Here is a 288,358-nt window from a genome sequence, read left to right on the forward strand (position 1 = left end):
AACACGCGCGTGAGTAATTACGTGTACACATACAGATAAGAAACTTTTCGTGTAGTTTATGAGCACTTGGGCCACACAGTATAAGCAGCTAAAAGGATGTAAAGGATATAGTGCTATAAATATGATGCCAGGTTCGATTTATGCTCAGAAATGGCATTCACATAAAATTTCTTCCGCTAAAAGCATTCATGCGAGAATGTTTGGGTGAAATCTGATGCTGGATACATGAGCGATGTCGGCCAACCAGTGGCAACAACACTTACGAAAGAAAAGTACATTGATTTTGGCTCATGGAATCAATGGTCTGTGTTGTAAAGTTTCAACATTTTGATAGCGTTGAACAACTGGTCAACGAAGTCACCATCTGATGTGAGTCAGTCAATCTTTTCAAGGCAACCTTTGTGGGCCTAAAAGTGAATGTGCTAGTGATAAATGTTAGTCATTGTCATAGCAGAAACTAACAAGAGAATGCAAGCTATTCAGTCGGCGATATTCGCGCCCCGAATCGTACATGCGGCATTAGCACTACACGATACATGCACTATATTTTTTGTGCTAATACACCAATCCATGTAGTGGCTTTCTGCAGCTTATGCGACAAACATTCAAGCGCCTGATGGTTTGTTGCATTACAATTGTATCTTCTGTTTGGGAAAAAAGCACATGAACAAAACTACACAGAAGCGCGCACCCGTGATGTTCCGGGAAAAAAAAACATGTACAGTGCCGTCCACTCTTGGTACGAACACGGCGCCGCGTGGCTGCGCTCCGCGGGGCGCCAGCGCTAGCGGTGCGGCCGCGCATCGAAGCTGATTGGCACAGGCGCACAAGAGCTTGGAGGCGGGGCTTCGTTTCGATTGAAAAGCGCGCGAGTGCGCCGTGCGTGTTTTGGCGTGAAGCAAGCTTAAAGCGCCTGAGAAACTACGAAGCGTAGCAGGAAAGCGCGCTTCGCTCAGCGCAACGTGTTGTGTAGTTACGGTATTTGAGAACTGAGCGGTACCTCTTTTATTGCGATAGCAATTATATAGACATTCTCGGCTGGATTTTGCCGCCGCCGTCATGTACCATATATATATATATATATATATATATATATATATATATATATATATATATATATATATATATATATATAAGCCCCAACGAAAAATAATTCAGAAAAATGCTTCCGAAGCGTGGAATCGAACCAGGGACCTAGCAAGTGGCGGTATCCACTACGCCACGAAACGCAGATCCTCCACGTAGCAAACGGCGAGCGTTATATACACACCCTTCACCGCTGGACGGACTCAGAGACGGCCGGCGATAATAAGCGTTTCTTCATTACCAGCGAGATGGCGCTAGGAGCGTGACGGGCGCATTTAAAAGTCGTCGGCGAGCTCGCTCACTTCGTATATTCGCGCAGGGAGAATCTTGCCCTTCCGTTGTCTGCTCGCGCGGTTTTCTCGTGGTGAGGGGAAGAGGAATATTTCACGCTTTCACCGTGATGTCCGCGCTCATGTTACGGAGCGTACGAAAGTCACTCGAGCTCAAGGGACGCCGCTAAACGAACAAACAGAAGATAAACGCGAGCTATCAAGTGTCACAGCTCGACACTTGAAGCATGCTAGTTTCCTTCGCTGCTTCGGCCGCTTTTGCAACAGAAGCGCTGTTCAAACTGAGTGTCCACGGGCAAGCCTGACTTCGTATAGAATTAATTTCTTGCAATCGTATTCATTGCTTCGCCCTTGTGGCGAAACTGTGACTTTTTTCACTACCATAATACCATTTTAATGTATACATCGACGCACGGACGGACAGATGCATGGATGGACGCACGGACGAACAGATGCGCGGACGGGCAGATAGACAGATCATATGCGCGCTGTGATCGCTCTATGTATGGTATATGTAACACCCAGTCCCGTAGGCAGCAATATTTTTCGGGGGGGGGGGGGTGGGGGCACTTGCTGAAAACGTTAAGTATTTGAGAAAAACGGATATTCTCATTATTTATTTATAGTAAAACACCTACTTCACCAAAATTTCGGTGGGGGGGCTACCCCCCCCCCCTGGCTACAGGCCTGGTAATACCTGTGTTTTGGTCCGACGGGGACCTACGCCGACGACGGCGACAACGGACGTCGTGAGAGCCCAAGGAGCTTCGCTCCTAAAAAGAGGGACCGCTCAGTTCTCAAATACCGTAACTACACAACACGTTGCGCTGAGCGAATCGCGTTTTCCTGCAACGATTTGTTGTTTCTCAGGTGCTGTCAGTTTGGTTCACGGCAAGACACGCACGGCGCGCTCCCACGCTTTTCAATCGAAACGAAGTCCCGCCTCCAAGCTCTTGTGCGCCTGTGCCAATCAGCTTTGATGCGCGGCCGCACCGTTAGCGCTGGCGCCCCGCGGAGCACAGCCACGCGGCGCCGCTTTCGTACCAAGAGTGAACGGCACTGTACGTAGCACACCCGACTTTTGATTGATATATAAAATAAATTAATGTAATGTCGGTAATGCTTATCTCGATCGGATCTTAATTATCAGGTCGAGCAAAAACGGCCGGCAAAGATGAACGGCTCAGCGAACGTCGCTGAATAACGGCGGCAGGGGTCCGATATTAGCCGGTGAAAGCCAATGGCTCAGCCAACATAGGCTGAAGAAAGGCAAAATTGGCGCTATATTCGCCGATGAAAGCCATTGGTTCAGCGATATCGGCGGGACGGCAGCAAACCAGGCCAAATATTGCCGGTGAAAGCCCAATATTCGGTGACGGGCGGCAAAACCGGCCTAGCATTGCCGGCCAAATTAAACGGCTCAGCCAATAATGGCTCACTGCGGGCAACATAGGGCCGAGACTGGGCCTCGCATAGCCGTCGCAAAAAAAATATCGGCTCTACGTTGTGTGCTGCCTGGGAATATACTAAAGAATACACTGCTGTGACGCCTTTCCTCTCCACCTCCCACCTAAATAGAATTCATTACAGAAAATGGCACCTAAGTGAAATTCCTAGCGCATAATTTTTCACTATGGTAATATACGTATGTCATGTGTAGGAGCCGCCTTGTAGAAATCTATCGGATATTTTTCTCGACAGGCAGTGTCAGGATTTCAACCCAAATCTGTTCGTTCTCATGAGGCGAGGAAGCATTATTTAAATTTGGCTCTCGTGGCTCGAAGAAAAATGACCCTATGGCGTTGGCCAAGAAATGCAATACACCAATAGAAGTTGTTGAAAATGGAAGACGATGACGGTCGCGCACCGCGCGTCGCAGTTATCATTAGGATTAGTGTGGCATTAAAAGAAGAAGAAGAAGGCAGCCATGCCGTCGGTCTCTGTTTTTTATATTTGGTGCCGAAACCCGGGAATACTAAACCCGTGAATACGGCCCCTTACGATGACTTCGGCTCTGGTCTGCCCTTGCCCTTCAAGACGACGGCCCGATGTTCCCAATGCTAGGATGTCCGTGAAGAAAGGAGAGCCACATCCTGTCAGCCCAGCCCTCAGAGCAGTTAACAGTATGTCTGCCCATCTACTAGATTTTCGCTTCGGCAAAAACTACATGGCTCGCGAGGCCAGGACGATGAACTTTCGCTGCGATGACACACGTCCTGCAGGCCTAGCCCTCGAAGCTATCAACTGTTCACTAGTCGACCCACTGTGCATGCGTGATGATAGTCAATTCAAGGGTCCCGAAGTCGGAATGCTGAAGCCTTTTATTGAGAGTAATCGTGAAGGCCCTGCCCTTGAATCAGATAGCGCGAAGCCAACATCGTTGATGTTAACGCGTAATAACTGTGGACTGGGGAGCGCGGAGGAGAGAGAAAGAGTAGAAGACCAGAACCTGAAGCAGCTCCAATTTATGCGGGGATCATTGCGAGCAGACATTGAAGAGGTCATGAAAGGAAGTGACATAGTACTTTCGTCTAGATCACCCAAGATTACAAGCTCAAGGATTTACGCTTAAACTTCGAATTGATGAGACACGACTTGAAGAAAGTAGACCGCCAGATTTATGACACTATACGTGTTGAGGAACTAGAAAATGACGTCGAAAGCTGCGAAAACTTTGACTGTGACATCCTAAATATGATATCACACCTTCAACTTCGATTAGAGGAATTAGAAAAAAGACCGTTGTACGCAGTCGCACAACTAACAGCAAATTATGCGGCGGTTACTAAAGATAGTTCAATTTGTTCGCATGGCGAGAGAATGGCAGTCAATGGCAATGGAGACAAGACTGTCATTGTAAGGAATTCTATTGCCAATTCGCAACATGGCTTAACCAATGTAGCTCTCAAAATAAGTGGTGGCGAAGATGAAGAATGGACACAAGCTACGGTTGAGCACAAGTCGTCTGAAGCTTGTTCCTACATTTGTGCCAAAAGTACCGTCTTAGAACTTGATGCTCTGTCATCTGTCACTTGTGGGAGCCTTGAACACATTTTCATAAATGCTTTAAGTGGAGCTCATGACAGATCTGACACGACTGCGATAAAAGCGGGAAACTTGTGTCACGAAGAGCGAAGGACCAAGCCAAATATAAATGGAAGTTCGCAAGAGAACAAGCATGCAAATACTGTTGGACATGACACGTGTAGGTCACCAGCGGCCGCACTAACCACGATCTCGGCCATCGGAACGGCAGGCCTAAAGGAGAGCATGCGACTGAAGAGACGTTGCCATCATGCTCAAGGCGTGCAGGAAAAAGGAACCAAGTAAAAGCACCTGCCAGCTTGGAAAGGCACTATGATGACACTTGAAGGAAAGGAGTTCAAGAAAAGAAAAAAAGAGACGGTCTTCACACGTGAGCGCCAAAGAATGCCTGAAACCAACAAGAGTAAGAGCAGGCAAAGGCTTCCAGAAACGCCACTTCATACCAAGAACGTGCGACGCACCGACTGACCCAACCACATACAAGCAGCGACATCAAGCAGGAAGAGCGACTGTAATTCGGAATCGCTCCAAATGCTTCAAACATCGATGGAAAAGAAAGGGTCTCGTTAACATCCAGGCAGCTCCGACTTGACTGCGCGACCACGGACTGGGTCACGACGATTGCAAACAGCGTTTGATTGACTACACCGAACTATAGGATCGTGAAAGTGCGTGCGGGACTAAACTGCGAACGTTAAGTGGCAGTGCGTGCCGGACGTTGAGGGCGTCGCGCATCGACCTATCTGCAGCTAGCGAACGAAAAGATGGCGCTACATGTTACAAGTGACGTGAACTACCGTCCAGCCAGTGCGGTGGCTCGGCAGTGTTTCGGTGTATTGTGCCGTCATTTTCTTTTCGCTTGTGCGCCATCCTTTCTTTTTCACTTCTTTGTCGCGGGCGGGAAGATGTTGAAAATGGTAGACGATGACGGTCGCGCACCGCGTGCTCGCATTCATCATTAGGATTAGTGTGACATTAATGGGGGAATAAGAAGGCAGCCATACCGTCGGTCTCAGTTGTTTATATAAGTTATCGTATCCATAGGCAGCAGGAATGGTGCCATTCCTTTGTCTCGATATGATCTAGATTTCTCACCCTTTTGATCTTTGCAGCCGTGTGGTATTCAAATTTTGTGCAAGCTATATATTGACTTGGTGTTCACACTTGATGCGAAAGCACTATAAATATCTCTGGGTAGTAGTACTACCATGTCAGTATTAATTTTTAGGGATCATATGCTCTCAAGCCCTCTACTTTTGATTAATTTTTGGTCATCCAGCAGTATAAAAGTAGTCATTGATGCAATGCTGAAAACGCGAAGACAGACCGGGACGTTCCGTAGTTTCATGTCTCCATGTCGCTCACATTTTGAGTTCAGTCGGAAAGTTTAAATTCGACGCACGAGGCATACATTGATGCATCACCCAATATTTTGAACACGTTGTTCTCAAATATCATTGCTTCAAGAAGTTGAACTTCGAGGTTCAGTAGCATTTAAGGCGGCAAAAGGCAGCTGTTAAAAATTTCTTAAGCGCCCCGCAAAAGTTAGGTGCCATGCGTCAGGGTAAGAAGTCAAACGGATGACATTTCAAGAGCTTGGGGACGCAGCGAAGTGGTTATTTCTGTGTGTATGAACGCTTGTTTACGGGAGTATAAAGGGCTCCACATTTCTGGTTATTGTTTCGGAAAGATGCGTTAATTTCCTTTCAAAGACTCCCACAAGTAAAAGTTATTTTGAAAATGCTGGTATAAAGAACCTACGTGCCTATGGTAGAAGCCATGCAGAAGAAAATGCGGGAACTTTGCAGAATGTCGCGCAAAGCGTGGCACAGCGAAGCACGGGCCCGTCGCTCCTCGTAGTCTCCGTCGACCGACACGTCTAGCTTCCAGATGCGCGGCTTCGTCCTCGGGAGTACGCACTATCTTAGGAATGTGTCGGCACAATTGAGCGCAGCCAGGCTATGCACATCAGAGCGGACGTTGCGTGCAATGTCTCCATCGGTGGACGTGGCTTGGCTACTGCGCATACGCGGCTTGGCCAGGTGGTGCGGTATCTGGACGCTAGACGACGCAATGCTTGCATCCCCTTTCGTTCTATGTTTCTTTAGAGCGCAGCTCTTAGGTGCCCATTCCTCCGTTGAGCGGCGTCGCCATTGGCGTTGGCGTAACCGGCAGAGCGAACGAGTACAAAGAGAGCGAACGCGAAGTCTGTCAATATCACGAGCCGCTGGCCTATAGCCCTGTTTTCTTCCTTCAGGACGCGCGCTGGACTCTCGGTCGGAGATCGTGCGCATGCAATGCTGGCACGTGTACTGCAGCTGGCTTCGCCTGTCGTAAAGAGGCTATCAGCAGTTCGCTTGGTTCGCGACGCCTGCAATGCACAGCGTGGTGTGCGGAGCACTCGAGCGCTGTTGGCGTTTTGCTTGATACGCGGCGTCTGTAATGCACTTACTAGAGTGCGTAGCGCTGCAGCGATGTCGGCGTTTCGCTTGGTTGCAACGCCTGCAGTGCATAGAGTGATGGGGATTGCTACAACTTTGGATAGCCAAAAGTTCAGAGTTGGCGTTGCCCCAACACGAAGCTGCGCTCACAATTAGCATTAAGGAGTATCGCAATCACCGGTGAACTTTTTTTCTGTCGATTTCTTGCTGATCTCCTCTCTTTCATTCTCTTTGTGCGTTTCATTACATCTAACTCTCTTTTTCTCATTGTTTTTGAGCTAATATTTACCCTCTCTCCTCCTCTTTTCTCTCCTCCTCACTAGCAGATCTCTCCTCCTTAGGCTCACTTCCTTTTCTCACCACCATGCTACACTATACTATACAAGGCTGTGCTATGCCCGGTTATCGTGCCTGGATAGCCGAGTGGTTAGGACGCTCGCCTCCGGATCGATGGTACGCGGGTTTGAATCCCCGCCTCGTGAAGAATGTTTCTTTCCGGCAACCATATCTCTTTCCCTTTCTTTATATGTCTTTCATTGCGTCTCTCTGTCTCTTTCTCTTTTTCTTTCTTTCTCTCTCTCTCTCTCTCTCTATGCACTCGTTCTCACAGCCATCAGGGTTAATAAAGGCCACGCCTGAGGAGTGAGCAGTGGAATTTGCCCAAATTGTGTCGCACATATCTGTTCATGACGATGATAGTTTTCGGTCAGGACAGGCATTTTACGCCGAGATAGAACAGCTTCGCTTTTAAAATTAGCTATGGACATGTTCACCGCTATCGTCGAACTGTTACCAACTTCTATCGCAAGTTGCCTGTGCAACTGTTTCAACAGCCTGTTGCACAGTTGACTGTGCAACTGCTGCAACAGTTGCCAGGCAACTGTCCACAGTTGCCTGTGGCAACTGTGGAAACAGTTGCGAACTGTTGCCAACTGTAGCGGACCAACTTGTATCGCAAAAAAGAAACATGTAATGCAAAATATTGCCTGCAAACCCTGAATTCTAGGTATCTAACACTTATAGAAGTAGACTATTTCTTGGGAATATATGCCGGTTTTACAAATTTTAAAGGTCTGAAAACTAGCAGGCTGCAGTTTCTTATCAGTTATACTTGACTGTATCTTTTCCAGAACACTACTATAAATATCTTGCTCACCTGAGCGAATCTGTTTCTTTATTGTCTTTTCATTGATGTCACGATTACTTGACGGCACAATAAGTTAGCAACAAGAATGTTATACAAGCTGTTGCAGCAGACAGTTGTCCTGTGCGTAGAAGTTTACAAAAAAGTCATATATATATATATATATATATATATATATATATATATATATATATATATATATATATATATTATTATTATTATTATTATTATTACAAAACTTTCATACCTAACTATATGAGCACACGAACTGCCAACACCGAATTCAAAAAATTGTCGACAATAGCTTAGTCTTGGTGAAACAATAAGTATAGTTGTAACAACCTCAATAAGTTTCCAGAAAATTTATTTTGACCGGTCAATAGGCTTTAATATCTCCAAAAACAGCAGCTGAAATATTCTTCTTATTCTCTATTTTTAAGGCACTGCGTCGGTCCAAAGGAAATACCGTTTTCGACTGTCCATTGTTGATTAATTATACACGAGTCGTCAATCTACATCATTGCTTCAAACGCTCACTCACGTCGGACCCCTTCAGTTTCGAGGATATTACGGCGAAGCTTTACGTCGTCTAGTTTTAAGAAGAAATTTTTTCGATGAGTGCCTAATACTTTGATTTCTATCTCGCACAAGAATATACACGCTCATTCCGAGTTGTGTTTTTCATAACATACAAAGCGTTAGTGCTGCTGAGCTTTGTCTGACATATCGCGTCCGCAAATGCCTCGTAGGTCATATCAGATGGGCGTGAGTCCTCGAGTGTTGCGCTCTACACTTTCCAGTTAGTACTAAGCTAGCAGCACCAAGTATCTCCAGAGGCCTAGAGATAGCAAAACGGCTGACATTGAGCACGAGACTTCGAGCAATACGCCGCAAATCTGAGATGCGTGCCGATACGTAGAACATCATTTGCAGACGCCATTCGCGAAGCATAGCCAATCCACAGTTGCATTCAACGCCGTCCAGACGAGCTGGTCAGGCGACAGTGTTGCACTTTCTCCTCCAAGCTTGATGCGAGAAAGCCTACAGGGTGTTTCAGATAAAACGCACCAAGTATTTAAAAGCTAAGCATTGGTGCTACGCCCCTACAATTAGTGCACTATTTTTCTGAGCCATATAGATCACGTCAGAATATTTTTTGTCCAATCCGCAAAGCCCGGCAATTAACAAAGACGGCTTCATGAACTTTTTAAATAGTAACTCTAGAGAAAAATCTTCAATGCAAAAGTTGTGGCGCTTGTTTAGAAACATGAAAATTTTCAATCAATTGTAAGATAACTCCCATGCTTAGAGTTTTCTGGCCTTTATTAAAGCACGCGAATTTAAAAAAAATGCCACGTGACTGCCGCCTAATGCGAGGCGCTTTTAGCGCCCTCAAATGTAAGTTGAACGAATTATCGAAGACTGCTTCGCGCACGGACATCGACTGAACCGGCTATCGGTTTCTGCGATGGACGTTAAACGACAAAAGGAGCATACCGTTTCAGCAACAAAATAAATCCTTCAATGAAAAAGCGGCAGACACCAAGCAAATGCCACATGAGACCGTAGGCAGCATTTCGTGCAGCGCAGCATTTTTTCTTTGCTTTTCGCACCACCGAAGAACACATTGGCAGGTGCGAGGGTGACAGCGTGATGAAGGACCGAGACAAAAAAGATTCACTCACACGTGGTGGCCCCTGTTTCGCAGATTTTTTTTCAGACGGTATGCCTCTAACATCATTCAGCGTCCATCGCAGTCATTGATAACCTGCTCAAAATCGACCTTCGTGCGCTGAGCAGCATTTGGTAACTCGTTCAACTCACATTTGAGGGCACTAAAAGCGCCGCGCGTGAGGCGGCAGTCACGTGGTATTTTATTGAGTTCGCGCACTTTAAAGAAAGGGCGGGAAGAAATTTAGCAGGGGAGTTATCATACCGTAGATTGAAAAATTCGATGTTTCTGAACAAGCGCTACAACTTTTGAATTGAACATTCTTCTCTAGATTTACTATTCACAAAGTTCATTAGGCAATCGTTGTTAATTGCCGAGCTTTACAGATTGGAAAAAATATTCTGACGTGCTCTATATGGCTCAATACAATAGTGCGCTAATTGGAGAAGCATAGCGCCTATGCTTAACTTTTTAATACTTGGTGCTTCTTATCTGAAACACCCTGTATACCTAGAATATGGAAAATAGTGTGAAGCCTCAGGATCCCGCCGACTTCTATGCGTCCTTTCCGTTGTGTTGCGCTGTCTCCACAACGTTAACGAGTTGGACATAGCGGAAGCTTTCCGCTTCAAGATAACTGCACTAAACCGCGCCGGCAATCATACCGGGACTAGCACCGAATAGTATTGCTACTGCGACAGTAGACATTGTCGCAGTGATCTGGCTTCGGTAGACACAGCATCATCTGCTGGACCTCCCTCCACCACCAATGCCGAGCTGTTGCATCTGGGTGACAATGCGAAGGTACACCTTTTGTCATTTGCAATGCCAGCTGGAAGAGGGGCCGCCTCGAGCCTAGTTCGAAACGGGCTCTAATCGCCCCTGCCCTCAAACCTGGCTAGTCCCCGAGAGATATAAACGCTTATCGCTCGATAGCTCTTTACAGCTGTGTGGGAAATATTGTGGAAAAGGTGGTGCTGATGTGTCTGGACTGGGTTCTCCTGGGCGCTAACGCCTATCCCCCACAGCGTCAGACTTTAAGAACTTGCACATGACATTACTGGTTTGTTCCTCGTCATCAATGGTGCATTTGATAGCGTGGTGCATGAGCAGGTTTCACAGACTCTGGTGTCTGAAGAAGTGAGAAGTTGTCTGTAAAGCTGAATGTCGGCCTCTGTAACTGAGCGTTCGGTGTGCACGTCTACAAAAGATGTGGACAACAGTTTTCATACAGTGCCCAGAGGGGCACCTGAGGGTTTTATTGAGCCCGACTTTATTTTATATCTGGCCCATGGGCCTGAAAAAGTGTCCCCGCGTCGGTTCAGGTGTCCTTATATGCAGATGACATCTGCACATGATGCAGTGGTTGCAGCCATCGTGTACTACACGCAAGGTTGCAGACGCCCATTAACTATATTGGTGCTTTTTTGCTGATGCGTGGACTATTCATAAACACATCGACAGTAGGGACCTGGACAGAAAGCAGGCGTCTTTCGCCTGCTCTGCTAAGGAAGCAAGAATTTCTAATTTTCAATCCCTTGCATGAGTTCTCAGATTAAGTTAGAGTCCCTGTCACTCAACAGTGTCATTAACGTACAGAACAGAATTTGTGGAGGACAGACAGTGAGGTGGATCTTAGTATTGATAAAAAATAGGAGTGATCCCAAAATAGATTCTTGAGGGACACCAATGTTAGTAGTTTGTTCTCTAGAATAGACATTAGGAACAGACACAACTTGAACTCGGTTATATAAGTAGCTTTTCAGTAGCGATCGTGTAGGGCAACATAGACCGATCGCCTCAAGCTTATTAAAGAGAACACTACGGTTTACACACTTGAGTGCTTTTGTTCATTTTTAGTTGATCGGTTAGATGAATGAGTGCCCGATCAGTACAAAAAAAGAGAGAAAAAAACTTTCATTTATGCAGGCCTAAAGAATCGTCCTCGTTGGGTGGAGCCCTTAGTTCAGGGCCCCATTGGCTCACGTCACACCACGTGCCCGCTGGATCAGCCGAAACTGCTCCTGGGGCTCTGAGATGGTCAGCGCACTCTCCCAGGAGGTTTGTGAGGGTGAAGGAATAGGGCGGTAGCCCAGTGGTTGTGGACATTCCTAGGGGCAGTGAGAAACCATAGCGAAAACCAAACTGACAAGGAGAGAGAACATAAATGTAGTAAGGTATTTTTATACGCGTACTCTAAATAACTTCTCTAGAACTTCACAAAAAAATGCAAAATGCAAATGGGTCCGCAGTTATGTACACTCTAAGCCGCAAAGGTGCGAAATGGGAGTAAGTGCTGCATTTCGTCCCCGCAACAGGTAGTTAGTCCCAGGAAAGATTAACTGCAAGACGAGGGTGCATGTGCAAAGTCAGGGAGGAACTGCTAGACCACAGGGAGCAACGTTTACTCCCATGGAACTTTCCGGCGCAGTGGCGGCCTCGAACGAATGGTCAAGATGCGCGCATTGAAAGAGTCCGCTAAAGAAATCAACTGTTAACAGTTTATTTAAGTGTAAACGGTCTTGTCAACTACGGCAACTGCGGCAGTAGTAAAGTAATATCTTTTATATGGCATAATAATAAACAAATGTGAAAAAGCTCCCACAAAACGAATGTGCTCGCGCCCAAGCTGTATGAATGCGCGACGTGGTGTTCTCGTCGTATGCGCGGCAAGCTAGAACTCGGTGGTTTTGCGGTTGGTTGTGGATGGGTTCTCGTTTCGTGGTTGCGATTGCTGTCACTTGCGGTGCACTGAATCATCTTCGCGCTGTGGTAAACGTGATCCGCTACTGGAATGAAGTGCTACGCTATCGAAATGCTACGTGCCGACTGGGGCATCACCTGAGAGGTGAGTGTAAACAAGGCTGCCATCACTCCGCGTGATATTACCTGTGTGCAGATGATATGTAACGGTCACCGCTTGTTTAAGATTCACAACAAAACACGCATGATTGATGAGCTCGCGCTATACAGCGTCGCGAGTGCTGCCCCGCCTTCTATAGAATTACAAGCATGATGGTTCGGCCATCGAAACATGGTAACCTCGGTGAAGGCTCAAAATTGGCTGTAGCAAGCACAGCTGTTCAAAAATAGTTTTCTTTTCTGTGTTGCCCAAACAAACGTTGTTTATCAGAAATTTTCGCGTCTCTTTAAAAGAAAATTCACGTAAACTCCGCACATTACCTTCTATTGCAAGGTAAGCAAGTCATTTGGGAAGATTGGCTGTTAAAATAGTATGTCTAGCTAAAGGCTTAGCACCGCTAACAGAGGCAGTCGGCGACGGCATCGGCAATTTCACTTGTTTGTAGCCATGCTAGGAATCGTAAAGTTTTCTCTATCTCAAATGAAGAGCAAGCTTTATTGATAAATAGGTGGGCCAACTAGCGTGTCGCTGTGAAAGCGTGAAACGTTAAACTCGACGGGTTTTTAGGGGCGAAGCTCCTTTGGGTGTGGGTCTGTCCCTCCTCTGTAGTATGTAGTAGTAGCAAGTAGCCACCTTTAGTTCTCGAATGTTCACTAGATGGCGCTGTCGTAGCCACATCTAGTTCTCAGAAAGCTCCCTATATGGCGCGGAGGCACCCGCTGCTTTGCAGATTCGTGCTCTAATCCCCCCTCCCACTCTCGCCTCGCGACCCCGACGCTCCGCGTTCGCTGCGTCGCAGATGCGTGCTCTAGTCCCCCCCCCTCCTCTCCGCCTCGCGAGGCCGACGCAGTCAGCGTCTGCTAGCGAGTTGCTTGATTGAAAAAAAAACCGACTGCCCGCGCTGCACAGCCATTCACTGACCACCCATTACATATAGGCACTGTATTTTGACCTCCAAGGTAGTGCCTGTGTGAGATTTCTCCTGTGCGTGATTAAGCAATAAAAATTCGTTCACGTAAATTCAAAGTGAGCTGCAAGTCGCCAGGACTCTCATCAACCCTTTAGTATAAAAGTGTCCGATCTCACGTCGTTGATGATGTACTGGGCAGAATTCACGGAAGATCCACATATGGCGCGTGCCATTGGTGGAAGGCAATCGTTCGATTTAATGCACCGACGTACGCTAGGGGGACCGTTGTAATAAAATACGCTCGCTGTTGGCGCGCTTTCACTTTCGCTAGGATTATTCACGGTTTACCGATGATTCCCTCCGGAGCTTCGCCCCACTTATCATCATTCAGCCCGTGGATATGCTGTCGATTTTTGAACTTCATAACACATTCTGAACTGTTCCATTTCACTATGACAGGTTCTGTGAAAGAGCAGTTTTCGTCAAATTTTTACACATCCAGCATTTCTAACAACGCCTTGTGACGTAATTGCAAGTGCACGAAGAGTTCTGCCGGAAATAATGAATGCTTCTGGAATTACTTCTTCAAGAAATCGATGAATGAGAGCGCTGCGCTTCCTGAGAAACGTCTTCAACATCTTGCAGCTACGAACACGCTCTCAGCAGCTGTCGATGGTGCTGGTGCACTTCCTGACATCGGGTGGACAGCATCCATTCGGATAAAAAAACATTGCACTTTTCATTGTCTCTTTATAATGCAAGGAAGCCATCCTATCTTCCGTGTTCAACAAAGCTGTTCAATTTATGTGTACGCACGATGCTGCAGAATTGACACGAGTCGTTGAATAAACATGGTTGTTTCTTTAGACGTTTTCGTTTTTATGTCAATAAACATATCTTTTCGCTGAACGATATAACCAACCGTGTTCTGTGCAGTGAGAAGCGAGTAAGCTTGGCACAGCGACGGGAGCATCTCTGAGAACGTTCATATATACATACATTCATCAAGCGCCCAAATTCGCTCGAAACACGCGCGCAGAAAAACCAATCCAAGGCATTTTACATTTGCATGAACGTCATCACCGAATGGTTGCTTGCGAAACACTGAAGGCTGAAGCCTAATATAAGGAATCTTGCTACTTTGACTAACATGGCAGAAGCTTCCAGACGGTGGCTATACATATTGTTACGGAGCTGAAGTGAAGGAAGACGAAGTGCTGGACAGCCCGACTAACGCGCGAGTGTACTGGTCAGCCAGCTTGACTCGTCTACCAATTCTTCTTTGTAAATATACATTGTATATACCAAAACAACCCCGTATCATATTGGTGGACGTGCGGGGTACTGCAGCAGGCAACGGAGCTCCGCAGCGGACGTCGCATCGCCCTCCCAACCATGGCTAACGCTGAGGCTTCCGCATCAACGTCGCTGTCTCCATCAACGTCGCCGTCCCCACCACTTGTTTTCGTACCACCTAAGGATCCCGGTACGTTCTGTGGGACCGATGGCGTCGACGTTGAAGACTGGTTGGCCATGTTTGAACGCGTGAGTGTACCGAACAGATGGGAACCCACACTTCAGCTGGCCAATGTGTTGTTTTACTTGAGGGGCACCGCAAAGGTGTCCTTCGAAAACAACGAAGAAGAACTTACTAGCTGGGACCGATGCAAAGAAAAGTTGCGAGAGGTCTTTGGTAAACCCGCCGGCCGTAAGATCGCCGCCAAAAAGGAATTGGCCTGCCGTGCACAATCTTCCACGGAATCATACCTCTCCTATATTCAGGACGTGCTGGCTCTCTGCCGAAAGGCCGACAATGACATGACGGAAGGTGAGAAGGTCGGGCATGTGCTGAAGGGGATCGCCGACGACGCATTCAAGCTCCTTATGTGCAAGGGCTGCTCTACCGTGGATTCGATCATCAAGGAGTGTCGTCAGTTCGAACAAGCAAAAAGCCGCCGCATTCTCCAACCGTTCGCCACACTTCCAAACACCGCTGCCACGTCGACGTGTGAAGACCAGTCGACACCGCAACATTCTTCGCCGCCGGAAGACCTTACACGAATTGTTCGTCGTGAACTGGAAGCGATGGCGCCCTCCGCATTCTATTCACGCAGCACCGATGCCCCTGTTACCGTTCCTCTCGTTCAAGCCATCGTTCGTCAGGAGCTGGAAAATATCGGAGTGCATTCCGTGTGTTCTGTTGCCACGCCCAGAGTCAGCGAACGTCCTTCTGCTATGTCCTTCTCAAACCGACGATTCTCTGCACGTTCTCGCAACCCGGCTGAGTGGCGAACTGCAGATGACCGCCCAATATGTTTCACCTGCCACCGCGTTGGACATATTGCTCGTTACTGCCGCAACACATGGTCCTCGGTACCTCGTGCAACGACCAATATGACCCGTTTTGACGGTAATGCTCACCATTTTTCTCCCGCTCCCGAGACCAACGCCGCTGACAACGCCGCTAGGAACACTTGGTACAGCCGCTCGCCTTCGCCACGTGGACACCAATCTCGTTCGCCGCATACACGTCGCCCATCGTCCCGTTCGCCACAGCCACGACGTCTATCGTCCCCCGTGGCTTTCGGCCGCACCATGTCGGAAAACTAAGAAGTGCAGCCCCCGGAGGTGGTGCTGCATCGACGACTACGGCAGCAAATCCTCTCTCTGTACCCACTAGACGAAGTGTCATTGACGTTAAAGTAGACGGCGTACCTGTCCAAGCACTTGTCGACACTGGAGCGAACATATCGGTAATGAGTTCAAGCCTACGCAAACGTTTAAAGAAAGTACTCACACCAGCAGCTACGCAGGTGCTCCGTGTGGCCGATGGCGGCACGCCGTTGGTTCTTGGTCTGTGCACTGCCCGCTTAAGTATAGTCGACCAACCTACTTCATTCATCTTCGCCGTGATTGACCGCTGCCCTTATGACGTTATCCTTGGACTGGACTTTTTATCGGATCATTCTGCTCTCATCGATTGCGCTACCGGCGTCCTTCAGCTAGAACTGCCTCAGATAGTCGCTGCTCCTAACACTGCACCACCGCGACTGTGCTCTCTTCAAGATGTGCGTCTATCACCTCAGGCAGTCACCTACGTCGTTTTGACCGCAGAGCCGCAGGTTCCCGACGGTGAATACGTCCTCTATCCCCTCGTTGACGTTCTTTTGAGCCGGAACGTCGCCATTCCACATACACTCGTGACTGTCACCGCCAACCGTACTTCGCTACCACTTCTAAACTTCAGCTTGTGCCCTCAAGTACTTCCCCGTGGCATGTTCTTGGCCAACATTTCTGATGCTGACGAATTTGAAATTGCAACTCTCAGCACAGAGACTGATTTACTTACGCCTACTGCGACTAACAGCTCATCTTCCTTCCCGGATGATTTCTCGAAGATGATTGCACCAGACCTCAACCCTGCACAGGCCAATGACATCCGTCGCCATCTCGCGTCGTACAGTGACATTTTTGATCTTGACGACAGACCTCTAGGCCAAACATCCGTCGTTCAGCACCGTATAAACACCGGTGATGCGAGTCCTATTCGTCGGCGCCCCTATCGTGTCTCCCACACTGAGCGCAGAGTGATCCAAACGGAAGTCGAAAAAATGCTCAGCAAAGGTGTCATCGAACCTTCCGACAGTCCTTGGGCCTCCCCTGTCGTCCTTGTAAAGAAAAAAGATGGTAGCTGGCGCTTCTGCGTTGACTATCGCCACTTGAACAAGATCACACGAAAAGACGTATACCCGCTACCACGCATCGATGACGCGTTGGACTGTCTGCACGGAGCTACATACTTCTCGTCTATTGATCTTCGGTCCGGCTACTGGCAGATTTCTGTCGATGCAATGGACCGCGAGAAGACTGCCTTCATAACACCTGATGGCCTATACCAGTTTAAGGTCATGCCCTTTGGCCTATGCAATGCCCCTGCGACATTCGAACGGATGATGGACTCTCTACTGCGCGGTTACAAGTGGTCTACTTGTCTTTGTTACCTTGACGATGTGATTGTCTTTTCTTCCACCTTCGACAGCCACCTCACGCGTCTCGCCGCAATTCTCGCAGTATTCAGAACGGCCGGGCTTCAACTGAATTCCAAGAAATGCCAGTTTGGCCGCCGTCAGATTACCGTACTAGGCCATCTTGTGAACGCTGACGGCGTGCAACCAGATCCTGAAAAGATTCGCGCCGTTCGCAGCTTTCCTGTGCCTCGCTCTACTTCTGACGTGCGGAGCTTCATCGGCCTCTGCTCTTACTTTCGCCGTTTCGTGAACAACTTCGCCGATGTTGCTAGGCCACTAACAGATCTGCTGAAGAAGGATACCACATTCTCATGGGGCCCTGAGCAGGCTCAAGCGTTCACCGCTCTCATCGGCTTCTTGACTACTCCTCCCATACTTGCCCACTTTGATCCATCTGCTCCAACAGAAGTCCGAACCGACGCAAGCGGGCACGGTATCGGCGCAGTTCTCGCTCAACGGCAGCACGGTAGACAGTGCGTGATAGCGTACGCCAGTCGCCTGCTCTCTGCTCCCGAGAGAAATTATTCCATCACCGAAAGAGAGTGCTTGGCTTCAGTCTGGGCTGTCGCCAAGTTCCGCCCATACTTATTCGGCCGCATGTTTACCGTCGTTACGGACCACCACGCTCTCTGCTGGCTCACTTCTCTGAAGGACTCGACCGGACGTCTTGGTCGCTGGGCTTTGCGGCTCCAGGAATTTTCGTTTACAGTCACGTACAAGTCTGGACGTTTGCACAAGGATGCAGACTGTCTTTCACGTCATCCGGTGGATCCTCCTGACCCCGCTGCACATGATCCGGACAGCTGCGTAATGGCTTTTGCTGACGTGAGCGATATGCGCACCGAACAACGTCGGGATGAGTCATTGCGCGCTATCATCGACGCCGTCCAGTCTGGCAGCACCAACGCCACATTCCGTATGTTCGTGCTGTATGACGGCATCCTCTACCGCCGCAACGTCAGCATTGAAGGCCCTGAGCTCCTGCTTGTCGTTCCTCGCCATCTACGGCCTGTCATCCTTGAACAACTTCACGACGCACCGACGGCGGGACATCTCGGAGTTACGCGCACATACGACCGCGTGCGACGTCGGTTCTTCTGGCCTGGACTATACCGCTCTGTGGGTCGTTATGTTGCTACTTGCGACCTATGCCAACGCCGGAAAAGGCCTCCTCTGCCGCCTGCTGGATTTCTCCAACCAATTGAAGTTCCCTCTGAACCATTCTATCGCGTCGGCCTTGACCTGCTTGGCCCTTTTCCGACGACGACTCTGGGAAATAAGTGGATCGCCGTCGCTACAGATTATGCGACACGTTACGCCATCACGAAGGCCATGCCAACTAGTTGCGCCACTGACGTCGCGGATTTTCTTCTTCACGACGTCATCCTCCTCCATGGTGCACCCCGCCAGCTCCTGACGGACCGCGGCCGCTCTTTCTTGTCCAGAGTTGTCGACGACCTCCTTCGATCTTGCGCCACAGAGCACAAGCTGTCTACTGCCTACCACCCGCAAACTAATGGTCTTACTGAACGTCTTAACCGCACACTCACGGAGATGCTTTCGATGTACGTCTCTCAAGATCATCGCGACTGGGACGCCACGTTGGCTTATGTGACTTTTGCGTATAATTCCTCTCGACATGACACCACGGGATTTTCCCCTTTTTATCTTTTGTATGGTCGCCACCCCGTATTGCCGTTTGACACCGTCTTGCCTTCCGCGCCATGTACTACAATGTACGCTCACGACGCCATTGACCGGGCTCACATGGCTCGTCAAGTCGCCCGATCTCGTCTCACCACGTCGCAGGATATTCAAAAAGCCCGCTATGACCAACGTCATCGTCATATGAAGTTTGCCCAAGGTGATTGGGTGCTCCTTTGGTCACCATGTCGCCGTGTAGGGCTCTCCGAGAAACTACTGTCCCGCTACTCAGGACCTTACCAAGTTCTGCGTCAAGTTAGCGACGTGAATTACGAGCTTGCGCCGTTGCACTTCAATTCGTCAAGTCCGCCACCTGTTGACATTGTGCATGTTTCGCGGATGAAGCCCTACTTCTCTCGCACTTCATCGCCGGACTTGCGACGAGACGGCGCTACAACGCCCGGGGGTCCTGTTACGGAGATGAAGTGAAGGAAGACGAAGTGCTGGACAGCCCGACTGGCGCGCGAGTGTGCTGGTCAGCCAGCTTGACTCGTCTACCAATTTTTCTTTGTAAATATACATTGTATATACCAAAACAACCCCGTATCAATATATAGCCCCGGCAATATTCACTCTGCTCCGTACTGGCGTGTGGTATAGTGGTTACCGTACGCGACTGCTGATTCAACGGACACGAGTTCGAATCCTGTGTGTTTGTTGTGAATTTTCTGTAGTTTACTTTTAAATTTATTTCTCTGCATTAATTGTGTATGTCGTCTAATGCGTGTATCAACCTCGAAATTCTCGGTAATTCAACAAACACTTTAATAAATTGATTTTTTTAACGAGATGGAGCAACTGTTAGTCCCATCATGGGTAACAGTTCGTCCCTACGCAGCTGCCATGCAAAAATAGGAATAAATCAGCTGCTCCCTAAAAGGGCTAACTTTTACACCCTGACATTTCGTCCCTCAAAACAACTGAGGACTAACAGTTCGTCCCCTGACTAACAGTTCGTCCCCTGTTTTGTCGACTGTGCAGCACATAGAAGGTAATTTGAGAAGCATATCAGATAGAGTGTGATTACTCGAAGGTAATACCGGTTCCCCTGCATTGGAGCTCAAGTCGGATAGTGTGGTACTCGATACAGTGCGTCGAATTGAAGCTGCTCAAACTTCTTTACTTGAGGAGGTCACGGGATTAAAGAAGACAATATAAACACAAACGCTGAGGTAAAGCTTCTTTCAGAGAAGGTGACGAAGCTGGAGGGATACTCCTCATGTACCACAGATGCCACTTCGAGTTCCGTTATGCCCTCCATATCTAGGAAACTCGTTGAAATCACGTCCAGATGTGATGACACGGAGAACAGACTCAGGCGCTGTAAGTTGCTATTTTTGGGAATAGAAGATGATGAAAACGAGGCCTAGAATGGATCTGAGCAGAAGGTGATTAAATTTTGTTCGGACAAACTACAGTAGAATACAAGTGCCGCGCAATTTGAACGAGTTCACAGGCTTCGTCGCTTTGCTGCTGGCAAACACTGGTATAATAGCAAAATTTGTTTTTTTAAAGATAAGCAGAGCGTTCTAGCTTCAGATTTTGAACTAAAGGAGTCCAGATTTTCCGTACGTGAAGATTTCTCTTTACCTACGCTACAAGCCAGAAGAAACCTAATTGAATTTGTCAAAAATGAAAACAAGCCCTACAAGCTAGTCATTGATCGTCTGCGCATGAGCGATAAAACGTACATCTATGATAGTGCTACTAACACATTCAAGCTGTCTGCTAGGTAGCAGAGGCATAAGTGTGCGCATGCCTCTAAAGAAATTCGAAGTAAATCTGCACTGGCTGTATGTGTTTGCTTTACTAACATTCGAAGTTTACTGCGCGAGCGTGATATCATTTGTTTGTTCTTCGAAGACCAGCCTCATTGATGTCCTTCTGCTCCCTGAAACATGACTTGTTGAGGATGTTGATGAGAATGAAATTCTTCACGGGAATACCAATTATAATGTCTTGCGGCGCGATCGTCAAAGTAAACGTGGAGGAGGTGTCCTTATTGCTATAAAAATTCATACCTACGTTCTACATCGATACAAACTGAAGCAAATTGTCTGCGTGTCGTGCACGAATTCTGCTACTAAAATACTAATAGGCATATGTTACCGTCCTCCCGATTCTGAACAGTCATTTGTAGATCCCCTTGCAGCAGCACCGTATTAGCTACTGGGAAATACCGCACTAATAATCTCTATTTCGTGATTTCAATTTACCACAAATTGACTGGGCCAATTGTTTAACCATCTCACATATGTCCCTTGACTTTGTTTATTTTGTCCACATGTGTGTGTATTACTTCGCTGAAGTAATAAACCAGCCAACATGGGGCAATATTATATCGGATTTATTACTTACCACAGATCCCGATAACGTAGGTGGAATCTCTTACCTTGAAGGGTTTTGTGACCATAAGCTTGTTCAATTATCAATAAACGATCCTCTCAAAGTCACAGGTAAAACTAAAGAAGTGATTAGAGACTACAGTAAGGCCAATTATTGTTGTATGAATTCTGACTTGGACGAATTCTATAACAACACATTCTTGTCCTCATTGTCAAGTCGTACCTTCGATGAAAATTGGTCGTTGTTTAGAGATAAGATTACTTCATTAATCGACAACTACGTCCCTGAAATTTCCATATCTAACGATAAGAGAAACCGATGGTTTAACAAACATTGCGAACTTTGAGGAATCGAAAAAAAAAAAACGGCTGTATAGGACCATGGTGCACGCTTCTAGTGCCTCTGCTTGGCATGTATATAAGGAAAGTCCTAAAAGTTATACTTCTATGTTATTCACAGCTAAAGACAAGTATTTTAACATGACCTACCTTCATTAATAAAATGCAATCCGAGAAAACTTTGGCATCAATTATCAACAGCTTCTGCTGTTACAGATATTACTTTGAAGGGCAAAAATGAATTACCTTTCCCAAGGGACCAGTGTGCAGGTGCATTTAAGACGTTTTTTCTCTATTCACAAGGGAAGGTCATTCTAGTATTCCTGACTTTCCCGAACTTGATTACGCCTTCATGGCACCCGTAGATATTAACACTGAGGGCATCACTAAACTAATCAACAACCTCAAAGTTTCTACTTGTAGTGGTCTAGATATTATCAATTCAAATATACTAAAAAATACAATATCCACGTCCTCTCGAATAATATTTCACATTTTCAGACAGTCTTTGGCTACCGGTCAGCTTCCTAGGGACTGGAAAATCGCAAAAGTTATTCCTGTATTTAAAGCAGGATGTAAAGACCAGGTTGAAAATTATCGCCCCATCTCGTTAACCTCTATCAGCTGTAAATTACTTGAACTATCATTGCTTCTCACATTTACAATCATCTTGAATGAATCAATTTTTTTAGTTCCACACAACATGGCTTTAGGAAGGGTTACTCTTGCGATACACAACTACTGGGATTCACGACAGACCTACAGACTAACATGAATATGAACACACAGGCGGATTGCACTTTCCTAGATTTTTCGAAGGCCTTTGACTGTCTGATTTCCAAACTGCCTTCCCTTAAATTGGACTCCTCAACGCTATCATGGCTCCGAAGTTTTGTTTCATTTTGCGAACAGCTGACATTTGCAAATGATTCTCAGTCAGATATCGCAGAAGTCTCTTCAGGAGTGCCCCAGGGTAGCGTCACTGGCCCTCTACTCTTCCTAGTTTTCATCAACAATCTGCCGACTAACATTTCATCCCACATACGCCTTTTCACAGATGACTGTGTCATTTATCGAACCATAGCATCTTCCTTTGATCATGAGGCCCTTCAAAGTGACCTAGACCTCGTTTGAAGTTGGTGTACCAAGTGGCTAACGAGCTTGAACACTTGAAAATGTAAAATAATGTCGGTTTCCCGAAAATACTCGGTTTCCACTTGTTCCATATAAAATTAACAATAGCGAAGTATCTTAAACGACCTCATACAAATATCTAGGGGTTATTATTGACTCTAAACTTTCATGGTCTTTCCACATAATTTCTATTTGCTCCAAGGCATCCAAAACACAAGGTTATTTGCGTCGAAATCTACATTACTGCACACTGAGCGTGCGCAAAATAGGCTATTTAACATTCGCACGTCCACAGTTAGAATATGCCTCACCAGTTTGGTCGCCTTATCAACTCTATTTAATACAGATGATCGAAGCCATTAAGAACATAGCAGCCCGCTTCAGTAGTGTATCACAAAAGAACGCGAGATCGGTTTACAGCCATTGGATATCTGCCGCAAGATAGCCCTCCTTGTGTTGTTTCACAAGTACATTTACAGCAGAAATCCATCCCCTTTCCCTCTACACATACCGGATCGCATGTCTGCACGCATGCGAGATCAGTGCAGCTTTAGGCGTATTTTTGGCAGAACACGCGCATTTAACCTAGCTGCTTTGCCACAGGCAATCTCACTGTAGAATGATCTTCCCGACGTGATAGTTTCAATCACTAACAACAACGCGTTCCACGAGAAACTACTCTCTCACTACACCTAGCATCCTTTCAAAGACATTTGTATAGATGCGCATTTATTTGGTTACTGTATTTTCTTTGTAATCAATGTTTTATTATTGCTATTAGTGTCGCTGTTATGTTGCATTCAATTTGTATAGTTCAACTGTATACGTTCTCATTTTTCTTTCTTTTCTATGTATGCCCCCCTTACCCTATGATCTAACGAGAGCCTGTAAAGTCGGTTAAATAATAATAATAATAATAATAATAATAATAATAATAATAACAATAATAATAATAATAATAATAATAATAATAATACCATACAATTTATGAAGGTAAGCAGGCAGGGATCCGCCTGGCGTTTCTTCAGTATCGCTATTTTGCCCGTGTCATTGGTTGGCCTTGCCACTAGGGGTACAATAACATACGACGTGCTGCTGCCTGGCGGTTCTCACTATAATGCCAGCATCACCACTTTCTGAACAAGGGTCAACAGGGGAACTGGCGCTCTACCACTGACGTCATGCGTGACGTTTCCGCTTAGGTCGCGTGATACCAAGCTATTGAGATGCAAATAGATTCTCCCAATGGCAAATAGTAGGCATCACTACGCAACGGTATAGCAGGAAGTGATACAGTTATGTCCACTGGATACGAGGAAGTCCGGCACATATCATGCAGCAGCCGTGCAGTCAGCCAGCTTAAGCCATTTCAAGGAGAATTTACATTGCCTGTAACGCTTCTTCTATGGGTAGGTGAAAGCATGCAGTAGTTAAAAATAAGGTAACGTAAAAGCACAGGCTTTTAAATATCAAGTGAACAGTATTTCCGTACCGCGTTTAAGTTGAACCATACGACACAAAAATATAAATACCAAAGTATTCCCCACTGCTACAACGTGCCCTGTCGTCAGTCAAGATGTTTTGACCAGCTGCGAAAACTAATGTACGTATAAATATCTCAGCAAAATCTCTTGTTCGACGGCTCTTGAGAGAGGGACAGCAGAGAGGTTCACAGAACAGTGCATAGCTTATTCTGTATGAAAACTGCGGCCATGAAAATAATAGTTAGGCTACTTGTCATTATTATGCTTTTCTTGTCAATAGCCGCCAACCACAGTACGTATCATTTTTTTGGAACCTTTACACTATAATTACTTTCTATATATCGTATTGTAATTTAAACATAATTATTATAATTCATGTCGCTTTACGTCTTAAAACCACAACATGTTTTTGATACATCTAGTAGGGAGAGGGGGGGACTCCGCATTATTTCGACAATCTAGGGTCCATTGTCGTCAGCCTAAATGTGAGTACACGTTTGTTCTTGCTTTCCTTCCCAATCGAAGTGCGCCCATGCGTAGCGTAGACCATAGCTGCGCAATGTTTCACCTGCTGAGCTACCACAGCTACATATTCTGGGTTATCGCTCTATATACTTTCCATCAAAAGGTTTATATACTCTCATGTGCCGCTTGTGTAGAGGACATGCTCATTCCCTCAGCAACATCGTTCTCGTAGTCGGCCTGAACCCTTATAGTTGCTTCCTGTGTACAGTGAGCATTCTCACTAGTCTTTTCTCGAATGCACCGATTCAGTGCTTTCCACGCCTGAGAGTAACATCACGTGCTGCCATCTTGGTTGTTGTGACGCCGATCACTCTGCTCGCGTAAATGTTGTAAATAGACCTTTCTGTTTTTTTTCTCTCCCCGTAACATTATTACATATTTGTGTAGGTTTGTAAAGATTCATATCTCAAACTAGTGATTCACAAAGAAAGAATAGGGGCTTTACAATACACCACGCAGTTCCTAACAAACACGCTAGTTTGCTTCTTGACGTAGCTGCGATGAAAAAGAATATATTCTGTTACGTGACCTCGCAGTATAATTGTTGCCCCTATGAAACACTGTAAAGATATTTTTGTTTAATTTTATACGATCTAACGAGACTTTCGCCCACAAATAATGCGCAGGATACTCCTTAACTCTCCAAGGAATCAAGCATGCAACACAGTAACTGCAACGTTCTTCAGAAACATCAGATCGTGAAAAATTCCGGGCACATATAAAACCCAAATAGCGACATGATGCTGCAGAGGAACGCCTCTGAAATATAAAATAACCATGTCACCTAATTATAGCGGCTCTAGTCAGCGCGCGGCGCAAACATCGTGTAGATACTATTTATGAAAATTCTTTACAATGGGCCGTTCGGGAAAAGGAGCAAACATCTCCAGAAGGAAATTGCTACTTGCGGCAGATATGAAGAAGTGTCCAGAACGTGCAACTTAGTTTTGCTTGTTGAATATAATTGACAATTTAACCTGATATGATGTCCGGAAGCAATTCTTAAAGGCTGCTGTATGGCCACGGAGAAGACGATGTCTTATTACTTTTGAGAAGCAAGGCAAATCGCTGTCTAGAGCCCAGCCGCGCAAGAAAACCTGTTGTTTTTGCACGAAAACGACAGTCAGGCCATGAGGAGTTCCGCAAATTTTGGCCAAATACACCATTCATTGGTGACGTGTTGCAATGACTGCTGCAGCCAATTCGAAATGTGCGAGCGTTTGTCCCTACATAGGGGGTCTCAACGCTCCTCATTGTCTGCACTCAGCGTTATCTTTTGCCTTTCCCGGAACGTAAGAATGAAGCTACTGCCAGCGGTTGTAGCTTTTGAGCGAGCTTGACATAATTACACGATAATTTTTACAAAGCAAACGCATTCATTACAACTCGTCAGAAGTGGATGTTGCGTTTCCTGAGGTCTTCCGGCGTTCCTCGTGTGCTGCATTACGGTATCATGCGGGAAAAACAAAAAAAAAACACCAGAAACTCGCTGGATGGAAGACTTTATCGATCTTTTTTTTGTTTCCTTTAAAATTTAATATGGCATGAACCAACCTTGGAGATGCCTGTGTCAACATACCACATTATCAGCGGTTCAACAGCGGGATCTGAAAAAAACCTCACCATACCCCCAATCGTTGCCTTACCCATCGCTACATATCCGGCAAACGTGGCTAATTGAAGACGTAATTAAGTATCGAATTTATAAGTCTCCCATTCTTACTGATGTCTTACACCCACAGCTTCATCCTCAAAAAATATTTTTGGGAACACACACACACACACACGCACACACACACACACACACACACACACACACATATATATATATATATATATATAGGTAAAAAGTGAACATGAAAAGAATTAGGTGCCGTTTATCTGGTATTTTGTTCAATATGCTTTCGGTATGTGTTCGTAAATACCACGATACGCCAAAAATATTCGCGTTCAGACAGTCGCTTTCAGGGCCTACTGGCGCCTTACAATTTCAACCCGTTTTCAGGAATGCGATCTTGCGACGCCAACTGAACGCTTTCGAAACCACTTCAGCGTCTAACCATTGGTAGCTCACCCACGGCCGAGTGTAACACCTTTGCCGGAAGAGCATCTTTTATGTAGTTTCATCCGAAAAGTGCCACACGCAAGCATCTGTTAAACATTTTATAGGACACAGGGGTGGATACAGTATTTTTTTGAAGGGGAATCAGCTTCAGGGAGAGCCTGATATATGCTTGTTTTGGGATGTAAATTAAACAAAAATATCAGGGGTAGGAGGGGGTGGTCAGGCCATCCGGGCCACCCCTCGGAATTTGGCAGTGATAGCACATGAATTGCTTGAAAAATACGCACAGTGAAGCAATACACGCGCAAAGCATCCCACCGAACTCTACCTTAGTTGTTAAACACCACAATCGAAAACAAACTACAAAAATACGCTCCAGTAAAATCGGTCAATCCGCTGAGAATCGATGACGCGTTCGAGCTACCTGTCTAACATGTAATTGTTATCGCAATGTAATAAACAAAGTAATGGTGTCAACAGCAGCACTAGCATGCGCCAGTAGTGGCGATGCAGCTTTGAAACTCGTACACGAAGCCGATTTGTCTGCGCCTGCAAGCACACGGTGCGAAAACTGCCTGGTTCCGGTATGACACGACATAGTGTTCTCTGATGATTGGTGATACTGTCACAACCGCATCTGTTAAGAACGGTGAATGTAAGGACGGCGTTTGTCGTAAGCAGTAGCTGGAGCAACGGAACGATCTGCCGCTTGCCGTCAGCCGCGAGGAAATTTAATAATATGGAAGTTAGCTTCCTGTAAATCTTTTTTGAGCACCACAATTTCCTGAATGTCAGCAACACGGCCCAAGAAATTATGTCGGCATTGCCGTTCCTATTAGGCGCCACACTCCGATACGTGCGCTTCGTGTGCACATACGGCGTCCGCTTAGCCTTCAACATGTCGGAAATGCACGCGGCGGCCGCTAGATGGCAGCACATTTTGCATAAGGTCTATTACCATTCATGGGATGCTTTTTAAAATGGATGCCTAACGATTCGAAAACTATTCGAATACTATTCGATTCGTATTCGCACTCAATTCGTATTCCATTTCGTTCTAAGTTTCACTATTCTCACGTTACTAGTTTTTCAGCAGTGGAAGGTCATGTGGCACGCCTATGATAGCGTTACTGTGCCTTCGGGATACACTCTAAAAATGGGGCTGCCACAACCATTAATCCCTTTAAAGACTAACGGCACCGGGTCTAACAGTTAGTACCCATGCATCTATCTGTTAGTCCCCACACATCCTTTCAATCCATAAACATTTAGTCCTCACATTTACAGCTTGCCGGGCAACTGTTAGTTCCCATAAATCTCCTCGATGGACTAACATTTACACCTTACCGGGCAACCGTTAGTGCCCACAGTTGCACCTCGCCGGATGAATGGTCGGTCCACTCAAATACTCCATTCGGATGAATCCCCAGTTCAAATGATCCGTTAATCCCTAGGGGATATTTCCTGCAGTTACTATGCGCAAGGCTCAATAATTTGCGTGTTTTTTTGCGGTGTGCAACAAATGGTGCCAAAACAACAAACAAATATTTAGTCATGTCTGCACCACTGCTTTCGCAGTCAATTGCACAACGAAACAGAAAAGTAAGGCAATGAAATTTTTTACATTTCTCTATACATATGAAATTTCTGCTTTCCTTCATTTAACTGAAGTTGCACCAAAAGCATTTGGTGACCCCTGTAGTGTTTGCATCGTGCCGGATGGCGTGGATTATGATGGAGACAAACATGATGAGGCATGTTTACTTAAACGCCATGTTTATTGAACTCCCATAGTTGCCTACCGAATGAGCGGGCTTGGCTATATCCGGATACTACATTATCCCCCTTGATGAAGAGTGTTCATGAGGGGCAAACAGAAAAATAATAAAATGGATACAATAGCGAACACAACTGAGTTTCACTTGCTGCTTCCTCAGCACAAGGTTTACACGTAAGAACACTTGACAATTTCACACGCACACACAATGCATGCCTGCCGGTCTCACACATAGTCGTCAAAGTGGCCAGGACGCTTCCTGTCCCGGGTGGGGTAGCGACGATAGGGATGCTTGTGTGGTTGGTGGAGGGGTTCTGGTGCCTGAGCTTCTGTGTCCGGCAAAGGTGCCAGGTCATCGCACTCTGGCTCTGCACTGCGTGGCGATGCTGAGACGATGCCTGAAGCATCGTTGAAGAAACTGGCATTTCGGACTACAACTCGGCCTCCTCGTGATGCCACAATTTGTGACCCTGAGACCTTAGTGATCACATATGGCAGGGGGTCATAATATGGTGTGAATTTGTTTTTTTGTGGCTGTTTACAAAAAATTTGTTGACCCACAAAGAATCGATGTGGCCTGGCGTGCCTTCCAGTGTCAGCGTACTGTTTGTTATACACCTTCCGGCGTAGTTCTGTTGACCTTGTACCATTCTTTTTAGATGCTTTCGGGGGTGGAATGTATTGAGGAAGGAGATTCCGCATTGACCTTCCAAACAATAATTCATACGGGGTCCGCTGAGTGGTGCCTTGTGGTGTCGACCTGTATGACATCAAAAATGTGTCTAACTCTGACTTCCAGTCACTGTTCTCAAGTTGGCTGGTGTGGACTTGTTTCTTTAGTGCCCGCATGAATCTTTCAACCTCGCCATTCGCTTGAGGCCATAGAGGTGTGACTCTGATGCCGAAAACCGAGTTCTTCAGCGAAGTTTGCAACTTCTGTGCCTTGGAATGGAGGTCCCTTATCCGTCCGTACTTGTTCGGGGATTCCAAATTGAGCAAAAACTTCTCGGAGAAGTGGTAGCACTCCACGAGCATCTGTAGAGCTTATGATGTGCACAACTGGGTAACGTGAAAAGTCATCAATTATTACCATGGCATACTTTCCGTCGGGAAATGGGCCACAGAAGTCGACTGATACAGCTTCCCACGGGCTGTTTGGTGGCTCTGTGAGAGCAAGTGGTTCACAACTTGACTGGGGTACTGCTGCTTGGCATGGGAGGCAACCCTTGATGAGTGCGTGTACTAACTTGTCCATGCCTGGGAACCATACTTTCTCTCGAAGGAGTTGTTTTGTTTTTAAAATGCCTTGATGGCCACGGTGTGCAAGTTGTACCGCACGTTCCTGAAGATTCATGGGGAGGACCAAGCGTGTCCCCCTGAGGATGAGGCCATCAGGTGTGGTTGTCAACTCCGTTCTTATTGCAGCAAATGGTTTCAATTCTGCTCTTTGCCATTTGTCCTGCAAGTTATGTATGGCTTCTTTGACCAGCTTCAGTTGTGGGTCCATTTTCGTTTGTTCAGCCACTTCTTCGACTGAGAAGGCTTTTGGAATGCAATGGCGCTGGACGAAATGAACATAGTCATCTGGAACTTTGTCAATTTGACAACCTGGCTTCTCAAAGGGCACTGGGTGTCTTGAGAGGTAGTCCGATGGATTGCTGCTACCAGTAGTGTGCTGCACATCATATGCATATTGCTGTATACGGAGGGCAAGGCGTTGTATGCGGGCAGAGGGCACTGATTTGGGGTTTCCAAGGATGCTGACTAGCGGTTTATGATCTGTTAGAAGGAGGAACTTCGTACCGCACAAGTAGAGCCGGAAGTGTTCCATGCCCCAGACAGCTGCTAACAGCTCTCGCTCGATTTGAGAGTAGCGGCTTCAACCGGCGTCAGTGCTCTGCTTGCATATGCTATCAAAAGGTTCTTGTGTTCTCGCTTTGGATCAGGATTGCACCAAGGCCATGAGGGCTTGCATCAACCACAAGTTCTGTGGGCCTTGATGGGTCGAAGTAGGCCAGTGTAGAAACATCAGACATGGCCTGTTTCAAACTGTCAAGGCCTTCTGGTGGCGGGCAGTCCACTCCCAAGTCGCATTCTTCAGTGTGAGTTCACGTAGAGGCTGTGTGAGGTCGGCAAGATTTCTCAGAAATCTGCCTGAATAGTTGATCATTCCTAGCAGGCTCTTCACTTCTTGTGGTGACTCTGGTGTTTTGATTTGTAGGAAGGCTGCTATTTTCTTGGGATCAGGGCGAACTCCATCAGCTGAAAAGATAAGTCTAAAGAAGGTGAGTTCACGTTGATGAAAGTGACACTTCTTTTCATTAAGTGTCAATCCGGCTTCTTGGAGTCCATCCATCCATCCATCCATCCATCCATCGCTGCAGAACGGCTTCCAGGGAGGTGTCGTGCTCCTGTTTTGTTTGGCCAAAGACAAGAATGTCATCACTGACATTGAGAACGTTGGGGATGCCATTGAGAACTTGCCGAATGGTGTTTTGAAAAATTTCAGCTGCACTGCTGATGCCAAAGTTTAGGCGTTTGTATCGAAACAAGCCAACATGTGTTGAAAACGTCGTGAGCTGCCTTGAGGTTGCATCGAGTTCTAGCTGATCATATCCATTTTTCAAGTCAAGATTTGAGAATACTGTTGCTCCATTTAAGGCAACAATGATGTCATCCACTGTCGGGCACAAATGTCGTTCACGTTGGATAGCAGTGTTGCCAACACGCATGTGAATACAGATTCGGATTTCATCAGGTTGATGCGGCTTAGGTACAATTACCACAGGGGATACCCATGGTGTAGGTCCGATTGCTGGCTCAATGATGTCTTCTGACAGGAGGCGTTCGAGTTCCTTTTCTGTGGCAACACGTAAGGCAAATGGAATACGCCTGTGTGGTTGAGCAACAGGTGGGACCGTTTCGTCCACAGAAAAGTGATTGTGCTGGTTCTTTAGCTTTCCAACTCCGTTGAACAATTTGGGAAATGCTTCCACGATTGACTTGTTATTTAGTTGGTCATGAACTTGGTATGTGATCTGGACAAGTCCCAAGTTGGATGCTGCTGTGAAGCTCAAGAGTGGAGCACAGTTCCCGGGAATGACGAAGATGTCTTCTTCAATGCACTTGTTTTTGTATCTCATCGTGACAGCAACTTTGCCTAAAAGTTCTAGCGGAGATGTTGCTTTGTACGGAAATACTCTGATGGACGTTGCCTGGAGATTCACATTTAAGCGGTAGCTCTTAAAGTCGTTTTCACCAAAAATGGATACCGTAGCACCTGTGTCGATTATAAAGGTAACAGGCACATTGTTCACAGTAACAACGGCTTTTGGAGATGAGCCTGCTTGAGGGGAAGTCATGGCAACAAAGGCATATTCGTCGCTGCTTGAACCTGACTCAAAGGAGGCAGCGTGTTCTTTAGAGCTTGAACACCTCTTACTGCAGGCTGCCTGCGAGTTCCTGTTTGGACCACTGTCACAGTGTACTGCTTGCACCATTTTCTTAGTTGAGCGACAAAATCGTGCGAAGTGACCAACCTTGTTACATGCATTGCATGTCTTGCCCCACGCAGGGCAACCTGATCGCCCACCTTGATGAGGCCACTTGCCGCCGCAGTTGTGACAGTTGTTGGCGTGTCGCGTTTGCCTGTGTCACATGATTGTCGAAAAGGTGGCTTCAGGTTTCGACGACCCTTGTAGCTGTGGTGGTTCTCCGTGTTTTCCAGACGGTTTTTCGCGCCTTGTTGCAGCGAAAATGCCGACCGAGTGCTGTCGACGCTTCTCTCTATCTCAGAGACGTCACGTTCAACATCTTCGAACAGCCGTCCTTGCTTGAGAATTTCGGGCAGCTCTATGGCGTGCAGCATGGCATATTTCCGCAGACGGGTCGACGTTGTAGCGAGGATGATCTGGCTCTTGATTTCAAGATCGGCGTCCGCGAAGCCGCAGTGTCGGGCGAGCTGTCGGAGTCGGGCGTAAAACGCGTCCAAACTTTCACCCACGTTCTGTTTTGTTTGTCTGAAACGATACACAGCAAAGGTTGGGTTGATTCGTGGTGCGAAGTGAGCGTCGAGTTTTGCTTTTGCCGCTTCGTACTCGGACGTGCTTTCTAACGTGCTGGCTGGCAGAGATTGGAATAGGTCGTAGACCTCTTCACCGACGTAGTGAAGCAAAAGAGCTTTCTTGCGAGTGTCCGACGTAATGTTGCACGCAACGAGGAAGTTTTGGAATCGTTCTACCCACTTTGTCCATTCAAGTCCGATGTTGTTGGTGTCGGTGACTCGAAGGTCAAAACTCGGGAACGGCGGGAGTGCATTGGCCATGTTGCGCTTGCCTGAGAGTTTTCGGCTGCGTTGACGATGTAAATTCCTCGGGATTGTTGTCTTCAAGCTTCTGGGTGGTACGTTTCACACTTCTGACACCAATGTAGTGTTTGCATCGTGCCGGATGGCGTGGGTTATGATGGAGACAAACATAATGAGGCGTGTTTACTTAAACGCCATGTTTATTGAACTCCCATAGTTGCCTACCGAATGAGCGGGCTTGGCTATATCCGGATACTACAACCCCTTCCCAACGCCCGAGTTGCACCAAAAGGATTTGGTGCATGTCAGGTGTTGGGAAGGGGTCATGACCAGATACGACGTGAGATCTGTGAGACCATGTATAAAACAGGGAGGCAGATAGGTGTGTAAGTGTGCCCTCAATTTCCCTAACGAAAAAGGAGATTGGCTTCTTCGAAGGGCGCATGCGCGACGCGTAGCCTGGCACGTGCAGCTTGATGTGAAGGCAGAATGGTGACGTTTCCATCAGTTTGGATGTTTTTTACACTTTATATGTCACGTGTCCAGAGTAAAATTTTCAGTTGAAGTCTACCGGTCGTCCTGTGTGCTTCTTTGTCTGTCCTTGTTTTGTTCCGCTATATTATGTATTTAAGTGATGGACTCCGTTACCCCTCTTACGGGCAATTTCGCCTTAGTGTGTAGTTGCTAAGCTAAGTTCATAATAAACAAAGTTAATAGCAATTTATACGAATCGGAATAAGTTCCGCACTCAGCCGCCACGGTCGTCTTGTGGTTATGGTGCTCGACTGCTGACCCGCAGGTCTCGGGATCTATTCCCGGCCGCAGGGCCGCATTTTCGATGGAGGCGAAAATGCTCGAGGCCTGTGTGTCAACGATTGACGAAAGACAAACTCAAATTTGGTTAGAAATGAAAAAAAAAAACTTATATTGTCAAAGATAAAACAAAGAAACAGTAGGAAATGTCGAGTCTGTACACACGTCCGCCCTCTACAAGGTATTGTGAGCGTCTCTTCTTCAACACGCAGGCACGCAGTCCGTCCCCTCTTTTCGACGCAACCGTACACCAACCTTAGAAGCACAACACACGCGGATCGACGCACTGCTCTTCTTCCGTGAACACCATAGTCAAAGGTTGCTCCGCCGAGGCAATGTTGGCGTAGGTGGGGCGCGGTCTCACGGTTTCAGACACTCCATGCCGGCAGACGAGGAGTTGCGGTGCTTTCCTGGAAAAGCGTCTGGACTGCGCACGTGACCTTCAACAATTACAAATGGAAACAAAAATAGGTGCCGCCTGAAAAATGAGCAAGCTCATTTTTTTAGGTGCTGAGTTCTACTGGGTACAACAGTTTCATAGGTCGGCAAATATGTCTACCCTCTGGCAGACGCCCAGTTCAAGTTCACACTTGTCTGTCCCGTCTGGGGAGCACCTCGTGAATAGCGGCTTTTTTTCCAAAGAAGCCGAGGAAGCTTCTCGTCATGAATCAAGACCAGATATCCTTTATTGAGTATGTTGGTTTGTTTGCCTGCGGAATGATGCGCCGAGCTCAGTTGAACTTGAAAAATCACGCCATACCGATAAAGTGAATGATGATTGAGGAGCTGGCTCGGAGATAATCGGGTAAACCTTGAATGCTCCGTAGAATTCATCTACTGTGGTATAAAGACGTGACATGTTGTTATTCGCAATGCCCACGAACTATAGGTGGCGCGCCGTGCTTTTCAAGATGGCGCCAGGAGGAGGGTCAACCCGTTTGTTAGCATAGGAACAGATAGGACGTGCGGCCGTACAGACCATGCCACTTTCACCAGATGAAGTCATGAGCTGCGCTGAAATAGATATGAGACTAAAATACTTTCCCAAACCATGGAAAGTGCTAAGTACTCGCCACCTAATTATTTGCTGCGAAGTGAAAGGTTATATTTCAGCTCCGTTACCGTGCATAACGTGCACGGTAACGGAGCTTACCGTGCACGTTACCGTGCGAAATCCTGTGCGTGCTACATAAACCTGTATGAACTAGAATTTAATAATAATAATAATAATAATAATAATAATAATAATAATATCTGGGGTTTAACGTCCCAAAACCACGATATGATTATGAGAGGCGCCGTAGTGGAGGGCTCCGGAAATTTCGGCCACCTGGGTTTCTTTAACGTGCACATAAATCTAAGTACACGGCACTCAAACATTTTCGCCTCCATCGAAAATGCAGCCGCCGCGGCAGGGATTCGATCCCGCGACCTGCGGGTCAGCAGTCGAGCGCCATAACCACTAGACCACCGTGGCGGGTGGTCTAGTGGTTATTGACGTATGAATTGACGTATGAGCTGAACGGCACTCCGAGGTAGTACGTACCGAGCCTGCCTGACGGATTTGCCGCAGTAGTAGGCCGCCAGCGAGTAGCGCCATCGCTGCTGCGCGTGATGATGGCTTGCAAACATAAAAGTGTTCTGTGATAACACCCCTTCGTCATTACTTGCGCCGCCGGAAACGCGGAGTTACGTCTTCAACGGAACACAAGCATTTAACATGCCATTCAGTAGCGCTTGTGTTGCTTGTGTCACAGCCAAGCTGAGAATCTAGCCGTGTGAGTTCACTCGCATGTTGCAGGTTCGATCAGCACGATCGAAACATGAATATCGAAAAGAATGCACACGTATGCTTTTCGCGACGTCGAAGAAGTGCGCCGAGAGGCGTGGATTGTGGCCGTGATTGCACGTTCAATCGCTCTAACCATTTCGCTTCGCTGGTCGAGCTCGAGCGTGTTGGCGGCATGCGGCGCTCCATATAATATCCACAATAATTGTGATACATGCAATGCACAAGAGGAACTATGCTTTTATTTTGATCTCGCTCAAGGATAATATACAATCAAAGTGACTTACGAGTTACGAGCGTGAAAGATAATATACAATCAAAGTGACTTACGAGTTACGAGCGTGAAAGAACATTAACGCACGAGGGCTAGTGAAGTGAAACTCGCTTTTCGTGAGTTAGCAGCTGGTGGTTCATCGTCGCTATCACTCTCGGTGCTTTCACAGTCTTCTACGCCCAGTGCAAAATCCTCGTTGTCAAGATTTCTTTCAACATCACTGCTGAAAGCAATCTGAAGAATTTCCTCCGCCGAACGACTTCGACCACTCCGCGTCACCGCGTTTACAAATTAGAGAGACGTCTGGGCGCGGAGAACGTTTTGCTCTCAGACCGGTCAACAAGCAAATCACTTGCAGTGTGCTGCCACCTATCAACAAACGTACAAAAACAAGCGGCGCAGCGGTGGCTATGAAACCCAACACACTGGCGAAGGAAGGCGTGGATGGAAAGCGTTCGCTCCACGAAAGGCGTCGAGCAGACGCGTCCTCGAATAACTGAAACGTCGCTCGCGCGATTCGTAACAGCCCTTTGCTGACAAAGGATAGAGGCCCTATTTTAACGTATCGCCACCTTGAGATCGCTCAGTTATACATGAGCACATCGCGAGCCCGCGCGTCCTACCTCCCGCGTACATGGTTATGGGACTCATGCGCTACAAGAAACACTGTCCAATTATATATGCAAGTAAAACAGGGTGAGCTTCAACTCAATATGTCAGACGATAACATTTAACGAACCTACGTGGCTACAGAAAGCCTCGCGAAGCTGATAGTATGTGTACACTGTGGGCTAGCATTGAAAGCGCGAGTTGCCACGTATTTTCACGAAAACTTCGCGTCTCGCAAGAACGAATCAGATTTCTCGTGTCACGGAGGGCCCGGTTTGTTCACTGATGCAGGGAACATGCAAAGTCGTAGTGTTCCTTTCTTGCCAACGCGTTAACACAGAGGCTAGCACAGCCGAACAAGGGAGAGACTGCATAGTGCCGCCATTTTGTCGTCTACTAACCCTCCTCGAGAGGACGCTCCTGAATTCCGCTCGGTGGCGCGATAGTCTATGGACATTGCGAATAGCAACGATTGTAGTCAGGTTGTTATCGAACCAAAAGCGGGTGCAGACCTTGCAGCTGTGGCCGAACGTGTGGTCGAGAAAATCGTGCTTGAAGCGTTCGTCGGCGCCACCAACTTCTGGTAGTGACCACTTTCGGCGTTTGGCCGCTGCATCCTGTGCCCTTACCTCTTCGAGGTTCACTTGCCGCCGCTTCCGCTCTGCTTCGGCTTCGCGGGCTTGCATCTCGGGGTCCGCACGACGCTGACGTCTCTCCGCGGACTCGCGAGCTCTCACCGCAGGGCCTTGGTGGCGAGCCCGCGCGCTGTTGCCTTACGAGCCCTCCGCTCCGCCGCCTTGTCTTCATCGTTCATGTTATTTAGTATCGAAGCGTACTGACAGACGACTGTCGAAAAAGAGAGGAAGCGCACCGTTGTGGCCCTCTAGCAGTCTCCTGTCAAATTAGAGCAGGCGCCGCCGTAGAGCGAGCGCCGCATGCTACAGTTGGCTATGCTATATGTGATTTTGCCTGCGCTATTATCATCATCAAGGCGCTCGAAGAACAAGAGGGAGAAGACTTCTCTTTCGCGCGAGGTGCGCCTGTAGCGGTCGCATCTAGAATTAAAGGGGCCCTGCAACACCTTTCTTAGTTATATTGGAATAGTCTCATTATTGACGTATGACTCTTCACGAGTCATATGCCGCAAAAATTTTTCGAATCCGTCAAGTCTAAGTGGTGTTACCAAATTATAGAGATCACGTTCCGCAGGTTTCTCCCTCGACTCAACGCCGCGAACGCGCGGAGAGCTAGGCAGCGACTCGATGGAGGGAGCGCAGACGAGCGAGGCTCCGCCCAAGAGCGCCGGCGGAATTTTTTTCTTCATTTTTTTCTCTCTGACGTCTGGGCGCAACCACGTGGTCTGTGCCGCCACTTCCGGTCGGCTTGCGTCGTTCTCGTCGAGCGGAGCCGATGTGTATCGCGCGTGCTTGAAAACTGCGCGTCGGTTTGGTAATGTTGGGTGTGCACCTCGAATGCCGTAGTGTTTTCATCGCTCTGCCAACCATGGAAGCAAACCTGCGCGCTCGTTTGGAGCGAATGACAGCTGAGATCGGTTTCGGCCCCTACTCCGATACACCGCCTCGTGAGGCGGCACTGGCAGACGACCCCGAAGCGCCACCATTACCGGACGCCAGCATTGTTATCGGAGACATGCTGCACGGCTGCCTCGGTTGGTCGTGAGAACGTGCCGACGATGCAGTTCCCAGCTGACGAGGCAACACTCGAACGGCTGCCACTCTCAACGGCAACCGGCGATGGTCAAAAGCACAGAAATATTCACGTTTTCGGCACTGCGCATGGCGAAGAAAACGGAACCACGCAACTACGAGCAGACGAGCTATCAGTGAGACCGGAAGTGCTAATATTAATGTTTCTCCGGTGTTTTTAACGCGATAACAGAATATAAACATACATATTATCTACCTATTGAACTCAAAATTAGCAACGAAAGTAATAATGAGGGTGTTATCGTGATTATAACGTCAGCCAATGGTGGAACTGCCGACAATCGCGTCATATTTTGCGGACTAATACATCATTTGTCGAGAGAAGAGGGAGCGATTTTCAGCTGACTTTGAGAATTTATTGTAAATTCCAGGCCGTGCGCATCGCTGTAATATTTGGCTCGCGTGTTCTCGGGAGCCTCGACTACCGATCGGCAGCGCTTTTTGAGCATGCTCGAAAAGTGTTGCAGGGCCCCTTTAAGGTAACGCGTATGGCGCGGAACATCGCCCCAGCTTAAGAACCTGGCGAGCCAGGTCCTAATATTCGTTCCTCCATCGACGCCAGAAATGGTCAATTGTTATTTAGAAATAGTTCCGACTTCTTATCATTTCCTTTGCTGAAGTAGTGGATGGAGCACTCGGTTGACTATGAGGAAGCGCGAGCAATCTTTTGCCAGCGAGAAAGTGCGGCGGTGTCAAAGGTGTGCCTTTGTCTGGCGATACGTGCAAGAATGTCAGGGGGCTTGAATCAATGAGAGCTTGAACTTCTTGAGCAGGGTCATAAACTCTTCAAAGCTCATGTGTGCCTTTCCGAATACCCGCCGAAGATATACTTTCACGCTCCTAATTAAATGCTCCCAAAAGCCCCCCCCCCCCCCCACAAAGCTGCTCGCTCAACCTTGTACTTCCATTGTTCCTGGTGATCTGCACAGTAGCAGTGAAGCCTCCTTTCTTTAGTGAATTGAATAAGTAAAAAAAGGTCTTTCGGTGGCTTCTCAAATGTTAGGGTGCTATCCGTGTAGATGGCCGACGGCAAATCACGACGCGAAGTAAAACGTCCAAAGACCAGCAGGAATTTTTCTGCGGAGAGATCCGATAGAAGCTCCAAATGAATAGCACGAGTAACCGCGCAGTTGAACAACGCTATGTATGCCTTTTCTTGATTGCGTTTCGCCTTTGTGAATAGAGGGCCGGCTGAATCAATGCTAGCATCCTAAAAACTGCCTGGCGAGGTTCTGTGTGCAGGAAGCGGTGCAGTTCGTGCTTTAGCTCCTCGCAATCTCTCCTTTATGCAGCCATTGCAAGTTCGAATGACTTGTTTTACAAGATGATCTGATCGCGGAATCCAGAAACTCTCTCGAATCTGTGTCATAGTGTCCTGATCGCCACCATGCATCTCGTTCAGGTGGAATTCTCTCACGAGTTTAGTGAACTTGTGTGCAGGAGGCAGTAAAATAGGATGCCCGACAGTTTCTCCCTCTTTAGAATGCTTTAATCGTCCACCAACACGGAGAAGTCCGGTGTTATGCAAGAAGGTACTCAAAATGAATATATGCGACTGTTTTTCAGTAGGCTTTCTTTTTCTGTGCCGTAAGTTTCGTCTTGGGCAGTATTAATCCAGTAAGTCCTTGCTTGGTCCGGTTCTTCGGCCGCGTGATCATCATTAAGAGTTTCTTCTCTCGTCTTTCTAAGGAGTCGGAAGGCCCAAGCAGTGACACGGAGAAACTTCTTCAACCGGCTATACTTCCTTAGGTCTATGATTGGTTCTCTCTTAGTATCCGAAGACAACCGCAGCACCGTTTTATCATTCCTCTTTTCTTCTACTTCAGTCTCTTGCGCAACCTTCTTTTTTTGTTGCACAGGGCCAGCTATCGCAATCTTCGAGAAGCCAAGGTGGGCCATGCCACCAAAGTGTGGGTTATTATAGTGCCTGGGCTGACATGCCTCGTGTGGCGCAATTTGCAGGACTTGTGCTCCCAGGGCAGTCTCTCCAATGCTGAGGGGCACTCACACTCTGAATTTTGGATACAGAATTTTGCGCAAACGTTTTCCACTTCGTAGCGTGACTCTGAATCCAGGGAAGTTCAATTGTAGAATCCGTCTAAAAATGAACTGTCATGCTCAAGGGTATTTGCTGGCAAACGTAGCTTGCGTGCCGAGCTCCTACGATGGCTGCTATCAGCTCTAGTCTAGGCAACGAAAGGTGCTTTAAGGGTGCTACCCTTCATTTAGCACTAATTAGCTCAATGCTAAATCGGTCATCGTGCCCTTCGCTCGCAGATACGCGCAAGCTCCATATGCTTCCGGACTCGCGTTGCAGAAAACGTGCTGCTTAAATCTAGCAATCTCGCTATGCTCCACGATGCACCTTTTAAAGGTAAGCGGCTGAACGTCAAGCATTTCATCACACCACCTCTTTCATTCTTTCTCTAAGTCATCTGGAAGTGCGGAATCCCACTCTAGCGCTCTTTCATGCAAACGCTAAAACAGCATTTTTGCTTTGACGCCGGACGGGCTGACAAGTCCAAGGGGATCAAAAACCTTGGCAGCCGCTTGGAGTACTGCTCTCTTATTGCTCGGACTAAGTCTGACGGCTCTCGGGAGAATTTCTGCAGGAATAGACACAAGATCATTTTTGGGTTTACAGCCCAAACCGAGAACGATATGAATCACGTGAGGATCGTCCACAATGTCATCTCTATTGAACGAGTCTTGTAGTTCTACAGAATTTATTGCCAATTTCTGTAACTTCATACCTGCATCTGCCATGATTGCCTTTGCAGCTCTGTACATTTTTACAGCTTGACACACACTGAATGAGCTTCATTTATGAAATCTTCAACGTAGAAAGACTTCTTGAGGACCCTGGAAATGTGCTTACGTTCATGTTTTTCTTTCTCGAGGTGATGAAGTATCGTCGCATTGAGTAGGTAAGGGCTTGTAGACGTTCCCAAGGGCACTCTTGTCATTCGCCAGTCTTCAACCTAGGGAAGTGAGTGAGGGTCATTCGGAGCTTCTTTGTACGAGATTTACCTGAGCGCGTTCCTGTCTCTCGGCTGCACAAGAATTTGCAAAAATGCCTTCTCCATGTCAGCGGTTAGTGTCACAACATGAGGACGAAAGCAAAGCAAAATTTCGCGCCGAATCCGCAATAAGTTGAGAAACACTTCTCTAGCTGGTCGCTGAGCGAAACTGTTTTGGCGAATGCGATGAGTAGTCAAAAACAACTCATAGTTTCGTGCTAATGAATTCCTTGCGTATTACAGGTTGATGGAGCATGTAGTAAACATGTCGATGATTCTCTGACGGGAGAGGTTGCACGCGCTCGGCATCACCTTCTCTCAGGTACTCTCGCGTAACGGAGTCGTATTTCTTTGGCAGTTTTCAGTCGCGTCTGAGCCGTGTGGTCTAGCTCTGAAATCGCTTCTTAGCTACATCTATATTACAGTGAGCGCCACCTGCATATTCTTTCTACGGCAGGGCTACCTGATAGCCGCCGTCAGGCAATGCAGTTACATTCTGAGATTGGTCTTGCACAGCTTGGTCATGCAGACTCGAGTTGCGCTCCTCTATTATGCCTTAAGGGTCAAGTTCCCAGAAGTTTTTCAGGAGAGAGTCTAAGTGGTCAGGTATGCTTGTCTCTGTCCTTAAGACGCATGTGTTCACTCCAACAAATAATGAACTGGTTGGGCTTACCGGGCCTTGTAAGGTCTACCCAAATGCAGTGTTGATTGCCACTAGACCTGTAGAATCTTTGCAGTGCGCAACCTCATTCTTCATAAATTTCCACATGTGGCCTGATCAATGAGTAGGCTTACCGCTGGGAAGCCTACTCATTGCCAGGAAGAAGTAGCTTGTCAGCGATGGGTGCTCATTCTGCCTCTATTTCTTCCATGAAATGGCGCTGTGTTGGTGTATGCAGAATATCTTTGCAGATGAAAGTAACCTCGACAACTTGGATGATGAATTCTTGTCCACTGTACTGCGCTTTCAATCGAACTTGTACAGCGCGACATCTTTGTTTCGGTGCTCTGCTGCTCACCGAATGTTGGGATATTTAGAGTGGTGAATACCGACTAACGGAGCTGGAGCGTTTTGGAGGCATCCTCTCTGATGAAAGTTCCCTGGCTGCCTCCGTCTGTCACTACTCTTATATAACCGCCTTTGTGTCCGCCAATGGCCCATGCTCAAAACGTCTGCAAGAGCACCTCAGAATCTTTGGAATCTGTGGCAGAGGCGTAAACGTTGGTCCTAGCGAAAGATGAAGGTTGTTGTTTCGGAGCTCCTGCCGATCTGGCGTTCCACATGGAAAACTCATGTCGCCCTCCGCAGATGGGGCAGCATCTCTTTTTCGACAGTCTTGAACGCAATGACCTCGTACAGTGCAGCGGAATATCTCATGTCAGCCATCACTCTGATTCTTTTTTTCTTATTTAGCAAGAGGATCAGGACAGAGCTCCGTGCTGTGCTCTGACGAGCCACAGAAACAACACTGGGTCGTCACCTTTGCTGCAGCATTAGTGTGGAGAAGCGCAGCCGCCGGGCTCCTCGGACTTCTTGTTTTTTTGCACTGGCAATGCTCTTTTCGGCGAATGGTCCGCATTTACACTCTTCTTCCTGCTCTCTACCTCGGTTAGGAGGAACTCAAGTACATTTCTGCGCTGGTCACCAGCCCTTGTGCTGTCTGCCCGCGTCATCATTTCAACTTCGCCGTCTACATCATTGCTGGCTCGCTGTGAAGGTCCTTTAGAACGGCTAAGTTCTATGTTGTAGTCGACAACAATATCGTGCGGCAGCGATCCTAATATGATGTCGCTCATCATAGTTGAGTCTGCAGCCGTATTCACTTCCAGACTGCGAAGTCCGCGTATATGCCCCTGAACGTGGTCGTATAGCTTCCGAAGTCCACACAGGAGGTCACTTGATCATGAAACGGCGAGTAAGGCTCGAAGCTTAGCGAGATGATCTTGTTCAGTTTGCCTTCTATCGCCTAATTGTCGTTGTAATATTTCAAGGGCGTCTTCGTAGCCAGGTTCTGTGGCGTTAAGGCCCTTTATCGCCACTAAGGCTGAGCCATGCAACAACGACGGAAGGTATTGCAATTTCTCAGTAGTTGAGAGGCCCCGGCTATTATGAAAGGTTTGCTGAAACTGTTTACAAAAGGCCATCCAGTTGAGCAACCCACCGTCGAAAGAATCTAAGCGTAGCTTTGCTAACTTCACTCCGTCTACTCGGAGAACAGCTGCCGTTAATCATGACTTGATGGTGGTGCAGCGTCGGCTGCTCCGTTGTTGGTATTCAAGGCACTGAGCCTTGCTTGAAGACGACCGATCATGGCAGTAGCTGCGTCGTCGCAACTCACAGCCTCGTTGTGCTCCTCCTCGAACTCTTCCTCGGTGATCGGCGGCTCAGCTTGTCGTTGATCTTGCGCAGCTCCTCTTTGCTGGTTTCCAGACGTAGTATCAATGTGGACACCTGGCTAGATGTCCATCACAGCGACGTACTTTATAACCATATTGCCGCGAAGCATTAGTTTTGTGCATGCCGATAACCGCCTACACAAACCTTATCATCTCGAATCACGACCTGAGACACGTCGCGATTATGTGGGATGATCGTAGCCTCGCACGTTGGCGACGAGATAGGCCCAGACTGCTGGGGAAGGTATCAGCTGCTTTTGGGGCACATCCCGAATATTCGATGCAGCCCCAAAATTGAACCCGGGTGATAAGAGCGGGTATCTCTGCCCTCCGACGGTTGCCGAGCACGTTGTTCGCCGCCGCCGAAGCCGTGGTGTGCAGTTTCTCGTATGGGGCGCAAGTCCGCCTAATGAATGTATTCTCTTCTACTTCACGAGCCTGCCAGTCTCCTGTCTTCAGACTGTCTTCACGGCTAGTGACATCTGGTGGAGGGGTTGGGTATGCACAAGACCCATCCTGCAACAGCCACCACAGAGAACAAGGACACTGAAGAGACGGATAGTCGAAGCAGCCGCCGTCTCCAAAACTTGTCGCCTGAGCTGGGTCTGCTACCGGACCGCACGCGACCACGAAAAAAAGCTTCCACATCCACCATGAGTAACCCGACGACATCCAGCGTTGTCATTATGCCACAGCCCCGTGTGCTTCCTACCTTCCATAGTTACCCTGCTGAAGACCCGGAAGAATGGCTCGACCAATACGAGCGGCTGGCCGCCATCAACATGTTGGATGAAGAAATGAAGTTGCGGTATGTTTTCTTTTCCCTGGACGGCCCCGCTAAAACGTGGTATGAAAACCACGAGACCACAATAACCACTTGGCAATTATTAAAGAATGAGGTGCTGAGGATGCTCACTAGGATTATGCGAAAAGAAAGGACCCAGCTGAGGCTAGAATCAAAGACCCAACAACCTAATGAGACTCTGAATATGTACGTCGATGAAATGAAACGCCTTTTTCGGCGAGCCGACCTAAACATGATAGAAGACAAAATGGCCGGTTACCTAATGCGAGGAGTGAAAGAGTCGCTGTTTGCCGGCCTCATAAGAAATCCCCCCAAAACAGTCGCCGAATTCGCTCAAGGAGCGTGCACCATTGAAAGGACTTCGGACACTCGAACTCGGCAATACAGCAGTCCGCTTCAGCTCAATGCTCTTTACTCGGAACCGATGGCCACCACTAACGACTTGCGCGAAGTTATTCGTGAAGCGGTTCGAGAGGAACTACGTAGACTGCTGCCGTCTCGCTCACAGCCCACCCAACCAGCATCTTTCTTGGACTTCGTGCGTTAACATGTCCAGCAAGCACTTGGCTCTGCGTCAGCAATGACTGGAACAGAGGCCGAAGGCGTAACATACGGCGCTGCAGTGCACAGTGGCCCGCTTCGGCGAGACTCGCCCAGCCCCCCTCGACGAGAACCAGCAGTCCCAAAGCGCTATTTTGCAGTTCTCGCCCGCCCAACATACGAGCGATACCCGAGCCCAAGAAAATGCTACGCCTGGAGAACTCCCGACGACAGTCCGCTGTGCATCCACTGCGGTGAGGCCGGCCACATCCTTCGACAATTCCCCTACAGAAGAATGGGACTGCATGGTTTCTCCTCTGGGGCACCGCGACCACGCCCTGCGCAGTGACCTCCGGCAGTCGAAGATTACTTGCGCCATACCGAGTACTTGTCCATCCGTTCATCATCACCGTCATCCCCACGCTTTACGTCTCCTGGCCTCAGCCACACCACGGACACGCGAGGAAGATCCCCAAGCCCCCGTAAGAGAAAATGAAACCAACACCCTTTGGAGGCGAGGTTGCTTAAGGACGAAAAGGCAAAGACCCTCCACCGACGACCATGCACGACAACACCGCCTCATGCATGACGATGACAACGATGGCGCGACAACGCCGGGACATAAGTGCCTCTCCAATTAAAACGACAGTGGAGAGGCACAACAATAGTCATAGTATCCTACGACGCCGTCACCCGAACCCAAAACCAACGCGCTATTCAAACACACGTGGCACCGACCTTGAAGTATCTATCGACGGCCACACTGTAACCGTCCTAATAGGCACAGGCGCCGACTACTCAGTTATCCGTGGGTATTGGCAGGACAATTGAGGAAGGTAAAGATGACTTGGGACGGCCCACAGATCCGCACAGCGGGAGGCCACATCCTCACCCCATCAGGACGATGTACTCCAAGAGTGAAATTTGACGGACACACATACGTTGAGACTTTCTTGGTGCTGCCACAGTTCTCCCGTGACGTGATTCCCGGCATGGACTTCTTAACTCAACATCGAGCGGTTATCGATCTGGGGTCTAGGTCCGTCACACTTTTCTCGGATGAGGCTATAAATTCGTCCTCGCCGCTGCACCATCGTGCAGCCCTCCGTGTGCTCGAAGATGACATGAGCATACCACCCCAATCAGCTGCTCTAGTCACCGTAACCGTTGCGACTGCCCAAAACGTCCATGGCATCGTGGAACGCAACATACAGCTTTTGCTGGACCGAGATGTCGCAATCTCAAGAGGCATTGCGGAATTCCTTAGTGGACAGAGCTCAGTGCTGCTAACAAATTTCAGCCAAGAGCACCGTCGCCTAGCCAAAGGCACGACCATTGTCTTCCGCGAAGAAATTGTCGAAGTAAGCGACACCCTCGCCCTCTCAGACCCGGCACCCACGACCCCGCAAACTCAAAACTCGCAGCCGACATTCGACATAAACCCTTCCCTGCCCCAGCGCAAGCAGCAACTGCTCCAGAACCTTCTGTGAAGTTACAACGACTGTTTCGCTAGCTCTTCACGGGTACGACGAACTTGTCTTGCAAAGCATCGAATTATAACCCAAGAAGACACCCGCCCTCTCCACCAAAGTACTTGTGGTGTGTCGGCACGTGAACGCCAAGCCATCCGAGAGCAAGTTGGGGAAATGTTACACGACGATGTAAGTCATCCACCTAAAAGCCCATGGGCAGCACCGATCGTTCTCGTCAACAAGAAAGACGGAAGCGTTCGGTTTTGCGTCGATTACCGACAGTTGAACAGCGTCACAAAGGAGGACGTCTACCCCTTACCCCGGATCGACGATACCTTAAACCGTCTGAGCAATGCAAAGTACTTCTCGTCCATGGATCTGAAGACAGGGTATTGGCAAATCGAAGTTGATGAAAGAGATCGAGAGAAGACCGCCTTCATCACGCCGGATGGGCTGTATGAGTTCAAAGTGATGCCATTTGGACTTTTTTTCGCTCCAGCAACCTTCCAGCGCCTAATAGATGCAGTACTGGCAGGCCTCAAGTGGCAATTATGTCTGGTATCAATGGATGATGTTGTCGTCTTCGCCACGAACTTCAGCGCACCTGAAAATGATCCGGACTGTATCGGACGCAATCAAGTCATCAGGGCTAGGGCTGAGGCCAGAAAAATGCCATTTCGCCTACAAAGAGCTTTGGCCACATTATAGGCAAAAATGGTGTTCGACCAGATCCGCAAAAAACAACCGCTATGACACAGTTTCCTCAGCCGGAAGACAAGAGAGCAGCGCGCAGATTCTTAGGGCTGGGCGCGTTTTACCGGCAGTTCATTAAGGGCTTCTCGCACATTGCCGAACCTTTCACACAGCTGGCGAAGTCAGACGTGCCTTTCAAATGGGAAGCTGCGCAACGTGAGGTGTTCAAAGAACTTCAACAGCGTTTGCAGTCACCGTCGGTGCTGGGTCATTTGATGAAAATGCCGAACCTGAGATACATACGGACGCCCGCAGCGTTGGCTTTGGCGTCATTCTCGTCCAGTAGCACGAAGGCTGCGAGCGAGTCATAGCGTATACGAGCCGGTACTTGTCGTAGTCGGAAACGACTATTCCAAGTCTGAGAAGGCGTGCCTTGCAATAGTATGGGCTGCGTCATAATTGCCCCCATACTTGTATGGAAGACCTTTCAGGGTTGTAACTGATCATCACGCGTTGTGCTGATTAGCCAATCTGAAATACCCTCCCTGCCGCCCCGCTCGATGGAGCTACGGCTTCAGCAATTTCACGTCAAAATGGTCTACACGTCTGGCCTTAAGCACACCGACACAGACTGCCTGTCAAGAGTCCCCGTCGGCGCGCCCCCAAACGACGAAGATGACGATGCCGCTCTCGGGCACATCAGCAGTTTGCACAACAGCAGCGCTCAGATCCGACCCTACAGCGCCTGACCAACTACATCGAAGGCAAGGCGCCCATGCCCCCTGCACCGTTCAAGCGTGGGTTATCTTCCTTCTGTATGCAAAACAGGATCGCCGTCAAAAAAAAGCCCCCACCTCCCCGAAGGGAATCGTGAGGAAATGCGAATGCATTTCTTGCGCCGAGAGTGCATGGCGTAGTAATTTTAATGGCATAAAGCTTGACACATTGACGCGCTCAAGTGTCTCCCTTTTGGGCGCCTCTTTCAACGAACGCTTCCTACGTGCGCTCGTAATCACCTCAGGGATGTTGCCACCGCCTTCAATGCAGCACAAACGCGTTTAGAACCCGCTGTTTTCAGGCTGTGCCAAGGCAGCACAAACGCTACAAGCGCATTTTAAACGCACTGCATTGAGGAGGTGGCGCAGGGAGGAGAGAAGGCGAACGGCGACAGAAGGATCGGCGAAGCACTGCACCTGACCTCTCCTACACTCTCTCCACACACGCGGGAGCTCCGTCGAGCTCCCGCGATGCGAGCGCCCTCACACGCCAGGGCGCGCTCCTCCTCTCCACTCACTCTCCGCTACTCCGCCCTCAGCACCTGCTCCGGTTGCTAGGGGCGAGGATACGCGCGCGCACCCGTAGCTGTTGCTATGGTAGAGGGAGTGAGAGCGGAGAGGAGCGCGGACAACGCCGGACGCCTGACATAGCCAGACTAAGAAATACATTCGCATTTAAAAGAATTTTGCATCGAATAAGGCAGCTTACCTTCTTGTCGTCCCAAGCAGCCTCCGAGAAGAAATTTTGTAAGCGTTATGAACCCACTGCTGGCTACCTCGGTTTTACACGTACACTCCGCAGAATCCAGTACAGGTATTACTGGTCCCGTCTCACCACAGATGTTGCGCGATACGTCAAGAGTTGCCGAGAATGTCAGGGCCGGATAAGACCTCCAACAAGACCAGCTGAATTTCTACTGTCAATTCAACTGCCATCGAGACCATTCCAGCAGATTGAGATGGACCTGCTTGGACCCTTCCCCACGTCATAGCCGGTAACAAGTGGATTAGAGTGGCTACCGATTACCTGACCCGATACGCCGAAGCAAAGGTCCTACCGTACGGCGCAGCTGTAGAAGTCGCCAAATTCTTCGTCGAATTCATTCTCCTCCGGCACGGCGCACTTGAGGTATTAATAACAGAGGAACGGCGTTTACAGCGAATCTTACGCAGGCCATCCTACATTACAGCCATACAGATAATCGAAAGACTACGGCGTACCATCCGCAGATAAAAGGCCCTTCAGAACACCTGAACAAGACCATTGCCGACATGCTCGCCATATACGTGGACTCAGAGCAGAAGGCCTGCGACTTAATACTACCGTACGTGGTCTTCGCCTGCAACAACGCGGTGCAGGAGACCACCAAAATGACTCCCTTTAAGCTCGTCCACGGGAGGGACGCCACTACTACTCTGGACGCCATGCTGCCGAATGTGACCGATGAAAACAACCTAGACGTAGCCGCCTACATTCCGCGCGCAGAAGAAACCCGGCGGCTTGCGCGGTTACGCATAAAAGATCAGCAGCGCACCAACGCCCGCCGCTACAACCTACGAAGACGCGAAGTAAAATACAAGCCAGGTGACAGAGCCTGGGTTTGGACTCCCATTCGACGCCGCGGGTTAAGTGAAAAACTCCTGCGCCGTTATTTAGGCCCGTACAAGGTCATCCGTCAACTTCACGAACTCGTCTACGCGGTAGTCCCTGATGGGGCCAGCGCATCCCAGCGACGCCGCGCCCGACCAGAAGTGGTGCATGTCGCCCACCTAAAGCCTCACCATGCGCGCTAAAGGACGCTCTCTGTTTTCATTTCTAGTTTCATTGTTCTATCTATGATATGTGCTTATTTGCCTATTTGGCTTTGTAACTCCTGTTTTTTAAGCATCGGGTCGGTTGAAGGGGGAGTAATGCCGCTAAGCATTAGTTTTACGCATGCGGATAACCACCTGCACGCGGCCATATGATCTCGGATCACGATCCGAGACGTGTGGCGATTATCTGGGATGATCGTGGCCTCGCACGTTGGCAACGAGATAGACCCAGACTGCTGGGTGAAGGTACTAGCTGCTTTTGGAGCGCATTCCGCATGTTCGATGCAGCCCTAGAATTGAACACGGGTGATTACAGCGGGTATATGTGTCCTCCGACGGTTGCCGAGCACGTTGTTCGCCACCACCGAAGCCGAGGTGTACAGTTTCTCTTATGGGGCGCAAGTCCGCCTAATACGCGGATTCTCTTCTATTTCACGAGCCTCTCAGTCTCCTGTTCGGACTGCCGTCACGGCTACGTGACAATATCGTGATTTTGGGACGTGAAGCCCCAACCAAAATTATCATTAAATGCGAAGCATTTCTAAACGAACCCAAGGTACATTGGGCATTTCTATATACCCATCTATGTATCCACCTAGCTGCCTACCTCTGGGCGCTCTTTTGACCGCCTCCTTGCTTGGTGTAGGCCAAAATTGGTTTGGGAGGGTAAGAGGATTTGACGAAAACGGCTGTCTGGCCATGACATAAATACCATGAAAATTCTGTCGCGTACGTCGTCAAACCCTCTCCTTCATACACGTTCGACACATACCGCATACCATGGGTCAAGACATGCGCGTATACGCTACGGGTGATTGACAGTTTATATCTACTCAGGAACGGCGAGAGCCGACATTGATAATTTTATTAAATGCGAAGCATTTCTTAGCAAACCTCAGGCACTTTGGCCGTTTCTATCTACGTATCAGTATATCTATCTATCTATCTAGCCGCCTACATCTGGGCGCTCTCCAGGTCGTCTCCATAACTTGTATTATACCAAAATTGGCTTAGCAGGGGATCAGTGTATGGTGAACACGATTTGCAGGTCATGAAATGAATAACGCAAAATACCTGTCGCGTACGTCATGAAACCCTTTCTCTCAGTCACGTGTGGCACACACCCGCATACCGGAGTTCATGTTTTACGGGTATGTGCCACAGATGATAGTCTCAACCAACAAAGTAACCGCCAGCACACTGACACTCAAGTAAAGTGATATTAATTATAATTGTTGGGGATTTATGTCCCAAAACAACGATATGATTATGAGAGACGCTGTAACAAAGGGCTCCGGAAATTTTGACCATCTGGTATTCTTTAACGGGCACCGAGATCACACAGTGCACAGGCATATAACATTTTGCCTCCGTCGAAATTCAACTGCTGCGGCCAGGATCGAACCCGCGACCTTCGGGTCAGCAGCCGAGCACCGTAACCGCTACGCCACCGCGACTGACGCAAGGAAAGTGAGGAAGCAGAAGATAGAACAGCCCTGGAAGACGCTCAACTACCATCCACTCGTCCATGTGGTCCGAAACGTGGATTACTCAAAAACCGGGATCAATGCTTCCTAAAATAAATCTGTCGAGAGAACCAGGCCTCTCATCATTACTGGTGACTTCAACATTGATTTATCAAGACCTAACAACGCCTGGTCCTTATACTGCGCGTGAAAGACGGCTTAGATGTGGACAGGGCATCAAAAGACCTCACTGCCGCGTCCAGGACAGGAGGCATCATAGATCATTTCATCGTAAGACGCACACAGGAGTTCCACCAGCTGTACTATACCTCGCACTTCACTACACTTAGACCCCTCGTAACGGCGATCACGAACGGATCCGATTAACAAGTCCGATGCAGCTGCTAGTGCTCACTGACCACGGTGACGATGGCCTTGTTCAAGAACTGTCAAAGACCACCTGGTCGTCTCCATAGGTTGTAATATACCAAAATTGGCAGAGCAGAGGATCAATGTATGAACAGCACGATTCAATGGTCATGACATGAATAACGCAATGCGCCTGTCGCGTACGTCATGACACCCTTTCTCTCCGTCACGTGTGGCCCACGTTCATTTTATGCGGGTATGTGCCACAGGTGATACAGATTCTCAACACAGTAACCGCGAACATACACATCGACACGCGAAGAAAGTGATAACTAAATATAACCAGTGTGTAAGTTAACCAGCGTTCTTTAATGTGCACTGACATCGCACAGTGCACGGGCCTTTATCATTTTGCTTGCATTGATATGCAACCGCTGTGGCCAGGATCGAACCCGCGACCTTCGGCTCATCAACCGAGCACTGTAACCGCTACGCTACCACGGCGGACGCAATGAAATTGACGGAACTGAGGACAAAACAGCCCTGTAAGACGTCCGACTACCATCCACTCGTTCACGTGCTCCGCAACGTGGACTCCGTAGACTGCGCAAAAACCTGGGTCAGTGCTTCCTACAATAACTCTGCCGAGGGAACCATGGTCCTCATCATTGGCGGTGACTTGAACATTGATTTATCAAAACCCAACAACGCCTGCTTCTTACCCTGTATGAAAGACGGCTTGGATGTGAACAGGACATCACAACACCTCGTTGCCAGGTCCAGGACAGGGGGCATCGTAGATCATTTCTTCGTAAGAGGCATCCACGATTTCCACCAGCTGTACTATACCTTGCACTTCACTACACTTAGACACCTCGTAGCCGCGATCATGAACGCATTCGATAACAAGTCCTGTCCAGATGCTGGTGCTCACTGTTCACGGTGATGGCCTTGTTCAAGAACTGTCAAAGACCCCTTCCACACATGCACACGAGTTTGTGAAACGTGCCTGCGTTGCCCGTCATAAGAGACAAGTATAACCATAACTGAAACGCAACTATGACAACTGTAACTGTGAGGGTAACCTACGTGCAGGGCACCTGCGCGTGCCACTCGGCTGTGTATATGTCTAAAGAAATTTTTCTGAAAAAAGCTTAGCTGCGCGTAGCGCCTGTCCTCCTGTGCATCTGTGTTCCTTCTTTGGCCCATTCGAATCCGTGCCATTCAATATTGAACAATATAAACACTACATATCAGCTTTCCGTGTCTGGTGTTGGTAACACTGATGTTGGCATCGTTGTGTAACTGTGAACAACTGGCTATATAATACATCTGCGACTCTTCAACATATATATGTGTGTATATATACCATTTGCACATTCCTCTAGCTTCATTCAGGCACTTTTTTCTGAATGTGAGAAATTACGCCACAGTAACTTTCCCGCGCATGCTTCGCATAAGATCGATTCCCTCGGTAAGTGTGATCTGCCCAATGTTCTTATTTATTTAGGAATACTGCAGGCCTTAAAAGGCGCAGGCAGGAGGGGAAAAGTACAAACAAAAGTACAAAGTGTTGTACTTTTGTTTGCAAGTATCAAGAATGATATACAAGGAAGATCTACACATAGCAAAAACAAATGAATGTACCAAGAAGTAAACGAGCACTAAAAGAAATGTGATACAAAGAAAAATAATATACACTATGAGAAGATAAACAATACAGAACTATCTAATCAATGTACAAAGGAGTTAGCAAAAAAAAGGAGAAAAAGAAATACTGGAGCACTGTATTGACATCCAAATGCAAGAGCGTTAATAAAAACCGACATCAGCAGCGCTGCGCTGACGAATGCAGAGAATGAAAGTCAGGATCCCAGCAGGAATCGAACCACGAATTCTACATGGCTGACAGGCATTCTACCACATAGGCGCTCCAAGTCTTGAAACTGGTCTGGAAAAATGGCATATGCAGTCGTAATGTCGGTGCAACGTCAGTTGTGGCTACATTGCTGACTACCTAATTTTATAACCAAGCAATAAACATCACATACGTACTTTAATGATACATGCGTCATGTCAGGTTAACGACAATTCCAGTGTTCGTGCCGCTTCTACAGCAGTGTAACAAACACTGTATTTGCATTTCGATGATTCAGCAAGCTGGTTCCTTGTTGGATCCCCGCATCGTTGAAGCGGTGTCTGAGTCCGGAGGAATGCGCTAACAAAAGTTGCTTATGATATTCACATCATCGCGCCGTAAAGTGCACTTGGTTGCGATAATACGGGTTCGCTCTAACGTGAGTGCTGACGTAACCTCAGTCTATAGGGTACGTTTTAAACGGCAGTGTAGTCGACGTTCCTGGCAAGCCCATGTTCGACACACAACTAGTACACTTACGAAAAAAACGTCGATCCACCTCGTAACGCTTAGCTCAAAGCCAAAATATGCAGCCTAGACACTTTCCCGCCGACTGCTTCGCATGAAACCGATTCCCACAAGGCGTGGGATCTGCCAAATTTTTCATTTAACCCTCTGTCCCAAGTAAAAAAAAAATATGCTTAACGTCATCGAGAGTGTATTGGCTAACATTAGGCCCTTTAGGGCACCTCTAGCGAAAAAGTGCGCTCACAGGACCCTTGACATGCGGGGTCGAGGTACTGTATCCGTTTCCTAAGCAGCGACCTGGCCGAGTGTTTCGCGCTCTGTGGTGATCGCAGGAACTTGATGTACTTGGGCGCCTAGTATTACTGGGTATCACTATTTTTATTGGGTGTTCTTTTATCAGCAGGCCCTCAATGAAATTATTGCGTATTATTGTGTAATACATTTCTCAAGCATTTCCTTGTGGTATAAATCGTAAACAAACACTCAGTTACAGAGCTTAATCCTCTTTTCAATTTTTGAGGTTCCCTTAAATGGCGTAATTACTAAAGAGATTAACTCTATTAATTTTAGTGGCATTCCGAATGTATTATGAAGGCAAAAAGCTGCATTAAAACCTTGGAGGACGCTTTAGCTTCCCCTTCAAGAGTACAATGCGAAAGCGTAATCGGGCCCCATGCACATCGCATTCTCAACTGCTAGCCCGCCTTCAGTTATCGGTGCATGCCTCAACCGTGCCGTAAGGAAACGAACGTCTGTGCGCGTAGCATTGGCTCTTTCAAACTATCCTAGAATGGCTACAGCATGTAGAGCTGCGCAGTACCCACTTTGACATCATTCTTTTTTTTCCTAGTCAGCGAAGGGCCCACTACGCGTCAGTAAACAACACGCAAACCTACACAGCTGCTCACTTTGTGGATTTTTTTTTCTGATGATGATGAATAAATATCTCTGAGCGCTTTGTAACGCGTGGGTCTCTAAAGCATCCACTCGTTGAGCAATTCATATGGTTTGACACTTGGCGCAGTTTTACGCTTCTGACACACAATGTTACATGCGTTAAGGAGACTCCTCCCACTATAGTACATTCACATAATGTTTTTAAGAGGTTTCAAACACTCGCGTGGATATGTGGCAGAACACCTCCACGCAGAAGTCCAAGGTTTGATTCTCACTTGAACCAAACATTTTTATTTGTGTTATTTGTATATTTCTGAATGTTTCGGTCGCGGACAACCCTGAATTTTCGCTGATAACCAACGACGCTCACACAAATGGCGACGCTGACACCGCGATTTCTCTGAAACGAGTTCTTTACATGCAGTAGCCATTATTTTCGTCATACCAGTTGTTAAATTCGAAGCATTTATTAGCCTACCTCAGGCATTTTGAGCGTTTCGATCTATCTATCTATCTATCTATCTATCTATCTATCTATCTATCTATCTATCTATCTATCTATCTATCTATCTATCTATCTATCTATCTATCTATCTATCTATCTATCTATCTATCTATCTATCTATCTATCTATCTATCTATCTATCTATCTATCTATCTATCTATCTATCTATCTATCTATCTATCTATCTATCTATCCAGCCGCCTACGTATGGGTGCTCTCGTGATCGCCTCCTTAACTTGGTGTAGACTAAAATTCCTACAAAAGGCTAGGAGAGTTCAATGAATATGACTACCTAGTCATGACATGAATAGCGTGAAAATCCCGTCGCGTACGTAGTCAAACCCATACCTCCAGATACGTGTGGAACTTACCTGTATACCACGGGCCTCGGTAATCGGGTATGAGGCACAGGTGATTTATAATTTATATCTACCCAGCAACGGCTAGAACAGACACTGGTACTTTACGTGCGACTGCGTTAAGAAAAAAATTACACCATTTCTCGCTAAAGGGGACCATGAAGCGATGCGAAGCCGGAGCACTTGCACGATCGCGTTCCGTTGGCGTTCGTTGGGCATGCTACAGACCTCGCGTCGTGGAACGCGAAGAGGAACGCTACGCGCGTTGTGCTTTCCTTTTAGCCTGGCCATTAATTCTCACAGGGCGAGCGGGTAACGCGGTCGACAGGCGCGCGAGAGGGGCCAGCGCGAGAGGGTCCAAATACTGAACAATTTTTCTGTGCGCGGTAAATAATAAGCGTACATTATCAAACCTCTTGGTGTAAAGCATGCTCAGGGCGGTTTATTGTACTAAGCATAATATTGTTACGGAGATGAAGTGAAGGAAGACGAAGGGCTGAACAGCCTGACTGGCACACGAGTGTGCTGGTCAGCCAGCTTGACTCGTCTACCAATTCTTCTTTGTAAATATACATTGTATATACCAAAACAACACCGTATCATATTGGTGGAAGTGCGGGGTACTGCAGCAGGCAATGGAGCTCCGCAGCGGACGTCGCATCGCCCTCCCAACCATGGCTAACGCTGAGGCTTCCGCATCAACGTCGCTGTCTCCATCAACGTCGCCGTCCCCTCCACTTGTTTTCGTACCATCTAAGGATCCCGGTACGTTCTGTGGGACCGATGGCGTCGACGTTGAAGATTGGTTGGCCACGTTTGAACGCGTGAGTGTACCGAACAGATAGGACCCCACACTTCAGCTGGCCAATGTGTTATTTTACTTGAGGGACACCGCAAAGGTGTGGTTCGAAAACAAGGAAGAAGAACTTACTAGCTGGGACCGATGCAAAGAAAAGTTGCGAGAGGTCTTTGGCAAACCCGCCGGCCGTAAGATCGCCGCCAAAATGGAATTGGCCTGCCGTGCCCAATCTTCCACGGAATCGTACCTCTCCTATATTCAGGACGTGCTGGCTGTCTGCCGAAAGGCCGACAATGACATGACGGAAGGTGAGAAGGTCGGACATGTGCTGAAGAGGACCGCCGACGACGCATTCAACCTCCTGATGTGCAAGGGCTGTTCTACCGTGGATTCGACCATCAAGGAGTGTCGTCAGTTCGAACAAGCAAAACGTCGCCGCATTCTCCAACCGTTCGCCAGACTTCCAAACACCGCTGCCACGTCGCAGGATATTCAAAAAGCCCGCTATGACCAACTTCATCGTCATATGAAGTTTGCCCCAGGTGAGTGGGTGCTCCTTTGGTCGCCGTGGAGGGCTCTCCGAGAAACTCCTGTCCCGCTACTCAGGACCTTACCAAGTTCTGCGTCAAGTTAGCGACGTGAATTACGAACTTGCGCCGTTGCACTGGAGATGAAGTGAAGGAAGACGGAGGGCAGGACAGCCTGACTGGCGCACGAGTGTGCTGGTCAGCCAGCTTGACTCGTCTACCAATTCTTCTTTGTAAATATACATTGTATATACCAAAACAACCCCGTATCAATATTGACTGCTAGCGATGATTACTTTTGTTCATTTGATTTGTCGCTTTTTGATATGTTCATATGCGTGTCATTGGTTGCGGCTGCGCTCAATGCTCTAGAAATTAAATAAGCCATGGTTTCCGTTCATTTTCTGCGAAAAAGAACGCTTGTTATAGCACTACGTTATCTGTAGCTTGCGTCCCTCAGCATAGCCTGCTCTGATGTGCTTAAAAGTCGGAAATGAAAAATTTGGCATGTTCTTTTTTTGTGGGGGAACCTGCTGAGAGGATGACAATTCAACCCTACAGGAAAATTAGCAGTATGGTTCACCTAGGCCAGCGGTCTCGAACTCACCTTTGTAGCAGGCCGCAGTCAGGAGTTCAACAAAATGTCAACTAATGCTTGGAAGAAAGCCTTGCCCGTACATCGTGTAGGTCCATTTCTCAAGGGGATTTTCGTGAGGACACTAGAAGCATATTGACACATGGCGTTCTCCTCTTACCGCCGCCTTCTTACGAAGCGGGAGGGAGGGGGAAATCCGGTGTTTCAGAGGAGGAGTTACTTTTCAAGAAAATTTGAAAAAAAATATGGGACGAAGACAGTAATGTGCGGGCCGGGCGACCAGCAATAGTACCGTGTGTCTGAGACCCACGACATAGGAAATGCTGCAATTTCATAAGACAATAGCAGCTGCTCTGATGTGGGAAATGTTATTTCCGGATCATTTACACATAGTAATTCATGAATATCTTTTGTATTCAGGAAGACGGAAAACGTACAAGTGTAATGTACAAACAGCCCTCCGTGGTTCCTGTCCGCTAAGAAAAAAACTAGACAGATGGTCATACAACAAGACCTCGAGGTGTTGCGTGAAATTCACATTCTCCGGATGCAACGGCAATCAAAACAACTTTCCTACATGCGAGGCATGTGTAAACAATTGCATGAGTAAGTATATTTGACATTTGTGCAGTAACAAGTCGCGCGATATGTATTATTGCGACAACGATTATATGGCCACTCTGGGTGGGTTTTTGCCGTCGGTCATGTCCGTATATATATATTGTCACGTGGTCGTGACGTCGACGAAGAAAGCAGCCGGCGTTTGCAGAATGAAACTGTTTATTTGGCCGAACTTGTGGCCGGGAAAATGAGAACTAGAGCTACAGCAATACACGCTGTACAATGATAGCGGCGAACAGGGCGTCGTCCGTCGATCAACTGACAAGCGGTCAATCGCGTCGGCTTTTATACAGGCAGTATCGAACTTTCCAGCAATATCGCTGGTGGCGGCGTTATCTCTAGACAAAGCTGGAACATTCGCGTGCGGGGCGCAATCTTAACAGAACGATCTACTATAGACGTGAAGCTTCTCGAGCAATGCTTCGCGGACAGCGTCGAGCGTTGATAACCGTCCCTGCCGGTCAAACCCGAATACATCAAAACAAGACAAGAAGTGGGCGTGGCATTGCCCCCCTCTGAAAAAGCATCGTCCCGATGCTTGTGAAAGAACATAGAAGAGAGAAAAAAAAAACAAGTGCATACAAAAATAAATTACAATAACAAAGGAAGAAAAATTGAGTCCCCAGGTTCTCTAACGCGCAAAAAACGGCTTAAGGCGCACGACATGGACGACTTCAGGTCGTGCGCGGCGTCGCTGGGAGTTCGTAATGCCGTCCGGGATCACCTCGTAGTCAAGAGCGCCGAGGCGTCGAAGAACCTTGTATGGCCCGAAGTATCGCCGAAGGAGTTTTTCGCTAAGCCCACGTCGGCGTATCGGCGTCCAGACCCAAACACGGTCGCCGGGCTGGTATTCCGCGAAGCGTCGTCGAAGATTGTAGCGACGGCTGTCGGTGTGCTGCTGGGTCTTGATGCGCAGGCGGGCGAGCTGTCGAGCTTCTTCGGCACGTTGTAAGTAAGCAGCGGCATCGAGGTTTTCTTCGTCGGTGACGTTGGGTAGCATGGCGTCGAGCGTCGTCGCCGGGCTCCTTCCGTAGACCAACTTGTACGGCGTCATCTGCGTCGTTTCTTGGACGGCCGTGTTGTATGCGAATGTCACATACGGAAGGATGGCATCCCACGTCTTGTGTTCGACGTCGACATACATGGCCAACATGTCGGCGATGGTCTTGTTTAGCCGCTCGGTCAGGCCATTTGTCTGTGGGTGGTACGCTGTGGTCCGGCGGTGGCTTGTTTGGCTGTATCTCAGTATTGCCTGAGTTAGGTCAGCAGTAAACGCCGTACCTCTGTCGGTGATGAGAACTTCTGGGGCGCCATGACGCAGGACGATGTTCTCAACGAAGAACTTCGCTACCTCGGCGGCACTGCCTCTAGGCAGGGCCCTCGTCTCGGCGTAGCGTGTGAGGTAGTCTGTAGCTACGACGATCCATTTGTTTCCGGTATTGGACGTCGGGAACGGCCCCAGTAAGTCCATCCCGATTTGCTGGAACGGCCGTCGAGGTGGCTCGATAGGCTGCAGAAGTCCGGCTGGCCTAGTGGGCGGTGTCTTGCGTCGCTGACAGTCCCGGCAGGTCTTCACGTAACGAGTGACGTCGGCGGAAAGGCGCGGCCAGTAGTACTTCTCCTGTATTCTTGCTAGCGTGCGAGAAACACCCAGGTGTCCAGCCGTCGGGTCGTCGTGCAGAGCCTGGAGGACCTCTGGCCGCAATGTCGAGGGTACCACGAGAAGGCAATCGGCTCGAAGCGGTGAGAAGTTCTTCTTTAGGAGAACACCGTTGCGCAAGAGAAATGACGCCAGTCCCCGCGTGAATACCTTCGGAACAACGGTGGTCCTGCCCTCGAGGTATTCCACAAGGCCCCTGAGTTCTGGATCCATTCGCTGTCGTTCGGCGAAGTCGTCGGCACTTATGATTCCCAAGAAGGAGTCGTCCTCCTTGTCGTCCTGCGGCGGTGGGTCGACGGGGGCGCGAGACAGGCAGTCAGCGTCGGAGTGTTTCCTTCCGGACTTGTAAACGACGGTAATGTCGAATTCTTGAAGTCGTAGGCTCCACCGTGCGAGGCGACCTGAAGGGTCCTTCAAGTTAGCTAGCCAACACAATGCGTGGTGGTCGCTCACAACTTTGAAGGGCCTGCCGTAGAGGTAGGGGCGAAACTTGGATGCAGCCCAGATGATCGCTAGGCACTCCTTTTCTGTTGTGGAATAGTTCGTTTCTGCCTTTGATAGCGACCGGCTAGCATAACTGATGACCCTTTCCTGCCCGTCAGTCTTCTGCACAAGGACGGCGCCGAGTCCTACGCTGCTTGCATCGGTGTGGATTTCCGTATCGGCGTATTCGTCGAAATGTGCTAGTATGGGAGGCATCTGAAGGCGTCGTTTCAGTTCTTCAAATGCTTCGATTTGCGCCGTTTCCCACTTGAATGGCACGTCGGTCTTCGTGAGGTGAGTTAGCGGTTCGGCGATTCGTGAAAATTCCTTGACAAAGCGCCTGTAGTAGGCGCACAAGCCGAGAAAACGGCGCACGGCTTTCGTGTCGGTGGGGGGCGGGAAGGCAGCGATGGCAGCTGTTTTCCGCGGGTCTGGGCGAACACCACCCTTGCTGATCACGTGACCCAAAAACAGCAGCTCCTCGTATGCAAAGCGGCACTTTTCAGGCTTCAAGGTGAGGCCAGAAGTCTTGATTGCTTGTAGTACAGTGTCAAGGCGCCGGAGGTGTTCGTCGAAGCTTGAGGCAAACACAATGACGTCGTCCAAGTACACAAGGCAAGTCTGCCACTTCAGTCCAGCCAGCACGGTGTCCATAACGCGCTGGAACGTCGCAGGTGCCGAGCAAAGACCAAAGGGCATAACCTTGAACTCGAAGAGGCCGTCTGGTGTTATAAAGGCAGTCTTCTCTCGGTCTCTCTCGTCGACTTCGATTTGCCAATAGCCGGTCTTGAGGTCCATCGACGAAAAGTACCTCGCGTTGTAGAGTCGATCCAGGGTGTCGTCTATCCGTGGGAGAGGGTAGACGTCCTTCTTCGTGATTTTGTTCAGGCGGCGATAATCGACGCAGAAGCGTAGGGTTCCGTCTTTCTTCTTCACTAGCACCACGGGTGACGCCCATGGACTCTTCGACGGCTGGATGATGTCGTCGCGTAGCATTTCGTCGACTTGTTTCTTTATGGATTCGCGTTCTCGCGTTGAAACTCTGTACGGGCTCTGCCGGAGTGGCCTGGCATTTTCCTCTGTTATGATGCGATGTTTTGCGACTGGGGTCTGGCGGATTCTTGACGATGACGAAAAGCAGTCCCTGTATTTCAAGAGCAGGGTTTTGAGCTGTTCTTGTTTATGCTTCGGAAGGCTAGGATTAACGTCGAAAACTGGTTGAGAAGCTTGGTTCGTCGGTGTTGGCTCGGAAGAATCGGCGATGGCGAAAGCCATCGACGTAGCCGTGATTTCTTCGATGTAGGCGACTGTCGTGCCTTTGTTTACGTGCTTATACTCGTTGCTAAAGTTTGTGAGCATCACTGTTGCTTTGCCTCCCCGCAACTCTGCTATTCCTCTTGCGACGCAAATCTCGCGGTTAATCAACTGGTGCTGGTCGCCTTCAATGACGCCTTCCAGGTCTGCTACTTTCTGAGAGCCGACGGAAATGATGACGCTGGAGCGAGGGGGAATGGTGACTTGGTCTTCCAGCACATTCAAGGCATGCTTCCCTGGCGGCGTGTACCGCGGTAATGCTTTTTCTGTAGATAGTGTTATCGACTTCGATCTGAGGTCGATGACTGCACCATGAAGGCCTAAGAAGTCCATACCAAGGATGACATCTCGGGAGCAATGCTGAAGGACTACGAAGCTTGCGGGATAAATCCGGTTGTTGATGGAGACCCTCGCTGTGCAGATTCCTGCCGGCGTTACTAGGTGACCTCCCGCTGTGCGGATTTCGGGGCCTTCCCAGGCGGTCTTGACTTTCTTCAGCTTCGTCGCGAATGGTCCACTGATGACGGAATAGTCGGCTCCAGTATCGACGAGAGCGGTGACGTTGTGGCCGTCGATGAGAACGTCGAGGTCACTCGTTCGTCGCCTACCGTTTCGATTTGGTCGCGGCGTCGGATCACGGCTACGTCGGTTTGTCCCGCTGCTTCGTCGTGGTGTCGTCAGGTCTTCTTCGGGCCGTGAAGTTTCGACGTCAGGGCTTCGTTCGGCTTGCGGCGTGTTCTTTAGATGTCGTTGCAGCGTTGTCGTCGGCGGCGGAGGATCTTCGGTATTTCGTCGTACAGCAACCGCACCTCCATCGGTTGCTGCCCTTAGTTTTCCGGATACGGGCTGGGTGACCGGCCTCGCGTTGGGCCAGTGTATGGTCGGCGTTGGGGGGAGACGTAGCGGCCTGGCGACGGCGAACGGGAAGGTTGTCGGGGCGTCCATTGCGTTCCCGCGAGGTAGTCGGCGATGTCATGTGGTCTTTCCCCTCGCTGTGGACGCGGCGCGTCGATGGCGAACCCACGCAGTCCCATCTGTCGGTACTGGCAGCGGCGGTAAGTGTGGCCAGCTTCCCCGCAATGGTAGCAGAGTGGGCGGTGGTCGGGGGTGCGCCAAACGTCGGTCTTTCGGGGGGCGCAGCGTTGTCCTGTCGGCGGGCGGTATGGCGTCGGTGGTGGTGGCGGCGGTGCCTGGCGGCGGAACTGCTGCGGCGACGCGGCGTCTTGACGTGGGCGAGGGGGTGGGGCGTTGCGTCGGGCTGCAGCAGCATAGCTCATTGCTTCCGGCTGAGCCTGCGGTGCTTCGGGAATTCCAAGCGATTGCCGGACTTCCTCGCGGACAACGTCGGCGATTGAATGCACTTGATGCTGCGGCGAAGGTAACAGTTTGCGCAGCTCTTCCCGCACAATCGCTCTGATGGTGTCACGCAGGTCATCAGACTGCAGCGCCTGAACCTCCCCGTAGGTCGTCGTAGGAATGCGGCGGTTGTACTGCCTAGTGCGGATTTCTAGTGCCTTTTCGATTGTGGTGGCCTCTGAAAGGAATTCCGAGACCGTCTTCGGCGGGTTGCGCACAAGTCCGGCGAAGAGTTCTTCCTTCATTCCCCGCATCAGGAAGCGAACTTTCTTTTCTTCGGACATGGCTGGATCGGCATGGCGGAATAGTCGAGTCATTTCTTCGGTGTACAGTCCGACGTTTTCATTGGGGAGCTGTACACGGGTCTCGAGAAGGGTTTCAGCCCTTTCTTTCCGGATGACGCTCGTGAAGGTGTTGAGAAATCCGGTGCGGAAGAGGTCCCATGATGTTAGCGTGGACTCTCGATTCTCGAACCAGGTCCTTGCGCCATCTTGAAGGGCGAAGTAGACATGGCGTAGCTTCTCGTCGCAGTCCCAGTTGTTGAACGTGGAGACTCGGTCGTATGCCTCCAGCCAGCTTTCTGGATCCTCGCATGGTGATCCGCGGAATGTCGGCGGCTCCCTCGGTTGATGCATGACGACCGTTGTAGGCGCCACAGCGGTTGTCATTGTGGCTGTTGTCTTCTTCGTTGTGATCCTGGTCTTGTCCGGTAGGGGTCCGTATTGTGGGGGTAGTCCTTCCAGTCTGCGGCTGGCTCGACTGCCGCTGATGGTGTCGGTGTCTTCTTCGCGACGTGGGCTGGGTTCAAGGCTTGTCGGGGGCGTCCGGAACATGAACGAGCAGCACCTCCACCAGATGTCACGTGGTCGTGACGTCGACGAAGAAAGCAGCCGGCGTTTGCAGAATGAAACTGTTTATTTGGCCGAACTTGTGGCCGGGAAAATGAGAACTAGAGCTACAGCAATACACGCTGTACAATGATAGCGGCGAACAGGGCGTCCCGAATACATCAAAACAAGACAAGAAGTGGGCGTGGCAATATATATATATGCACAGATGAGAAAGAAGCACATAACTAGTGCCCACAATATATATATATATATATATATATATATGTTCTGTAGGCCCGATCCACATATAATCGAAGAAATGAAAGAGCACACTTAAGAAAATTGCATATTTTTACTCATTAACGTTTCGCCCGTGGCACGGCTTTCGTCAGAATAAACTGAAGTACAAGCGTACAGCCGCTTTTATGGGCATCAACACGTGGATGCAGTTAATGTACAAAATTTACAAAACCATGATAATACAGATATAGTACATCAGACTGCATCAAGGGCATGAACAAGCGCTTATAACGATGAGCCATCGACCGCACCAGTCTCGATGGCTGCACGTGAAGAGACAAGGCGATAGTGGTTGTTCAATAATCAAGCTTGTTTGCAGATGAGTTAGGCACGTTTCATTGATGATATGACAAAAAATTCGATCATCAAGACATCACAGCAAGACACGATACTTCTTCGGCGCTCTCGTATTAACCTGACGATACAGTGTTAAATTTATGGATTAGAAAGGATTCTCGAACTTCGCGATCATGGTGCGATTTGAAGCCTGATTGTCATAGCGTCACCATGATTTTGTCAAATGAATCACCTGGCTGCCGAACATGTTTAGACAATGGAAAATGTGGCAAACTGATAGCATGTGCTCTGTGATTGTTGAAACGGATACGAAATGATATTTCGGTCTGACCGATGTATTGCATGTGACACACTGAGCATTAGAGTAAGTAGATCACGTTAGTGCTGTCGCAGCTGAAGTCTCCGCTAATCTTAACTGAAAAATTAGATACTGTGTTTTTAGCAGTCTTTGCAGTGGTCATATGCGCACAAACTTTACACCCTGGTTTGTTACAGGGACGACAACCAACAGGAGCTATGGCTTTAGTCTTGGATTAAATTACGATATCGCGTAGGTTCCTTGATCGGCGATAAACCACTCTTGGTGATTCCGTGAAAATGATCTTAAGCCGATCGCTCTGTGGCAATAGGTTTTAGTGCTTACTGAGAATGTGCGACACGTTAGGAACCGATGCAGAATGCGCTAGGATGAGGTTAGTTGGTGAGGTCGGCGCTAGTCGCTTGTCAGTGCTGATGAGATCTTTACGGTCTAGAGAATCAGCCCGCTTGAGAGCGTCGTTAATTATACGTGAAGGATAGTGCTGCTCTGTTAGTGCTTTACGAAGCTGGTCACAGTTACGAGTGCATTCACTGTCGTCCGAACAAATTCTTTTGAAACGGATAGCTTGGCTATAACGGATACTCGTTTTGCAATGTTTGACATGACTGCTTTTAAAATGGAGATATCGCTGTTGGTCGATGGGCTTTCTGTAAAGGTTGGTAGTTAGTTCACCATTGCACAAAGATACATTGACGTGAAGGAAGTTTATGCTGAGTGGTGAATAAGAATGAGAAAAGGAAATTTATGGTTCTGCGTTATTGAAGTCAGTAATGAAAGACAGTAAGGCAGCTTCACCGTAGTGCCAAATTAAGAAAATATCGTCGATGAAGCGTCTCTAAAAGCGGTTTAAGATCACGAGTGGCGAGGAAATCGTTTTCCAGCATGCCCATTAAAATGGTCGCATAATTTGAACCTATTTTTGTCCATCGAGGTGCTGCTGGTTTCAACGTAATGTTCGCCGCCTAATTCAAAGTTGTTAAGCTCGAGGATTAGTGCTAAAATAATGCCTAGTGTGGTACCGTCGATGGTTTTCTCATCTATGGAGTCGTTATAGGCATGGAGTAGAGACTGAATCCCATCTGCATGGGGAATGTTCGTGTACAGTGGCGCCACGTCCAGTGTGGCCAGAAGAGCATCATCTGGAACATACAAATCAGCTATGTCGGACAGAAAGTGATTAGTATGCTTGATATAAGAACAAATCTTAGGAGGAATGAAACTGATTATACTATATACGGGTAGCGGGACAGGTTTTTTGTGATGGTTCCTGTTCCTTATTCTTTTGGTCGGCCTGGATTATTTGTTTTATCAATTTTAGGGAGCAGATAAAATCTGCCAGCTACCGGGTTCAAGGGGATTAGGGATTTTAGTGCAGATGCCAGAATTTTATTGTCTTTTACCATGTCTTCTAAAGTTTCTTTTAGCTTGGTCTTGAACTCTTCGGTCGGGTCGTAGCTCAAACGTCTGTAAAATGCATGGTCATTCAGTTGTCTACAGGCCTCACGAAGGTGATAAGTTTTATCCGTTACGATTGCACCACCCTCATCAGCCGGCCTAATGATGATGTTGTTACGGCTAGCTAACATTTCTATATATATATATATATATATATATATATATATATATATATATATATATATATATATATATATATATATACTACAAATAAAAATAATTCAAAAGAAAAATGTTCTGAGGCGCGCGACCCTGCGAACCCGCGCTCCCAGCGCGCTGAGTTCGACAACTGAGCCACGCAGTATACATACTCCAATATACTAACGGCGCGGTATTCATACACACCATTTACCGCTGGCCGCCCGCAGATCGCGGAGATACTTCAGCGGCGTGTTCTTCCTCAGCCGCGAGATGGCGCGAAGGGTGCCCTTTAAAGGCCGTCGCCCCGCTAGTAGCTGCGTTGCGTAGGCTGTTGTGTTCGGAAGAGCACCACCATTTGAGAGTTGGAGCAAACGCAGGCGGCGTTGGGTAAAACACACGGGATGACACACGTGGCGTAAACAAAATTATGCGAGATGCGGGCCAAGCTGCGTCGTTGACCGCACTGCATTTGCGTCGTCTCGATGGTGACCCACGCTAGTTATCAGTTTCTGGCTCTTGGAACGACGCGAGCGCAAGAGCCCAGGAGTGCATTGGGTTCTGCGCATGCGCCATGGCAGCTCGAAAATTTCTTCAGTGCCCAATTATAATAACTCGGCAGATCCCACGCATTCTGGGAATCGGTGTCATGCAAGCAGTCAGCGAATAGTTCTATGCTGGAGTTTTTGGCTGTGAACCGAGGGTTACGAGGTGGATCGACGTGTTCTTGTAGCTGTAGTAGTTGTATGCGCATTGTCGGCTTATCAGGCACGTCGATAACACTGGCGTTTAAATGGTAACTAATATCTGAGGTAACCTCAGCACTCACGTTTGAGCACATACATCAGTATAATCAATCAATCAATCACTCAATCAATCAATCAATTGATTGATTGATAATACTGATGTATGTGCTCAAACGTGAGTGCTGAGGTTACCTCAGATATTAGTCCCTAAAATTGATAAAACAAATAATCCAGGCCGACCAAAAGAATAAGGAACAGGAACCATCACAAAGAACCTGTCCCGCTACCCGTATATAGTATAATCAGTTTCATCGAAACGAAGCGCGCTTCAAGGTGCGATGATGTGAATATCGTGCGTAAGTTTCGTTAGCATATTCCTCCACCGGGTCGAGCAACGCTTGAATATAGCTTGCTGAATCATCGGAATACAAATGCGATGTTTATCACGCTGCTATAAAAGCGGAGCCAACACTAGAATCACAGGCGTTAACCTGACAAGACGCCTGTATCGCAGGAGTACATAAGTAGTGTTTATTGCTTTGTTAGAAAATTACATAGACAGCAACCTAGCCACAAGTGACGTTGTACCGACATAAGCGTGCATAGGGTCACTTTCTAAAGCAGTTTCTAGACCTGTCTTGGCTCTGTGGTAGAATTCCTGACTATCACGCAGAATGCTTGGATTCGATTCCTGCTGGGATACTAATTTTTATTCTTCCCATACATCGGGCCAACGCTGCCGATGTCGGTTTTTCTTCACGCTCTCGCATTTAAATTACCAATGTTAATTCTCGCCGTTCTTATGTAGATATAAACTGTCAGTCACCTATGTGCCACACATGTCTGGAGCAAAGAGAAAGGGTTCCACGACGTACGCGACAGGATCTTTATTTTATTCATGTTATGACAAGATGGTCATATTCGTCAAATCCTCTTACCCTCCCATGCCGATTTTGGTCTTCACCAAATTTAAGGAGGCGATGACGAGAGCACCCAGACGTAATTGGCTAGATAGATAGATAGATAGATAGATAGATAGATAGATAGATAGATAGATAGATAGATAGATAGATAGATAGATAGATAGATAGATAGATAGATAGATAGATAGATAGATAGATAGATAGATAGATAGATAGATAAATAGATAGATAGATAGATAGATATAAACGCTCAATGTACCTTGGTGTGGTGTTTAGGTTCGTCACGTCGCAAGGCGTGTGACGCGAGGAAGATGGAGACAGTGCGTGACAGTAAAGACAGTTATATTGAGCGACAAACACAGAGGACAACAAGAACAACAATACGGGCCCGTGTACGCGGTTCCAAACAAAGAAACAAATATTCAGTCTCACAGTCGTCTCCGAAGACGTCCAGTGCCTTGTGAAGCGAGGCTCGATGCGTCCCTGCGTTGCGACTGTCGCTGGTGTGCGGTGGCCAACGTCCCGGCGCAGAAAGAAGCAGCAGGCTCAGGCGAAGCCGCAACCTCGACGGCTCGAACTCAGGAGTGCGGCCTTCGGAACCTCGCGCGTAGTTGCGGGTCCGCAGTAGGCTCTTTCACCTCGTCTTGCCGGCGTTCCAGCCACCGATCGTCTGCGCGAGCCCTTCCTTTTTTCGCATTCGCTGCGCGATCTTGCTTGCTTGCTTGCTTGTGCCCGTTTGTTGGCTCTTACCCACTACGGGGGATCGGCCATGAAACCGGCGGTTAATTTAATAATATTTTTTAAAGAATGAGGAATAAATCAATTGCCACAGGAATAAACGAAATTTTAAGAATGACTAGTCGATATGGAATAAGGAGGAGAATAATACCACAATATGAGAAACAATTACCGAAAAATGAAAGGAATTCTGGAGTATCAAATTTTGTTAAGGAATAAGTTAACAGGGAATCCTTCGTGTCTCACCGAGAAATTCGCATAGGGCTGAGCAGACGTTCCCGTTGCTGAAGCCAAGAGAAGACGCCCCAAGGGAAAGAATATTTTGAGAATTCAGATTAATTCTTAAGTTTCTGAATAAAATTTCGAAATGCTTTTTTCTATGCCTAATGAATCGACGGCAGGTAAGCAAGAAATGATCAATGTTTTCAGATTCCTGACAAAAATAGCACATAGGAGATGGCACCAGACCAGACCTGTATAAATAAAAATTAAGTGGGGGTATTCGGCATCGCAATTTTGTAATAGCCACTTCCAGTCTTCGAGTGGGACACCATTTATTATTCCAGCCGAATGAAAGATGACCATATTCGGGAACTGGTAATTTCATACTTTTGGCATCTTGAGTTAGAGAATACTTCCGAAATCTCGAATCAGTAATAAAAGCTGTATCAGGTACAATGGACAAAATAGGACCACCCAGAGACCACCGCGCGAGAGTGTCTGCCATCTCGTTTATTAGCATGCCACAATGACCTGGGACCCATACCAATCGCACGGTACTCAAATTTTTTGGGATTAAGGAAGTGAATGCATTTAGAACGGGAGACTCAGAAGCAGTAGAAGATAAAGATGTACATACTGTCAGCGAATCAGTAACTATAACAACTGATGACTCATTTACTGGTAGTTTTCGAAGGGCTAATATAATTGCGAGGAGCTCAGCTTCGAATATGGGAGTATAATCTGGGAGGCGCAAGGAGTGCGACCATGATAAAGCCTCTGAAAATATGCCCACTCCCGCTTTCTCTTCGCACATGGATGCATCAGTGGCAATTATGTTATTTATGCCCAATCGAAGTAAATGATCCTCTAACAATCCTATTAAATATCTAGAAGGTAAAAGTTTGGCATTAGATGGGAAGATATCATCAAATTCAATTTTTGCTATGGCCGATGATTTATCGTTTGCTACGATGTCGCGTATGTTAACATTTAATGATTCTAGTTGGTCCTGTACGAACAAAACTTGTGGTTTATATATGCGAGACCAAGGCTCATTAAAAAACGTTGACGATTCAGCTACGAATATAAACTGTACTCGACTTTGTGAGGACGCAAAAATTTTTAAATATGTTTTGACGGTGAGAATGCGGAATCTGCAAACTAGAGTGGGGATTCGGGCTTCTAGGTATAGAATACTGTTTGCTGTAAATTTTGGTACCCCTAGACAACTTCGAAGGGCCTCTCGCTCTATGAGAACCAGGGGATGAAACTTGTATGCAGGCCCCCCTGAGTATAGTATGCAACCAAACTCTAAAATTGGTCGAACATACATCCGATAAATCATAAGTAGCTTGTCTCTGCGTAGCCCAGAAGGGTGGTGACCAAGCTTACGTAACATCCCAACAGCGCGTGTTGCCTTACATTTGACGTGCTCAATGTGTTTGCGCCAGCTGAGTTTTTCATCATAAAAAACTCCTAAATATTTGACACAGTCATTTTGGGGAATTACTTCTTGGCGATACTGAAGGGAAATTCTAACTGGAGCATTCAATGGAAAAAAAATCAAGGAACTTTTGCTAACGTTTAGAGTCATTCGAATTTGTTCAAACCAGAATTCTAAACTTCCCAAGTATGATTGTAATACTGCATACAGTGAATGAATATCACCTGCCGAAGCAAAGAATGCAATGTCGTCTGCATATACATAAACTGTAACGTTATTGTTCAAAGGAATTGAGCTTAATAGAATATTGAATAAAACAGGGGAAAGACCTGAACCTTGAGGGACCCCTCTAGATTGATCATATTTTGAGGATGATAAGCCACGTTGGGAACAATAAAATTTCCTACCGTTTAGGAACTCATACAACCAATTGATAATATATCCCGGAAAATTCAAGTTTTTTAAGGCATTGAGCAAGATGACATGTTCGACACTGTCGTACGCCTTAGCCAAATCTAGAGTGACTAATGCTGCCAATTGCCGCTTGTGGCGAGCAAGCTTAATACGTCCCTCTAATTCTACATGTGCATGCCATATGGAGTATCCAGGTCTAAATCCTATCTGACATGGGCTCAATAACGAGTTATCTGCAATAAATTTAATGATTCTAATGTATAGTACTCTTTCAATTAATTTAATGACATGCGAAGTTAATGCTATAGGTCTTATATTATCAATATGCATACCTGCTCCTTGTTTCTTAAGCAAGGGAATTATTTTTGCAAGTCTCCAGTCTGGAGGGATCCAACCATTTCTAAGTGAGTGATTTACAAGATTAAGAAGGTTCTGAGGAGACACATCAAATAATATTTTTAACATGCCTGACGTAATACCGTCAGGACCGGGGGTTGAACTCGGGAGTAACTGAACAGCATGCGCCAGTTCTTCTATGGTTACGTCAATGAAATCATTCACATATAAAGGTTTTTGGAATTTTGTTTGTAATTGAGAGGCAAATCGCTGTTTTAGTCCCAATGCAATATCATCTAATAAATCAGCCAATTCTTTTGGGGTTGGAACAACTGATTCTACGTTAATAGGAGAAGGAATAGCCTTACGAGATCTAAGAAATCTAAAAAGAGCTTGTTTATTCTTGCTTTTAGATAGAAAAGTATAACGATTTTCGTCATGTTTAGCTTTAGCTTCGGAAACAATTCTCTTAAATTTAGCTTTGGCATATTTATAATTACTCCAATTAGTAGGATTCTGGTTAATTAAAAGTTTTTTCCATGCAGCCTTTCTGCGCCTGTACTCTCGATCACAATCAGAATTCCACCATGCACTTACAGACTTTCCATTTGTGGAAGGTTTCGTAAACTGTGATTTTTTTCATAGTGCTTTTTAAAACAGAACACAAACTCATGTATGTAATTTCATTTTCAGTGTTAGTCAGAGAGGATAGCGTTGACTGTAAGCTTTTTTTAAATTGTGAGTAATTTACAAAAGTGTGCGATTGACATTCCGTTGGGACCAAGGGGATATTAATGTCAATAACTACGGGACGGTGATCGCTGTTTGTTGCAGCATCAACCACAGCCCAAGAAGAGATAAAAAGGCTTGAGCTGGCGAATGATAAGTCTAAAACAGATCTCGTATTACATCGAATAAATGTAGCTACTTTAGAATTTAAACAAGTATAATTGTTTTTACTTATCCAGTTCCACAATAATTTACCGGGAGAGTCTGTGCGGTAACCCCAAGAGACGTGATGCGAGTTAGTCTCCTGCAAAAAATGTGTTTGGTCTACAAAAGCTCTGAGTGATGTCAAGAATACCTTCATCTTGTACGCCAATCGGAAAGTAGCTGTTAACAATAGAAAGTGGAGCACAGCCTGGTATAGCTAATTCCAATACCAAAACTTCGTGTTCGCCCGATATTGACTGATAAGCAACTTTCGCTTTATGACAAAATTTTGCCGATATAAAACACGCTAATCCTCCACCTCTAGAGTTCCTGTCCAAACGAAAACATTTATAATTCTGTAAATGAAAATTATGATCCGATGACAGCCAAGTTTCTTGTAACAAAATTACGTGAGGGGACTGTTGGGAAATAAGGTATAGTAAATCTGTGGTAGCAGACAGTATAGACCGGCAGTTCCACTGAAGAACCTTAAGAAGACCTATTTTGATGATAGGCAAGCAGCCGCAACTGCTTGATCCAAAATACTATCTTTTAAAAAATCATTCTTGTTCAAGGGTTCCTTCACACACTTTTTTTATTTAGAATTAGAAATCTGATTCTTGTTTGAGGGTGACCTATTGCGTTTAGGAAGTCTAGCATCCATATCCATATCCTGAATCTCTTGTGAGCTAGACTCAGACAGACATTCTTGGTCAGTGCTTTGGGTATTAGAAGGTCGTTTATCCTTATGTCTGGCAGCATCTGATTGAAACGCAGAGGAAGAATGAATTACACTGAAAGGATTCTGCATACGTTTGGCTAACTGTTCCGAAAACCCATTCAACTGCATGGTTTCGTTTTCTTCCTCTTCTTGAGGGACGCTCTGCTGTCGTCTGCTTCACTCGGGCTTTTTGGAGGTGCTTCTTCACATCACCCCCCACTTAAGAAAGTTCTCTCGTTAGAAGAACTTGAGGGCACAGGGAGCACGCCGGTTTACTGAAGGAAACACGCGCAATAGCGCCATTGCACATCACAGCAGTTCCGAGCACCGCACACTCGACACATATGTGAACACTCATACCAGTTCCGAGCACCGCATTTGGTAGCACAATAGTACACACAATGAAAAAGTAGAAACAATGCACAGAACTACTAAAGTGTCATGATCCCTGCGTAGTGTCCTATGACACAGCAACAAAGAGCGAAAGAAAGAACTTAACTTCTTTTTTTTTGCTCTTGTTGCCACACGCTGTGTCTTCGTAGACACATCGCTCATGGGTACGGCAACCAGCTCTTATAGCCTACCCCTACAATTTCACACCCTACAACATACACAGTCTAGAAAGCGTATTGCATCAGTCTTCGAAGCGATCGCGCTTCCTTTCTCGACTGTAGAAGTTACGTGGCCCATATACAGTCGCATGTTTCCATCTGCCGTAGGCGGACTCTGTTGGTTCTTCTCGACGACCTTTGACTTGCAGGCGTCGGTCAGGAGTGAGAGAATCCAACCTGCTCACATCGCCAGTTGATTCCTTTTGTTGAAACGGAACGAATGATCGCTTAATTGGATTCTGTGACATCCGAGATAGTGGTCCTAGATTATCGTTGGCGACTCTCTTAAATGTTGTATATTCTAGTGGTACCCGACCAAGGAGATCCTTGGGAACTGTTCCCTGACACGTGTGGCACGATTTAACAAATCGTGTAATGTCCGACTGGACACCGGGCCAGTAGAATTCTTCCAGCACACGCTGTTTGGTTATCTTAAGCCCTTGATGGCCCGAAAGAATCCCTTCGTGGGCCATTTGCATCACAAAACGTCGGAGGCTCCTTGGTACCACAAGCTGCTCCACTTGTCTCTTCGAACGAAGCGTGAACTTGCGGTAAAGAATTCCCTCCTTCATAAAGAACAGGATGTCGGCGAACCTGGTCTTCAACTCTTGGTGAACTGATTCGAAGCATTTCCGCAGGCTGCTGTCATCTGTCTGCCTGTCCCCGAGGTCTTGTGGGCTAATTTCCAAGTACTTGATATCTGGTACGGGTAGCATATTCGGCTCTCGTGTTGCCTGTTGGTTTTCTGCTGCGCCTTTTCTATTGACAACTGCTCCACAGGCAGCTGATGTTGAGGTCTCTGCGGAGAATAATCTATTGGTAGCACTGCTGTAATGTTCCGCGCTGGATGACTCATAGAAGGCACGAGTATCTCTCTTCCAGTCACTGTCAGGAGCGGATACATCGCGACCGCCTTGCACATTGCCTAGGACAACATCATACAAGGGATTGTCCATGCAGATAGCTCGAGTCTTTCCTGTGAAAAACGGTGAGATTATCTCCACATCTGCTTCAGGCAGCTTGAGCAATGTTCTGTCCAGTAGACAGACTGATGAGGTGTTTCCTGTCAGTTTCCTGTCTTATACGAGGGACCTCTTCACAATAGTGGCATCGCACCCCGTATCACGTAGTACTGTAGCAGGATGTCCTTCATGTAGACCCTCAGCTGTTGGCATACATTTTTTGTATAGTCTGGGCGTTTGCGTTCGTCCGCGTTCCAAGCTTCCGGAAACGCAGCGCAAAGCCCCTGACTCTGGTTTAACGGCTTGCGTGAGATCTACGTGCTGTAACGAGCACGAGGCCTGCTCGATAGTGCTGGCCTTTTTGGGGCAGTCACCTGTCTGATGCCCACTGCAGTGACACTTTGCACAGAACGGTGGCTTTGTGCTTGGACTCTTTGTGTTGGTCCAGCAATCGGCAGCTTTATGACCTCGTTTACCACAAAGAAAGCAATGTGGTCTTTCCTTTTCATCTCGTCGCTCAGACGTTTGAGTTTGACCTGGCGGCTTGTTCGGGTCGTTGTCTTTTCCTTTACCAAGGTTTACTAACCCTTGCGGCTCCAGGTAATGGTCCGTAGCTTCTGCTAGTTGGTCAAGTCCTTGGCAATTTCTTTCTTTAAGAAAGACTGCCAGTTTCTCATGACATTCTACAAGAAACTGTTCTGAGACGATCTTGTCTCGCAGAGCATCGTACGTCCGGTCCGTCTTGGCCATTTCTTGCCAATGGTCAAAATAACCCAATAGACGTCCGGCGAACTGTCTGCCAGTTTCCGCATTATCAGGTTTCGCTGATCGAAACTTAGTTCGATAACCTTCCTCTGTGAACCTGAAGCGTTGTAGTAGGGTTTTCTTCAACGTTATGTAGTCCATGGCATGCTCAGGTACCATCCTACCTACAACACTTAAGGCCTCTCCGGTCAAGCAAAGGCTTAGTGATAGGGCCCATTTCTCTTGTGGCCAGTCTTGGCTCGTAGCGACGCGCTCAAATCGCTGTATAAACGCGTCCAGCTCATCGCGTCCTTCGTTAAATGCTGGGATGAGTTTATGCGGACTTTGGTAGCTCTGCGTGGTGCCTACGGGCACACCCTCGGTAAGCTGCCCAGTAGTTGTGCTACCTGCTGTCGCACCTAGCTCATGCAACTTTAACTTCAGCTCTAGAACGTCCTTCTCTGCCTTTAATCTAGCGACTGCCTCCGCCTCGGCTTCTTTCGCGGCATTGCGTTCAGCCAGACGAGCGCCACGTGCCTATTTTTCGCGTGCGCGTTCTTGGTCCATCCACTCTTAGTGCTGAGCCGCTCAACCCTAACTCCTTTCCGATTGCCGTCAGCTTATCTGCCTCCATCATCGACCGTCACACACGCATATGCGATGTGATGCTCTTCTTAGATGGAACAAGAGCAGTCCTGTCTCGCGGACGCCAGATATGTGATGGTTAGGTTCGTCACGTCGCAGGGCGTGTGACGCGAGGAAGATGGAGACAGTGCGTGACAGTAAAGACAGTTATATTGAGCGACAAACACAGAGGACAACAAGAACAACAATACGGGCCCGTGTACGCGGTTCCAAACAAAGAAACAAATATTCAGTCTCACAGTCGTCTCCGAAGACGTCCAGTGCCTTGTGAAGCGAGGCTCGATGCGTCCCTGCGTTGCGACTGTCGCTGGTGTGCGGTGGCCAACGTCCCGGCGCAGAAAGAAGCAGCAGGCTCAGGCGAAGCCGCAACCTCGAGGCTCGAACTCAGGAGTGTGGCCTTCGGAACCTCGCGCGTAGTTGCGGGTCCGCAGTAGGCTCTTTCACCTCGTCTTGCCGGCGTTCCAGCCACCGATCGTCTGCGCGAGCCCTTCCTTTTTTCGCATTCGCTGCGCGAGCTCTAAATCTGGTTTCGTTTTCTTCCTCTTCTTGAGGGACGCTCTGCTGTCGTCTGCTTCACTCAGGGTTTTTGGAGGTGCTTCTTCACACTTGGGTTCACTGAGAAAAGCTTGGCATTTAAAGGTCTCTAGTGTTTCGCCTGATTTCAGATGGTAGCATCCGAGGCACTTTGACATACAGCGCGTGGTACGTGGCCCGTGCTCTGGCGGTTATCTATAGAGAGGGGAGGTTTGTAGTTGTACGTCTTGTGCATGGCATAAGAAAAATACTGATTTTTTCTACACCGCCGTCTTGTGCTCTCACCGCAATCTTTGCGTTGAACATATAGACCGCACGAAGGTCATTTCGCTCGCTGCAGCAGCCGTGTTTGCTGAAAGAGTGAGCTGCTAGCTAGAAGGGCCAAAGTAGGAGCTAATTGAAGTAACTACTGCGACAGTTCGCGCTCGCCCTGTGTATACCTGTGCGGTCTTTTCATGCGTCCTGTATTTTGTTTGCGCCGCGTCCTGCAAGCGCGTCGAGCTGTGACAGTTCTTAGTTCGCATTCGCCCTGTGTGTATTCTTTTCGTGCGTCCTTTGTCTTTGAGGAGCGCGCAGAAAGTGTTTAGCTGCTTGCCGTTCTTCGCGTGACATTATGATTTCTTGCTATCGCATTAATTTCTTCGCCCTTGAGGTGAAACTCTGACTCTGTTGCAGTAACACTGTGAGCAGTTTTGCAGTATGGGTAATAACAAGTCGCACAATCGCTGTTCCACTACGGGTTATGCTCATGCGAATCATTTAAGTGAATCTAACGTTGGAAAACACCACATATCAAATGGAGACTTTTTAGAATCGGGCTGACTTTAATAAAAACAAAATTCAGATAATTATGATTTGTTTAAAGCAAAAGTATAACTTCATGCTTTTGGCTGCGACCAGCATTACGCTTTGCTTGATTTGTACCACGAACTGCGGGTGAAAATATATCCTTGGTTGAATTTCTATTTTAGGCGATAAGTGTGCAAGTGAAATAGACTATTTTACTTACCAATCATACAAATTTTCCACGCTAGCATTCTGACTAATTTGCGCATTCATCATCATCTTATCAGCCTGACTGCGCCCGCTGCAGGGCAAGGACCTCTTCCATGTTTCGAAAGTCAAGCCTGTCGTGTGTGCTGCCTGTGGCCACACTTGAGCAATCAACTTAGCTTAAATCGCATGTCGAAGTGATTACATTATGAATATTTTATTGGGAATAGGAGTTAGCAAGATATATACGAGTATAATTAGTGAGTGTTCGTGCGGTTACAAATGTAAGATATGGTAGGGTGGCCATTAGAGGCTCAGCAGACGTCTCTTAAGTTGTCTCTAAATCAAAATCTTACGCCCTAAGGACGCTGGGCTGCTGAGGAGGAACGGTGTAGAAACGTCTTATGTGCAAAAAACCACGACTAACCAATTTTATGCGAGATTGTAAGAGTACAACGACAAAAAAATAAATTCACACAACGTATTAGCCTCACATATCAGTGGGACTAGTCGTCAACGTTGATCGATCAGCCGTGTTCCTGGTATCGTGCGACAGGGTCCATACACTTGAGAGTTCTACAGCGTAAGTGAGGTGATGCAATACTCAAGATATAAGTAGTTTAGCCCGAGGCTCTACCTTGAGCCGCACGACACATTCCACAGCGCTAGGTAGCATCTGCATTACATGTTGACTTTTATTAAGGCACGGATAGGAAACGGGACATCGACGGTAACTTGCATTTGATTTAATCCCGACAATCTGTAGCAATATATTGTCAATTATGACACGCGCACTAAACGTTACAATTGCAATCATCAGCCTAGAAGAGCAACTCAAGGAAGCTTACGGAGGTATCACTAATGCAGTGTTTGCCTGTATTTTTATTTATAGTATGGCTGCATCAGTTCACTTGAAGTCTCATCTTGGCTTTTTCTCTTGAATTTTCGTCTACTGGAAACGTGGTTCAAAGCGCAGACCTTGCATTTACTGATGTTGATTGTCAAAAGACCGATCACTCAGGTTACACAGTGCATGGTGTGTGTACGGCTTTCCAAGCAATACTGAAATACAAGACGTCAAGTGCAGCGTTATTTATCACGGTAATTAATCATCATTGATAAGACACAGCGGTAAACACACGAAGACGCAGGGAAGAAGAGCAAGAAACTAGCGCTGACTAGTGTCCCCGGCACGCGTTTATCCTATCATTTTGGAAATTGCGTGGCAATCGCTGACCTCATGATCTTGCATCTGCCCTCGCCGGTTTACCGCTGTGCCTTTTCAATTACGAATTACAATTAATTAGCCCAAATTTATCTTATTTGGCCGTAGCTGGGATGTTAGTCGTGTAGGAGAAATACTGCGAGTGCTAACTTTGTCTAGCATGCGTTTAGCAAAATCGGGACTATCTGGACTAGTGCTTATTACAGTAAAACCTCGGTGATACGAATCTCACGGGACCACCAAAATATTCGTATCATCTGAAATTCTTATCACCAGAGAGCATGAAAAATTAGCATGCGACAAAAGAAAGCTGGCGTCCATTTGCATTTATTGTTGTTCAGGGCCGCAGCAACGTCAGGAAGAACCCTGAATGGTTGTCAGTTAAGTTTTTAGATGTCAGCAATCATACCAGCACTCGTAAATATACGGTCCATACACGCGTATTTATTTATTTAACCAGGTGCGTTGTGACCCGCGACAACAGTAGCCCCTTCCAAATTTTAGTATGCTTTTTTTCATGACACCAGAGTACTGCAGCGAAAACACCGAAAGAAGCGTTTTGACGCGATGGATCAAGGCCACACAATTACAGAACCACGGTCCTGTGTTATGATTTTATCATCGCGTAGGAGTTCGGGATGTTTTTTGGGAGGTTTACGGCAGTGCCCGCGCAAGTGCGACCTCAACAGTCGCGCATGTTGACGTTGTGAGGCCTGACTCCTTCGCCAAGACCGCTCTCGCCTTCTTTAGGTCCTCGTTCACCTTTCGTAGGATGTCTGATGCACGAGGTAGGCACGTGTAAACACAGTACAACAGCAGCCCGCGTCGACGCGTCAGAAAAAAAAAGCATGGCGCTAATATCCTCCGTCATCTAAACGTTAAGGCACACGGGGGCACGTAAGAGCTTCAAAGATTCGCGCACAGAATCTCGGAGGCCGTGACGCGGCTCTGAAGGTTTATTCTGACCGTAAGAAAAGTGCTTTTCTTACACCGTGATTCTGACGATTTGGCGGTGCGGCGCGCATGCCCACGCTTGCGTTCCCGCGCTCGCACGTGCTTGGCGCGTCTTCCGCGACAACGCGGACAGCACCTCTTCGTACCTGGGCGGTAGCGTACGTACGTTCGTATCAAACGTCACTAGGTGAAAATCAGTTCGCAACAACCGTACTCCATTGCCCTGCAGGTCAATGGGCCTTGGCCAGGACCAACAAAAAATTCGTATCAACCAGAAATTCGTATGAGCTGTGATCGTATCACCGAGGTTTCCCTGTATGGGATTCCAAAGCAACGTCGAGCGGCGCCACTGCTCTTATCGCAACTAGGGGAAGCCCCCGCTTCCCAGGACAAGCAGAGCTCTCGGATTGCATCTGTGGTGAGGCACAGTGTAACTATTGCTGACTAGCAGTGCTCTGGGCCGAATGAGGAGCGAATGCGCGCACGTGTTCTTGCCTGCGCCGCGGCCAAATCTGGCGACAAACCGCCTTCGCGGACATCGTCTGCCCCCAGTAACGCATAGTTCAGCCGCGCGAGCGTCGCGCCGAAACTTCAGCTTGGGTTCCCTATGAAGGGTGGAAAATTGACCATGAAAACATCGCAAGGAACAAGGACTAGCGAAAGACACACGCACACAGCACTTACTTTCAGCAACATGTAATAGCGAAGCTGTTTGTGTGTTTCTGGCCAGCCCTTATTTCTTGCGCTATTATTGCATTTACTAACTGCTTTACAGCTGTACAGAAGTAAGCTATTCGAAGCACGGCATTTGCGGGAAAAAGTCGCACGGTCTCATATATATTTGTCCAAGACTACTGGAAGGCGAACCCTATCTTTGTGTTCTTCGCAGTCGATTGTATTCATCCCGCCCGAAAGCTTTCAGCACCCAAAGTGATTTTGCGCTGCCTCCGACACTAGATAAATTGCAAGTCTTCTGCACCTTATGTGGTTTTGCAGTGTCTTGTGACCAGCCCACGTTTGACAAAGCAACGTTATCGCGTCATGACATCATCATGTGACGTCAGGTGAGGTGATGCCACGATGACATCGGGATGGCGTTTTAGGGTGGCGTTAGAATATGGTCATAGCTTCTTGCCTCACCCGCGGACAGCCACTCTTAGCGTTTGATGATGCATCTGAGGCTTTCCCCATTATAACTTTCCGCAAGAGCAGACACGTACGATGGCACGCTGATAAAGCATGCGTATGGGGCCTGACAGTCATATAAGCGTCAGGACCACACGTGAGGACTACCGTTGATCTGCGGTTTGATCACAAATTTCCCTGCACGAACCTACAGGCAGAAAGAGACCACAATTTATTATTGTCGCGGGGTCGTGACATCGACGAAGGCAGCAGTCGGCGTGTCCAAGATGAAACTTTATTTGGCTGAACATGTGGCCGGGAAACGAAAAAAATCTAAACTACAGCAGTACACACTGTAGTACACTGGTAGTGGCGAACAGAGCGTTGGCCGTCGATATACTACACTGCTCGAAGATGCGTCGGCATTTATTAACGCGGCATCGAACATTGGAGCCTTATAGCTGGTGGTCGTGCAAGCTCTGGAATAATCTTGACTATTCGCGCCGTGTGCGCAGTCTTAATGAAAGGATCTACTACAATGTGGAACGCTCCCAGACCTTCTGGCGCGGCTTTCACAAGGAAGTTGTAACCCGTGTAAGCGGGTGGTAACGTAAAACATAACAAAGGAGGGCGTGTGGCATTGCCCTCCTCTGATAAGGCATCGACCAGATGCCTAAACAGAAGATGGAAGTAAATACAGAATTAAAGTGCAATAATAAAGTAAAAAAGTAGATTCTCCAGGTTCGCTAACGCGCAAAAAACGGCTTCAGGCGCACGACATGGATGACTTCAGGTCGTGCACGGCGTCGTTGAGAGTTCGTAATGCCGTCAGGGATGACTTCGTAGTCTAGAGTACCGAGACATCGGAGCACTTTGTATGGCCGAAGTGTCGTGGAAAAACGTTCTCGCTAAGTACCCGTCGACGTATCGGCGTCCAGACCCACACGCGGTCACCGAATTGATACTCCATGTGGCGTCGTCGAAGAATATAGGGACGGCTGTCAACCATCTGCTGGTTCTTGGTGGGTAGAGGGACGAGCTGTCGAACTTCTTCGGCGTGTTGCAAATAAGCGGCGACGTCGAGATCTTTTTCGTCGGTGGCAGTTGGCAGCATTACGTCGAGCGTCATTGCTGGGCTCCTTCCGTAGACAAACTTGTAATGCGTCATCTGCGCCGTTTCTTGTACGGTTGTTTTGTATGCGAATGTCACATACGGAAGGATGACATCCTAAGTCTAGTGCTCGACATCGACGTACATAGCCAGCATGTCGGCGATGGTCTTATTCAGACGCTCGGTGAGGCCATTGGTCTTTGGGTCGTAGGCAGTGGCCCGGCGGTGATTGTTCTGGCTGTATCTCAAGATTGCCTGGGTTAGCTCCGCAGTAAAGGCCGTACCTCTGTCATTAATGAGGACCTCTGGGCGCCTTGACGCAGGATGACGTTCTCCACGAAAAACTTGGCTGCCTACGCTGCACTGCCTTTGGGCAGGGCCCTCTGCGTAGTAGATACGGTAGTTGGTAGCTACGAGGATCCATTTGTTTCCTGAATTCGACGTCGGGAACGGCCCCAATATGTCCATACCAATTTGCTGGAACGGTCGTCGAGGTGGCTCGATAGGCTGCAAAAGTCCGGCTGTACTAGTCGGTGGTGTCTTGCGTCGCTGACAGTCTCGGGAGGTCTTTACGTATCGAGCGGCGTCGGCGGCAAAGCGCAGCCAGTAGTATTTTTTCTGTATTCTGGCGAGCGTGCGCGAAGCACCGAGGTGTCCAGCCGTAGGGTCGTCGTGTAGAGCCTGGGAGATTTCTGGTCGCAATCCTGAGGGCACCACGAGAAGGTAGTTGGCTGGAAGCGGCGAGAAGTACTTTAATTAGTAGAATGTCGTTTCACAGGAAAAACGACGCCAGTCCTCGCGTGAATACTTTCGGAACAACGGTGGTACTACCCTCGAGGTATTCCGTAAGGTCCATGAGGTCCGGTTCAGCGCGCTGTCGTTCGGCAATGTCGTCGGCACTTATGGTTCTCAAGAAATGTCGTCATCCTGGTCGTCCAGTAGCGGTGGGTCGAAGGTGGCGCGATACAGGGAGTCGGCATCAGAGTTGTTTCTTCCGTACCTGTAATTGACAGTAATGTAGCATTTTTCAAGCCTCAGACTCCATCGTGCGAGGCGACCTGAAGGGTTTGGTGGTCGCTCACAACATTGAAGGGTCTGCCTTGGTGCAAGGAGCGAAACCTTAACGTAGCAAAGATGATGGCAAGGTACTCATTTTCCGTTGTGGAATAGTTATCTTGAGCCTTGGATAGCGAGCGGCCAGTATAACTGATTACTCTTTCCAGTCCGGCAATCGTCTGCACAAGGACGGCGCCGAGTCCTACGCTACTTGCGTCGGTGTGTATTTCCGTATCGAGGTACTCGTCGAAATACGCAAGTATCGGAGGCACCTGCAGGCATCGTTTCAATTCTTGAAATGCTTCAACTTGCGCCGTTTGCAAAGTGAATTCGACGTCGGTCTTCGCGCGTTGCGTTAGTGGCTCGGCAGTGCATGAAAAGTCCTTGGCGAAGCGTCTGTAATAGGCGCACAAGCCGAGCATTGGGCGTACGGCCTTCATGTCAGTGCGTGGCGGGAAGGCTGCAATCGCAGCCGTTTTTTGCAGATCTGGGGGCACTCCAGACTTGCTGATCACGTGACCCAAGAAGAATAGATGCTCGTATGCAAAGCGCCTCTTTTCAGGCTTCAAGGTGACACCACAGGTCTTGATTGCGTGAAGTACAGCGTCAAGGCGCTAAAGGTGTTCGTCAAAATTTGAGGCAAACACAATGACGTCGTTTAAGTACAAGAGGCAAGTCTGCCACTTCAACCCTGCCAGTGTTGTATTGATAACGCGTTGGAAAGTTGCAGGTGCCGAGCAAAGGCCAAATGGCATGACCTTGAACTCGAAGAGACCGTCTGGGGTTATAAAGGCAGTCTTCTCTCGGTCTCTTTCGTCGACTTCGATTTGCCAATAGCCGGTCTTGAGGTCCATCGAAGAAAAGTACCTCGCGTTGTGGAGTCGATCCAGGGTGTCGTCTATCCGTGGGAGAGGGTACACGTCTTTTCATCTTGTTCAGGCGGCGATAATAGACGCAAAAACATAGGGTTCCGTCCTTCTTTTTCACAAAAAGCAAAGGTCACGCCCACGGATTCGTGGATGGCTGGATGATGTCGTCGCATAGCATTTTGTCGACCTTTTTCTTTACGGCCTCGCGTTCTCGGGCTCTCACGGGCTGGTCCGGAATTTTCTTCTGTAATGATGCGATGTTTGGCGACAGGGGTCGGCCGAATTCTTGACGAAGATGAAAAGCAGTGCTTGTATTGCAAGAGCAGGGTTTTCAGCGGTTCTTGCTTATGCTTCGGAAGGCTACGATTGACGTCGAAAGCCGTTTGAGGGGCTCCGTTAGTCAGAGTAGGCTTGGAAGAATCGGTGGGGGCCAAAGCATTGGTGGCTTCCATAATTTCTTTGATGTACGCGACCGTCGTGCCATTGCTCACGTGCTTATACTCGTTGCTGAAATTTGTGACCATCAATGTTGCTTTCCCTCTCCGCAGCTCCGCTATTCCTCTTGCGACGCAAATCAACAGGTGCTACCCGCCTTCAATGACGTTTTTCAGTTCTGCTGAATTCTGAGTGCTGACGAACATGATGACACTGGAGGGAGAGGGTATGATCTGGTATTCAACAAGCATATGCAAGGCGGATGTCAGGTCGATGACTGCACCGTGTAGGCTTAAGAAGCCCATACCAAGGTTGACATCTCTTGAGCAACGCTGCAGGACTATAAAGTTCACCGGATAAGTCTGGCCGTCAATTGTGATTTTGCCGTGCAGATTCCAGTTGGTGTTATTAGGTGGCCTCCAGCTGTCCGAATTTCTTGTCCTTCCCGAGCGGCCTTTACTTTCTGTGATTTTGACGGTGAACGGGCCACTGGCGACGGAGTAGTCGGCTCCGGTGTCGACCAGTGCGGCTACGTTGTGGCCATCAATAAGGACGTCATGGTCGGTGATTCGTCTTCTAGCGTTACGGTTAGGTCGCGGCTTCGGATCACGGCTACGTCGGCTTGTTCCGCTACCTCGGCCTTTAGTCGTCAGGCCTTCTTCGGGCCACGAAGGTTCAGCGTCAGCGCTCCGTTCGGCTTTCAACGTGTTCTTTAGACTTCGTCGCGGAGTGGTCGTCGGCGGTGGAGGATCTTCGGTGTTTCGTCGTACAACAACCGCACATTCACCGGTTGCTGTCCTTAATTTTCCGAATAAGGGCTGCGGGACCAGCCCCGGGTTGGGTCAGGGTATGGTCGGAGTTTGGCAGAGACGTAGCGGCCTGGCGACGGCGATCGGGACGGTTGTCGGGTTATCCACTGCGCTCCTGCGATGTAGTGAGCGATCTCGTGAGGTTGACAAGGCTCGTTTACGGCGAAGCCACATAGCCCCATCTGTCGGTACTGGCAGCGATGTTAGGTGTAGCCAGCTTCCCCGCAGTGGTATCAGAGCGGCCGGTAAGAGGAGTGAAACTTCCCATACCTTCCATGGAACGCGATAATCGCTCGCAGCGCTGGACGAACGCGTGGTGTTTGGGGGCGGTACTAAAACATGGCGGCGCATTGCAGACACGCACTGGGGGACGCCTACTTGATGAGGACTGAGGATGCGAGTAGCGAGGGGGGGGGGGGCTATTTAGCACCAAATTCAATTGGGATGCACCAGCAAGCCAAATTGAGCGAATGGAAGGTATTCAAATGGCGAGCGCGCGACCTTCTTCTGCGCGATCCGCCACATAATGAAAGCGGCAATCGTTGTGCTCTGGTTGATGAAGGTTTGCCCATCCACCTAATTTCGCAGCACTCATTCTAAGTACGAATTTGTTTTACAGCGAAAGCTGTTATGAGATCATTTCAGCGACCGTTTTTGGAGCCGTAGTTGTCCGCCGCCGCCGGTGTCCGTAACAACTATCGCTCGAAATAAGAAAAAAATTCCAGCATGGAACGAGGTGCGAACATGAACACTCCGCGTGGGAGACCAGCAATCCACCTCTGAGCCATGCCGGTGCTTTAAACTGCTTTGTAAAAAGGTCCTATACAGGCTTCATGTCTGGAAGGAACCACATTAACATATGCAATATAGCGTGGTAGAAGAGTAAAATAAGCACCTAGCATCGCACAACGCGAATTCTGTAACCAGGCGTCACACAATGCGAATTGCGCAACGAGTAGGTTGTTGAATGCTTCCAACCCATTACAAAGGGCTCCGCCATAATGCTTCATCGTCATCAGGCACAGCATCAACAAAGCGTATAATGCCTTACATGCGTTTAGCAGGTACCACGGCTCTCCGTGGAATGACGAAAAAATGGCATAGTGCCTGCTTCCATACGTTTTCAAAAATTATATTGATTTATAGCGTAGTGGGTTCCTCGCAAGTGCACTTGTATTGGTTGCCAAGGGAGCCCATAAACGCATGATCCATTTCCTCGGGGTCTCAGTAAGTTCTTCGCCATTCGCCCCCCCCCCCCCTCAGGCTCCGTATGTTATACGTATGTATGTCAACATATGTTATACAGCATCACGGGACAGGGAAAAATCGACCAGGCGTCACCCAATGCAAATTGCATAACTGGTGGGCCGTTAAAGCTTCCAACACATTACAAAGGGCTGAGCCACACTTCTTCATCGTCATCAGTCGTCGCGTCAACAAAGTGCACATAATGCCTTACAGACGAGTAGCTGGTGCCTCGCTTCTCCGCAGAACGACGAATAATGGCTTAGTAGGTGCTTCCCAACATCACAAAAATTGTGATTTATGGCTTATTGGGTACCTTGCTTGTACTTATGGCGTAGTGGGTGCTTGTATTAGTAGCCCCAAGAAAGCTTACAAGCGGCTCTAGAAACGCCGCTCTTCCAGCTTTCGCTGTGACTGTGCTGCGGTTTGAGCGAAGGCCTGGCCGTTTTTGTTTGCGTGTACACATAAATGAAACAAGAAAAAAGAGCACAGTTTGTTTGAATGTTTTATTGCCTAAACGTACCATTTATACAGTAAAAACACAACTTGAATATGTTAAGTGTTTAGTCGCATACAAAAGTCGCATCCCGATATGCCATGCATGCGTAGAAAAACAAAAGCAGCAGCATGCAGTTCGTACCTTTCGTCCGCCGGGATCCGTAATAATTTTATGCCGGTGTGGCGTGAAAAATTTCGACACCACTCAGCACAGAATGATTTGTGATGACGGCACGAATCTATTCATGCGTCTGTTTCGCTGAAGCTTGTAAGGGTTTCGCTGAAACAAACTTTACGGTGGTAAAAGCGGCCTTTGGGACACCGTAGGGCGTAGCATACATGGGCACGCGACAAGAAACGCCCCCTTTTTTTGCCGTGAGAGGTAGGACGGCGCAGTTCCCGCTTTCCACTCCGGGTGGCGCTCGTATTTTCGCTATCTCGAACTGCAAATTTTAGGTGCACTTGCGTATTAAAAACTCCGGAGTTAATAGGTAACCTGGTAGTAAATATAAAACGGAACAACAATGTTCATTTATGCTCGTAGGCAGTACAGCCCCCAAACATTAGGGTCGCTGCGGTCACGGGACAGAAAAAGCGCGAAGTTTCATCCCCCTGGGCTCGTTGTCAGGGGCCCGCCAAACGTCCGTCTTCCTCGGCGGTTAGCCCTGGCTGGCAGGTTGGCGAGGTGCGGTCGGCGGCTGTCGACGGAATCGCGGCAACGTGGGGCCCTCACGTGGGCGCGGCGTGGCGACGGTGCGGCGTGCGGCACTGACGTAGCTCAGCGCTTCCGACGGAACCTTCGGTAATTCCAAGCGATGGCCGGACTTCCTCGCAGACAATGTCGGCGAGGAATTCGGCGAGGAAGTTGAATGCACTTGATGCTGCGGCGAATGTGACAGTTCGCGCAGCTCCTCCCGCAAAATCGCTCTGATGGTTCTCGCCGGCCATCGGTGTCCAGCGAATGCACTTCGGAATAGGCTGCAGACAGCGGAGAGCGGTTGTATTGTTCTTTTTTTTCACACATCAAGTGTCTTCTCGATGATGTGGCTTCGGTGAGTATTTCAGTGACCGTTGTGGGCGGGTGGCGGAAATGTTCCGCGAAGAGTTCTTGTTTAACAACCAGAATAAGCAGGCGAACTTTTTTGTCTTCCGGTATCGCAGCGTTGGCCTAGCGGAAAAGTCGACTCTCCCGTGAAGGTGCTGGCGTTATGGTTGGGTAGGTTGTGAATGCGTGCAGGTATGCGCAGTGGAAAATGTCCCAGGTTTGAAGTGAGGGCTCCCGATTCTCAAACCAGGTTCTAGCTGCGTCTTCCAGGTAGAAGTGGACGTGACGCAGCTTGTCTTCGGTGCGGCGCCACTGCCGTATATTTAAATCGAGGTTTCCGGGTCTTCGAATGATGAACCGCGGAACGTTGGCGGCTCCCTGGGTTGCCGGAGTAGAATTGGTGCAGGCGACACAGTGGCTGTCATCGTCGCTGTGCTCGAGGTCAACTTGGTTTGCCGGGTCTTTTCAGGTACAGGTCCGTACTCTGACGGTAGACTTTGTTGCCTGCGGCTTGCTCGCTGCTCGACGTTGGAGTCGATGTCTTCCTTGCGACTTGGGTTGGATTCGCGGCTTGACGAGGGCGTCCCAAACATGGGCGAACAGCCCCTCCACCAGATCTCAAGGGGTCCTGGCGTCGACAAAGGCAGCAGTCGGCGTGTCTAAAATGAAATTCTTTCTTTGGCCGAACTTGTGGATGGGAAACGAAAAAAAATTAAACTCCAGCAATACACACTGTACACTGTTAGTGTCGAATAGTGCGTCGGCCGTCGATAAACTGAACCGCGGAAAGACGAATCGGCCTTTATACACGCGGCATCGAACATTCGAGCCTTATCGCTAGTGGTCACGCAAGCTCTGGAATGACCTTGACTGTTCGCGTCAGGTGCGCAATTTTTACAAAATGATCTACTGCAACCTGGAACGTTCCCAAACATTCTGGCGCGGCTTGCGCAAGGAAGTAGTAACACGTGTAAGGGGGTGGTAACGTAAAACGCAAGAAAGGAGGGCGTGTGGCGACATCCTCAGCATAAAATTATGCCTCCTGATGAGCGCAATTCCTTCATTAATATCCGTCTCCCTAAAACTCGTTTCTCGTTACACGTTTCGTCAAGGTCTCTTAAGAATAGTAAGATCTCTGGGTACCGTTTTTCATTTTGAGCGGAACGAGGCATGAAGTCCTGCCCTGCACTCCTCACAGCAAGCCCGCCTAGAAAACGTCGAAATGGTCATACCGGCCCTCAAAACGATGGCGTATAGCTATGCACGATATATGACAAGGTAAATGTAAATGGTAGCGAAGCTTCCATAGAAGCCTATACGTTCAGAAAATGGCTGCTCATCAGCTGCCCATGGGGCTTAGCGCCATCTGTGTGAGGAGGGAACACTTCCGGCGGAAGAGAAAATAAAGCGGATGTGCCGCAATATCCTGTAAAAAAGTGACATCATTTTGTTGGCACTAGCGCGAAACTTGTCCTCAAAATATTCTTAGGCCCCTGATTGCTAAGGACTCGCGCTACGGCGAGCCGGCAAGCCCTTGGCGAATACGCTTGAAGCCAACGCTAGCTAAACTAATATCGACCCGTGACTAAACAGCGGTGTTTAAGTGTACCGTCGTGCAATCCACCTTGGTTTTACCAGGAAACTTTATTCTTTGAGCTTTTATTCTGCGTTCGTGTCATCTTCCACAGCGTGAATAAAGTAGGCAACAGCGTATCTCTCATATTTGCAGCGTTGCTTATTTGCTTCGCACATGCGCAGGGGACTTAAAGAGCGCATTGCATGTGTGCTTCAGTTCTAACGAGAAGAAATGACGCCTGGTCACGCCAAAATAATGATATTTCAGTTTTATTCAATGGTCACAATAACGCAACACACTCTACACAATGAGCAACAAATGTCATAATAAGTACAAAAAGTGCGTACACTACGTGCACTATGTTTTGCCTTTTGTTCCGATAAACTTTACGTGTAACGTATCAGGACATGCGAATTGTAGTGATTGTAGCGCGACAGATAACTTAGCGATCTGCTCACCGATAACAGGAAATATAGTAGGCACCGCGTGTTCACGAAGGAAACCGAGCAGCAGGAATACTGGTCCATGAAAATCCAGCAAGCAAACTACTCCGAACCGTTGCCCCGGTGTCTTGTCTAGAAGAGATGGGTCGCCAGACGTAGGCGTGTTGCTATTGCATCCTTGCACACCACATCGTTTGAGCGGGTACCGAGGAAAGCGTTCGGCGGTAAATCTTAGCCGCGTCGTGCCGTTGTCCGTTGAGCGCCGTAGCCAACACGTTCACCAACAATGAAACGCACCTCGCACCTTCGCGCCGACCAAAATCAAATCCTCACCACAATAATTCACAGAACGCATGCAAGTGCGAAACACCAGAACACTTGAGGCGGCGTGTCGCCGCAGACGAACTTACGAGCGCACCTTTCCATGCACCGCAAGGGCTGCACTGAATGATAATCGATGGTATTAATGCTAAGGTGTTGAAAAACACCAAAGAAATTATCAGTGTTATCCTTTCTCATATTTTTCAGCAATCACTCTCATCCGGCATCGTTCCTCACGACTGGAAAGTGGGTAAGATCGTTCCGGTTCCAAAGCCAGGTTCATCTAGTTACAGGCCCATATCCCTAACCAGCATCTGTTCAAAAATAATGGAACATATAATTCATTCGCAAATTGCTAAGTTCCTTACCTCAGTTAAATTTTTTCATCCTAACCAACATGGATTCCAAAAGGGACTTTCATGCGATACTCAGCTTGCACTATTCATCCATGACCTAAGCGCTAGCGTAGACCTTAACATACCAGTTGACGCCCTTTTTATTGACTTTGAGAAAGCCTTTGACAAAATTCCCCACAACCGCCTACTACTAAAGCTCTCTCAATTAAACCTTAACCAACTTGTCTACAATTGGATTCAAGACTTCCTCACTAACCGTCAGCAATTTGTAGAAGCTAACGACACGCCCTCATCCCTTTCTAACGTGACCTCCGGTGTGCCTCAAGGTACAGTTCTAGGCCCCCTCCTCTTTTTAATTTACATCAATGACTTACCCGATAATATTTCGTCTAACATCCGCCTCTTTGCTGACGACTGTGTAATCTACCGACCTATTACTAACGTTTCAGATACAATTACTCTCCAGCATGACCTACTAAAACTCCACGAGTGGTGTCGCAAATGGCTCATGGTCCTAAATACTAATAAAACTGCACTCGTTTCATTTCACAGACGCCATAACTTACCTGCCGCTAACTATAATATTAATGGCTCCATAGTTTCTTCCCTAAGTTCCATTAAATATATTGGTGTTAACATCTCACAGAATCTAAACTGGTCTTCTCACGTAAGTAAAATAGTTAACAATGCTAACAGAGCTCTCGGTTACTTTCGTCGTAACTTACATCTTGCGCCTCCATCAGTCAAATTACTAGCCTACAAAACACTCATTCGCCCAAAACTAAAGTACGCATCCGCCATTTGGGACCCACCTCAAATTAACCTATGTAAGTCCATCGAAGTAATTCAAAACCGCGCAGTTAGGTTCATCTACTCAGATTACTCATATCATACCAGTGTTACTAACCTTAAAAGAAAAGCAGGTCTACCCAACCTTGAACTACGCCGTAAGATTTCTAGGCTATCATTGTATCACAAAATGTATCATGCGTTTCATTATAACTCTCCCATTCAATCAGCCCATCGCACTTCAGCCCGCACAAGTCACCTCAAGGCCGTCTACCCACCCCCTGCTTGCACCACAGCCCACCATCACTCCTTTTTCGCCCAAGCAGCCAGGGACTGGAACGATCTTCCCCCAAGTGTCATCCATCATTCCAATACGGATAACTTTCGAAATGCCATAGAATCATTGTTTTATTAACCCTACATTGTTTGCCCGCACCCTCATGTAAAGCCCTCTGTTGGGGGGCCTTTGAGGTATATTAAATAAATAAATAAATAAATAAATAATGACGTGCGCCTCTCTTCAGGGGGCGCTAAGAAAAAGGTTTCTCGCAAGAATTAAACACTGTCCTACGTTCTTGGCACATTGCGCCAGCATAATATTGTTCGGGAAATAAATGTAATTTGTAAAACATAAAGATTGCTTTACGTTGGAATAAAACTTGGTTTTTCGCTATTAGTGTTTGTTCCCTCCAAACATAGTCGCGCTTCAATCGCAGCACCCATAACTCCCCTTGCTGGTGTCGTTGGCAATAGGTTCTGGACCGTTTTTCGCCCGAAGCTTCGCGACCTATTTGAATCGACCTTGTATATGAGAGCCAAATCAAACGAGGCCTCGAATAACACAGAGCTGAGCTAGTTGGTGAGTGTTCATTTTAAAAAGATAGGGCGTGCAAACACGGACATAAGAGAGAAGACAGGACACCACAAACGCAGACTAACAACTGAAGAGACGCACAACGGCGGAAAAGAAATGGCACCAGAACTTATCTGCGCATGCCCATGCAGTAGGCGAACCTATCAATCCGGCACGCGTGGGGGTCTACATGGAAGATAACTGTTAAGGAATTTCAATTCATCTTTCTGCAAGTTAATCGATGGTTGGCTCACGAATGCGCTACCACTATTCTCGATATGCCATGTTTCAATGATCAGGCGCGTTTCATCATTTTTATACCTGTACAACACTGCGCATTCATCGAATTCTGGCGTGCACTTACAATGTATTGTAATTGCTCGAATCGCTTCAGTGGCTCCGGCTTTCAACAGTGCGTATACAAACATAAATATTTTCGCTTCACTGATCTCTCTCCCTTTTTTCGTGCTATGGATCTATATTATCATCGTGTTTTCAGAACTGTGGCAGCAAAACTCTGAATCGATTATGTGTGGCGCAGGCACGTTGGAGTGTTCATTACAACATTTCATTTATTCGCAAGACTGCCCTTTCGCATAACACATTTACATGATTACCGTGCGAATAGCGTCACATGTAAACGAACTAGTCGAGCTCGGACATGAAGTTTATCAAGGATCGGCGGAATGGTCCTTGCATCCACGCTTATTGTGGCGCAACACCTATAATATCGGCGACGGTAAAGTGAATCCTAAAAAGTGGAAAAGAAAGACTAAGAAAAGGAAGATAGACAGCCACCTGTTTGCAGCACGAAGCCACAAGGAAATCCATACGGATTGCTCAGAAAATGAAGCCTCTTAGTCGCCGAAACAATCGTCCTGGTCCGGGGTTGTATATTTTCCCTTTTATAGCCCTTCCACCGCCAACTTGTGGGATTCCGCAGAACTGATTTGCAAAATAAAGACTATTATGAAATGTGTGGCAATAAACAGCGATAGGTCCCTGTAACAGACTGCTTTGAACATGGATGCGAATGATCTGCTGCTTAATACAGGAGAAAATTGCTATTTATGTTTAATTTGCTCATGCATATATTCAACATGTGAGGCATAACCATGAAGATTAGGAAAGAAATCTTTTCTAAATGATTCTAAAATATCTTAATATTTCAGTTTGGGATATGACAGTGTCTTTGCTTAGAATAAAAACGTTACGTTTCATGAATTTACGCCATACTAAAGAGTTTTCCTTACTGTTTTCAGAGAAAATCAAAAGACCTATACCTTTCTGCAAGGACAAGTCCGAGCAAGCCTGTTAGCAATAATGGCCTACACCTCAAAGCAAACAATGAAAAAAACAGGATGCAGCAGTCGTTGAGACATTTCACCTAAAAAAGGCGTTGCTGATTTGCAAAATAAAGTGAAATAACGAAGAGATACGCATAACTTATGTGTCGCGACGGATGTACATGTAAATATTGAAGAGTAAACGGTATTCTTAACACGAAAGCGTTCAAGAGCTCGTTTCCCAGAAACTCATGTGTCGGTGTCGGCATGGTTGGTCGTGAGCGCAAAACACCGTTGTCGGTGGGCAAAAATGGAAATAAATAAGAAAAATATCTTCGGTTAGATAGGGAATCGAACCCAGGCCCTCTACGTGGCAAGAAGGTACTCTACCACAGAGCCATGCCCGTGCTCGGAATTGATTAGGATAAAACACTATCTTAATGTTGAGTAATGAGAGCAATGTCATAGCAACATATAATATGGCGTGGTAGACGCGTACAATTTCCCCAGGCGTCAAAACATATCAGTTGCGCAACGAGTGGGTGGTTTATAGGCCTACCCACGAAGAAAGCGCTCACGTATAATTAATCCTTTTGCAACAATAATCAACGAAGTGGGCAGACGCGCATTTGCACGTATTGCCTCGCCGACGCGTATTGGGTGCTTTCATGCTAACGTGTGAAGCAGCGCATGGAGACAAGATGCAAAAGTAACGAAACGACAGGACAACTGCAATTGGTAAAAGGACGAATTTGGGTGTAGCGGGCACTTCACAGGTGTACTTGCAGCAGACATTGTAGTAAAGTTTGAAAGGACCACTTTACAAGCGCACAGACGTTCCTTCCATTACGACACGGTTTAGGTGTCCACCGAGAAGCGATGCCATGCGAGCGATTGAGATGTCGATGCGAACGGGGCCCCAATGCGCTATCGCGTTGTACAGTTGCAGGTTAAGCTCAACAGTACCACAAACGTTTTATCCAAATGTCTCGACATAATGTTGAAAATTGTTGCTCAGGCTTTGCAGTAACAGTATTGACTTATTTGCTTTGTGCAGCTCCATGTACTAATGAATGCGACCACGAGAATCACAGTAACGTAATTCTTACCTCCTATGAAGACTCTCTCTTTGAAAATAAATTTTTCAATCAATATTCGATTTTGCTCCTTTCCTATCAGCAAGTTAACTAATCGTCATAAAGTAAGCCCGGCTTTTTTTCTGAATATTTCAATAGTCTGATTTCGGGGATATTTTATGGAAAGAATAACGGAGTAGGCGAAATATTTTGCATAAGCCGACTCCTCATGTAATTAAAGACTGCTTTCTAGACACAAAAGACATAAACATTGTATGTTGAGGGGAGCAAAGACATCTATATGTATGAGGAACGGGAATCGGGATGTGTGGTTGTTGGTACTGCATATTGCGCGGTTTAGCGGCAGCAGTAGTAAGGCATAAGCAAAACATGAAAACAGAGAGTAGCACCATTTGAGTTCCTTATATGGCCGTTTGTGGTCGTGGACAGTGTTCACGCTACAGAAAATGGAAATGTAATTCTTCAGCCGATAAGCAAATAGCCTACTTGCAATAAAAATATTTGGGCTCAATACCTTGCCACGACACCTTGACAATAGCCACTACAACAGAATGACTTCGGGCGTTATCTACACAAATGATTGCTCCTGCGATATTTCACTGTCTTGAGTAGTCTCTCAAACGATTTCAGAAACCACTGCGATCCTTGGAAAAATTGTATACCATTCTCTTCTTCAGCAAAATGTCAGCAGAACCCATGCGTTGTGGGTAACCACTTCAAGCGAAGCGGTTAGCGAGTACATCTATGCTGTATTTCATGGCTTTGAGCCAAGTGTTGCTAGGTAGATTGACGTGTTTTTGTAAGTGTAGCAGCTGTGTGCACACCGTGGACTCAGCAGTAACGTTGACAACACTGGCGTTTTAATGGTAACTTATGGTCTGACACAACGTCAGCACTCACATTAGAGTACATACATCAGTATTATCGAAAATAAGTGCACTTTAAGGTGCAATAATGCTAATATCATACGTAAAGTTTAAAATGTATTCCTCCGGGCTCGCGCAATGCTTCAGAACAGCTTGCTGAATCATAGGAATACAAATCTAATGTTTATTAGACTGCCTAAAAGCGGAGCAAACACTGGTACCACAGACGTTAATCTGATATGACGCCTGTATCGTAGGGATACATATGCAGTGTTTATTGCTTTCTTGTAAAATTAGATAGCCAACACCACAGCCACAATTCACGTTGTACCAACATTACGCCTGCATAGGTTGTTTTGCAAACCAGTTTAAAGACTTTGCGTGGCCCTTGAGTAGAATACTTGATTGCCACGCACTGCTTAGGTTCGATTCCTGCTGAGATCATAATTTTTATTCTTTCCATTCGTCGGGTCAACACTGCCGATGTCAGTTTTCCTTAAAGCTCTCGCATATAAATTACAGATGTCTGTTCTTGCCGTTCATGGGTAGATATAAACTGTAAATCACCTGCGGCGCATACCAGTACAGACTTTTGGGCTAGTTGGTTTGTTACGTTCATTGAAGCCATAGCGCTGAAAAGACAGGGACCACAGAAAGAGGACAGGACGTGCGCTACTCACAACTGAATCTTTATTTCGGAAACATGTTGTACTTATACAGCAATGAAAAGACAGCAGTCATCACCACAAAACCGTATCACAAGCGCAAGCCTGCATCATCCAGATACGCGATTTCCTTAGCCCTAAGAGCAATCCAGGGCGCACTGAAACAATTGGTATCTTCTCTAGCAATCAACCATTCCTCCACAGTTTCCCGCTTATCTTTATCAAAGTTCCTATGCAGAACTACGCACTCTTTGAACACAGGTCGGCAGCCGCAGTCATTACAATGCACTGATACATGCCCGTCACGGTAACAGTTCAGCTTCTGTTTGTGCTCGCTGAGCCTATCATTCAGGCATGTGCCCGTCTGCCCGATATATACCATGCCGCACGACAATGGAAATCTATAAACAACACTTTGACCACAGGCTTCACACACAGAAGATACGTGGGAGTCCCTTCTGCGTACCACCGACTCGGCACAGCAACGCCGGGTAATCTCACGCGAATTGGAGGCCGCGGCGTCCCAAGGCATTCCCGCTGACCTCCTCTAAGCAGCGTAACCGATCTCTGGGTCCGTCCCCTCTTTTGGGAGAAATAAAGTTTTGATCATCATCATCGGCGTTTCTTGTGGAAGGGCTCAGAACCCTTACAAAGGCTCACTAATTTCTGTGGAGCTGAAAACACCACATCTACTTCCGCTTTGCTGGCTACCTGCTTAAGGTTGTGGGATAGCCCATGCATATATTCATTCATTGCAGTGTAAGTACATGTTTCCGAAATAAAGATTCAGTTGTTAGTAGCGCACGTCCTGTCCTCTTTCTGTGGTCCCTGTCTTTTCAGCGCTATGGCTTCAATGAGCATACCAGTACACCGCGGCCCGTGCTAAACGGGTATGTGCCCCACGTGTCTGGAGGAAACGGTTTCACGACGTACGCGACAGGATTTCCAAGTTCTTCATGTCATGACCCGACAGTCACATTCGTGAAATCCTCTTACCCTCTCCTGCCAATTTTGGTCTACACCAAGTTAAGCAGGCGATCACGAGAGCACGAAGACGTAGGCGGCTAGATAGATAGATAGATAGATAGATAGATAGATAGATAGATAGATAGATAGATAGATAGATAGATAGATAGATAGATAGATAGATAGATAGATAGATAGATAGATAGATAGATAGATAGATAGATAGATAGATAGATACGCTCAATGAGCCAGAGGTTTGTTAAGCAGTGCTTCTCAATTAAAGAGTATGAAAGCTGTACAAACTGCGAAGCAGAACTGGGGATTCACATGCCTGTGTTAACACTTGGCTTGTGTTTGTGTGAGCCGAAGCTTCGGGTTCAGCTGTATTTCTTGGCGTTCGGCTTGCCTCCGAGTCTTCCGAAGCTGAGGGTTACCTCGTATTCGCTGGCGTTGTGTCTCCGCTTCTCCCTTCCGTAGGTCTGCGTCCAACATGCGGCACTTCCAAGGCTTGGACAGACGAATTAGCTCTTCGGAGGCGCTGGCTTCCACAGGCAAGCACGCGATGGCGTTCCAAACGTGCAGCCTGTGCAGAGTTTATTGCGGAAAAAGAAACTTTTCTTGTGATGCAGTAGCACCCTCTCTTTAGCTATTTTTGTGTTTCCTTGTCCTGTAGCGCCCTGTTTTCACATATCTAGCTATATACCTGACCTGTAGCGCCCTTTTTATCCTTTTTTGTTCGTTTGACCGTGGTGCCAAGCGACCACATGAGACGGCAGCCCGGCCATCTAAGGTGCTCCGCATTTCAAAGTCAATTCCCTGGACACCTATAAACCGTACTAAATGTGCCGTTCCTTCTACGAACACATAAAAGACTTGGCTTCAATCAGATGGGTGTCGCCCGCCATTTTTTCATACTTCTCCCTTCACTTCTACCCCTATTCCACTTGATCTTCTTCCGTGTGCTTATTGCAAACCGCTTCGCTCTTCCTGACTTCTTTGATTACACCTCCTGGTGTAATACTTAAATACGTTGCCAATGGATACACACTCTCTTTGACCCAAGGCTGCAGTGTACTACACGTTCTTCAATATGCCGCGTTGAGATCCTGCCATTACAACTTCGATCGGTCCGTAATATTTAACATTTGAAGGTGTAACTCTTTTTCTCACAAGAACATAGTCAGGTGTAACCCCTTTTCTCACAACAACATAGTCTCCAGGCTGGATGCGTGGTATATCACTGTTGTGCCTTTTATCAAAAGTAATCTTCATCCGGCGCTTGCACACTTCTTGACATTCGGCACTTTTCTCTGCTTCAGTAAGTTGGAGTTTTTCTAGGAGGCCTAGGTCACCATCTGCAGGTATTATGAGTGCTGTTCTGGTTGTAGAAAAATGAGGACTGCAGCCTAAACCCGTGGTGTATGATCGGTTATGGTGCTTCACAGCAGCGTCAAGGCAGCACTTCCAGCCTCCGCGAAAGTCTGGATACATCCTCAAAAACTGTTTGATCTCCCGTATGGCCCGTTCTGCGAATGTGTTCGCTGCAGGGTGATACACAGAAGCATACTTAATAAGTATTCCTCGGTCATTGGCCCATCTTGCTAGCTTGGCACTTCGGAAAGCAGGACCCTTATCGCAGACTAGCGTCTTGGTGTGCTTAAAACGCGCATCTTTGAGTAGATTGATGACGCTGTTCTTCTTTCCCTGCTTTAGCCACGATCGTTCTTCTCCATTCGTCTATGGAAAACAGAAAAGCTTGTGTTCGCATGACTCCTTCCCCCTTGTTCTTAAGCTCTGCAAAGTCTTGATGAACCGCTTCAAACGGTACTTTTGAATATTTGGGGTTCGTCATAACATCTGTCGACCGCTTGTACTTTACTTTGTTTACTTGGCAAATATGACATGTCCGGATATAATTAGCGGCATCCTTTTTCATACCTGGCCATGTGAACCTCATACACAATTTCTTGTATGTGCGCCAGAAGCTATCATGTCCACCTGATCCAGGGGTGTCATGGTAGAGATTAAGAATCTTTTGAACCAGGGTGGGTGGTACAGGGTACATTCCATTAATAAACTGCAGGTCTTATGTACCTTCCCATAGATTATTATGATTGATCATTTCTGGATTTTCAGTGGGCCCACAAACAGGCATTCTAGACAGTGCATCAGCACCGGTTAGAAGCGGGTCAGGAAGCCACGAAACGGTGAAAACAAACCGTTGCAGATAGTTGACCCATCTCCTCTGGTTGGTTGTGCGATATTCAAAAGTTGTGTCAACGCCTGGTGGTCCGTGAATAGCATGAACTTAGCCCCTTCAAGGTATGTTCGGAAATACTTAACTGCTTTTGAGACTGCCAGCGCTTCCTTTTCTGTAGTAGAATAATTAGGTAATCCCGCCATGTAATGCTTCGTTGGATCGGCTTCTTTTGATGGTTTCCAATACAAAACTGCACCGGTCGCGTAGTGTAATGCGTCCGTATTCAGTACGAAAGGCAAAGTCCGATATGAGCAGGATGAGATCCGATGATATTTGCTTTACAAGCTCACAATAGACTGCTTTCATTGGAAGGGTGCGTCTTTTTGTGTAAACGTGTGAACCACCGTGTCTTCAATGCGTAGTCTTTGATAAACTTCCTGAAGTATACTGCGAGGCCAAGGAAAACACGCAGAGTGCACATCATAAGGTTTTGCCAGTTGAGAAATTCTTTGTACTGATTCCCGTTTGGTGCTTTTAGTACGTCCGTCAAACACCCTTCCGGGAAATACCGCTTTTTCTTCAAAAAATGCACTTTTCTTGAAAGTGACTTTGAGCTGAGAAGGACTCAAAGCTTGAAGAACTTTCTAAAGATGACCCCGGTGCTCCTCTTTTGTCTTTGAATACACGATAATATCATCAATGTAGACGTTGCAGGATACACCCAAATAAGGTTTCAAAATATCAGTCATAAGTTTCTGGAACCATGCCGGAGAATTTTTCCGACCAAATGGTAGGCGGTTGTACTGAAATAAGTCAAAAGGGGTTATATATACGGTGTAGTCTTTCGTTTCGTGCGTCAGTGGAATTTGCCAAAACCCCTTGCAAATGTCTATTCATGAAAAACAATGGCAACCACAAGTGTTGTCAATGATATCGTTGATCCTCGGCGTTGGAGAAGGTCTTAACTCTGTTTTGTGGTTAAGAGCCCGGTAATCTGTGCAGAGTCTCAATGTTCCATCTTCTTTGGGGGCAATAGTTATGGGTGAAGCAAATGCAGAAACAGAAGGGCGGATAATACCAGCCTCCAACATTTCTTCGAACTCTTTTTAAGCCACTCCTTTTTATCTCTAGACATGCTATAAGAAACTCTGCACTCCACTCTTTTGTCAGTAAGTTCGAAAGGGACGACGTGAGGTTTAATCGCCGGAGTGTAGCTGCCCATGCATGTAAGTTCTGGCTACTTTTGTTTAATGTAGTCCTGGTCGAAAATCGTCATTTTGTTAGGCGCCCCAAGGAGATCCTCTGGTCCGACGTTGTCCTCAACCATTAGTCGGTCATCCCAATAGATATTTATCTTAAGCTTCCTTATGTCTGAACGGGACAAAAGAAAAGCGTAGATGACGTCAGGAATGGCCAATACGTCAGTGGTAATTGATTGTCCTTCAAATTCAATGGCTAGGGCAATTCATTTGATATGCGTGCTCACGGACCCATCGTAGGCTTGCACGTCCAATGCTCTACCAGTATGCAGACGACCGCCATCCACTCGACTCTTATTGATGATAGAGACAGAAGCCCCACTATCAACAAGGGCTTTCATTTCAGTGCCGTCTACGCTAATAGGAGCGTAAAGTAAGCTTTATGATATCAAGTAAACTGTCTCGGTGTTGGTCTTACAGCGAAAGCTGTTATGAGATCATTTCACCGGCCGTTTTTGGCGCCGTAGTTGTCCGCCGCCGCCGCTGCCGCCGCCGCCGCCGCCGGTGTCCGTAACCAGTATCGCTCGAAATAAGAAAAAAAAACGAAATAAGAAAAAAATTCCAGGATGGAACAAGGTTCGAACCTGGGCCCTCTGCGTGGGAGCCCAGTATTCAACCTGTGAGCCATGCCGGTGCTTGAAACTGCTTTGCAAAAAGGTCATATACAGGCTTCATGTCGGGAAGGAACCACATTAGCATATGCAATATAGCGTGGTAGAAGAGTAAAATAAGCATCAAGCGTCGCACAACGCGAATTCTGTAACCAGGCGTCACACAATGCGAATTGCGCAACGAGTAGGTTGCTGAATGCTTCCAACCCATTACGAAGGACTCTGCCATAATTCTTCAACGTCATAAGCACAGCATCAACAAAGTGCGCATAATGCCTTACATGCGTATAGCAGCTACCAACGCTCTCCGTAGAATGACGAAAAATGGCAGTGCCTGCTGCCCTACTTCTCAAAAATTACAATGATATATAGCGTAGTGGGTTCCTCGCAAGTGCACTTGTATTGGTTGCCAAGGAAGCCCATATGCGCATGATCCACTTCCTCGGGATGGATGAATAAACTTTATTTCGGCCCCTCGGAACGCGCCCTAGCACGTTGCGGGCCGCTCCCACGTCGGAACAGAAAGACCAAGTCTCTCTGCTGCGTCGCGGGCCCGTTGGACTGCCCATACTTGTGCTTCGAGTCCGGAGCTTGTAATAGCTTCTTCCCATTTTGACGGCGTGATGACTTCGCCGCCGTGTAACGCGGGGCACCGCCAGAGCATATGTTCGAGATTAGCGATATCTGCGCATAATGAACATGCATTAGCTGGCTGTATTTGAGGATAGATCTTGTGCAATAGCGTGGGGTTAGGGTACGCCCCGACTTGATGTAGCCTGAGTGTCAGAGCCTGTGGTCTGCTTAATTTTCTGTGTGGTGGAGGGTACTGTCTCCGCCCCAGGTAAAAATGTTTGGTAATTTCGTTATACGAGGTGGGCGGGCTCCGATTCTCCAAAACCTCAGCGCGCCCTCCGGTAGCTACGCGGTCTACTAGTCCTCGCGCAGCTATGTGGGCCGACTCATTGAGATTGGGCGGGGCTCCCTTGATCTGTCCCATGTGAGCTGGGAACCAGACGAGTGTGTGTGGCTCGATGTTCTTGTCCCGGAGGATCCGCAAGGCCGGTTCCGAGATGGTGCCCTTGGCAAATGCTCTAATCGCTGATCTCGAGTCGCTGTAAATCGTGGACCTCTTGTTGTCCAGCAAGGCTAACGCAATCGCAGCTTGCTCCGCTATTTCGGCTGCTGTCGTCCGGACCGTTGTCGAGTTCGTGATTATCCCCTCTTTGTTGATGCTCACTGCCACATGCGCCTTCCCCTCGGGATACCGGGACGCGTCGACGAAGCAACAGTCCCCGGCCTGATCGGGGTCTCAGCAAAATTACACTGATTTATAGAGTAGTGGGTTCCTCGCAAGTGCACTGTATTGGTTCCCAAGGAAGCCCATAAGCGCAAGATCCATTTCCTCGGGGTCTCAGTAAAGTTCTTCGTCCCCGCCGTCTCTCTCCCACGTCAACATATGTTATACAGCATGACGGGAGAGGGACATAGCGACCGGACGTCACCCAATGCAAATTACATAACTGGTGGCCCGTTTAAAGATTCCAACCCATTACAAACGGCTGAGCCATAATTCTTCATCGTCATCAGTCGTCGCGTCAACAAAGTGCACATAATGCCTTACAGACGTGTTGCTGGTGCCTCGCTTCTCCGCGGAATGACGAATAGTGGCTTAGTAGGTGCTTTCCAACTTCACAAAAAATGTGATTTATGGCGTAATGGGTACCTTTCTAGTGTACTTGTATGGTAGCCCCAAGAGAGCTTAACGGGCTCTGGAAACACCACTCTTCCATCTTTCGCTGTGACTGTGCTGCGGTTTGAGCGCAGGCCTGGCGTTTTTTGCTTGCGGCTTGTCATCGAACGTAATTAGCTGAAGTGAAAGAGCTGCCTCGCTTAACGCTGAAAATCGCCCCTCTTCATTTTTCCGCTGGTGAAGACATCCGCAAAACTCGTTATTAGGTTCAGATGACAGATTGAACGCTTCATTGTTACTTTGGTTGAAAGGTCAAGGGTTTGTTTACCACCTTGCTGTTCTGGCGCAGAAAATGTGGTAACTGACGTCTGTATGCATCGCAGAAGTTCATCAAACGATCCGGGATCACTTATTTGTACTTGAGTGCGGGTGTTGACGGAAAAACCTTGCCTTACCAAAGCTACAACTGCAGACGACGGGAGCTTTGGTTCTGCAGAATGCAGTAGGCGGCGCTTCTCAAGACAGTGCTCCAGCAAAGAGCCAGACGTGTATGTGAAGTGTAGTGACGCATCCCACTTTTCAAGAACATTGCCTTGGAAATGACGCCAAAAAGTTGCTCTTCCACCTTTCCGAACACATTCATGTTCTATTCATAAGTTCCAAATCGTACCACTTTCTTGCGATGACATCCAAATAACGGAGCATGTTTACAGTCTTCGTGTCGTCACTTTTCCACACATTCTTTTGCATACTGCATACTGAGAAACCCACATCCAATGACCCGCATTTTTGTAGTCTCGATCAAAGAGGTCTGTCTGGTTCTACAATTTGTCATTGTGGTTTTTCCTTGCGAAGCGACTTGACCAATGATCCCAATATTTCAGCTTGTTGCGTAATGCACCATTGTTGTCGCTCAATGGCAGACAAAACGCTGCTCACCTCCTCAGAAGCCATTTCCTGCTTGAATGTGCCACGGCGAATGGGTTCCAGAATGAGTTCGCTCAGTGTCTGGAGCTGCGGATTCACTTTCACCGATCCTGTTTGCACGAGGGCTTGGCGGCTCATCGAAGCTTCTCGCAGTACCGTGTCGATCAGTCCGGTCGAGTTAACTTCGCGAGGAATGTCCATCGCTGGCTCACAGTGTACTTGGTACCGTTTCAAAACAAGAGGCTCCGATGACGTCTCGTCGATTAAAAGGTAACCCACATTTGCGGCCTACGCAAGCTGACGGCTGCGCCAAAATGTAGCGTTTCTTTCAGAAACTAACACATAAAAAAATGGCTTCAATCAGACTGGTGTCGTCCGCTACTTTATTCAAACTTCTCTCTTCACTTCTACCCCTATTCCACTTCATCTTCTTCCGTGCCCTTATTGCAGACCGCTTCAATAAATATCTGCTCAATCACGGAGCATATGTAGTAAATAGGTGAACGAAACATGTATCTCCTACTCAGCTTCGGCGTGACAACGCTATAGTAAGGCGTCGAGAATAGGCAGAATCTCACACCATCCTTGAACATTTAGGGGTACTTCTCAGGTACGAACAATATTATTTATGTGGTGCATATAGGGCGCTGGCTCTGTGATAACTGAACAGGCTGCGGCTTCTCTTGTGCTCATTGGTGCCAGAATGCCTAAGTTTAATTCTTGATTGATATTTTGGCATCCCACCAGTGTTGCCAATGACATTTTAGTATTATATACATGTGCATTCCACTGTACCGCAGAGACAGCTACGGATGAATTCAGCGGTAATCTTGCTGTGAACGTGCTCGCTTTCCAGCAAGCACTTCGTCCTCATCGCCTGTGTGGCCCGGACGAAAGCATTCCGAGGACACGGCGATGTCAGCATTTCCTTCTTGGGCATGCGTGACGAGTCTTCGGCGTGTAATACGTTAATGAACCTGGCGTGGCACACTTAACCTCTACTGATGTTCGGGCACACTCCCAAGTCTATGGGCAGATGTAGTGATCCAAGCAACTGCAGTACTGGGGGTCTGCGGGTCATTCCGTGAAGAGCGCGGAACAGCGCCAGCTGCATCCGCCGAGGAATCTCATGGCGTGATCGGCGCTGCACTGCCTGTAAGCCGAGAGGCCACCGAAAAGAGGGTTGCTGCACTAGGGTGCGCGTCATTTCATTCGACGAAGTTCGGTGTTTGAACAGGTGTTTGCGGGCTTGCCAGTTAATTGTTAAGTTGAACTTTCAGTTTTTTAAATATATACTGTTTTATGATGGAAAGGATTGAGAATCAGCTGCCCATCTTTCGTATTGGTTAACGCCACGAACAGATTCAATGTAGACGTCCTATAAACAGTCACTACATGCACACTTTTAGCAGACACATGGGTGTACTCGGTAGCTTGTAACCTATGCCTACATCGCTGACTCTTGAAACAGCAGGACGTGTTGAGGGTTTAAGATAATATACTTCAACTTTAGTGTCCCGCTCCAGGAGAGTAAGGTGGGCCGCTTGGTAAATGTCAGAAAAAAGTGGTTATGATTTTATGTGGCCGTTCGTGCTTTTAATTCTTTGTGCATAACAAAATTCCAGAGCTGCCATTCCTCTAGCACTTCTTTATTTAGTTGGCGCCCTTTCGCCTTCACTCACTCTGTAATAAGTCATTTCCAGAAAGCATACAGTGGACGATGCTGCCGGACATGTGTGAAGGTACTGATTAAACTTTCGGCAATGTCAGCCACTCAGGGTATATTAAAAAGCTCAAACTCAAGGAATATCAACTGAAAACAAGCGGAAGACAAGGAAGCACCAAAACACGTTTGTCTGCTCTGCTTGTCTTCTCTGGTGTCCGCGTGTTCTCGGCTTGCATCCTTCCACATAAAGCATGAAGAATCGCCGAAATATAAGAAGCATAGGAGCAGAGCAACATAGAATTGAGATTACGAAGTGGTAAGGGACAGCGAAAAAACGCCAGGCCTGCGCTGAAACCGCAGCACAGCCACAGCGAAAGCTGGAAGAGCGGCGTTTCTAGAGCCCGTTAAGCTCTCTTGGGGCTACCATACAAGTACACTAGAAAGGTACCCACTACGCCGTAAATCACAATTTTTGTGAAGTTGGGAAGCACCTACTAAGCCATTATTCGTCATTCCGCGGAGAAGCGAGGCACCAGATACACGTCTGTAAGGTATTATGTGCACTTTGTTGACGCGACGACTGATGACGATGAAGAATCATGGCTCAGCCCTTTGTATTGGGTTGGAATCTTTAAACGGGCCACCAGTTATGTAATTTGCATTGGGTGACGCCCGGTCGCTATTTCCCTCTCCCGTCATGCTGCATAACATACGTTGACGTGGGAGAGAGACGGGGGGGGGGGTGGGCGAAGAACATTACTGAGACCCCGTGGAAATGGATCATGCGCTTATCGGCTTCCTTGGCAACCAATACAGGTGCACTTGCGAGGAACCCACTACGCTATAAATCAGTGCAATTTTACTGAGACCCCGAGGAAGTAGAGCATGCGCATATGGGCTTCCTTGGCAACCAATACAAGTGCACTTGCGAGGAACGCACTACACTATAAATCATTGTAATTTTTTAGAAGTAGGGCAGCAGGCGCTGTGCCATTTTTCGTCATTCTACGGAGAGCGTTGGTACCTGCTATACGCATGTAAGACATTATGCGCACTTTGTTGATGCTGTGCCTGATGACGATGAAGAATTATGGCAGAGTCCTTTGCAATGGGTTGGAAGCATTCAACAACCTACTCGTTGCGCAATTCGCATTGTGTGACGCCTGGTTACAGAATTCGCGTTGTGCGACGCTTGGTGCTTATTTTACTCTTCTACCACGCTATATTGCATATGCTAATGTGGTTCCTTCCCGACATGAAGCCTGTATAGGACCTTTTTGCAAAGCAGTTTCAAGCACCGGAATGGCTCAGAGGTTGAATACTGGGCTCCCACGCGTAGGGCCCAGGTTCGAACCTCGTTCCATCCTGGAATTGTTTTCTTATTTCGTTTTTTTTTATTCCGAGCGATACTGGTTACGGACACCGGCGGCGGCGGCGGCGGCGGCGGCGGCGGCGGACAACACCGGCGCCAAAAACGGCCGGTGAAATGATCTCATAACAGCTTTCGCTCTAAAAAAGTTCACTTCATATATGCTGCTGCATGCAGTTACACAACCGAGTAGAGTACGGTGAACTGAACTTTCTTCCGCTAAGTGCGAGGGTCGATTCAGATACAAGGTTCCCAAAGATCTCCAGCCGCACGAGCTAGACGAAATCCGTCCACACCGCTGTGCGTGGCTGTTTCCCCACTCGCCATTCTGCCCGTACGCGCATGGCTGTGACGCTCAGTCATGGCTCAGCAGCCGCCCATGGTGAAGGTGTCCATTGTTGCTCCCTCCAAGTGCGAGATTCATTCGGTCATTGCCTATTGTGCACGCCCGTGGACTTTGGAGGGATTGTCTGCCCCACCCAACATATAGTCCGGACCTCGCGCTCAGCGATTATCACTCGTTCCCCAGTTAAAGGAACACTTGCGTGGCCAACGTTTCCGGAGCGACGATGAAGTCAAGGAAGGGGTGAAGTGCTTCCTCAACGAGTTCGCGGCGAAGTTTTACGACACTGAGATACTGAAATATGAACGCCGCCTACGAATTCGTAGAAAACGATGGCGATTATGTAGCAATATAGAGCTAAATGTCGCCTTTCCAACGATGTACATGGCTATGAGAATAACCAATTTTGTCTATATGTAACATTGATGGTAACCTTACTTCTGGATCAATCCTCGCAGAAGGCATAATGTTATTTTGTGGTGTTGCACTGCAGTTCTAAGTTTATAACAGGAATTCCGCACCAGATTGACGCCACTGAATAGTGAGCCATAAAATCGTTGCAGATGCAGATCACGGATTCTCTACATACTTAATGGAATAGTGCGTTTCCACGTAGTGCTTATTTCAAACGTATAAAAGGTACGCGTTGTATGCCTATTGTAGCCATGAACTTTATTGCGATAGCAATGTTATGAGCACTCTCGACGGTTTTTTTTTTGCCGGCGTCAGGTCCCGGGTATGTATATGCAAGTATATATAAAGAAAGCCAGAAAGAAAAATAAATCAGAGGGAAAAAATTCCAAAGCATGCCATCGGGATCGGAACATCCAACCCCTCGCTCGACAGCGCACCGCTTTAGACAACTCGGGCACGCGCCTCCGGTTGCTCAGGATATTAAGAGCGAGCTATTCATATACCCCACTTAACGCTGGCGGTACGCAGAGCTCGCGGGTGCTTCAGCGTGTGGAGTTTCACCTGCGAGATTGCCCGAATGGCGCGCTTTCAATCAACGTTGCTAGATTTTGCTTCAGTTTGAAAAGCGCCCTTGAGGCGCGCACTAAAATCGGCCCATTTCTGTACCCACTAGCGATGTGAAACGCCGGCTAAACAATGCGTCGAACACCAGCGCGCGGCAGGGACGTGGAGGGGTCATTCCACGGGCCGCTGTTTTCAAGTAAAAAGAAGTATCTAAGAGCGTTCGGTAGTAGCGCGCTGCTCAAACACGAAGTAACAACTGCGACAGTTGTTAGTTCGCGCTCATCCTGTGTATACCTGTGCGTTCTGTTGGAACGTCCTTCCCTGTATTCGAGCAGAGCTCTGGAAGTGTCGAGCTGTGACCGTTCGTAGTTCGCGTTCGTCGAGTGAGTGTTCTTTTTTATCCAGTGTGGTTGAGTCATGTTCGGCGCTGATTCATTTTTCTCCCTTCTTTCATGCTAGAGAAGAAATGTAAACATAATTGCTCATAACTATTCAATAAACATGAGAATAATAAAATAGACAGGGTTCGGATGTAGAGACAATGTCTGCCAAAGCTGTGGATTTGTTCTAGCATAAGGAAATAACTTCTCAGATAAAGTAATTGCCATTACGGTGACCTCTGCATTTCTCAATAAACTGGGACTGCTTCTCTTGTATTTATGCTGCTTCATAAGCATGCCTGGCGCACAACACTACAACTGCAGATGCCTGCTGTGCATACGCCTCTGAAAAACAGGGTAAGTAATGAAAATAGGTGTTTTCTAAAATAGTCATGGTCTTCAGAAGTGCCATCGCCCCCCCCCCCCCCCGAAAAAAAAATTCCTGGCTACGGGCCTGATGGAGATAAGCAGATAAAGAGAAGATTAGCCTGTGAACAAGGGTTTAATTGTAGGCAGTTGCAATAGCGGCAACGCCCTGTCATGAGTACTTCTGATGGCGTGCATTTGCAATGAAATGCTTTCTACATAGCAAGATGATCAGCATAGTTCTAGGAGCGCATGGTAGAGCGGCTAAGAAAATCTATGGCGCATGTGGACCGGTGGAACGGAGTGGGCCTCCTGTTGTGGAAACTTCGCAATGACTGCAACTTCGGCCACCGAAGAATGTTAACATAAAGCCGCCCCCGTGCGCAAGGCGCTATTGAACGGAGCCCGCGATGGAGCCTACCGACGACCATCTTCGGCCCCTTTCGTCGCAATTCTCTTCAGAGCATCAGCGTCAGTGAAGTCTGTTGCCTGTTACGGCCTACCTCCAGTTTATCCGTAGGTACGCGCCGTGAATGCGTCTCGCAGGAGATGATAGACACCGCATGACAACATACGGTTCACTTCTCTTGTTCTTCCATGAGGTACAGTTAATTCTGCATATTTTAAAGCACATATTTAATCTACGATACCCCTCCTCATTTTGACCCGTACTCCGTGCTATCAACGTTGACGGTGTCCACCAAAGTGAACCCACAAATTTTCGCCACACTTAGCAATCATTTAGGTGTAATCACAAGAACTTCTTCGTTCCTTTCAAGTAATCTCAATTCCTGTGTCTTTTTTGGGCGTGCGTGCTACGCTATACAGGGTGTTCAAAATTAAGCTTTATGGTTTTCTTAAAATTCAGCACTAGGAGATACGTGAAAACCACCTTTGAAGGTAAGTTTTTTACCCAAGGGGACACAAAGCGAGACAATAATTGTCGCTGTCAGGCGCCCAAATAAATAAGATTGAATCATAAACTGTTTAATGAGTTCAGCAAGTGGGCATGCTTGTGTTGAAAAGTTGGAGGAAGTCGCGTTTCTACACAGTTCAACATCGAAGAATTCTTGCACGTCTGTGCCCCGAGATATCCCACTGCAAAGTTTAATTGCGGTTTACATGGTTACGCATACAAGATAGTGAGCAGTGGCTCAAGATCCTCCCCGATGTGCCACGGTAGTTGCGTGGGGCGTTTAATCTGACAACGGCGCGTCAAAGGCATAGGCAAAGATGATAACTGTTACCCTTTTGCTACCGGCTGGCGATAGCAAGCAATGACTGCTCGTCACACCAGGGACGAACACAGCGCCGATCCTCACCGTATTTCATGCGTAATCATGCGAACCACGATTAAACTTTCCAGCGGCATATCTCGAGGCATAGACGTGCTAGAAGAATTGTTTCCAAGTGGAGCAGTGTATAAACGCGACTGCCTCCAACTTTTCGATAGAAATATCACCACTTGCTGCACTCTTTAAAAACTTCAATATTCAATATCAGTTAATTGGGCGGCTGACAGCGATAACTATTGTCTCACTCTGTGTCCCCCTGGATACGTAACTTATCCACAAAGGTGGTTTTCACGTTCTTGCATGACCTGAATTTTAACTAAACCATACAGCTTAACTTCCAACACCCGGATAATTCCAGCAAATGAAAGCGTAAAGTTCACACAGTTCTCGCGCCGACATGATTTAACGGCCGTCCATGGCCCACCCGCCATGCTTCATTGCTTTCGCAGCCTAATGCAATCCACGCAACGCGCAGTGCAATCCTGATCCAATCCACTGGAATCCTACTGCAATCTTTTTCGTTATTGTGAGGTACGAAAAAGAAAAGCAAAAAAGAACAAAACTTCGACCCGCACCATAATAATATAGCATCTACAATTACGTAAAAGATTCCGCTGAGCTGTGACAAGTTTTACATCTGGCAAACTGGCCGATGCGTCAACAACCGAAGAAGGCAGCGCGCAGATATTTTAAAGAAAAATGCGCTCGCGCACCGGTCCGCACATTACAGGTCTCGTTTTTGTAAACCTCTATTTTCTGATTTCAGAATTCTACACAGAAGGACGAACAAAACCACACGTGAACTGTTACAGGCCTGGCTCATCCAAACCATTGGTCAGGCATGCGTGAGTCAGACATCAGTTACGGTTTATGATGCTGAAATGAGATCTTTGAATATCGACCCCTTTGCCTTGTTTTAAACGCGTAGCACTTTAGGGGCCCGGGCTGTGGTATGCAATCGTCGCTAGGCGTAACGCAGGTAAAACGGCCTATAAAAATAGAAATATGAGACGCAAGTGAGAAAGAGAGAGAAATGAAGGGAAAAAATAAGCAGAAAAATAGAAATAAATTGAAATAAAGAGATAAAAAAAGGGACAAAAACTGAAAAAGAGAAAAATAACGAAAGAGAGTAGGAAATAAATAGAAAGCCGAAGAGAAACAAAGAAGGCTGCCCATCTACGAACTTCCTTCAGGCTTGCCACCGCTAGTTAGAAGCTGCCTTAATCATTTTTTTCATGCCTTTGCGCTTAAACATGCATGTATATGGAATAAGCCTTTCTTCTGAATAAACGCTTGAGAGTGTAGCGCCTGTCATTATTTGCTCTCCTTCCGTTTGCTTTAATTTTCGAATTTTGCGCTAATACCTTAACTCGCCCAAGAATAAGTTATTCTGATAATTGTAACATTACGTACATGCACCACTCACGTGCAGTAGAAGCTATTGTCGCGGGACGGCTGAGCTGAGCCGACCGTAAGAATGCACTCGGAGCGTTTGTACAATTGCTGTTGCGATTACCCTATCAGCCAAAAAAATTAAAAAATGATATACTTACCCTTATTCACAAGAAACAACCTTTAATTTCCCGCTTCTCTGGCTCATTCTGTGCAGCAGTGCAGCGTCAAATGTGAAATTCGCTTGCCTCGCAGAAGTTGTGTGACAGTGTTGTGGAGTGCTACCGATATTTGTATTTTCGTTAAGTAAATACCTTGAACAGTACTGAGAGGACGCAACACTAAAGTATGTCGTAGACAAATTATATTGTCTTGCATTTTTAACAAAAAAATATTGTCTCGTTTATGGGGAACTGGAAAAAAAAATAAAAGTGCGCAACATCAAATCGCTGACATATCCTTACAAACACTTTTCTTGGATATCAAGTACAATGCTCTAAAACAATGAATAATTGTTCCTCGGTTCCATCTAATCGGTAAAATTTTTAGCTAGAAAATGCGCGTTAGAAAGCCGAAGAAAAAAGAGGGATCTCTTCTCATGTGGTGAGACATACAGGGTCCTAACAATGGCCTCACATTGCGTTCGAGAATCTGGAAGATGATAAAACTAACAAGCCTGTTCGTTTTCCTGGTATGCTTGGTAGGTGTGCAAGGTAAGATTTAGAAAAAAAAATCTTTCATTTTCATGCCTCATCTCATTTTACATGGTAAATATTACGTTAAAAAGGCACAATCACCCCACCCGAATGAAGCTGTCAAAGAATAAAATCTTTCTGTTGCACTAATGCTATTTTCGAGTGTTCAGTATCTTCTCTTCCATATTTATTCTCCTAGAGGTCTGCACACGGTTTTTTTTGCCTAATATCTTTATAACGTAACTATTAGCGATGTCTCGGGCAACCTCAGATCAGAAGTGCTTTCCTTTGCGCGCTGTCTTCTAATCGACTCACACCTTTCACATTACTAGAGCGAATACTAGCTCCGATGGCTGAGCGAAACTGCAGCCCCTGCATTAGGAGAACGTCGCAATCATATTCTCTTTGAGATGCGAAGCATCTTATAGCCGAGTTCAATCCGGTGGTGGTGTGCGGCGTCACCACCCTTACCGTGCGTGCGCAAGCCCTTTCTACACACCTCCTCTACACACACATCCTCTCCACTCACCTCTTCCCCCTCTCCACTCCCCCTCTCCTGGGGAACGCCGCGACAAGCGCCAGCGCATGCGCGTCCCCTTTCACTCTCTCTCCTATCCTATGCTCACCCTCGCGCGCCTGTCAACCGCGTCCCCCGCTCGCGCTGTCAGAATTAACGGCCAGCCAGAGGGAAGACACGACGCGCGTAGCGTTCCTCTTCGCGCTCCACGACGGGAGGTCGGTAGCATGCCCAACGAACGCCAACAGAGCGCGATCGTGCAAATGCTCCGGCTTCGCATCGCCTCATGGTCCCCATTAGCGGGAGATGGTGTAATTTTTTTCCAATGCAGCAGCCGTCTGATGGTGGCGTCAAAAACACAACTGTCACGTTTTACGCTTTTGTTGATCGTTAAAAAAACTGAACGATGTAAACATCTCTTGATAACATAACACCTGCCTATATCTCATAGCCACATGTTCCTTTGTAGCATTCTACTTCAGGAAAATGCCGCACATCAATTATTCTGTCATGTTGTAAAGGGGAGAGTATTTCGAGTTTCATGCGGATATATGACCTTTACTTCTCTGGCAACAACACGCTGCAGTACCTCATGTAGTGCTTGTAACAGAAAGCTCAATTGCCGTTTCCTTCATACTGTCACGTGGTCGTGACGTCGACGAAGACAGCAGTCGGCGTTTGCAGGATGAAACTGTTTATTTGGCCGAACTTGTGGCCGGAAAATGAGAACTAGCACTACAGCAATACACGCTGTACAATGATAGCGGCGAACAGGGCGTCGTCCGTCGATCAACTGACAAGCGGTCAAGCGCGTCGGCTTTTATACAGGCGCTATCGAACTTTCCAGCGATATCGCTGGTGGTTGCGCAATCTCTAGAATGAGCTCGAGCGTTCGCGTCTTGCGTGCAATCTTAACAAAATCATCTACAATAATCGTGAAGCTTCTCGAAGAATGAGGCGCGGTTTGCGCTGAGCGTTGCCGACAGCCTTTGTGGGCGAATGCAGCAGAAGTGATCAGAAACGTACGTGGCAATGCCCCCCTCTGAAAAAGCATCGTCCCGATGCTTAAAAACAGAACATGAATCCATGCAATACTAAAGAAAACTAAGCAGACAAACATTACAGTCCTCAGGTGCGTTAACGAGCATAGTACGGTTTAAGGCGCACCACATGCACGACCTCGGGTCGAGCTCGGCGCCTCTGAGAGTTCGTGATGCCGTCGGGGACAACCTCGTAGTCGAGTGCGCCGAGACGTCGAAGTACCTTGTACGGTCCGAAGTATCGTCGAAGAAGCTTCTCGCTCAGTCCACGTCGTCGTATTGGCGTCCAGACCCAGACACGGTCGCCGGGGTGGTACTCCACGAATCGTCGTCGAAGATTGTAGCGACGGCTGTTGGTGTGCTGCTGGGTCTTGATGCGCAGGCGGGCGAGCTGTCGAGCTTCTTCGGCACGTTGTAAGTAAGCGGCGGCGTCGAGGTTTTCTTCGTCGGTGACGTTCGGTAGCATGGCGTCGAGTGTCGTCGCCGGACTCCTTCCGTAGACCAACTTGTACGGCGTCATCTGCGTCGTTTTTTGGACGGCCGTGTTGTATGCGAAGGTCACGTACGGAAGGATGGCATCCCACGTCTTGTGCTCGACGTCAACGTACATGGCCAGCATGTCAGCGATGGTCTTATTTAGCCGCTCGGTGAGGCCATTGGTTTGAGGGTGGTAGGCAGTGGTCTGGCGGTGGCTTGTCTGGCTGTACCTCAAGATCGCCTGAGTTAGCTCCGCTGTAAACGCCGTACCTCTGTCGGTGATGAGGATCTCTGGGGCGCCATGACGCAGAACGATGTCTTCAACAAAGAACTTCGCTACCTCGGCAGCACTGCCTCTAGGTAGGGCCCTTGTTTCGGCGTAGCGGGTCAGGTAGTCGGTAGCTACGACGATCCACTTATTACCGCTAGTTACCGTTGGGAACGGCCCCAAGAGGTCCATCCCGATCTGCTGGAACGGTCGCCGAGGTGGCTCGATCGGCTGAAGAAAGCCCGCTGGTCTTGTTGGCGGTGTCTTGCGTCGCTGACAGTCTCGGCATGTCCTTACGTAGCGAGTGACGTCGGCGGCAAGGCGCGGCCAGTAGTACTTTTCCTGTACTCTTGCCAGCGTTCGGGAAACACCGAGGTGTCCTGCTGTCGGGTCGTCGTGCAGGGCCCCGAGGACTTCTGGTCGCAATTCTTGAGGCACCACGAGAAGGTACTTGGCTCGATGTGGCGAGAAGTTTTTCTTTTGGAGAACGCCGTTACGTAAGAAAAACGACGTCAGTGCTTGCTTGAACACTTTCGGAACGACGGCGTTCTTGCCCTCGAGGTATTCCATAAGGCCTCTGAGTTCCGGGTCGGATCGCTGTTGTTCAGCGAAGTCGTCGGCACTTATGGTTCCCAAGAAGCAGTCATCATCCTGGTCGTCATGCGGCGGCGGGTCCACGGGGGCACGAGACAGGCAGCCGGCGTCAGAGTGTTTTCTTCCGGACTTGTAAACGACGTGAATGTCGAATTCTTGCAGTCGTAGGCTCCACCGTGCGAGGCGACCTGAAGGGTCCTACAAGTTAGCTAGCCAACACAAGGCGTGGTGGTCGCTCACAATCTTGAAGGGCCGGCCGTAGAGGTAGGGGCGAAACTTCGATGTTGCCCAGATGATGGCCAGGCACTCCTTTTCCGTTGTGGAATAGTTGATTTCTGCCTTTGATAGCGACTGGCTAGCATAACTGATGACCCTCTCCAGCCCTTCAGTCTTCTGCACGAGGACGGCGCCGAGTCCTAGGCTGCTTGCGTCGGTGTGGATTTCCGTATCGGCGTCTTCGTCGAAATGCGCTAGTATTGGAGGCATCTGAAGGCGTCGTTTAAGTTCTTGAAACGCCTCGATTTGCGCCGTTTCCCACTTGAATGGCACGTCGGTCTTCGTCAGGTGCATTAGTGGCTGGGCTATTCGTGAAAATTCCTTGACGAAGCGTCTGTAGTAGGCGCACAAGCCGAGAAAACGGCGTACGGCCTTCTTATCGGTGGGTGGCGGGAAGGCAGCGATGGCAGCTGCTTTCCGCGGGTCCGGGCGAACACCATTCTTGCTGATCACGTGACCCAAAAACAAGAGCTCCTCGTACGCGAAGCGGCACTGTTCAGGCTTCAGGGTGAGTCCGGAGGTTTTGATTGCTTGAAGTACAGCTTCAAGGCGTCGAAGGTGTTCGTAGAAATTTTAGGAAAACACAACGACGTCGTCCAAGTACACAAGGCACATCTGCCACTTCAAGCCTGCCGGTACTGTATCCATAACGCGTTGGAAAGTCGCGGGCGCCGAGCAAAGACCAAAGGGCATGACCTTGAACTCGTACAGGCCGTCTGGTGTTATGAAGGCAGTCTTTTCTCGGTCTCTCTCGTCGACTTCGATTTGCCAGTAGCCGGTCTTGAGGTCCATCGACGAAAAGTACTTGGCGTTGTGGAGTCGATCTAGGGCGTCGTCTATTCGTGGGAGAGGGTACACGTCCTTCTTCATGACCTTGTTCAGGCGACGATAGTCGACGCAAAAACGTAGGGTTCCATCCTTCTTCCTCACTAACACCACCGGTGACGCCCACGGACTCTTGGACGGCTGGATGATGTCGTCGCGTAGCATTTCGTCGACCTGTTTCTTGACGGCCTCGCGTTCTCGCGTCGAAACTCGGTACGGGCTCTGACGGATTGGTCGGGCACTTTCTTCTGTTATGATGCGATGTTTCGCGACTGGGGTCTGTCGAATTCTTGATGACGACGAGAAGCAGTCCTTGAATTGTAGGAGCAGGGTTTTTAGCTGGTCTTGCTCGTGCTTCGGGAGGCTCGGGTTGACGTCGAAATCTGGTTGGTTTCGTCGATTCGTCGAAGCAGGTTCGGTAGCATCGAAGAGGGCGAGAGCATTGCTGGATTCCACGAATTCGTGGATGTAGGCGACCGTCGTACCAATGTTGAGGTGCCTATATTCGTGGCTGAAATTTGTCGGCACTACCTTTGCTTTGCCACCACGCAGCTCGGCTATGCCTCTTGCGACGCAAATCTGACGGTTGAGAAGTAGGTGCTGATCGCCCTCGATGACACCTTCAAGGTCTGCGTGTTCTTTGGTGCCGACGGAAATGATGACGCTGGAGAGAGGCGGAATGGTGACGTGCTCTTCTATCACATTGAATACGGGCTTTCCTGGCGTCGTGTGTGGCGGCAGCGCTTTTTCTGAGGTTAGTGTTATTGACTCAGATCTCAGGTCTATTTCGGAACCGTGTTCACTTAGGAATTCCATCCCAAGTATCACGTCCCTACAACAGTGCTGCAGGATAAGAAAGCTCGCAGGATAGGTTCGGTCACTGATGCTGACTCTTGCTGTGCAGACTCCAGCCGGCGTTATCAAATGACCTCCAGCGGTGCGGATTTCAGGACCTTCCCAAGCAGTCCTAACTTTCTTCAACTTCGCGGCGAATGACCCACTGACGACAGAATAGTCGGCCCCAGTGTCGACGAGAGCGGTAACGTTGTGTCCGTCGAATAGCACGTCGAGGTCGCTAGTCCGCCGTCTTGCGTTGCGTGTACGTCGCGGCGTCGGGTCGCGGCTACGTCGGTTTGCACCGCTGCTTCCGCGTTGCGTCGTCAGGTCTGCTTCCACGGGTCGCAAAGTTTCGTCGTCAGGACGTCGTTCGGCGTGCGGCGGGGGCTCGGAACTTCGTCGCGGCGTCGTCGTCGACGGCGGAGGATCTTCAACGTTTCGTCGTTCAGCAACCGCGCCTCCATCGGTTGCTGCCCTTAGTTTTCCGGATACGGGCTAGGCGACCGACCCCGGTTTGGGCCAGTGTACTGCCGGCGGTGCGGTGACATGTAGCGGCCGGGCGACGGCGAGCGGGAAGGTCGTCGTTGTTGCCACTGTGTTCCGGTGAGGTAGTCGTCGATGTCGCAAGGCCGTTCGCCTGGCTGCGGGCGCGGCGCGTTCACGGCGAATCCGCGTAGCCCCATCTGTCGGTACTGGCAGCGGCGGTACGTGTGCCCGGCCTCCCCGCAGTGGTAGCAGAGCGGGCGGTTGTCAGGGGCGCGCCAAACGTCGGTCTTCCTCGGGGTGTAGTGCTGGCCGCCAGGTGGGCGGTAGGGCGTCGATGATTGCGGTGGTGTCTGACGACGGAACTGCGTCGATGCGGTGTCTTGACGCGGGCGCGGCGGGGGAGCGTAGCGTCGGGCGGCAGCGGCGTAGCTCAAGGCTTGCAGCTGAGGCTGTGGCGGTTCAAGGGTGCCTAGCGATTGCTGGATTTCTTCTCGAACGACGTCTGCGATGGAGTCCACTTGAGGCTGGGGTGAGGGCAACAGCTTGCGCAGTTCCTCTCGCACGATCGCTCGGATCGTTTCGCGCAGGTCGTCGGAGCCGAGCGCATGAACAGCGGGGCTGTCTTGGATAGATCGGCGATTATACTGGCGGGTGCGCATTTCTAGCGTTTTCTCGATGGTCGTGGCTTCTGAGACGAATTCCTGGACGGTATTCGGTGGATTCCTCATAAGTCCAGCGAAGAGCTGTTCCTTTACTCCTCGCATGAGGAAACGAACCTTCTTCTCTTCAGGCATATTGGGGTCAGCGTGGCGGAACAGCCGGGTCATTTCTTCCGCGAAGATGGTCACGTTTTCGTTCGGGAGCTGAACCCGTGTCTCCAGCAAGGTTGCGGCCCTTTCCTTTCGAACGACGCTTGCAAACGTCTGCAGGAAAGGGCTTCGAAAGGTGTCCCAAGTTTGAAGAGTGGACTCCCGATTCTCGAACCAGGTCCTTGCTGCGTCTTCAAGGTAAAAGTAAACGTGACGCAGCTTGTCCTTGGAGTCCCAGTTGTTGAATGTTGAGACCCTTTCGAAAGTTTCGAGCCAGGTGTTCGGGTCTTCGAATGACGACCCGCGGAAGGTTGGCGGCTCCTTGGGCTGCCGGAGCAGGATCGGCGCAGGCTGCACGGTGTCGGTCATTGTCGCTGCGGTGGGTGTTGTGACCTGGGGCTGCCTGATTTGTTCGGGAAGGAGCCCGTGCTCTGGCTGCAGTCCCTTCTGCCTGCGGCTTGTTCGACGATCCCGGTTTTCTTTGCTGCCGTCCTCTTCGCGGCTTGGGCTTGGGTCAGAGCTTCGCGGGGGCGTCCGGATCATGGGAGAAGCAGCACCTCCACCAGATGTCACGTGGTCGTGACGTCGACGAAGACAGCAGTCGGCGTTTGCAGGATGAAACTGTTTATTTGGCCGAACTTGTGGCCGGAAAATGAGAACTAGCACTACAGCAATACACGCTGTACAATAATAGCGGCGAACAGGGCGTCGTCCGTCGATCAACTGACACGCGGTCAAGCGCGTCGGCTTTTATACAGGCGCTATCGAACTTTCCAGCGATATCGCTGGTGGTTGCGCAATCTCTAGAATGAGCTCGAGCGTTCGCGTCTTGCGCGCAATCTTAACAAAATCATCTACAATAATCGTGAAGCTTCTCGAAGAATGAGGCGCGGTTTGCGCTGAGCGTTGCCGACAGCCTTTGTGGGCGAATGCAGCAGAAGTGATCAGAAACGTACGTGGCAATACACTCACAGCGGGAAGAGAGTACTAGTAACTCTCTTTGGGAGAGTAAACGCTTGTCCCATATTTCGCTCCCTTTTCAGGAGTGCTGGGAACTCTCTGCTGCACAGAGTAGGTACACTCTCTCGATAGAGGTCTGGTACTCTGGCTAACTAGAGTAAACTAGCTCCCTCGCCACAATAAAGACACACTTTCGAAATGGAGTACATACAATCTCGGCTGGAATTACTCTACTCCCTCGCAAAGTTTTGCCATGCTGGTTGGACTAGAGTGCATGAACTCTCTCCAAGAGTAGAATCACTCTTGCTGCAAGGACTAAGGTCTAAAAAAGGGGGAAAAAGAAAACCGTCCTGCGTTTTTTAGAATGTAACAGTGAACCTTGCTGGAATGCCTGAAGCTTACCTCACACACACACACATAACTCACATCCGCACATTCATTCATACACAACACAGCAACACTATACATATGTACTACTGGCGTTGCATAAAACCACACACTCGGTAACCGGTATATATATCCATGATGATTTGCCCCCTTTCCAGTGTCAGTGGCAACAGCTCTGCTGCGAGTATTTAAACAGCAAATGTAGACGGAACACGTGTAAGTATTTATTGATCTATTGCGACACTGTGGGAACACCGATCTTTTACTATACAGCAGCATAATATTAAACATGTTTTCATTAGTAATTTCCAAATATGAGCTGGGACTCCATTATATCGGCTCAATGCAGTACAGCCGCTCATGCACAAGTCTCAGAGTTGTAGCCACGCGCTCACAAATACACTTGCGACGATCTTTTACTAGAGCTGGCTGATGAATACTTCATCTTGAGTAGCTTTTAGCGCAAAAAAAGGACAAGGACACAGAGGGAGGAAACAAGACCAGCGCGGGTCTTGTTTCCTCCCTCTGTGTCCTTGTCCTTTTTTTTGCGCTAAAAGCTACTCAAGATGAATTTCTACCAACTAGCTCGACTTTCGGTCTTACTTGATGAATACTTTGCGACGTTACGATCTGGCGTCCGATCGGACATGCGGTGCCGCGGCAGGCGCGGCATCTACGCCAGAAAAGCAACGCAGGTCGAAATAACCATAATGCAAACGCTTCTCTGGCGATTCTCGCACTTTCGCTTACCTGGCTTGCACTTTATTGTAACAGTGAAAATCTTATGACGCTAAAATGCGCATTCCTCAACCTTCGCCAGCCACTTGCGCTAAGATCGGTCGCACTCGCTATGAGCTGTACGCAGCGCCTCCTCTATTTTTCTGTGCCTGGGCGAAGGAGCCGAGCGCAATGGGAACCGACCGTCGGCCACCGACGGTCGCTTCCGCATTAGACCTGCCGACGCGTCGTCGTTCGCGGAAACGAATGCCGCGGATGCATTGGAAGCTTCTATATTGTTCAATTTTCGGCTGTATTTGCGTTGTTTAAAGTATAATTAAAACTCGTAAACTGGAATCGTGAAGCACTTGTCGTTCTGGGCAACCAGCCCATTTTGAAGGCATGTCTTTCGCGGCTATTTGATCGAGACGCTCGAGCCCGATACCAAAGAGCGCATGCCAGTGATGCGCGGAAAATTGTTTTGTCACCGTTACGTTCGCTTGACTGAGAGTCGGTTTTTGACTGTCTGAAAGTCGAATTTTGAAAGCAGCATTTGCCAAGAGCTAATACTGAAAGCTTGGGCGCTTAAAGTTCCCCGATGCGTGCTACCTTCTACTGGTGTAGCACACTATGCGCAAGCCTGGAGTTCATGCGCTAAATAGCATGAAATGTCACTAGACTGCTTCCAGCGATATACGTGATCGCCCGTTCTCATCGTAAAGCTTTTGAGAATTACATTTGTTGCCACCGGGAGAAAGCAACAGCTGGTGCCAGAAAAAAGGAACTATGCCAAGTGATTCCACCATTTCTGAGCTTAAACCAGTTAAATCGTGGTGGTACGAAAAACAAACAAAAACAGCTACATATGCCGCGCGCTTCCTGCAACACTGACCGGTGTATGTGAACAGACGTTGTCGTTCAAGCATAAAATCGTAGTGACGACTTTCAACTTGAGCCAATGTGAAAGGCGCGAAAGATGGCGCGGCCTGTTAGTTGCTTGAGCTCGTCTTTGTATTTGTCGACGGATTGTTGTAGCCTCAGTATCTGGATTCTCAGGTATCTCGGAGGGAGGCGGGAAATGTTCAATTCATTGACTGAAAGAAAAAGAAGAAGATGGCTTTCGCCTTTCAGTCGTCTTAGATGAATGTATAAGGGACCCTGTGAGACTTTTTCTTTAACAATAAAGGGAAATAAAAAAAAGACAATCGTGATGTCTTTCGGTTCCATTTGCAGACTGGAACACAACAATATGACATACTAAGGCATTGGAGCGGTTGCAATAGCCTGAAATAGAAAATAAAACGCGAATACTATTAAACTCGAGTGCAAGTATCGAACCGGCAGCACGGACTGACAGACTGCCTGCAAAATACGTATACAGCGGGGACGAAAAGACACGCGAACATGCGACATCTGCATTCATTGCTGTTTCGCATTTACTTTCAAGTGGTTATAGCCTGGACGATTGATGAAAAGACAGCGTCATCCATGGCACAATAGAAGACCATCTAGCGTCTTTTTATTGCCACCACGGTTAGAGCGTGATGAAAGCAGTGTGCCGCTATAATCGCCTTTCTTTCCATCCCCCTGTACCTGTGAAAGCCTGCAAGAAGCACAAATGGAATTTAACTCGGATGCAAACACGAATTCGTGAGCTTTGTGATACGCGCGGCCGTTCAGCGCCAGCTTCCCGGATGGATGGATGGATGCTATGAGCGTCCCCTTTATAACGGGGCGGTGACCTGTCTGCCACCAGGCCTCGAAGAAAAAAAAAACTTCCTTGTTTCAAGTTGGCTTAATACCTTATCTACACTGATTAGATCTATGTTATTATACCAAAAAATTATAAATTCACTGTCCATCTCTCTGCCTCTTAAGGCAGAATGACCTTATTTTTTCCCATTATTCATTTCTGTACTTTATCTCTACTTTTCTGCCACCAATACTTTAACCGTCTCTTACTTATTTCTATCGCGGACGTGTTCAGCTTTCCATTGTTGTCCCTAAAACACAAGGCTTCTTGTAGACTCGTGCCCACATGTATACCTGGGTGAATATCGCCACATTCAATCAGTACATGTTCCATCGTTTCCTTAGTTCCCCCGCAGCATGTACATTGTTCTTCTTCGTTACTGAATCTCGCTTCATAGCTACGCGTTCTAAGGCCGCCCGACCATGCTTCAAATAGCAAAGCGCTTCCCTTTGAATTATCGTAAAACCTTTCCCTCCTTATTTCGTTTTTTTCCCTTTCGGTAGTTACCCAGAGCCGGCTTCTTTTCCATTGCTGTCATCCAATAAGTCCTCTCCGCCTCTTTGACCTTCCGTTTAATGCTCCTTGTTGCCATATCGCCCGCACTGCTAGCCGTATATTTACTGGTGAGCCTCCTAGTTATTTTTCTCCACTGCGTGTCAACGCTTTTTCTATACAAATACTTGAAAACCTTCTCTGCCCATCTACTCTTCTTCATTTTCCTCAGCCTGTCTTCGAATCTCATTTTGCTCTGAGCTTCCCTCACTTCAAAGCCTGTCCATCCCATATCGCCCTTTACAGCCTCATTTGTCGTCTTCCCGTGAGCGCCCAACGCGAGGCGGCCCACCGTCCTTTGATTTACATCCATTCCTGATTGTACCTCTGACTTCATACACACCACCGAGTTCCCAAACGTAAGCCCCGGTATCATCACACCCTTCCACAGCCCTCGAAGCACCTCGTACCTATTGTGTCCCCATAAAGCTCTGTGCTTCATAATTGCAGCATTCCTCTTTCCCTTTGCCACCGATGCTTTCTCTTGTACCTCCATATATCTGTCCCCCTCATTTACCCATACTCCGAGGTACTTGTACTCGCTTACCCTCGGTATTTTTGGCCCTGTATGAAGACCGCATGGTCTTCGTGATCATTGAATACCATCAATCTGCATTTTGTTGCACTAGATCCTAGTCCTAGAGCCTCACATTCCCTTCCGCATATATCCGCCAGTCGCTGTATATCATCTTGACTGTCCGCAAATAAAACAATATCATCAGCATGAAATGGACCTCGAAGCTTCTGCTCAACCATCGCGCCAACCTGTTTGTGCGACAAATTAAATCCAATGTTGCTACCTTCTAGCGCTTTTTCCATCCTCACCATGTACAGCATGAATAACAGCGGGGACAAAGCGCATCCCTGTCTCAGCCCCTTGCTAATTTCAACGCTGTTCTTGCTACTTATTCCTGCCCATTCTATACAAACTGTATTTTCTCGGTATATTTCCCTCAAAAGCTGTATACAGTCGTCACCTATGCCCACTTCTTTCAGTATATCCCACAAAATTTCCTGATTTACGTTGTCATACGCCCCGGTAATATCTAGATAAGCTACGTATAAGGGCCTGTTTTCTGTTTTCGATATTTCTATACACTGGGTAAGAATAAACAGATTATCGTCTAACCGCCTGTCGACTCGAAATCCATTCTGAAGTTCTCCCAAAATATCATTTTGTTCTACCCACGCTTCTATTTTTAATTTTACTGCCTGCATCGCCATCCTGTATAGCACCGATGTAATGGTTAGCGGTCTATACGAGTAAATGTTATCCTTTCCTCCCCTGCCTTTATAGATTAAGTTCATTCTACTTTTTCGCCAACTGTCTGGTATTTCCCTCTCCTGTAAGCACTTTTCTACGGCTTTCAGCAGTGCTTCTTTAGTGTTATGTCCGACTTCGTTAATGAGGCTGACGGGAACCCCATCTAAGCCCGGAGTAGTGCGCTTAGGAATTTTTCCTTCGGCCTTATTCCAATGGAAATTCTCTAGTACTACATCTTCGTCGGTTGCAAGCCTTTGCGTACTTTTACTCACCGGGCGAATCCCCTGAGTGACCTTTTTAAAAGAATCGGCTGTTATCTTTCGGATGTAACCTAGCGCTTCATGCCCTTCCAATTGATTTCCTCCTTCATCTACCAAACGTTGTTGCATTGTGACAGACTTCCTACCTAGCGCTTTTAGGTGGCTCCAAAATATCCTAGGCGCGGCCTTCATTTTTTCGGGAATCTCTGTCATCCAGCGTTCACTTTCACCTTTAGTTTTTGCCTCGACTAATTTCTGCACAATGGAGTTTTGCTCTAAATATATTTCCCATATTTGGTTGACTTCGTCCTGTGGCCGCTTCTCCTTTTTTGCTTGTCTGTGCTCGCGTGATGCCTCGCGTCGCTTCTCGATCGCCTCCCGGATTACTTTGTTCCACCAACTTTTTGGCTTTCTCTTTCCTTTCCAACAAATAGTTTTCTTCTCTTTTTCCATTTCTTTCGTGATTACATGTAGCAGCTCACTATACTTCCAGTCTTTGCCTGGTAGTTCGTCTACTTTTTCCTCGACTCTTGCGGCTATATTTGTTATTTGTTTGTAATTTAGATACAAGCTGCCAAACTTTGATTCTATGTTCTTATTTTCAGTTTTATATCCCATTTGTAATATTATGCGTTTATGATCACTACCCAAGCTGTTAATGCCTTCCTCGTCTATTCTCATCCTTCTAAGTTTGTCATATATTCCTTCTGTCATGAGACAATAATCAATGCTCGATTGCCTGTTTCCGCCTTCCCACATGATCTGCCCCTCACACTTAGGCCCCACGTTAACTATTTGAAGACTATGTTGCTCGCAGAGATCTAGCAATAACTTGCCATTGGTGTCTGAATGTCCGTCAAGGTCATGAATGTGAGCGTTCATGTCCCCTAGAAGGATTATTTCGGCATCATGACCAAATTCTTTAATATCGGTGCTTATGCATTTCACTATCTCCAGATTCTTTTCTCTGCAGTTCTTCCCGGTCCACAAGTAAGCTACACCTAGCCACGTTTTCTTTCCACCTGCTGTGCCCGAAACCCAGAGGTGCTCTGAACACGTCTGTTTCACTCTATCCCATTTTGTTCTGCTATGAATTAGCATTCCAACACCCCCACCTCTCCTTTCTGATGTGATCCTGTTACATCCTTCCCAAATATAAATGTCAAGATGTGGTGGCTCTTCCAAGTCTCTAAGGTGTGTTTCTGTAACCGCATAAACACCTATCAGTTCCTTGTTTAACTGTTCCTCAATCTCAAACCATTTTGCCTTTTTTCTGCCACCCTGCATGTTAATATAACTAATTGCAACACGCGCCTTCTTCTCCCTTCTTTTACCTTCTCTCTGGTTTTTCGCTATACTGCCTGTCAAAGAGTCCACCTGGTTGTTTTCCTCATTACAAGCTACCCTGGGCACCGAAGGGCCCACGTGCCCCCCAAAAAAGCTACTGCGCGTCCCGCAAGTCGCCAACCCACCTCATGACCAAGCCTCCTATCGAAGTGTATTTCGTCTCTTCGAAAACCACCCCACCTGTGCACCTCTCTGTTTATTTCCACTACCTCGATGCCTTTCTCTCGACTCATCTGCCATATCTCTTCGTTTGCGTCGACAACCGCTCTTTGCAGGTTGCCGTCACGCACCGGTACCTCCGGTATTGTGCATACCACTATCTGCACCTGAGGGGAAATGGCGCGCATGTCATCTACCCCTTTCGCTAATGTGGTCGCTAGTTCGGCTGATTCTTTATTCAAGACGTCGTTTAGACCTCCCGCGATTATCACGAGGTTACGTCCGTTAGCCTTAGTTGCGAGTTTTGCGCTAGCTTGTCTCATCACTGATCCCAGCCCATGTCCTGGGAACTTCCCTATTAAAACTCGTTTGTCGCCTCTCACCCTTTCCTTGACTGCTTCTGCGCATCTAACTAAATTTGAGTCCCCGGCGATTATCACGTGCTCCGACTTTTCTGCTGGACTGTCCCGCACCTGGCCACTGCCTCGGTTACTAGCGCGTGCCACTGCTGCTGTATTGTCCCCTCCCCTTCCCAAAACGACTTCGCGGAAGCTGGGTCCTGTGACCCTTGCACCTGTCTTTTCCAAACCTGTTTCCCCCTTCGCGTCTACCACTGTGGGGGTCGATGTCCCTCTGTTCCCGCTTTCGCGTGCTTCCTTGTTCGCCATGACTACCTTTGCTAACCCCTCCTCGGCTGACTTAAGCCTTTCCCCCATAGCCATCGTTTTTTCCCCCTCTGTCGCCAACGCATTCTCCAGCTCGGCGATTCTTACCATGAGCTCATTCTGGGCAGCCATCATTATTTCCATTTTCGTCTCTAACTCGCATTGCTTACACTTGGCGTCAGCTCCCTCTGTCTTCTCATCCGTACAAACCTCTATTTTCTATCCCATTCCGCACCCTGAACACTTTACGGTCTTTTTGACCATGGCTAGATCGTTCACACGGCGGATTAGATACACTTAAAGCCAAATGATATCACTAAACTCCGCAAGTATGCTACACCGCAAAGCACGTGTGTACCTTTCAGCCACGTCGTGTCCGAACAAACAAATAATAAAAAATCGCCAGGCCTGCGCTGAAACAGCAGCAAAGGCACAGCGAAAGCTGGAAGAGCGGCGTTTCTATAGCCCGTTAAGCTCTCTTGGGGCTACAATACAAGTACACTAGAAAGGTACCCACTACGCCATAAATCACAATTTTTGTGAAGTTGGGAAGCACCTACTAAGCCATTATTCGTCATTCTGCGGAGAAGCGAGGCACTAGCTACACGTCTGTAAGGCATTATATGCACGTTGTTGACGCGGCGACTGATGACGATGAAGAATTATGGCTCAGCCCTGTGTAATGGGTTGGAATCATTAAGCGGCCCACCAGTTATGTAATTTGCATTGGGTGACGCCCGGTCGCTATTTCCCTCTCCCGTCATGCTGTAAACATACGTTGACGTGGGAGAGAGACGGGAGGGGGCGAAGAATTTTGCTGAGACCCCGAGGAAATGGATCATGCGCTTATGGGCTTCCTTGGCAACCAATACAAGTGCACTTGCGAGGAACCCACTACGCTATAAATCATTGTAATTTTTGAGCAGTAGGGCAGCAGGCACTGTGCCATTTTTCGTCATTCTACGGAGAGCGTTGGTACCTGCTATACGCATGTAAGGCATTATGTGCGCTTTGGTGATGCTGGGCCTGATGACGATTAAGACTTATGGCAGAGTCCTTTGTAATGGGTTGGAAGCATTCAACAACCTACTCGATGCGCAATTCGCATTGTGTGATGCCTGGTTACAGAATTCGCGTTGTGCGACGCTTGGTGCTTATTTTACTCTTCTACCAGGCTATATTGCATATGCTAATGTGGTTCCTTCCCGACATGAAGCCTGTATAGGGCCTTTTTGCAAAGCAGTTTCATGCACCGGCATGGCTCAGAGGTTGAATACTGGGCTCCCACGCAGAGGGCCCAGGTTCGAACCTCGTTCCATCCTGGAATTTTTTTCTTATTCCGTTTTTTTTTCTTATTTCGAGCGATACTGGTTACGGACATCGGCGGCGGCGGCGGCGGCGGCGGACAACTACGGCGCCAAAAACGGCCGGTGAAATGATCTCATAACAGCTTTCTCTGTAAAACAACCCAGGCAACTGTCACTCAGGAAACAGTATAAAGTTGTAAGCCCCATTAAGCTTCAATCTAGTGGCTTGTCTGCTGATCGCAACGCGTAGCGCCATCTGTCGACGCGCATAAAAATCATTCAACAACTGCGCTCATGAGCGCATGCGCCAATTGGAGGAGGACGGCGGCGACGGCGGCAGGGAACGGTGTGCGCAGAGCATGTCGTCTGCTAGAAACCCGTTCGCTCGGCATTCTCAATATGACAAAGAAACCCGCATATATATTATGCGTACTGATACTAAAATATGAAATAAAAGCATGATACCGCTTTTTATACACATATGCGAAACATTGTAACATATCATCAGTGAACGAAGACGAAAAATTATGCTGAACAAAAGCGGCAGAGCAGAAGTACACTTGTTTTCCACGTCTGGACGTCTGCGCGGTAGTGTTGGTTAGACATTTTCGTGTTACACCCTTTGTTTAGCGTGTCTGCAGTGTGCTTCTTCATACTCGAAGGGACAAGGCGTCTTGGTACTTGCGTGTGAAGATATGAAGCAACCGGACAGGAGGCAATGAATTGTTTTCTTCCTGGCTGTAAATCTGGTTACGGCAAAGGGCGAGAAGAGATTCCGCTCTTCGCGGCCCCATCTTATCCGCAGCTACTGGATCAGTGGCGTCAAAAAGTTCCTGTAAGTAAGCGACCCCTTAAATCCAGGGACAAAATATGTGCTCGACACTTCGAGAAGCACCTCATTTTTGATAGGTACTTCAGTGAACACAAAGGAAATGTCCTGCTAGACGTAAAGAAAGAGCCTCGACTTCGAAAGCCAGCTATTCCTTCAATTTTTGAGGGACGCATGGCTAAACTCAATGATGCTGACTATCAGGAGGAACCAGCCGACACCGTTGCCGAAGGGCATCACTTTTCCTACAACCGCATACAGTGTGGGCGCCTTTCTTTGTCCAGATAATGAAAATTCTCGGCGTTGCCTTCGAGATGACTCCATCAGTTGGTCGACTGGCAGGGATCTGCTAAGCAAAGGGAGCAGTTTGAGTGCGCCTTCCAAGGAAGAATGTGCCGCAGAAAGCGGCGCCAGCAGCTACACTGGTATAAGCAACAACAGGGACTCTCTGTGCCAGCATCGAGGGCCTGAAACCGTGAGACCGCGCCACCTCCGCCGGCATAGCCTCGGCGGGGCAACCTTTGACCGCGGTGTTGACAGAAGAGCAGTGCGTCGCTCCACATGTGTTGTGCTTGTGGGGGTAGTGTGCGGTTACGTCGGCAGCAGGGGACGGACTGCGTGCATGCGTATTTTGGGAGACGCTCATAAGATCTAGTACAGAGCGGACGTGTGTCCAAACGCTGAGATGTTTCGTGCGCTTTCTTTGTTTCATATCTAAGAATACAGGTTTTTCGTTTATAACGAAATTAGAGTTTGTCTTTATTATATCTTTCACACGCACAGTGAGAAGTGATGTCGTATAACTGGCGATAAGTATTAGAGTCAGCAACGAAGTTAGGGCGCGAGTAAACATCTTCACCCTTTAAGGCACTCGCTTTGGGAGCGTGGGGGCCGAAATACAAATCACGTCCTGCAAAGAACATTTATTTTGTATTTCTTTATTCCACATGCAATTTTTTTCTGCTGCATAAGTTTATTTCGGAACTCAAAAGAGGGTGCAAGAGCTTAGACTTCAATGCTTTAAAATACGCCACTGCTCCCTAGGTGGCGCCGGTGGGTTTGGTCTAAGCACGCAGCGATCACCTGGAAATCTAACCAATAAGGGTTCCGCTGTAAAAAGAGTGTTTTCCTAATAGTCATTTCGATCAACATCAACGTGCGATGAAGTAACAGTAGCCCAACTGCACTCCACTGTAGGTGTGACACCAGGGTCATAACAATCGTAATACACACCGCAGTCGCTGCCATTATTCGCGTAAATCAACGCCCGAGTTCATGTTCCTTTTCCATGCAGAAGACGAAAGATGCTCAATAAGTGCAGATTGTACAATAATTTGTGTCATTGTGAATGCGAGGGGTGACAGCGACCGTATACCGTGGGTAAATAACAAGTCGTCTTGGTTCTCGCTATTCTATACGCATGACAGGGTGCCTGCGCTGCACATGGAGGTTTGGCAGGAGGGTGGAGAGTTGGCGCCTAATCTCGTGATAAAGAATGGCATATTGCCACGTGGTCGTGGCGTCGATGAAGACCGCAGGCGACGTGTCCAAGAATAAACTCTTTATTTGGTCGAACTTGTGGCCGAGAAACTGAAAATTAACTTACAGCAATACACACGGTATGCGCTGATAGCGGCCAACAGAGCGTCAGCCGTCGATCGACTGACAAGCGGTGAAGAGCGTCGGCATTTATGCATGCGCCGTTGAATATTCCAACGTTATCGCTGGTGGTCGTCCAAGTTTTAGAATAAGTTCGAGCGTTTGCGTCTTGCGCTCAACCTTAACAAAACAATCTACAATAATTGCGGAGCTTCTCCAACAATGAGGCGCGGTTTGCTCTGAGCGTTGCTGGCAGTCTTTGTGGGCGAAAACCCAATACAGCAAAAGTGACAGTAAAGAATGCACGTGGCAATGCCCCCCTCTGAAGAAACCACCGTCCTGATCCTTAAAACACAGCACGGGGGGGGGGGGGTCAATGCATTCAACAATAAATAACAACAAGCAAGAAAGTACATTAAACAATAAGTACAAGCAAGAAAGCACAATAATAAAGCAAAAGCACAGTCCTCAGATTCACTAACGCGCGTCACATGGCTTCAAACGCACGACATGGACGACTTCAGGTCGCGCACGGCGCCGCTGAGAGTTCGTTATGCGGTCAAGGACAACCTCGTAGTCGAGTGCGCTGAGGTGTCGAAGCACCCTCTACGGTCCGAAGTATCGTCCAAGAAGCTTCTCACTAAGTCCCCGTCAGCATATTGGCGTCCATACCCATACACGTTCACCGGGTTGGTATTCCATGTGGCTCGACGAAGGTTGTAGCGGCGGCTGTCTGTCGTCTGCTGGTTCTTGATCCGTAGGCGGGTGAGCTGTCGTGCTTCTTCGGCGCGCTGTAGGTAGGTGCTCACGTCGATACTTTCCTCGTCAGTCACGTTTAGTAACATGGTGTCGAGCATCATTGCCGGGCTCCGCCTTAGACCAACTTGCATGGCGTCATCTGCGTCGTTTCTTGTACGGCCGTGTTGTACGCGAAGCTCACTTACGGGAGGATGGCGTCCCACGTCTTGTATTCGACGTCGACGTACATGGCCAGCATGTCGGCGATGGTCTTACTTACACGCTCGGCGAGGCCGTTGGTCTGTGGGTGGTACGCGGTGGTCCGGTGGTGGCTTGTGTGGCTGTATTCCAAGATCGCCTAAGATAGATCAGCCATAAACATCGTACCTCTGTCGGTGATGAGAACCTCTGGGGCGCCGTGTCCAAGGACGATGCTCGCAGCGAAGAACTTGGCTACCTCAGCAGCACTGCCTTACGGCAGGTCTTTTGTTTCGGCGTAGCGGGTGAGGTATACGGTAGCCACGACGATTCATTTATTTCCGCAAATCGACGTTGGGAACAGCCCTAGGAGGTCCATTCCGATCTGCTGGAATGGTCGCCGAGGAAGCTTGATCGGCTGAAGGAAGCCTGCTGGTCTTGTGGGCGGTGTCTTCCGACGCTGACAGCCTCCGTACGTCCTCATGTAGCGACTGTCGTCGGCGGCAAGGCGCGGCCAGTAGTACTTTTCCTGTACTCGTGCGAGCGTGCGGGAAAGCCCGGGGTGTTCAGCCGCCGGGTCGTCGTGCAGGACATGCAGACTTTCTGGTCGCATTCCCGAAGGTACAACGATAAGGTGGCTGGCTCAGGCCGGAGAGAAGTTCTTCTTTACGAAGACGTTGTTTTTCAAGGAAAATGATCCCAATCCTCGCCTGAATACTTTTGGGACAACGAGGGTCCCCCCCCCCCCCGAAGTATTCCACTAGACCCTTCAGTTCCGGGTCGGCTCGCTGTCGTTCGGCGAAGTCGTCGGCACTTTGGCTCTCAAGAAGCTGTCATAATCCTGGTCGTCGGGCGGTGGAGGGTCCACGGGGGCACGAGACAAGCAGTCGGCGTCGAAGTGTTTCCTTCCGGACTTGTACACGACGGTAATGTCGAATTCTTGAAGTCTTATGCTATACCTTGCGAGGCGACCTGAAGGGTCCCTTAGGTTAGCTAGCCAGCACAAGGCGTGATGGTCGCTCACAACATTGAACGGCCTGCCGTAGAGGTGGGGGCGAAACTTTGACGTAGCCCGGATGATGGCGAGGCACCCCTTTTCTGTTCTGGAATAGTTGACCTCTGCTTTAGACAGCGACCGGCAAGCATAACTGATAACCCTTTCCAGTCCGTCCGTCCGCTTCACAGAATGGCGCCGAGTCCTACGCTGCTTGCATCGCTGTGAATCTCCGTTTTGGCGTATTCGTCAAAATGCGCAAGTATCGGAGGCGTCCGCAGGCATCGTTTCAGTTCCTGATATGCTTCGACTTGCGCTGTTTGCCACCTGAATTCGACGTCGGTCTTCGTGAGCTACGTTAGTGGCTTGGCGATCCGTCAAGTCTTTGCAAAAGCGTCTGTAATAAGCTGAGAAGCCGAGAAATCGGCGCACGCCCTTCTTGTCGGTGGTTGGCGGGAAGGCGGCGATGGCAGCTGTTTTATTTATTTTATTTATTTATTTATACATACTGTCAATCCCAGAGGGATTATAACAGGTGAACAATCAAAGACAGTGATTTAGTACAGTCAATAAAAAAAATAAAAAATAAAAAATAATAATAAGAAATTAAAAAACAAACAAACAAGAACATTTTTTCAAAGTACAAACACATTGGCACTTTACTTAAACAAGAACAAAAAAGTTCACGTAACACCATATTAGGTTTGCGAGGCTATCAAGTCGCCTTCTACTAGTTTTGAGAAAGTGGCTAAGGATGTGCTACTGGTAATGGAGGGGGACAGGCTATTCCATTCTCTGATCGCAAGCGGGAAGAACGAGAATTTGAAAGCATCTGTGTGATATTTGTAAGGGGCAAGGGTATGAGAGTATTTGTGGCGGGTATTTCTAGCTGCGGATAGCTTGATGTAGCGGGACTTGTCTATGTTTAGCTGACTGTGTAACAGTTGGTACATTAGCTTTAAGCGTGCCAATGTCGCCCGGTTTTTTATGGTTAGTAGTCCAGCCTTCTTAAGCAATTCTGTAGGCGAATCTGTTCGATTAAATTTGTTAAAAATAACCCTAAGCGCTTTTCGTTGGACACCTTCGAGCTTGCTGGTTAGTTTTTTTGTGTACGGGAACCAGGCAGCGTTTGCGTACTCCAGGATGGGTCGAATAAGTGTATTATACGCCAGTAACTTTGTGTGTGGTGGTGCTTGCTGTAATCGCCTTTTTATAAATAACAGTCTTTTTAGCGCAGACGATGTGATGTAGTGAATATGAGCGTCCCATCGTAGGTCATGTGACAGAATGACCCCGAGATACTTATGTTTAGTGACTTTAGAAAGGGTAGCTGAATTGATGACGTAGTTGAATTCGGATGAATGCTTTTTTCTAGTTATAGATAAGAGCGCGGACTTTTTTTCGTTAATGTTCATTTGCCACTGACTGCACCAAGCTGAAACCGCTTCTAAGGCCATATTTAAGGCGATATGGTCCTCGTGTGAGTTTATTTCTTTGTACAGGATGCAGTCATCTGCAAATAACCTGCATCCAACACTAACAGATGAAGGCAGATCGTTTACTGCGGGTCTGGGCGCACTCCAATCTTGCTGATCACTTGACCCAAGAACAAGAGCTCCTAGCACCAGAAAAGTGCTGCTTTGCGCACTTTTCTGGCTTCAGGGTGAGCCCGTAGTTCATGATTGCTTGAATTACGGATTCAATGCGCTGGAGGTGTTCGTCGAAGTTCGAGGAAAACACAACGACGTCGTCAAGGAAACAAGGGAATTTTTCCACTTCAAGCGAGCTAATACTGTACCCATGACTCGTTGGAAAGTCGCAGGTGCCGAGCAAAGACCGCAGGGCATGACCTTGAACTAGAACAGGCCGTCCGGTGTTATAAAGGCAGTCTTTTCTCGGTCTCTCTCTTCGACTTTGATTCGCCAGTAGTCGGTCTTGAGTTCTATCGAAGGAAAGTACTTGGCGTTGTGGAGTCGATCCAGGGTATCGTCTATCCGTGGGAGAGGGTATACGTCCTTTTCGAGATTTCGTTCAGGCGGCGATAATCGACGCAGAAACGTACGGTCCCATCCCTCTTCTTCACTAACACCACGGGTGACACCCACGGACTCTTCGACGGCTCGATGATGTCGTCGCGTATCAATTCTTTGACTTGTTTCTTTACGGCCTCACGTTCTCGCGTCGAAACTCTGTACGGGCTCTGATGATGTGACCTGGTACTTTCTTCTGTTATATTGCGATGTCTTGCGACCGGTGTCTGCCGAAGTCGGAACGACGATGAAAAGCAGTCCTCGTATTGCAGGAGCAGGGCTTTGAGCTGGTCTTGCTTCACCTTCGGAAGGCTCGGGTTGACGTCGAAATCTGGTTCGGGACATCGACTCATCAAAGCAGGTTCGGCAGCATCGACGAAGGCGAAAGCATTGCTTGCGGCCACACATTCGTCGATGTAGGCGACCGTCGTACCAATGTTGAGGTGCCTATATTCGTGGCTGAAGTTTGTCAGCACTTCCTTTGCTTTACCGTCATGCACCTCGGCTATACCTCTTGCGACGCAAATTTGACGGTTCAGGAGTAGGTGCTGATCGCCCTCGATTACGCCTTCAAGGTTCGCAGGTTTTTCGGTGCCGACGGAAATAATGACTTTTGAGCGCGGCGGAACGCTCACTTGCTCAACTATCACATTCAATGCATGGTTCCCTGGAGTCTTGTGAGGCGGGACCGCTTTTTCTCAGGTTAGTGTTATCGACTCAGACCTCAGGTCGATGACAGCGCCGTGGTCACTTAGGAAGTCCATTCCAAGTATATCATCCCTGGAGCAGTTTTGTGGGATTACAAAGCTCGCAGGATAAGTGCGGTTATGGATGGTGACTCTCGCCATGCAGACACCAATCGGCATTATCAGGTGGTCTCCAGCTGTCCGGATTTCGGGCCCACTCCAAGGGGTCTTTACTTGCATCAGCTTGGTGGCAAATGGCCCACTGACGACGGAATAGTTGGTCCCAGTGTAGAGGAGAGCGGTTATGTTGTGGCTGCAGATGAGAACGTCGAAGACTCTAATCCGTCGGCTTGCGTTGCGGTTAAGTCAGGGTGTCGGATCACGGCTGCGTCGATTGTTGCGGGGCTTCCATGCTGGGTCGTCAGGTCTTCTTCGGTCCGCGAGGTTTCGTTTCTGCTTCGCGTCGTGTTCTGTAGGTCTCGTGGCGTTGTCGTCGTCGGCAGCCGCGGAGGATCTTCGGCATTGCGTCGTACAGCAACGGCCCCTCCATCGGTTGCTGCCCTTAGTTTCCCGGATACGGGCTAGGCGACCGGCCCCGGTTTGGGCCAGTGTACTGCCGGCGGTGCGGTGACATGCAGCAGCCGGGTGACGGCGTGCGGGAAGGTTGTCATTCTTGCCACTGTGTTCCGGTCAGGTAGTCGTCGATATCACGAGGCCGTTCGCCTGGCTGCGGGCGCGGCGCGTTGATGGCGAATCCGCGTACCCCATCTGTCGGTAATGGCAGCGGCGGTACGTGTGGCCGGCCTCCCCTCAGTGGTAGCAGAGCGGGCGGTTCAGGGGCGCGCCAAACGTCGGTCTTCCTTGGCGCGTAGCGCAGCGCATAGCGCTGGGCGACAGGAGGACGGTAGGACGTCGGTGGTGGTGGCGGCCGAACTGCTGCGGCGGCGCGGCGCCTTGACGTGGACTAGGAGCGGGGGCGTTGCGTCGGGCTGCAGCAGCGTACCTCATTACTTGCAGCTGTGGCTGCGCTGACTCGGGGATGCCCAGCGACTTCTGTATTTCTTCTCGGACGATGTCTGTGATTGAGGCAGCTTGAGGATGGCACGACGGGAACATTCGGCGTAGTTTTTCGCGCACTATGGCCCAAATGGTCTCGCGGCAGATCGTCGGAGTCAACGGCTTGAACCGCTGCGCTGTCTTGGATCAAGCGGCGGTTGTACTGGCGGGTTCGCATTTACAGCGTCTTCTCGATAGTCGTGGATTCTGAAACGAGTTCCTGGACGGTATTCGGTGGATTCCTCATAAGACCAGCGAAGAGCTGTTCCTTTACTCCTCGCATGAGGAAACGAGCCTTCTTCTCTTCAGGCATGTTGGGGTCAGCGTGGCGGAACAGCCGGGTCATTTCTTCCGCGAAGATGGTCACGTTTTCGTTCGGGAGTTGAGCCGATGTCTCCAGCAAGGTTGCGGCCCTTGCCTTTCGGACGACGCTCATGAACGTTTCCAAAAAGCACTGCGAAAGGGATCCCAGGTTCGAAGTGTGGACTCCCGGTTCTTGAGCTATGTCCTTGCTGCTTCTTCCAGGTAGAAGTACAAGTGGCGCAGCTTGTCGTCGGCGCTCCATTGGTTAAATGTTGCGACCCTTTCAAACGTCTCCAGCCATGTTTCGGTGTCTTCGCATGGCGAACCACGGAACGTCGGCGGCTCCCTGGGCGGTTGCATTACTATCGCGGCAGGGTTCGCTGCGGCCGTCATCGTGCTTGTTGTCTTTGTCGCCGTGGCTTTTGCCTTGTTTGGTAGGGGTCCGTATTGGGGGGGGGGGGGGGGGGGGTAGTCCTTTCAGTCAGCGGCTAGCCCGCTGTTGCACGCGGTCTTCGACGTCTTCTTCACGCTGTGTGCTTGGTTCTGGGCTCTTCGTAGGTGTCCGGAACATCAAGGAAGCAGCACCTCTACCAGATGTCACGTGGTAGTGACGTCGACGAAGACCGCAGGCGACGTGTCCAAGATGAAACTCCTTATTTGGTCGAACTTTTGGCCGAGAAAAGGGAAGGAAATTTACAGGAATACACACGGTATGCGCTGATAACGGCGAACAGAGCGTCGGCCGTCGATCAACTGACAAGCAGTGAAGCGCGTCGGCATTTATACATGTGCTGTCGAATATTCCAGCGTTGTTGCTGGTTGTCGTGCAAGTTCTAGAATAACCTCGAGTGTTCCCGTCTTGCGCGCAATCTTAACAAAACGATCTACAATAATCACGAAGCTTCTTGAACAATGATGCGCGGTTAGCGTTGAGCGTTGCTGACAGTCTTTCTGGGCGAAAACAGAATACAGCAAAAGTGATAATAAGAAACGCACGTGGCAATATCATCAAGTCTGATTCTGTTGATTACCCACAAGTCACCAACATGATCGGGAAACTAAAACTGTAGCTTTAGCTGTCTAATTACGTGATATCGAAAGTTAGGTCGTACAAGCTGACAGAATGTTATCTGATTTCTGTCGCTGGTGAACTGATAGGAACTCCGGCAGCCTGCCTGTGGCTTTACTAACGAGATCTTCAACTGCTTTATTTGGCCTCTGCGAAAATTTCGTAAGGTATGGGTGGATGCAAAATTTTATTAGGTGATTCGGAGCATGATATAGCATGTAGTGGGCCGCTCCGACGACGGAACAAATATACCAAGGCTTGATGCATTTTATTCGGCAAAATTCAGTAATACCTCGGTGATACGAATCTCGTGGGGCTACCAAAAATATTCGTATCATCCGAAATTCGTATCACCAGAAAACATGGAAAATTAGTATGTGACTAAAGAAAATTGGCATACGTTTTGATTTAGTGTTTCTCAGGGCCGCAGCGACGTCATGAACAGCTCTGAATGATTGCCAGTAGTTTTTAGACGTCAAGGATCATACTTGTACCCGTAAATATACGGTGCATGCGCGCGCGTGTATATAATGAACCAGATGTGTTGTGCCCCGTGACCGCTAGTAGCCCCTTCCTAATCTTACTACGCTTTTCTGCATGACAACAAAATACTGCGGCGAAAGTGACTTAAGAAGCGCTTTGCGCACGACAGATAGAAGCCAAGCCCCTTCGTCAAGACCGTCCGCTTCGTCTCTTGGGGTCTTCGTCCACCTTTAATGGGACCTCACGACGGAACCACAGCCCAAGTTTCAGTCTTGTTTCATAGAACGTCTGATTGCGGGAACATGGCTTGCATCGACGTGGCAGGCACGTGTTAACACAGTACAAAGACGCTGCTGCCTCGAGCATAAGAGCACGCGTCAACGCGTCGGAAAAAAAAAGTGTGACGTCAACGTCCTCTGTAATCTAAACGAGAAAGCGCCTAAAGGCCTCAAAGATTCGCATGCACTATCTTGGAGGCAACGACGCACCGTTGATGGTCGCGCAGCGCGCATGCCCGCGCCCGCGCGTGATTGCCGGGTCTTCCGCGACAGCGCGGGCAGCACCTGTTCTTACTTGTGCGCTAGCGTACGTTCGTATCAAACGTCGCGGGGTGCAAATCGACTCGCAACAACCGTACTCCAATACATTGCAGGCTAGTGGGCCTTGGCCGGGACCACAGAAAAATTCGCATCACCCCAAAATTCGTACGAGCCGTGATCGTATCACCGAGGTTTCACTGTATGAATGTTTAGTTAGAGTGCAGCGCCCGTCCTGTGAAGCCTTTCTGTATGCTTGTGTTCAGTGTTTAACGCTGGATATCTTTCATAACGAAAAATAAGAATGCGTGAAGCAGGGCATCTCGTTTCGGTTGTTATACGACTGACCATGCGCGTGACTTCATCCACGGCATGTGTAAGTTAACTTAGGTGGACAATGTTTGTTGTTCCGTAGCATCGAATTCTCACTATAATTTCCTCGGCGTTATAGATGCGCCGAGTAGAAAGAGGCTAGCTCTATGGCCACACGGACACAACTCCTGTTTTTTTAAAAGAAAGTGTGTTATGCCAGGGTCCATCACGGCTCCACTGACGTATTTCCATCAGGGATATGACGTTGCAAAATATACACTAACGGATGGCAAAGAAAAAAACTAGAAGAAAAAGTTCCATTGCCGGGAGTCGAACTTGCAACCCCTGACTCCGCAGCGCAAAACCACTCGCTCACAGAGCATCCGTTGTTTAGCTTACTAACGGCGAGCTATTTATATACAACATATACCATTGGCGGCACTCAGAGCTCGGTGTCTTCAGCGTGCTCTTGTTATCACTAGCTAGATGGCGCGAAGAGCGCGGAGGGCGCGATTTAAAGGTGTTCGCGCCGCGCGATCAGAGCGCGCATTGCGATGCGAGCGCGTTCCTACAGGGGGTGTGTCTCGTGCGCGCGCGCTTGTCTCGTGATTGGGGCGGTTTGCACGTCTTGTACTTTCAGCGCAAGTTTCCTTTGACGTTTCAGAGAGTACAAAGGCCACTCCGCTCGCGGCGGCGGCCGTGTTTCCGAAAGGAGCGCGCTGCTCACACACAAAGAAGTAACAAATAATTGTGACCGTTGTTAGTTCGCGCGTCCTGTGTATGTTGTTTTCCTGCGGCCTTTCTGCTTTAGAGCGCGCTGCAAGTTTCAAGCTGTTTGCCGTTCTTCGCATGACATTATAATTTCTTCCTATAGCATTCATCCCATCGCCCTTGTGGCGAAAAAATGCACAACAAACGCTCACCTATCTCTGTGAAGACACGTTTCACTTTCGTGTTATACCGATTTCTATAACAGGAGGATCAGCCATGTTTTGCTTCACGAAACCGATGAGCTCCAACAGAAACCTTCAATGTATTGAAGGTGTTCAAAGCACCCTCGTGTTATCCGCATTCACGACCATGAACTTCAAAAGCGTAGCTCTCCAAACTAAAAAAAAACGCCAGGCCTGCGCGGAAAGCGCAGCACAGTCACAGAGCCCGTTATAAACTCTCATGTGGCTACTAATACAAGTTAGAGCACTGCACGGGCCGCGATTCTCGGCCCGGGCCCGGCCCGGGCCCGGGACTCGTTCAAATTTACCCGCCCGAGCCCGGCCCGGCGACTCAAAGCGAGACCCGGGCCCGGCCCGAACCCGAGAAAAAATTTCGCCTACCCGGCCCGGCCCGGCCCGACAACAGATCGGGCCCGACAGGGGCCCGAGCCAATAATCTAGGTGGCGTTGCCCGAAGATTGAATCGACCGCAAGGGCGTTTTAAGTGGCAAATATCTACGCATGCTTGGCGCATACTTCGCTCGCAAGTATACTTTAATCTACGGTATTTTCTTGTAAAAAGGGGCTGGCTCACCGTGGAAACAGTTGAGCGGACATACTGGGTACGATGAATGTTTGTTGGGCACTAGCATACTGGACCTAATTTTCTAGGAATACAATCGGGATCATCAATAGCGTTTTGTAGCAGATATTGTACGAAGAAAAGTGATTTGCAGCATGAGTCCGGTTTTGATAAGGAGCGCCATAAAAACAGAGGGGACAGAGAACAGAACGCTCTCTTCACTTGGTTTTTATTGCGCTCTGTATTGAAATTTAAATGAACATGAAAATGAAACAATGAATTGGCTTAGATTTATAAATTGCACTCAGAGAAATCTAATGTCGTTAGGTTCACCAACACAGATACATTAATAAAGAAGAAAATCAAGGTCAGGGTTTCATTTGGAAATTTCGCGCCAAATCTCCACGCGTGACAACACGAATTTCAAAGCATATTTTTCGTATTTTGGCGAATTTGTCTTGTCGAAATTTCTTGAAGCTTCGTGTGTTAAGTCTATGTCCCCCCCCCCTCGGAAGACAATGCACTTCATTTTTACCGATTAGGAACTGCGTAGGACCTAGCAGACACCAACAAAATCTATGATGAGTTTGATGCGGGAATTTCAAGGAGGCATCACCAGCCGTAATTTCTTTTTGCACGTTTTCGCGCTTCCCATGCGTCTTCTTTCGGCAGCCGTGGTGATTTTGGAACTATGAAAGAGTAGTTTACTAACACGCCAAAAATCGTTTTTTCCCCTTTAGTGTCCCTTTAAAGCATGCTGTAACGGGAACGCCAACCGTGCACCCTACTGGATATGCAGCACCTATCTTCATCATAGTAGCACCTTGCCACATCAAGAGAAATAGAGGGAAAAAGTCAAATTTATTACATTTGTTGTAAATACACTAACCTAGATAAAGATTATAACGAACCGCGCGCACCACGTGCACTTTGGAAATACGTGTAAGAAGTCGAATGAAAAAAAAAGCAACTATTTGTCATAGCACTGTTCTCATATATCACACCACTGCTATTATATACAGTCTATAGGCTTTTGTGGCATTGCTTATAGCTTATTTGTTCGCATGCTATTGTACAAAGAATCAAATTATAAATAGATTCCACTATAAGCACACCATGCGCCGTTTCATCACATGTCATACCGCGTTGAAGTTTCTTGCACTGCTTGCGCTAGCCACAGAGGCGCACATCTGCCTTGAGAAATGCGAAGGCGTTGGCAGTCGTAGTTCTTAACTTCCACCAATGGAGCTAATTTAGGATGTCTTTTTGGACCTCTGCAGAATGAAAATAACTGTCTAGCTAATCCCTTCATTTCTCTCGTTCCCGAACGTTGTGCCACTCTTCAATATAATTATAATTGCTTCTGAGGGCTTCTCCTTGCTATTTTCAGCAGTGTTTGTTATGCACGGCTTGCACGGGGCTCTTTTCTGTCCATATTATAATGGTGTATGCCTCCGTAGCAATGTTGTACCGGTAGAAGGTGGCCTACGCTGGTAATTTGACCTACGTTGGACTACATTGGTATAGGACTGGCAGTAGGTGGACGACGTGATAGCGATCTATTTTCGGAATTCATTCCAGTTTGGTAATAAAGGTGCGAATAATATTAATATCTGGGGTTCAACGTCCCAAAACCACGATATGATTATGAGAGACGCCGTAGTGGAGTGTTCCGGAAATTTCGACCACCTGGGGTTCTTTAACGTGCACCTAAATCTATAGGTACACGGGCCTCAAACATTTTCGCCTTCATCGAAAATGCTGCCGCCGCGGCCGGGATTCGATCCCGTGACCTTCGGGTCAGCAGTCGAGCGCCATAGCCACTAGACCACCGTGGCGGGGCAAAGGTGCAATAAGCTTACCGACGTTACTCATTGGATGCATATGATTCACGACAAGGGGACATCCCCCGGCATGAAATTCGTGATTCTTATTTCAAGCCAGATATTTTGTCAAGCTAATATGCCTTGCCTTTAAACATGAATATACACGTTTAATGGACTTATGCTATTCCTGCACATTCCAACGCTGCGGTGGCAGTGTCATTTAGCTCTCGCACTCTATAGTGCCGGGGTCTCAAACACACGGCCCGTGGACCACTCACTAGCGGCCTGCAGCCCGCACATGACTGTCTTTATCCCATTTTTTTTTACTTATAAGTACGCTCTTGAGCTACACAGGCATGACAGGTCTAAAAATTTTTTTCCGTGAGGCACCGCCTGCAGTCACCACGTGTTGATACATAACAGTGAAATAAAACTGTATATTGTATAATTGGCGTCCAGATTTTAGTCATTTTGGAGATAGGTATCGATATATTGGTGGAAACTTGCCGCCAAATACCCTTCAGAAATGACCCATATATGAAATCTTAAAGAGGTCTTTAAAATTTCAACGTTAGCTGACATCAAATAGAGCCTATTCCCCCCCCTCCCCCCCTCCCTTCACTCCTACCTTCGTCACTGTCCTGGCACTTGCGGAAGTACATTTTCGTGAATGCGGCCCGTTGGCTAAGGCGAGTTTGAGACCGCTGATATAGCAGAACAAGATGAACGTTCAGACGTTAACAATGTGGGCAGACAAAGCAGACTGTGCATGTCCATCTCGCCTCACATGACCACTGGGAACCTAGACGGAGCCACGGGAAAAAAATGTCTTTATAGGGATTTTATGCAACGAGACTGCGCGCAGTCTTTTCGTTTTAGTGGAGGGCTGGAACTTGAAAGAACGTTTCCCCGCCTTGGAGCTCCGTGATGGCACTTGCGATGATAACCTATAGGTATAAATTTATGATGTTACATTTATTACTGTGATTACAGACTAATATTTGGAATATAAAGTAATCATGAATGCAAATAAAGCACGGAATTGCGAGATGTTAGCTGTATAAGCGCCTACTTTCAGCTCGCCCGTTTCAGATAACTCAAATAGCTCCATATGCAAAAAGCGAAAGAAGATCAGTACCTGTCGCTCATAAAACTTCTTCAAATAGCTTGCCCCACATAGAAAAAATCGTTTTATTCAGATAAAATGTGAAACGCATATGTACGCGCAACGTATGAGGAACACACTTGAAAGGGACAGACACTAAAAAAACAATTATTCACTCCGCTGCGCGGGGTCTAGTCAACCGTGCCGGAGGCCGCATAGGTGAGGGCGTCGACCGCGATCGTCTCACCAGTTGTAACGACCTTACGAAGTAATTTTACCTTTCCCGAAGAATCTTCCCTCCACCTAACCACACGTTATGCCGAGCTCAGGCCACTACCTTACGCCTGCTACAAACAAACTCCTACCCGTCACTTTCTCCATATCACAAGATTTACCCCGACATATACACTACGAACATTTGCAAGATATGCAAGACACACGTAGCATCGCTCCCTCACATGCTGTGGGAATGTCCCGTCCAGTATCAGAATGGTACTACCGAGACCCTCTCGTCGAGATGGTGCGCTGCCCTGCGCAGCTCCCACCTCGACGATCAGCTATGGGCCATCCAGCAAGCCCGCGAGGCGGCGAAGAGGCAAGACCTCGACGTCCCCACGTGGGAGGCCTAGGCCAACGAACCTAAATTGCTGGTTCATAATAAAGTTTATTCCTCCTCCTCTATTATCAGTAAATTACCCTTAAAATTTCATAATCACCACGCTCGCTGCGACAAGAGTCTTAGTAAGCGAGAAGCACGAGCAAAAAAAAAAAAATGCGATTGCCGACGCCACCTTGAAAATCGCGCAACAAACACCGTGCCGTCATAGTTTCTGACGGCGTCTACTGGGATCTACGTAGTTCCTAATCGGTAAAATTTAAGGGGTGTGTCCAGATAAGATCGAACACGAGGTCCCGGTCACCATTCCCGATTGTGATGAAATTTACTGTAGGTCTAGGCATTACACCCAGAACAATGCTTTCGCAGTTAGTTTTGCGAAAAAAATTTTTGTTCGCCTGAAAAAAAAAATATATGAATTTTGGCCGCAAAAAAACGCTTTTCCGCCGATTTCTGAATTTCGAGCGCACCTAGGGAAAAAACGGTGCGCTTCTTTGTCACAATATTTATTCCCCTTAAAGAACAAATGAAATACAATCTTATGAGTTTGTTATTTCCCTTGCTTGTCAAAGCACGTTTGAAGAAAAAAATCACAAACTTGGCAAATCGCACAAAATACCTCTATTTGAGGAATTTATTGCTGCAAGCAAGTTAAAGTGAGAATAATAAAAATCGGTACATGTTAACTTTGATACCTTCGCTCTCTTTTAAAATAATTTGCGTGGTTTTATCGCGCTCCGTTTTACTTGATAATTGGGCTGAAACGTAAGTGATTTACCAAAAACGCCGAACTTTGAAAATGATTTTCTCAAAAAACCCATTTTTAATTTTTTTTTAAATCCCTCTGATTGAAGTCAAGGGCGTCATCTACCATTGTGCAGAAAAAAAGAACGTTGCATTATTTTGGTTGCTAACAAGTTATGGTGCGTCAAATGTGAAAATGCCAGCCTAGCGGCCGCGTCGTTCGTTATGGGCTGAAACTCGGATATAAGTTGCTAAAAATACTTGTACGTGACATAATCACAAATCAGCAGCTGCACACCAATAAATGCGCAGCCCGGTGTCATGGTTCAGCAAGCTTTGTCTTGCGATCAGCCGCTTGACAAACCCGCAGCAGCGGCCGCTCGATGCTGCGGGCGCTGACAATACATGAGTGCCCCTTCGACTGCGGATGAGCTCCGCTTCAGCGCCAAACTACGCTCAGAGGACATACGAGAGAAGGAATGCATCACTGTGAAAGTTAAAGGCCGTTAAGTGCCAACAAATGTCATAGTATGCAACGAAAACTCTGCCGGCGATGTAATGTGAGTGCCCGCAGCATCGAGCGGCCGCTGCTGCGGGTTTGTCGAGCAACATATCCCAAGACAAAGCTTGCTGAACCATGACACCGGGCTGCGCATTTGTTGGTGTGGAGCTGCTGATTTGTGATTATGTCACGTACAAGTATTTTGAGCAACTTATATCCGAGTTTCAGCCCATAACGAACGACGCGGCCGCTAGGCTGGCATGGTCATATTTGACGCACCATAACTTGTTAGCAACCAAAATAATGCAACGTTTTTTTTTCTGCACTATGGTAGATGACGTCCTTGACTTCAATCAGAGGGATTTAAAAAAAATTAAAAGTGGCCTTTTTGAGAAAATTATTTTCAAAGTTCGGCGTTTTTGGTAAATCACTTACGTTTCAGCCCAATTATCGAGTAAAACGGAGTGCGATAAAACCACGCAAATTATTTTAAAAGAGAGCGAAAGTATCAAAGTTAATATTTACCGATTTTCATTATCCTCACTTTGACTTGCTTACAGCAATAAATTCCTGAAATAGAGGTATTTTGTGCGATTTGCCAAGTTTGTGATTTTCTTGTTCAAAAGTGCTTCTACAAGCAAGGGAAGTAATAGACTCATAAGATTGTATTTCACTTGTTTCTTAAGGGGAATAAATATTGTGACGAAGAAGTGCACTGTTTTTTCCCTAGGTGCGCTCAAAATTCAGAAATCGCGAAATTAGCGGAAAACCGTTTTTTGCGGCCAAAAGTTGTATATTTTTTTTTCAGGCGAACAAATTTTTTTTCCGCAAAACTAACTGCGAAACCATTGCTCTGGGTGTAATGCCTAGACCTACAGTAAATTTCATCACAATCGGGAATGGTGACCGGGACCTCGTGTTCGATCTTACCTGGACACACCCTAAGTACATTGACCTCTGAGAGGGCCATAAACTTGACATACCAAGTTTCATGAAGTTTCGCTGAACCAATGTCCCCAAAATATGACAAAACAAATACAGTTTGAAATCCGAGACGTCACGCGCGGAGATTTCGCCGCGAAATTTAAAAATGGTACTTTGCCCTTGATTTTCTCCTTATGATGGTGAAACTAATTACATTCGAATTCACAGAGTACACTTTATCAGTCTGAACCAATTCATTGCATCACTTTAGTGCCCTTCTAAGGACTGAGCAAAGTCCAAGCCCGGCCCGACCCAAGCCCGCCACGTCAAACCCGGGCCCGGCCCTAAGCCCGGAGCTTCAGACCCGAGCCCGGCCCGGGCCCGCCGTGAAAACTACTTTACCCGGCCCGACCCGGCCCACGGGCCGGGCCGGGCCCGGGTTTTCGGGTAGGCCCGAGCCCGTGCAGTGCTCTAATACAAGTACACTAGCAACGTACCCACTACGCCACAAATCAAATTTTTGTGAAGTTGGGAAGCATCCACCACGACATTATTCGTAATTCTGCGGAGAAACGAGCTCATATGTACGGCGTTACGTGCAGTTTCTTGATGCGACGGTTGATGACGATGAAGAATTATGGCTGAGCCATTTGTAATGGGTTGGAAGCTTTAAACGACCCACTAGTTACGTAATTCGCATCGTGTGACGCCCGGTCGTTATTTTACTCTCCCACCACGCTATATTGTCACGTGATGCTGTAACGGGAACGTGTAACTAGCAGTACAGCAGAACGTCAGGCTGGTCCGATCACTGGCACAACGACCTCATCGTCTTTTTTTACGAGCTCGTCCTCATCATCTTTTCGACAGCGGCACATACAAGCCTGCCAAGAACAGTGCTAGACGATCTTTACTCTTGGCATTACCCCCCCTTTTGGAGAGCATCGTCCCGATGCCACATCAAGATTACGAGAAACAGAAAAAAACACACACACACAATCACCAGGACACACGACGTAACGGTGACGAAGTGCTCACAAGGTTACACAAGAGAGTCTGACGAATAGTCAACGTTGGTAAAATGGTTTCATCCTTGAAACGTGGACGATGTCTGTCTGCTTGGAACGACGGGATCGATGAGCTGTCTCTTCAAGAACAACTTCGTAGTTCACTTCGCTGAGGCGACGGAGAACTCTATAGGGACCAAAATAGCGGTGCAATAACTTTTCCGACCGGCCCCGTTGGCGAATGGGGATCCACAGCCATACTTGATCACCCGGTTGGTAAATAAACTCGCGATGACGAGCATTGTACCGCTCGGAGTCGATGCGTTGCTGGTTATTGATCCGCTCGAATGCAAGCTTGCGAGCGGCGTCCGCGAGTCGGATGAATTCGTTCGCATCGACACTAATGTCGTACCTGTCGGATAGAAGCATGGCATCGAGCATTGTTGTCGCCTCCCTGCCGTGAAGCAACCGGAACGGTGTGAACCCAGTAGTTTCTTGAACGGCGGTGTTATAAGCGAACGTGATGTAGGGCAGGATATCATCCCAGTTTTTGTGGTCTCGGTCAACGTACATGGATAGCATGTCCGCGATCGTTTTGTTGAGTCTCTCTATAAGGCCGTTGCTTTGTGGGTGGTATGCGGTAGTTTTCCGATGAGTTGTGCCACTAAGCTGCAGGACGTCTTGCATCATCTGTGCGGTGAAAGCTGTTCCACGATCGGTTATTACTACTGCGGGTGCTCCATGGCGGAGAACGATGTTCTTCATGAAGAAGTGAGCAATCTCACTGGCAGTGCCTCGTTGTAATGCTTTCGGTTCGCAGTATCGCGTCATGTAATCAGTGGCGACTACAATCCAGAGGTTTCTCTCGTGAGACTTGGGGAAAGGTCCGAGCAGGTCCATGCCAATTTGATGGAACGGTTTTGTTGGAGGAGCAACAGGCTTAAGAAAACCGGCTGGGCGCAGAGGTGGCGCTTTACGGCGCTGACATTCGCGACACGTTTTTACATAATGCTTCACGTCCTGCGAGAGCTTAGGCCAGTAGTAGTGTTGGCGAATCCGAGCCAAGGTACGCGTGAATCCCAAGTGGCCGGACGAAGGCTCATCGTGACAGGCAGATAAGACGTCAGCTCGTAGCGCTGATGGAACGACGAGCAGGTGTTGAGTCGCGTAAGGGTTGAAGTTCTTTCTATAAAGGATATTGCTGCGAACACAAAACGACGATTGCGAGCGCGCGAATGCTAGTGGAGGCTGCGGACTGCGGCCTTCGAGATATTCGATAAGTTGTCGAAGCTCGGAATCGTTCTTCTGCTGTTGAGCCAAGTCAGATGCACTGATAGCGCAAAGAAAACGACCGTCGATGTCGTCATCACTTGACGTCGTTGTAAGGGGAGCCCGTGAAAGGCAATCCGCGTCAGTGTGCTTCCGTCCAGACTTGTAAACGATTGTCAAGTCGAATTCTTGAAGGCGTAAGCTCCACCTGGCCACACGTCCTGAAGGGTCTTTGAGATTGGCCAGCCAGCAGAGGGCATGGTGATCTGTAACAACTCTGAACGGGCGGCCATACAGGTACGGTCGGAACTTTGCTATTGCCCAGACAACAGCTAGACATTCCTTTTCCGTGGTTGAGTAATTCGCCTCCGCTGATGATAAAGTCCTGCTAGCATAAGCAATAGCACGTTCAACGCCGTCTTGCCACTGAACGAGGACTGCACCAAGGCCGATGTTACTGGCATCTGTGTGCAGTTCAGTGTCGGCATCTTCATCGAAGTGCCCGAGTAAGGGATGAGTCTGAAGGCGCTGCTGAAGTTCGGCGAAGGCGCGTGTTTGCTCAGGGCCCCACACAAAGGGAACATCATCTTTTGTCAGACGGGTCAGAGGTTCGGCTATGTTTGAAAAATTTTGCACAAAACGTCGGTAGTATGCGCAGAGGCCTAAAAATCGACGCACGTCACGTTTGTTGGCAGGTGGTGGGAATGCAGCGACAGCCAATGTCTTTTCTGGGTCCGGCCGAATACCATCGTGGCTAACAAGGTGGCCGAGGAACTTTAGTTCATCGTAACCAAAATGACATTTCTCTGGTTTCAGTGATAGGCCTGCCGTACGAATTGCGACAAAGACAGATCGGAGCCGCTGCAAGTGCTGCTCAAACGTTTGTGAAAAGATAACAACGTCGTCTAAGTAAACAAGGCATGATTCCCACTTAAGACCTGACCGTACTGTATCCATCATTCTTTGGAATGTAGCGGGAGCAGAACACAGGCCGAATGGCAGCACTTTAAATTCGTACAGACCATCAGGAGTTATGAAGGCTGTCTTTTCGCGGTCGCGTTCATCGACTTCGATCTGCCAGTAGCCGCTTCGTAAATCCATGGAGGAGAAATATCGTGCATGTCGAAGGCGATCCAGTGAGTCGTCGATGCGTGGAAGAGGGTAAACGTCTTTCTTCGTCACTTTGTTGAGCTTCCGGTAATCGACGCAAAATCGAAGAGTGCCGTCCTTCTTCTTTACCAGTACGACGGGGGACGCCCATGGACTGGTCGAGGGTTGGATTACGTCGTCGTCGAGCATCTGTTTCACCTGAGAACGTATAACCTCTTGTTCCTTTTGTGACACTCGGTAGGCGTGCTGGCGTACTGGTCGTTCAGCGGGGTCCGTTATAATGCGGTGCTTCACGGTCGGGGTTTGCTTTATTTTGGATGTAGACGCAAAACAGTCACTAAACATGTGTAGCATACAGCGGATTCGCTCCTTCTGCGCGCATGACAGCTTCGGATTGACATCGACTGTATTGGCCACCGAGGTGTCACCTTTGACGGCTGCGGAAATCGGAGCAATCGTTGAACATGCTTCATCGTCAATTGCTTCGAAGTGAGCGACGGCCGTCCGCTTGGCCAAATGTTGGTATTCGCCGCTGAAATTCGTAAGCAAGAGCTCAGTCATCCCACGCTGGGTTTGGATTATGCCGCGGGCAACGCAGATTTGCCGAGCCAAGAGCACCGACAGGTTTGCTTCGGCGATACCGCTACTGCCATGATCTGTGTCGCTCTGTACAGTCACGAACATACTGGTTCGCGGTGGAAGTGTGACGGCGTCGTCGACAATGCGAAGCGCTGTCCTCTGCAGGTTGGTATCCCTTGGTTTCGGGACATGGCCGTCCGCAAACGTTATGAGTAAGTCTCGAAGATCAATAACAGCTCCGTGCTCGCGGAGAAAATCCATGCCAAGGATAACTTTCCGGGAACATTCGCGCAACACGATGAACGAAGCGATGAATGTCGACTCACGGATTTGCAGCCTGGCGGTGCATCTCCCGATCGGTGTCAAGAGGTGACCTCCTGCTGTCCGGAGCTTTGGTCCATGCCCCCAAGGAGTCGTAACCTTCCTTAGTTCAGCAGCGAGTTCAGCGCTGATAACAGAATAATCGGCGCCAGTGTCGACCAGAGCAGTTACTGGATGGTTGTCGATAAGAATGGAAATGTCAGCAGAAACGCGTTTGTCGTCAATGAGGGGTGTCGGCGAGAAGGTATCGTCGGATGTCGGCGGACGAGTCGGAGGAGGATGTTTTAACGATCGTGCAGCAGCGGTCCCACCCCCGGAGGCCGCTGCTCCTAGTTTCCCCGGCGTGGGCTAGGGGACCTAGGCGATCGTCCCGCAACAACGTCGGCGAAGGTGGAGTGTTGACCCGGGGATGTAGAACGTCGAGGAGACGGAGAGCGGGATTGGCGTCGCTGAAGACCTGGCGACTGATGGCTTGCCAAGTATTCGGCAATAGCGCGGGGCCGTTCACCATCACGGGGTCGACGAGCATCTGGCCGAAAGCCAGGGAGGCCCATGTGTCGGTACGAACACTCACGGTACAAGTGTCCTGGCTCACCACAATGGTAGCAAAGGGGCCGATTGTCGGGGGCGCGCCACACACTAGATTTCCGCACATTAAGTCGCAGGTTCTGGTCATGCGGCGGGCCCGAAAAGTACTGCGGCGTCTGCAAGGTCGAAGGTCGGGGGGAATAGCTGACAGCCGGCGCAGGAGTGCGCAAAGCTTCCGCGTACGTTAGGAGAGGAGCTTCGGCTGGAGGCGCCACCAACGGTTGTACCAGCTGCCGTACCTCTTCGCGGACTACGTCCGTTAGAGCAGCCACTTGGGGCTGGTGAGACACGGCGAAACTTTTGCAGCTCCTCGCGTATGATGCTGTGCACTAGCTCCGCGAGGTCCCTGATGGTCGCGACGTCCGGTGTTGTCAAAGCCGATGACAGACATGAAAGGTTGTTCGGCCGCTCATACTGAGAAGACCGCTGTCTTAGCATTCGCTCCATCGTTGTGGCTTCACGGAGGAATTCCGCCACAGTAGCTGGTGGGTTGCGCACAAGTCCTGCAAACAGCTGCTCTTTTACGCCCCGCATCAGGAAGCGTACCTTCTTGTCTTCTGCCATTGCGGGATCAGCTCGCCGGAACAGCCGAGACATCTGCTCAACGAATATGGCAACGCTTTCGTTTGGTCTTTGATTCCTGGAATTGAGGAGACGTTCTGCTTGCTCTTTCCGGTCGGGACTTCCATACGTGTTCCGCAGCTGAGTACAGAACTCCGGCCAGGTTGTCAAAGCAGCTTCATGGTTCTCAAACCAAATGCGCGCCGAATCCTCCAGATAGAAGTAAACATACTTGAGCTTCCGATGCTCGTCCCATTCGTTGGCGACGGCGACTCGATCGTATTGGTCCAGCCAGTCTTCAACGTCTTCGTATGCGTCCCCATGGAAGGGTTTTGGGGTTCGCAGGGCGTTGAAAGGCCATGGGGCAGACGGGGCCGGGGTCTGTTCCGTCTGGCTTGCCGTTGTCGCGCTTGCCATGTTTCTAGAGCGTTCTGGAAGAGGGCCGAATTGGGGTGGTAGGCCTAATTGCCGCCGACTACGCCGAAGGTCAGCTGATTCTTCCAAGGCGTCGCTGTTGGTGTCGGGATCTTCCTGGTGGTCGCAGTGCATAGACTGCTACCCAGCACCTCCACCAGTAATGTCACGTGATGCTGTAACGGGAACCTGTAACTAGCAGTACAGCAGAACGTCAGGATGGTCCGATCACTGGCACAACGACCTCATCGTCTTTTTTTACGAGCTCGTCCTCATCATCTTTTCGACAGCGGCACATACAAGCCTGCCAAGAACAGTGCTAGGCGATCTTTACTCGTGGCAATATAACATACGTTACCATAGAAAAGAGGGATACAGGGAAAGAACTTCAGTGAGACCCTGAGAAAATGCACCATGGGAGCCTTATGGGCTTCCTTGGCAACCAAGAGAAGCGCACTTGCGAGGAACCCACTACACTATAAATCATCATAATGTTTGTGAAGTAGGGAGGCAGCCACTATGCAATTTTTCGTCATTCTTCGGAGAACCGTGGTACCCGCTAAACACCTGTAAGGCATTATGTGCACATTGTTAATGCTGTGGCTGATGACGATCAAGAATTATGGCAGAGCCCTTTGTAATGGGTTGGAAGCATTCAGCAACACACTCGTTACACAATTCGCAATGTGTGACGCCCGGTTACAGAATTCGCGTTCTGTGACGCTTGGTTGTTATTTTACTCTTCTACCACGCTACATTACATATGTCAATGTGGTTCCTTCTCGACATGAAAAATGTGTAGGGTCTTTTTGCAAAGCAGTTTAAAGCACCGGCATGGCTCTGAAGTAGGACACTGGGTTCCCACGTAGAGGGCCAGGTTCGAACCTCGTTCCACTGTCGAAACTTTTCTTATTTCGATTTTTTTTCTTATGTCGAGCGATAGTGGTTACGGACACCGGCGGCCGCGGCGGACAACTACGGCGCCAAAAACGGCCCTTGTTGTGATCTCATAACAGCTTTCGCTGTAAAAGACAGCGTTATACCAGCACCATCGAAATGCCGCTGTTCTAGGAGATCTTTCCAGTCCATCGCGACTATCCGGCTAGTTTTCATGGAGCATCGTGTTATGAAATTTTTTTGCTTGTGTACGGAAAGTGTGTCATCGATCATTTTCTAACAGATAAATACATTATTATTATTATTATTATTATTAGTAGTAGTAGTAGTAGTAGTAGTAGTAGTAGTAGTAGTAGTAGTAGTATTGTAGTAGTAGTAGTAGTAGTAGTAGTAGTAGTAGTAGTAGTAGTAGTAGTAATAGTAATGTGGTTACACGATGCCTCGAGTATTCCGTTATTGTTTTTTTATGTGTGTAAGACTTGCGTATCTGCAGTATCTTAAGCGTGCCATGTGTTGCTTGTGTTGATTGCAGTGCTCCTTTGTTAGCGCTCATGTGGTTTTATGATGCGTCAAAAATTTTTTTTTTGCATATATACAAGAAATGTGTATGTGTTGCGAACTTCAGGTGCAGATGCCTTTGTCAGGCGTATGAAACGCCTTTTGCCTCTGTTCCTTTTTCTTTTATTACAAGAAATAAAATAAAGATACCACTACTACTACTACTACTACTACCCACATATTATAACTGCCTAGATGAACCGGCATTACATTACGGTAGGTATGATCACAATTATGAGAGAGCGCCACCAAGTACGACAAAAGCGCATAGTCGTGACGGCCAGCGGAAGCAAGACCAGACACAGAAGAAAGTACAAACAACACATCCGCTGTCTATCAACTGAAAGTTTAATGAAAAACGTGGAATATTTGAACTGTATTAGCCGTTGGTGGCTACTCTGCGCCAAATTCGCTACCTTACGACAACGTATGGCGACAAAAATTTCAAGTTGGCTCCATGGCTGCTTTCTGGCTACTTTTAACTTCTGTTTTGACGCATTAAGTAGCCAATTCTCTTATTATATGCGGAAAAAATAGGCTCTTTCCAAGCTTTCCTACCGTGTCAGCCTTTGCGTGCGCGTCCTCGGGCTGGTGCACATCCAGGCATACCAACGCGAAGCGCAGCGCATCTGCAAAGACGGAACGACGAAGCTGCGTGCATGTTGGCAAACGTGTGGCTAGCACGCTGCTCGCAGTGCCCGCCATTTGTGCTGAAGGTACGGTCAAGTTTCTAATTCTTACTTGCGTATTCTGGAGTGAACGTGATAAAAACAGATCTACAACAAAATGAGGCTGGGCTGTTGATGTTTAACCAGATTTCACTCTCTGAAGCTAAACAGGTATTATGTAAACTCTACTAATCAAATTCGGTCTGCGGTTTTAATTAAAGAAAACTGCTCTAACATTGAACGTTCCTGCTGACTTGGTTGGAATGTTCCAGAAATATTCTGTATATGCCAATAACTCTATACTACAAAATACTTGCAGGCGTACTATAATAATTTATTCATTTATTTGCAACTGATCCTTGCCAAGACCAAACACGTGGGAAAAATTGTGTTTTACGATTTCATATGGTATTATCTATGGCTAATGATAAACATTCTACTCCGCGTCTGTTTTATATGGCTACAAATCGTGCTGTAAAGTTAAATGATGTCGCTACTTTGGCTACTTTTAGCGTTAGTTCTGGCTCCTTTTCAAATCCTCCCAATGATAACCCTGATTAGAACAGAACGGGAGAAACTAACAAAATCTCATCACTCCAGACATAGCTTTTAATATCGCATCTTGCAGATACGACACCTGTGCTTCGGTAAGGGCAATTGAGCCTGTGTTGTGTACTTTAGTTTCTATCTGGTCTTGTTTGCTCTGGCCGTCATGAGTATATTCCAAGTATCCCAATTCGCTACGTTACTGCAAGTCACATTGGATCACATGAAACACAAGCGACGAACTTGTGTTTCCTGTGTTCCTTCGAGATTTTGTGGGGCTTCGTGGGGTCGTTTCACAATTATAAACCCTTACCAACACGTTCAACTCTCAGTCCTACTTGAGGGTGTGATTACTTGCGTGCCGTGATTTTCAGTAACGAGGACGTTTTGCTTACATCATCATGTGGATCTACACGATAGACGTATCGGCTCCAGCCGGACCTCAAAACATTTCTGCCGCTTTCATGCCATGCCTGCTAGCGTATTTGTCGTCACTGCAAAAAATACATGTCCTGTTTTCCTTTTCCGTTAGTCAATTTCACCATATTCCGCGATACTCAATCACTGCACCCGCCTTTGAATCTCGCCTCTCCAGCTCCCGTTAGTTTCCCTACAACTTGCAATGCATTCTCGGAACGCCTCGCTACACGCCATAAAACCGTAGTTACTTACAGACTTCGTTTGTGACCACACCCAGGTATCCCTAGTATCCGTTGTACACTCTGTGTATACTAGCATGAACCTCCCCAATTGTGTACCTGAGTTTGTGACAAAACGCTCATCTGAAGGCACGAGCACCATTGTGCATTTTCGACCTCTACTTTCGAAGTTTACTTTACTTGCAGGCATTTTGCGACACTCTTCGCTGACAGCGGCTGTACGACATTACGCGTAAGGTAAGCTCTTCGCCTAGAATAAATCACTCTGTCTTCCTCCATGCATCGCCATGAGCTCTCAGTGAACGATTCAAAACACCACGAAAGGTTGCAAAATATAGGCCTGCTGGTCACAGCGACACCGCTGCTCGGCACAGTGGGCTCCAACTCAGTCACCGCACGTGCCACTGCAGCGTGGTCACTACCGCAAGCGTCCCACAGTAACGGTACCTAAATGGCCGTGGCCCATATCGCAAGGTGCACGTCCTCACGCAAGTACGCAAGTACTATTTAAGCGACACCACATCAGTCACAGCACACTGCTTTCCATGCACCGAGAAAAGTGAGAAACCACAACGAAATACGATCCCAGCTACAGTCCGCATCCGTCAGTGCTCAACATAGTACCTTCTTATCTCTCCCGAATTTCGGCATCTGTTTTATTTTACGTTTATTCCGTGTTTTACTTACAGTGTTACCAACGAAATGCATTTGCCAAAGTGTTTGAAGAGGCATTGCGATTCGGTTGAAGCCCTAAGTTGTAGTTCCTCCTAAAAGCTGCTGCACGCTTCTCACATATCTTCCTCGCGTCATTGTTGCCTGGAAATAAAATGAGAATTATAAGATACAATAAGAAAGAAAATAGGCATTCTTAGACAAAATAAAAATAAAGATATAACTCTAAGGTAGAATACTTTAACAATACCAACGCGCTGTTTAGAATAACAGAGAGCTGAGATAGTTGTAAGTATTGATGTTAAAGCGACAGGGCGTGCAAATACGGACACAAGAGAGAAGTCAAGATACCACAAACTCCGACGTTTGTAGTGTCTTGACTTGTCTCTTGCGGCCTTGGTTATGGTGTGCACTGTCTGCTGGTTTATTGTTCTGAAAACCAAGCAGCCAATGAAACAAATGAAAAATGTTTTTACAGGGTATGAAACACAGGCTACAATTACCCATACGGGAACCCATACAGCTGTGACTAAATTAGTCGCTTTGATTCTAGCGTTCTGTTATCGCAGAGAGAAGCATGTTAATAAATACTTTACGAAAAACGATATGTTTATGTACCTCGACCATTATTATATGCATTACAACACTACCATCGACACAATACGTGCGGAGTAAGCAACCAGTAGAAACAAATATGTATTTTACAAAAACCAGTGGGCCCTCCAATGTTATCACGGGAATACATGCGGATTAGGTAAACAAAGAGCTCATAATCGAATAATATACAGTTGCTATTTGCGAGCATTATCAAAAAAAAGAACGAAGAGAAGATGACCACACTTTATGGCCTGTCGGTCCCACACCGTCAATTTCCCACAGGGAGGGTGCCCTCCCAAGTGACTATGTCCTTCGTGCTGCCGAGCACCAGGCCGGAAGCGCGCTTGTACCTATTTCGCCGGTAGGTACCGGCGGCAGCAATTGTCTGCCAACCACAGCAGCGGTGGATACTGGACTATTTCACCAAGGCTGTGGTGCGCTAAGGCGCGCCCAGAAACCTCTGCAGAACCTTATGGGGCCATCTTTCGAGATGAGTACTCATGAACAACCGAGCAGCGAATGAGCGCTCCTCCACCGCTCACAAAATACCGGTGGGTTTCCGGTCGGCACTCGGAATCGAACCCGGTCCCGGCCGCATTGAAAACGGACGCTTAAACATGTGGCCACAACTGCGGTGGCCACATGCAGAAATTGAAAGTTGTTGTTAGGTACATTCGGCGAGTCCTTGGAACTCCCCCCCCCCAAAAAAAAAAATTGTTTTTGCAGTCACATGCCCGATATTGCTATTATCAATATCACAGTGGGTGCCGAGGTGATTGTGGATTCGAACATAAGCGTAGGGAGTTATTACTCTATGAGTATTATGCGTCCAATGTTAGCTTATTGCTATTTTGTGTTTATTCACAAAGGGCGTAACACATGGCGTCAGCGGGCTGTAATTATTTCGCGAGTACATTACGGCTTGATTTGCATTTTTATTACTGGTAATGAGATACCTAATCTCAGCATGGGTCCGATACTGTGCAATCATAAAAATAGCGCACGGACACATAAGAAGCATATGTTGCATTGATAATTTCCCTGTTTGCTTCTTCAAATGCATTCAAATTAACTGCGGCATTTTAGAAGCTCTTGATATGAGAGCGCTCCTATGTTCATTCCAATGCGCTCAAGCGTGCAATTTTGCTTCTCACTTGATGTGTTGACACTGCCCCGCCACGCTGCGATATCTTTGCATACCTGACGTGGTTTTGCACGGCTTTCAGGTTCCGAGGCGTTGCAAGCTTTCTGCACGTCACCTGGTTTTGCACTGCCTACGTGATCGGCAAAACTTTGACAAAGCAACCAAGCGACGATGTCGTGTGATGACGCCATAAATTCTGACATATGTGACGTCATGATGGCATCATGTGTGACGTCATCACGTGATGGTGTTTTTAATACGAAAGCGTTTGATACCGGGGTTAACCGAGGCTTAACTGACGTATTCCAGTCACGGAAATGACGTAGAAAAAATGCACACGATCAGATGGCAAAAAAAAAAACCTGAACAAACAGTTGCCAGCGGGAGTCGAACCCTTGACCTCTTGCGCCACGACAGCAGATGCCGGGAACGCTACCCACTGCGCCACGTCCACACACGCTGGAGGCTTTAAAAACGCGCATTTTGTATCTCACACTTTCCTCTCGCAGAGCTCTTGGTCGGCGGGGTGGTGTCGGCGTCCGGGAGCGGTAAAGTGAAGTAATGCATCATGAACGCGGCCTCCGCGATTAGCTCCTGCAACGCGTCGTTGCTAAGCGTTCGTGCCATTCGACACGTTTCCAATAGAAGCGCAATTTTGTGAACGCGAGGTAGCGACCTTAGCCCAAGCCTTGGTCTCGCCCACAGTATTCATCCGCATTAAAAATACCTCTGTAACATGTGCCTGCCTCGCCTGGCTTTAACACCGCGTTCGCCGCTTGCGCACACCCCGAGAAAAATCGCGAGCGGGCTATAGAGGAGACGCGATGCGTGCTACGTGTCCCTCGATTCTGGGCGTGGTTTTGAATAGCTCTTAAAGATGCCACGGGAGGGCGACCTCAGCACAGGTTATGCGTCCAATTAACCACGCTTTTCTGGCTGTCACACAACAACTACAGCTACCATAATGGTTCTTTCAGGCTCGTAGCCAGGGGGGGGGGGGGGGGGGCTGGGGGCCCGGGCCCTCCTCGAAATTTCTATGAACAGGGGTGTTTTACCAAAAATAAATTATAAAAATGGGTGTTTTCCTGAAATAGTCAAGGTTTTCAGAAAGTGCCCCACCCCCCCCCCCGTAAGACATTCCTGGCTATGGGCCTGGGTTTCTTTTAATAATTGATCATGAACATTAATTGCCGGGATGGAAATGCACCACTACGCGTCAACGTGAGTGCATCCACATTAAACGGTGCTATATCTGTCGAACACTAATAGACATTTTGCAAGCTCTCTTATATCAATCTACAGTAAACATTCAACTATTTCTGTAAGGATACGTTTTACTTTCGTGTATCATTCATTCCTCTGATGGAGGCATCAACTATGTTTTTTTGTTTTTTTGGCATCACTCGTGTTCGCCCCGGCGCCATGGTACGCGCACGGCGGCCACTTTAGAGTTTGATGAGGCATCTGAGGCTTTCGCCTTAATAATTAATGCGGACAATGAAATATGGTGTTCCGCTGATGCTGCCTCGGTATACGGGAGCTATTAGCAACGTTGCAAGAGTCGTATACGTCAACGCTACCGAGGTGGATGCTGACAGAAAACCATCAGCGTTGCTAGAGCTCAAAGAATAAAAAGAATTATGGTTTATACTTATTGAGTAGGAATTGGACGTAGCACGATAGTGGACCGTGTGTTCGTCGATGTTCTTGCAGTATCATTGGAAGTTTAGAAATAAAATTTTCGAATTGATTATTGCTATATAGCCGACGTCGTACTATTTCACGTCGTTCCAACTATTTTCAAGCCTACTGCCAGAACTATCATATTCCAACGAATAACGTTAAAGCCAATCACAAACCCCGGGTAATAGATAAGCTGAGATAAAAGCTTCACACAGCGCATGGTCGGTGCAACAAGGTTAGCAAGCTGTAGAAGTCGCATCCAAGGGGTTGTTCGCAACTCACGGCCAGGAGGTTGTTAGCATATCGCTTCGAAATCTCACAGTCCGCTGCCGTAAAACTAAATCTATTTGCGGCAAGGCCGCCATCCTGAGGCATCGCTTCGCGCATGGAGTCCTGTTGTAGAGCTCTTTTGCGAGATGTGCGAAAACATTCGCCAAAATCGGAAAATGGGTGTCAGGCACAGTAATTACGCACACGCCAACTTCACGATTATCGCACACAGGTTGCATTAGCGTCCAGTTAGCTGGAGATTGTTGTATATTTACAGGAAGAAAATGACAATGAAGGCACTCAATTATCGGGAGATCTTCGAAGGAAACCCTTGTGCTGTAAGGTAATGCGTAAATTGAGCTTAATGATTATGTACTAACATGGCTGAGCAGCACGCCGATTGGTCAGCGTCGGTTTTACTTGGTAGTATTTTCCAGGGGTACGTGGCTGACTAGCTTTTGCTACTTTGAGTGGCATAGTATCGTCTGCATTTATTATGAAAGGTGCCGCTGCGCGACGAGAATTCAGTACACTTGATGCGATGCACAAATGAATGAACGTGCAAGATAGTTGGCAGATCCACGTCTTGTTTTGCGTAAACAAGTTTGTTACAAATATTTTCTCTAATGATCTTTCATTATAAGCCATCATATAAATGAGAAATCTACAGTACTTTGAGGTCTGCGACATTCAAGCACACTAATGTTACTGACTGAGTTGTTCACACGCTCTAGTGAGCTAAATATCAGTTATGTTTTTATTCTGTAACGTGCATTTTTAAAAGCGGAAGCCCCGATATGCCTTATCCAAAGCAAAAATTGGCCGTGTGAAATGTGATCCTCGTGTGATGACGACCCAAATGACGTCGTAATGATGTTACAGATTACCAAAATCTATTTTTTTGAACTGCCCCTCTGGGACAATTACATTGTTTTTGTCGTCGATATATACCGAAAACTGAATGTGCCGGATGGCTTATTTGTAAGGCGAAATATTCCGTCGGTCTAGAATACACTCCAAAACAGCGAGCGAGTCTTCTTTAGCCGTGTAGCATATTTTTAGAACGCCAAACGAAAAATACTCTCACTGGTTGTCCACTCAGTTCATTTTGCTGCAATTATTTTCGGAGCAAATAGTCGCCAGATGTCAAAATTTTGGTAACAATTACTGGGAGAAGCTTCAGTCACGATGCCGAATTGCTAAGCTTGCTTCTCCTGTGGCACTGGGGCAAGTGCGTGGAGGGGCAGGCGCGCCGTGGACTCCGCTATAACTATTTGTGCAACGCTCATATCGTTTGTGTGAGCGGACATGTCCTCACCTATATCAACGCTCGGCGGTGATCCCAGCTCGATGGGGCGCTCAGTGCAGCCGGTAATCGTCGCACTTCCACACAAAGCTACGCTATCACACGTCTTTTGTTTTTTCTCAATGTATGATGTGCATTGGTAGCGAGTATGTTCTATTTGCGAATCGCCAGCGCTGTGTCCTGCGGGTTCACTGTGTCGATTTTTGCCGCTAATCTACGTTAAAGTGACAATACCATGTCGATTAGTTTTAATTGTGGCTCGTAATTTCTTCATCATTGTTGCCTCCTACGCAGCGAACCGCTTATCGGCCTAATTATGGTGTGAGGGCCACTGCAAGCCGCAGATGAGCGGGTGATGAGGAGTTCTGGAGGGAAACGGTACGGCAATTAAGACAGTGTCACCAGACCATCCGTGCGTTTCTTTTATTGCGATAGCAATTATATGGACAGTCTCGGTTGGAAAATGTCCGTCCCCGTCGCCGTCATGCACCGTATATGTATGTATATATATATATATATATATATATATATATATATATATATATATATATATATATAAAAGCATTAAAGAAAAATAATTCAGAAAAATGCTTCCGAAGCGCGGAATCGAACCAGGGACCTCTTGCTCCGCAGCGAGTGGCGCTAGCCACTACGCCACGGTCCTCCGCATAGCTAACGGCGAGCGTTATATACACACCCTTTGCCGCTGGACGGACTCAGAGATGGCCGGCGCTCATAAGCGTTTCTTCATTACCAGCGAGATGGCGCTAGGAGCGCGACGAGCGCATTTAAAAGTCGTCGGCGAGCTTGCTCGCTTCTTCTTATATTTGCGCAAGGAGAACCTTGGCCTTACGCTGTCTGCTCGCGCGGTTTTCTCGTGGTGAGGGCAAGAGGGATGTTTCAAACTTTAACCGTGATGTCCGCGCTCATGTTACGGAGCGCCGCTAAACGACGCCGCTAAACGAACAAACAGAAGATGAGCGCGAACTATCAAGTGTCACAGCTCGACGCTTGAAGCACCCTAGTTTCCTTCGCTGCTTCGGCCGCCTTTGTAACAGGAGCACTGTTCAAACTGAGAGTATCCATTGGCGAGCCTCACTTCGTATAGCATTAGTTTCTTGCTATCGCATTCATTGCTCGCCCTTGCGGCGAAACTGTGATTTTTCTTTTTTTAAGAGCACAAAGTTACGTGTTGTTATGCAACTGCTGTACTGCTCTAGGCTGTGTGTTGTCTTTCTGAAAGCCGCCAATTGGCCTGACTAATCTTTTAGAATATTCAGCTCTTCTGAGAAGTATGTGCAATAAGCAAGAATTTCCGTAGCACTGGATGCACTACATGGACGCGTGCGTGTGTGCGCGCGACTGTGTGTGTTTGTCTGAGAGAGAGAGATAGAGAGAGGATGTGCGTGGACGCACGTACAAATTAGGATTACTAAGTGCCAATATTATTTACGACCTCAATAACTTACCACTGCACATTTTCATGCACTTCTCACAGCTTGGAAATCTGTTAGCATTCCCATTACATCCACTGTAAATGAACCCGCGGCAACGATCGCGCTCAGCATCGTAATACCATGACGGACGGAAACCTTCGCAGACTCCGGCCTTAGGCTTCAAGCTGCAGACTTCACGGCTTTTGCGACGACCTGTAACAGATAAAGCATAGCTAACCAAATGCTCCTAAGACACTTCGCTGTTAATGTGGATCTGCTTTGCAGTATCCTTTGTACGCCTTAGTAAATGATAAGCTACCCTAACGGATAACAAGATATATTGGTATACAACTATATTAAGGAAAACTAGAGAAATGATATGACGAATATTCTATTATCTCCACTCTTCACAATGAAGAGGTCAGATGATAGAATGCGGCTGAATTGATATGTACGAGTGCATAATTGAAGTGACTCACTCACTTTTTTTTTCAGAAGTTTTAGGAAGACAGTGTGGAAGGACACTCTGCAGCCTTGTCAATTTCATGTGCGCTGAAAAAATGCCAATTAGCTAAAAATATATGAGCCTAATTTTTCGAGTGACTGTCTACATTTGAGCTACAGCATTTAATATGATGCATGATTACGTCGCTTCTGTAAAGATCTTCTAATTTAACCAAAGGTTAACTGAAATAGTATAGCAGAATGCTTGGCATGCAAGCTTTACTTTTTAGATGGGATAGATCTAGATCAATTGCTATAATGGCCAATGAAGGCGTGAATATTGCGAAGCCCGCTTCTTCTTTTATTTCGATGTATTCGGGTTTGACCAGCAAGGACGGTTATCAACGCGCAAAGCTGACCGCGCCGCAGTGTTCGAGAAGCTTCGCGATTGTAGTAGATCGTTTTGTTAAGATTACGCGCAGGACGCGAATAGTCTAGATTATTCCAGTGCTTGCGCGACAACCAGTGATAAGACTGGAAAGTGCGATGCATGATGTATAAAAGACGGCGCATCCCACTCATGAGCAGTTTTTTTCGACGGCCGACGCCCTGTTCGGCGCTAGCAGTGTACAGCGTGTATTGTTGTAGTTTTCTCTTTCATTTCCCGGCCACAAGTTCGGCCAAATATGCAGTTCCATCTTGAACACGCCGGCTGCTGTCTTCATCGACGTCCCGACGACGTGACAATATTGTCTTTACAATGAGGTATTCCATCCCTGTTGACATGCGGCGTCATTGCTAGACTGGTACAAGCAAAGCTTTTCGCTAGTCTACGGCGATATAGCCAGATCCTAGCATTCTGGCCGCTAAGTTATGAGGGCAGGCCTTCGCAACAGTGAATGAATACAATCTGTTGCTATTCCTGTGATTTAAACTGATACTTGTAACTTCAATAAACAATTTAAAGGCATGTTTAGAAGCGATCAATGACTTTGATACTTTGACCATTGAAAACAACATTTCATCTCACTCACTGAAGATTAGAATGTTAAGCTGAAATTAGGCACGTCATTTTGACATTGAAGTATGACTATCATGCAGTGGTAGCGAATATATAGGCTTCCTATGTGCATGACTCATAATCTGTGGGGTCAAGAATTACTCCGCTGACTTGTACAAGCCTGTAGAGTCCGTCCCGCAAAACAGATTACTCATAGGCTAATTGGTAGGACACAGTTGAAACATTACCCGCTTATTAAACGTTCGCGGCATTTTAATACCAAGTTTTTTTCTAAAATGTAACAACACCTCTACTTTTATTTGCATTTGCCCAAAATGCTTTTGCTGCACACGGGAGAGTCCGACTTACGAAACACAATTTCTAAACGGTTTTGCTTTTCCAAAGGCACTTCGACAATAAGGTAAAGGCAAAGGAACTGAAGCACATTTCCATTTTGTTGTTAAAGGGGTCATGAACCACTTTTCCAAGTAATGATCTAATGGCCTCAGTATCGGAGTGTACTGCCTCCCGAATCGATTGCCGCAAAAATTTCTCGAATCCGTCAAGAATCAGCGGAGTTACAGGGGTTTGGCGCACGCTCCCAGCGCTTTCTCTCTTTTCTCGTGCCGGCGAGCGCACTGGAAGCTAGACAGGGAGGGATGGCATGGGGCAAAGAAGTTACGCCAGCGCGCGTCATGAAACGCGATCGCTCTCCCGCTGTGATTCGCTTGCGCGAGTGCGGCTACCGTTACTGAGGAGTGCGGCGCCGGCAAGGGGCGGCACCCCGCGGCAAGAAGCGCATCTGATCCGAACGCCGCTCTCGATTTACGTCGGCTATCGGCCAATAAGCATGCTATGGGTCTTGCGACGTACAGCGGACCGACGCCCCGCCCACCGACGAGAGTGAGAACCGGCCTCTGTTTGAAAAGAGGGTGCCTGGGGAAACGGCAACTTCGCGCTCCGCTTGTGGCCATTACGCGGCGCGCAAGACTGTAATATTTGGCAGAGCAGTTCATAGCCGTGTCAGCTTTCCGCAGGATGTGTTTTTTCAATCAGCCCAAGGGGTGCTTCATGACCCCTTTAATTATAAATATTCTGGTTTACCCTAAGTACTGGTTTACGTTACCCCGGGTTGACTTCTGGCATTTCGGGGGCATTTTAAACCGTTTTCTTAAAAACATTTTCTAATAGTGTTGAAAGTGTCACCTGTTATCATGCATAGCACGAATATGCAGTAGAACCTCGGTGAGGCGTTTTTGAAGGGACCGTTAGAAATAAACGTGAGAGCTGGGAAACAAAAGAGCCGAGATAAAGGAAAAAACGAAAAAAAAATAATTTAGTCGTACAGGATTTTACTTCAATGCTTACGCTTGAAAAAACCGTGTAACGTTGCCTTGTGCGTCCTGCCCGAGCAGGACGAAATGTTTTCGAGCACCTACAGTGTCGTATCCTTTCAATAAATCTAGTGCCAGCGTGGCCGACACCTGGCAAGCGATCACTTCTGGCGATACCTTCGCGAGATTGTCACCGTATGCGTCGGCGAGTTAGAGCGATAACGTAGCACTTTTAGCATAGTGTCAGACCAGTGTGGCTCGTCGCAGACGGTCGAACGTCTCGCGAAAGTGATAGTACCCCCGAAAGCGATCGTCGAAGAAAATGTTCCCTGCTCCACCAACTTGTAAACTTCATCACTGGTGCACGCAGTGGCGCACTCATCCACGATCTAACCGACGGATAGAACCGCAGAGCTGGGAGCAGTGTCATCCACAGAAGTTTAATCAGCGCATACGATTCTTTTGTCAATAGAGCATTTAAGTTTGACGTTTTTACGGTCCGCTCCGCTCCGAGTTGGCCCGCTTAGCTGTAGCGGAGCGGCGGTCGACTTTTTGGTCTTAGTTATCCATTCTCCGCTGCCGAGCGGATCTTTCGCAGTTGCAACGCCCTCTGGCCAAATTCAGCCTCGTTAAAAATGAAAAACAGTTTTGTCCCTTTTACAAAGTAACACAAGTATGTATTACTCACTTGTTCAAGCAGTATTTACACATGCGCATGCGTTACCAGCCCATTTCAGGGAAAAAAATTAAGCATCGGCTTCAAGATAGTCACGTGCAGTCAGCCCTGTAGCATTCCAGATCCACTGCAATCCTTTGGACGCCAACACGGCAGCGATGTTTTCGTCATCTGTGCCGTCTTGTCTAGTTCGCGTCACTTTCCTTAATTCGGCGACTCGAAGTAAGCACAAATGTTCGTCTGATCTCAAGCGCTTTCGCGGCTTCCGCTGCGCAGACGAACGCGAAGCGGCCGTGCACGTGGGAAGCATGTTAAGCACTGGAGGCAGCCATTATAGAATATGCGGGAAGTCGACGCACGCGTCAGGGAGGGCGCGCACATCGACGCCCCTCGCTAGCGGGAACGGCAGCGACGGTCCGCGCTCCGCTTAGGCTTCCTATAAGCCGAGCGTGGGCCTCGCTCCGCTAGCCCGCTTACGGCTAAGCGGAGGACGCATGCGCACTCGCGCCCCCGCTCCGCTTAGCTGCTGAGCGGAGCGTAAAAACGTCAAACTAAAATGCCCTATTAACAGCTGTAGGCGCGAAGGAACTAAGCACACGTAGCCCGACCAGCGTGACCTGTCCGTACCAAAACCGCGCGAACTCCTCCGACGAGCAGTGATATTCCGTAATATGCCACAGAAGTCTTGTTTCGAGACATGAAAATTCCCTATTTCGGTCATTTCTCCCTGCATACTTTGAAAAAAAAAATCCCAGCATATTTCCATGCATTATGGTACGAATGCGCGTGTATTGCGAACACACACACACATGTAATGGATGTGTCACATGTTTACGACTATTCAAATGATGACTAGTGCCTGCGTTGCTGCACCGCACAAAAGCATAGCATTCGTGACCTCATGTCCTGAATACACGTGGTATTTGAGTCGAACACCCGGAGTGAAGAAGAAATTGCTCCATATAAATATCGGAAACAAACTTTAAGGGATCTGCCTTTGCGTGCTGCACGCGTCCGAACCTATCGCAGAAAGTGATGAAGTCGCGCAGAAAAGACACAAGCTCGCACACATAAAAAGACGCGTACACACCCAGCGCTTGTGTTTGCCTCATTTTTGTATGTGCGTGACCATGTCTTCTTTGCGCTGCTTCATCAATATCGTGGCTCACAAACGAACCCATTATTACGTATTAAGCAATTCCAAAAGACGAAAGCGCCCTCTGGCTGCTGTGTTTTTGGCTTAGGTTAAATCGTCATTGCTGACATTCCCTGCAATATCGTACAGATTCTTTTTTTTTCGTTTAGATCGAAATGACGGCTCGAAATTTCCCAAAAAAGAGAAAATTTCCTGCATGGAACATCACTGCCGACGGGTCACGAATGATGAAATCACGCCAATCATCAGTCGCCGGAAACAAACACCATTCTCGAAGGTTTCACTTTCGCAAGCGCTCAACACAAGTTTAAAATTCATTACATCATAGGCGCCATCTTTATAATACGAATCTCGAAGCCTATGCTTTCGTTTGCGGCAACCGAAATTACGTTAGGCGCGTCACTTGCGACACTCATGCCGCGAATCTTGCAGTCAAGCCAGATCAAGCTGCGTGAAAAGTCAACATGGCCGCTCTCTTCCGTGGTCGCTCGGCCGGCTCAGAGCGCACGTGGCGACGTATCATACGGGAACAGTATGATACGTCGCGAAGGGGGCCGACAGCACCACAGCCGTCCTACTCACAAGCAAATAAACATCAAGTTCTTCCATTTTTTCCACGGTGACTGCCTCATCATTCGACCAAAAAAAATAATAACGTACATTTTCATTTTGCTCAGTCATACGTTTCTTATAACATAAAAACGGTATCGTCACATCAATTTACAGCACTGCGTACGTGAAACAACGAGATGGTACTCACGTGTGCACACTTTTTGGCATTCGCCTTCTGAATTGAATCGATTCGAGTTTCCGCCGCAGCCACTGTACAGGAAGCCTTTGCATCTCCCGCTCCAAAAACTGTAGTACCACGATGGTATCTTCCTTGAACAGTTACCGACAACTTTCCGTTTCCAGCACTTGGGCCATACATCCCACCAGAAAGCTGAAATAAAATACACCCGCGCAATAACAGTCACGGTCGCCATAACACCCAAACAGAACAAGAAGTGACGCAGCCAGTTGGTTTCTGACATATTCACTTTTGCGCATTGATATTACTCATCCGCGTGTCTCCGCAGATGCCAGGTGGCGATACTTCTTCCTGACATGCATTTCAACGAGAAGTATGATATCGCTAGCGCTAGAGATTTTATTTTGATGAAATCGCAACTGAATCTGTCTTATAGCGATACAGGCGCGGGCGCTGTGCATATATGACTTTTTAATTAAAGAGAACATAACAAACATAACAATTCTTCGAAGCAGACAATTTAAGAGTACATCGATATATACTTTCACGGGAAGGAAGGTGTTTTTCGCGATCGATATAAAGGAAATGGCAACTGAGTCTTGTGTTACAAGCACTACATGTGTTCCTGCATTGTATTGTTTGCATGCGAAGTGAAGGTCATATATACGCATGAAAATCAAAATACTCTCCCCTTTACGACATGAGAGAAGAACAGATGCATGGCTTTCTCATGAAGTAGAATGCTACGAAGGAACATATGGCTGTGAGACATAGTTAGGGGTTATGTTATCAACACATGTTTACGTCACAGAATTTTTTAAGGATCAGCGAAAGCGTAAAGCGTACAGTTCTGTTTTTCTCGCCGCCATCAGACGGCTGCGGCGTTAGAAAAAAAGAATATGATTGCGACGTTCTGCTGATGCAGGGGCGGCAGTTTCGCTCAGCCATCTGATCTGGTATTCACATTGGTAAATGTGAAATGTGCGAGTGCCAAAAGAAATATTATGCTAACGTGACGTTATATAGTTGATTAGAAGACAGCGCGCAAAGGAAAGCACACCTGATCTGAGCTTGCCCGAAATGTCACTAATAGTTAATATTATAAAGATATGAGGCAATAAAAACGTGTGCAGACCTCGAAGAGAATAAATATGCAAGACAAGCTATTGAACACTCCAAGATAGCAGATTTTACTGATTGAAGATCGATTCGATGGTTTAATTGTGCCTTTTAATGAAATATTTACCATGCAAAATGAGATAAGACATGAAAATGGGAGATATGGCTTTTAATCTTACCTTGTACACATACCAAGCACACCAGGAAAGCGCACAAGCTTTTTAGTTTTATCATCTTCCAGACTCTAGAACGCAATGTACGGCCATTGTTAGGCGCCTGTATGCCTCATCACGTGAGGAGAGATTGCTTTTTTTTCCAGCTTTCTAACGGGTATTTTCTGGCAAACATTTTTACCGAGTAAGTCGAACCGAATAACAATTATTCATTCTTTTGGAGCATTGTGCTTGCTATCCAAGAAAAGTGTTTGTATAGCTATGTCTGCGATTTGAAGTTACACTCTTTTATTTTTTTTTTTTCAGTTCCGCATAAACGAGACAATGTTTTCGTGTCAGAAATGCAAGACAATATGCTTTTTCTACGACATCTTTTCGCGTTGTGTCCTCCCAGTACTGTTGAAGGTATCCAACCAAGAAAAATACTAATTTCAGTAGCACTCAACAACATTGTCACACAGCTTCTGCGCGGCAAGCGAATTTCAGTTTTGACGCAGCACGGCTGCACAAACAGAGCCAGAGAAGCGAGAAAATAAAGACTGTTTCTGGAGAATACGCGTAGGTATATCATATTTTCTTTTATTTGTTGGCTGATACGGTTAATCGCGACAGCAAGTGTAGGAGCGCTCTGAGTGCATTCTTACTGTCGGCTCAGTTCGGCCGTCGCACGGCTACTGTTTCTACTGCACGTGAGTGGCGCATGTACGAAATACTTCTTCTTGGGCGAGTTAAGGTATTAGCACAAAATTCGAAAATTACAGGAAACAGAAGGAGAGGGAAGAATGCCAGGCGCTACATTCACAAGCGTTTATTCAGAAGAAACGCTTATTACATATACATACAAGTTTATGCGCAAAGGCCTAAAAAAAAGATTAAAGCAGCTTCTAACTAGTGGTGGCAAGCCTGAAGGAAGTACGGAGCTGGGCAGCCTTCTTTGTTATCTTCGGTTTTCTCTTTCTTTCCTCCTCACTTTCTTTTTATTTTCTCTTTTCCTGTTTTTCCGCTCTTTATTTATATTTCTTTCTACTTTCTTCTTATTTTCCCCTTCATTTCTCTCTCTTTCTATTTCGCGATTACGTCCTTTATTTCTATTTTGATAGGTGGTGCTGCCTGCGTTACGCCTAGCGACGATTGCATACCACAGCCCGGGCCCCTAAAGTGCTACGCACTTAAAACAAGACAAAGCGGTCAATATTAAATGATCTCATTTCAGCATCAGAAAACGTAACTGATGTTCGACTCAAGCATGCATCACCAATGGTTTGGATTGGACAGGCCTCCAACAGTTCAGGCGTGATTTTGTTCTTCCTTCTGAATAGGATTCTGACATTAGAAAACAGCGGTTTACAAAAACAAGACCTGCAATACGCGGACCGGTGCGCAAGCGCATATTTCTTTAAAATATATGCGCGCTCCCTCCTTCGGTTGTTACGCATCGGCCATTGCCAGATGTAAAACTTGTCAGAGATCAGAGGAATCTTTTACATCCTTAGTTGTGGATTGCAGTAGGATTCCGGTGGATTGAATCAGGATTGCACTGCGGGTTGCGTGGATTGCATTAGACTGCGAAAGCAATGAATCTTGACTTGTGAATCTTTGACTTATAGCTCCATAAACATAGAAATCGTAGCAGCCTTTAAAACACTTGGTGTTTGGTTTACGGAAAAGCTGCTGTGGGATGTGTATGTCAACCACGTGTGTTTAGCTGTCTCGCGTATTGTTGGTCTCTTATACCGCAATAACTGCGTTCTTCCATCTAATATCAAATTGTTGCTTTTCAAATCGTTGTTTATGTCTCAAGTGAATTATTGACAACTTGTATGGGGCACTGGCACGCACACAACCTTAAAGAAGTTCTACGTCCTACAAAAGAAAGCTTTACGCATTATTTATAACATAGCCAGAGATCACCCTTCTGCACAGCTCTTCCGAGCTGCCGATATCCCAACCGTTTTTAATACGTATAAGTTACGCCTTGTTCTTAGATATAAATATGAAATAAAGAACAATATTCCAATGCTTGCTGATTTGGCAGAGTTAGCTGAATACTCTTCTTTGTATCCCTTACGGCTCATGAGACAGTACGAAACAGGAACACCACGCACAAATTACGGGGCCCAGATGCTAAATTAACTTTGCCCTCTGTGTTAAATCTTTTATCGCAAAATGATTTTGATATTTCTTGTTGCAGGCCTGCGCTTCATGCTTTTTTCGTGAGCTGATACCTATAATGTCAGCTTTCAACTTATCTTTGATGTATGTTTTTATTGCGTGCGCCTGTTGCGTTCTTTTTTGTGACTATGTGCATGAATAATGTATGCTCTCTGCGCGTTTATACTTATGTACGCCAGTTTTTTGTATACCGTCACTGCATGCTGAACTGTTATCGGCTGGGAAGCCTAGTCAAGCTCACAAGAGCTGTTTCTTCCCATGCCCTCTACTTCCTGAAGGGGAAAATAAAACGAGTGATTAATTGATTGATTGATTGATTGATTGATTGATTGATTGATTGATTGATTGATTGATTGATTGATTGATTGAGTCATGGCGGGTGGGCCATGGACGCCCCGTTAAATAATGTAGGCGCGAGAACCATGTGAACTTTACGCCTTCACTTGCTGGAATTACAAGGCGTTGCACGCACGCCCAATAAAGAAAAAAGACACAGGAACAGAGATTAGTTGAAAGGGATGAAGAAGTTCTTGTGATCGTACCGTAACGATTGCTGAGATAAGTGTGGCGAAAATGTGTAGGGTCTCTTTGGTGGGCACCATCAACGCTGAAAGCACGGAGTACGGGTCAAAATGCGGAGGGATATAGTAGATGAAATATCTCCTTTAAGATATGCAGAATCTACTGTACCTTACGAACGAACAAGAGAAGTAAACCGTATGTCGCCTTGCGGTATCTATCATGTCCTGCGATACGCATTCACGCCGCGTAACTACAGATAAACTGGCGGTAGGCCGCAACAGACAACAGACTTCACTGACGCTGATAGTCTGAAGAGAAGTGCGACCAAAGAGGCCGAAGACGGTCGTCGGTAGGCTCCACTGAAGGCTCTTTTCAACAGCGCCTTGCGCATGGGGGCGGCTTTATGTTCACATTCTTCGGTGGCCGAAGTTGCAGTCATTGTGAAGTTTCTACAACAGGAGGCACACTCCGCTCCACCGGTCCACATGCGCCGTAGATTTCCTTAGCACCTCTACGATGCTCTCCTAGAACTAGACTGATCATCTTGCTATGTTGCAAGCCTTTCATTGCAAATGCATGCCATCAGAAGTATTCATGACATGGAGTTGCCTCTATTGCAACTGCCTACAATTCACAGGCTAATCTTATCTTATCTGCTGATCTCCATAAGGCCCATAGCCAGGATTTCGTTTTTTTTTTTGGGGGGGGGGGGGGGGGCGCACTTGCTGAAGACCTTGACTAATTTAGAAAAACACATATTTTTTTTTACTTATTTTCGATATAACACCTCCTCCATAAGAAGTTCTGGAAGGGGGTGAGGAGGCTAGGGCGCACCCCCCCCCCCGGCTATACGGGCCTGCTCTCCATACAGATCGTGTGTCCTTAACGAGTCTGGTGAGCAAATTAGGTGACTATTTACAATCGTGCCTTACATATGCGTTTTCTGACATCAGTGGCCAACCTCGCGCCTAAGAACGGAGACTTGTAAACTGATGACAGGGCTTGAGAAGGTTAGATTATGCAGCCCAAGGATTTTCTTGCAACGGATAACTTTCTGCACCACTGCCTTCCATGACGCAGCAGACTTTCGCTAACGTCGCAACTATGGGAGGACGACACGATTTTGTGAAACGAAGGCCGGGAGCTATAAAATGACGATGGAAAAGCAAAACAGGAGCGAGATTCCGAATACGCTGCAGACATAGGCGTATCTACCGGGTGGCCAAGGAAAGCGCTAGCTCCCCCCCCCCCCCCCCGCTTCGCACTGAGAAATGTTGCGGGGGCGGTGGAGCTCCCCCACTTTCGACAGTGGTTATGGTGGGCTGCAGACTAGGAAACTAACAAGTCAGGCAACGTTTTACTTGAACGCAGCAATAATGTAATTTTCTAATAAAATGCGTCCTACGATTCTGCTGTGACGACTGTCCTCTGTGTGTCATTACCACGCACTGCGGTGCGGGCTGCCTCTTCTACGCTTGTGCGCCTTGCGCTCGAGCATTGCAGAGGAGGCTATCGCTCAGCAGGGGCTCTATAACATTACAGCAGGGCTGGGCAGAGATACTCAGAAAAGTATTCCGGAATACAGATATCGAAACACATGAACTGGAAGCCTAAAATACAGATACTGAGATACATTTGGCTTTAACGTAACGGGATATTTCGGAGATACTTTTGCAATAAGACGAAAAATGTATTCCGGAATACAGTTACAGCGATACAGATACTGGAATACTTTTTTTATTTCAAGGATTCTCATACTACGCAAAGACACTTATTAGTGCAGCATAATGTTGTAATTAAAGTTACAGCGCATCGAAACGTTCAGTTCACTTATTTATTTATTACAGTACCCTCAGCGCCATTAGGACATTGCAGGGGAGGGGGGTGGACAAAGTACATAATTAGTAATAATGACATAATTACAGGTATAAATTGCAATAAAAATACACTATTTCACAGCAACAGTAGCAAGGAGATGACACCGAAATCGACACACTTGTCGAACAAACTAAGCAATGCTAGAAATAGCACACTTTAAGCAAATCACTCGAATCACTAATGAACGCCAGTGAACTGAGAAAAAACAAATATTTATTTTGAAGATCTGCTTTGCTAAGAAGGTTGCTGTGTAGGCTTCTCAAATAGGCTGTCTTCTAACAGCGTCGGTTCAGCCTCAGCACAAGACTCACGAAAGAAAAAAAAAGTTTGTCTACCGCTGAAGGCGAGAACAAATTCATGTTATAGTGAATGAATACCGTCTTCATAGCCGGATTGCCCCGCAGCGTGGCGATATCTCTTCTCGGGTCATCTAGATACCGAAACACTTCCGCCCTCACTTGGGTTGTTCTGACTGTTCAGGATCCGGTCTGTCCCCATCTTCGGAATCCTCAGCCGTCTGACCCTGTCGGTTTCAATGAAGCTGTCACCACCACCAACGCTACCAGCGCCCATTTCAGAAAGCCGCAACAGGCGAAGTCGGCTCCGGCGGTGGGGGAGCCTGCTACCACAAAGACCGTTTCACGCATGTAATCAATTAGGAACGCACCCTGACATTGGAGAGGTGGCTGAAAGCGCGTCAAAGATAGCCATCTTCTAGTCACTTCCGCCGCGACTACGGGAACTGCTTTTGGAAATGCCGCCGCTTTGAGAACTGAACGCACGCGAAGCATTGCAAAGCCTGTTCCAAGGCGGCATCCGCGCGGGGGATCGCGGGGGGCTTGCCACCCGAAAAAAATTACGCGTGCTGCACTGACCTTGAGAGACCGCGCCTTTCGTCGGCAGAGGCCGACAACACTGCTCCTGCGATTCTGCCGTCTGCGGCGTCGCGCGCTTTGCCAAATGGACCATTCTGTGCTTGAGGGGAAACCATCGCCGGCCTACCTGTCGGCGACCGGCGGCGCGCCTTTGCTTGTCTTGGCACAAAGAAAGAAAACAAAAAACGCCATTCCTCCATTGGAAACACGCCTCAACTCATTTCCGACACAAAAAAAAAAACAATGTAACGAGATACCCGTGTCCTGCATAGTATCGCGGTACAGGCGATACATCGTAAATATATTTCACTACTGAGATACAAATACATTTTTCAAATGTATCTCGATACAGAAATACAGATACTCAAAAGTATCTCTGAAATACTATCGCGATACTCTTGTATCGCGATACTGCCCAGCCCTGTATTACAGGAATCTGTCATGATTTTATTTTGGCCTGCCTGGCCTGAAATTTAAGTAATCCGCGATGCAAATATGGGCGGGAACCATAAAAAGTTTCATGGCCCGATCAAACGCTCTCCTTTTTCAGGAAATTCAGTTTCCTTGAAAACGAATAGCATCGCCACTCCTCCATATTCAAGCTGCTGTGAGGCGATAAGTGCGCCGAAGTGTGCAGAATTTTAGTTGTGCCTAGCCAGGACAGCTAAAATAGATTCCCACTTTAGTCTCAGATTAGCCTGCTTCACTTGGCTTATCATATGGTAGCCTGCAGCGATCGTGGCGGCTTGTAACAAGGCAGTGGACTCGAGTACATTGAGAAGCCCAGCTTTCAAGTTGGCCCCGTTACTTGATCTGCCTCACCAGAGAGATGATCAGCGTCCACGGTTTTCTGGACTAAGAATTAGGCTGCCTACCTGCAAAGAATTGTGTCTGCTCCTAATAATGTTTCGTTCTCTCTCTGCCTCTTTGTCAGCAACGATGAGTTCACAGAGAGTTGTACACGCACATAAAGAGATCAGCATCGTTATACTACCACGGAAATTACCTATCATACACATATCAATCCATCTCGCCCGCTGCTATAAGCAGCCGCTGCATATGTAATTGGTGGGCAGCCTTCTTTACAATACGGCATAATCTGGCTATTTTAAAATGCCAACTAGTGTAGATTATCATCTTTCTTGGTGGCTAAGAATCAGCCCTGGGAACCTGTACCGTACCACGGTATGCAGACTATTATTCTGCTGGCTCCATATTGACACACTGGGTGCCGCCTGTGTGGGACGCCCTGACTTATTTCGAAATGGCCAATTGGAAGCGCTCGTAGTGCCGTAATACCACGGGCACTCGCTTAGTTGACTGACAAAAATATTCGGCTAATCAGGGAGGTCCAGCAGAGACTGGTATTCTGCATTCCGTGGCACGGTATGGGCCGGTATTGGCGCTGATTGAACACTTTGTCAGAAAAAGACAGTACCTTTCCATACGGTGCGTCTCTTTGCTGTGGCGATTCATATCAGACAATTTAGCTAATGCAAGTCTGATAATTACAGACTCCGCAATTCAAAAGTTTTTGAATTCCTGACAAACTGGAAGGCGTAATGCGACACTATTCCGGAAATGCACTCATAAAATCGATGAAATGAACAAGCCATAGCTTGAAGTACATTTTTCATGAGTATCTTTTTCTACGGCAATATCTCGGGAGTCTTGTCTTCCTTCATGTGCATTGAATCTGACACATCGCCCTCAGTACGACCACAATTAGGATATTTTGAAAAGCATGAACAAATTAAGCTACAATTGAACTGGTAAAATCATTAATGTAAGGGGTAGGAGAGTCGGCCAGAGGTTTCATACACATAATTGTGGTGTTAAAGATTTCCATGATAACATTATCATGCCGAATAGTTTGGGGCACATTCACATAAAAGATTGCTTTTCAGGCACAGAAACATTACATACAAGCGGAAAAAAATAGTGCCTTGCTGTTTATACCACCGCTGTACAGCAACAGATGTTTTAATGAAGTGCGCTGAAACCTTAAACTAATATAACAAGGTTGACATCCAGAACTCCATAAAACGTGTGCTTGATTATGAAGAGAGCTGTGGTGCTCTTTGTCTTCGCCGCCAGAGTCTTTCGCAATTACGGTAAGTTGCCGCACTTGCACTTCTTCCATTTAATAAATAGATACTGGAATTATTGATTGATAACTCGTTACAATACTGATCTTTATTGCTGACTGGTAATTTATGAGCGTCATTGATGAGTAGGGTATGGTTTTTGGAGGCAAGAATTTCACCATAATAAAAGCGCGTGAGGTGGACAACGGAACGGAGGTCGCACAGTGTCGCATTGCGGACACTGTATGGTAACTACCTTACTTGGGTGATATGTATTTAATAGGCATGAATATTCGTCAGCTTCATAAAGCGGAATAGCACTGCTAGCTGGTCAAGATATAGCAGGCGTACTCAAAGCAATATGCTACATTATATGAAAACTTGTAAATAGTATATATAGGACTAAGAAAAGTACCCAAAACTGATCGATGGCATTTCACCCTGGCTGTTCTGCAACGCTCAGTGAAAAAACTTCAAAGGTGTTTCCACGAGACTTCGTAAGAATACCACGGTTCTTAAATTACAATGCTTTCTGCATAAATAGTTAATCAGAAAAGCCTCTATAGTTCAACTGCAACAGTATAGTTGAGCGGCGCACCCAGACATTTAATTATTGGGAGGGATGGAGGGCGGGCAGGGGTCTGCCATTCCAATTCATGTATGTTTGCACGTGTTTATATGTATGCGTTTGTGTGTCTATAGACAAAAAAACCTGTCTCCTTACGCAAATATAGCAGTCATTCTACTTTGTATCTTACTTTCTCAATCCTATATCTTGAGCTGTGGTCATTTATATTGTTCACTTAGACATTACACTGTATTCCACTAATTTGCAACTTAAATACCACTGGAAGCTGCTGCGGAGGAGAAGGAAAGTTTTATTTGAAAACAATTATCACCGCTTTTTCGGTTGTGGAAGGCGACGACGGTTAGACGGCCAGGAGCCGCTTCTCCTTAGCGGCCGCCTTGACGCCCTGTGATCTAGACTTGCTCATCCATCTATTAAAAAAACACAGCTGTTCCTGTCACTTTAACGAAGTCGCACGGTGGCCTATGCATTCGCCTACAACTACTCGAAGGCGAAAGCTTTACTACTTCATGTCTCGCAAGGTCATTCATCGCATGAAAATGAACTTGGGCGACCCGGAGCGCAAGCGCAACGCAGCGATCGTTTGGACGGTGACTAAAGAAGAGCCGCTTGGCTCGAGGCGCGAACCAGAGAAATAGGAGAACACGCTTAGCTCTCGGTTAGCTCGGACGCTACAGCCGCAGCTGTTGCTCTTTCGTCCACGCGTCTCTCTCGCTCCAAGTAACGCGGCTTCATCTGCTGCGGAGAAACCTCGCAGCTGCGCTAGCTAGGAGCAGCTCCTCGGCGGTACCACGTGACTAAGCGAAGGTTGAACGTCTGCTTCGGTATCGTGGCTCGACGACCATAGCTTAACCGGCGCTTTGTCGCTCAGCGTCGCCACGAATGGCTCGTCGGCTGAGCCATCCTTGCGCGCGCTTCAGTGCAAGCGATAGGCTGAATCCAATCGTCCAGTAGGTGTAGCTAGACGGCTTGATGCGAAATCTCATTCTAAGGCAAAGTTGCCTGCTGAAACCCCGCTGCAAAGCGAGACGAGATGAGCACGTATATAGAAGCTTAACAAGCGCGCAAACTTAACAAGGTCGAAAGTAGTGCAGCGGCCGACTGTGTGCATATTCTTTTCAAAACAAGTTAAACGTACTTCGCACTCGTGATAACTAGGTTTACAAGAGTTAAACCTCAGTCAGTATTTCTTAACAGTCGAACGTGTTGGTCCTTACCCCTCCGCCTTGAAGCTTTTTGCAGCTCACGTGGTGTTTCATTTCTTCCGGAATTGACCCATCCTCGTACACGTGACGATTTCACGTGATTGCGTCATCTTGCGACGCCATAGTCAATGTGAAGTCAGAAATTGTGACGGCCTGTGACGTCATCATGATTTCATCTGGGATCGCTTCATATTTTGTGCCGTTCGCACGGACCATCTTACACGTCCTCGTCACATGGCCGGGCGAGTGTAAAAGCCAGGAGCGACACTTCAGAGACAGCTTGAAGGTGGCCTGCGTGTCTCCGAGAACGGGTAGGCTGAACTTGGGGTTGTTTCGACAGTGGACTGCCCACACGGAAAGACTCACTGAGCTTCTGTGGAACAATGTCCGTCCAAATCTTCAAGTCGCCAAGAAGTGCAGGCCTGCTGACGAAAAAGCCCTGGTGCTAGGGAATGTGCCCTTGGATAACCGTGAGGAAAAAGTGCTGGGTCTCGGCCCGAAATTCTGTCTAGACACTCCTTTGAAAACTGTAGAACGATTAGCCTTGACGCGGAATGTTGCACGTTTTGTGACTGAGGAACGAAGGGATCACTTTGTTTCAGAGTGCATCGATGTCGTTGCTAGGCCCGGAGCGATGAGCGGAAGGGGAGGCTCCTTAAGCTCAATATCCTCGGCCTTGGCTGCAAAGGGAGCACGGTTACTTGTGTCAGACAAGGAAGGCCACTTCGTGGTCCTGGAAGAGTCCGCGTTCGCTGAGAAAGCGTGGGCAGCAGTGGCAAAGAACTTCAAAGAGGCTGAGGTGATAGCAAAGAACGCCAAAAAACGAGCACTTGACCTGTGCAGAGAGCTCAATTTGGAAAGTTTGGCCGCAGCTATAAAACGGTCTACGCAGCTGACGTTGACGTTATTTTTCGCAGCTAAAACGCACAAACCAGGAATCCCCTTTCGCTCTATCGTTTCTGAGCGTGGCACATGGCAACTGGCAGTTTCAGGCTTTTTGCAGAAACACTTAGATTCCTTGTCCATCCGTGATCCGTTTTTTGTACGCAACTCCGAGGAAGTAGTTCAATTTTTGTCTACCGTTGAGTGTTCCGCGTGTACGGCTATCAGCATTGACGTAGAGGATCTTTTCTACTCCCTTCCACATGACTCATTGATGCGACGCGTAAAGGAATGCATTGTGGACGATAACGATGAAGTGGAATTCAGGAATTCCTCTGGAACCACGGTAGAGGCCTTTTTGGAGTTGTTAAGCTTCTACCTAAGTACCACCGTGGTGGGTTTTAAAGATAAGGTCTTCGTGCAAAAGGGGGGTGTGTGCATAGGGTCACGAGTTGCCCCCGTGCTTAGCAACATATTTTTGAGCAAGGTTGACAGGGACTTGCAGATTGATTTGCAGGGCATAGCCATTAAAGTTTTTCGGTATGTCGACGATTTTTTGGTTTTAACGAGAAGTGCACATATCGAATCATATGCGGATGTGGTACTCCGAGCTTTTAGCGGCAGGGGCGGTGGATTGAACTTCACATGTGAGGTGCCAGTTGACAACACCTTACAATTCCTCGACCTATCACTGCATTTTTCTTCACAGCGCGTCTGCTGGATGTATGCACCCCGGTCTACAAAACCGCTCTTGAGCTACCGTTCCTTCCACTCTAAGCCGGTGAAGGACGGCATTGCTATGTCGTGTCTGAAATCCGCTGTCAACAGATCGTGTGCGCATTTCGCTCTCCGCAGCTTTCAGGAGCACGTGGAACGTCTAAAGAACGCATCCTTTCCTATATCGGTAATACAAATCACCTGCCAGCGCCTCATCAAACAGATAAAAGGTATCGATGCACGCGGCCAGAGCACCGATCAAAATGATAAAATGGCTGTTATGCCATACGTACACGCGCTCTCACATCGGCTTAAGAAGACAGCCCAGCGATTTGGGCTAAAGGTGGTTTTCTCTGCTAGTAACAGGCTAGACAATGTTCAATGGTCGGCAACAGGCTTGACAACGTCGGGACGCGCGGTTGCTCTATTAACCACAAAGTTAGGTTTGTGTCGTGCAGGGCCAACGTCGTCTATTGCATCCCTCTGTCGTGTGGTCGTGTCTACGTCGGCCAGACAGGCCGATGCTTGAACATACGTCTAAGAGAGCATCAGTCTTCCTTGCAGGGGAGACCCTTAACGCACTTGGCCATGCACTGCGCTGAGTGCCGGTGCGAAGCGCAATTCCCCGCGACGGAGATCTTGTTCAAACACCGCGATCGCACGACACGAGAACTCGCTGAAGCTTTTCATATTAGCACGAGGGCATCTACGTGCGTTAGTCATCCGTCTTTAGCCATATCGGAGAGGGAAGTGATGCTACTCAAGGAGAGGGGGTAGCCTGTTGGGGGGCGGAGGGTTGAAGGCGATGTGTTTTTGTTCTGGTTTTTGCCTTTTGCCTTGCCCACGATGCGCATGCGCGAGAATTAGTCGAGCGTCAAGTTTAGATATATTTTCTGTTCAAGCAATAAAGCTTTCAGTTGTGAGTAAGCGCTTGTGGTGTTCACTTTCTTGTCCTCGTCTTTTTTGCGCTACTATTACACCATTATGACCCAACTTCGGTTCAGGACATCATTACTACGTGCCAACGCCTGGACGCACTCCACTCAATGCGCCTTCCACACGCCTCCTGTGACTCTCGCCTTATTGGAGAACATGAACTGCGCGCCCTCATCCGCACCATCGTGAGAGAGGAACTTCACGGCATTGTTCCTGGCAGCCCAGCTACTTCATCCGTCCGCTCTCCTCCTTCTAATCTGCGGGACATCATCAAGGATGAACTGGCGTTAATGACGACCGTCGCACGTGCCCCGTCTCCTGCGGATTTTCATGCGCCTTCATATGCCGAAGTCCTGTCACGGCCTCCGGTACCAACTCCACCTGCGCCTGCGGACGTCGTATACGACCACTTGGCCACGATGGCAGCCAAGGAACCAGCACAACAGCACTCCGCTCCTTGGCGCCCTGCACGCCCCATTTGTTTCTACTGTGGCATACGAGGCCATATCTCCCGCTTTTGCCGCCGGCGCCAGCAAGATGAACGACGAGGATATTCTTCCTACGAGAGAGATTTTACTCCGAGGTCCGATCCCTACGTTCCGGGACCCTACGTTCCCTCGTCACAACGCTCGCCTTCTCCTCCTTTGTCCCACGGCGACCCTCGTCCTTCCCGGTCACCCCGCCGTCGTTCACCGTCGCCCTTCCGCCGTACTTCTTCGCCCTTACGTTCTGCCCCGACACCTCTCGACAGCCACTCGGAAAACTAGAAGCTGCAGTTTTTGGAGGGGAAACTGCTCGTCGTCTAAACGCAATAATTCCTCCTGCGCGCCCTGCAAATTTACTGACTGTATGTGTGGAAGGTGTTTTGGTGGACGCCCTTGTAGACACTGGAGCCGCTATCTCGGTCATTCATCGCAAATTATGCCGTCGCCTACGAAAAGTGCAAACTCCGTATGTTGGTCCGGTGTTATGTGGCGCCAATGACAATCCCATTTACCCTATTGGACAGTGCACTGTTCGTGTTCTGATCGACGGAATTCGCCATCATATTCAGCTTGCTGTACTTTCTTCGTGTGCTCACCAGATTATATTAGGCTGGGACTTCCTGTCAGCTGCTTCCGCTGTAATTTCGTGTGGCCCGCCCGTTATTCACATTACGGACACCGAGCATTCTAGTGCTTACGATTTCTCGTTGCCTCACCTTGTCGCAGCTGCGGATTTTGTACTGCCTCCAGCCCAAGAACGTATTGTCACAATCAAATCAAGAGATACTATAGACGGTGACGCAGTGGTTGTTCCTGATCAGCGGTGTATTTTTCGAGGAATCGCATTCGCCTGTTGTCTAGTGCGGTTTTCACGTGGTCATGCCAGTCTCACCGCCTACAACACGACATCAGAGACGCAACTCCTGTCTGAGGGGTCCACTGTTGCCAGCCTTATCGACACAGCACCGGTATGTGTCGTCACTGTATCGCCTTCCTCGTCAATCGCAAAGTGTACGCCCGCAGGAGGTTCATCTAATGCGCTTAAGGCCACTTTGAGTACCGATCTGACTCCAACCCAAACCCATGACTTATTGGCCATTTTAACGAAACACCAAGCTTGTTTTGACGTTTGTTCGGATGGCTTGGGTCAAACTACGGCGGCCTCTCATCGTATCGACACAGATGGGTCTCGTATCATTCGCCGTCGCCCTTACCGTGTCTCGTCTTCAGAACGCAAGGTTATCGAGGAACAAGTCAATGACATGCTCGCACGCAACGTTATCAGACCTTCAGCAAGCCCTTGGTCTTCTCCTGTTGTCCTAGTTAAGAAAAAGGACGGGTCCGTACGATTTTGCGTTGATTACAGGGCACTAAACAAAATTACCCGGAAGGATGTATATCCTATGCCTCGGATTGACGATGCCCTTGACACCTTACAGGGCGCTGAATACTTTTCAAGCCTCGACTTGCGATCTGGCTATTGGCAGATCCCGATGCACGAGTCTGATAAAGAGAAGACCGCATTTGCTACACCTGATGGCCTCTTCGAATTTAATGTGATGCCTTTTGGGCTCTGCAATGCCCCAGCCACATTTGAGCGAATGATCGACACGGTACTGCGGGGCTTAAAATGGAAGACCTGTCTTTGTTACCTGGACGACATCGTCATCTTTTCCTCTAGCTTCTCACAACACCTAGAACGTCTAGACGAGGTACTAACATGTCTAGCCAAAGCCGGCCTCCAGCTCAATACCAAGAAGTGTCGGTTTGCGAGCCGCAGCATCAAAGTGTTGGGTCACGTCGTCAGCAAGCTTGGTATTGAACCTGATCCTGACAAGGTGGCCGCTGTCTTGCACTTTCCTAAACCCACTACGCTAAAGGACCTTCGCAGCTTCCTCGGCTTAGCGTCGTACTTCCGCCGGTTTGTCCGTGATTTCGCCACTATCGCAGCACCTCTTCACAAACTTCTGACCACAAGTGCATCCTTCGTTTGGACGGATGACTGTGAAGCTGCTTTCCAGACCCTCAAGCGGTGCCTCACGTCCGGGCCAGTTCTTCGCCATTTCGATCCCACAGCACCTACTATCTTACACACTGACGCAAGTGGGCATGGAATCGGCGCTGTCCTGCTGCAGCTTGACCAGACTTCGCAAGAGCAAGTAGTGGCTTACGCGAGTCGCCCTCTCTCTCCAGCTGAACGGAATTACACCATCACTGAACAAGAATGTCTGGCCATCGTGTGGTCTGTGCAAAAGTTTCGCCCTTATTTGTACGGCCGCCGTTTTACGATCGTGACAGACCATCATGCGCTCTGTTGGTTGTCCTCTCTGAAGAACTTGTCAGGACGCCTCGGCCGTTGGGTGCTCCGACTCCAGGAGTATGACTACATTGTCACATACAGGTCGGGTAAGAAACACCAAGATGCCGACGCTTTGTCGCGTTATCCGCTGTCGCAAAATAACCATGACGCACCTACCTCCTGTGTGGCACCTCTCAGCGAAGCGACCACGCCGATGACCAGCCTTAGTCTGATCAAGTCCACTGCGCCGGCTGACTTGCTTCAGTCCGCAGACATCGCCGAGCTCCAACGTGCAGACACATACTGCCGTACAATCATCGATCGGCTCACTGGCTCATCCCGTGCTCCCAACAGCCGCTTACGACGACAGCTCGCGCGTTTCAAGCTTCACGATGGAGCGCTCCTTCGGTACATTTACCATCCTCTCGGTAACCGATGGGTCCCAGTCATCCCTCGCTCACTTCGACTCCAAGTTTTAGAAGCCTTTCACGACGACCCGACGGCTGGCCACTTAGGTTTTCACAAAATCTACGATCGCATCAAGGCTCGCTGCTTCTGGCCTGGCCTTTCCACTAGTGTTTCCAAGTACGTCGAGTCCTGTTCGTCATGCCAGCACCGAAAACGTTCGACATCTCTTCCCGCCGACCCTTTACAACCTCTACCGTGCCCGTCCGCTCCCTTCGAGTTCGTGGGCATAGATTTATACGGACCTCTTCCGCTTACACCCGCCGGTCATCGCTGGATCGTTACTGCCGTAGATCACCTAACTCGCTACGCTGAGACGGCAGCTCTTCCTTCTGGTGCTGCCTCCGAAGTCGCCGACTTTGTCCTGCGTGCCATTATCTTACGCCACGGCGCCCCTCGAGCTCTCCTTAGTGACCGTGGCAAGACGTTTCTTTCTCATGTCCTCGCTGAAGTCCTACAGGCCTCTGACACCATCCATAAGACCACCCCGGCATATCACCCGCAGACAAATGGTCTCATTGAGCGCTTTCACCGAACTTTGTCCGACATGATCTCTATGTATGTTCAGCCCGATCACAAGAACTGGGACACAATACTGCCTTTCGTCACGTTTGCCTACAATACGGCCATACAGCGCACTACAAGCTACAGCCCGTTTTTCGTCGTGTATGGCCGTGCACCGTCTTTTGTTCTGGACACCAGCTTCTTCTCCGCGCCCTCTGTCCCATCAGCGTCCCTTCCAGAAGAGTTCGCTGCCCGCGTCGCCCGCTGCCGTGAAAATGCCCGCGCCAACACCTCTGCCATTCAGGCCAAGAGGAAAGTTCGCTGTGATGAGACACGTAGAGTTGTGTCCTTCCACCCAGGCGACGAAGTGCTCCTCTGGAATCCTGTTCGCACACCGGGGCTCTGTGAAAAATTCGTTCACAGATACCTGGGCCCTTACACCGTGCTTGAACGAACGTCTGCGGTGAATTACCGCGTCGCTCCTGTTAGTTCGGCTTCGGACCGCCGCCGTCGCGGTACCGAGATCACCCATGTGTCTCGCCTGAAGCCCTATATCCGGCGTTCGTACCCTTACTAAATGGACGTCTTGCTGACCGCTTTCGTGAAGGGGGAAAATAGTGTGAGCGCTGACTGTGTCGGTCATCATCTTCACTTGTGCATACACATCATCGCGATCATCATCATTGTGTTGGATCGCCGGTGTTCGGTTTTTGGTTCGCGCGCCTTTGCTGTAAATACAACAATCGTTCCGTCGTACCTCACGTCGTCTCACAATATATACAAATATGACTATGATAAAACAAAAACACCAATGCCATAGGTGTGCAGTGTGTCAGCGCGCATTAGCTACTCACTCCCCCAAAATATAGTGTCCCTTCCAAGAAAGCCATTTCCTTCTGTGTCAATGACACTGACGTCATGCTCACGCAGTTACTGCCCTCTCGTTGCGGATATTTTGGATATTGGATATTTTGGGGGAGTGAGTAGCTGATGCGCGCTGACACACTGCACACCTGTGGCATTGGTGTTTTTGTTTTGTCATAGTCATATTTGTATATATTAAGGTCACATGTTGATAATAAATTCAGTTGAAAGTTTGCGCCCGTCCATGTCTGCTTCGTCCGTCGTCTTAGAAAATTTTGCGCAAGAAGTGTTGATCATCAAGTACCAACTAGCTCGAACCCACACCTAGCTAAATATGAGTTCGCGGGCTTTATTTCGCACAACAGTGGCTGCATCCTGACGGGAGCTAAATTAAGAACGCCCTTATACACAGAATGAAGTGCAGGCTGAGAAACTCCTGGCAATGAAATTTAAACCAGAATGCCCCGTTATGACAGGCCTCGTAATAATATAATGACTGCAACACGTAAAACACCGGAACTCACTTTCATGAATAAGAGATGAAAACATGCTTGAACAGTGTGAGTCACCGGAGCCAACGTTACTACATGTGGACATGTTTCCAGCGACACTCCCTGTTAAAGCATGTCTTGATATCTTGATGCTTCTATCTTTCTCTGAACTTTCGTTTTTGTGAGTGACCAGTTCTTCACCCCTCGTTGTCCGTAAACCGAGAGTTTATGTTATTTTTTTTCTTTCTTTCTTTCGCATCAAGAACCATTTATATAAGGCGCATGCATAAGCGTTTCATATTTAAACAAGAACTTTACTTGGGATGTCTATACGCACTTATGAAGTGATTTCTGCGCCCGACAGCTATATTTAGAGCCCTCGAAGTTCTATATTCAATGTCTTAATTCTAGAATCTCAAGTTCTCTTTCATTGTTTTTCGGCATTTCCTTTTTTTAACGCTGTGGTCTATTTTCTTATGATACTTCATACAGTAGGGGCAAGTCGAATGACGCCCAGTTATTGCCTGAAGCCGAAAGCACCGGGAAAAACCTGCGGCGGTGGGCCGTTTACCTCATGGTACTTTGATTCCGAGAGCCGTAACTGCAAGGCTTTCACATTTGGGGGATGCAATGGTAACCTGAACAGGTTTTCTTCAGAACCACAATGCCAACGCTGGTGCTTACGTAAGTAGATGCTTGCGGATTCCTTGCGGGCGTCATATGCACATGTGAATGCACTATGTTTAGGTTAAGGCAACAAGCGCGTTGCAAAAGTAGTAAGGTAAGATGTATGTACCTTAGGTGAAATTATTCCTCATACGCAGTGTACCATTAAAATACGATGAGTAATAATTGCTCAGATGTACTTACTGAAATTTTAATGACTTTAAGCTAACCAGATTTATTATAAAGAGATCTCAATGCGATCGTAAATCGCAGCAAAACAAAGTATCTAGAACTAGGCAGCAGTACATTCATGCATTTAAATAAAAAACATAGCAGACGCTGACATATTAAACTTAAATCAAGTTGTGGGGTCGAGAAGAAGAAATTAGGAATGCAAAAGTTACAGGCTCCGTTATGGATTCGCTTAGCACGATTGGAAGGCCAAAGCCATGGATGGGTAGGGGCTCCTCTTTATTCTTCTAGATGGCCTCGACGTCAGGCTTGCTCAAAGACGAATTCAGAGTAACGCGACCACGATTTTTTTTAAATTTAATAAAGACGTGCACGTCACAAAGAAGAAAGTAAACGAACTGAACGCGCAGCAGAAGCGCACGGTATAACTAGGCACCCGTGTGGCTTCCGGCTTTATTGTTTTGTTTGATTTCTGTCATACGTGGTGTCGCAGTTAAGTTCTTTCACGAGACATATGAAGTTTGCACTTGAAGAAGCAAAGTTATACTTTTAGTAAGGTGTCACATATTCTACACATTTTTTGCGCACTACAATGCGACTGATGCGAGCTGAATATAGCTTCTAGTGACGGATGGCAAAGAGTATGGCAAAACTCGAAAGCACATCATTACTCCCAGGTCATTTTACGTCTCTTGGTGTCATAACCATTTTAACCCGCATGTTCCAGCGTAAGCTATTATGGGCTCATTGCAACAGACCATTTGACGCCGATGTCGTCCGCTGCCACCGCCCCTTTTCACAGCTATCGCTCTTTAAAAAAATAAACGCGGGAGCTCCTGCTGTGTTCGAACCCGGATACTCTTTGTGAGAGTCAACCATACTACCACAGGGTTATCCCAGTGCTTGAAAGTTCTTCGATTAAAGACTCCATAGAGGCGTCATGTGGGGTGAGGTGTCGCGGTGTCGCATTCGGATCTCTGCATATATTTCGATGCAGGAGCGTGCGTAGAACCGCACCGGCTGTAACACCGTTTGTATGCGTAACGAGTGAGTGGTTTACCGCTACCAAGCCATTACAAAGCACTCAATCGTAATTAATGATCATCACCAGCCGCAGTATCAACAAAGTTTGCAGCCTCGTAGGCGCGCATATTGCCTTACAGACGCGCAGCCGGTATGAAGTACGCTGTACGTGCTGGTAAGGCATGCTTTGTAATATAAAGTACTAACAAAAGGAACTGAAAATCTTGTGCTACTAATAAACTACCGCTTTTTATGCAGTAAATTCAGTCGGTTTGTATTGCCCCCATAGCAAAATAATGCAATGGTGAGACTAAACTCCAAAAAAAAAATTCTTCACTAAAACAAAAACTACTTCGTTTAAACTTTCTGAGGACGATGTTGTTATGATTCTCAATCGTATGCGCTTTTCTGTTTGTTTTTTCTTGGATCACCTTAGGGTGCTACAGGCGTCTGAACATAGGCCAATGTAGCGTTTTCTCCAAGTTCAGGATTTTATTTTAGAGCCTGTGCGCCGCACACAGGCAAAACAAAAAACTTTAGGAGATAGTACGTTTTATGGAAAATTTATAAAAATATTTGACGTATTTGGCCTATAATCGTCTTTTGTAAACAAATTTCCGAAAATGCTGCAATTTACTCGAATTCACCTACGCGCTATGGAGTGAAAAATGTAAAGCTACTATAAACAACTGTCCTATAATGAAAGCGCCATGCTCTAAAAAGCCAAAAAAGCAAGTTTCGAATGAATGTATGAAACGGTAAATTTACCGCGAATTTTTTGTTCGTGCCTGCTTTTCCATCATTTTGAGAAGTTCAAATGGCGCTCACGTGCCCGAAAAATTTTTGCCGCTCATAATATTTTGGGAAAATACTGTAGAACTAATGTCTATGAGTCTGTAATTTTCTCAGATTTTTTCAGAGAAATTCATTTTTGTCGAGCGCCCCGACTGGGACAGTTGGCGTGGAATGACCCAGCTACATCAACACGTTTAACGTAAACTTATGGCTTCACTATCATTTAAAAGTTGTTTTATATAAAGCGTAAGATGTGTCTATTTTTTTAAACATGAGCTCTAAGGAAAATGCTGTTGTATAATCAGATTTTAAGTACTGTGCATGCTTCTTTTGCAGGTGGAGCTGCAGAGAAACCAGTCTGCAGTCTGGCTGCAGAAAGAGGCCGTGGAAATAGTGGAATCTTCGCATGGTCATATGACGCTAAAGCAGACCAATGTCGTGTATTTATATACAGTGCGTTAGGTGGAAATTCGAACAACTTCGAAAGTTGCTATCAGTGCATGGATCGATGTAGTGGTAAGTTTCACATTGTTAATACCCTGTAGGCATTTCAGCCGCCAACGATGCCCCAGCAAATACTTTCAGGGGAATGAGAGATGTGCCAAATTACAGATGTATTGATAAATCACCACATTCCTTGATCTGTTCATCCCGTCCTTGCACCACATTTTGAGAGTTGTGCCTCTTGTGATGCGTATTTCGGGCAGTTGTGAGACGAATGAATAAATCTGCTATTCTAAGCATGCATTGCCAAGTAATAATTGAAGTGCCTCTCCGCTGGAATTCGCCCTGCCACGGTGGTCTAGTCGTTATGACGCTCGGCTACTGACCCGATGGTGGCGGGATCGAATCCCAGCCACGGCGGATGCATTTTCGATGGATGCGAAAATGTTTGAGGCCCGTGTACTTAGATTTAGATGCACGTTAAATAACCTCAGGTGGTCGAAATTTCCGGAGTCGTCGACTACGACGTCCTTCATAACCATATCGTGGTTTGGGACGTTCAACCCCAGTTATTATTGATATTATTATCTCGGCTAGAATTCGTATTATCAAAGTGCAACTATGCAAGATACGTAAGAAAAAATGACATTGAAACACTGCTGAGTTATTGTCACATTAGCTTTCTTTCACTACAGCTGGACTAAAATGTCCGAAAAATTTGCACGCAGAAATCCTAACTCCTCATGATACGGCGAAGTTAAAATTCGGCACAGAGAATGAGTGAAGTAAACCAAGAGAGTTGTTGACTACGGGCCCTTGCGAGCGTGTTGGTAAGCGAAGTAACCGTGTTCTCCAAAGCAGGTCGCATGAGAAAGTGTCATAATGTTGCTCTGCTGTTGTTTTGCGTAGCCCTGACGGAAAACCGTGGTAACCTTGACTATGAAGCGCCGCGGTGCGTGCTGTGTAACACGGAGTGAGCAGCTAGAGGCAGACTGAAGACGCACGCCGCGACATTCTATAATCTGAGTTGGTCGTCACCACGCAGCATCGCGCACGTACGTTTTGAAGGCTCAGAGCTCCGGCTCTAACTAGGGAACACGTTCGTCATACACGTGAATCACAAAATGTTGGTCGTTTTAACGTTCAGATTTGTTTTGCCCGTGGCCTCCGCGATTGCCGAAGCTATCTCGGAGGCCACGTTTTTCCTTTGGTTGTACCGCGCGATATATTTGCGGTATACACAAACGGAAGACAGTTCATGAAGACAATCATCAAGACACCATTTGAGTATACCTACTAAAACAATCAAATGCACAGGAAGAGAGATGAAGGGAGAATGCAACTGGCGAAAATCGCCGGGGCCATTCGTCCCTAATAAAGCGCGCTTTGTACCACGGATCGTAAGATACATAGCTAAGTAACTTGATCGTGCATGTACTTCATCGCTTTGGCATTATGCATATAACTGATTTTAACGCATTTAGGCGCTAGAGAACGGACGTCGGAGGGTTTGCCCCGAACTCGATGTCGTGCGATACTCGCTTGTACTTGCGAGTTGCAGCTCACCGGGATAACTGAAACTTCATTCGCATTGTACTCGTAGTTTCCTTTGATGAGCTTCCTACTTTTCTGAAGCGTGGATTGGCGGAAGAAGCTTTCTAGGTACTTGATTTTCAGAGAACCGCGCCTCAACACCAACGGAAGAGGGAGGGTTCTATTGTGGCCTTTGTACATTCGCTTGCGGGCGGCTCTCTCTGTACTACCTCGTTAGAGCCAGGGCTGTGGTGAGGGCGCTGGTGGCGGCGTTTTTCGCAGCGCCGCCTGGGCAGAGTCTGACGTCTACACACGAAGAAATATGAACAGTGTATAGATGAAATTTGTCGCTTGCCTATATTCGTGCTGACATCTGAAATAATTCTGCGTTTCGAACACCTTGGCCATAAAAAATGTCGGAAAAGCTTCCAATTTGTATGGCTTTATTGGAGGACGCTTTGTACGATGATAAATTTCAGGCGTCATATTGTGTCCTGGTAATGTTGCAATATGCCACATTTTGGAGTTACTGTGTAAGATTAGCAATATGTTTAGAGGAACACGTATGTAGTTGATGCGCATACAAGCATACTATCCCTAAACCTGGGTGAACAACTCCCAACCGCAAACCTTATCTTATTCAGGGTAGAAACCTTTATCCCTGAAAACATTTCTGGGTTCCAGGCGTAGAGAACAACAATCAACCTCTTTCTCATTTTTGGACCCTGAAATATTTTTGCTACGAATTATCTAGACAGAAGTACATTTAAGATTTCTGGTTAGGAACATTAAGCATTAAACCGTAAAATACAGTGTAGCGGAAGATGCTGTCTTATTTCAGCTTCCTTAGTCTGTTATATCATTCGTCTCGTTACATAGCAATAATTTTTTCGGCGTACCATCTGTTTTGATAAGAACAACACTCTCTTTGTTTATACTGTATCTCAATGAAAAAGAGAAGCATTAAAAGTATTACAAAGGAAGAACACCCTATAACCTTATAATGAGTGTAAACATTCTTATTCATTCCAGGTAATACACTGCTGCTTACAAGAACAGACGCAGCACTTATCTCATGTATGAAATAAAAAAAACGCCAGGCCTGCGCTGAAACCGCAGCACAGTCACAGCGAAAGCTGGATGAGCTGCGTTTCTAGAGCCCGTTGTAAGCTGTCTTGGGGCTACAATACAAGTACACTAGAAAGGTACCCACTACGCCATAAATCACAATTTTTGTGAAGTTGGGAAGCACATACTAAGCCATTATTCGTCATTCTGCGGAGAAGCGGGGCACCAGCTACACGTCTTTAAGGCATTATGTGCACTTTGTTGACGCGACGACTGATGACGATGAAGAATTATGGCTCAGCCCTTTGTAATGGGTTGGAAGCTTTAAACGGCCCACCAGTTATGTAATTTCCATTGGGTGACGCCCGGTCGCTATTTCCCTCTACCGTCATGCTGTATAACATACGTTGACGTGGGAGAGAGACGGGGGAGGGGGCGAAGAACTTTACTGAGACCCCGAGGAAATGGATCATGCGCTTATGGGCTTCCTTGGCAACCAATACAAGTGCACTTGCGAGGAAACCACTAGGCTTTAAATCATTGTAATTTTTGAGAAATAGGGCAGCAGGCACTGTGCCATTTCTCGTCATTCTACGGAGATCGTTGGTACCTGCTAAACACATGTAAGGCATTATGTGCACTTTGTTGATGCTGTGCCTGATGACGATGAAGAATTATGGCAAAGCCCTTTGTAATGGGTTGCAAGCATTCAACAACCTAATCGTTGCGCAATTCGCATTGTGTGACTCCTGGTTACAGAATTCGCGTTGTGCGACGCTTGGTGCTTATTTTACTCTTCTACCACACTATATTGCATATGCTAATGTGGTTCCTTCCCGACATGAAGCCTGTATAGGACCTTTTTGCAACGCAGTTTCAAGCACCGGCATGGCTCAGAGGTAGAATACTGGGCTCCCACGGAGAGGGCCCAGGTTCGAACCTCGTTCCAGCCTGGAATTTTTTTCTTATTTCGTTTTTTTTTTCTTATTTCAAGCGATACTGGTTACGGACACCGGCGGCGGCGGACAACTACGGCACCAAAAACGGCCGGTGGAATGATCTCATAACAGCTTTCGCTGTAAAAACACGGTTTCGCGTTCATAAAGCACGATACGATAATGACGCACGCTGCAGTGGCGGACAACATATTTATTCTCAAGAACTGGCTTTCCTTGATCTTCGTAATAATTTTTTAGCACATTGGCGTTTTCCTAATTTCGCCCTCGCCAACGTGCGGCTGCATCGCTTGCAATTGAAACCGGTTCCTCAATAGCGCTACACGACTCTCTTGGAATAATTCGAATGATCGCGGACGGTGCCCAACATTTCATTTGAATGTTAGCACTTAGAGGAATCGCAACTGAGCCCTTACGGGAACAGCCGTCAGAACATCCAGGGTTTACAAAAATAGTGACGGGAGCGGCTCCCGCTAGTTGAATTCCTTTGCCTGTTTTATTGTACAGTCTCATAAACCGTGCGCCTACGTTAGCGCTCCCTAATTTTCTCATTCGAGAACGAAACTACCACAAAATGTGAGTCGCTCAAGTACATCATGGATGAGTTCCGTCATTTCTTCTTTTTCAGGAAACAATTACTACAAGTATATTGATATATGCGATGTTCTCAATTATCAATTGATGGTGCACTACTACGCTCGACTCCCGTTTGTCGTCGGCGTGCCTGGATGGAAAATATGACGCTGTCGTAAAGAAAACAAGAGGAAGATAATTGACAATATGAAAACCATAATAAAAATATCGACTGTTGTCCAGATTTCTTAAAGGTCTTCATGCGAAGATCCGTTCTTAGCATCGTCAATAATAATTCATCGCGCATATACTCCACACGCATTAAAGGCTTATTGCTAGTTGTAATGTAAGTTACATAAAACCCTTAATGAGGACTTTTTATGGGCACCTTACACTCGCAGTTTCGGTATTGTAAACGTGTATTAACATTTCGTTAGATGCTGTTAACCATTGTGGTGTTAAATTCAAGACACAATTTAGCAGTCCGTCGAGTTGTTCACAATATATAAAACGCAATACTTCATGAAAGAACAATAGCAACAATATTTTCTGCGCGCTGTTGAGCTCCATCTTCCATTACCTGCAAAATGCATTGTACTCTTTGTTTTATGTACAAAAAAAAACGAAGTGAACAATGATAAGCTGTTCTGCCGTGGGCCTCAGATTATTTTCGAGAGAAATACGCACAGCAAGCATAAGCACTTTTCGTGGTCTTTGCCCAGCATGATTGCGTAGCAGGGGAAATGCACAAAGAAATAACCTTAGTTCCTTGAGAAATGCAGCGGTTGGCTTAACAGAAATTTCTCTATCTCAGAGGTCATTTTGTTATTTTGTTATGCTAGAACAAATCGACAACCTTCGCAGACAATATCTCTAGACCCGAACACTGCGTATCTTAACTTTCTCATGTTGAAGAGCTACTTATGAGCAGTTACGTTTTAACTTCCTATGTAGTATAAAACAAGTATGGTAGAAAGAAATTCGGTAGATCTCACGCATTGCGGAAATCAATTTCATGCGAAGTAGTTAGTGAATAGCAGCCTATGCCGGCAGGGGCGTAGCCAGAAATTTTTTTCGGGGGGGGGGGGGTTCAACCATACTTTATGTATGTTCGTGCGTGCGTTTGTATGTGCGCATGTATATATACGCAAGCAAAACTCAAAAATTTCGGGGGGGGTCTGAACCCCCCCAACCCCCCCCCCTTGGCTACGCCCCTGTATGCCGGATTTTTCGCTTCAAGATAAGCTTTACTAATTGGTGAATCGACGTCACTGTGTGTAAGTTCAGTAGTTGTGCACATATCGTGTGCTTGTCAGACATGCTGACTACACTGACATGTAAAGAGTAGCTTACGATCCCAAAAAACATGGCTCTTACGTTAGAGCAAAGGTGCAAGTTTTATCGGGAAGAAGTGCACTCTACAGTGTGACGACGTATATTTGATCAGTATCGTTCGTCGTCGTATTCGGGCAACACTTTACTGTAGATTGCGTAGTCACTGTTTATTAGAGTGTTATAAAGACGGGTAGCCAACACTTCAACCAAAACTGGCATCGCCAGTTTTGGTTGAAGGTTGTGTGGTGTCTTTTAAGAGCGAAGCAGTTTAAGCTCGCCGTAATCTGTCCGTCGGAAACAGAATTTATCATCATGAGCCGGCACGTGCTCTCTGCATCCTCGTCTTCATCTTCATCCTCTTCTGCTTCGCTCTCAGAGCACATGCGCCGAATTCTCCGGCATGGAATAACAGAGAGCTGAGCTGGTTGGTAAGCATTTTAACAAGACAGGGCGTGCAAACACGAACACAAGAAAGAAGTGAGGCGTTTGTGGCGCTTGCGGCGTCCTGTCTCCGGCGTGGCCTGTAGTAACCCTGATGGGTGAGAGAACGAGCACAGAAAGACAGAAAGAAAAAGGGAGAGAAAGAAAAAGGGAGAGAAAGAAGGAAAGATAGAAGTACAGAGGGACAGAGAAATTCTTGACGAAAAAATTGTTCACAAGGCGGGATTCGAACCCGAGTACCCTCATTCCTAAGGCGAGCATCATAACGACACGGATATTAAGGCACACTAGCAGCTCACAGCGTAACCTTGTATATTATAGTGAAGCAAGGTGGTGGAAAAGGGAAGTGAGTGTGAGGAGAAGAGAGGCGATGGATAGAAAGGAAGAGGGGGAGAGTAAATTATAGCACAGAAAGGATGAAAAATAGAGAGATATAGACATAAAGAAATGCAGAGGCAGCGAAAGAAAGCGATCAACAAGGAAGACGGATATATATATATATATATATATATATATATATATATATATATATATATATATATACAGAGAGAGAGAGAGTGATAGGGATAAACAGAGAAAAAAGGCAGAAACAGCAGAGAGAAGAATAAGAAATAGAGGAAGAAAAAAAGAGAAAATTTTCAAAACAGCGAACGCCAGGACCGCATAGGGGCCCATTAGCTCCGCTGTCTGTTTAGCATTGCGCCTTCTTTGGGAGCAGCGCTAATTCTTTTTCCAAGAATTTTGAACCAGCGGAATGACGCTGCGGTAGAGCACTTGACTATTATGAAAAAAGCCAGGATTATATTCCGGGTCGAGGTGCGGTTATTATTACCGTATGTATTCGAATCTAAGCCGATGTTTTTTTTTTCGAAAAAGCGATGTGCGATGGCAGGGGTTGTAGGCTTAGATTCTAGTACAATGATTACGTGTTTTTTATCTGGCTTTGCGAATTTCGGGGGTGGCTTAGAATCGGGGCCGGCCTAGATTCGAGTAAATACGGTATTTCTTTCTATCGGGATTCTCGCAGTTCCTAGGTTGATATATACTGTCAATCAAATGTGGCCCACAGCCCTGCCACACGTGACTGGTGGAAAGTTTCATGACGCACCCTACAGGGAAGTCACGTTAATAAATGCGAAGCTTTTCTTAGTGAACCTTATATAGGCACTGCTGCGGCTGTTTCTATCTATCTATCTATCTATCTATCTATCTATCTATCTATCTATCTATCTATCTATCTATCTATCTATCTATCTATCTATCTATCTATCTATCTATCTATCTATCTATCTATCTATCTATCAGTGTATGACAAACACGATTCACTGGTCATGGCATGAATAATGCAAAACGCCTGTCGTGTACGCCATAATACTTTCACTTAGACACATGTGACACATACACGCATATCTCAGTTCATGCAATGGGGATTTGTGCCACTGGTTGTTCACAGTGTCAACACATTAACGGCGAACATACACATTGAAACGCAAAGTGAGGGAGCTGAAGACAGAACACCCCTGGAAGACGCTGGACTCATCCACTCGTCCACGTGGTCCGCCAGAATGACACTGTGTTCGCTTCATTTCATATAAGGCTGGGCAATGGCCTCATGCTGACTAAGGATCACGTCAGATTGATTGAGAGCCGTTTTGTGACACGCAAAGAAGCCGCTGCTAAGTGCCCTGACAGCATACGGCTATGCTACCGCACTCGGACGTCGACCACTATAACGCACGTTGCCTCGATACTGCTGACACACTATGTCATCCCGCATGCGATAGCATAAGTGGCTATAAGAACGAGCAGGTAGTGCATAGGGATGCCCTGGCCAAGGCAGCCAACAATGAACGCATGTGACATGGTTAGCCTGCCGGCCTTAATTTACCTGACCATCGGCAAGCCGTACATAATCACGGCCAACATCAACGTAAGCGACGGCCTCGTTAATGAAAACATTGGCACCTTCTGGCACATCGAGCATGATGAACACAGCAGCCTCTTGCGACTGTGGCTTTAACTTCCAAAGTCCACGGTAGGCATTGTCGTCGCAGCCAAGACGAAGCACATCACTACCTCGCACCCTCAATAGAATTGAAATGACGGGCAATGGCACTGCGAACCACCACTACCACGACATACGCCAGAAAAATGTCTCAATTAAGAGGGCACAGTCTCCACTCGCGCAAGCAAACGCCATAATTACATATAAGGCACGAAGAGCCACATACGCACACATAGTCTTCGAGTGCGGTAAGCGCCATCCACTGAAGTTGGTCTACGTAGCACTTTGCAAGGCTACCAGCCTCGACAGCCTATACCTCACCAACGCAAAAGGTGACCAGGTTGCGACATGTCGTTGGCTCTATCGGCACAGTCTGTTGATGACATGACCCGGGCTAGCAAACAGGCCTCTAGATATTGTTTTGGACTTTAATTCGGTGGCAAAAGCACAGCAATCACCTCACGCTCACCGCTTTCAACGTATACTCTGTGCACGCGCTCGTGCACGACCTCAAAAAAGACGCTCTGCTCACAGAGATTGACGTGTTAGCGCTTTCTAAAAGCTGGAGCTATGAGCTCACTGCAATCACAGGATGCTTATGTGTCGTCCACAGCAAGTGGCTTCATTGCAGGTGCGGCGGGATGCAGAGGCCGCACCCCACTTTGCTGGCCGCCAGATACCGAGCACCCACAGCCAAGCATGGAATAGGCGAGACCTGAGTTGCGCACATCAATCACAGTAGCAAAGACATTGCGCTCGCCGCCATCTGCGTGAGAACTGTCAAGAACCCCTTCCACACATGCACGCGGGTTCGTGAAACGTGCGTGCGTTCTCCGTCATAACGGACGAGTATTAGCGCTACATATCGGCTTACCACGTCAGGTGTTGGTAATAACTATTTTGCTGTTGTCATCGTTACGCGATTGTAGACAACTGGTTATATAACACATGTGCGGCTCTTCATATGCATGTGCGTATAACACTTGCGCCTGTTTCTAGCGTCATTTCGTAACGGGCAGCATTCGTGGAGAGTATCGAGGCCCACTCTACAAAACACTGGTACTCCTAGGGCAAACTGTTCACATATGTGGAGTAATCGGCAGTTCTAATAACGACTTCAATATTCAACCTGTATATATGTGCAACTATAAAACGCGTTATCTACGGCCTGATTGGAGTAAGTGCCGGGCGTACAAACGCGGCTGTCGAAGCGCTTCTCCGTGAACAGCTGTACCAGTGTGGTGGCGCCAGTGCGGGCGCAAGGAGAACTAGGCCCCGGACGCCGTTTCGGCGCCACGCAGCAGGCCGCACCTGTTTTTTTTATGTAGCGGCCGTGGTCAGAATGAATACTTCTTTTATTAATCAGCGCCCAACATGATTCAAGCGCACGGGATAAATAGGTGAGAAAGGACAAGGGCTGACAACGAAGGCTTATAAAACAATTTAAAAGTAGGGGTGTGCGAATATCAAATTTTTCGAATACGAATCGAATACGAATATCCACCTTCGAATATCGAATCGAATATCGAATATCAAAGGAAAAATGCCTCCACAGTAAGAATATTTTATTTAACATGCAGCTATTTGAAAAAAAAACATTAACAGCCTGACTGGCCACATAACATACACTGCCATCTCCAGAACACAATGTCCAGGCTAGCACAATGCACATCACAACACAAGCAAATATCACGGCACAATGAAAGTAATGACTAGATGTTATCATGAAGAAATATGAGTTGCTCCACATGATCAGGCAGCAGGCGCTCCCTTCTAACAGAGACAACCCCTATGGCACTGAAAAGGCACGCTTGCTTGGAACAGAAGTGGCTGGTATAGGGAGTTACATGGGGCAAAGCTTTGCCAGACTGGGGAATCTGAACAGTCCGCCACCAGTCACGTGGGTCACTGTCTTTCTTCAGAAGTGGTCCGCATAGTGAACGAGTGGTAGTGCGTCACGTTACGGCCGCATAATATTGAAAATGTACGGTTACATGATCGCCAACAGCGCTGCACGTCGGAGATGCACCAGCAAGAAATCATACGTATTGGGGCGCTCGTCGCAGGCAGATATCGTGCCTCCCTGTACTTATGATGTTTATCGCCCCTCTCGGCAACGTTTTTAGCGATACGAACGCAGCAGAAATGTGGAAGACGAGTTATTTTATGCATGGTAATCAAATCGCATATGCGAATTTTTTGAATATTCGAAGTTATCGAATATTCGAAACTTTTCGAATACACGATTTCCGAATCGAATACGAATATTTCGCATGTAATATTCGACGAATATTCGAAACTTTCGAATATTCGCACACCCCTATTTAAAAGGTAAGTAGCCGCTTCCTTTGCAGGCCTCTATACTGCACCGAAAAACAATTTCAGGTATTTTTGATTTGTAATGTGAAAAAAATGCATTGTTCCGATAGGCAATCAACGTGTAGTTGAGTTGAGTTGAATAAACTTTATTTGTCTAACGGGTGTTTTTGTGCCTGGGGCTAGGCTGCCAGCGATCCACCATTCGAGGAACATCTTCCGAGGTCCTTGGTGACGGCCGTGACCCGCTGGACCAGCCCACTTCTGGTCTTCGGGGGCCTCGCTGAGAAGGGCGGTTTGCCATCGCTCAGCAAGGCGCCCCGCTTCAGAGGGTCCTTCAGTCGTCCTCCTCCTTCCTCGTATCTTATCTTCATTTCTCTCGCATTCCCAAAGTACATGGGCCATATCGGCCCTCCGTGCTCGCACCACAGGCAGCCAGGTGACGGGTGCAGCGCGGCCCACAGGCGGAGCAGGTGGTAGGGGTTGGTGAAAGTTCTCATCTGCAGCCGCCTCAGATCCACCGTCAGCGACCTGTCCAGACGCACATGGGGTTCCAGATATTTCTTTCGGTCTTTCCTGTAGTGCCCAAGCACCTCGTAGTGCGTGGCCGGGAACTCCTCGGCATAGCAGTCGGCGTACCTCTGGTTCCTTGCTCCTTCCGTCGCGACTTCGGTTCCCGCAACAACGAAGGCGGTGGAGGTGTCAATAGTGGCGGGTCCGGAACCGGTGGAATCTACCGCCGTTCCTCCGCCGGACTCCCTCACAACAACGCGGCACCTGCTCCCTAGGTGACCGGGTCGCGGCGGGTAAGTTGCCTCACGATGAGGTGGGCGCGCTCATTGTGGTTGGGCGGGATGCCGGTGGGTCTTTCACCGCTGGTATTGCTGCTGTTGCTTTTACGGCTGCTGGTGTAGATAGCTGCAATGTCCCCCATGTTCGCGGGGAACCACTTGAGGGCTTTGTCTGTAATCGTGCCTGACCCGAAGTCCCCGGCCCTGGCGTTGAGCACTCGAGCCACCTCCTAGGACACCCAGCCTTTGCTGTAATTGCGAATCGTTGATTTCGGGTCACTGATAATCAAGGTGACCTCCGCACCTCCGTGGAGTACCGCGAGGGCTATGGTCATCTGTTCGGCAGCTTCGGCCGACGGCAGCCTCGCCGATGCCATGACCCGGACCTTTCCCTTCGTATCCACGACCGCCATGCAGAAAGCAGGTACCACCGCCGTCAGCCGGCCTTGTCGTTGATGTTGCCTCTGGCGCAGCTGCCGCTGTTGTCGTAGCAGTAGTAGCGGTGGTGGTGGTGGCGCCTCCAGTTCGTTTCGCACGTTCTGTTGGAGCGGCGGTGGTTGTGGTTGTCCCCCGTCCCCGTCGCCGGCGTGCCATGGATCCCTGGCCGCATCGACGAAGAGGACGCCTTCTCATCTCCGTGTTGCTTCACGATCACTGCCGCTCTGCGTTTTCAGCGTTGCAAGTCGTGCATGTTCCTGGGATGTTTTCTGTCAGCATGGCGTCCCTGACATCCGGTAGCAATACTTCCTTCAGTCCACGCGCCTCGTGATATCAAATCCCGAGCTGGTTCGTGAATGCATCTTCCCGTTCTGGTGCCCGACAGCCTCTCGAGCTGTGCGATTCTCTGCGCATCGGTGATCTCGTCGAGCTTGTTGTGCACGCCCAGCTCGAGGAGCCTATGGGTTTTCGTATATTGAGCTGCACCCAGGGCTGTCTTGAAGGCCTTGCGAATCGCCACGTTCAGCTCCTGTTCCACTCAACGTACGTGGGGACGTACGCTATGTGGCTCAGCGCGTACGCATGCACCAGCTTTGTCACGTTGTATTCCTTCAGCTCTTTCCTTCTTTTCGCTACCCGTCGCACAAGATGCGTGGCGGCGGCCACTTTCTTCTGCAGTCGCGCAACCAGCTCGCGGTTGGCTCCGTTCTCTTCCATCCACAGTCCGAGCACTCGTATTTTGGACACCATCGGTATTTGGGTCCCTTCCTTCGTCGTGACGTGGATGCCCAAACGACGGGCGTCCACTACAGCCTGCAGGTGACGTCCTATCTTGCTTCGTCTATGCAGCAGGATTTCCGATTTATCTGGAGAGCAGACGAGTCCCGTGTCTTCGAGGTGCCGCTCCACCTCGCGGACGACCCGTTGTAGTCTGGCTTGCATTTCGCCGAGGCACGTATTCTCCGCGGTCCACACGGTCACGTCGTCTGCACAGATCGTGTGATTAATACCCTCTATCGCGTCGAGACGCTCCGGTAGCCTGATCATGACGAGGTTGAAAAGCATAGGGGAAAGCACCCGCACCCCCCATGCCAACGTTTCGCGGCTGGGCCCCGTCGATCTTGATCGTCGCCTTGCGCCCGTTCAGGAAGCTGCTGACGTAGCGGTGGAACCTCGCTCCTAGATCAAGTCGGCTTATCCTGTACAATATAGCCGTGTCTTTCACGGTGTCAAGGGCGCTCTTTAGGTCTAATCCGAGAAGTGCACGCACATGCGTGCTTGGTGCATTAACGACCTGTTTCTTGAACTGCAGCATTGCATCTTGCGTGGAAAGCCCCCTCCGGAAACCGATGATGTGGGTGCCGAAGGCGCCTGCTTTTCGAGGACCGTCGTCGCCCTGTTGAGGCAGGCGTGCTCGATGACTTTCCCAACGCAGGACGTCAGGGAGATTATTGGCCACATGTTTCGAATCTGTAGCGCTTTACCTGGCTTGAGCATTAGAACCGCGTCCGCGGTCTTTCATTCGTGTTGAATGCGGCCTTCCTTCCAGCACGCGTTGATGTACTGACATAGATTCTCGATGGCGTCATCGTTCGGGTTCCTCAGAATTTGGTTGGTGATCCTGTCAAGACCGGGCGCCAAGTTGGTCTACAGTAGCTGAAGGACCGCTCTGATTCCTGCACGGAAAAGTTCGCGTCTAGTTTCTCGTTGGTAGCCCCGCGGTATTCGAAGTGGCTCTGGCCTGCCGGGCGAGCGAGGTGCGTCTGTACGACCTCCTCCGCGAAGGCCTCCGGGTCGCCTTTGTACTTGTGTCCCAGCTTCGCCATCCGCACACGGGTCGCCGTTCTGGTGCTGGTCGGGTCCAGCAGGTGCCTGAGAATCTTCCAGGACCGTCCTGCGCTCATGTTCCCGTCCATCGTATCGCACAGCTCCTGCCATTCTTGTTCGCACAGTCGAGTGCAGTGTGCCTCACTCTCTCGGTTAATCTCGGCGATCGTCTTGCGTATTTTTCTGTTGAGTTTCTGCTTACTCGATCTGCGGTGCATAGATTTCTTGGCAGCAGCGAGATGTGCCAGCCGGCTGTCCACTCTGGTCGGCTCGGGAACGCCATCGTCGATGCCTCCGCGCGATATGTCGCCGCCTTCTCTTGATGGTCCTTGTCGCCAGTCTGTCAATTCGATTTCTTCTGTAGCTCTCTCTACGTCCGCGAGTAGTCCCCTGCACCATTATCCGATATCCTCGATCGGGCCATCCTGCTTCTCTCGTTCTCTGTTTTTTCAGAACTTGTCTCAGTCCGCGACTCTGGCCTTTAGGGAGACGTCCACTTTTCTTTCCTCCTCACCCACAGTCACGCACAGTACCCTGTGATCGCTCCCCAGGTCCTCGAAGGAATTCGACCAGGCGGTCGCGCCCGCGTCCGACCAGATGGAGAGGTCGGGGGACGTGTCGCGGCACGAGCCCTGTCCGATCCTGGTGTGCGACGCCGGTTCATTTATTACAACCAAGCCGAGCTCGTCCATCAATGCGGCTACCTGTTACCTTTCGTCGAGTCGGCTCCATATCCTCATTGCGTGTGCGACGTGTAGCGTTTTACGTTTTAAACAAGTGTAACATGGAAACGGCCTATTCCATGAAATGTGTGGAGAATCTGTGGTGTACGGCTGCAATGGTTTGATGGCTCACTGTGGTTTCGGCCCTGTGTCAAGTACTTGTGCTTCAAGCAACTTGCACCTGCAGTCTCCTCCATCATTGATGGAATTAAAGTTAGTATTATTATTCTGTGGCGTTAAGGGGGGGGTGATGTGGGGTTGAATAGCCAACTCTAAAACTGCCGCACTCACTTTGATGAAAATTTCAGGGATTCCTTACCTTCTTGTCATTTGACCACATTTTTAATGTTAGCACCCTAGGATGAGAACAAAAACCGAACTTATAGCTGTTATAAAGATCGATCAGGTTTTAAGCTTAGGAAAGCTATCAATTCAAAAATAATAAAATTATGCAAACTTTTCATATATACATGCCTTCTAGATTGTTTGTAGTGCAGGACAAGGCCAATCACGCATTTTTTATGCCATGTCTGTGAAAACGTCACCACTCTGGAATCAGAGCTCACGTTTTTGCTTGTCAGTGTATGCCCGACATCCGATATTTATTTTGTGTTAGATAATACTTTCGAATCATGAAAGTACCTTATCTTCTTCCTCATAAAATGTCAGTCTAAAAACCACCTTGTTGGCAGCTATTGGAGAAGTAGTTAAGAAAGGATAGTTTTTCTAACAGGCTCGCTATCTCGAAAAGTGCAAACTGAGACAAACGAGTTCAAAAGCTTCCCAGCACGCTATTTATTTGGATGGCAAAAAAGTTGGTCAAAGTGGCCTGACGCATAGGTAGAGCCTTCGTTTTCAATTTGACGCTGTTCTGTGACAATCGAATCCAATCGTTTTCTCTTTTTCGCAGCTACCCAGCTGTCCATGTTGGGCGCAACCCACACCACCAGCTAATTTCAATGAAGTCACAGCAGAAAGAACAGATTGACAGATAAGCCGAGTAGCACACAAACACCGCAGGAGTAACTCAGAATTGGAGCAAAACCAGCGGTCGATGGATACGTGATATGTTTCCATCAATAGGAGCTTTCACCTTCAGTTTCAGTTTGAGTTTACTGGTTACATAGGCATCAGTTACATAATACCTGTATACAGATGAGGGTCCCAGAGTATAAATACTGCAAATGGGATCCTCACCTAAAAGCTACAACAGATGTGAATTGAAAAGAAATGGCAGAAGATTACCAGGGGGAGAACAAGCGAGAATGGTTGAAATAGGAGATGAAATAATAGGAAACCAATAACATAGAATGCAAAATGCTAAATACTACATAGAAAGCATTAATTATAATAATAATAATAATAATAATAATAATAATAATAATAATAATAATAATAATAATAATAATAATAATAATAATAATAATACTCAATCAATCAATCGATGATTTATTTAACGTGCCCAGGAACAACCGTAAGGTCTTTGTGCTGGCGCACGCCAAAAAACAATAAAAATAAACAATACAATACAGACAGTTTTCAGAAATAAAAAGAGCAAAAACACGTAGACAAAGAGAAATGAACACAAAAGGGGAGGAGTAAAATAAGACAACACGAGAAATATTGACGGGGCATAAAAAATTAGATTGCACATATACAACTATGTGGAAAGACTGAGAAGGGAAGACTTTGTACATTGTGCCACACTATGTCAAAACAGTGCAAAGCTCGGATAAAAACAATGATTGTGGGCTATGAAAAACGTCAAGATCAAGAAAATTAACATTGTAGAGACTTTGTATTCTGTGAACGGTTGAGTGTTGGAAGAAGCAGGCGGGTACATGAAACGGTCTGTTCTCTCTGGTTAACTTACGCGGAATTCGAAAATTTACACAATTGAGAAGTACAGGGCAGGATGTGATACCGTGGACAAGCTTGTAAAGAAATAAGAGATCAGAGCGATTTCGTCAGCAGTGAAGTGATGGCAGCGATAATAATTCAGCAGTACTTGAACGAGATCCAGAGTCATTTTTAGCAAAGCGATGGTTATATATGCTGAGGAATTTCTTCTGGACTCGTTCAATGGTGTTACCGCTGGATTGAGCAATGCCATTCCTTATCACGGACGCATACTCAAGTTGCGGAAGACATATTGCCGTGTACAATTTGTGTAGGGCCATGGGAGACTTGAATTCTCGAGATATTCCACAAACACATCCGAGAGAACGAAGGCCCCGCATAGCAGCACGCTTAACGTGAGAAGAAAAGTTTAACGCGCTGTCAACAACAACACCAAGATCACTGATTTCATGAACCTTCCATAACGGCACAGAATTGACAGAGTATTGAAATGACACGCTAGATGTTTTGCGAGTGATAGACATGAATTTTGTCTTCGAGGTATTCAGGGAAAGGTTATTACCGTCGCACCATTCGGAAAAAGAGCGCAAGTCTGACTGCAGCAAGCGACAGTCCTTAACTGAATGAATTTCCTTAAAAATCTTGATGTCATCGGCATACAAGAGGAAAGAAGAATTACGAATGGCAATAATAATAATAATAATAATCAATCAATCAATCGATCATTTATTTAACGTGCCCAGGAACAACCGTGAGGTCTTTGTGCTGGCGCACGCAAAAAAAAATCAATAAAAATAAACAATACAATACACAGTCTTCAGAAATAAAAAGAGCAAAAACACGTAGACAAAGAGAAATGAACACAAAAGGGGAGGAGTAAAATAATACAATATGAGAAATATTGAAGGGAAATAAAAAATTAGATTGCACATATACAACTATGCGGAAAGACGGAGAAGGGAAGACTTTGTACATTGTGCCATACTATGTGAAAACAGTGCAAAGCTCGGATAAAAACAATGATTGTGGACTATGAAAAACGTCAAGATCAAGAAAATTAATATTATAAAGACTTTGTATTCTGTGAACGGTAGAGTGTTGGAAGAAGCAGGCGGGTACATGAAACGGTCTGTTCTCTCTGGTTAACTTACGCGGAATTCGAAAATTAACACAATTGAGAAGTACAGGGCAGGATATGATACCGTGGACTAGCTTGTAGAGAAATAAGAGATCAGAACGATTTCGTCGGCAGTGAAGTGATGGCAGTGATAATGATTCAGCAGTACTTGAACGAGATCCAGAGTCATTTTTAGCAAAGCGATGGTTATATATGCTGAGGAATTTTTTCTGGACTCGTTCAATGGTGTTACCGCTGGATTGAGCAATGCCATTCCATATCACGGACGCATACTCAAGTTAATAATAATAATAATAATAATAATAATAATAGTAATAATAATAATAATAATAATAATAATAATAATAATAATAATAATAATAATATGCAAGGCAAAAGGTTTGCTTTCTGTTTGCCAACGACTCTACTGTTACCGCGGTAAAAATTTGGCATTTATTTTTTTCACTTTTTGTTTGCCCACTCGCGTACTCTCGACAGAAGGTATTCCATGGCTAAAAGGCGCAAAAAAGAAACGTTCTACCACGGGTACTAACATCGCCTTCGGCTTCCAGCCTACGTTAGAGCCGAGTTTCAAAGACGCGTATGGCACCAAATAAGCACCTCCGTCTCGTGAAAAGAATTTGTTTACTTCGTTTCTGCTGCTCACATAACAACGAAACTTGGTGAGCATATTCTTCAATGAACCAGCAATGCAGACCAATTGAAATTTAAAACGCGCACTTTACTTTTAGAAAGCCAGAGTCTTAGCCCCGCATCCTCCCTTAACCTGGTAGGAAATTCCGGCTTTTGACCGAGAATCGCAGTGCAATCCCACGATATAGCATTTTGCCTTCTACTTACCGAAAGAGGATCAATCCACTCTACTCGCTTTTCTGACGGCATGTTGCAGCATGTATGAAGCGACAATTTTTTTCGCTGTGTCTTCCGAATTGCTTATCTCAGATTATTCTTGCACTGCTCTTATGCTTCTTATATTCCGGCGCTACTGCATGTTTTATGCGGAAGAATACAAGTAGTGAACACACATACACACGATCAGACAGGCACAGCAGAGGAAAGCGTTTTGGCTCTTCGTTGTCTTCCGCTTGTTTCCAGTTGATATTCGTCAGTTTTGTGCGCTTTAATGAACCCCGGGTGGTGGAAATTTACGCAAATTTAATCAGTAACTCCACACAGGTCCAGAAATATCGTCGACTGTGTCATTTCTGGAAATGACTTACTGTCGGGCAATGAAAGCGAAATGGCTCCAATAATATAAAGAAATTCAAGAAGGATGACAACTCTGGAATGTTGGCCACGCACAAAGAAATAAAATAAGGAACGGTCACAAAGAAATCCTTAGCGCTTCTTTCTCACATTTAAACAAACGACCAAATTTACTCTCTTGAAGTGGGACACTGTAAAATTCATGTATGACCTTACATCTTCAACTCGTGTTACTGTTTCCAGTGTCAGCGATGTAGGCATAGGTTACCCCTTACTAAGGACACATCATCTGCGTAAAATGTACATGTAGTGACCATTCATAGGAAGCCTACACTGGATACGTTGGTTGCTTAAACCGCACCGGAAGATACAAACCCTATTGCCAATCATGTCCGTCATGTAATAGGCCACAAATTTAAAAAAATCAAGTGAAGCTTGGAGGATCACTCTGCGAAGCCTGAAAATGCTAGTTCAAACATACAACTTCGTCCACTGAGATGTTTGTAGGGCAGCGCCACTTTTCCCGGTGACCTCTTGTCTTACATGTAGTTTTCCGCCGGTCACGCCATGAGCTGCCTCAGCCGGTGAAGCTGGCGCTATTTCGTGTTCTGCTCAGAATGACCCGCAGACTCCAGGACTGTAGTCGTAGCCAGAAAAGTTTGTAAGCATGGTCTCTACATCTGTACCCAGGCTCAACGCACTTGGGAGTGTGTCCGCTTATTTGGAGTGAACGAGAACATCAATAGGGACTATCATGCCACCCGAGATGCATTGCAGCCACACATGCCAAAGGCTCCTGAGGCATGCAAAGAAGGAAATGCTTACATCGCCGCCTCCAGGGAATGCCTTCTTCCGCGCCATGCAGGCAATAACGACGAAGTGCTTGCTGAAGAGTGGCCACAGTCACAACAGAATAGCCGTTAATTTCCGCCGTTGCTATCTCTGCGGTACACTTGAATACACATGTGTAAATTACTAAGGTGTCATTGATGAGAACTAACAGACAAGAGACAATTCTCATTAATATTGTGTCTACCAAAGAAAAAACGAGCCCGTAAAAGTAATGCTCTTTCCTTCATTCAAGGTGTCATTGGCAACACTGGTCGGATTTCACACGATCTAACAAAAATCAGCATAGCGGCACCTGTGTGCACATGGTAAGCCGCGGCCTGTGCTCTAATTTGGGAACGTGCGCTCTCTATGTCCCCTATAAGTATTGTTGACTTCAGATGTACCCTTAGATTTTCAAAGATAGTGTGAGAATATGCCTGTCCTCGACGTCTTACTGTAGTGTCGGCGAGCCGAAGCGGAACAAAATAAACATTTTCGGTTGGACTGTGGACTACATATTTTCCTCCATTCAGCATAGTTCCATAGTAAAGTGCGGTTTTAAGTGTCTAGTCAATTGAGATTTTAAATAACAGCGTAAATACGCATAACTAAAAACTGATCCAACTTCATCGCCTTGAAGGAGTCTGATGCTAGGAGAAAATCATACAGTACAGTATCTGCCTCAATGACCACGCTTTAGTGTCTTCATGAAGTAGTAGTGCTGCAGATATTTGCGCATTTTACATTGTCACCTTCTCACAACGCATAATATCATGTTAGGCTGTGCCACATGGACACGAGTGAAGAAGGAACTCGCAGAGCCCCTTATGCATTCTCCTAAGACTTCTCGAAGTCGAAAGCCAACTTCTACTTCGTTTTCTTCTCAGTCGAGGTACTGATCCTACCCCCTCGCCCCCCTAAGAAAGCTTTCTGCAGCTAACGTAGCTTCGCGCGGCCTCCAGGATTGGTAATAATAGTATTATATGGGGCTTAACTTCCCAAAACCACGATTTGATTTGAGAGAAGCCGTAGTGGAGGGCTCCGGAAATTTCGACTACTGGGGTTCTTTAACGTGCAGCTAAGTATAACTACACTTCGGCCTACAGGGCATGGTCGCTGCCTGCACGCTTACCTCGTGGTGGGAGGAGGGGGGGGTTGTATGTCTTGTGCTTTCATCGCGATGTCCGCGCTGATGTTACAGAGCGTACGAACAACACTTCGCTCTCTGCAGCGGCCGCGTTTTCGAAACGAGCACGCTGTTCGAACAGAAATAAGTAACAACTGTGACAGTTGATAGTTCGCGCTCGTCCTGTGCGTGTTCTTTTCGTGCGTCCTTTGCGCTTGAGGCTCGCACTGAAAATTTCAAGCTGCTTTCCGTTCTTCGCGTTACATTCCAATTTGTCGCTATCGCATTCATTGCTTCGCTGTTGCGGCGAGACTGTGACTTTTTTCTTGGACTGTAATCTTAGTTTTTTTTTGTTCATTCACGGGCTGTTTATGACGTCGCACCGACTACCGCTCGTACATGCGGTCGTGCGTGAGCGCGAAGTCTCGACTCGATTTCGTGGCGCTGACAGCATATTGCTCAAAAACTGTTGTCTATCTTGTTTCTCAACTTTGAAGTGACCGCTTATTGCTCGTTTATTGTCCACCGGTGTGGACGAAATTAGAGCTGTTTACTGAGAGGTGCTGGTAGATAAAAACGATGCTGATGTTGACATGCCGGTGGGCTTCTTTTTATTTTATTTTTTGAAAGTCATCATATTTGATTGGATTTCGACGTTGATAAACTGAGGATGGTTAGAGGGTTTCTTTTGCCGGTAAGGCACGAAGCGCGCCCGGGCTAGAGACTATGATCGGCATCGGGGATGGTTAATGTTTATTACTTTTTTTTAGAATTGGTAGTTCAAGAAACACTAGAAAGCGGAAAAACGAGGTTTTTCTTTTGCGCTTACAAGAGAATTAACTACGTTGTATAACACTGCGCGACTTGTCGCAACGGTTCTTGACCACGTGAAAAATTGTCTACCTGAAGTAGCTGTTCTACGTATGAAGCGACAGGACCCTCTCCCTCTCTCTTTTTCTATTCGGCTTTCATATCGCACATCGCAAACAAGACACCCCACTGTCTTTCGGAAATTGTAACCTCACGACAAGGATCACGCAAGGTCCTTTCCTTGTAGTGTTCAGTATATCTTCCGGTTTTACAAGGCCGCTGCGGAGCACAAATTAAAGGCATGATGCCGTTTATCCAGCTGCGAAGTGAGATTTTTCTCATCCGTGCTAATGCCGCTACATGAACTGCAACGATCACTGCGTCGAGCCGGGCTACGAGGCTAATTGTTAGACCAAACACGTCTTTACAAATATAATAATAAAACGCTGCGAAAAAAAAAACACAGGTGGCTTTTCAATGGATACTTACATGTTTTGCACTTTACAGGACCGGGATCTACTTAACCGCTTATGTTTGTCGCCAATCTAGCCATATACGATTGGCATTTGACTGTGTGGAACACTGGGAATTCCGGGTGTATTGCGGCACTTGCCGGTTTGGAACCTATAACGTAACACAAACGACGTACCTTGACGAGTCTGCAAGCGCAAACACTCCGCGTTTGTTGACGAACGTCGCATACTTATTGAGACAGCAGTTTCGTGTTTTCTGTGGTTGTTAGAACAACCAAAAACGGCGCAGTGGTTTCCCGTCGACCTCTCGCTGGCTGACATCGCAATAAAAGAGAAGAAAATCCGCAGGTCGACCTAAAACATGCAAAAATTGTTCGCCAACACCACTCATCCAAGAAGCATCAGCTCGTACACACGGCGCCATCGCCCACGAGCCAGAAAGGAGGAAAGCGCTGGTTGCCAGACCGGTCCTATAGCTAGAAGAGCCAAAGTAGGGGCTACTTGAAGTAAACAATGTGACACTTAGCACGCGTCTGTGAATACTTGTGCGTTCTTTTCGTGCGCCTTTCTTTGTGTTTGGGCAGCGCGCTGCAAGTGTTGAGCTTTGCAAGTTGTTAGTTCGCACTCGCCTTGTGTGTTTTCTTTTCCTGCGTCTTTTTCCTTGCACAGCACGCCGTAAGTGTGTAGTTGCTTGCCGTTCTTCCTGTGACATTCCAATTTCTTGCTATCGCATTCATTGCTTCGCCGTCGAGGCGAAACTGTGACTCTTTAATTACAAGTACGTTCCTTGCTGGCCAGCTGAGGAATTCCACAGCCATTTTTTTTCAGTGGGAACACCAAAAGTGCCGAAGTCGGAGCTCACAAATGGCGCTATTTTTTTCGTGTATTGCGTATGCGTTACTTGTGATGCAGCCAAACATCGCAATATACACTTCGAACAAACGCACATCGCCACTCTTCTTCCTAAAACTTACAAACCCACTTGGGTTACCACAAAACTCAATTCTTATGTTTCTGTACAGAAATGAGTATTTAATTACATCACGAGTCGGCATATGCAAAATATTTTGCCTAGTTCTCTAGTCTTGCCATAAAATATTCAGATAATCAGGTCTGTACAAACAGCGCTCTTTTTATTACCATCGGGGAACTTTGTCGGAGCGAAAGAAGAAGGAAAATCAGATACGGTTTGTAGAATTTATTGCCAGAGAGAGTCTCCTAGCTATAGCTGGTAAGAATGACGCTACTGTGACTATCGTTATGCCATTCCTAGTTCATTGAACTGCACACCGCACATTAGGTAATATTCTTACTACAAAGCTTAAAGTACGCTTTTCAGCACTGTGTGGCAAAATGTGCATAAGTAATAACTTTAAACCTTGAATATTTACATGTATGACCCTTCAAAACACAAACCTTATGCGTACGCCTTCATTCTTTTATCGTTTTTGCGAATAATCAATGTGTTCTTTTGGAGCCAAATCTGTCAACTACTGCTGGGTCTTGTTTTTTATTTATTTATTTATTTATTTATTTATTTATTTATTTATTTGTTTGTTTGTTTGTTTGTTTATTTATTTATTTTTGAAGCGTAGGCTGTTATTGGTAGCAGGCTTGCTCGGGCTTGTCCTTGCAGAAAGGTATAGGACTTCGGACCTTCTCTGAAAACTGTAAGATCAACTATTTACAATGGCGTATGTTCACGAAACCCACCATTTTAACTTAAGAAAAGATGACATATTCTACACTTAAATATTAGCCATTATTTAGAATGAAAGTTTTTTCCTGAACATAATGGTTATCGGTCATATGTTTACAATACAGACAACAAAAGTAGATTTAAATGAAATTTTACGAGCAAATGAATGAGCAGATCATTGTTATGCATTTTTATAATCATTTGTGAGAACGAGTTAGCAATTTATAGTCAAACATTTCATAGTGCTCTTTCTGTTCCTTTTTTAGAGATTCAATTCACCGCCACCTATACTAAGGATCCTGCGCAGCTGCTATTTGCAGTAAAGAACATGTCCGCGTGCCTGCACCACAGATAAATCTAAGCTTAGTTGCGCTGGCGTTGTACTGAAAACCCGAGGATAACATGGTTCCATAGCACGAAAAAAAGGAAGAGATCATTGCAGCAGATATATTTAGGTGGGCATACGCGCTCTTGAAAGCCCAAGCCGCTGTAGTGATTTGAACAACTAAAATAGAGGCTCTCAGTTGTTCTGATTTTTATATGTCACGCATAATCAGAAGCCATTGTTTTGACGGCAGTGTTGTGCCTCAGCACAAAGGACGCAATGTCACCGACCTTTGAACAGCGAAGAATTCTGGGAATCGTGGAGTCTTCACCCTGCCGGCCCCCTCAGCCAACGCCAGACGTCGTTCTCTCTCGCGCTTTTCAGCGACTGAGACATTCCGAGGCACCATTTGCAAACGGGATGGAGGGCAGAAACAATGGCGCTCCACGTACCTGCGGCGTGGATCCTCCGACGCCATGCAGAGTTCACCTGTCTGGCCCTTTTCTGTTCATAACCGGACGGGCTGTGTCTACAAACAGCGGGCCAGTTCCCGCGAAAGGGCCTAATTCCGGTTGCCCACCATGAACCAGAGTCAACTGGTCATTGACCTCGGGAAGCACGGGTATGCTCTTCATTATGTTCCTGCCAGTGCTGCAGGATTGGTGGAATCCTGGCCACCGCGTGGAGAGGAGAACGAGGAGGTAGACCCCAACCATGTTAATTAATCCGGTGCACTAGAGAACGCTGGCGCCTATTGACTGAGATCACATTTGCTTCAAAGGGCTTGCTTCTCTCCCGCTGTAGAGTACTTAGTAAAATGCAAGAATAGTGGAAGAAATCAGCGCTATAGCGAGGAACACCCATACAGCTTCGCTATTAAATGTTGTTCAAAGTCAGTGCTCTGTGTGTGGTCTTCGTTATTCTTTGTTTTCTGTAATGTTTTTACATGCTCAATTTCCACCCTTCAGAGTTCTGAATGCTCAGAAATGTCCCATTTGCCTACATGCAAGGTACACAAAGTGAGCACGCGCAGTATTCCCCCTTACGCGACGGATCAGATTAGTTCACCGGCCATCAGCGAAACATAAGAAACACTCTGGTCCAGCTTGCGACAAAAAAAAAAAAGAAACGCGCGATAACAACCAACCTACGGTACATAATAAATTTGGGCGAGTTGGTTGTTACACATCATTGGAAATGTACAACGCTAGACTTTCCCCCTCAAAGAAGGAGGTAGATCACCTCAAGCGCATGCCTTCGCATAAGCATATTGTTGAGCATGTACTATCTTTGTACTCGTGCAACTTCCATGGCTTGTTTACTTTTTGTTTTGTATCTGGCTTCTTTGGTTTTATTTTACATCTTGTATAATTGAAGGATTCATGTTTCTAATTACTTTTCTTTTCTGTTATTTTCGCTTTCGATATCATCAGTGTACTTCAGTTTTTAAGATTTAGACTGCGTTGCCACCATTTCTTGATTATTATTTTCGGCAACATCTCAACACCTGCTAATATCATCGCAATATTTCATGTAATCACCTTTCCGTTCCAGTGATGCAGGCCTTAACAAGGACTTGCGTTCGAAGCAATAAAATAGTTGTGAGTTCAGCACTGCATCTGTGCGTATTTCTGTGTGTTGTGTCTCTTTTTTTGCGCTATTTAATCAATCTTAAACAGACGAAGGCAGATGCAAGATCACGCGATCTGCGATTGTCACGCAATGGCCAATACATGTGGTATAAAAGCTTGCCGTCAACACGACTCATCACTGGTTTCGTGATCTTCTTGGCGCTGTTTTTATCTGTTCACGGCTGTAGCTTGCCAATGATGATTAGTTAGAGCGATGAATAACACTGCACTTTGCGTTTCGTACTACTACTATAATAATAACATATGGGGTTTTACGTCCCAAAACCATCACGTGATTATGAGGGACGCCGAAGGGGAGAGCTACGGAAATTTAGACCATCTGGTGTTCTTTAACGTGCACTAACATAACACAGTACATGAGCCTCTAGCATGTCGGCTCCATCGAAATGCGACCGCCGTGGCCGGGATCGAACCCGCGATCTTCGGGTTAGCAGTCGAGCACCGTAACCGCTACACCACAGCGGTGGACCGTTTTATACTTCAACATTGCTTGATAAGCCGTACACACCAGGCATGGCGTACCTTAATGATCGATACGGTAAACATGAGCCAAATATAGAGAACGGCAAGGTCTGCGCCGGGAACCGCGTTTCCGGGGGCCAAAGCTTCTAGGCAAAGGCCAGCATACGACTTCATGTGAACTGATGCAGGCATATCTTATAAAGAATACTGGCCAAGACTGTATTAGTGCTGAACGATTAGTCTATCTTGTCGACATTAAATTCATCACAAGCTACCGTCGATATGCCGTTTTATTTCTTTGCCTCCTGGCTTTATTAAAATAAAGTGGTCATGCATATGCTACCGAACTGCGGTGAAACGCAAGAACTGTAGCCAGGTAATGGCATTAGCTAAACTAGTTATATTTATATCTTGTTCGCTGTAGCACTTCTCTTACGCTGTGAAACTGTCAAGTGTGTGGACCCTGTCGCATGACACCACGTACACGGCTGATCTTACAGCATGTTAGCCCTGTTGGCATGCGAGCTTGGATGCGAAGTGCAAGTTCTTTTTTAACTTTGATACTCCGCTGATAATCTCGCATGTAAATGGTTGAACTTGGTTGTTTGCACACAGCACGCATCTACGCGGTTGGTCTTCAGCAGCCTAACATTCATAGGGCGTAAGAATTTTGTTGCAGAGCCATATGTTTATCCACTAAATATCCGGCTGCAGTGGCATATTGAATATTACTAACCTCAAGAACACGCCGGCTGTATCCTCTGCCTTTCAATAAAGAGCTCTCTCTCTCTCTCTCTAAGAACACTAGTTACTTATATATGACATTCTAACTGGTGCTCTCAATGAAATATCTTTGGTTAACTTTCTTTCACTTGAGTGTGTGATTTAAGCCCAGTTTATTTCGCAAAAGACTAAGAATGCTAGTTGACATGCTGAATTATTGTTAATTAAAATAGTGTCGTAAAGTGACATCTTCGACTCCTTAAAGGGGTCGTGAAGCACCCCTTGGGCTTGTTGAAAAAACACAACCTGCGGAAAGCTGACACAGCTATGAACTGCTCTGCAAAATATTACAGTCGTGCGCGCCGCGTAAAGGCCACAAGTGGAGCGCGAAGCTGCCGTTTCCTCAGGCGCCCTTTTTTCAAACAGAGGCCGGTTCTCACTCTCGTCGGTAAACGGGGCGTCTGCACGTTGACGTCGCGGAGGCATAGCATGCTTATTGGCCGATAGCCGGATGAGATGCGCTTCTTGCCACGGGGTGCCGCCACTTGCCCGCGCCGCACTCCTCCGTCTGCTAACTTTACACGGTAGCCGCACTCGCGCGTGCGAATCACAGCGGGAGAGCGATCGCGTTTCATGACGCGCGCTGACGTAACTTCTTACCCCCGTGCCATCCCTCCCTGTCTAGCTTCCAGTGCGCTCGTCGGCACGAGAAAAGAGAGAAAGCGCTGAGAGCATGCGCCAAACCTCCGTAACTCCGCTGATTTTTGACGGATTCGAGAAATTTTTGCGGCAATCGATTCGGGAGGCAGTAAACTCCGATACTAAGGTCATTAGACCATTACTTGGAAAAGTGGTTCATGACCCCTTTAAGTTCAAGTACAACCTACGACACTATTTCACCCGTTTTTGTGTGATACAAATCAAGTAGAGAGTAATCCTGGAGGCAGCCCAGAACAATAAGCAATGGTGTTTATTTTGAAACGAATCATAATAATCTGAATTCGTTTTAGTTGAAATGGGCCTCATTCTCTATATTTATGTAAGGTATCTGTTGATGGCAAAAACTGGACTCATTTGTATGATTTTTATAAGCATAAGCTACTGAAGAAAATTATCATATTAATTGTGCGATCTCTTACTGCACAAATGCCAATTATACTTACTCATGCAATTGTTTACACAAGCCGCGCATGTAGGAAAGTTGTTTTGATTTCCCATGCAACCAGAGAATACGAACTTTACGCAACACCTCGAGGTACTGTTGTATGACCACCTGTCTAATCGTCTTCCGAGCGGACAGCTACCACGAAGGGCTGTTTGTGCATTACACTTATAGACTTTTCGTTTTCCTAAATATCAAAAAATGAGAAAATTAAGTTGTAATAATGACACAGCAGTATGGTTTCGAACATCAGCGAAGCTTACATTGTCTCATAAAATTGTAGCAATTGCCTAGATAAACCACACTGCTTGTTTTAGTAGGCCTACCTTGCGTTCAACTCAGGAGATTCCAGAAAAATACAAGCATGCTCAGTATTTCAGCTTTGCGACTTTTATGCCCCTTGGAGCGGGCTATTGCCGAGGGACGTAAGCTACAGGTATCTTATTGCCACAAGAAGCTTTCTTCTTTGCCTAAAACGAATGAGACACTGCGGTTTCTTCAATCTGACGAACTTCTTAAAATATGAAAAACTGTGCCTAGTTTGGAGAGCACTGCTGCACATAAATATTTAAAAACGCACAAATCAAATCAGCAAATCCACGTCAGCATCCAATCTGGTTCACATTACAATCAACCACTATGAGCACGTTCTAAAGCAACATGGCTTATATTAGTTCAAATCACAATTACAACGCATAGAAATATCTTTCACTTGTCCCCGGATAACTGAATATCTCTTCCTTTAAAATATAAAAGTGATTGCTTTTTAATTCGTTGCTTTCTACGCTGGCATCGTTTCCGGTGCTATGTTGACGTAATAACAGAAAAGGAGTGCAATATTGAATGCACTTTTGCTTAGTAGGCGCTGTTCTGCAACATGATATGAACTCTCCGCTGATACCTTACACATAAAGGAATATCCCACACAAACAAAAAATAGGCTGTTGCGTGACGTACAGCCCAAGTACACTCAGCGGAACAAAAAAACGTACACTGCAGCCCATCCACTAACAATTTTGTTTAAAGGTGCTTTTCACCGTAAAATTTATGTGTGGTCCTTCTCACGCATTCTGAACGTCACTGAAACAAAAGTCACAGTTTCGCCGTAACGGCGAAGCAATGAATGCGATAGCAATAAATTGGAATGTAACGCGAAGAACGGAAAGCAGCTCGAAATTGCCAGCGCGTCGCTCGAGCCCAAAGGACGCACGAAAAGAACGCACACAGGACGAGCGCGAACTATCATGCGTCATAGCTCGACACTCGAAGCGCATTGCTCAAACATAAAGCAGGACGCACGAAACGAACGAACAGGTACAATTTCCTTTGTCTTTTTTTATTCGCTGATGAAGGTTCTGCGAGCGACCCGCCTTGTTGAACGATTGTGACACTCCTGTGCGTGTATGTGCTTCTCTCCCTATCCCATTCCTCTCTTCCTTACTTTTCTGTCTCCTCTTACCCCTTCCCCAGTGCAGGGTAGCAAAGCAGATATGTTTTCTGGTTAACCTCCCTGCCTTTCCGCATTACATCTCTCTCTCTCTCTCTTTGTCTTTCTTCCTCTATTTCTTTATCTCGCTCCTGTGTTTTTTCTGTATGTCTCTTTTGCTTCTGTTTATTTTTATATCTTTTCTGTCTATCTCCCACTATTTCTTTCTATTTTTATCTTCCTTCTTTTATCATCCATTCCTCTCTCTTTCTGTTCCTTCCTATGCTATGATTTATCCTCTCTCCTCCTCCTCTCCCTCACATCTGTCCTCATCACCCTCACTTCCCTTTCCCATCCCCTTGCTACACTGTACTATACAAGGCTATGCTTCGCTCTGCTAGCGTGCCTGGATAACTGAGTGGTTAAGACGCTCGCCTTCGAATTGTGGGAACGGGGGTTGCAATCTTGCTTCACGAAGAAGTTTCCCTAGAGTTTCTCTCTTTCCCTCTCTTGATTTCTCGTTCTTTTTCGCTCTCTCTTTCTTTTTTTCTTTCTCTCTCTGTGTGCTCGTTGTCTCACCCGTCGTCTTTGTTTCATCCCGCGTCGGAGCAATCGGCGCACGTGCTTTGACAGCGAAGCAGAACATGAAGGCGATGAAGAAAAAGCTAAAAAGAGCGCGTGTCGGTCTCGTGGAGCAGGTGCGGCGCAGCTGTGGCATTAGCGGTGTATAGGCAACGCTAGGTGCTCCGAGGTTTTTTAGGGGCGAAGCTCCTTAAGGCGGCACCCGTTCGTCCCTCGTAGTCGTAGTAGTCGTAGTGCGTAACCAGTCGTAACGCTAGTACCAGATCTTGACCTCCAAGGTGGTGCCGGAGGGAGATTTTTCTTGTGCGTTGTTGAACAATAAAAAATTCGCAGCGTGCGCGTTAACTAAAAGCCGAATTTTTCTGTCTCTCATTCCCCATTAGCAGCCATTGGCATGTTCCAGTAGGAAACGTTAGTAGAAGTAGAAGTGTAAGTGTTAGCTAAAAGCCGACTTCTTCTGTCTCTCATTCCCATTAGCAGCCATTGTTTACCTCCAAGGTAGTGCCTGGTGAGATTTCTTCTGTGCGTGATTAAACAATAAAAATTTTGTTCAAAACGCCGTTGATTGATGAAATAAACCAATGAAAGACGCCAGATGTTTTCTAAAAGCAAAACGAAAGAACGCCAGATGTTTCTAAAGCAAAACGAAAAGACGCCAGCTGCTTAACGAAAGACGCCAGAAGTTTTCTAAAGCAATGGTTTTCTAAACAATGAAAATTCACAGCGTACATGTAAAATTAAAGTGAGTTGCAAGTCGTCATAACTCTCATCGAACCTTTAGTATAAACGCGCCCGATCTGACGTCGGTGATGATGTACTGGGCAGAATTCACGGAAGATTCACGGTTTACCGATGAACCTCCGCAGCTTCGCCCACTCATCATCATTCACTCCGTGGATATGCTGTGATTTTTTTTAACACACTAAAGTGCGGATTGCCGGCCTACACTGCTTCGCTGATAAAATTGAGTTCATGTCATCGGTATTTACTCTAGATAGGTGAACCTCAAAAATGACAAAGATGACTAAACATTGTAACTTAGTTTTTTCTACGATGAATACAACGAAGCAAAGACAGAGGGAGAGATACAGAGAAACAAAGAGGAAAGACAGGAGAATAAATTGAGAAGTATTTGACAAAGTAATACACTGGATAATATTTTAGTTGAGGCCCTTCTGATTGAAGAACACTCAATAAAAATAGTGATACGTAGTAATACTAACAAGTGTGGCAAGTGGGAGAGGCTGGTAAAGATGGAGGACTTGGAATTTGTAGGGCATAAAAACGGAGTCATAAGAAAGAGATGTAGACAGCACAAGTGCTAAACTTCAAACCATGTTTATCTGGGAAGGCACACGAATATATGTTAACTCAAACCACAAAGATCTCAAGTTTCACGCTCATACAACAATGATACCCAAAGATGCAATATCGGAAAGAGACGGTACAGCAATCCTATCAATAAAACTAGCAAATTTAAATTAAGCTCCATACACGCATTACTATTGCAAAGCGCGAAGTAAGGGAGTTACGATGACCACGAGCTTAATGCTGGCGTTACCATGACCAGTGCGATGTTACGCAGGTTCTTTAAGGAATGATAATTCGTTATCTGGGAGGTGTACGGACGGCTAGCTTACGCACATGGAGCCTTGCCTCTGGATGACGCAGGCCTGTGTTATTTCTCGGTTTAGTTTGCACCCTGGGACGGAATAAACATAGAATGCAATAACCACGTGATATAAGTAAGTCTGACTTTGATTCCGCTGGCTTTTTTGATAATAGGATTTCTGTACTGTCTTTTCCGACATTGAATCTTTGGGAGTAATTGTTTTATAAGCGTGCCACGTGAATCACTTTGTGATTTAAGTTAATGTGTATGCCTGTGTATTCCCAGATAAATATGGCTTGATGTTTAGCGCTCGTGATGTCTATGTCTCTTTCTTTTACCTGCGTTTTTATGCTGTACTATTTCGAAGTCATGCGCTAGGCCCCGAAAACCCTAAATTTCCTGCACTCACCACACGGCGCGAAACACTCGGCTGCGGCATTGCATAGAAAAGAGACACTTCCACGCCATATGTCTACCGTCTTGAGCGCATAATTTCTCGCTAAAGGCGCCGTTATGAGCGCAATTTTAGCCAATAGACTTGCTCTAATGTTCAAAACAGCCCATTTTATTACTTGGCAGAGAGCGCTAAACTTATATTGTTTTGTAGAAATTGATGGTATCTTGTTTTTTGTGAACTCTGGTTAATAACTATCATGAGAGCAAACTAATGCTGATCATTAAAGACGTCCCACGTGACCTCTGTACACTGCTTAAAAAGTTTAGCTTTTCAGCGATGTGGCACTGAGGCGTCGCTTCTTTTTTATTAGCAAACTTTTACGGTGTGACAGCCACGTTATTTAGCATGGAGTAAATATAATTATTTGAGCGCGAAACAATGAAGACTTTTCAGCCATTCAGGACGTGTGTGCATTGTAGCCGGTGTTTAAATTGTACATCATCGTTGCCGGGTTTTAATTCTATATCAATATGCACAAGAGAATAGTGGCGAGTGTTCACTTGAACGATACTGCCTTCGTAGCAGCAGAGCAGATTTTATTGTGTGAAACGTGCTAGGAACGGCACGCCGGGTGAGCACGTCGTTTTCACACAGGTTTAAGATCGTTTGGAACCTGCTTAACGAATCGCAAAAGGTTTATTTGTAAAGATAACAAGGAACTCAGAATTTCGCACCCCAAGGAAGAAACACTGAATGCGATAGCAACGAATAGAAATGTTATATGAAGTAACAACATAAGCAAACTTCTTAAGCATCAAGCCTGGCGCAACTAAAAAAAAAACGTTGGCGTGGGAATGCGGCCGCTGCGGCGAGCAAAGCATTCTTCATGCTGTCGATCGCTTCAACGCTATCTGAGAGGTGAAAAACCAGCACATTCAAACGTGAGAGCTGCCTGTTGATCCCTGTCAAGATAGGGCGGTCAAAGAACCCTCAGACTACCGGAGTCATGCGGGCTCCTTTGGGGACTCACCATGGGCCTTTCGCGCGACGAAAAAGTGTCGCAACAAACCAGTGGTTATGGAGCACAAATTAGAAATATCAAATAATTGTAAATCTGAGACTGCACAATTTAAATGAGCTGTAAGCAACAGACTAGAAACGTAGCAAGTTGGGTAGGCATATCAAAATGTAATTTTGAATCTGATACTGAAATTTAACGCCGAATGTGCGTATTGGCATAGCCTATGCAAGAAATATGGAAGTAAAAACAATCACATTTTTATATATTCATTCGCCACTCTTTTAAATTGGCGGTACAGTAGAGAGCTTCCTCATTACTGAGCGGGAATGCCTTGCCTTCCTTTTTATACGTCTAGGTTTATTTGCTTTTCTACTATCACACTGTTTTTTTTTACTCCATTTAGCTTCTGTATGACAAACTACTACGATCAGCTGGCCCGTGGATGCATGTTCTGTAGTTATTTATCTTGTAGCTCTTCATCCGCTTCCGTCTAATTACCAGCATTTTCCTGCAGAATTCCAACGTGGCGGCTATATGTCCTGCGTTATTTGTATTATCTGGCAGGCGCTCTGCACCATAGAAAACTTGTTACAAAAGGTTTGCTACTGTTTCCATTTAGAGTTTTTATGTTATAATGCCGTTAGGGACCCTTTAACAATATGTTGGGTCCCTAAAAGCGTAAATACATGTACCACAAAAATAATGAAATAAACTTCAAACTTCAAAAGTGCATCTTATACATCTGGTTAGAAGTACCCGCTTTTTCGACGTCTATATCTCTGTTTTTAGCGTGCCCCTAAGAAAAACATCGTTCGAGGGGTGCGTATCACGCTACGCCACGTACAATCGCAGTGACCGCTTGAACGAGCAGGCTAAGCAATAATAATATTTGGGGTTTTAGGTGCCAAAACCACGATATGATTACGAGGCACGCCGTTGAGGAGGACTCCGGAAATTTCGACTATCTGGTGTTCTTTAACGTGCACTGACATCGCTCAGAACAGGGGCCTCTACCATTTCGCCTCCAAGGAAATGTAACCGCCGCGGCCAGGAACGAACTCGAGATTTTCAAGTAGCAGAGTCGAAAATTTACTCCGAAAAGTATACAATATGACCACAGCTCTCTCGATGCGCACATCAACGGGCAAACTATCCGCCGTATGTTTACACAATAGCCTAAACGAGATGACAGTAGCAAACGTCACGGCTCAATACAAAATGCTCTCACATACACCTGCGGACCGTTTCGCTCTAGGTGAAACAAGGATTGTACACACCCCAACAATGAAGCCGATAGTAGACATTGGCTTAGAACCGCGGCAGCACCTTAAGATCACGCGCATACCTCGTAACATGCACCCTGTCAACCATGCAGACAGAAGAGCAGATAGGGCCAAAAACCACCACACGCGGTATAAATCAAAAGAGGCCGCAACGTACGTGGAAAATGTGGAAATACCAAACTGATCGGAATTCTCATTGGCCGTACAGTAGACCACAAAGGACGACTCATGTCACAGCTAATGCAGAGGTGGCGGAACAGGCGGTATAGCCTCGGCTGTCACCGCTTTTTCCCCTACTATTAACATAACAATAAGGGAATCCAAATCTGGCGTCAGGTATTTTAGCACGGAGTCGAATATCCCATACGACTAATACGATCCTCAATCGCAGTCGTAACCACCGCACCACGCAAATCGTTTGGGCTCAAGCCCTCACGTCTCTTCCTGGTAGCGAGGCCGCCCACAACCAGGTTCGAGTGTTTATTCTCCTAGCTGAAGGCCATTCGCCAACCGGAAATTAGGTTACCGGAGCAGAGAGCCCGGGGCCGTCGGCGCGCGGCCGCATGCTAACATTTCAGGAGATGATACAGCCTTACTGTCTAACCAGATTAGTGAATCCCGCAGAGCGTAAACCTCTAACGAAGGGAAGGGAAATCACTTGGAGGCAACTGCAAAGGAATATCTTCCCAACCCCCTTTTATTCTATCGCACATTAATCTTTGAATTTACTCTAGCTGTTGTAAACACTGCCAAAGCAGAACGCAAATCTCTACCACACCCAGTAAGTTGCGTTTCAGGGCTGCCCTCAAACGCATCAACTTAATAATCCCCGCGTTTCGCCTATCACTACCCCTCAGCAGTGGGAGGCCACGCTGCTCAGCTCCGACCCGGAAACACAAGTCTGGGTCATGGAGCGAGCAGAGGCAGCCGCCAGGCCTAAGCATTTCTGGCCACCTGATTAACGGTGGACTATCGCACGCTGGACTTCCGCTCCATGTATATGGCGCTAAATAAATGTTTCTGCTCCTTCTCGTTCTCGAAAATTCAAAAAGCTTAAAACTCTTACTAATTATTCCTATGCTGTTCAGGGGCACATTCGGTTACTTAGTACTAAGATTGTTATTATTAGCCCTACTGAATTTTACATGCGTGTAGTATTTATATTCAGTTAGCCTCAGTATATTTTGATACGACCACCTCATGAGATAGCCGAGTGATATCAGCGTTGTGCATTGTAGCATCGATACTGTTAGCTGTTCCTTCATTTCCAGCAGTGCGGCTGCGCACATGAGCGAAACAAAACGATCATGGGGTGAGCTACAGCAACCAGCGCACCCGAGGAATTGCGGATGCGTATGAAAAAAAAATTTAAGAACACTTTGGAAATTCCGAAATGTGTTCTGCAAAAGCCTGCAGCCATTCGACTGTCTATGCCATGGTATCGGGGGAATCCACATTCTTGGGGCGCTCTTCCGAACCGCTTGCCGTGGAATCATCACCGGGCTGCTTGGGAGCCATCCGACTAACTCGACTGCTGCAGCAAGGCGTCTGACGAAGGAGCGTTGCCGCGCGCCGCTGTGCCATCACGTGATTAGTGGGGGAGTCTGAGGGGGCACGGACGGATGCCGCCGAAGGACACCGCCACTGTGTCATTACGTGATTGCTGAGAGTGTGTAAGGGAGACAGGCCACAGCCAGGGTTGCCAGGTTTGGCTACTTTGCGCCAATTTGGCTACTTTTTTAGGCCTGTGGCGGTAGAAAAATTGTGCTGGCTACTTGGCTACTTTTTGGCTAGTTTCTTGTTGTCTCAATTTGAACCAAATTATCAATAGCTTGTGACGTCGCAGCCGCTGACGTTCGAGTATGCGGTGCCAAAACATGGTTATCAAGGCGTGTTACAAGCTCCCGAAATTGAATTTGGCGCTCGAATTATACAAAAGAAAAGTCTTATGCATAAGTGGCTGGGACTTGGAAGGAAACTGTTGCATGGCGTCTCATTTCGCAGACCACCTATTGCTGAATGCGACTTTAAACTAATTGAAAGTGAGCAGGACAACCGAAAGCGCTCCGCATCCAAGGTGCTATGCACTTGTAGACATTAGAAACCGCATATCTGACGAACTGCTTGTGTCGTTTCCAAGAATTAGGGACGGACTGCGACTCGAGAATATTAATTACTCGAACTTCGTCATCACGCGAGGAGCGATTGCCGAAGTGAGTACAATTTATGCTTCAATCACGGAAACTGAGAAAGTCGCAGTCGTTTTCACACACGTGTGGTTACTTTTGGCTACTTTTAGTGCCCTTGGCTCAAGTTGGCTGCTTTCTGGCTAGTTTTTCCGATTTATTGGCTATTTTTTGTCATTTCGACCTGGCAACCCTGGCCACAGCTCTGGCGGTGCACCTGCTGCTATGCGCCGTGTGCCATCCCGTGATTGCTGAGAGAGTGTGAGGAGAGGTCAGAGATGGCACCATTCAAGGGCACGAACGGACGGCCGGACGCTGTGAGTATGAGCCATTAAAGGCTTTCGCCCTAATAACAAAAAGCGGCGACAAATGCGTGAGCCATCCATCGATTGCTCCCACCAAAGTTGTTCCTGCAACATGCCTGGTTGCAAATTTTCATGGCCGGTAAGGTTTTCTTTTTCGTCGAATTTTTCTGGTTGTCATGAAGGAAAGCTATGATTTTTCAAGGGCTCGTTTATCTTTGTTAGACACAATATTAATGAGAACTAACAGACAATAACGCCAAGGAAAGTACAGGGGGTGTTATCTGTAGTATTTAGAATGTAAATGTGAAGAAAGTAAAGTGGACGAAAAGATGACTTGCCGCCGGCAGGGACCGAACCTGCGACCTTCGAATAACGCGTCCGATGCTCTACCACTGAGCTACGGCGGCGGTCATCCTCCCGTCCACTTTCTGGGGTATATATGTTGATTAAACCTAGGAGTGTTAGTCAGCGCCAATCGCAGCCATGGCGGCGAGTGTGGAACACCTTTTTTTTGCCTCTTGGCGTCACGCCAAGAGGCAAAAAAAAAGTCATCTTTTCGTCCACTTTACTTTCTTCACATTTACATTCTAAATACTACAGATAACACCCCCTGTACTTTCCTTGGCGTTATTGTCTGGTTGTCATGGTTAGACAGTGCTTGCGTCACGAATATTCTTCTAGTCTCGCGTCTTGTTTGCGTTGGCTATCATGATTATATTCAAACTTCTAATAAATCTAAGTAAACGACCACTACTTCTTCAATTTCGTCCCCGTTAAAGTGAAGATGCCGCGCACGGCAGACGAATAAACTTGCCAGCGCCGCAACTTAGACAGTATAAGCTGCTGCCTCAAGCATCAGAAATACTTTCTATCTGCCGCGGCTGTGGTCACTGCTGCGGATCGGCAACGTCGGCGTCGCTGCCGCTGGGAGGCGGCACTCACTAGTGACAAGCTGACCGACCAACTTTGGGCCGTCCGGCAAGCCGAGGATGCCGCCCGGGTCCAATGGCTTCAAGCCGTCACCTGACGCCATCATCATCGATGGAGAGTGGGACGGGACAGGGGTTAATCCCCTCTTCCCCCCCGCCTCGCCCGGGCTTTTAATAAATTTTATTCACTCGCTCACTCTAACAGTTTTGTAATACACCCGCGCAATTTTTACTGTGCATGCGACATTTCTGCTCCTATTTTCCTAAACACTATTAGAGCTCGCACGCAGGCTGAGAACACGTAATTTCAACACTGCTTAATCCAAGCAATGCAAATGAAGCGACAGTGGATTTAATTCCTGAGGAACTTACCCAAGAACACGCGTTCACCGCTAAGCATACCTTGAGCAAAGGGTTTTGAGCGTATAGAAGCGTGCACAATTACACAAACTTGTGGACAAGCTCTTCGACGTTTCAACGCGTAAGCTTTCATTGTCTGATTTCACGTGAACATTTTTAAATGTGGCATCTTCCCTACACCCTGCAACTATAAAGTATAAGCTGAGGTTCGAGCAGCGCAATCGTCTAACGCCTATCGCCTTCGCTTACGATTCGTCAGTATCCTTTCGAAAGGCGCGTGCTCTGTTGTTGAACATGAATAAAGGCATTCTTTTTATTACTTAAGAGGCCTCATTTCTCGGAGCAAAACCATAACAGTCAGCAGCCAGACGCTACACTGCTTTGTCTCGGCCTCATAGTGTGCCTTGATGTGCACGTTGTCCGGGGGGCATGCACATCGAAGCATCCTAGGACTGAGAGATGGCAGCGTTGCGCCCCGCTTTTTGCTGCACTCTGCAATCACAAAAGTTGTATTGCTTGCTTCTGCCATCGTTGCCGAGGTGTCGAATAGAGATTCCTTAATGTATCCTTCACATTGAGCGCTCAAGGAAGAAATCACAAATATGAAATATTTATCGAGCTGCGAAAAAAAGTTAAGGACTTCGCATTCATAAAAAGTCCAGGAGCCAATAAGCATGCCTGTAGAGCTTCTGTCGGTAAGCACGGCCACTGGTCGCAATAAACTGGTGTCGGTTTTAAGACGCCTATATGTGCACCCATATCAGCACCACCACATTGCTCGTACGGTGAACCAACTGCGACAGTCTATGCGGAGTGTTACAGCGCCGATGCTGCTAGCACTTTATGTATATTACCCCCTTCAAAGGAAGGCTTGATCTTGCTCTTGCTAATCTGCTCATCAGACCAGTTGTCGGCGTATTCAATGGAAGTGTGCGAATATTGGAATTTTCGAGGCACGACACTGTATTCAAATATCGAATCGAATATTGAATATGTCATCGTCATCCCCATCACCATCATCTTCGTCAGCCTATCTTACTTCCACTGCAGGACGAAGGCCCCGACCAGTGATCTCCAACCCACAACGTCCTGCACTAGCTAAGTTCGTCCTATGTCTCAAAAATTCTTCATTGTTTTCGTTCCACATAAACTCTTGCTGTCCTCAGCCTCGACTTCGTCGTTACAGATGTTGGTAAATGAGAAGGAACAACATAGTTCGTTACTACATCTTCCAAAATAAATAATGAAACTGCATGTGTTAGGCTATAGCACTTGATATCATATGTAATGTGACGCTCGCAGATGCCTTGTCTTTTTAGGGGCGAAGCTCCTTAAGGCGGCACCCGTTCGCCCCTCGTAGTCCTAGTAGTCATAGTGCGTAACCACTCGTAACGCTAGTACCAGATCGTGACCTCCAAGGTGGTGCCGGTGGGAGATTTTTCCTGTGCGTTGTTGAACAATAAAAAATTCGCAGCGTGCGCGTTAACTAAAAGCCGAATTCTTCTGTCTCTCATTCCCCATTAGCAGCCATTGGCATGTTCCAGTAGGAAACGTTAGTAGATGTAGAAGTGTAAGTGTTAGCTAAAAGCCGACTTCTTCTGTTTCATTAGCAGCCAATGTTTACCTCCAAGGTAGTGCCTGGTGAGGTTTCTCCTGTGCGTGATTAAACAATAAAAATTTTGTTCAAAACGCCGTTGATTGATGAAATAAACCAACGAAAGACGCCAGATGTTTTGTAAAAGCAAAACGAAAGAACGCCAGCTGTTTCTAAAGCAAAACGAAAAGACGCCAGATGTTTTCTAAAGCAATGGTTTTCTAAACAATGAAAATTCACAGCGTACATGTAAAATTAAAGTGAGCTGCAAGTTGTCATAACTCATCGAACCTTTAGTATAAACGCGCCCGATCTCACGTCGGTGATGATGTACTGGGCAGAATTCACGGAAGATTCATGGTTTACCGATGAACCTCCGCAGCTTCGCCCACTCATCATCATTCACTCCGTGGATATGCTGTGATTTTTTTTCATGCATCTAAGCATTGTGTAGGTAACATTCTTCACGGTTATTTGATATTGTCTCTTTACAAAAGTCGAAGCTACAATATTGCCGCAAAGACTGCTTTCAATATGCTTTTCAACAAGAGGATCAGCGAGCCGCTGTGTAATCGTCTACAATGCTCGCGGCTAAACGCGCTTCTTGTGGCACCGCGGCGTTCCTCGTGCACGGGCTCGAGACAGTGGGCTGATCTGCGAGGCGTCGGAGAAGTGTGTTCGGGAAGAGACACTTGTGTGGAACGCTTTAGATGACTCATTTACAGTGAAGCCTCGGTGATACGAATTTCACGGGACCACCAAAAATATTCGTATCATCCGAAATTCGTATCACCAGAGAGCATGGAAAATTAGCATGCGAAAATGGTTTACATTTTCATTTATTGTTTTTCAGGGCCGCTTCAACGTCAGGAAAAACCCTGAATGACTGTCAGTTAAGTTTCTAAATGTTTGCAATCATAATAGCACTCGTGAATATACGGCCTGTACGCGCGTATTTATTTAATGAACCAGGTACGTTGTGACCCGCGACAGCAGTAGTCCCTTCCAAATTTTAGTATGCTTTTTTTTTTGCATGACACCGGAGCTATGCAGCGAAAGTAACCTAAAAAGCACTTTGATGCGATGGATCAAGTCCACAAAATTACAGAACCACGGTCCTGTGTATGATTTTGTTATCGCGGAGGTGTTGGGGATGTTTTTTGGAAGATTTACGGCTGTGCCCGCACAAGTGCGATCTCAACGGTCGCGCATGTTGATGTTGTGAGGCCTGATTCCTTCGCTAAGTCCGTCCTCGCCTTCTTTCGGTCCTCGTCCACCTTTCAGAGGATGTCTGATGCACGAGGCAGGCACGTGTAAACGCAGTACAGCGACAGCAGCCCTCGTCGACGCGTTAGAAAAAAAAAGCATGTCGCTAATGTCCTCTGTAATCTAAACGCGAAGGCACACGGATGCACTTAAGAGCCTCAAAGATTCGCACACACAATCTCGGAGGCCGTGACGCGTCTCTGAAGGTTTATTCTGACTGTAAGAAAAGTGTTTTTCTTACACCGTGATTCTGACAATTTGGCGGTGCGGCGCGCATGCCCACGCTTGCGTTCCCGCGTTCGCACGTGTTTGGCCCGTCTTCCGCGACAGCGCGGACAGCACCTCTTCGTACCTGGGCGGTAGCGTACGTTCGTATCAAACGTGGCTGGGTGAAAATCGGTTCGCAATAACCGTACTCCATTACATTGCAGGCCAATGCGCCTTGGCCGGGACCAACGAAAAATTCGTATCACCCCGAAATTCGTATGAGCTGTGATCGTATCACCGAGGTTTCAATGTATTTCACTTACTTTTATGGGCACAAGTTCGCCCATAATAAAACCAGTGTTTGTGTGACCCCTCTTGCAATACGTTACAATATATGTTGTATAAGAGAGCTGCGGGATAAGCTTAATGAAAAAGATTCCTGCAGCCGTGTCGTCGGTCTCGTTTCTTTATACGGAGCAGGAAGTTGATTCACAGTGATAACAATCAAACTTCGCGAATTGCCGTGAACGCAGCATACCTGAGCACTAAAGGGTAGTATGCAGTAACCACGAAGTGCAACGTAACCCAGCGGGTACGTATTAGCGTTGCTTGGTTTTAATAACAAGAATACTCAGCACACGTCAGTTGTAGCAATTTAGAAGATATGAATTTTTCTGAATATTCGCGTCTTTGCCAGAATATCTGTCCTTGGCCTAATATGAGGAAAAAGTCGATTATGCATTTTTCGAATCATGATTTAAAGAAGGAAAATATTGGAATCATATAATAATTTCCAATACTCGCACACCCCTCCTGCTCAATAAGGTGCACACCTAGCGATGAAGCACTGCGCAAACAAATAAGCGCTCACTTAGATCATGTCGGGTAGTTTTATAACAAATACAACGATCCGTATTGATAACCGGACATCTACGAGTAATGGGGATGAATTTTTTTATGCCGTCCGCATGCTGCAGGATACCGAATGCGCGAAGGCTTGCTGTATGTTTTGCATATATATACACTGCGCCATCTCGAAAGCTGAGAAACTTATGCAGCACACAATTACGTGAAGATATGCACCAATCCATATACAACCACAGTCTATTTAGTGACAATGTAGCAACATGTATAGTGTGCAATCGGTATCTCGCTGCCCCGCGAACATCGGTGTAATGAAGTTGACACGTCTGTGTGTACTACGACGTGCCGCTGCTCCTCGTTTCTCGCTATTACGCGAAGCGAGAGAGATTACTTTTTAACTTTCTTTGGGCAAAACTATTCTTTAAACCTTGTCGTTGTTATTTAAATACACAATCCACAATGATTGAAGCCGCGAGAAATGAACTGCATCGGCTGCAACAGGCCAAATAATTGCATGTAGTCCTGCAGGTTCATATCCAGCTTTTGTGGACACATCACAGCCAGCGCCCCTGGCGGCCCCGGCGCGAAGCTAGCGCATTTTCAATGGAACTGGCGAGTTTTTCCCGAATAATTAAGTGTGTAGGGTGAATGTTGAAAAACGCAGACCACAGAGCGATGAGAAGACTGCAGCGATCATGTTGCAGTAAGCTTCAATTTTGTTCCCAGAGCAGTTAAAGATTGTACAATGGGAGTCTATGGAAACGGCGAAAAATGTGGCCTGTTTTTCGAGACAAAAACGGTCACTCTCGTAAAACTAAGCAAGTTATGGTAATGGTCAGGAAATCACATGTAGTCCTGACACTCAGCTTTCGTTTGAAGCCAATCTCAACTTGCCGCAATTGGCATAACATTGTTCCCTAACGCGTTTTATGAAGCGCGGGCGTTCAAATGTTTGTGGTAAATTGATAAGCCCTTGCTTACCACAGGCGCCAAGGCCTTTACCGTGGCCGAGCGAGCTAGTCGCTCAAGTTCAGAGCGTGGCATAACCACTGATCTCCACTAGGAGGAGCTGGATGGCGAATCGAGCACGCGGGCGTGAAGCCACCGGAAGCCGCCGTTTTTGTCCCGGAAAAGAGCTTTTCTCTTCTTTTTTTAAAGAAATACCTGCCTGTAGCGCAGTAAACTGTACGAATCGACCGGAAAAGTCGTCAGGGAAGATATTTAGTGCGTAAGTACCTCAAAGCTGCATTACTTTTTACGCGTTTTGTACGTTGCAGCACTCCACCGTATTCGGACGGTGTCGGCACGGCGTCTGTCATCGTTCGTATAGCGTTCGTCGGCGTCTAAAGTGAGGCGTAATCGCAGAGTTTGAAAAAATAAAAAAAGAAAAACGATCATAACAACAGCTGCCACCCGAGAATATTTGAATTGCGCGACTGAGACGCACAGGAGACGCCAGCTTCCGGGACAAACAGGAGACCTTCCGGTGGCTTCACAAGCACCCGCCTAGCAGAGCGGGGATGCGCCGTCCAGCCTTTTAAATGGAGGTCAGTGGGCATAACTGCGCCGTCATAGGTTCGATTCCTGGCGACGGATCAGCATTTTTTTTTTCAGCCCGTGACTTAGTTCTGCAGCTTCGCACAGGATGTCGCCGCCGAAGCAAAAAAGAGCTTTCATTTCGGTTTCGGTTCTTGACTGTAATCTTGAGCTGCCGTTTCTTTTTTTCTCTTTATTATATGACTTTTTTAGTGTATGTTTAAACACTCCACGCGTATCACATCGTTCAGATCTACATTTGTAATTCTTACTCTGTTCTTTTATAAACGTCCGAAGGAACAGAACGCCCGATCAAGTTATGGTGAACAAAGCTCTGTCGAACTTTTGTACGCGTATTGGGGAGGAAACTTATTTCTCCCTTCTCATGATGTCGTTACGATCTTCTCAGGTACCTAAAATTCAGCAACGTAAAGGAAGCGAACTAAGCTTAGACAATCGAGGCATAGTAATTAAATGACAAAGTTAGACGTTCTTGCAGTTGCTTTTTACTTTAGGGCTAACGCGAAGGGGAATTTTTCGAGGGGTTCTTTTTTTTTGTTAGACACTACTAATGAAACCAACAGATAATTAAGCCAATCAAAGAATAGGAAAAATTATTTGTTCTTTTTCAAACAGCAGTGCAATGATTTCGCCCTAAGTTAAATGAAATCAAAATCGCTATCTCGACAAGCATCAGCGGACGGCTCATATACCCGTCTACATGCTGCGCTCTCAACTCGAAGAGACTGTGCGAAATCCCCTTTCCTACCTGGAGTGGCTGTGTTCTCTTACAGCACCATTTTGTAGAGTTACGCGAGACTGGATCTAGAAGAGTTAGCTGCCAGCTTTACTTCATTTGTTGCTATCGCACTCATTGCATCGTCCTTGCGGTGAAACTAGGATTTTTATTCATCTCTTGTCACATCTATCGCCCTACGTGAACAGAAAAAAACCAGCATGCCTTCTCCTTTAACATCACATAGCACAGTGCGCTGCATCGGATAGGTCCGTGTGATATGACGCGTGTGGATCAAAGCTTTCAGGAAGTCCAGGGACTGGTGCTCCCAGTTACAAAACGAAAATCCTGTGATTCAGCAGCTTTTCGCACGCACTCGCAGCCCACCTCAACGTACCGCAATAAGATGCCATTTTAAACATCTGTAAATGAAAATGTGCGCAGCATGTACTGGTTGCGTAAGGCTGGAACCATGGGCGTCCGGAGGGGGGTGCAAAGGGGGGCGGCTGCCCCCCCCCCCCCCTGGAATTTCGGATAATATCTTTCTATGCAGTTGCACACGTTGGTTAGCATACAAAGTGTCCGCATATCCGTGTGAAACGGCCTCCAGGATTGCCAGCCAACTTTGCACGTTATTACATATTATTGACTATAACCTTGCCAGCCAAGTCACGGTAGTGACCCCCCCCCCCCCCCCAATGAATGCACCCCCCTGGAAAAATTTCTGCGGACGCCCTTGGCTGGAACCGAAAGCGGAGCTAGCGTTCGACCTAGCTTCTTCTAAGGTTTTGCTAGTAATACCAAGCTATTGCCATATGCAGCTTTTCTGGACACCAGCGGCCTAGTTCGCGTGAACGACACCACGTGGCGTATCGACCTTAAAGAATTCAAAAGTCCCGCCATGACGTATGCAGTGACGCGGCACTAAATGAAAGAGAATCAAAAGAAACAGTACACACGCCTCGAGACTGTCGCTTCACCTCAGTGCGCAGAAAAGACAGCGCTGTGTGTCGGCGTTATCTCGACGGCGACGACTGGCAATGAATCGGCAGTTTTTCTAGACGTGCCACGCCAAATGTCTAGCCGTTATAGATGCGCCCGCGATGCATCAAGAGAATCGTGCTTTTATTTGTTTGTTTAGTTTCTTACGCTGCCGTACCGGTGGGATATTGAAGCAGCATGCTGCTTTCCGAGTTTCCTTTTTCAGCTAGCGGGAACCATTATGTTTGGGTACGAACAGGATATTGTGGTTGCATAATAACCAAATTTCCTTTGGTGTACCACTTGGGTGATGCTTGTTTGCTCCTTGCGTTACCTCAAATTAGAACTGGATAAGTTTGAGAACGCTAGGAATGAGAGTAAAAAGAAGGAAGTTAAAGATAGTTTTTATTCGTTTTCATTTAGTTCTTGAAATGTGGCTGCCACCGCAAGCTTGGCGCCGTCAAAGGGGGTGTGCAAAAATGATACAGTGGTTGAAAGATGATCTTGTACACCGGAAAATGTGAACTTGGTTAGTTTTTTTGTTTAATAATGAACGTATAGTAGTACATATACGACTGACGTGCTGTGTAATAATCTCTAGATCAGCCGTCCATCCCGCTAAAAAAGGCACTTATCTATCACAATTGCATTTCTTCTTTCTCTTTCTTTTTTTTCTCACGGTCGACTGACTCATATGCTCGAGGTGATTGTCTTGAATCCTGTGGGCGCAGATACACCAATAGGTTACTCTAATGGGCTGGAAGTTCTCCTGAAGCTCTCCTTTCATGTTCTGTAGGCGCAGTCTCTTTCAACTTTGCACTTCAGCAAGCACAAAGTCGATCATCCCCTACTGGCCCAATCGTCCAGTGTGGTCAGCACAAAGAGATTCAGAAGAGCGAATTTTGGCGTTTTTGCGCTGACAACAACGATTGTTAATGCAACATAATATAGTAACTATTCCTACAATCTCTCAAAATTACTTCTTTATTCTCTATCACTCCTGATGTAGAATACAAAATGCATTTGACTTGCTCAACAACGGGTCACAAGACACATCAGGGAAAAGCGAACCCTTTAATTCCCCCTTTATTCGTTCACCCAGTATATGAAAATTTCTTCAGTTGTGAGTGGAGCTCCTTCTGTTGCCACGCAGATGTGCAGGCGTTCCAAAGGAAATCTTAAGCCTTTCTTTCCAGGAGGTTCCCTTAAGAGAACAATGGTGTTTATGCGCACAGGAATTTTGATTAGTAGTTTTTCGCTCGTAGCAATGACTGAAAAATACCAGTCTTCAGCCAGATAAAGCCTAGCGAAATCTGCTTTTTCCCTTAATATCTACTGCTTTTCAAGCAGTAGTCTTCTTCCTCTGAAAGCCCAACGGAAAATGACCCATGTCGAATAAAATGATTACAGCTCCGCTCGAGCGTCTTCAAAACCGGAGCTTTTTTTTGTACTTCATGATGCAAAATATCAGCCGCGTATTGAATCCTGGAATCGTCTGGCTTGATAGGAATGTCAAAGCTGCGAAGACATTCCTGGTTGGGATTCTTTTTTGGCTCAAACGTGTAGGCCCACCTTGAAAGTCCCTTCCACTGTATCGGGTAGTTTTGTCTCTATTGTAGATAAGGAAATCATAGTAAAATAGATAGTAAGAAATATATAATTCAATATTAAATTTTACTGCAACATAAAAGTTGCAATAGAAATTCGCGCGAAAGCGACTAAGAAAAATGAATAATATTTCAGAAGACACGATAACTGGCATGTAGCCTCGACTTTAATAATAGGAACATCTGCACACAGGTGTGAAGTCTGGTTAATGCGCATCAATAGCGCAGTGCTATCATAGATGCATGCGTTTTAGAAAACACCCTCTAGACACGGTATTCCCTCTCAGCTTTGTCTGAGTGGAAATAGCTCAAAGAATTGAATTCCTGTCAATCTGATAACATGTTATTTTTTTTTTCTTAGATTAGGCCCTAAATCTGCCCTAAATGGTCGCTCTGCGCTGTACAGCGCACACGTGTGCTGTACAGCGCGGAGCCACCATTTAGGGCAGATTTTGTAGTGACGCGGAAATTACCTCCTTGATAGTGAGAAAGTTCACATATGTATACACAATAACATCCTCAATATTTACTTATGGACAAATATTTGGGATCGTGGAACATGAGGTGAGCATTAGTGAGGTCACGCCTTTTTAGAGTAAATACTTACTCTATCACTATATACAGGGTGTTTCAAGAAATGTGTCCAGTATTTTTGTTAAAATCACAGAAAGGAGGTATCTGCGTGCTACCTGCGGCGTTACCTTTACTGTGGGAGAGGGCATATTGAGATGCGTAAAAACATTAATTACGGCAGTAATTATAGAAATTAAGAAAATTAACTTATTAACCAGTAGAAATAAGTGGTCGAGTCAAATGGGCGAATGGAAGCCCTTCTTTAGAATAGCCCATAGCTGCTTTGAAATATTTTAAAGGCGGCCACTGGTAATCACCGCGGAGCGATGAAATCTGGCGATACCGAAACCTACGCTCCAAAAAGCGCGTCTGCCATTCACTGTGGAAACGCCCTCAGTGACGGCACTGTTTCCGCTCTCTCTCACTGTTTCCGTCGCACGGGGGGAAGGAGGATAAGCGAGCGCCGGATAAGCTAGCGCCCCCCCCCCCCTCCGTGCGAGGGAAACAGTGTCGTCACTGAGGGCGTTTCCGCAGTGAATGGCAGACGCGCTTTTTGGAGCGTGGGTTTCGGTATCGCCAGCAAGATGAGCCAGATTTCATCGCTCCGCGGTGATTACCAGTGGCCGCCTTTAAAATATTTCAAAGCAGCTATGGGCTATTCTAAAGAAGGGCTTCCATTCGCCCATTTGACTCGACCACTTATTTCTACTGGTTAATAAGTTAATTTTCTTAATTTCTATAATTACTGCCGTAATTAATGCTTTTACGCATCTTAAAATGTCCTCTCCCACAGTAAAAGTAACGCCGCAGGTAGCACGCAGATACCTCCTTTCTGTGATTTTTAAAAAATAGTGGACACATTTCTTGAAACACCCTGTATATTCGCGATGTGCTTCCTTAAAGGGACTGACAACCCATCGAAATGTGTCACAAGACCCTGGCTGTGAATTACAGTGACATAAACGAGCTTTTTTTTTCACCATATGATTAGGATTTGCATTGTTGAATTGCGCTTTGAAAGTCACAACGGCATGTCGCGTTGCCTGACGGGCAAGCCTTCATAGTGCACGAATGAAATGTGCAGAATGCTGTACGCAGTCCGCTGCTATTTACTAAAGAAAAAAAATGCGTTTAAAATTAATCCGCACGTTATTAGGCATTCTCGATTTATTCTGTGCTTATAAAAGAGTAAAAGGAGTTGACGTTGAGAGTTGGCGTTGCCTTCGCGACTACTAGTGAACGCATGTCGAGCAACGGCGCATGCGCGCGGCGCTTTCTACAGTGAATGAACTTCCATGTAGCACACATCAAAAACCGGAAAAAAGGCATTCCATACCGCTGGGGCTGTGGCATGGGCTTCGCAAGACACTGACCTACGTAGGCGGTGTCACGGCTGAAACGTCAGTAAAGGCATCTTTTCTTTTTTCAGTGAGTACTACCCGCAAGGCATTCTCTACACACACACACACACACACTATATATATATATATATATATATATATATATATATATATATATATATATATATATATATATATATATATATATATATATATATATATATATATATATATATATATATATATATATATATATATAGTGCATTACCGCCACGTCAGTCATAAACCTGAGGCGAACAAGCAAGGCGAGCTTGATCTGTTCATCAGTTTGATGAACCGTAATTAGGCTTGGCTCGGGAACACAGTACGGAGGGCCATCTTGTGAGGGTCGAATACTTGGCTCATTGAATCGGTAAGCAGAACTGTAAAGCGAAAAGCGCTTGTTAGTGTTGAAGTCTTCTTCCTCGCTCTTTTAATTCACTCTGTTGTACATTGCTGCTAACATGGGTACCTGTCAAGGAAAAGTCATCAGTAAAGACAACATGCATGTGTCCATGCCTGGATTTCCCTCGTAGTTACTCCCTCTTATTACTCTTTCAACGGCGTGAAGTGGCGTTGCGGCAACAAAGGCAGTGTGTAATCGGTTAATATTCCCTATGAAATTACCTATGCTTTTCAGGAAAGCAGCGTACACTAAAGAACGTGTTGAAAGGGTGTCGTTTCGTCTCACAAAAACAGTCCTCATATCGTGCATGCCTCTCGATTGCATTATCGCCGCGCGCCCGGCACTTCCAGGTCACAAATGGCATGCACGTTATGAGCGTGAGACAGCATTCGTCATAGGAAAGTGGCGAGTGCCGAGAATTCAAGAAAGGAAACGCAAGCCAGCAGCAAAGCAGCCGGTTGAAGATCTCTCCGTCGTCGCTATGGCAACGGCGCGCGCGGCCGCGCTCGCTTCCGAGTCTGCTTGCCTACCGTTTCGCCGTTTGTTCCGTCGTGCACACCGCTCCCCGCCGCCGGCCTGCGCCGGTCAGCGAGGGGGGGGGGGGTGTTGGGTAAAGGGAGGGGGCACTTGCTGAAGGCCTTGACAGTTTGAGAGAAACACCTATTCTCATTATTCTTGTCAGTAAAACACCGCCTCCGTCAAACTTTTGGAAGGGGAGGCGGGCCCTTGGGACATACCCCCTAGCTACGGGCCTGGCCTCTGGACTCCTAGGTGGCCCCGGTCGGTTGAGGTTAACTAAAATCTGGGTTTCTTTTCTTCGTTATTAAGTAATGGGTTGTGCGGTAATAAAAAATAAAACATTAGAAGTTTACTTGCTCCATTTCCAAAAGCGAAACCGAAACTGCAGCAAATATCTTGGTTGCAATGCTCCAGCGAAAAAAACAAGCAACTAAATCTTCAGCAGTGTTGTACTAGTAATAATAATTGCTGGAGTTCTACGTGCCCAAACCATAATATGTTTATGAGGCATGCCGTAGAGGAGGGCTGCGGAAATTTCGACCACTTCAGGTTCGTAACGTGCATCTAAAACCAAGTACACGAGCCTCTAGCATTTTCGCCGTCAAACCTGTGCCCTTTGGGTCAGCAGCCGAGCACCGTAACCGCTGTACCACCGCGGCAAACATAAGCAATTCTGAGAGAGACAAAAAAAAACGCATTGGGATTCGAACCAAGGCCCCAGCGATTGCGCGCAGACAGCCAGCATGGATGATCAACCCATTCAGCCACAGCGCGCGGCGGCTAGTCCGTGATACGATAGCTATTATAAAGATACTACGGTCAAACTCTCCTTGCAACGCTCCTTGCAAGTGTCCCCACCTTCCAAAGAGCAGGAACGGAATGCAAAAGTGAAAACAGCTGCTTTCTGTTTGCAAAAATGCGCTGTAGACCATAATTCGATGTTTCACAGCGCAAGGAACGAGGACGACATTGGAAAACACACACAGCGCTGAACTTAAAACTGACTATATTTTCAAACTTACAGCAATATATATGCGCTCTGCACCAGGAAAGAAAAAAGAATAGAGCAAATGAAGCATACAAAAAATTCCAGAAAAAATCGTAGAAGCCCAAACAATTTTGAAACGTGATAAAAAGTGCACAAGTGCAGCTTCGCTTGCTCTTTCGAGCAACGAAAGTGAATTTCTCGTAATCGTAAAATATATGTGATATAGATGATGGGTTGTTGTTTCCTGCGACAATTTTTTGTACACCAGGCCTGCAATTGTCGCCTGACCAAAATCACGTAACATCGCACATCTACTTATGTGACTACAATCACGTAACAACTAGCCACGTGATTAAAAATCACGTAAAATCAAGTAATTAGTCTCGCCACTAAAATCCCGTAACGTCAAGTAACTATTGACGTGACGTGTTGGCGCCAAAAACTTCGGAACAACCGGGTAGCGCGGGGCAACCTCAGCGTCCGCACTAGACTCTAATAAAGATGTACTTTCTCTCTCATGTGACTAAGATCCCATCACGTAACTACTAGTGACGCGACATTTCCCCTTCAGAACCACGCAACAAGTGCGTAGTCTGGGGAACCGACCGAAACCTGAGAATAATAGATTATCCAAGCCTAGCCATATCCTATAATACTATACTAGCAAAAACTTTGCACCTCTACATATCCAGCTTTTGTGGACACATCACAGCCAGCGCCCCTGGCGGCCCCGGCGCGAAGCTAGCGCGTTTTCAATGGAACTGGCGAGTTTTTCCCGAATAATTAAGTGTAGAGGGTGAATGTTGAAAAACGCAGACTACAGAGCGCTTCTGGGAACCTAAACGCACGGGAGGACTGCAGCGATCACGTTGCAGTAAGCTTCAATTTTGTTCCCAGAGCAGTTAAAGATTGTACAATGGGAGTCTATGGAAACGGCGAAAAATGTGGCCTGTTTTTCGAGACAAAAACGGTCACTGTCGTAAAACTAAGCAAGTTATGTTAATGGTCAGGAAATCACATGTAGTCCTGACACTCAGCTTTCGTTTGAAGCCAATCTCAACTTGCCGCAATTGGCATAACATTGTTCCCTAACGCGTTTTTTGAAGCGCGGTCGTTCAAATGTTTGTGGTAAATTGATAACCCTTGCTTACCACAGGCGACAAGGCGCCCACCGTGGCCGAGCGAGCTAATCGCTCAAGTTCAGAGCCCGGCATAACCGCGCCGTCATCGGTTCGATTCCTGGCGACGGATCAGCATTTTTTTTTTTTTTTTGAGCCCGTGACTTAGTTCCACAGCTTCGCACAGGATGTCGCCGCCGAAACAAAAAAGAGCTTTCGTTTCGGTTTCGGTTCTTGACTGTAATCTAGAGCTGCCGTTTCTTTTTCTCTTTATTATATGACTTCTTTAGTGTATGTTTAAACACTCCACGCGTATCACATCGTTCAGACCTACATTTGTAATTCTCACTTTATTCTTTTATAAACGTCCTAAGGAACAGAACGCCCGATCAAGTTACGGTGAACAAAGCTCTTTCGAACTTTTGTACGCGTATTGTGGTGGAAACTTGTTTCTCCCTTCTCATGATGTCGTTACGATCTTCTCAGGTACCTACAATTCAGCAACGTAAAGGAAGCGAACTAAGCTTAGACAAGCGAGGCATAGTAATTAAATGACAAAGTTAGACGTTTTTGCAGTTGCTTTTTACTTTAGGGCTAACGCAAGTGTCTGTCGTAATCTTAACGAACGAAGAGGAATTTTTCGAAGGGTTCTTTTTTTTCTGTTAGACGCTGCTAATGAAACCAACAGATAATTAAGCCAATCAAGGAATATGAAAAATTATTTGTTCTTTTTCAGACAGCAGTGCAATGATTTCGCCCTAACTTAAATGAAATCAAAATCGCTATCTCGACAAGCATCAGCGGACGGCTCATATACCCTTCTATATGCTGCGCTCTCGACTCGAAGAGACTGCGCGAAATCCCCTTTCCTACCTGGAGTGGCTGTGTTCTCTTACAGCACCATTTTGTAGAGTTACGCGAGACGGGATCTAGAAGAATTAGCTGCCAGCTTTACTTCATTTGTTGCTATCGCACTCACTGCATCGTCCTTGCGGTGAAACTGGGATTTTAAATGCGAAGCATTCCTTAGCGAACTTCTGCGACTTTGAGCGTATCTATCTATCTATCTATCTATCTATCTATCTATCTATCTATCTATCTATCTATCTATCTATCTATCTATCTATCTATCTATCTATCTATCTATCTATCTATCTAGCCGCCTACGACTTTGTGCTCTCCTGGCCGTTTCGTTAATCGGATGTATACCAAAATTGGTGTGTCATAACATGGCCTTATTACGAACATAAATGACAGGTCATATCATGAAAATCATGACACGCATGTCATGAACAGCATGATTTACATTCCACGGCCTTTGGGCTCCCTGGCCCTTCCGTTAATCGGATGTGTACCAAAATTGGTGTATCATAACATGGCCTTATCGCGAACATAAATGACAGGTCATATCATGAAAATCATGACACGCATGTCATGAACAGCATGATTTACATTCAACGGCCTTTGGGCTCTTGCGGCCGTCCCGTTAATTTCAGATATACCAAAATTAGTACGGCGTGACAAGAGTTCATGACGAACATAATGACAGGTCCTAACATGCAAATCATGACGCGCATGTCATGTGCAGCTTGATTTACATGACATGGTCTCGGGGCACTCGCGGCCGTTTAAATGAAGGGATACATACGAAAACTGGTATGACGAGACATTTCTGTACGACGAACATAACTGACACGTGGTAACATGAAAATCATGACATGCATGTCATGTATGACATGATTTACATGCCACGCTCATGGCGCACTCGCGGCCGTTTCGCTAGATTGATATACACCAAAATTGGTACTGTGCGATGTGACTTTATGAACAACATGAATAACAGGTGGTAGCGTGAAAACCATGACATCCATGAAATGTATGTTATGATTTACATGCCACGCTCATGGTGCATTCGCGTCCGTTTCGCTTGCGTGATATACACCAAAATTGGTGTTACGCGACACGACAGTATGACGAACGTAAGTGCGAGGTGGTAGCATGAAAATCATGACATGCAAGTCATGTACGACCTGATTTACATGCCACGCTCATGATGCGCTAGCGGCAGTTTCAGTAGATTGATATACACCAAAATTGGTATTGCGCGATGTGACTGTATGAAGAACATGAATGCCAGTTGGTAAGATGAAAACCATGACATGCATGTCATGTATGTCATGATTTAATTGCCACGCTCATGATGCATTCGCGGCCGCTTCGCTAGCTTGATGTACACCAAAATTGGTATTGCGCGAAGCGACTGTATGGCGAAGGTAAATGAGACGTGGTAACATGAAAATCATGACATGCATGACATGCACGACATGATTTACATGTCATGCTCATGATGCACTCGTGCCGTTTCGCTTGCTTGACATACACCAAAATTGGTATTGCGCAACGCGGCTGCATGACGAGCGTAAGTGAAAGGTGGTAACACGACAATCATGACATGCATGAAATGTACGAGATGATTTACATGCCATGCTCATGGCGCAGTCGTGGCCGTTTCGCTAGATTGATATGCACCAAAATTGGTATTGCGCGATGTGACTGTATGAAAAACGTGAATAACAGGTGGTAACATGAAAACTATGACATGCATGTCATGTATGTCATGACTTACATGCCACGCTCATGGTGCATTCGCGGACGTTTCGATAGCTTGATATACACCAAAACTGATATAGCGCGATGAGACTGTATGATGAACATTAGTGACAGGTGGTAACATGAAAAACCATAATATTCACGTCATGTATGGCATGATTTACATACTCTACTCATGGTGAACTCGCGGCCATTTCGCTCCTTTGATACACACCAAAATTGGTATTGCGCGATGTGACTGTATGACGAACATAAATGAGAGGTCTTAACATGCAAATCATGTTATGCATGTCATGTACGGTATGATTACATGCCACTGTCATGTTGCGCTTCCGGCCGTTTTCTTAACGTGATATATACCAAAATAGGCATGACACGAGTGCGTGATGAACATAAACGACAGGTCATGCATTTATATACCAGAATATGCGTTTCATTGGCATGGTGTACACTAGATTGTGCATGCATGCGTGCATGGCAAACATGTGATATATGGTGGACTAGATTCCATGGCATGAATGATTTCATTTGGCTCAAAGACAAACAAGGCGATGTATGCAGCTCTTTGCTGCCTGCTTCGCATCACATCGATTCCCACAGTGCGTGGGATCTGCCGTATTTTTTATTCATCTCTTGTCATATCTATCGCCCTACGTGAACAGAAAAAACCCAGCATGCCTTCTCTTTTACATCGCAAAGCATTGTGCGCTGCATCGGATAGGTCCGTGTGATATGACGTCATGGGCGTCGCAGGGGGGTGCAAAAGGGGCGCTTGCCCCCCTCAAGTCAAACCAGCACTTTCCCCCACCCAAGCTACACCAGTACTCTCCCCCTCTCCCAGCCGCCATGCAACACTGCTTTGCACCCCCCAAGACAAAACCTTGCCGACGCTCCTGTATGACGTGTGTAGATGAAAGCTTTCGGGAAGTCCAGGGACTGGTGCTCCCAGTTACAATACGAAAATCATGTGATTCAGCAGCTTTTCGCACGCACTCGCAGCCCACCTCAACGTACCGCAATAAGATGCCATTTTAAACATCTGTAAATGAAAATGTGCGCAGCATGTACTGGTTGCGCAAGGCTGGAACCGAAAGCGGAGCTAGCGTTCGACCTAGCTTCTTCTAAGGTTTTGCTAATACCAAGCTATTGCTAGAGGTGCAAAGTGTTTGCTAGTATAGTATTACTGGACATGGCTAGGCTTGGATAACCTATTCTTCTCAGGTTTCGGTCGGTTCCCCAGACTACGCACTTGTTGCGTGGTTCTGAAGGGGAAATGTCGCGTCACTAGTAGTTACGTGATGGAATTTTAGTGACGTGAGAGAGAAAGTACATCTTTATTAGAGTCCAGTGCAGACGCTGAGGTTGCCCCACGCCACCCTGTTGTTCCGAAGTTTTTGGCGCCAACACGTCACGTCAATAGTTACGTGACGTTACGGGATTTTAGTGGCGAGACTAATTACTTGATTTTACGTGAATTTTAGTCACGTGGCTAGCTGTTACGTGATTGTAGTCACAAAGTAGATGTGCGATGTTACGTGATCTTGGTCACGCGACAATTGCAGGCCCGGTGTACAAAAAATTGTAGTCGCAGGAAACAACAACCCATCATCGATATCACATATATTTTACGATCACGAGAAATTCACTTTCGTTGCTCGAAAGAGCAAGCGAAGCTGCACTCGTGCATTTTTTATCACGTTTCAAAATTGTTTGGGCTTCTACAATTTTTTCTGGAATTTTTTGTATGCTTCATTTGCTCTATTCTTTTTTCTTTCCTGGTGAAGAGCGCATATAAATTGCTGTAAGTTTGAAAATATAGTCAGTTGTAAGTTCAGCTCTGTGTGTGTTTTCCAATGTCGTCCCCGTTCCTTGCGCTGTGAAACATCGAATTATGGTCTACAGCGCATTTTTGCAAACAGAAAGCAGTTGTTTTCACTTTTACATTCCGTTCCTGCTCTTTGGCAGGTGGGGACACTTGCAAGGAGCGTTGCAAGGAGAGTTTGACCGTAGTATCTTTATGATAGCTATCGTATCACAGGCTAGCCGCCGCGCGCTGTGGCTGAATGGGTTGATCATCCGTCCTGGCTGTTTGCGCGCAATCGCTGGGGCCTTGGTTCGAATCCCAATGCGGTTTTTTTCTTCTTTTTTTTTTGTCTCTCTCAGAATTGCTTATGTTTGCCGCGGTGGTACAACGGTTACGGTGTTCGGCTGCTGACCCAAAGGGCACAGGTTTGACGGTGGCTCCAGCATTTTTGAACAAGGCGAAAATGCTAGAGGCTCGTGTACTTGGTTTTAGATGCACGTTACGAACTTGAAGTGGTCGAAATTTCCTCAGCCCTCCTCTACGGCATGCCTCGTAAACATATTATGGTTTGGGCACGTAGAACTCCAGCAATTATTATTACTAGTACAACGCTGCTGAAGATTTAGTTGCTTGTTTTTTCGCTGGAGCATTGCAACCAAGATATTTGCTGCAGTTTCGGTTTCGCTTTCGGAAATCGAGCAAGTAAACTTCTAATGTTTCATTTCTTATTACCACGCAACCCATTACTTAATAACGAAGAAAAGGAACCCAGATTTTAGTTAACCTCAACCATAAGAAGGCAATACAAAACGAAACCAAGGCAAGCATGAGGGCAGCCATTTGTAATATAATGAAGCGTTTTAAAGAAGTACTCTACTATTAGAGACGACGCAGAAACGCAACCAGTAATACTAGAACCAACGCAAAGCTTGTATTGTTTAATCGTCGCCTTTTTTCTGCGGGAGCAGCGTTCTCTGCTTCTGCAAGTAGTGCTGCTCTTTTGCATTACATTTACTTCCCCTCCGAAAAAGAGGCGTCCCTGGCTAATCACGGACAGCTGCACAGTGACAGTGAGGCTTTAGCAGGTCCATATGCACAATCTCATGCCCGGACATTGATTACAATAAGTCTCAAGCGACTTGACGGCGTATATGAAGTACGAGGCTTGCTAGACAACACGGTACGGACCGTGGTACTTCGGAAGAAGTTTCGTAGACCGACCGGGACCACCTAGGAGTCCAGAGGCCAGGCCCGTAGCTAGGGGGTATGCCCCAAGGGCCCGCCTCCCCTCCCAAAAGTTTGACGGAGGCGGTGTTTTACCGACAAGAATAATGAGAATAGGTGTTTCTCTCAAACTGCCAAGGCCTTCAGCAAGTGCCCCCTCCCTTTACCCAAGCCCTCCCCCCCCCCCTCACTGACTGGCGGCGGAGACCGGTGTGCACGGAACAGACGGCGAAACGGTAGGCAAGCAGACTCGCAAGCGAGCGCGGCCGCGCGCGCCGTTGCCATAGCAACGACGGAGAGATCTTCAACCGGCTGCTTTGCTGCTGGCTTGCGTTTCCTTTCTTGAATTCTCGGCACTCGCCACTTTGCTATGAAGAATGCTGTCTCACGTGCATGCCATTCGTGACCTGGAAGTGGCGGGCGCGCGGCGATAATGCAGTCGAGAGGCATGCACGATATCAGGACTGTTTTTGTGAGGCGAAACGACACCCTTTCAACACGTTCTTTAGTGTACGCTGCTTTCCTGAAAAGCATAGGTAATTTCATAGGGAATATTAGCCGATTACACACTGCCTTTGTTGCCGCAACGCCATTTCACGCCGTTGAAAGAGTAATAAGAGGGAGTAACTAAGAGGGAAGTCCAGGCATGGACACATGCATGTTGTCTTTACTGATGACTTTCCCTTAACAGGTACCCATGTTAGCAGCAATGTACAACAGAGTGAATGAAAACAGCGAGGAAGAAGACTTCAAAACTAACAAGCGCGCTTTTCGCTTTACAGTTCTGCTTACCGATTCAATGAGCCAAGTATTCGACGCTTACTAGATTGCCCTCCGCACTGTGTTCCCGAGCCAAGCCTAATTACGGTTCATCAAACTAATGAACAGATCAAGCTCGCCTTGCTTGTTCGCCTCAGGTTTGACTACCGTGTCGGTAATGCACTATATATATATATATATATATATATATATATATATATATATATATGTATATATATATATATATATATATATATATATATATATATATATATATATATATATATACGCAGTAAAACAGACACGCGTACGAAGCGATTTATTGACGTTTCGGCCACGGGTCCGGCCTTCATCAGAAGACTCATCAGAAATTACCAACGCGCGCATACGCCGTTTCTGATGAAGGCCGGACCCGCGGCCGAAACGTCAATAAATCGCTTCGTACGCGTGTCTGTTTTACTGCGTTCATTTACCTGGACCCAGAAACATCTTTTCTCGATATATATATATATATATATATATATATATATATATATATATATATATATATATATATATATATATATATATATATATATATGTGTGTGTGTGTGTGTGTGTGTGTGTGTGTGTGTGTGTGGAGAATGCCTTGCGGGTAGCACTCACTAAAAAAAGAAAAGATGCCTTTACTAACGTTCAGCCGTGACACCGCCTACGTAGTTCAGTGTCTTGCGAAGCCCATGCCACAGCCCAAACGTTATGGAATGCATTTTTTCCGGTTTTTGATGTGTGCTACCTGGAAGTTCATTCAACGTAGAAAGCGCCGCGCGCATACACCGTTGCTCGGCATGCGTTCACTAGTAGTCGCGAAGGCAACGCCACCTCTCAACGTCAACTCCTTTTACTCTTTTATAAGCACAGAATAAATCGAGAATGCCTAATAACGCGCGGATTATTTTAAACGCATTTTTTTTAGTAAATAGCACCGGAGTGCGTACAGCATTCTGCACATCTCATTCATGCACTATGAAGGCTTGCCCGTCAGGCAATGCGACATGCCCTTGTGACTTTCAAAGCGCAATTCAACAATACAAATCCTAATCATATGGTGAAAAAAGAAGCTCGTTCATGTCACTGCAATTCACAGCCAGGGTCTTGTGACACATTTCGGTCGGTTGTCAGTCCCTTTAAGAAAGCACATCGCGAATATATATAGTGATAGAGTAAGTATTTACTCTAAAAAGGCGTGACCTCACTCATGCTCACCTCATGTTCCACGATCCCAAATATTTGTCCATAAGTAAATATTGAGAAGGTTATTGTGTATACATATTTGAACTTTCTGACTATCAAGGAGGTAATTTCCGCATCACTACAAAATCTGCCCTAAATGGTGGCTCTGTGCTGTACAGCACACGTGTGCGCTGTACAGCGCAGAGCCACCATTTAGGGCAGATTTAGGCCTAATCTAAGAAAAAAAATAACATGTTATCAGATTGACAGGAATTCAATTCTTTGACCTATTTCCACTCAGACAAAGCTGAGAGGGAATACCATGTCTAGAGGATGTTTTCTAATTCACGATAAACGGCAGCGCACACGGGGTTAAGACAGATACACAAAACACGAAAAAAAGGACGTCAGCGCTTGTGTCGTCCTTTTTTTGTGTTTTGTGTATCTGTCTTAACCCGGTGTGCGCTGCCGTTTATCGTGAATATGACCAACCAACTAGCCCACAAGTACGTTTTAAGCATGTTTTCTAAAACGCGTGCATCTATGATAACACTGTGTTATCGATGCGCATTAACCAGACTTCACACCTGTGTGCAAATATCCCTATTATTAAAGTCGAGGCTACATGCCAGTTATCGTGTCTTCTGAAATATTATTAATTTTTCTTAGTCGCTTTCGCGCCTATTTCTATTGCAACCTTTATGTTGCAGTAAAATTTAATATTGAATTATATATTTCTTACTATCTATTTTACTGTGATTTCCTTATCTACAATAGAGACAAAACTACCCGATACAGTGGAAGGGACTTTCAAGGTGGGCCTACACGTTTGAGCCAAAAAAGAATCCCAACCAGGAATGTCTTCGCAGCTTTGACATTCCTATCAAGCCAGAAGATTCCAGGATTCAATACGCGGCTGATGTTTTGCATCATGAAGTACAAAAAAATTACACCATCTCCCGCTAAAGGGGACCATGAGCCGATGCGAAGCCGGAGCACTTGCACGATCGCGTTCCGTTGGCGTTCGTTGGGCATGCTACGACCTCGCGTCGTGGAACGCGAAGGGGGACGCTACGCGCGTCGTATCTTCCATCTAGCCTGGCCGTTAATTCTCACAGGGCGAGCGGGGAACGCGGTTGACAGGCGGGCGAGAGGGGGGCAGCGTAGGAGAGGAGAGAGAAGGGGAGGGGACGCGCATGCGCTCGAGCTCATCGCGGCGTTGCGCAGGAGAGAATTTCGGCATGTCTAGCCCGCGTTTCAGAGGAAGAGTGGAAAGGGAGAGGGAAGGGGAGAGGGAAGGGGAGAGGGTGAGTGGAGAGGGTGAGTGGAGGAAAGGGGAGAGGGGTAGAGGACAGGGGGAGTGGAGAGGAGGTGTGTGGGGAGGGTATGCGCATGCGCAGTAAGGGTGGTCACGCCGCACACCACCACCACCACCGGATTGAGCTCCGCCTTAAGATACTTCGCATCTAAAGAAAGCTCCGGTTTTGAAGACCCTCGAGTGGAGCTGTAATCATTCTATTCGACATGGGTCATTTTCCGTTGGGCTTTCAGAGGAAGAAGACTACTGCTTGAAAAGCAGTAGATATTAAAGGGGTACTGACACAAAATTTCGCGGCCGAGATAGCCCGCTGAATCGATTCCCGTGTACGTGCGTGTACCATCTGCAAAATATCGACAGCGAATAAAGCTTGGACGGTATTTTATGTGAATTTCGAAGTTCGCGAGCGCGACCCAGCATTAGAGGCCGCACCTGGTGCATTTACACCCTCGGAGGTGACCCGAGGTGACCCCCCTACTTCCCCTACGTAACTGTTGCAGCCGGTACAAGTTATGATGACGTCTAGCCGCCATTTCTGTTTTGAAGCGCTTCCCGACGAATCGCTCCTCGCCAGCGGGTCAAACCTGAAGTGATTCGCCACGTCGAAAATTCTTTCCATCCCCGCCGCAAGAAAATCGTCGCCATCAGACGACTATGAGCCTGACGACGACAGACCACGCGGAAATGCGTCACTGTTCGTTGTGCTCACGTGACCGCGCGTTTCACTCGCTAGGTGGTGGTAGTTGCACCCGGCGGCTTGTCGTTTTTGGAGCTCTGTCAAACCGAAACTGAGGCTGTGTCGGTAATGAGGAGCTTGTAATTAATTATCTGCCACGCGCTGCAGCAAACGATGTGCCGTGTTTTGACTGATAGGCCCCCAGCAACACATTGCAGCAAAAAAACGCGGGGCGAAAATTTTTGTGTCAGGACTCCTTTAAGGGAAAAAGCAGATTTCGCTAGGCTTTATCTGGTTGAAGACTGGTATTTTTCAGTCATAGCTACGAGCGAAAAACTACTTATCAAAATTCCTGTGCGCATAAACACCATCGTTCTCTTAAGGGAACCTCCTGGAAAGAAAGGTTTAAGATTTCCTTTGGAATGCCTGCACATCTTCGTGGCAACAGAAGGAGCTCCACTCACAACTGAAGAAATTTCCACATGCTGGGTGAACGAAAGGAGGGGGAATTAACGGGTTCGCTTTTCTCTGATATGTGTCTTGTGACCCGTTGTTGAGCAAGTCAAATGCATTTTGTATTCTACATCAGGAGTGATACAGAATAAAGAAGTGATTTTGAGAGATTGTAGGAATAGTTATTATATTATGATGCATTAACAATCGTTGTTGTCAGCGCAAAAAACGCCAAAATTCGCTCTTCTGAATTTCTTTGCGCTGATCAAAGTGGACGATTGGGCCAGTAGGTGATTCATGATCGACTTTGTGCTTGCTGTAGTGCAAAGTTGAACGAGACTACGCCTACAGAACATGAAAGTAGATCTTCAGGAGAACTTCCAGCCCATTAGAGTAACCTATTGGTGTATCTGCGCCAACAGGATTCAAGACAATGACATCCAGCATATGAGTCAGTCGACCGTGAGAAAAAAAGGGAAAAAAAGAAAGAAAAAGAAGAAATGCAATTAGGATAGATAAGTGCCTTTTTTAGCTCGATAGACGGCAGATCTAGAGATTATTACACAACACGTCAGTCGTATATGTTCTACTATACGTTCATTCCCAACAAAAAAAACTAACCAATTTCACATTTTCCGATGTACAAGATCATCTTTCAACGACTGTATCATTTCTGCACACCCGCTTAGACGGCGCCAAGCTTGCGGTGGCAGCCACATTTCAATAAGAACTAAATGAACACAAATAAAAACAATCTTTATCTTCCTTTTTTTTACTCTCATTCCTAGCGTTCTCAAACTTATCCAGTTCTAATTTGAGGTAACGCAAGGAGCAAACGAGCATCACCCAAGTGGTACACGAAAGGAAATTCGGTTTATTATGCAACCACAATATCCTGTTCGTACCCAAACATAATGGTTCCCGCTAGCTGAAAAAAGAAACTCGGAAAGCAGCATGCTGCTCCAATATCCCACTGGTACGGCAGCGCAAGAATCTAAACAAACAAACAAACAAACAAATAAAAACACGATTCTCTTCATGCATCGTGGGCGCATCTATAACGGCCAGACATTTGGCATGGCACGTCTAGAAAAACTGCCAATTCATTGCCAGTCGTCGCCGTCGAGATAACGCCGACAAACAGCGCTCTCTTTTCTGCGCACCGAGGTGAAGCGAGTCTCGGGGCGTGTGTACTGTTTCTTTTGATTCTATTTTATTTAGTGCCGCGTCACTGCATACGTCATGGCGGGACTTTTGAATTCTTTAAGGTCGATACGCCACGTGGTGTCGTTCACGCGAACTAGGCCGCTGGTGTCCAGAAAAGCTGTTTAAGTTAAACAGCTTCAAACACTGCACTGAAGTGGTCTCACGGACGCGCTTTTTGTCCGGAGTGAGCAAACGCGGCACCCATCGCGCCGACAGCTTTCTCATGCCCAAAATTTCATGCAGGATATGGCCCACGTGGACACTTGAGATGCCTACTGTCTCAGCTATCTCGCGCACCTTCAATCGGCGGTCTGCCAATAGGAGGTCGTGGATTTTTGCCACGTTATCGGCCGTGGTAGCCGTTTGCTAGGCCCCTGGGCGAGGCTCATCAAAAACCGACGTGCGACCACATTTAAACTCGTTGAACCAATTTTTGACCGTTGCCGTCGAAGGAGAAGACTCACCGTAGACGTCATCCTGTCGCTCTTTGATTTCGCTGCGCGATTTCCCTTCCAAAAACAAGAATGAATCACCAACCGATATTGCTCTTTTTTCATTTTTAATGGACATACGAAAATCACCGGCTTCCTCAATCGGCCAAGACAAAACCGCGAGCCTGATTCGACTAGACCTTTGCACGTGTCCCTCTAAGAGAGTGTACTCAACGTCAGTATTAGCGAAAGTTGGGCTAGTTGGTGGTTCATGCTTGGGATGTAAAAACAGCGCAAAATATAGACAAGGACAAAGGAAGAGCAGCGCGGTGTCGTCTCTTCCTCTGTCCTTGTCTATATTTTGCGCTGTTTTTACATCCCAACGTCAGTATATGTCTCATGCGATAGCGTCGCGCTCTCGCGGTGAGGCTAAGTACTTATCGGACCACCCTCGTACCACCCACAGACAAATGGCTTCACGGAGCGTCTAAACAAGACAATCGCTGAAATGCTGGCCGTGTACGTCGACGTCGAACACAAGACCTGGGATCCATCCTTCCGTACGTGACCTTCGCGTACAACACGGCCGTGCAAGAAACGACGCAGATGACACCCTACAAGTTGGTCTACTGAAGGAACCCGGGAACGACGCTCGACCCCACGGTACCGAACATCCCCGACGAAGAAAATCTCGACGTCACTGTTTACCTTCAGCGCGCCGAAGAAGCCCGACAGCTGACCCGCCAACGCATCAAGAATCAGCAATGACTGACAGGCGCCGTTAAAATCTACGACGACGATACGTGGAATACCAGCCCGACGACCGTTTGGGTCTGGACGCCGATACGCCGACGTGGGCTCAGTGAAAAACTTGTTCGGCGATACTTCGGGTCAAACAAGGTGCTTCGACGTTTCGGCGCTCTTGACTACGAGGTCATCCAGAGAAATGCCAGCAGAGTGTAACGCCCTCGTTCTTGTGTATTGTAATATGTTAGGGCCCTTTTAAAGTGCTCATTTCGCAGAAATATCGGTGTCGGCGTCGGCGTCGTTGGTTGTCAGCGAAAAATCACGAGAAAACTCAAATAATAAAAATGTTCGCTCTGAGCTGAAATCAATCACAGGCTGTGAGCGCAGCAAGCCACCACAAAGCCGCGCCAGTGCTTGAAACACTTTCGAAAAAAAAAAAACATACAGGCGTTAGGTAGCGCGATAAATCCCGGTACACAATGTAAAAGTGTGTCGCAGAAGCGTAAAATCACACAAGGCATTACACCAGCTCAGTTGCACAATAAGCGGTTGGTTTAAAGACCCACACATTACAAAGCGCTCATTCATAATTAATCATCATCAGCAGCAGCATCAACAAAGTGCGTAGATGAGTAAGTACACGTTGCACTTGCCACACTACATCGATGAATTATGAACTACGGTGTAGGCAGCTCGTCGTAACTGTGCGTGCTGTAGGCATTCTAGGATCGTTTGTGCAGCGTCGTCGATAAACCGCACTCACCGGCCCGAGTTCCTTATCACCTGTCAGCAAGTCACGATGTAATCGACCACAGCTCGTGTTCTAGACTCACGTGGGTTTCAGGATAAAAAGGCCCAGTGCCAAGCAATAAACGGTTCAGTTTCTTGTCGCTACTGCGTTGCGTCACTTCAGTGGCGACGAAGATGGGATGGAGGCCGCCGGAGTTCGACGAGACAGCAAGCAGTTGGGGTGCCTACCGCGTGCGTCTCGAGGCATACTTCGAAGGCAACGATATCACGGATTCTTCGAAGCGTCGAGCACTTTTGGTAGCATCGCTCAGTGACAGCGTGGTTCGAGTCCTGCAGGGGCGATGTCCGTCGACGCCCGTCAACAGCCTAACGTACGAAGATGGGGTAAAGGTGTTAGAAGAACACTACAGCCCGCAAGTGAACGAGACTGCGGCAAGTCACGCATTTTTTGTGCGGAGGCAAGGAGACAATGAGGCGGTCAAAGATTTTGTGGCGGACTTGCGCCGCCTTGCAAAAGACTGCAACTTCGGCAGCTTTCTGGACAGAATGTTGCGTGACCGCATAATCTGCGGTATCCGGGACGACGAGGCCAGGCGTTTCCTGCTGACGCAAAGAAAGCTGACTCTGCAGGAAGCTGAGGAATTCGAAATGTCGTGAGAAACAGCTGACCGGAACGTACGTTCTATGAAAGATACGGACGGCAGGAACGATGCGGGTGACGTGCTCCTTGTCCAAAGACGACGTAGCAGCGGGCGAAAGAGAGGCAGCGGGCACGACTCGGAAGAACCACGCCATTCGTGCTGGAGATGCGGCTCAAGTCACTCGGAACACGAATGCCAGCATGTCGGTAAGGTGCGTCGAAAGTGCGGCACTAAAGGACACTTGGCAAGGATGTGCCAGCGCCGGCGAGGCGGCCGGCAGGCGGGATCGTACGTGCTCAACGAGCTGTCTGAGGGAGAGGACAGTAAACAAGAAATGCTTTTCGCCCTATCCGCCCAGAACAACGTTGACCAGGCAAGAATGCGACCAATGGAACGGAACTTGGTCTGGGGTGGCAGGACACTGCGGATGCTGATCGCCACGGGGTCATCCGTCAGCGTTATTCCAAAAAACGTCTTTAGGAATAACCGTGAGTGGTGGCCTAGACTAGAAAAGACGCCACTTCGGTTATCTTGCTTCCTCGGTCCTCTTCCAGTCGTAGGCAGAGTCTCCATGAGTGTGGAACACGACAAAACACGAGTGGACAGTTCGCTCGTGGTAGTCGATTGTGATGGACCACTACCCTGCGGTAGAAACACAATTCAAGCTTTCCGCGAAGTGGGCTTGTCACTCTTGGAAGAAAGGGCTCTACCAAGTGTCTATGCGCTGCAGGCAGAAGATGACCTAAAAGAGCTGGTGGAAGAGTTCGCAGACTTGTTTGAAGATTGACTTGGCTGCTGCAAAGGCCCGCCCGTGAAGCTGTACTTGTAAGAAAGAAGGAGCGGTGCCGCGGTTTTTGAAGGCCCGTCCGGTGCCGTTCGCGCTTCGCAAAGCAGTGTCAGCCGAAATCAACCGCCTCGTTCAGCAAGGCGTCCTGTCGCCGGTGAGCGTTTCCGAATGGGCTGCTCCTGTCGTACCTGTGGTGAAGAAAAATGGGGACATCAGGCTGTGTGGCGATTTTAAGCTCACCATGAATCCGGCTACTCACCTGGAGCAGTACCCTTTGCCTAAAGTGGACGACATTTTTGCCGCGCTCTACGGGGAAGAAGTATTCACCACACTGGATTTGCGAAATGCCTACAATCAGCTGCCACTTGATGAAGAAGCGAAGGAAATGACTGTCATCAACACGCACCAGGGCTTGAACTCGTACAACCGACTAGCCTTCGGCATCTCGTCGGCTCCCGCACTGTTCCAGCGGCGCATTGAGTCGTTATTAAGGGACTTACCAAGAGTACGTGTGTACCTGGACGACATCATAATCGCCGAGAAGCAACAGGACACGTCAACACTTCGACAAGTGTTCCAGAGACTTCGCGGCAGTGGCCTCCAACTGAACAAGGCCAAATGTCGGTTCCGAGAAAAAGAAGTGCAGTTTCTGGGGCACAAGACTGATGCAACCGGACTTCATCCACTGCGCGACAACCTCGAAGCCGTAACAGCTGCACCAAAGCCAGAATCGGTGAGCCAACTGAAGTCCTTTCTGGGGCTCATAACCTATTACTCAAAATTTTTGCCTCATTTGGCCACGATCCTGGCTCCGCTCTATCGGTTACTGGTCAAGGGACAACGCTGGCACTGGAAAGAAGAGCATCAAAAAGCCTTCAAGGAAGCAAAGCGCGCCTTGTTAAAGGCAAATTTTCTGGTCCACTATGATCCGCAGAAGGAGTTGCGGCTGGAATGTGATGCGTCAGCAGACGGCTTAGGTGCAGTATTATCACACCGCATTGATGGCGTGGACCACCCGATAGCATTTCGTTCGAGAACGCTAACGTCAGCAGAACGCAATTATTCCCAAATCGAGAAAGAAGCGCTGGCCTTGGTATTTGGAATTTGTAAGTTCCGCGATTTCTTGCTCGGCAACCGTTTCACGTTGGTGACAGATCATAAGCCCCTCACCGGGCTTTTCGACCCCAACAAGCCGATTCCGCAGATGGCGGCAGCTCGAATTCAGCGATGGGCGCTTCTTCTATCAGCTTACCAATACAATCTGGAATACCGCAAGGGAACACACAACACTAACGCGGACGCCCTCAGTCGCTTGCCTTTGACAGGGGACCAGGAACGCGGAAGTCAAGAAGTCATGGAATATGTACTTTATACGCAAGGTTTGGATGCAAGTGCCCTTCCTTCTAACCAATTGATTGCTTTGACCCAGGAGGACAGCGCACTTCGGCAAGTCCGGGAATGGATCGAGCAGGGCTGGCCATCGCATCTTGCGGGGCAGCAGCAACATCTGCAGCCGCACTTCACCCGCCGACACGAACTCGTCGCGAGCCATGACCTCGTTTACTGGGGTCATCGTGTGGTCGTGCCGGAGGCAGCCCGGCAGTGCCTACTCAACGAGCTACACGATACCCACCCAGGTGTTGGCGCCATGAAAAGGCTCGCTCGTACGCTATTCTGGTACCCTGGATTAGACAAAGACATTGAAAGGTTGGTGCAAACTTGTCCCCAATGTGTGCAGGAGGGGTCAATGCCTGCGGCCCAAGTACCTTCCCCGTGGCCTAGGACAGGAAGGCGGTGGTATCGAGTGCACATGGATTTTGCAGGACCTGTTGACGGGTACCTAATTTTCGTCCTAGTTGACGCGGAAACGAAGTGGATAGAGGCAACGCCGCTGAAAACGGCTACCACAGACGCAACAATTCAGTTACTGAGAAAAAGATTTTCTCGGCTTGGTATCCCGCATTGTCTGGTGTCTGACAACGGCCCCCCAGTTCTCGAGCGCAATGATGGCAAAGTTCATGCATGAAAATATACGCCATGTCAGGACGGCGCCATACCACCCACAGTCCAATGGATTAGCGGAGCGGGCGGTGCGAACAATAAAAGAGGGCCTCAAGAAAAAATTCGGCAGATCCCACGTACCGTTGGAGTCGATGTTATGCGAAGCATGCGGCGAGTAGGTGACTGTGGCGTAACTTTTTTACTGAGCGACACGTTACAAAATGATGCTAAAGATTTCTATAAATTTTATACGCACACATATATATGTTGAAGAGCCGCATATGTGTTATATATGACCGTAAACAACTGGTTATATACCAGTTGTTTACGGTTGGGCAACGCTGCCAATGGCAACGTTGGTATTACCAACACCAGAAGCGGTAAGCTGATATGTAGTGCTTATAAGTGTCCCGAGAACGCATCCACGTCTGCATGTGTGCAAGAAGCTCTTGACAGTTCTTGAACAAGGGCATTATCACCGTGATCAGTGAGCACCAGCAGCTGGTCATGACTTGTTATATAGGATCCGGTCGTGGTCGTGGTGACGAGGGGTCCATGTGTAGTTAAGTATGTGGTATAGTAGAGCTGTTGAAATTCGTGTATGCCTCGGTCATTTTGTCGACAAATCGTCTGTCGACAGAGTCGGCGACAAGTCGGAACTTAAAGCCACCCTTCGCGTTGTGGAGGTATAGGCCGTCGAGGCTGGTAGACCTGGATAGTGCTACGTAGACAAACATCAGTGGATGGTGTTTGTCGTATTCGTAGACTACCTGGGCGTATGTGGCCTACGTAGCCTAGTCTACAAAGCGGCTGTCAATCAATCTGGCATCACCCTCGGTCAGTATGAGGCCATCGCCCAGCCTCGTAAGAAATGAAGAGGACACTGCGTCGCTCTGGTGGACGAAGTGCGTTTTACGGTGCGGTGATGTGGATATCATATGTAACTTTCAATAATATATTCCTTCGGGGTCGAGCAATGCTTCAATATAGCTTGCTGAATCATAGGAATACAAACGTAATGTTTATTAGACTGCTATAAATGTGGAGCCAACACTAGAACTACAGACGTTAATCTGATACGACGCCTGTATCGTAGGAGTACACATCGTAGGAGTATCATGTAGTGTTTATTGCTTTCTTGTAAAATTAGATAGCCAGCACCACAACCACAATTGACGTTGCACCGATATTACGCCTGCGTAGGCTGTTTTTCCAAACGAGTTTATAGACATGGCGTGGCTCTGTGGTAGAATACCTGATTGCCACGCAGAATGCTTGGGTTCGATTCCTGCTGGGATCCTAATTTTCATTCTTCCCATTTGTTGAGTCAACGCTGCCGATGTTGGTTTTCCTTAACGCTCTAGCATTTAAGTTACCAATGTCTGTTGTCGCCGTTCCTGGGTAGAGATAAACTGTCAATCACCTGTGGCGCATACCCGTACACCGCGGCCCGTGGTAAAAGGGTATGTGCCGCACGTGTCTAGTGGAAAGGGTTTGACGACGTATGCGGCAGGATTTTAACGTTATTCATGCCATGACCCGGCAATCATATTCGTCAAATCCTCTTACCCTCCCATGCCAATTTTGGTCTACACCAAGTGAAGGAGGCGATCATGAGAGCACCCAGACGTAGGCGGCTAGATAGATAGATAGATACGTAGATAGAAACGCTCAAAGTGCCAGAGGTTTGCTAAGAAATGCTTCACATTTAAAAACAAGCGCGGCACACTGCAAGAAAAGTTGTCTCGTTTTCTTTTCCGTTACAGATCTACACCCCTCGAGAGTGGCAAATCGCCAGCACAACTGCTCTTGGGATTCGAGCCCCGGACAAGGCTGTCCGCCTACTTTCCAGAAGGCGAGGTGCCTGCAGGGGCCGACACGATCCGGCCTTCGTCGACCAAAGCACCACCACTGTTCCCACCCGGAAAGCCCGTCTGGTCCCGCCATTTTCAACGAGGGCGAAAATGGCTTCTAGGGACTGTGATAGCGACGGAAGGGAATCGGATGGTGAAGGTTGAGACACCCCTGGGAACCCAGCGCCGTCATGTAGACCAGTTGAGGGCACGGCGGGCGTTAGCCACACCAGAAAAAAAAAACACAGCATATCCACGGGGTGAATGATGATGAGTGGGGCGAAGCTACGGAGGGAATCATCTGTAAACCGTGAAACTCTTCCGTGAAATGCGCCCAGTACATAATATAAAGAGTGTGAAACATCGTGTATATATTAAACATCAAACTTTTATTGTACTGTTGGTTTACGTGGTCCCTTCATTATCACTTGTGATCGGTGAAATGCAAGGAAGAAGTCCGCTCCCGAGCGAAAGAGCGCCAAGAGCGACCGCATTCCCCGCTCGCCCTGTGCGAATGAAAGGCAAGGCTAGAGGGAAGACAGGACGCGCGTTCCACGACGCGAGGTCGGTAGCATGCCCAACGGAACGCGATCGTGCAAGTGCTCCGGTTTCGCATCGCCTCATGGTTCCATTTAGCGTCCCAAAACCAAACATATTGCTCAACGTGTGCCTTGCGTTTTTCGTAGAAATAATTTCTTTATCATGTACATTAAGACGAAAAGTTGAAAGCTCACTAGAGTGTATCGCCCGCAAAGTATGTCTTTTAGTGTGATTTAACTCTCGTACGGCAGGGTCCTCGCGCCGTTGCCGGTCCACCTCGCCCGTTGACGATCGGGCGAGGTGGCTACATACAACTACTACTACTACACTTTAAGAAAAACATCTGGCGTTCTTTCGTTCTGCTTTTACAAAACATCTGGCGTCTTTCGTTGGTTTATTTCATCAATCAACGGCGTTTTGAACAAAATTTTTATTGTTTAATCACGCACAGGAGAAATCTCGCCAGGCACTACCTTGGAGGTAAACAATGGCTGCTAATGGCAATGAGAAACAGAAGAAGTCGGCTTTTAGCTAACACTTACACTTCTACTTCTACTAACGTTTCCTACTGGAACATGCCAATGGCTGCTAATGGGGAATGAGAGACAGAAGAATTCGGCTTTTAGTTAACGCGCACGCTGCGAATTTTTTATTGTTCAACAACGCACAGGAGAAATCTCCCACCGGCACCACCTTGGAGGTCAAAGCGTAAGACTTGTTACTCACTACTACGACCACGACGACTACGAGGGACGAACGGGTGCCGCCTTAAGGAGCTTCGCCCCTAAAAGGAATCAAGGCTCGGCTCCAGCTTAGCGGAACCACAGCCCGACGCAGACGCTCGAGAAGCAAGTGCAACGCTGAACTTCAGTCCAGCGGCCCCTCGGTCGCCCGGCTCGACTCAAGAAACGTGGGCGCCGGAGGCAGTTCCAACTCAACTCCGCCGATCAACGCGAACAAGACGCCCTCCGGAACGACTGGGCTTTCGAAGGGGGAAGGAGTGCAGCGTCGTCGATAAAACGCACTCACCGGCCCGAGTTCCTTATCACCTGTCAGCAAGTCACGATGTAATCGACCACAGCTCGTGTTCTAGACTCACGTGGGTTTCAGGATAAAAAGGCCCAGTGCCAAGCAATAAACGGTTCAGTTTCTTGTCGCTACTGCGTTGCGTCACTTCACTTTGAAATGGCGTAAACTTTGCTACCTTGCGACACGGTTGCGGTTCACAGAGAAGCAAAACCTGGCTAGCGAATAAGAGGGCGACGCCAACGGGGACCAATTACGCTATCACAGTGTAGTAATAATTGTTGGGTTTTTAAATGCGAAGCATTTCTTAGCGAACCTCTGACACTTTGGGCGTTTCTATCTACGTATCTATCTATCTATCTACCTATCTATCTATCTAGCCGTCTACGTCTGGGTGCTCTCATGATGGCCTCCTTAACTTGGTGTAGACCAAAATTTGCATGGGAGGGTAAGAGGATTTGACGAATATGATTGCCGGGTCATGACATGAATAACGTTAAAATCTTGTCGCGTACGTCCTCAAACCCTTTCCACTAGACACGTGTGGCACATATCCGTTGACCACGGGCCGCGGTGTACGGGTATGGGCCACAGGTGATAGACAGTTTATATCTACCCAGGAACGGTGAGAACAGACATTGGTAACTTAAATGCTAGACGGTTCAGGAAAACCAACATCGGCAGCGTTGACTCAAAAAATGGAAAGAATAAAAATTAGGATCACAGCAGGAATCGAACCCAAGCATTCTGCGTGGCAATCAGGTATTATACCACTGAGCCACGCCAGGTCTATAAACTGGTTTGGAAAAACAGACTACGCAGGCGCAATATCGGTGCAACGTCAATTGTGGTTGTGGTGCTGGCTATCTAATTTTACAAGAAAGCAATCAACACTACATGGTACTCCTACGATGTGTACTCCTACGATACAGTCGTAATATGAGATTAACGTCTGTAGTTCCAGTGTTGGCTCCGCTTTTATAGCAGTCTAATAAACATTACGTTTGTATTCCTATGATTCAGCAAGCTATATTGAAGCACTGCTCGACCCCGGAGGAATACATTAACGAAAGTTACATATGATATCCACATCACCGCACCGTAAAGTGCACTTCGTCCACCAGAACGACGCAGTGTCCTCTTAATTTCTTACGAGGCTGGGCGATGGCCCCATGCTGACCGAGGATGATGCCAGATTGATCGCCAGCCGCTTTGTGGACTAGGCTACGTAGACCACATACGCCCAGGTAGTCTACGAATACGACAAACACCATCCACTGATGTTGGTCTACGTAGCACTATCCAGGCCTACTACCCTCGACGGCCTATACCTCACCAACGCGAAGGGTGGCTTCAGGTTCCGACATGTCGCCGGCTCTGTCGACAGACAATCTGTCGACGAAATCACCGAGGCATCCACGAATTTCAACAGCTCTACTATACGACATACTTCACTACACATGGACCCCTCGTCACCACGATCACGACAGGATCCTATATTAAGTCTTGACCAGCTGCTGGTGCTCACTCATCACGGTGATGATGCCCTTGTTCAAGAACTATCAAGAACTTCTTGCACACATGCACACGGGTTCGTGAAACGTGCGTGCGTTTTCGGGACACGTATAAGCACTACATATCAGCTTACCGCTTCTGGTGTTGGTAATACCCACGTTTCCATTGGCAGCGTTACCCAACCGTAAACAACTGGCTATATAACACATATGCGGCTCTTCAACATATATATGTGTGTATGTAAAATTTATACATATATTTAGCGCCATTTTTTAACGTGTCGCTCAGTAAAAAAAGTTACGCCACAGTCACCTACCCACCGCATGCTTCGCATAACATCGATCCCACGGTACGTGGGATCTGCCGAATTTTTATTATAGGATGTTTTGGAGATGTTGGCGACTTTGTATAGCACCGGCAATCCTTTCTCCCGGATGATAGGATATGTGAAAATCACAGCAATGAAAAAGCAGAAATGAACGCGCGACAGAATTACGTACAATAAAAGAATTGCATAAAAGAACGTGCGACAGAATTCACATAAGTCCTGTTCATATGACAACACGAAAAAAAAACACAAAATGTAGTCCCGTCACATAACACCATCGTTCACATAACATGCAGTTACAGGAACATCGTGTATGATGTCAATAACACTACACAACGTCCAGTCATATACCAGCATTCAAATTGAAAAGGTGCAGTCTGGGGCGCTGAATAAGGTCGCGCTTGAAGAGCCGCAAAGCGCTACATGGTCAGGCTGATGTTTTTCGTCCGATTTCACGGATATTGTAATCAAATATGCTCTGCATCTTCATCCACGTGTCCTGTTAGGAAATAGGGGTAGGTCCCTCTGGTGCGCAGCTGGAGATCCCATCACTACCACCACTGTTATGAATGGGGGTTGCGTGTCGTTATAAGCCGGGAGGCTGGCAAGCCGATGTAGCCGAAGATCGGACTATCGCTTAGGACCGGTACAAGGAGGCGAACGTTTACAAAACAGTAACAACGTTTATAGCAGGTATAGCATTTATGCCAATACAGAGCCTGCCAGCAACGACCAAGTCAGCTGGGGCTACTCTCTAACAACGGACCAGCACGGCCTTAAATCAGGTATCAGTCCATTGTGACGTGTCCTCTCCAGGCAGGTGCTCTGGCACACAGCATACAGGTGCTGGCTCCTCTTCCCGTTGCCTGATCGCAGATGCTCTGGCACAACACCACATGCGCATTCTTGTCTCTCTGCTGGTGATGTTTTGTGTTAAAATTTTTCGTGTACATGGTAACCAGCCGAAGGCGGTGCACCAGTGTTCAAAGGCCCTGCTTCCTTTTAACGTTGAAGGAATCCGGAATTCAAGAGTAGGATCAGTGCGAAATTGGTCTGAATATCTCGAGTTTTCATCGAACGATGTCGCTTTGCAACTACGAGCTGATATCTCTCGGAGTAAGTGCTCTAATGCGCTTTTTGTTATAGGTACTCCCGACGTATTATGTTTACTAGGTACTCGTCCAGCTGCTTCATCCCCTGCAACAGGGCCAGGCTGGCTCGTAGACAGGGGGGGGGAGGCCTAGAGGCCCGGCCCCCGCCCCCCGAAAGTTTGGTGAAATAGGTGTTTTTACCAAACATAATTATAAATATAGGTGTTTTTCTCAAATAATCAAGGTTTTCAGCAAGTGTGCCCCCCCCCCCACGGAAAGAATTCCTGGCTACGGGCCTGGTTCCAGGGGTATCGCAGTGGCCAGGTATCCACTGGCATAGTATTTTGTGGTTTTCTTCGCCTGATTTTGTAAGCTTTTTCAATGCTTCGTAAATAAAGCTGAATTTTTGCAACTAATCTTAATTATTGACAATAAAGCGGCCTGTGAATAGCACAGGATGACCCATTTAGTCACTCGTGTTAATCAATAATTGTATCTTAACGCAGCCAGTATTGCAAATAATTATGCTGCAGTTGGCGATGTCGCGTAAAACAATTTAAATGTCTTGATTCGGTCCCATTATGGAATAACGAAGGCACCCGTAGATGAATTTGTTTTACAAGAACCATCCGCATAAACTTGTATATAACCAGGATACCTGAAGGTTATCCGGTGTAACGGCAGTCGCTGCGCGACTAGCATAACCCTTTGTCGCTTTTAAATAGTTCCTTCTACAGAAAGTTGAATTTTAAGGGCTACAAGTCGCCATGGTGGATAATACACATCGGAGCTCGAAAATTCATGTCATGGTAAAAGATTTTGCCCTCCTCAACTATCGCGTTGAAGCAACCTCGGATTGCTACAGCCAGCGGCATTGGCTCAGAGAAACCGAGAATACCAAAGTGGGTGGTTTTATGTCCTAAAACCACGATATGATTATGAGAGACGCCGTAGTCGAGGGCTCCGTATATTTCGATCACCTGGGGTTCCTTAACGAGCACCTTAATCTAAGTACACGCAACTTGAGCATTTTCGCCTCCGTCGAAAACGCAGACGCCGCGGTCGGTATTTGACCCCAGGTCCTTCGGGTTAGCAGTCCAGCGCCGTAACATCTGCACCGCCGTGGCGGGTCGCTGTCGCACTCTGCTCTCGAAGGCGAAACACAAGCTTCATCCAAATCTTTCAAACATGCTTGATAAATGGGGCTAATGAAAAAATTCAGGAGCCCTTGGGCTACGAGAAAAGGGGGGAAAGCGAAGCTTCGCGTGTGCGTGTCTGACGTACTACTTTTCTTTCTTTCTTTCTTTCTTTCTTTCTTTCTTTCTTACTTTCTTTCTTTCTTTCTTTCTTTCTTTCTTTCTTTCTTTCTTTCCTTCTTCCTTTCTTTCGTGCTTGTTTGCTTTCTTTCTGTCGCACTGTGCAATGCTCCCTCCCAACTGTTTGCTTCCTCATGGGCATCATTAATCATACTGTAGATTAGTGAAGTACCCACTGCGTGTCCGTAAGGCATTACGTGCATTTAATCATGTGCAGGCTTTCTTCATGCTGTCGCTGCTACTGATGATGATTAGTTATGGCTGAATAGGAGCTTCATCCGCGTGCTTGGTAGCGCAAACCTTCAGTTGCTACAGGCAAGAACGATGGGCATGCGTTGATATGAGGCAACAAGGAAATGTGGCAACCTGGAATGAATAGTGGCCTCGATTGTGGGACGACAATCCCACAATCGGGGGAGCTTCCGTCATTAGAAAACAGCGCATACAAATGCGCCTGTGACCGGCACAACTTCGACGGCCGCATTCCTGCACGCTCACGGGCGCCCGGTTTTTGCGTACGACGTCGAAATCAGCGAGTTATAATGCCCCTATTGCAAAACCCAGCGCCACTGGGTACCAGCGTCCAGTGCCATGCCTGATTATGGGCCCAGCGTCGCGCTAGATACTGGGCCGCTGGAGCGGCTTTTTGCTGGGAGGCGCTGGGTACTCACGCTCAAAACGGCTCTACAGCGTTAAAACAGCGGTGCATACGTTCCCTACATAAATATATTACTAAAAAAAGTCATATAGAAAACATTAGTGCAATAAAAAAAAAACCGTACGAAAAAAAAAAAAAAAAAACAAAGCTCCACCACGAGGATTCGAACTCGCCACCTCTCAATCTCCAAGCGAGTACAATACCACTGCGCCACGCTGAAACACGTTAATAGCGCTGTAAAAGGGCTAGTTAATGCAGTAAGAAAGCGTTTCGTTTCATATTTCGGTGTCCTGCATTCAAGGAAGACGCGATCTTCCTTTCCAGATCACGCTTGCTTCTTTATTAGACACGAACAGAGGGTGGCCGGCAACGAATGAAATGCCCAAAATGGGAAGAGCACTAGGTTTCTTTAAGAATTCCCTTTTTAACTCCGAAAATTATCAAATGGATTGAGGAGCCGGGTACAGATTGACGGCTGTTACTGCCGATTTTTGATAGCCGTTTCTCGCCCTTGCTAATGATGAACATGTACAGAAGCTTTATGATGACTCGTTCGATAAACACGCGCCTACATGAATTCATAGTGAGTAGTTTTCTCGCGCGAGCGACGATATCACTGCGGGGCGGGCGTGTCTGTATTCTGACTTGCAGTTCTATCGATACCTACCACTATAAAACCGCTCAGCAAAAACAAATACATTTAGTTGAAAAAAGATGCCGGTGTGTTAGTTCACTAACGCGTACCAGTTGACAGGTATGTGTTCTGACGTATGAGTCAGAGAAGTACCGGCGAGTGCGGCCGGCTGCTTTCGGTGAGCCTACGTTCGTTGCTTAAAGCGCGTCGCATCGATGGTCATCGCTCCTTGTGCGAACACCGTACACAAGAAAAAATGGTTAATTTAGGTTAACGAATGTCCAGACTATACTTTACAGTAAATCTTACACGTTGGAATTGCGTGTACTTAAACCAAGAAGCGCCGGTGGCATACAGACGGACTCGGCCGGTACGCTAGGCCTAACGCTCGCTGGGAGCCGCACTGGGTAGGACCGATCTCGGCGCAGATGAGTTGCGATGGTTGAAGTTTCTGCATTTTAGCCTCGAAACCTTTTTAAATGATACCTAACGTATAGCTGAAGTAAGTGGAAGTGCAAGAATTGCCCGAGATGCGTTTCTGGTGTGGCGATATCGAACGAGGGCTGCTTTTTTAGGCCTCCGTTGGGAGGGCTCGCGAAGCCAGAGCTCATTTACTTCTTGCCAACCGCACGGCGATGTAACGATTTGCTCTGTATGTTCAGACCAACGCCTCCAGACTTAGAAACATTACAATATGAAGTCATAACCGCAACACATCGCGGATGCAAAACTGATATATATGATCGGCATGCACAAATTGTGTATTCATTGCTGCTACGTGCTCCGCAAAAATTAACGACGTTATTGGCACTGCATGAATAAAAAAAAGCGTGGTAGAAGGCAAAATGGTCAGTGTTGGCTGCTTTGGGTTATTAACATATTTTTCTTCACATTCGACAGGGAAACATTAAAAGTGATCGTGATTTCACTTATCACGTATATCATGAAAATAATGCGCATCTCCTCGTCTTTCTCTGCCAAACTAGAATTTGTGACACATGTTTGAGACCCGTTAGGATAGCATCTATCGGTACCATCCAATCAGACATTCGATATTCAACGATACCAAAGCATTCTGCCGCGCACGATACTGAAAGCAGCGCGCGGCACTGGCAGAACAGTGCAGGCTCCAGTATGTGCCAGCGCACGCCAGTGAGAATTCCAGCGCCTCCAGCGCTTCCCAGTGAGCGCCAGCGTCACAGCGGCAAAGCCAGTGGCTCTACCAGTGCGACCCAGCTCTTTCCCAGTGCTTTCGCCGGAGTCCCAGTGAATTCGAGCGTATACCAGCGTTCCCAGTGCACTCCAGCGCCAGAAAACGTACTGGTATCACGCTGGGGGTACTGGAACGGCGCTGGTTTTTGCAATAGGGGCGCTTTAAAAAAATCAATATATTATTCTCTAAAGGCTACAGGCGTAGCTAATTCGACGTCGTTGGTAATGAGACGAAAATAGAGTTTTAACTTGACCAAAGGTGCTCCAAGGTTTATCGTTAGGGCGGGTGCGCACCAAAAAGCTAAATATCTTTAATGTTGATTCTAAGCGAAAAAAAAAGGAAAGCGACGCTAATGCAAGGCTTAGGAGGTCTGAGAGTGACACTCTCACTGACTGCGTTGTCAATCTTGGGATTCAGTGTAAGCCACCTTCATTTTCTTCTCAGCCAATATATTGATCCATGCTCCCTGGAAGCTTTCCGTACCTAGAATGTGGTTTTGCATTGCTTCTAGGAACGGAGGCATTGCAGGCTTTCTGCACGTCACATGGTTTTACGCTGCTTCCTGGGTACACATATCTTTGACCATGGGTTGATTTCGTGTGTTCACGTGGCATCATCTTATGTTGCATCATCTCATCACTTGACATCACGTGATGATTACGCCATTAAGCCGTTATTAATATTTACGTGACTTTTGGGTGGTTTTTCCTGACGCCTACGGCCGCTTTTCTTGTTCAGTTTTGCATTTAAGACTTCTGCGTTACAGTATACTTCGTCACTTGAACCGCAAATACAATAGCGCTCCAGTTTACTGAAGCGTTTATACGACTTAGAATAACAGACAGCTGAGCTAGTTGGTGTGCATTCATGCTAAAAGACTGCGCGGCTAGTCTTCACTCTTGCGCCCGTGTTTGCACAGCCAGTGTTTTAACATGTTTATACGCGTTTGTATTAACTATGTTTTATTTTTAATAGAGGAGCCTGTTAGGCTGCCCATAAAAACATTGATGTTCGCAGAAAACTACAGGTGGGTAAGCGCTACATGAATTCGGCAAGCCCTACTACCGAGTACAGCAGGTTCGAGCCTTAAGCAAACTGCTCGGCGAAGTGGAGCGCGTGAAGCACGTGAAAGAGAGAGAGAGAGAGAAAGAACGAGAGAGAAAGAAAGAAAAAGCGAAAGAGGACGTGAGAAAGAGATGGAAAAGAGCGAGACAGAGAAAGAAAGGGACAGAAAAAAATACATGTAATATAGAGAAAAACAAACAGAATAAAGTCATAAAAACGATAGAAAGTAGACATAAACCGATAGAATGAAGATAGTAGTCAGGCGTTGGAATTTTTGTACTGCATGTATTGTATAAACTATAAAAATTTTATGTATCACATGTCTCTAATGTTCTAGTCTAATTCCTCCCTGAGGGATTGTTGTTTAGTATGTTATGTACAAGATTTGTATAGTGAGTCAGAATATGACATTTTTTGTCAGATATCTTTTCTCTGTTGCTTCTTTTGTTCATGATGGTCTGAATGCCGCGAAAGCTGTAGTTTTTATTTATTTTGCTGTACGAACTATGTACAAGGGTGTTGGGTCCTCTGTCAGGCACTGTTAGCCCCAACATCCTTTTGTTTCTTGTTTATTGTACAAGACAACAATAAAAAAAATTTCAAATTGAATTGAAAAATTGAAAAGACAGAGACTGACATAGAAATAGAGAAAAAGAGAAAGAAACAGACACGTAAAAGAGAGAAAAAAAACAGAGAGCAAGACCAAACGAGAGAGAAAGAGATAAATAATGAGAAACAAAGAAAAATAGAGAAAACACAGATAGCAGGACCCGCAGAGAAAGAAAGAACTAAAGAGAAACAGAGAGAAAGAAGCAGACAGAGACAAAGAGAAAGAGACAGGAACAAAGCAAGAAATAAAAAGAAACAAATAAAGAGAGTTAGAGAAGCAGTGTGAGAGCGAAAGGGTAGAAATAGAAATAAAGATAGAAAGAGCGAGAAAGAGAAAGAAATGAAGAGAGAGAGACGGAAAGAAATAGAAAGAAAGCAATAGAGAGCAACAGGTACAAAAACAGATACAAGGAAACTGTAGAAAAAAAAAGGAAGAAAGAAATAAAGAGAAACAAGGAAGGCCACCCAGCGCCGCTCTTTCTTCAGGCTTGGCAAAACTAGGGCGAAGCTGCATAATTTTTATTTTCATAATTTTATTTTGATGGCATACGTTATCGTCCACTGTATTGTAAACAACCCTTAGCTTAAGCCATTCCATTCCATTTACACATTTTTCTTAGTTTTTATCAATTGTTCGCACAACTCTCACCGGCTATAAACAGGGTGGTCTGGAAGATAGCAAAAGTTTCACTCGGTTGTCATGCCACTAAACGGCTTTATGCTGACGGTTTCGTGTTGGTTCTCTTTGGTCACAGCAAGAAAGAATGCCTCATGATTTAAGAGACACCAACGCAAGAAATATTTCAAAGGTGGACGCGGTGCTGGTATTGTAGTGATCAAAACAGTTGTAGCATTGATATAGAGACCCGGGTATATAAACGATGCCAAAACATATGCGAGGCGTAATCATATCTCTCTTTTTATATTGGGCAATAAGAAAATATATGCAGTGTTTATTACGATGAATTAAATACGGTCTCAAGGTTTGTCTATGTAACACACCGTTCATAAAAGTCAAAATGAAGCACTAAGTTAAGCGGCGCAGAGGTATGCATGTCTACTCAGCCGTAACCGGAGGAGAAGCATGATGCATGAAAATTCCACAGAAGACCAGACCACTGGAGACCCGAAAACAATAAACGCATGTGAGTACTACCTTCAATGTATGAACCAGTTTTCTTCGGTAGCCGCATCATAGAGTTTTCGTTTACTTTCACCAACTTGTGAAGCTTGCAATTAAGGCTTCTTTAGTAGTCATCTATCCCTAAACGTATGTTCGCAAGCGCATATCTGAGGTTGGAGCATATAATGATTACGTATAGACAAAAGCAACTTGAAAAAAAATCTTGCATTGCTCATGATTATTGCTCAATCTGCCTTTACTCATGAGAGGCAAGCTGTCATGAGTTTCTACATACTTCTATGAAACACACGGAAAAAATTTATTAAATGAAGCAGCCATGGCTTCCGATACATCGTGTATGAACATCTTCGGCGATTATGCTTCGGGAACTTCGCTTTAACAGCAGAGCTGCCCAAATAAAAAGCTGCATTTGTTGCATGCAGTACAAGATTACTGTGTACAAAATGGTTGTCTGACTCTTACAAAGACGTTTATACTTACAATTGTATCTCGTTATTTACGAAGATTGTAATACGATGGCCCAAGAGTTTAGGAAATAGTCCGCTACTTAGCTTCAACAGTCTATACTTGTAAACGAACGACTGGAACGCCGGTCTTAAGAATACCATCAAGGAGCATGCGCAAAATGCATGCATGGCATTTCAGAAAGGCATTCTAGTTGCCTGTTCTTTAACGACATTTCGTTTATTACTCACCACTTCCTTTGTAGATTACGTACATTGGTATATGTTTCAGCATTCATTTATGTAGACTACTGAAGAGACATCAAAAGTCAATTTCGGCAAAGTTACCCTTTCGGTATTTGCGATTTAACATGCAGTCAACACCGCAAATATTTAGCAGAACAGCAGCTAGGAAATAAAGCTCGTTGGCTACATCATTTCCAATACCAGCAATATTTCTGGTAATGCTTCCAGAATAACGATCGACATGAAAATTTATGAATATCGAAAATGGTTGTACAGTGAGAGCTGTGACGCTCATTCCATTTATGTTCTGTGTGATCATGACTGCAGTTCAATGATGATCGCCGTTATCAACAGCACAAGGTACTGCGCAAAATATATGAAAGGTATAAAACAATTTCATTAGGCAATATACATTGGGCATTATAAGGGAAAGCGTCCGTGTTCGCTATTCTGTAGACAAAAAGTGTATTCAAACATGTTTGAGAAATGGTGAAAACGAAATCTTGAGGAGCTTTCACCATATCGCGAAAATGAGGGAAGCGAAGCTTATCATCTGCATGCCCCACGTACTACATTTTTCTATCTGTATTTTTTTGTTTGTATCGCTTTGCGCAATGCCACCTCCTATGTCTTGGTTCTTTCCTCTATGCCGGGAATAAGACCTTCATCCACGTACTTACTCATTACAACTGAATTGTTGCCTGCAGCAACGCTTCAGCTGCTACAAGCAACAACGATGGTTCATATCCAGGCAACAATAATATGCGGCAACATGAAATGGCAAGTCACCTTGATAAAAGATCAGATTCTAATATCAGAAACAGCCGATCGCTGACAAGCCCATGATCGAGATATCATCAATGATTGAAAAACGGCTCATACAAGTAAGCATGTGAACAGCGTACCATCGAGGGCAGCATTTCTGTGCATCTGGCGCAACAGGATTTTTAGCGTACGACTCCGGAATCTGTGATTTATAATTCACTTAAAACTACTTCAAGACAATATTGCCTAAAGGCATATGAGTAACTAATTTGTTGGCGTTCGTATAAGACGAAAATGTAAAGTTAGCCTGACCAAAGTGTTTCAAAGCCTTAGTTAGGACAGGTGCGCGCTGGAACAGGCTAAATATTTTAAGATAGATAGATAGATAGATAGATAGATAGATAGATAGATAGATAGATAGATAGATAGATAGATAGATAGATAGATAGATAGATAGATAGATAGATAGATAGATAGATGCTTTCAAAGTACCTTTGGTTCGCTATGAAAGGCTTTGCATTTAATACATCTGGGGCCGAATTCACAAAACTTTCTCTTGCCTACGTACTTTCTTAGCCAAGAATTCTCGCATCTTGAGGGCATACGATAGCAATGGTACGAATTTAACTTACTCGCCATTTTTGAGGGCAAGAAGGCAACTTGAAAGCCGATGGAATGACAAGGAAAAAAAGAAGCGCGCGCAGGTGATAGCAAGGCAGCACGCGAAGCGTCTAGCATCGAGGGTATACGATGGTAGCGAATGTATTTTCGCTTCATCTCAGCTTCCGGTTCCGGGCGTCCGCTACAGCGCTTACACGCTGCCGCGTTGCAGCAGACGTCCTGGGGTTTTGCGCGAAGCCAAGCGCTCGTGTTTCATCGATGACCATAGCTGAAAAAAAGTCAGTTTCGCCGAGAAGGCGAAGCAATGAATGCGATATTAACAAAAGCGGTCTATAATGGACGCGCTGCTCCGCTGCAGAAACATAACATCTGCCCCCCGGTAGCAACTACCGCGCGAGCAGACAGCGGAAGGGCAAGGTTCTCCCTGTGCAAATATTAGAAGAAGCGAGCGAGCTGGCCGATGACTTTTAAATGCGCCCGTTGCGCTCATCGCGCCATGTCGCTGGGAATGGAGAAACGCTTGTAAGCGCCTGCCGTCAATGAGTCCTGCCAGCGGTAAAGGGTGTGTGTATAACGCTCGCCGTTAGCTACCTGAAGTATCTGCGCTTTGTGGCGTAGTGGTTAGCGCCACCCGCTGCGGTGAGTGAGATCGCTGGTTCGATTTCGCGCTTCGGAAGCATTTTTCTCAATTATTTTTCTTTGGGACATTTATATATAAATATGCTTATACATATACGGTACATGACGGCGGCGACGGCGACGGCAAAAGCCAGCCGAGACTGTCCATATAATTGCTATCGCAATAAAAGTCTTGTTGCTCGGTGGCGTTAAGCAATAATCCGTGCGCTATCTCGTCAAGTGCAGGCGTACAACGCTCCCGATGGACCGCATCTATGAAACCACGCATAAATTGAAACATTGAAGGTTTGAAAGTGTGAATGAAACGTCTCCCCCTGTTTACTACAACCAGTTTAGCTACATTTTCATGAAGCTGCGCTGCCACCCAACAAATTAGGCATGTTCGAGCACGGTATAGTGGCTGCCATTACGGTGTTTTGTAGCTCGACGTAAAATGTTCCATTCCTTACAGAGATTTTAGTACAAGACATAGCAGCGGCTTTTGAGCCTACGGAGAAATTGTTCAGAAATATAAAGCAGCAGTAAAAAGGCATCATGAGCGTAATGTCGCAGGTTCCCTACAACGCAGCATTTTCAAAGGATCGGAATGCTAGAGCAATCGTATACGCTTACATATGTGAACACTTAAAACGAGAACGATTTGTCGGGAGGTTTCTATGTGCTAATGCTTTTCAAAAAACACGGCGTAGCTACTTCGTCCTTGCGGCGTTTGCGTGAGCAAACATAAAAGAAGCGGCGCTCACGTGTCTCGGCCTGAAGTGACATGGCTACACGTGCGCCTCGATTCACGAGTAGTGATGCAGAACTATCGATGGTACTATCGATACTATCGACAGTTGAGTCACTATCGAACTATCGATGGTGAAAAATACTATCAATAGCGCTATTGATAGTAAAGAATTCGATGGTACTATCGATAGTATAAAATCAACAGCGCGCACTCACTGCAGAATACACTTGGTTTACCGCGCGCATGGTACATAGTGGAGCCGGAGGAGCAGGCTGAAGGGCAAGAAAGTTGACATCATTGCGTTCTTCACCAGAGTGCTTTGCTGGCAGATGATCACAAAACCAAACTGTTCAGCTGTAGCGGAAAGGAAGCCTTTACATGTGGTAGGACTGCGCGGCTTCAAATTGATATTGCATTTTATGATTTCAAATAAAAAATACCAAGAAGTTAATTGTAAGGTGTAACTGGTTGCTTTTGGATACGAATTTATTGATGGACATATTCCGCCATTTTGACTGCGGAAATAATTAATTTCTCTGCCAAAAATTGCTCATAAATTAGGCGAAGCTGGTAGTAGGTTATCGCAAATATTTTGGCAATATGTCCGGCCAGCAACCGCATCATTATTCACACCACTATGGATAGTATTGTCACGTGGTTGTGACGGTGAAGAATGCTGCAGCAAGACTGGGAAATACGAAGCTCTTTATTTGGGCGAACTTGTGTCCAGAATATCAAAACTCAAAATACAAGCGATATATGCTGCGCACTGATAGCGGCGAGAGCAGTCGTCAGCCGTTGAGTAATCTGATCATCGGTGGAACGCGTCGTCCTCTATACATCAGTCACCAAAACTTCCAGCGTTATCGCTGGTGCTAGCGTAAGCTCTCGAATAAACTTGACTATTCACGTCCGGCACGTTATCTTAAAAGAATAACCTCAAACAATTGTGAACCTTCTCACACATTACGGCGTGGTCTGTGTCAAAGTTGCTAACAGTCTTTCTGGGTGAAACCCGAAATGTCAAAACAAAGCAATAAACATGCGTGGCAGTAATATAGTAATATCGCTATAATAATATTAACGACTGTACTACCGATTGCACTATCGATAGTTTGTCGATAGTAGCACTATCGATACTTTGTTTACACTATCGACAGTTTCAAAACAACTATCGATACTATCGATAGTCAATTTACTGATAGTTATGCATCACTATTCACGAGGCGCGCGTGCTGCGCGTTCGCACGATTAACAAAAAGAAAAAAAAACACAGCGTTCGCGTGGCTCTCAATCCGTATTTCCAAAAGCATGAAATCGAAGCAGTAGAGTAGAAGATAAAGAAGACGATCCCCTAGCGCAGTAGACGTCATGGAATGCTCCAATTAGCATTTCACTACAGTACCGTCAAGAAATAACTCCCCAAAAAGACTGCGTTAAGTATTTGGGGGTGTTTTATGACGAAAAACTAACTTGGCTACATCACATTGAGCATATTAAATCGAAGGCAACTCGCAATATTGGAATGCTTCGTAAACTTGGTCGTCACCCCACTGGGTTACGCAGGGACAATCTCCTTATGATTTACCGTATGTATGTTCGCCTGATTCTAGAATTTGGTTGCGTGTTATTTTCTGGGGGGCCAGCATACAAAATTAATCCCCTGCTTCTTTTAGAGCGCGAGGCTCTTCGTAGTTGTCTATGGGTTTCGAAATTTACAGCGAACAGTGTTCTATATCAAGAAGTCCGAGTACCTACTCTGACTTCCAGATTCCGCATTCTTACAGTCAAAACGTATGTAAAAATTTACGCATCTTCTCTAAGACGTTTAAAGTTTGTATTCATTTCTGAATCGAGATCATTTTTTAATGAGCCATGGTCTCGGATACATAAGCCGCAAGTATTGTTTGTGCAGGAGCAGCTAGATCCTTTAAAGGTGAATATACGCAACATTGTTTCAAATGATTTCTCATTGGCTAAGACAAAAATTGAATTCGATGATATATTCCCATCCAATTCTAAATTTCTTCCCTCTAGATATCTGAGAGGCTTGCTAGAAGACCATTTAGGTCAGTTGGGAATTTTTAACGTAATTGCTACTGATGCATCCATGCGTGAAGAGAAAGCGGGAGTAGGTATTTTCTCAGAGGCTCTATCTTGGTCATTCTCACTGCGACTGCCGGATTATACTCCAATATTTGAAGCAGAGCTCTTAGCAATTCTTTTAGCCCTTCGCAAGCTTTCAGCAAATGAGTCGTCAGCTGTAATATTCACTGATTCGAAATCTGTATGTAGTGCTCTCACTTCAGCTTCTCCTTCCGAGTCCTCCTCCTTAAATTTGTTCGTGTCATTATTTCCTAAAAACTTAAGCACAGTTCAGTTGGTATGGGTGCCAGGTCACCGTGGCATATTTTTAAACGAGATGGCGGATGTTCTCGCGCGGTGGTCCCTAGATGGCCCTGCAATGTACATTGTACCAGATACAGACTTTATTACTGCATCTAGATTCCGAAAATACGCATTACATCAGGATTCCATGAAAGCAAGATTACCACAGCAAGAATATGGTCACCTTTCTTTTCCTTGGAACAATAAATGGTGTCCCTCTCGTAAATTGGAGGTGGCCCTTACTAAACTTCGATGCCGTATTCCTCCTCTAAATTTTTATTTACACAGGGCTGGTCTGGTTCCGTCCCCTCTTTGCTTTTTATGTCAAGAGCCTGAAAACATTGATCACTTTTTAATACATTGCCGTCGTTTCTCCAGTCACAGGAAAAAACATTTCGAATATTTATTGAGAAATTTGAACATTCCTCTAGATTCTGCAAATATTCTTTCCCTTGGGGCGTCTTCTCTGGGCCACAGCAACAGGAACGTTTGCATAGCTGTCTGCGAATTTCTTCGAGACACAAGAACAGTTCCTTATTAAGTTATTTCCTATTGCAATTTGGTATTTTATCATTCTTTTCTCTAATTGATTATTTTCGATATTAAGGTTCTTTTCTCAGTCTATTGACACATAACCCAAAGATTCTTATTTTATTTTCAACACTCGCTTGTAGTCCGATTAATTCAATTACTTTTGTCTAAATTCTAAATTTCCATGTAATGTTTACCGCCGGTTTCATGGCCAATCCCCCTTTGTGGGTAAGAGCCAGTAGAAGAGGATCAAGCAAGCAAGCTTCCGTGGAGCGGCATCGGATGCTTGGAGAGCATAAAAAAGGGGCGTTCGCGTTACTCACTAATGTCTATGGGAGCGAAAGCCATACAAATCCGAGCGAAAGTGTCCTTTTTTATAACAATCAAAACAAATTAAGTGAGCACTCATTTCATCATTGAAAATTTATTTAAATGTCGATAATCGAAACAAATTGAGCATCATTTAATTAGTGAAAGTGACATTAGTGACAGTCAATTAGCTATAGTTGATTAGTGATGTCGCACGTCGATATAAAGGTCACGGTAATATAACCACACTTGATGGCTTTAACCTTCGAGTCGACTTCGGCGAATGCGTTATGGATCTCGAGTTTTAGGGGCGAAGCTCCTTAAGGCGGCACCCGTTCGTCCCTCGTAGTCGTCGTGGTCGTAGTAGTGAGTAACAAGTCTTACGCTTTGACCTCCAAGGTGGTGCCGGTGGGAGATTTCTCCTGTGCGTTGTTGAACAATAAAAAATTCGCAGCGTGCGCGTTAACTAAAAGCCGAATTCTTCTGTCTCTCATTCCCCATTAGCAGCCATTGGCATGTTCCAGTAGGAAACGTTAGTAGAAGTAGAAGTGTAAGTGTTAGCTAAAAGCCGACTTCTTCTGTCTCTCATTGCCATTAGCAGCCATTGTTTACCTCCAAGGTAGTGCCTGGTGAGATTTCTCCTGTGCGTGATTAAACAATAAAATTTTGTTCAAAACGCCGTTGATTGATGAAATAAACCAACGAAAGACGCCAGATGTTTTGTAAAAGCAGAACGAAAGAACGCCAGATGTTTTTCTTAAAGTGTAGTAGTAGCAGTTGTATGTAGCCACCTCGCCCGATCGTCAACGGGCGAGGTGGACCGGCAACGGCGCGAGGACCCTGCCGTACGAGAGTTAAATCACACTAAAAGACATACTTTGCGGGCGATACACTCTAGTGAGCTTTCAAGTTTTCGTCTTAATGTACATGATAAAGAAATTATTTCTACGAAAAACGCAAGGCACACCTTGAGCAATATGTTTGGTTTTGGGACGCTAAATGGAACCATGAGGCGATGCGAAGCCGGAGCACTTGCACGATCGCGTTCCGTTGGCTTTCGTTGGGCATGCTACCGACCTCGCGTCGTGGAACGCGCGTCCTGTCTTCCCTCTAGCCTTGCCTTTCATTCGCACAGGGCGAGCGGGGAATGCGGTCGCTCTTGGCGCTCTTTCGCTCGGGAGCGGACTTCTTCCTTGCATTTCACCGATCACAAGTGATAATGAAGGGACCACGTAAACCAACAGTACAATAAAAGTTTGATGTTTAATATATACACGATGTTTCACACTCTTTATAGTATGTACTGGGCGCATTTCACGGAAGAGTTTCACGGTTTACAGATGATTCCCTCCGTAGCTTCGCCCCCACTCATCATCATTCACCCCGTGGATATGCTGTGATTTTTTTTTCGTTTTTTTGATCTACTTTCACCGGACATTTTCCATTAGGTGTCTTTCGAGGGAAAGATAATATATATACAATTAAGTGCTATAGTGGCCAGGTTTCATCTGAAAGAGTGCAGCCGTGGTCGAGTCGTGACAACGTCCGACTACAATGCGGGAGGTACTGCGTTCGATTCGCAGTGTCACCCAGCAGCAACCCATTCCTTTTTTTTAATGAAAAAACAGATAGCATGGCCTGAGGTTATGTTTTCCTGGCACTCTTTTTCTTGAGAAAGTGGTCTTTACGCTCTCTTCTTTCACTCCCCTAAAGACCTAACAACGTTGCGCCGTGCTCGCTCACGGGGGACAGAAATGGGAGTTTCTTTTTTTGCTCTAACCACTACTATCGCAAGAGCGCCCAGTCCCGAAACCCAATTAACATACCTGGCAATTCGGTTCGACGACTCTTGCTATTTGAGCGCTGGTCAGACATTACGGTGTTTTCAAGAACATCAAGAGACACGCGGTGACCAAATTGTTTGCGGCCAAGATGACTGCCTTTGTCGGGACACGTTTCCGTGCTAGTTTGGTGGGATTTATTACACGCAGAGGCACAAGACGACAGGGACAGAGAGAAAAGACACAAACGTGTGTTTGTATCTTCTCTCTCAGTCTCGGTCATGTTGCGCAGCTCTGTGTAATGCCTCTGTCAACGGTTATAGAGAACTCTAGCAGGCTGTCGAGTTCTGAGGAGAGCGCGAAACAGTAGGCCTGGGAAAAGATTACGGCAAATTCATTGGCGTAATTGGGGTAACAGCAGTTACGGTATAGATGACAGGCGCGCAGACAAAAATCCGCGTATTCAGCTTGACTAGTTTTGTGGCCTTAATAGTAAATGGCAACACGTATAACAATATGTAGAAATACCACGCACATATGTTAAAGTATATACAGCTACGGGCGAAAGCTTGATTATGCTGGTTGAAGTCGAGTAGTCTATTGTACAAATTCGACAGACGCAATCTGTAGGAACAATGTTACACCAGAGGAGCTGTCCTATAAACCTATTTTTGCTGGTTGGTTGCACAGTTCCCAACTTCTTGCTCAGAACTGTACATTGTAAAATGAAACTTCTCTGAACGCACGTAATATATGTAAGATTACATTCATTTTTGCGCAGTAGGAAACATACTTGAGAAATAAAAATGAGATAGAAAAAGGAGTACTGAAAGCAAATAGCAAAATTCTTATAAAAGTCACAATAAACAAGAAAACGTAAGTTTTTGTTTAAAATATACCTGCATAAACATACATACACACATACATTGAGGTGTAGTTAACAGAATGAACTGTTATAAAACAACAATGCTGACACACTCAGTCTCGAACACATGACGTTTTGAGGCAGTAACTTACGACAGAAATACCTCACCACTCCTATGTGCCCACTCGCGATTTCCCGAACCCTCTTGGAACAATTTGATGCATAGTTTCTGCTGCTGCCCACTCACAAGCAATTTTTATACATTTTCGTGGATGGCAGCCCACGACGAGATATAAGAAAAGAGCATCTGACAATGCGATGCCAAGGAAGAGCGCTGTGCATCACATTTCGGTACATGTCCGCAACATGACACAAAGTTTATTCACATAGCCCGGCACATTGACAACACTATAGCAGCCCATGTTAGGTGACGTGGACTGAAAAATTGACACAGCTCGGAAAAATACTGGGCAATACATAAATAAAACAATTCGCTGTTGCTGAGCTCCTTGGTGCAAATAATGCTGTTGTTGACATGTCAAGACACAATTGCTTCTCCTGAAAATATTCAAAGAGGTTTCAAAGTGTGCACACGTGCCAACTTCCCATACAGCAGTCTCATTCCGCTTAACAAAAATTTCAGTAACCTGCTGGGCAAGGCATGTGACGTGATGCTTCAGGGCCTTGCATGTATATCTTTGCTGCTGGCCTCACCTGAAATGTCTATCAGCACAAATGTGCAGAATTACATTTTAGAATGTGCCACGACAAACTAATAATGTTTCAGGTGCATACAACAGACTACTATAAAAGAATATTGCTACGTAGCTAACCCATCAAGAGCCAGACATTCTGCGTACAGAAGACGACAAAGAGGACTGGCCTGGCTGTCTGCTGTGGGTGCTGTCCTCCATCTTGCTCGATGCTGTGCACATCAGTGTAAATACACTTGTAAATAGTCACGCCTCGTGTCATTTTCCGTAACATCTTTGTGGTGGAGGCGCTGGTTGTTCCCTGTACCCATCACGAAGCTCCGCAACGGCCGTATCATCGCGGGTCCGACCATGTCATAAGTTGACGGAACATCGTCTTCACCGCCTGCCCCTCCCGTGGCTTCTACCTACGTAGTCCTACCTCCTGCTCGTGATCCTGGCGTATTTTCCGGACAGGATGGCGTTGACATTGACAAATGGATCAACCTGTATGAACGGATCAGCGCCAGCTATAGGTGGGCCCCGACCCTTATGCTCGCCAACGTACTTTTCTACCTTGATGGCCCACTGAGGGTGTGGTTCGAGACGCACGAAGCAGACATTACGAGCTGGGAATCTTTCAAAGAGAAGATCCGCGACCTTTTTGGCAACACCGCTGGACGGCAGATGGCTGCGCGGAATCAACTGGCAACCCGAGCACAGACTTCTACCGAATCGTACGTCGCGTACATTCACGACGTCATCGCCCTTTGTCGCCAGGTTGATGAGCACATGCCTGAGTCGGAGAAGGTATCGCATGTGCTAAAACGAATCGCAGACGATGCCTTCAACCTGCTTGTTTACACCAACGTTGCCACCGTCGACTCAATCATCAAAGAGTGCCGACGGTTTGAACGAGCCAAGAGCCGCCGTATAACTCAGAGGTTTACGCGGCTTCCCAACACGGCCGCAACCTCATCTTGTGAAGCCGCTCGCCAGCCGCCCACCTATGACAACGTCACACGCATTGTTCGTCGGGAGATTGAAGCTGCCTGTCCTGCTCCCATCCAACCACCAGTTTTCACAACACACACCACTGACCTTTCACAGCCATCGGTGGCCTTCATTCAAGCTGTGGTCAGGCAAGAGTTTGCTAACCTCGGTCTTCCATCCGCATGTCCCCTGACTCGCCCTGCAGTAAGGCCTTACTCCCCAGGGAACGCTCGCCGATCCTCTCCTACAGTGCCCTTCCGCAACCCTACGGAATGGCGAACACCCGATGACCAGCCTATCTGCTTTTCCTGTCATCAGCCAGGGCACGTTTCTCGCTATTGCCGTCGCCGCTGGTCAAACCCACCACGCCAGACCTACCCTACCTACATGCGCCCTACCACTTCTACACGTTCAGCCGCTGCACCCTCCAATTTCTACTCGTCCTCTCACGTACCTCTCACCAATGACGCTACTTCGCCCGTTCGCCGCTACTCCCGCTCGCCGTCGCCGCAACGCCGCCAGTCCCGCTCTCCGCAGCCTCGACGCTTTCCCTCGCCGACCTTCTCTGGACGCTCGCAGCAGGAAAACTAGATATTGCAGCTTATGGAGGTGAAGCTGCAATACCGTCGACGCCTACAAATACTCTACTGACGCTGCCCACACTCCACAGCCTGCTTGAAGTAAAAGTCGACAATGTTCCTGTGACCGCCCTCGTTGACACAGGCGCGCACCTGTCTATTATGAGCGCCCCTCTACGCCGCCGTTTGCAGAAGATTATGACGCCGTCCATGACACAGGCAATACGTGTTGCCGATGGCGGTACTGTGGAAGTCATCGGAATGTGCACTGCTCGTGTCAGCATTGCCGGTCGTCACACCGTCGTCCTTTTTGCCGTTCTGGCTCGTTGCCCTCATGACCTCATACTTGGCCTTGATTTCCTTTCGGCACACTCGGCCTTAATTGACTGTTCTTCTGGCACGCTCAGCCTCGATCTTCCTCTTCTCGCCGATACCTGTGAAAAGCCCGTCAGCCGCTTGAGCCCAACCTCTTTTGTTCGCCTGCCACCTCGAGCAGTGACGCACGTCTGTTTGTCATCGACCCCTCCAGTTCCCGACGGCGACTACATCGTTACACCTATAACTGACGCACGACTGACGCGCAATATTACTGTGCCGCATACCATCGCCACTATAGTGGACAACTCCGTCTTCCTTCCGCTCCTCAATTTCGGCCTCATTCCCCAAGTGTTGCCCTACCAGATGTCGCTAGCTCAACTCACTGCTATAACCGACGACGATGACATCAACGTTGTCGCCGTAACTGCTCCGGACCAAGCTGAAGTCTCACGGTTACCCGGTTCTGACGACGCCATTTTTCGAAACATGATTGGATCAGACCTTTCGCCTGATCAGGCCGACGCCCTCTCCCAGGTTTTGGCCTCCTATAGTGACATTTTCGATATTCATGATCGTCCCTTGGGCCAGACTAAGATTGTCACTCACCGAATTAACACAGGTGACTCTGCGCCCGTCCACCGTCGGCCTTACCGCGTGTCTGCATCAGAGCGAGCAGTGATTCAACAAGAAGTGGCCAAAATGCTAGCGAAAGATATAATCCAACCATCGTCTAGCCCTTGGGCCTCCCCCGTGGTATTAGTAAAGAAGAAAGACGGCTCCTGGCGTTTCTGCATTGATTATCGGCACCTCAACAAAATTACCAAGAAAGACGTGTATCCTCTTCCACGTATTGACGACGCACTCGACTGTCTCCATGGCGCCACCTTCTTTTCATCTCTCGACCTCCGATCTGGCTACTGGCAAATTGCTGTAGACGACATGGATCGTGAGAAGACCGCATTCGTTACCCCTGACGGCCTTTACCAATTCAAGGTCATGCCCTTCGGTCTTTGCAACGCTCCAGCAACCTTCGAGAGAATGATGGACACGCTGCTTCAAGGATTTAAATGGTCGACGTGCTTGTGTTACTTGGACGACGTGATCATCTTCTCACCCACTTTCGCCACGCACCTTGAACGCCTTTCGACCATTCTATCAATATTCCGACAAGCTGGCCTCCAGCTCAATTCCTCGAAGTGCCACTTCGGTCTTCGTCAAATTACTGTGTTGGGCCACCTCGTTGATGCTTCCGGTGTACGACCAGACCCGGCCAAAGTCCGCGCTGTAACGAACTTCCCCGTTCCTCGCTCTGTCCATGATGTTCGCAGTTTTGTGGGCCTGTGCTCGTACTTCCGCCGTTTCGTGAAAAACTTTGCGGCACTCGCACGCCCGCTCACTGACCTTCTGAAACAAGACGTCCCGTTTTGTTGGGGTCCTCTCCAAGCTGACGCCTTTTCTGAGCTAATCACCGCACTAACGACACCACCTATTCTTGCACATTTTGACCCAGATGCTCCTACAGAAGTGCGCTTACACGCTAGTGGTCACGGCATCGGTGCAGTATTGGCCCAAACTCAGCGGGGCACTGATCGTGTTATTGCGTACGCAAGTCGGCTCCTCTCGAAGTCTGAACGCAACTACTCTATAACAGAACGGGAATGCCTTGCCCTTGTCTGGGCGGTTTCAAAATTCCGCCCTTACTTGTATGGCCGCCCATTCCGTGTCGTAACAGATCATCACGCGCTCTGTTGGCTTTCTTCACTGAAGGACCCTACTGGACGACTTGGCCGGTGGGCGCTGCGTCTTCAGGAGTACTCCTACTCAGTTGCCTACAAGTTTGGACGCCTCCATCTGGACGCCGATTGCTTGTCTCGTTACCCTGTTGAAAAGCCAGACGGATCGGTCATCCAGCCTAGCCCCAGCGTCATGTCCATGTCTCAGTTTCTTCAGATTGGGGAAGAACAACGTCGCGATGCTTACTTGCGATCACTCATTAGCCGTCTCGAATCTGCCCCTAACGACGCGTCACTCCGCATGTTCGTCCTCGTGAATGGCACGCTGTACCGTCGTAGCGTTCTGCCCGATGGCCCCGAGTTCCTTCTCGTCGTGCCTAAACATTTGCGTTCAACGGTCCTGCATGAGCTTCACGACGAGCCCACTGCCGGCCACCTGGGCATATCTCGCACGTACGACCGTGTCCGGCGCCGCTTCTTTTGGCGTGGTCTCGCCCGGTCCGTTCGACGTTACGTGGCCTCCTGCGATAAATGCCAACGTCGGAAGCGTCCTGCCGCACCCCCTGCTGGACTCCTTCACCCGATCTCCATCCCTACCGAACCTTTCTTCTGTGTTGGTGTAGACCTTCTCGGCCCTTTTCCTGAGTCCAACTCTGGCAACAAGTGGGTCGCCGTTGCTATAGACCATGCGACCAGGTACGCCATCACTCGAGCGCTCCCCACCAGCACTGCTACTGACGTTGCCGACTTTCTGCTCCACGACGTCATTCTACACCATGGCGCTCCTCGTCAACTGCTCACCGATCGTGGACGCGCATTTTTGTCACGAGTCATTGACGATCTTTTACGCTCTTCCTCAACGCAGCACAAGTTGACCACTTCCTACCATCCCCAAACAAATGGCCTCATTGAGCGCCTAAATCGCACTCTTACGGACATGCTCTCCATGTATGTCTCATCTGACCACCATGACTGGGACCTGGCGCTACCTCACGTGACCTTCGCTTACAATTCATCGCGTCATGATACCGCCGGTTACTCACCTTTTTATATGCTCTATGGCCGTGATCCGACGTTACCACTGGACACCCTACTTCCGGCTACTACATCTCCGCCGAGCGAATACGCACGGGATGCTATCGCTCGTGCCGACCACGCGCGTCAGATAGCCCGCTCTAGGCTGTCGGCTTCACAAGCAGCCCAGAAGACCCTCTACGACAGCAGGCATGTCGACGTTCGTTTCTCGCCTGGTTCCCTAGTTCTCCTGTGGTGCCCGGTTCGTCGTGTTGGCCTGTCCGAGAAGTTGTTATCCCGCTACATGGGTCCGTACCGTATCGTCCGCCAGGTAACGGACGTCACCTACGAGATCGTTCCCGTTTCCGAGACTAGCCCGCCTGCAAACACGCCCAGTGACGTAGTGCACGTCAGTCGGCTAAAACAATACCGCCCTCCTTCTGAAGAACATGGTTAAAGCGCACCGAGACGGCGCTTTTACCGCCGGGGGTAATGCTACGTAGCTAACCCATCAAGAGCCAGACATTCTGCGTACAGAAGACGACAAAGAGGACTGGCCTGGCTGTCTGCTGTGGGTGCTGTCCTCCATCTTGCTCGATGCTGTGCACATCAGTGTAAATACACTTGTAAATAGTCACGCCTCGTGTCATTTTCCGTAACAATATAAAAGCATTTACTTGGCACTGCATACAGAATGTTAAATACATTTTCACAGAGCTATCACAGCTGCTCTGAATATAGCATTAATGGTTATCAGCCTTCAAAAATATTGAGAAAGTAGTACTTCATCAGCCACAGATTCAAACAGAAAAGAAGTAATCCCTTACGTTCATTAGGTCGCCCATGGAATAAAGAAGACAGCAGGGTGATACGGCGTGCGGGTGGTCTTTTCAACAAACAACCCGTTGAATAAGATCTGTAATCTAGTAAATAAACCTACATCGGCGTGGTAGATACATGCACTATGAAGCACAAAATGCAGTTCGTGCCATGCATGATGGGGGTAATTTATGCCATTTTTCGTCATTCTACAGATAGCGGTGGTACCTGCTAAACGCATGTGATGCATTATGCGCTTTGTTGATGCTGTGCCCGATGACGATGAAAAATTATGGCGGAGTCCTTTGTAATGGGTTGGAAGCATTCAGCAACCTACTCGTTGCACAATTCGCATTGTGTGACGCCTAGTTACACAGTTGCACTGCCCTGCTGCTCAGCTGGGCTGCACTACAGGGCTGCACTGCCCTGCTGCTCAGCTGGGCCAGCCATGGACAGGAGGGCGAGCAGCCATACCGAGGGTCACCTGTCGAGATCAAAAAGCGTGTATTCAGGTCACGTACGATTTGTAGAAAGTAACGTGCCACAACGCAATCGTGATGAGAACATGTGCGGCGGCAATACAACCTGCCACAAGCTTGAAAAAAGATAAGCTACGGCAAGCAAAATGCGCATTTACAGATTCTGTGCGGCCTGAGGCTTGAACTAGAGCTCTTTCTCCCTGCATTTTGTGAGCAGTTCGGCGATTTTCACCCACTTGCTATTTCCATGCGGAGCACGTGATACACTGAGCGAATCACAAGCACAAGAGCTCAACAAGCAATAAAACTATTAGTGCGATTTCAAAAGCACAACTTTCTAGTCTCATATGTATGGAGTAAAATTCATAAGCTGCACACTTTACACTTTCGACATTGTCAATTCTATCATAGTCTGCTTCTTCTTAAGTGTCGAATTAGCATCGCTGTGTGAAAATAATACAAGCATCCACTGTAGTAACAATGATTGGGTTGTGAAGGCGCGTACATTAACCAGTGTTTACTGTGCCATCTGTACTTAAAAAAAACTAACCTAGCAACCAGCTATTAGGCAGTTTTCTGCCCTTGAAGCTCCCAGGCAGAGCACAGTCCACCCAGATGAGGCTGCCATGCGTGCTTCCAGGCCCCTTTGAGGTCGGCTGGATGATGACAACCCCACCGTTGCAAAAGACTTGTACATTTAGGGAGCACAAGTCCTTCCTATTTCTGTACAGGTGCTCCAAGTGATAAGGTGGCTTGATTTGCCAGTGGGTGCAGTCGATGGATCTCAAGACCTAACAAAAGTCTGCAATCTGTGAAGAGGCCAAAAAGGATATATTAGAAAAACCATCACTGAAAGCACTCTTAATACATATTTGGCAGTAACACAATGCTATCACGTAGTCAAAGCTATCAAATATGCTATATTCCTTTTGAAACAAACTGAAGCCCACGTAAGCTTAACGTTCTGTAATATATATGCCCCGGAAAAGTATAGGGCTGCCACAGCAGTAATCTCCTATACAAGTAATTTCGCAAAAGAAATATTAATGAGAACAGACAGCAATGCCAAGGAAAGTATAGGGGGAGTCATTTGTAGTAATTAGAATATAAATGTGAAGAAAGTAAAGTGGACGAAAAGATAACTTGCCGCCGGCAGGGACCGGCCGGCGGCAAGTTATCACGTGCTACGTGACGCCAAAAAGGCAGAAAAAAGAGTGTTCCACACTCGCCGCCATGGCTGCGACTGGCGCTGACTGACATTCCTAAGTTTCAATCCACATATATACCCTATAAAGTGGACGGGGGAGATGACCGCCGCCGTAGCTCAGTGGTAGAGCATCCGACGCGCTATTCAAAGGTCGCAGGTCCGGTCCCTGCCGGCGGCAAGTTATCTTTCAGTCCACTTTGCCTTCTTCACATTTATATTCTAGTTACTACAAATAACACCCCCTATACTTTCCTTGGCATTGCTGTCTGTTAGTTCTCATTAATATCGTGTCTAACAAAGAAAAAACGAGCCCTTAAAAGTAATCTTTCCTTCGCAAAAGAAAGGTAATTCCTGAAAAAGTGCTGCATGGCTCCTTGAAAATAAATTCGCATCACATATTTTTCTCTTAACTATCAAGCGCGATAAACAGACAGGCTCCTTTTAATAATCAGACAAAGCCTGCTTAAGCCAAATCATAAAAACTGCTGGTGTACTTGCTCATATTGCAATATATGTATATTGGCCATATATATGTATATAAAAAAACGTAGTAGTACAATTTTCATACTGGAACATAACTTGGGGTGATGTGATGCATCTGCTGTGATGAAAAACGTAGGAACGTACGTTATAGCACTACACGAACAGAAACGAAATTAGTTGCGGAAGTTCAACTCACCGATGGCACAACGGTATTAGCAGCCGTCAGCGTCATCAGAAACCGAATGCGCTCAGCTGCGAACAGGCAAAAGACGTCTGTGGACTGGAAGCTGCCGCTGACGTATAAGTGCAAGGCTAGCAAGACGTGTACGTCCACTGGTGAAGCGTGAGACCTCGCCGTAGTCCGCTGTGGTGAAGGCTCCAGTGCCGTGCAAAACGACAAGACAGATGGACTTGAAAACCTGTGGTTAGCAGGTGCTGGTCTACGACTTCATCCAAGGCAAGGCACCAGTGAGAAGTGTGTTCTGTACGGAGGAAAGCGTGACGTCCACGTGCTTTCGCTGCCAGGTACAGCTCCAAGTTTTCACCGGAGTACAGGAAAGGCGTACTGCCAAACCAGCCACATTTACAGCAAAATGTATCGGCGCACGACTTCGGTTCGACACATTATGACGTTCAGATTAGGGTTATCACAAGAAGGAGAAGTAACGAGTTAAAAAAGGAAATGCTAAGCCCAGCGCCGAATCCTTAAAGGCTTCGTAAAGCACCATCGCACTTTCGTAGGGCGAAGCACGGTGATCAACGCTGTCTTTTAATCTTTCGTCACACGAACACAGCCTCTTCACAAGTCTTGGAAATGTCAGCGCAGCACCACTGTTCCCAACGCACATCGTTTCACTCCGAACACTGCATTTGCCTGGACT

At 47.2% G+C, this 288,358-nt stretch overlaps 3 protein-coding genes across 6 annotated transcripts; 1 reads left to right on the forward strand and 2 right to left on the reverse strand.

The window, feature by feature from the left end:
• Positions 1 to 29,077: 29,077 nt before the first annotated feature.
• On the reverse strand, positions 29,078 to 33,241 carry LOC125756447 (uncharacterized). The gene is made up of 3 exons (XM_049411250.1): positions 32,423 to 33,241; positions 30,807 to 30,947; positions 29,078 to 29,250 (listed from the first exon to the last, which is right to left on the reverse strand). The coding sequence occupies exons 1-3, from the start codon at positions 33,174 to 33,176 to the stop codon at positions 29,078 to 29,080; spliced, it is 1,068 nt and encodes a 355-aa protein (XP_049267207.1). The 5' UTR covers positions 33,177 to 33,241.
• A 45,186-nt stretch (positions 33,242 to 78,427) lies between these two features.
• LOC119373964 (actinia tenebrosa protease inhibitors) lies at positions 78,428 to 168,944 on the reverse strand. Of its 4 annotated transcripts, none has more exons than XR_005180035.2 (5): positions 168,801 to 168,944; positions 167,512 to 167,694; positions 162,175 to 162,354; positions 155,721 to 155,849; positions 78,428 to 78,592 (listed from the first exon to the last, which is right to left on the reverse strand). XR_005180035.2 is itself a non-coding variant. In XM_037644024.2 (4 exons), exons 1-4 carry the CDS (start codon positions 168,853 to 168,855, stop codon positions 155,725 to 155,727), a joined length of 543 nt encoding a protein of 180 aa, XP_037499952.1. In that variant the 5' UTR covers positions 168,856 to 168,944; the 3' UTR covers positions 155,655 to 155,724. The 4 variants fall into 4 exon arrangements, 1 of the variants encoding a protein (XP_037499952.1); XR_005180037.2 differs by lacking the exon at positions 78,428 to 78,592 and adding an exon at positions 121,564 to 121,578; XR_005180036.2 differs by lacking the exon at positions 78,428 to 78,592 and adding an exon at positions 153,775 to 153,789.
• An 86,001-nt stretch (positions 168,945 to 254,945) lies between these two features.
• LOC119375361 (uncharacterized) lies at positions 254,946 to 262,983 on the forward strand. Its single transcript, XM_049411251.1, has 4 exons — positions 254,946 to 255,582; positions 256,258 to 256,377; positions 258,615 to 258,951; positions 262,930 to 262,983. The coding sequence occupies exons 1-4, from the start codon at positions 255,092 to 255,094 to the stop codon at positions 262,981 to 262,983; spliced, it is 1,002 nt and encodes a 333-aa protein (XP_049267208.1). The 5' UTR covers positions 254,946 to 255,091.
• Positions 262,984 to 288,358: the final 25,375 nt, after the last annotated feature.

Source organism: Rhipicephalus sanguineus, chromosome 11, assembly GCF_013339695.2.
Source record: "Rhipicephalus sanguineus isolate Rsan-2018 chromosome 11, BIME_Rsan_1.4, whole genome shotgun sequence".
In the NCBI taxonomy this organism is placed as follows: Eukaryota; Metazoa; Arthropoda; class Arachnida; order Ixodida; family Ixodidae; genus Rhipicephalus; species Rhipicephalus sanguineus.

Excerpts from the sequence above, each read along its gene's own strand:
- LOC125756447 (XM_049411250.1), bottom strand. The coding sequence starts at position 33,176 with ATGGCCAATGCACTCCCGCCGTTCCCGAGTTTTGACCTTCGAGTCACC. Across the intron at positions 30,948-32,422 it reads GGGCGATCAGGTTGCCCTGC|AATGCGACTTGGGAGTGGAC; the intron begins GTGGGGCAAGAC and ends CTCACACTGAAG. Across the intron at positions 29,251-30,806 it reads TGCAAGCCCTCATGGCCTTG|GCATCGTCTCAGCATCGCCA; the intron begins GTGCAATCCTGA and ends ACGATGCTTCAG.
- LOC119373964 (XM_037644024.2), bottom strand. The coding sequence starts at position 168,855 with ATGATAAAACTAAAAAGCTTGTGCGCTTTCCTGGTGTGCTTGGTATGT. Across the intron at positions 162,355-167,511 it reads ATGCCAAAAAGTGTGCACAC|GTCGTCGCAAAAGCCGTGAA; the intron begins GTGAGTACCATC and ends TATCTGTTACAG. Across the intron at positions 155,850-162,174 it reads GTGCATGAAAATGTGCAGTG|GCAACAATGACGCGAGGAAG; the intron begins GTAAGTTATTGA and ends TTTTATTTCCAG.
- LOC119375361 (XM_049411251.1), top strand. The coding sequence starts at position 255,092 with ATGAATCCGGCTACTCACCTGGAGCAGTACCCTTTGCCTAAAGTGGAC. Across the intron at positions 255,583-256,257 it reads GCTGCACCAAAGCCAGAATC|CCAATTGATTGCTTTGACCC; the intron begins GGTGAGCCAACT and ends CCTTCCTTCTAA. Across the intron at positions 256,378-258,614 it reads CTGCAGCCGCACTTCACCCG|CAGATCTACACCCCTCGAGA; the intron begins CCGACACGAACT and ends TCTTTTCCGTTA.